At 40.5% G+C, this 288,358-nt stretch overlaps 6 protein-coding genes, 1 long non-coding RNA gene and 1 other non-coding gene across 28 annotated transcripts; 4 read left to right on the top strand and 4 right to left on the bottom strand.

Moving 5' to 3' along the window:
• Positions 1–46,822: 46,822 nt before the first annotated feature.
• Positions 46,823–46,895, top strand: TRNAT-UGU. Its single transcript has one exon. It is a non-coding gene; the product is annotated as a tRNA-Thr (tRNA).
• An 892-nt stretch (positions 46,896–47,787) lies between these two features.
• Positions 47,788–68,569, bottom strand: HHIPL2 (HHIP like 2). 4 transcript variants are annotated; one of them, XM_041128447.1, is made up of 11 exons: positions 68,066–68,569; positions 67,717–67,985; positions 64,276–65,858; positions 58,004–58,656; positions 56,893–57,036; positions 56,207–56,538; positions 54,615–54,741; positions 54,089–54,234; positions 52,475–52,556; positions 49,269–49,351; positions 47,788–48,462 (listed from the first exon to the last, which is right to left on the bottom strand). In XM_041128447.1, the coding sequence occupies exons 3-11, from the start codon at positions 64,696–64,698 to the stop codon at positions 48,086–48,088; spliced, it is 2,367 nt and encodes a 788-aa protein (XP_040984381.1). In that variant the 5' UTR covers positions 64,699–65,858; positions 67,717–67,985; positions 68,066–68,569; the 3' UTR covers positions 47,788–48,085. The 4 variants fall into 4 exon arrangements, with proteins under 4 accessions (XP_040984381.1, XP_040984382.1, XP_029891953.1 ...); XM_041128448.1 differs by having other exon boundaries at positions 65,728–65,858; positions 67,717–68,569; XM_030036093.2 differs by lacking the exons at positions 67,717–67,985; positions 68,066–68,569 and having other exon boundaries at positions 64,276–65,912.
• Positions 68,570–69,801: 1,232 nt separating this feature from the next.
• On the bottom strand, positions 69,802–82,216 carry TAF1A (TATA-box binding protein associated factor, RNA polymerase I subunit A). Of its 4 annotated transcripts, none has more exons than XM_030035794.2 (10): positions 81,796–82,216; positions 80,254–80,423; positions 78,835–78,948; positions 77,375–77,573; positions 76,489–76,619; positions 75,457–75,615; positions 74,240–74,306; positions 72,880–73,000; positions 71,305–71,465; positions 69,802–70,125 (listed from the first exon to the last, which is right to left on the bottom strand). In XM_030035794.2, exons 1-10 carry the CDS (start codon positions 81,923–81,925, stop codon positions 69,983–69,985), a joined length of 1,395 nt encoding a protein of 464 aa, XP_029891654.1. In that variant the 5' UTR covers positions 81,926–82,216; the 3' UTR covers positions 69,802–69,982. The 4 variants fall into 4 exon arrangements, with proteins under 4 accessions (XP_029891654.1, XP_029891657.1, XP_029891656.1 ...); XM_030035797.2 differs by lacking the exon at positions 81,796–82,216 and adding an exon at positions 81,431–81,651; XM_030035796.2 differs by lacking the exon at positions 81,796–82,216 and adding an exon at positions 80,951–81,382.
• A 4,263-nt stretch (positions 82,217–86,479) lies between these two features.
• On the top strand, positions 86,480–114,803 carry MIA3 (MIA SH3 domain ER export factor 3). Of its 2 annotated transcripts, XM_030035499.2 has the most exons (29): positions 86,480–86,668; positions 87,404–87,537; positions 92,910–92,996; positions 94,005–96,954; positions 97,894–98,175; positions 99,765–99,874; positions 101,136–101,267; positions 102,516–102,537; positions 104,654–104,742; positions 104,897–104,974; positions 105,076–105,186; positions 106,054–106,125; positions 106,337–106,441; positions 107,242–107,364; positions 107,478–107,601; positions 108,519–108,574; positions 108,656–108,746; positions 108,878–109,016; positions 110,727–110,828; positions 110,927–110,987; positions 111,110–111,145; positions 111,237–111,304; positions 111,595–111,692; positions 111,817–111,948; positions 112,225–112,293; positions 112,420–112,496; positions 112,637–112,708; positions 113,344–113,500; positions 113,893–114,803. In XM_030035499.2, the coding sequence occupies exons 1-29, from the start codon at positions 86,521–86,523 to the stop codon at positions 114,216–114,218; spliced, it is 6,051 nt and encodes a 2,016-aa protein (XP_029891359.1). In that variant the 5' UTR covers positions 86,480–86,520; the 3' UTR covers positions 114,219–114,803. The 2 variants fall into 2 exon arrangements, with proteins under 2 accessions (XP_029891359.1, XP_029891360.1); XM_030035500.2 differs by lacking the exon at positions 112,637–112,708.
• LOC115350170 lies at positions 111,559–112,487 on the bottom strand. The gene is made up of 2 exons (XR_003926340.1): positions 112,379–112,487; positions 111,559–111,741 (listed from the first exon to the last, which is right to left on the bottom strand). It is a non-coding gene; the product is annotated as an uncharacterized LOC115350170 (long non-coding RNA).
• A 755-nt stretch (positions 114,804–115,558) lies between the features above and the next one.
• Positions 115,559–146,334, bottom strand: AIDA (axin interactor, dorsalization associated). 2 transcript variants are annotated; one of them, XM_030035507.2, is made up of 11 exons: positions 146,159–146,334; positions 142,323–142,392; positions 135,566–135,619; positions 133,320–133,374; positions 127,889–127,952; positions 127,346–127,452; positions 125,588–125,599; positions 122,798–122,920; positions 119,924–120,046; positions 119,319–119,436; positions 115,559–118,319 (listed from the first exon to the last, which is right to left on the bottom strand). In XM_030035507.2, exons 1-11 carry the CDS (start codon positions 146,266–146,268, stop codon positions 118,223–118,225), a joined length of 933 nt encoding a protein of 310 aa, XP_029891367.1. In that variant the 5' UTR covers positions 146,269–146,334; the 3' UTR covers positions 115,559–118,222. The 2 variants fall into 2 exon arrangements, with proteins under 2 accessions (XP_029891367.1, XP_029891368.1); XM_030035508.2 differs by lacking the exon at positions 125,588–125,599.
• Positions 146,335–146,344: 10 nt separating this feature from the next.
• Positions 146,345–164,414, top strand: BROX (BRO1 domain and CAAX motif containing). Of its 9 annotated transcripts, none has more exons than XM_030035504.2 (13): positions 146,345–146,424; positions 148,542–148,672; positions 149,467–149,573; positions 151,112–151,208; positions 152,531–152,626; positions 153,256–153,328; positions 153,690–153,795; positions 154,347–154,436; positions 155,222–155,307; positions 156,617–156,698; positions 157,752–157,902; positions 159,342–159,501; positions 159,997–164,414. In XM_030035504.2, exons 2-13 carry the CDS (start codon positions 148,572–148,574, stop codon positions 160,081–160,083), a joined length of 1,236 nt encoding a protein of 411 aa, XP_029891364.1. In that variant the 5' UTR covers positions 146,345–146,424; positions 148,542–148,571; the 3' UTR covers positions 160,084–164,414. The 9 variants fall into 9 exon arrangements, 8 of the variants coding, with proteins under 8 accessions (XP_029891364.1, XP_029891362.1, XP_040984458.1 ...); XM_030035502.2 differs by lacking the exon at positions 146,345–146,424 and adding an exon at positions 146,560–146,703; XR_005933867.1 differs by lacking the exons at positions 146,345–146,424; positions 159,997–164,414 and adding exons at positions 147,038–147,461; positions 158,753–158,841.
• Positions 164,415–180,206: 15,792 nt separating this feature from the next.
• DISP1 (dispatched RND transporter family member 1) lies at positions 180,207–273,621 on the top strand. Of its 5 annotated transcripts, none has more exons than XM_030035406.2 (8): positions 180,207–180,384; positions 237,775–238,314; positions 256,703–256,732; positions 260,776–260,899; positions 262,195–262,322; positions 262,759–262,856; positions 264,949–265,046; positions 269,966–273,621. In XM_030035406.2, the coding sequence occupies exons 2-8, from the start codon at positions 237,806–237,808 to the stop codon at positions 273,608–273,610; spliced, it is 4,632 nt and encodes a 1,543-aa protein (XP_029891266.1). In that variant the 5' UTR covers positions 180,207–180,384; positions 237,775–237,805; the 3' UTR covers positions 273,611–273,621. The 5 variants fall into 5 exon arrangements, with proteins under 5 accessions (XP_029891266.1, XP_029891267.1, XP_029891264.1 ...); XM_030035407.1 differs by having other exon boundaries at positions 180,219–180,326; XM_030035404.2 differs by lacking the exon at positions 180,207–180,384 and adding an exon at positions 229,683–229,705.
• Positions 273,622–288,358: the final 14,737 nt, after the last annotated feature.

Raw genomic sequence — 288,358 nt, 5'->3', positions numbered from 1 at the left:
GAGGAATCAATTTACCTTAGAATTTGACAGAGAATATAAGGAAACTTCCTCTTGTCAAAAATTGGAATTGTACTCAAGTTTATAATTGTTCCATGAATGCAACTGAATTACAAAGATTGGGACCTTTGGCTAGAGCTTTAAGACTAGGATGTCTGTGCCAAAACTATTTATCTTCCACAAAAGATACTTGGACAGGAACTATGATTAAGGGTAAAATTATACATTGTGACTGGGAAATACTTTTTCTAATAGGACATACAGTATGGGTAGCCAGTGATCGATCCTGGTCAACACAGTCACCTTTAAGAGGCCCTAAGAAACAGATTACTTTAGGAAAGTTAACTTTATGCCCCTTGTGGTGAAAAAGACCACTGACCCCTGAATTATGGGGAAGAATTAAAAAAATCTAATACTGATTCTTGGCAACACCCTTCCACAGGAACAACAGTGGATTGGGTACTGGAGTCTATATTTAGCCCTCAGATGACCTCATTCAGCAATTGTGTTTGGCTGCACAATCTAACAGGACAAATTGAAGCCTTAGCAAATACAACTAGAGTGGGCCTCCACGACTTAAATGTCCAATTGCAAACAACCTCAAGAATGACACTTCAAAATCGTTTGGCTCTAGACTTACTACTATTACACGAACATGGTATGTGTAGATACTTGAAATTAAATAAAGATCAATGTTGTTTCCACATTCCCAGTGTAACAGAAGATTTGGAGAAACAATTAGATACCATTATACAAGTGGCACGGTCCAGTAGAAATATTAGAGAAGCAATGGAAACAGGGTGTTTGAATAAAATCCTGCATGGGTTTGGATTCTCCCTGACTGGATGGTTACAAAGCTTACTACAGAATCTAATCATTTTGGTTATTACAGTGATTTTTGTTTGTATTTCATTTGGATGTCTTAATAGTATTGTCATGAGACAAGCATCTCATTCATACGTATTAGTGATAAGAGATAGAAAATGAGACTTGTTGAAGTATGTTAAAACTTCATAAGTCTCAAAGAGGAGAAATTGTTATCAATTAATACGTATAATATGATTGAAATAACCAGGGAGCTGCTAAAGTCCTGTGTAGAGGCCCCCCCCATCAGTTAATATTTAAAATAGGGAAACAAAACTAGACATGATTTAGCATTTAGGAATAAACTACTAAACAATGGGGCTTTGTAAATACATAGCATGCTTATGTCAGAAAAGGTAACGGACTGTGGTCTGATCAACAAACCTTGAAGAACCGCTTGGAACTGCCAATCCAAGAGTAAGAAGTAGGTAAAAGGTAATTCCTACAGGGGGAGATTGCAACCACTGACTCATTGACCACCTACTCAAATGATACCACCTACTCAAAAGACGACAATAGAGGAAGAAGACAGAGTCTGCGCACTAATTTACATGAGAGGTGAAGAAGAAAGAACCAATCATTAAGGGAAATAATAATGAATATGTACTAGTTAAATACATAAACGTGGGAATTTTTGAGACAAAGGTGTGCTGTCTTGGGACAAGCACCCGTTCGTGCACATCAAAGAAATTAAATTCAAAATACCTTGACTCTGCGTGTTATTGGCTTGCACACCAGGTAAACGGACCCCGTTTGCGGGACACTTGGAGTCTCTGTTGAAGTGACAAGGCTACTTACGAGGTCCACTGGTTTTGCAAAGTGCTAGTGTTGATCATTCTGCCTAAATGGACAGCCTCTACAGAAATCAAACCCCGAACACAACAGAATATGCCAAGAGCAACCCTTCAATTCCTATACACCCCCAAAGAGCTTATGCCCACTCCCTAGCCCCTCCAGGCTTCCTCTGTGACCACGTTAGTCTTAGGACACAAAACAATCTGTAACCATCAATGAATGCTTCACAAGCAGGCAGAACTATGACCGTTTTAAAAAGGTTATGTTTAATGAGCTCATATCATTGACTGATTTTCAGACTCAATCCATGCTCTCACTCATAGTCAATCACATCAACAGGTGCCAGGTTTTGCAGAAAAAAGGAAAAATGCTAGCAAGTCAAATAGGAAGATGATACTATACTTAGATCTTTATTAAACGTGGCTACAGTGCGTGCAGATATAATTAAAGCTTAGGCTTTGATTTGGCAAGCAGCTTCTATAAATAGTCTTTCTGTTACACTGTTCTTTCTCCTCAGTGCTTCATCAAAAGTAAGAGATGTCCTTCAGCTCCTCCCCCACCCCTAGGATGATCAAATGGTTTATAGCTCTGCAAACCTTAAAAACAGCCAAACACTACAGCAATAATATTTAGGTAACTCATTGTGGGAAGAAAAGGAATTATCTTCAAGGTGCTTTTCTCTTATCAACGTCTTCCATTTTCTTGCCTGGGGTGGGGAGACTTACCAGATAGCCAGAACAAAAGAGCAGGGCGCCATTCCAGAGTACAGAATAAGAACACAGATTTGATATCATGGCTCCTTCCAAGTGGTGATCTATCTTCTAAGTGATATATGGGAATAGGAGACAATATTGAAAAACTTTAACGCTGGAGCTAGCTACTTCTTGCCAGCTGATATATTTCATCTCATCATTTCTCATGAGAGAGATTATTTTGCTAATTATGTCTAATGATTTCTTATGGTAGAAGATTTTCCAAAAGATTTTACATTAATTCTTACAGCACTGAAGAGAACCTGTCATGATATAAGCCCATATTTAAGCTTTGTAGCAAATAGAGAGGTCACAAATAGGTTTTAAAAAAATCCATAAATCAACAGAAATTTGTTTTATTTTCAGTTCTGCAAAAAACAAATCTTTGTTTTCTTTCAAAAACTTCCTTCCACTACACCATAAAGTAAAGCAGACCAGAAATATGAGTTGAGCTGACCCCTTTTAACATTCAATAAACTCAGTAAACCACAAAAATCAGGAAAAGGAATACCAGCTGCATAAACAACAAAAAGTAAAGTTGACATCTAATGCTATTTATTTTAATACTTGAAATAGCATCCAAGATCAGCATTTTTAAACACTCACTCTCTAAATTAGAATACAGGAGTGTCTCCTTATAGTATTCTAACAATAGAGAAGATAAAAAAATGCATAAATATTCTTCATGAATAGATCAGTTGGCAAATCAGTTCTGGAAAAAGGGTATTTGAACAGAGCAGCAACCCCAGCTGGATCTGATCTTTGGAAAAGCCTTCTTCCCAAACAGCCTTACAGTCTCAAAATCCCCCAGAAACACCTAGACAAGAGCAAAAGCAACAGCAATGACACAACTGAGACAAACATAATGAGATCTTCTCCCTAGAGTGATTTAGAGACTTAGGGTAAAAGAGATTTACAAGTGCTCTTGTCCATTTTCAAGTCATTAACACCTGCACAGAGTGGGAGTAAACTGCTACCACATCCAAAGGCTATGGTTTATATTGACTTTTCTTATGCATCAGTAGCTCCAACTAAACTTCCAAAATGGCTCAAGTTTGCCTGTCCCTAGTATGCCCTGCAACAACACATAGCCAGCCATACCCTCCCTTATTCTAGGGGAAATAAAAATTAATCCCAATACAGTCAGCAGTTTCACCCAAGTAAAATGAAAGGAGAACTAAGCTTCTCCTTTCAAAATTGATGACGTGATTTGCAAGCTGTAATGGAGAATTCCTGCTTCCCCTTCCTTGGGGCTAGGTAATGCATCTGCACGCAGAGTATCTGGGAATCTAGAAGTACTCACTTCTCAAAGACCACTACTTAAAATGACTAATCTGAATCAATAATAGGGACACAATTGATTCTTTATTTGCTTCCAGTGGCTGCCCTTGTCAACTTACAGTGTACTACATTTCTAAAAATCATAGGGTTCTTTGTTTGCTTCCAGAAAAAACACTTATTTCAGATAATCTTGCCTCCACAAAGTTATTTTTCAATTTTCTTCAGTCACCGCTATGCCTGCAGGAATGTCTGATTATCCATAAAATGCCTTCTGACAGCTCAGATTCATTACTAAATTACCACATTTAAATCTTTCATGTGCACAGGGCAATTACTTTTATGAATGACTGCCAGCAACATTTCACTAAATCTGAATGAATTTTTAAAGGATTCTAATTGCCACTTAGATGCCCCTATAACTCTTGTTTTAAAGGTTTTCATTTCTTTTAGTCATAGTTACCTGTGTTCAACGCAAATGTGTTCCCTCTCACATTTTATATCCCTGAAAATTATTTATTTCAGAAACAAAGAAATATGAAACTGGTGGTGCTACATAAGCAGTTAGACTGCACAGTAGAAATGATTCATAGGCAAAGTCTTGAGCATGAATAATTACCTGTAACACTCATTTGGAGCTTTTGCGTCAAATTACGTTATTCATTTGGATTTTGGCAGGGGAAATTAATGAATACCAACTTGACAGACACCTTAAAAAAATGCTAATTTTTTCAAGTAGTTGGGCCAAACTAAACCTTTAATATGTCCAATGAAAGAAAAAGGGGAGGTGTGCAAGGAATGTGGTTTTTTACCACTGAAATTAAAAAAAGCACAGAATCAAATAAGTGTTCAGAGAGGACAGGTGAGCTTTTAATTACACCACTCAGATGAGCTGGAGTTCTGACTTGTCTCCCAGTGGAGTGTCATCAGGAAATTTCATTAACACAGTCTATTTTTTATGCCAAGGTTGTGAATGAAAGTGATAAACAAGATCAGAAATAAACTAATCATTGATGAACTCCCCCAATAAACTCCAGCTAGACTGATGTTTCTCTTTGAAGTGCTACATTTTGTGTCACATTCTTCATCCAAGTGCTTGCCCACTTCAGATATTCTTCTGTTTCTCTTTCCATTATCCCTGTTCCCTATCAGTTTGTAGAGAGGCATCAAATCAAATGTTCCCTTGAAATCCAGCTGGATTAATGCTCCATTATTTCTTTTGTCTAGAAAGTCAAGGATCAGGTTAACAGGAAATAAACAGAAACGTATGTCTACAACATCTTCTGAAAGCTGTCATGAGTTTGTTCTTGAAAGCAAACCCACCTGCTGCATGAACAGCAAATGTGAACACAGAGCTCCAAGCAGAGCCAGTTAGAGCTGGCAGGTTAGGACAACTGAGAACGCTTGTTCGGGTCATCTACACCGTACGTGGCAGCCATTTGGGCAGAAAATAGGGGGTATCCCAGGCAAGACATGGTGCATAGAGATAGCTGTATCGATGACAAATTACAGCACTGAGATTCAAGCACAGACATAACTGAAACTGAGATGGTTGCAGATCCTAAAATGACTCAGAGATAAGCGATAATTAAAGACGACAAGAGGTCTAAGAGACATGTTTGAAGAAGGTCCCATCAAAAGGGAGATGTTGAAAAATAACCTACAAAAAGGCCTTCAGTTTCTTAAATTATGTGTGAAGCAAATGACCCACCACAAACCAAGACTCTTGGATTACCTTGCTGGTTTTGCCACTGGCTGACTGCAGAAACGTGGGCAATTCAGTGAACTTCTCCATCTCTGCTTCCATTTTTAGCGGGAAGGGAATGGGGGAAAACATGTGGTATATCCACTTCTGCAAAGATTTTGAAATCTGCAGATGAATGTGCTGCAAGTCATTGTTAAGCAATATTAATCTTCTGCAACAGCAACCTATTTCACTGCGACCTTCAACAAAGGCCAAAAACTGAGGGATGGTTGCCAGCAGTAAGTTACACTTCAGTATTCAACCTTGCACAGGATCCAAGAGGGGTTTTCATCTGCATCTAAACTCTAATTAGCAGCTCTCATAAAGCTGCATTTGATAGCTTTATTCCAACATTAAATATCAGCCCTTAATACTTTCCCTTGTGTGTTAATGTCCAAAATACATGGCTACAGCTGAATTGCTTGAAAAAGGTGATTCTAGCAAAACCTGCCACCTGTAAGAAACACTCCATTGTAACACAGAGGCAATGACAGGTCAAACCTGGCAGAAGCTAAGCCGAGGGAGCAGTAAACTGCCAATGCTATTCCCTGCTTCCCAGTGGTCCCACTGATCTTGTGTACAGTAACTTATGAATCCTGGTCCTCTGGTCAGTTCCAATACAGCTCAGCGGGGCCCTGGTTTCAGCCTTACTGGCACACTTAGATACAGATAAATGGTATGCAAGAGTATTTCTACTCAGCAGGCAGAGGAGGTTTTGTTTTGCACTTGTTACGGACTGATTTAAAAGAATTCCAGGTTGCTATGAAAACTGCATATGTACAGGAAGAGTTGGGCTTTTTTTCCATACATTAGGGTACAACCTCGCATTTCCAAAGATCCTCAACATTTTGCAAATCAGAGTCCTACCCTAAAAACTGAAAGAGTTTGAAGAGGCTACCTCAATAGATTCTCTTGCTCTCTCTCTTCTCCAGCTTCCCACTTTACATTCCTCCCAGATGAGCAATACTGAATTGCTCTCCGAAAGCTTTGACGGTCCTGTGTCTTGTCTCATTCTGAGAAGAAAGCTCTACATTACAAGGAACACTTTGTGCCAGGGAACACCTTGTTAACAGTCCTAACAGAAAGTAAACTCAACAAAGTTTGCTAGGCTTTCACTGAGACATAATTACAATGGTAACTATTTGAAAAAACAGAGGTTGTTCCCCTTCAGACTGTCAATCATGTTGCCCAGACATTAAAATAAACTGCATTCATTTATTTCTTAAAAACATCACAATGACAAGAAAAGATGCCAAGCCTAAATGGTGCCTGTCCTTACTTCTCATTCCATGAGAGAGGACCAATTCTTTCCCACTACGGCTGTAGTGTAGCAGAATGTCCCAGGCAAAACAGAGTAAACAACAAGAAATAGTGGAACTGGATGCTGGGGTTTATTTAACAGCCAGAGAGATTAGAGCTTTTACCCTGCCTGATTCTCTCACATGCATTCACTTGCTCTCCTCCAAGCTTTATACATTCACTAAGTCTTGACTGCCCCTACCCAGAGGAAGATCATTGCTAGCCTGGGAAAGTTAGGCAGAGAGTTCTTTTAGTTCTTGCTGTGCAGCTGTTTGCAGTCACCAGCCTCAGGCATGACTGGCCAAGGTCCCTGCACATCCCCAAGCATTTTTCTCCATGCAGCTCTCTGACTTCCAGGATCTACCCCCACTTCCAGGTTCTGTATTCCAGCCAGGATCTTCACCACTACTTTCCAGGACCCCTTCTTTTCAAGACCACTTCTTTTTGGGAAGCCACCTTTTTGGCTTCCTCTTCTTTCCAGCACCCCAAGGCTCAGATTTTCCCAAACTAAACAGTCTAATCCAGAAGCACAACATATGATAAGCCTCCTCATTGTTGGTTCTTTCTCAGGCCTCTTTATTAATTGGAGGGTTTGGGGCATTAATTGGAGGATTTGTGATGTGCCACTACTTTTTAGTCCACGAGTTATCAAACAACCAGCCCATACCCATCGCAGAGAGCAAGTAGCAGGCTTCTGCTTGAGAGTTCAAAAGTTCAGTTTCAGACATTCACACACTCACCCAATTATCTGCCAGCTGTGTGTGCTCAGTTTAAGCTATTTTTTCACCTAAGACATAGATATGTTAGCCATGTTGAGACAAACTGAAATCTGCAGATCATTTCCACATAAGAGCCATCTCTCCCAAGAGACCAACATGGTAACTGGATTAGGTAATGTGTCATCCCCTAGTCTCCGTTAACTCCCCACACATGCTCTGGAATCAGTTCAGAAGAAAGTAAAGTGCCTTCAACCAAATGCACTGAAGTCTGTGGATGGATTTCTCTATTGAGAACTGGATCAGGCCCCAGTCTCGGGCTGTCATACTGCTTGTGCTTTTGTCTAGCCTGCTCAATGTGCAGCCACAGCAAAGTACTGGCAAAGCAGCACAAAACTGGGAGCCCTGATTCATTTTGATTTTTCATATCTCAGTAGGAAAGAAGCAATTAAAAATATCATAAGAATATTCCCGAGTGGATTTTTTAAAGTTTTGGGGCTGGTTAGACTTTTTTTTTCAACCTGACAATGGTTATTCTTAATAGCTCAGGGTAGGAAGATTTAATGGCTTATGTAAGACCAAATGACATAGTCAGAAAAAACCAGAAAAGCTTTAGGCCTTCTGCAGGATCTATTTTGTTCTAGCTAGATCAGTGGACCTAATAAAACTTTATCTGCCTCACATCCTTAGGCTATCAAAGCTACAAGAACACTATTTTCTTAGTAACTTAGCATCCAACCAAGTAACAACCAACATTGAGAATCTGACTTCATGAACATGTTTCCTTTTAGAAAGGAGACAAACAGAGGGAACCACACTCTGGAAGACTTAACGTGCCATTTATACTTCAGGAAAGGTATTTTCTTTCCATGGGAACTCAGAGCTATTCAACAGTACTAAGGTTATGAGTTAAGTGTATTGCTACAGTTTTCAAATATAACAATAGATAATATAGCTCGTTTAACTGCTTTTTCCCCAATAGATTAAGAGTCAATCTGTTGAGTTTATCAGTGGCAGAAACTTTTGTTAACACAGAAGTAACTGCATATTATACATACGCTCAGAGAAGAGGCCACTTTACCCTGCAGCTTCCATCTGTTGAGCTACAGTCCCAGTACTGCAATATCCAAGCAGCTCAGAAATCCCTCTGAATATAACTCACCTCCTTGAGACTGGAGATATACCATCATTCCTAGTTTACAGGTAAGGCATTTAGGCAGGGAGAGCTGACTGATCAACCTAAAGATACCTGAGGTCTACAGAACTGCTGTAATTTGAACTTCATTCACTTGTGCCCCAAGCTGATGGTCCTCAGTACTGAACAGTCCCTCCTGGGGGGATGGTCATTACCCTCCATGGTTCATTTTGGCATGCCCTGTTCCTACATTGCTGACAGAACTATTATCCATCACATCATTAGTCCTCTGTTCATTAAGAACTGAAGAAGCAGTCTTCACAGTTAAAAATCCCCCAAACATAGCTATATACATCATTGACAGTCACAGCTAATGGTCTTGACACTAGGACAAACAAGAGACAATATTAACAACATTGGAAAAAAAATTATCCTCAGTCTCTTTTTTTAAATAGCCCATCCCTGTCTCTTTAATTACAGAAGGCAGGATGCGAACAGATGCTTACTGCACCCAGCAGCCCAATGATTCAGGCAAACTTTCAGTTGGCTGTTAGCAAATCCTTTACATAGCTGACTCAGGCAAACAAGATGTGCAGATTCCCCCCAACTGATTAACCACTGGTTTTGCAAAAGCTTGGCTCATTGACCACAGCTGTTGGAGATACAGATGTCCTCAGCTGACAGCCCTGTTCTCAGTTTTATCATCATTTTGGGTTGAAAACAATGTCAGCATTCACTGACATCTTGTCTGGAGTTGGGACAAAATATCCCAAATCAGTAGGTGAGGAATTCCTGCATGAAATGAATCACAGGTTGCAGTTATTCAAATCATGAAAAAGAAAAGCAGAGAACAAGATATAGGCTATAGAGATACCCAGCCTGCAGTTCTCTAGATAAATCCTATCGATTTATGTACTGCTTACAGACATCTCAGTTATGAGGCCTGGCTCTGTAACTACCTCCCAAGGAAACAAAATCCACACAGATTTTCAATGATATCCAAACAGCATGTGAATTCAATTTCTTTAATAATCAATCTTAAGTCCCCAGCAGCTCTTGCTGTCCTGTCCATTTCTAGCCTCTGCAGGCACCTTATCAGTCCTTACTTCCAGAGCCGATGTCACACAACACATCCACTGGTTACTGCTGCGAAAACATCTCCAGCTTCACACCTTTTAGAAAGATCCTGTGCTACAACATGCAGGTGCCTCTTGACAGCCCCTCCAGCACTACATAGGCACAGTTCTAGAAAAACAGAACTGATCTTGCAATCCTTCATCTCTCATCACATCTGTGTCTTGTTCCTGCCCCATCTTTTACCCTGCCTTCTCCCTCTGCAGCCTTTCTCTTAACCATAGAAACAACCCTCTCTTTGGTAAATATGAGGCTTTCATAATCCACTTGCTGATGAAGAAGACAGAAATGGAAGTAAGCACACATGCCTTCTTCTTTATTTACTTTTCAGGATGCCACAGAATTTTTCTTCAGCTCTGACTGGATTGATCTGAACACTGGAAAGATACAGACAAGCTTTGGAGTGCCTGCTGTAACCAGACAAGCACTGATGTTTAGTGTGGAGATGCTGGAAGAATGATGTCGCACTAACAGTGAAAGCTCAAATTCCCCAGAGTTTTACAGGTTTTTTTAAGTACCACAGCTAATTATATCAAAGACCCAGACTTTCACAAGACAACCATAAAAATGTATAATGGATGTCACAGTTTAACTGTATTGGTTTTTAAAGATTCATTCGCTTTCAACTTCATGGGTTCAAATTGTAAGTGTAGATTCCCCACAAACACAAAGCTACCAGCTGTTCATTAGGAGTCCTAGCCTGCAAGGTGCTGAGCATCTGCAAACTTCAATCATCTGGGAACAGTCAGTAAAAGAAATGGGGAACACAACTTGCAGCATCAGGCCCTGAGAATAGTCAGACAATGTAGAGTGCCAGACTGAAAGATTATCCAAGACAGGAAGTCTGGTCCTATAGGCATAATAAATAGGCTTTAGATCAGATTGAGGACCCAAGGAGGGCAGAAACCCCTTCCCTCAAAATATGTACGTGCCATCCAACGTCTTGCTCATTTTGCTGTTTCCATCTAGCATTTTGCTCAAAATGTCATCCAACGTTTTGTTTCTGTCGAGCAAAAAGTCACAGGGCCTTAAAGGCATTTGAGTCACTTAAGCTAAAGAGTCCATGTAGTCCAGTTGCTAGGAGGACAAACATTTGCTCTTGTTGGTGAAAAGGAAGGAAAGGGCAGGAGGGGAAGTGGGAAGAAACCGTCTTTCCTATGGGACAATCATTCTCAATTAGCGATGGGATTAAAAGAGAAAACTGAATTGCTAGTCATCCTCTCCCTGGAAAAAAGAAAAATCTATATTCTCATCTTGCATATGCAAACGCAGAGCCTGGCAGTGACTTTTCGGATTAGCAGATTGTAGCATCACTATACCCACTTACCAGTTAGCCTCCAAATGATTTCCCAGGTCCCAAGGAACCAGAGCACAGAGTTATCATCAGTACCCAGCACTAATACAGCATTTCAGCACTCTGAATATTTAACAGAAGAAATTACATAAATAATTACAATAAGAACTCTACAGATTCTTAGCCTTGCTAAAATAAACAGTACTATATGCTATCCTATTATAATACAAAGACTCTGAATTTCGTATTTTATTCTGGTGCCATTTTCCCTCCTTCTGAATGATCACCAGGTTAGGTTGGAAGATGAGAAAAGAATCTCATAAAATGCTAAATCTACAGGAGCTGAGGGTGCTTAGCACTCCACAGAGTGCAGACAAATGACAATAAAACAGACTCAAGGAAGAAACTGAAGTTATTATTCAGTCCTTACCCAGACAGTCTTACTGGTACATATTGCATTTTCACCATAGAAAGGCTGAGCAAAGGCCTAAAAGGATTTGCTCCTGAAGAGTCCCAGAATTTGCAGTCTAACAACCAAAACTATTCTCTAACACTGCTACTACCACTGTGCCTATGAACCTCAGTCACAGACAAACCCCACTATGCTAAGCCCTATACAAGTACCAAAGAAATAGTTTGCATCCCAAAAAAGAATTAAACTGGACACACCAAATGAATATGAACTAAAGAGAGGAAAGTAAGGAGACCATACTGTCTATATTGACAGGCTGTCACAAGACACCAGTGGCCTGGCTTGACCACTGTAGACACCAGTGAACAAAGAAAGCTTTAAGGAAGGTAACAAATGTTTACAGAGGAGAGCTCCTCCCAAATATCAGAGTTGGCATGAGTCCAAACACCAAGATGGACATGGGGAGCTACGTCCAGCCTAAGTGGAGAACAATCCTAACATCTCAACAATAAATGAGAGAGGAAGCGTGAGTGGTAGTAGGCTAGGATGGGCCTTCAAAATGAAGGGTGAGCAATTTAATGTTTAACTAAATGGACAGCACACGGAGAAACACAAAGAGAGAAGGGACATAGCCAAAAGGACAGACTAGGAAAGTTTGACAGCAAAACTTAAATGGAAAAAAAAAAAAAAGAGCCAAAGAACGTTGATAATCGAGAAATAAGGAGCTGTGTGGTTGAGTAGGACTGCACTGGAGATCATACACAGACAGAACCAAGGCTTAGACACAGACTTGTCCTGTTTGGTCACACCCAGGCTGAGCAGAAATCGTTCTGCTTACAAATCTAGCTGAAAAATAGAAGGGCAGCGCCCTGCACAGGGTTCAAACCCAAAGCAGGACACGGGCTGAAGAGCTTGCAGGGAAGATGAAAAGCTCCACATAAATAAGGTTCAGCTTGAGCTAGTGATGACTTGTATCCCTGACAGGGTGACCAAAACTGCAGTTTAGATAGAAGATGATGAGTGCAGAGGTAGGTCTGCGAAAGTAGAAAACTCACTATTTATGGAATATATTACTTTTTGCCACATACAGAAATAAAAGAGAAAGAGGGAGAAAGAGCAGACAACTACAGGACTTCCCCAGAGACGCAGACTGTGTGGCAGAAGAATAATAAACCACTCATACTGTCCTGTAACTGAAGAATAACAGAAACCTTTAGTGAAGATGGAGATGAGTTCAAGAAACAGCGATTCTGCACAACCAAAAAGCACTAACCCAGAGGCAAACAGGGTTTGAAACGTTTTTGTTTCCTCTATGATTCACCAGTTCACTCCAGACCATGTACTGACATTACGTGTGACAGTCTGAAGATTACTCTTAAAACTTACCAGCTTTGACCACAGCATCATTCCTGAGAAAAAGATCAGTAGATTAAGAATCTGAACGTAGCCACCTTTTCCCTGGCTACGTTCCCCGCCAGCAGCAGAGAGAAGACAGTCACACAGATGCTATCACAAAAGCTCTGTGCCACTCTCTGCAGAAGGCAATTCTCCTTAGCAGGAAATCCCTGCAGCGGTGGGATGCTTTGTCTGCTGTGCATCACCAGCATCCTGAGAGTCCAGACTAACCTTTGCATGGCAGTTTCATTCTGAACACCTCCAAAGCCCCAGGGCATCCAAACCCAGACGTTAGCACATCGGTAGTGAAAGTGAAAAGCACTAAATGAAATGAAGAAATGAAAAATGAAGTTTGAATCAATCCTATAACTGTTGTGAATGCTATTAGAGGGAGTTATGGGTTGGTCTTTGGTATTTATGTGGACTGTTCTATTTGATCATTGTTTTATAAATGGTTTCTATCAGTATGTATGACTGACTGATTACAGGGTATGCTATTCCACTGTATCAGGCTATTCCCCATAACACGTATAGCTATAAATATTTTCTTGTGAGATTTATGAGTTTTTCCCCATTCCCCTTCTTTTACAAAAATAAAGTTTTAAAGTGTATCATCAACTTGTGACACTCCTAAAGACATACCTACAAAGACATTCTTAAGCTAACTAAGAGTTAAAAAAAATTTAAAAATTAGACAGTTATGAGAAAAAGCAGCATTCACAGTTATCCAAAAGGACATACACTAATCATCAGCTGGACTCAACAAAGAGCTTTGTCGCACATGTATTTTCAACACATGGCAACACCAAGTACCTAGAAAACTTCCTCCAAGGCTCTACAATTTCTCAGCTTCCACTGGAGTAAGCGATAGCTATAACCTTTCACTCAGACATGGTCCTTAGCCACATACACTCATAATATTTTAATAATTAAGTATAATTAAATATTTTCAATTAATTACCTACTCAATTTCTTACTCAGTATTCCTGAATTTGGAATTTCTTACTGAGTTTGGAATCCTGAATCACCAAATGCTCCCAATAATTTCAAAGAATAAACATTTAATCCACATATGTATATTATGGATTATAAAACATACCAGAGACAACCTTGTGCTCAGCAGAAAAGAACTGCTTGTCTAATGATACCAAGTAAGAAACCTACGTTACCCAGGCAAACTGCGTATGACAATAAATTTATTCTAAATGGGTAGATTAACTGCTTTCAGGGTTATATACAAGACCTAGCTCAAGGTGGACAAACAGTATGTTACCCAAAATAATTTTCTCAGCTAACTCTACTCACCATTCAAGCAGTAAATAGTATCTTTTCTACAGATCTGTCTTTATCTTCTTATCTAATATCCTGCAGGGGAAATGAGCTTTTTATTTTCTTCAGTATATGGCCATAGTGAAGAGATTTCAAGATACATCTCATGAAAGGATCTCATGGAGGCATGAGAGCCTTGAAGCTATCTACATTTATGCATCAACATTTTATTTCAGTAAATGTCAAAACTTTTCTGTTTTTCTCCATGGCAGATGGCCCAAAACACCTGTATGCAGGTTCAGATATGGAATCACTGCTTGAATTTAGTCTTCTTATTTAGTTTCTTTTACTGTTCCAAAAAATTAGCTATTCCCCAAGGATGTCTTGACTATTTTTGGTGATAACAGTATGCAATTCTGTCATTTTCAGGTTCTTATACTGTACTCACACATCTAATATCCAAGTACCATAAAGTAGTGCACTGAGTGCTGGCATGATGGTTATTATCATGTACTGGTTTTTCCTTCCTTCACTTCCCAGGGGAAAGGACCATGCAAAGTAGAGTGCACTCCTCAGGAGAGCAGTCATCTTCAAAGTGGAGGAAGGAGACAGTGGTGTTTGCAAATTGGCTGATGCAGGCTAACATGCATTTATTTTATAGCAGGTCCCTACACTAGTAACAGAGTCACAAAAAAATGCAGCTGGGAACAACCTCAAGAGATCATATAATCCACATTCTGTCCCAAGGAAGAATCAGCTGTACATTTGCCCTTTCTAACAAATGTTTGTCTAATAAGGTTTTATTGTCTTCCAATGGCCCCCATTGCCCTTTCATGCAATATCTCTGTTTGCTCCATTTTTTTGGTTATCTAGTACCTGTCCTAAATCTTTCTTATTGCAGATTAAGCCCACTGATTTAGAGAAGAGATTATTCCCTTCTTTTAAGAGTGCCATTATTTCCTCATTACATGGATGGCTCATAATCTCCCTTCATCCCTTTCTCAACAGATGTCTGGATAGCTCAGATTCCCTCAAATTCCCTTACCACCAACCCTGTGCTTCAGAGGATTCTCCTCATTGTTTAAAAAAACCCCACAAATCTTCATCTCTCTGATCTTCCTAGTGTGCTAAATGGGAGTAGGTCCTCATCACAAAGTTGTCTATGTTCCTCCCTCTTTCCATACCCATGAGTCTAACTCCTTTCATATTTTGGATTTCAAAGCAAGTATACATACTGTTGATAAAAATGGAAAACCCTCCTCTTTTGTCACATCTCACTTCTCTAAGAAAGTGATGTTCCCTTTTATCCCAATTCACATATAGTTGTCCCAAGAGGTCTCATAGGCAGGTAAGTCACACTGTTTATCACATATCAAAAGTTCCAGTTCCTTTTATTTATTCCCTCACTTCAGTATAGTCTTCATCTAAGAGACCATTTGTTCTAGGCATTATTCCTAGCATGTGTCATACTGATAGAAATTTTCCCTTGGGATCTTCAAAATTCCATCTTTTAAAGAGCTTTAATTTTACGTGACTTGGTTCAGAGAAAGACAAAGGTTTAAATGTTCTGCCTTGGTAAGACATGCTCACCTCCAGTCCATCCTACATAAGCAGTAAGTTATAAAAAGCCTAATTTACACACAGTATTTTTGTCTGCCTGTTCAAAGTCATTATAACGTTAACACTGCTTTTGAAAGGCAGGTGTTGCCAGCAACGGACTAAGTGGAAACATTAATGTGACAGTTTATTAATCAATTCTATCTCACAAACCCTAATGTAACAAAAAGAAGCATAAATAAATGCCTGATCTGTTAAAGTAATATATGGCCTTCACACTGAGACATAGGCTTACTTTAAATTTCTTAACAGTTTTAGTTCAGGCTGCTAACACTTTGGAGGATAATATACTAGCTAAATGCATTAATGGCTTAAGTTTGGTTTGTGTTTGCATTTAATTTTCAGTGAAGTTCAGTTCTGTTGAAAAGTGCTGGATCAATAGTGCTGGTTTTGAGCATATTATATTTATCTTAAACTTCTCCCCACGGTCTTATCAGTTCTCAGATGTGAAACAGGATTCAGCTTAGCTAGTACTTAGTTAATTAGCACTTGCTGGTTTCTCAACTTCTGAGGACCAATCCTAATTAAAAAATAACGTGGAAGATACTGGGCATGAGGTAGTCTGTTGACTATAGAGAAAGCTCAAAAATAATCTTTGAGCTTTAAGCTGACAATATTTACAGCTCTGTACCCCCTTGCCCCAGCTGTCCATCCTCACTCCTGTGCTGCCCCTTGCCTTATGCTGACAGAAGAGGCTGTGCCTGCATGTGTGGAACCAGAGGAGAGAACTGGTTAAACAAACCCATTCATCACACTTGCACTGCCACAAAGCAGGGGGCTGTATGGGAAGGAATGACGGGGAGGGGTCCAGCTGTTTCTTTCAGTAGCTATGATGGCCTCCTCCCTGGTTAAAGCAGTCCTGAAACCCTAATGTCCATTCACTGCCTAAAATCAGACAGGATGAATCCAGCTCGCTCTCTTTTTTTCCTCTCTTGTACATACACAGACTGAAAAGGAACCGTACGGTTCAGCTTGGACAACACTTTCACATGGGTGAAAGAGAACTGAGCGAGATAAAGCCTGTCACATTCCTTGTCATAATCGCGTACAGATGTTCCATATTAAAAACTAATATTTACTGAAATACTTTCAAAGTTGCATCAGAGCTCCTCAGAGTGTGTTAAAAATAAGCACATGCAAAATATTACATTTAGCTGGGAGCCAGATTCCTTCACCAAAACTACAGACAGCTATACAACTGTTTCTCTGCTAATATGATGAGCCAAATCAATCCCCTTCATCTGAACACCTCTGAACTCTGCGACTGGTTTTATCTGAAACTATATTTGGCCAAATGATTGTTACCCTCCAGTGAGTACATGACCACATACAAAAAGTTCACTGCATGACCAGTTTATTACATGAAGAAATGTAATAAACTGTGATTTAAATTTAATAGCCTCAGACAAATTTGCCTGTTTGTTCAATGGAGTGAACTCTCAACCTCCGCTCATTTACAGAGATCCAAGATTCCTCCACTACACACAGCAATCCAAATTGCCTCAGCAATTTATTAAGAAATATGTTTCCTCTAATAATGATAACCAACAACAACAATAATAATAAAGCACATGTGGTTCTGATAAGAATGAGCTAAATAGGATGGCCTCAAATTCCTATCTGATTAAGAGACCATCATATGACAAATCCAGCAGAATCAAGTATCTGCCTGAAAAACAGCAAAAGTGCTTGATTTACAGCACTAAGTGGATGTCTGCCATGATTTTCGCACACTTTGCTATCTTGGCTGACCTCTCCCAGACTTATTTTCTGCACACCAACAGATTTCACATGTTTTAAAATATGGTGACAACCGGGAATTCATAAATTATATATCTCCACTGAATATAACTGCCATGTCTGAGCAGTTCCGGCTCCAGGCTTGATCTGCAGCAAAAGCCAGACAGCTTAAGTTTATAGCAGCTCTCCCCATTCTGCAGCTACGCTATTAAAATGACTCCACTTGTACTCAGCTGCCCACATGTAGATGGCTCAAGCTAATGGTACCTAAATACAAGTATGAAATATTGCCTCTTGTCAGGAAAAGTTACAGTCATGCATGACAAATTTTGGTAGGTAAAACTTCAGAAAAAAGCGCGTCAGACAAGTGTGTACATGAACACCTTGTTTCAAAAAACAAATATGAACTTGTTGAATTTGTGTTTGTTTTGTCAACAGATGTTTTCAGTGTCATTCATGCCCATCACATAGGAATGCCAAACAGCATTCATGGACTGGAATATTACTTCACTCCTGCAACCCAGGCCATGTCCCCTGCACCCCTTACACAGTACTTTAGGGAAAGCAAAGCACAGAGCTATCACTTTCAAAGGGACTACTAATTTTCTGTTTGGGTGCTAAATATAAAAGTCTGGCTTGCTGGCAATCCTTCTATTCTTTCTTGCCTCTCAAATTGTCTGAACTGCTATCCTGAATCAGAGATCCTAGGAAAAAAACAGGATTTGCTCTAGACACCAAATTTGTGATTCTAACCTTCAGTATGAAAAAGGAGAAGAAATAATGAACATACAGGGGAATTTGCACAGAGGCAAGTACATATTAATAGATATTTTGGTCTTCTCACTATCTCCCCTAATCTATTGTAATTTTTCTGCTAAAGTTTTTTTTATGTTTCCTGAGCATCTACACTGAAGACATCCTGATCTGAAATCAGCAGTCACAGACTGACTAATGCTAAAAACCTCTTCCTCTGCCCCTCCCCTCTGCCCCCAAAAATCACCAGAAGCCACCATGTTCTGTCTGATTACAACCATAAAGCACCATCTGAGACAGTAACTGAGACCAGACTCCCCTGTTACTCATCCCAGATTCAACAGATTTGCAACTACAAAAAAGTTCCATCTCTCTCCCCTGTAAAAACACATGACATAGCTCATGCAAGGAAAGCTGCTCAAAATGCTAAATCACCCCCCTTCAAACAGCCATGTGAGGTAAGACTTCTCAGTATGCATTAAAATATTATCATCTTTAGTATTTCGGGTGCTCAGAGCAACTTCTAATCTTACTTAAGTATTCCATGTAGTCACCCACATGGGTGATTTATAACTGTCCTAAAAGTTTTAAAAATACTTAGAAAAATGTTAAAAGCAGCCACCAAGGTACCTTCACACACAAGAGCCAGGTATTCTGTGGGTGTGAGAATGACAGAAGACAGCCAAGACCTTTTGGCACAGAGAAAGGGAGTCCTGTTACTCTCTTCACTCAAACATACAGTCCTTGAAACGAGAGATGAGAAAGTCAAAGTCTGTCTCCCAGTCGAACAAGAAGGATCATTCCCCTGAGCTTATCCACCCATCAGTTTCCAATTACCCAAGCGATGGATTCTTCTACCTCATGTCCTGGGAAAGTATCTGTTGGTGTAATGAATCTCACAGCTATGCAAATTTCTTACTTGCTCAGACGAAGTTTTCCTTTCCTTTGTCTCATTCCATTACTCCTAAACACCACTCTCAAAATGTCTTCTCCTTCTATGAGGAGCTGTTGACTCCCCTTCTATGCCTTCTAAACATTACATTTGCATTTCTAATTAATCACATGGTTCTTTTCTACTGTTAATGTTGTACTTTGGCCATTTTAATCTTTTATTGCTATTACCAATGATGTGATCTCCAAATCCAGCTAGGGTAGAACTAGAGTGGAGAAAACTTTGTAAGAAAAAGTAGAAAGATAGTCCCCAGGTTACTGGTCCCCAGACAGTATGAATTATTCTGCCTTCTGAGAACTTCATAATGAAAGGAGAGCACATTCTTCTAAGTCCCAGAAAAATCCTAGATACCAGACACTGAGGGACACAATCAGTGACCAACTCTCAAATGCCTCCCCTCAAGGGTCTTCCCTCCCACCTGCTCCACGCTTATGCTCCAGATACAGAAAAAGCTGCTCTCAGCACCAGCTCTCAACCTCTTGAGTCCTTCCCAAAGCACCAGAGGACTGACCTAAGAGTTCCCAAGAAGACTGTACCTGAGCAATTCAAGATACCTTTTCCACAGGTTCACCGAGACATTTGGTCTATGGCATGCTGGCTTCACAACAGCCTTTACACTGGCTGAACTACACCAGCACGTCCACAGTAGAATTTGGGTACAGAAGGACAAGGGCACAGGACTGCTATTACACTACTGTCATTGCTGTAGCATCTTGATGCATGTAGCATCTTACATGCTGTAGCATGTAAGCCCTTTCTCACTAGGGACAACTTCTCCCTCCTGTGGTTTGTCCTTCCATCCTGTTCCAGAAAGAACCACAATACAGGAGGCAACTTTGTTTTGGTAGAGCTAATGGTCTTGTTTCTTTTAATGTGCCCCTTGCCATGGATATGTATGACTCAAGGAAACACATGTTGGAGTAGGGAGCAAGCTGGTTTGTAAGAGTTATGCAGAAGGTCAGGGACATCATCAGATGAACAGTTAGGGTAGACCTGTGAAATCCAGGGAAAGGCTAGACACAGGGAATGAGTTACAAAACATGCGCTCTTCTACACCCACAGGCTAGCAGAGTTCACTCTGAGCACTGCCTTTCCTGTGGAGAACTGGGACAACTCATAATGATATATGAATGCCAAAGCACTAGTGCAGACACATCCACCTACTCCACTGAGCTAAGGACAGCTCAGATGGTACAGCCGTGTGACTGGCTGAGTGCAGTTAAGTGCTTGCTAATACCCCATGCACGCACTGGGAACTGTAATGGCTCTTTACGAGATGTTTTCCAGATACTGCCTGACTCTTCCACAGAGTAGGCAGCTCTTATTAACATTTTAATAAATTGGGTCAATAACTGCAGCAAAAGCCCCAATGCTCTGATATAGTGCTAAGCTGAAAAAGGACAGGGAACAGCACTTGTCTGGAGTGCATCCCAATCTTACACAGGGCCACCTGTCTGCCCTTAGCTGGGTTAGTACTTGTAAATCTGGCCAAACTCGGTCTAAAGGTCATATTAATCCTTTTGAGAAATCCCATGACAGTGGGAGCTGCAGTTTGTTGGGGACAGGCACGCTTCATGGTTTGCTCCTAGCAAATCATCAGTGACTGAACTGCTCTAGAGAAAGGGCTGCAGTCAGGCAAAGGCAGGCAGAAGTCCCAGGAGCCCAGCAGGCATGTACAGCCCATCAGCATGGCTACACAACAGGGAGCTCTCAAGAAGGTCCAATAAGCAAACATGCAGGTAGGCATGGGCAAGGTCATGCTCTTCTCTGATCCACTGGAAGCCTTTTTCATTGCCTGTGACAGGCCCCAAGTCAGAAAGACAGACCCTGAATCCCACATTTATCTTGAGACAAACCTCTCAAGGTAATTTGATAAACTCTTTCCAACATTGTAAAACTTTTCTTCTGTAGGAGGTAGACAAAACATACGTTTTGAAACGAAAAAATTCTTGCTGCTCTTTGAAATCAAACCTTTCCTCCTCCTTTACACAGTGTCTTTCAAAGGAGTCCCAGTGCAGGTAGAAAGGCCAGATACTTCTACAACAAATAATAGTATCAAAATTAGCTGTGAAGCTGCTGGTAACTATTGGCCCTATGCTATGCTTCTTCCAACAGCTGTATTTTGCCTTGTTGGCCTAGTAAGTTACCATGTACAGTCTCCTCTATTCCTGTGTGGCTTCTTCCCTTAACTGCTGCTAAAAAGGGATCCTGAGAAATGAAGAAGCTTTGAACATCCAGCCCATATGAATGATAGTCTGTACTCAGACTATCAAACATCTCCTCTCTGAATAGTTCAGGTTACAGAAATGGGCAGAGTCAGCCTCTGCTGTAAATTTGCAAGATTTCCATTGGTATCTCACTGTAAATGGGAGCAGAGTTCAAACTCTTTGAAGCAAACCACATTCGTGAAGTAAAAAAACCTCACAAAGAATATCCTTCTGACAAAAAATGTCACTTTAAGTGTACATAGTAAAAAATACTTCAGAAAGAGTAGCAGCAAACGTGACATCTAATAAGGTAAGTCCTCCTGTCAGGTAAACAGTTTTAAAAAATTCATGCTGTTCAACATGTTGAATATCTTACTTGCCAGAGGAAAACTTCTCTGCTTTAAAGCATCTGACAATGCCTGCTCTCCTTTCCTTGCCTGACACCTGCTCTGATACTCCAGTACCTTGCACTTTGTAAGTGTGTGACAAAATTAGTTTTTGACAAAAGCAAAGGCATCCTTTAAAGAAATTCACCCTGTCCATCAGGAATAAAACCAAAATCCACAGGTGTGGCTATAGTGGATTTTCACCATCACAGACTAAGAAAAGTACTGGAATTCTGACTTGGAGATTGAGTTTAAAAGCAGGCTTGTCTCTGTAACAAAAAATGGACATCCACAAATACATGCAATTTACAGAATGAATGTACAGCAATGCTTGTTGCATCTCACTTTCACATAAGCTACTTATTGTGCTAGGACAAAAAGGGGAGTACAGGTTGAAGCCCCCTGAAAACATCAATGACAAGGATAAACAACAGCTCAGCTGATGGTGATGAAAAGGTCATGTAAGAAATCAGAACAAACTAAACCAAATGTTTTCACTGGCGCAATGTCATCATTTTCTTTTTTCTTGACAGCTTACCAGAAATGTGTCCAAATAGCAACTCAAACTCAGTTTTTATTTGAGTGCTTTTTAATGATAAGGAGCAACTGATAAAACAATGTAATATAAAAGACATTCATATTCATTCACATTGGGACACAGCCAAACTTGGCTCCAGATCTGGACTCCAAACATGCCAAAGTTTAGACATAGTCAGTGGGGGTTTTTTCCTATTCATTCTAATTTTAATAAAATTATTTCTAACTTCTATTCTACTTCTGGCTTCTGCTGGGAACTGGAAGAAGAAATCCCAAAATAGACATATGCTGTACCATCCATTTATACACTTAAACAGGAAGGGAAAATACTAAACTCTGCAATGTGCAACAGAACTGTGAGTCAGAACTGCAACTGGAACCTGAATTTTGTACTTCCGGACCTTTAGCTATTTTAAACATGCTGTCTTAACACTGAGTTGGCATGAGATTTTTGCATTTCTAACACAAAACAAGTACTCAGTACTCAAATACAACTCTATTTTCAGGAGCTGTGTAAGGAAGCAAAAGCTTTCCTGTAGCCTTGCTACTACTACCTGCCCATATTTGTTTTGTGGGCAGCTAAGTATGAGATGTCTGACCAGGGGAGTATCCATGCACTGCAAAATGGAAAAAACAGGTGAGAGAGTGGGGAAATCAGGCTTCAGACTTTTCTTCAAATTTAATAAATACTTCCATGAAAGTCTGTCTGTCTCTCCTTTCCTTTTCCCACTCCCCCACCTCCCACCCCCTTTTCTTTGCTTTTGGACAGAGAACCAAAAGGCTCTCTGTATTAGCCTCATCATGAAGTAAAAACCATCTTTCACATAGGAGCCCCTTTTAAGCTAGGGCTTTCACCCTTGGCCCTGCCAGAGCTATGCTGCAGCAGCACCACAGCCATGCTCATGCCTGGCCACGTACCCCACTGATCTGGATTCTGACACTACCCTGCAGACTTTATTTCCCAGGTTGACCTTAGACATGCCTTACCATTATAGACTTGCCTGGCAATCACTGCACTGTGTCTGACCCCAGTTACTGTCCTGACCTGATCCTGGCCCTGACTTGCTGGCCGACTCCTCAGCCTGACCCGCAGACTTGCCTCATCACTGTACTCATCCATCAGACTGGGCTCTTGCCTGACCTCGGCTGCCATCACTGGGCCTCTCAGCTTGCATCACCCCGGCGTTGCAGGGCTGCGCCCTTGCTGGTAAGGATCCTTGCATCTACCAGCCTTGTGCCACCCCTGCCCCTGCTGCTCCCTGGCACTGCTCATGGGCTTGCACAGCAGCCCCACTGCTTTCTACCAGAGCTCTGACCCCAGCTAATCCCATACAATGTGCAAGGTCTAACAGGACCTCACCATAACAGCAATGTGGCTCAGGAGCCATCTTTTCACCCATTATTATTTTCCAAGGGATTCACTTTCTCTCCATGTAAAGAGAAAGGAGGAAGAATGCAGCTGTCAGCAAACAAGGCTGTCAAATTCTGTATTCACCTAAGTTACCACTGCACTGAGATCTAGAACTGAAAATCTCTCCATTGGTGTCTAGAATAGTGCATCTTAACATCTCCTTTCTTCTGCTATCGCTTAATAAGTTCCCTTAATGAGCAAGTACCTCAGAAAGCAAACTAACTATAAGCACAGATGATAAAAACACATTCAGCAAGAACATCTCATACCACTTCCCTCTCCCTGTTGGCCTTAAGACAACCATATGCACTGTGTTTTAAGAACTAAAAAAAAAAAACTACCAAAAACCAAAAGAAAAACTAAAAACCCCCAACTACATTACTTTCATGTCTTATTTGCATAACAAATGAATAGTTTTTAAACAAGATCACATCAGTAGCCCATTACCATCCATTTTAAGACAACAGGAGGACACACTCTACAAAACAAAAGAGGAAAACCTCTCACTTTTCAAAGATATGTCTCTTGCTAGACCCCTACCTATACTAGACTAGGGTAAAAGAGGCAAGAACAAAGAGTCAAGAGGCCAAAGCAACAAAGTATCTCATGACACGCAGCAGACACTCATCTCTGTTCGCTGAGATCCTTTACACCCACCAGCGTGGTGTCTAGCTGACAAGGACTGGCAAGAGGCAAGAATGATTTGACAGCAAGGATTGGTGCAGAACACAAGACTTTGCATCTAGGACCTGCCTTCTGAGATACCTGTTGGCATACTGAAACATGGCTTATTTGTAAGGAGCTGGCAGTGTTCATGGTGCTACACAAGCTATAGGAAAATAAAAACAAACTGATACGAGTCAGCATAAAAGCTCTGCTGACTCATTGGCTGAAAATTAGCCCCAAAATTTCATTACCTAGACAACCAGAAGGAAGCTAATTCTTCTAGCACCATAGGAATTGGCAAGATTGAGCTGTTTTCAAAGTCTGTTCTTGATCAACACTACCAATTTTTGGTTTATTAGTTATTTGGGCCCCTCCATAATGAGCTGAATTATGTCTATCTTAATCCTTATTTCTTTTCTGATAAATTCTCCAGGCTTGCTAAGCAAAGTAAGACATTTGGTGCTCTAAGCAGGTATGAACAACCCCATGGTCAGAGCGCTATCAGCATTGGTCTGTATCAGGCTTCTCAGTATTTTTTTCAGACAGACGTAGCTGACAAGATGCCTGTTTAAACCCAGTTTGCAGTTGAAACATGTAGAGATGTGGCCCTAGAGCTCTGAAGTGCTCTGACAGCACAGTGACAACCCAGGCTGCCCCTGGGACAGGGCTTTTGCTCGTTGGTTCTGCTGCAATGGAGAAAGTGGGAGCTCGTTTCCTCTAACTGGCTATACTTACAGCTACTGATACCAATACTGCTCCTGAAGTAAATCTCTCAGGGATGCCTACCCCACAGAATAGGCTGTCAGGACTAAAAGATGTGTCTGCAACTATTCTTCTTCCCTTCTCTTACACTGACCAATACAGGAATTGATTCTGAGCGTACAACAGCACTAAAATTCAGCCAGGTAAACAGTATACTCTTCACTGTCTGCACTGCATCAGAGAGGAGCGAAAGGCAGAGGGAGACAGGACAGGCCAAATCTTGGCTTTACAAAATATGCATGGGATTCAAAGTCCATAGGACACCTTGTCTTGAAAGACTTACCACTCATTCTTCCACAAAGTAAATCATACGACTGACTTTCAGGGAGTTATGCTCCAGAAACTAGACTGGCTTTCCCTGAACTTCCATGACTTGACAGAAAACATATCTGCAGACAGCAATATAAAAGGCTGGGCTGGTTCATCCCTAATCATTACCCAACCCTGGCTTCAGCAGGACCTGAACAGAACAGCAAAGAATCCAGCAACGGGTCCAAAACTCACATCATCTTTTGGATGGGCACAGGCCAGCTGAGAGTCCTGTGAGATCTGCATGAGAGTTTTGGAAGGAAATTTCCCATTTCAGCTAGAAGGGACATACTCCGGCTATCCTAGACAAAGAATGGGGAAAAAAGTATTTCTAAATGAATCCCTTCTCAGTCCTTTGCATGCTCATTTCTGTGGGAGAAAGCGATTAGACCTTGATATTTAGGTCAGCAAGCCATTTCCTCCCCCTTTCAGTTGAGACAACGCATTCTAAGTATTACAGCAATCTCCTCATGAGGTTAAGGAAAAAACTACAAAATTCAGTACTCAGAACAAAAATAGAGCAAAATATTAGGAATAAAATTGTTTATGGCTCTAAGGGGAAAATGAGAAGTTTTTATCCTTCCAGTCCAGCAATGTATGTATCTGCTTATTGTATTTATACAAACAAAATTATAAAAATAAATGGACAGGCTATCAGAGTAGCGCAGTAGTTGCTGGATAACTGTTTCAAGCAGTGCATAACCTTTACTATAGCATTTACACCTTGGAAAAGCAGCTTCACTGTGAAGAAGAGCATGAACAATACGCTTGCAGGCCACAGAAGAGACCTCAGTCCTTAGCCTGCTGGGGAAGGTCTGCGCTAACTGTGTGGGACAAAGGGAGGCACAGCTATCTTGACCTTCCCTGGGAAGGGGGAAATCACTGTTTGGGTATGTCCAATACATGCCTCACTGAAACAATGAGGCTATTAAAACAAAAGTTGTCTGGAGCATCAGCTCATCTTGCAGGCTGCTCTTGTAATCCACCAGGAAACCTAGAGCAACCTTGAGGTGCCTTTACATGATACCCCTCAGCTGTGGGATTGCAAGAGATTAGTTTTCACTCCCTTATGTCTGTGACACACAGCAGACAACTAGACCTATATAATGAGAAGGGTTCAATGTACCGCCTAACCAGGTTAGTGCTGATACTTCATGTTCAGACAGGATGTTTTAGTCAGAGACCCACACCATACTGCATGAATATTAAGTGCAAAACCCTGTTATATGTGCCTCTGTAATGGAAAATTCCTTTTATTGCACAAAACTATATGGGCTTCAGTGAAGGAAAGCCCAGTTATAAATAATTCACCCAAATAATGAAGCAATCTTAAGACCTGGGTAGAATGCTTCATGTGCAGTTCTTTCATGAAAAATGGCCTCTTTTTTCATTTCTTTGCAACTCAAAGCCTTTTTTTTTTTTTTAAAGCAATGCCTTATTTTCTGTCAAAATACACCCAGAAAATTATTGACAGCCAAGTTCTTTTCTTAACCAACCAAAATGGTTATTATTCAAATTTTTTGAAGGGATTGGTCCTTATATACACAATCGTTGGCTGACTTTCCTGAAAATCTTTGAAGAACCTGTTTGCTCTCCAGCTCATCCACTTGAGGAATGGGAGGGCAGCCCAGTAATACATACATTGCTTCCTCTCTCCAGCTTACCACCACTGGTATTGCTGCACTGGGACATACAGTGAGGCCTTAGTTATATGCTGAGCTGGACAAACTCACAGGGAATGCAAATGTAGCTGGAATGCCTCCACCCTGCTTTTTGCAACCACTGGACAGACAGCAAACCTTGCCGCCAATACACAAAATTTGCATTCGGTAACACCAAAGTTCATAGGCTCCAACGCATTGTGGCCTTCACACATTGTTCCAGCAATATAGCAGCAGCTACAGAACAGCACATGGCCTGCATATATTTGTACAGTGTGACCATCTCTGTCCTTGGCACAGGGGCAATGTCAGGAACGGGGGTGTGATTGAAGCATTCTGTGCTCCAGAAACAGAAGCAGCTGGGTAAAGCGTCTGCAAGAGCACCCACGGGGGCTGCTCTAATTTAAACTAGCCCCTGAGCAGCTGAGAAGCTGAGGAATAAAAGCAGAGATGGCCTCAAGCCACTGTTGTACTCTCCTCCTGAAAATGCACCTTCTGAAGCACAGCAGAAAATAACAGCAGATTGTAAGAGAGCCAGGAATGAAGCTGGGCAGAACAAAGTCTCTTCACCCAACAAAGTCTCTTTTACCCAGACACCAAAACCACCCCAAAATTGCAGCCCTGCTGGAACCTAACATTGCTTGCTGCATCACCTAAATAAGGATGAGGAAGAGAGAAATGGCTCAGCTTCTGATCATGTTTATCCCAGCTCTAGTACTGAATAATGTAATTTCACTTCCACAGCATTGCTTTTGAATTACCCCTAGGAAACCAGGAGCAGTCAGCCCCTCTTAGCATACAGAACTGATCAAAATTTTAGTTTTGATGTTGGGATCATCCCAGACAGTCAGAGCAATCACTTCAAGACTTTTCCTAATCAGAGGAAGAGGTTTAAAGGGTTAACAAGCAAAGAACTCCACTGTGTCTTACAAGTAATGAATTTTACTCAAGCATAGTGCAGTAATAGCAGGACTGCCCACGTCCGACAGATTAGATAGGCTGCATAAATGAAACTGCTCTTCCTTAATAATATATGCTCTTAATGGGAAGAGTTGGGAAAGGGGCAAAAGAGGGAGAGACAGGGGAGCAAAGGCGGGGGGGAAGGCAATTCAACATTTGTCCCATGATACGGTGAACATAGGGAAGCTGAAGCAGGAAGCTGCAAAGTCTCCCATGTCCCACACAATCTGTAAGACAGTCTCCTGTATGCTCAGCCCTGCTAGTGAAAGACTTTGGCAAACCCGGAGGGGAGAAAAGCATTCCCTTCTGCCACTGCTAATGGCTGTTTATCTGACGGCAGAGCACAAGTTCTAGCTTAACAGAATTTCTCATTTGGACTCACTTACTTAGTATCTTAGAATTGGGAGGAATGGGATGGCCTCCAGATACAATTCAGGTTCGAGGACATGGACAGTTCAGGATTTTATTTCAAACCAAATCAAAGTTTGTCTTCTGCTGTAAATTTAAAAGTGATTCTCTGGAGATTCAGGCCTGTAGAGCCTTCTGTGACCCATCGCATTTCTGGGAAATACCATGTATTCTTGGGTCTAATTATTGACAGATTCAAGCACACAAATAGATCTCTAGTCTCCAATTAATTTTAAATAGAAATGCTTGGTTTATTGGCCAAAATAATCTCAAAAACTGAGTCTGCAGTGGCTGCAGTATGCAATTGAAAGCATTTCTCTAACTGCCTCTCTTCCCATTCAGTATCAGTCACGTTGCCTCCCCTTGCCAGCACTGAATACAGATCATTACAAAAGAGAATGAAAACCTAGTGCTGAGCTTTCTTATATGGAACACCAGCATCCTCAAACCCTGTGCTGGTCAGCACAGGGCACACCGACCACATGATGAGAGGGCATTAATAAGCTCCCCATTGACAGAGGAGCTTTCCTGAGCCTGCTACACACCATGTGCACACAAGTGGCCTAGAAACAAGAGGGGCATCATGGCACACAATCTCCCTGCCCCGGGGAATCTCTCAGCAAGTTATTTACAGTTTCTCTGCCTTGAGGCAAGAGAGTGAGCACACAGGAACCAGCAGGCATGAAAACAGCCCTAAAGTGGGTTTCATGTAGCTGGTGTAGTCCTCAGTGAAAGTCACCTTCTCCTACATGACCTTATTTCTCTGTGCATTCTCCTGTTGCTACTATGAGGGTAACCATATTCCCTACCTCACATGGGTGTTGCAAGAAGTGCATCAAAGCTTCCAAGTGCTGTGGTAATCAAGTAAGCAAGTCTTAACTATCTTAAAAGACAACAAGAATTTGTTTCGAAAGCAGAGTGGACTTTTTAGATTTATAATAACAAATACAAAGCCACTAAAATAACAATGCCAATTTTTATGATTTGGACCGGGCCAGGGCAGTGCAGGGGGGGGTTAAGGGGTAACTAGTCTTTTTGCAAAGACAAGAAAGGCAAGAAAGCTGTACTTTTAGCCTAATTAATCAAAACTAATGAGCCCCTAAAACCTTATGTTTCTCTCAATCAGCATACTATCAGCAGTGACACTACACTAGCCTTTCTCCATCAAAGAGCAGCCCAGGGGCCATCTAACGACACTCCAGTGTGAGTGACTCAGAATTTCTCCATAAAGTAAAGCTTGCCTAAATTTCCAGACCAGATGGTTGAACTGTGAGACAATCCATCAGATGGCTCTTAAGTGTTTAATACAATTAAGGATATGCAATCTGGAAATGCCCTGGGCTCTAACAATTTGTCCACAGACTTCTGTAAAGCTTTCAGAAACAAATCTGCACAGTCTCCTTCTGAACAAGCTTAATGATTTCTTAGCCAACAGCAAGGGAATCAGCCATTAAGGGAAGCAAACAGAACCTCTTGCTAATGCCTTCTCGCCCCTGTAATGGGCAAGATAGCAAAGGAACAGAACATCAACTGTTGACAAACATCACAAAATAGGATCAGTTCCTCAACAGCAAACACTTTGGGTGCATAGTGCTTTTCATCCAAGCAATGGAAACTTTAATTCTCTCTACACTCCTTAAAGACTTGCAAGTATACCTACTGTGCAGATAGGAAAATGGAGGCACATTGCTACTTAGCTTGTTACCATCCAGGAGATGGTGGGTGAACAGCACATACTGGGCCTGCCCGCCTTTTCCTCTTTGCTCACCCTCTATCTCCCTTTCTTTGGTTTCCATCTGCACCACCATCAGCCTAAGGAAGCAGCCCCCAAAGCCCTAACAGTTTCCCAAGCTCAGGAAGACAGCTTGCCTTTGACACCAGGAGAGACAGAGGATTCCCACTGGAGGGGACAAGCTCACACCTTTCAGTTCAAAACAGCAGAGCTGAGTGGAGAGTGACTGTGAACAGAACCACACCAATACATGATCCTAACTACCCTTTGTCAATCACCACACCACTAAGTGTATCTCGGTACCAGAAACAGGAGTACCTGGTAAGCAGCCATCCCACATGTGACACCTCTCACATATATATTTTTTCTACTGTGGATGGAAGGGAAAGACTTACTGCCTATAACATATGCCCACGCAGACAGAAGGAGGAAATGGATGGAGGAGAGTCAAACTGAGAGGCTGAGCTGCTGCAGTACAAAGCTAAAAACTAGTACCCATAGGTGGGCTCAAGATCTGCTTCCAGGTGTACTCTGTGATCTGTTAAAGGGCAGCAGGGAGATGATCGCAATACCATAGTGGGGTATGTCAAATCCACTCCAGGCAGGGACTGATCCTCTTTGATCCCCAAACAGAAATACATGAAGAGCTTTAGAGTGCTTACCAATAACTTGAGGTACACTGTACATAAAGCATATTACATGTGTTTCCAAAACAAGCAGTGAAAATCCAGGATATTCAATTTAAGGAAATCTAACTGTGCTAGATCTGGAAAAAAAACAAAAACAAAACAAACAAAAAACCCCAGATAATTGCATGGCTACAACTAAAACCTGTGAGTGCCTGGAGTCATGTGCTGTGGTTCCATGACTACTTTAAGCCAACATCAGCACCAGCTGCTGCCAAAAACCAACTCTCTCACTTCCCACTCCTGTCACTCCTTCCCATTCACACCAGCAACTGGGAGCTGCATCGAACTGTATTGGTTTATGAATGCTTCTGCCAGCACTGGTAGCAGGATCAGAGAAACAGAGGTGGGAGTGAAAGGCTGGATGTTATTGTGTCATTGTCATCCCAAATGAAATTCATCTGCCTTTAAAAAGATACATGTGACTTCTTTTCCTACCCTTCATACTGACCTTGTGGCCCATAGGTCTGACTCTTCCTGCCAAGATGGTGCATGCCACGCTTCTGCCAAGCCCCAAGGCCTCCTCTCCAGGCTGAGCTTCACAGCACATAACATTTCCTTTTGACCCTGCAGCTCATGAAAGAGGCTGTTGTGTGGCCACACAAGTACCATACTTACCACTGCTCAACAACCAGAGGGGGAAAAAAAAAACCAAACATGTGACTGCACAGTTGAGAATTGTATTGAGAACTGTATTTTTTGCACATGCTCAGATGGACAAATGAAGGCCTTACAGATCAGCTTCAGCTCCTGCACCACCAAACTCCTGGGTGTTTGTCTGCATACATTTCTCCTCTGCTTCAGTTTTTCCTTTGTGATACAACTATGCATACACAGAATATCCTCTTCCATTGTGCAAGATTACTGATGTAGCTATTCCTGGTTACATGGCTGTGCACTACACTTGACAGTATGCCTAAAAGCAAGTGAAAACCTCTTACCAGATACTTCATTATGAATAATAAATGGAAATTGTGCCTGTAAGAATGGAGGGAGGAATCTGATGCTGGAGTACAACTGAAAAGCAAACAGGCCGTAGAAGGTATTTCAGGGTGGAAGACCCCATCTACCTAATGTCCCAGAAGGTCAGGACTCGGTTCAGTAAATGTATCTTTAACAGAACAGGATCACCAAGCCTGAAAATGCTAGTCAAGCGTACCTTACAGCCTTTAAAACCAGGGGTTTGTGGCAGATCAGAACTAAAAAGATCACATGCATTACTGCCTTAGATATCATGTTTTATACCTCTCTCAGAATGCTGGAAGGATATGACGCACCTTTCAGTGTTTGGGGTATTAGGATCACTGCTGAATGCAAGGCAAGTGCACAGGGATGTAACAGGAGCACTTATGGGGAGACTGCATGCCTCTCTGCGTTACGCTGCACATAAGCCCACATGAATTGGTCGCTAGTTGGAAACCTCACAAGCTGTCTCATTCAAAAACTGCATATAGAATGAGCTCCCTTCCAGTTGCTACACCACAAATTCACCATAACACTTTGCTCAAGCTGGCAGATGCAGCAACAGACACAAGAACTGTAGGAGCCATACTGATTGAAGTGTCACTGCTCCCACCAGAAGACACTCCCCTGCTTCTCCTTGAATCATTGTTGTACTAGGCTGGCAGGTTTAAGAAGGTGAGAAGTGACCTACTATGACCTTATATGTGAGCAAGTGACTCCATCCTCTAGAGCTGTCAAGCAGTGTTAAATTTATAGAGTTTTCATGCAGATTATTTGCAAATGAGTTCAATAGATACTGGAACTTCCTTTAGCACTACATAGGCAGTCGCACAAAGCTTGGCCAAGCTTGAAATAAGTTCTCCAATTTCTCCAATACATGCTTGTGATCTCCTCACATGACCTGCCTCACACATTGCTCACAAGCTCCCTGTGCTCCACATTCTCACCTCCCAAGATCTCACCCTGTATGTAACATCTGCCAAAAACCCCTACACAGCTCCAGGTCCACTCTCAACCTGCTATACTCCCTCTCTCCCCAAGCTCATGAAAAATGCCTTCCCTAGGCAGCTGCTTCAAGGAAATTCTTGTCTACAGATGCTTTGACAAACAGCCTGTATTACCAGAAAGATGTATCTATCAGGTAGCATAACTGGCAATTCTGAGATAGGGTCCCCTGGTATACCTCCATAATGTTTTCTTACTGCTATTATTCAGCAGAACTACTGACGGAAGTCAGTGGGGTGATGAAGATAAATAGTAAAAGGCAAATAAAGTCTTCATGCATTGTGCCATGGTCTTTCTTTCAGAGACAGATAGCAACCTGCAAAATGCTGAGCTTCATACTGTATCTGACCCAGTGGATTAGTGACACTACACATTATCAGCTGCTCAGCCCTGGCTGGACCGTCAGAGAAGGCAGGTGGGATTATACAGGGAAAAGACTTATTTGGGCCCTGTGAGTAGTATGGATGTCGGCAAATCACTTCATCCTGCTCTAAATTTGCAAGGTGTGACATTTTGGCTGACAAAGACATCTCTCATTTTCTTTTTGATAGCAACTTTGGACAAATTATCCTATGTGCAGTTTTATATATTCCAACTCCGACAGTTTCAGATTATGTCCTTTCCTGCACAACAAGGACATTTTCAACCTCAGCATGTAATTCAAATCTCATAATTTCATTGGACAATTGCAGATTAGAGCTCTGAAAAGGTCTCGCTTTCTTCCCCCCTTTTCTGAGGCGAAAATGAAAACCAGAGGGGAACACTTGATGAAGATTTTGCTGATGGGATCACCTACAGTTTTCTCTATTGGTACTGATCACAGCTTATATATTCAGACATAAAGAATTATTTTTACTAAATAGCATCCCACAAGCCAAATGATTTTTCCATCCAGCAGAAGCTATGAGAGACAGAAAGGATGTTAAAAATAAGCAGTCTAGCTTGAAATGTAAGCACCTCAAAAGAATGTCCAGATCCTGAATTACACGGCTCAACCTGTCATTTAAAATCATCGGCTTAGATTGTCATAGGCTTAGATTGTCTTCTAGCATAGATTACAACAGCATAGTATAAGGCAGGATCTGGGATTCACAGTGTAAACACGGTACACAACTTGCTCCGATATGCTCCTAGAAGAAAGAAATTGTATGTCCTTCACTTCTACTCTGACCTGCTATGCAGTTTATGTAAATTGCTTATCCCCCACAAAGTACATCAATTGGATGTACCATAGCTCTGTCACTACTACAGGGACTAGCTGAACTCACGATCAGCTGGAAGAGCTTTGTGAAGCTCAACCTGTCATGTTAGCTGCCTAAGAGGTTCCGCATTTACAATGTAGCATATTCATGCTGCCCCAGTACAGAGTGCCTTCACCCCTGCCTGTCACAGGAGCACCCAGAATCTAGGGTACACCCACAGGGACCTGCAAGGCAGCCACTGTCAGATAAGGTGATCATCTGAAGTCTGACAGCTACATCCAAGCATAAGGAGCATTTAAGGAAGAAGCTTCCTCAATGACAAAGCTCTGTGGCCTTGCGCTGGTGAGGACTGATAACCACAAATCTGGGATTCCTTGCACCAGGCAGTGCCCACCAGCATGAGTAAAACTGATAAGACTTTCAAAACAGATGAGAGGACATACACTCCTGCAAATACTGTTCCAGCCTCTGAGGCTGTATTTGGGTACTATGTACCAGAACAACATCTACACGTCAATCCAGCCTGGGCCACAACACACTGATCCACAGGAGGAATATCAGTCTCACTGATGCTCCTCGTCCAAGCAACACTTAAAAAGAACATGAGCTTTGAGGTTCCTTCTGTTGCACAGCAAGAGAGATGCTAAAATGGGAACTGGGAGAATGAGCCTGAAGAAGGCATTTAAGGGAATAACCCTGGGTCAGAAGGATGAGATAAAGGTTTTCAGGCTCTGCCAATTCATCTAAACAATGCTGTGGTCAGGGCCCAAGGGAGTTTGGATTTTCATCTACGTAATCTTCAAATTTATTAGACTGGCAAGTTTTCAGGGTTTTTTTCTCTTGGCAAAGGTGTATTTGTAAAAGGTGAAATATTCCAACTGACATGGAAAAAGCAGTCCCTCCCTTCTTCCCCCAAACACACATAGAGAACAAATGCACACTGCAGCACCCAATAGCTGGTATTATTGATATTTTCTAACCTGTCCCCCAGCAGGTCAGGTGGAAAGGGTCACTCTAAGGTTTCTTTAGCTGAAGTTTGATTGATCAGCTCTTGATGAATGAAATTGTTTCTGTAAGTGCTTCTGTAAAAAACTAATTAACAAACCCCTACCAGACTGTATTTAGTTTACGCATTTAGCAGCGGCATTTGCACTAGCTAAATCAGACTGGAGCAAGCACACCTACCTCTGGCACGGTATCTAGTGGAGAAAGCATATTAGACTTCTTTTTGTTCACAGGTTTTTCTCTTTTCCCTCAAACCCAGTGACCCTCTGTGACAAAGATTTATAGAACTGGCAGTCTAAAGGGGGTCATTGCAGAGCAAGCAAGCATAAAATGAAAATGGAAGAGGTAACTAGAGATTAGCTTAAACCTAGATTCATGTCATACAATTATCACTATAAATTCAGGAGTTCATAGGAGACAACAGTGTGCTATTACTTCTCACTAAGCACGTCAGAGTGATTTAGAACAAGCGACCATTGGTTCAGCTAGAAACAACAACTTAGTCTTGAAATTACTTTGACTTGCTACTTGCTGCTTTAAACATGAGCTGCAATGATCCACCTTCCGGTCTGCAATTCCCAGTTCTCATGAGGAAAGACAGCAGATCTGAGATTTTCAGCAAGATATTTGTAAAAACATCCCTTTGCTGGAACTGCTGAGGAACATTCGCTGGGGAAAGAAAAAGGAGAAATGAACACCAAAAGAAGAGAAAGTCTCTTTGCATTGATTTATTCTCCAGTTCACATTCTTAGGCACTGAATTATCCATCTTCCATATAAAATGATGTATTTATTACTATCTATTTTCCAGACATCCCACAATATATACCAAGAATTCTCCTTACAGAGAACTCTCAGCCCAAGGATTTGTCTAAGGGGAAGGGGATGGGTACAAGCAAACCCATGCTTCTTTGCCTTTCTTTCTCAGTTTAGTACACTAAAAAAAAACTTGGGTCTCTCCATTCTTGCTTCATAGACATGTTCAAGGACTCTAAATGTTAAATACGTGTGTGAGGCATAAGCATGGTTTAGGACTGACCATGTGCACTCCACACTAACGCAAAAGTATCTGGTGGGCTGGAGATTAAACTAGTGCTTCTGCATCACTGCTGATTCTTTTTCTGTTCTCCAGAGGACTTTAAAAGTGTATATATTTGTTCTGGTAAGAATCCAAGCAAGTTTCATTCACTTGTCCTATAAAAACACAATAGCTGAGTCAGTCTTTGAAAGCATTTCTCTTTTTAGTGTTGTTTCCTTCATATAGTACTTATTTATGTACCATAAATAGGAATGGATCAAGTTTTATTTACTTGATGATGTGACCATTTTTTTTTCCCAGAACTGTTTGAAAGAGAAATTTCCCAACCATAACCTCTTGTACCTTATTAATGGGCACTAGTGCCTTCAACCTTGAAGCAATTCTGCTTCAACTGTAGAACTAAATGAAAAAGTTAATTAATTTTTTTTTTTTACAGAAAAACAACAGTCCACCACTGGCCAGATTTATCCCGCTGCCAGAATTGCTTCCACCAGAAGAGCAGACAATTAAGCAAAAGGTAAGTGTAATTTTCAGTAAGTTTTTGCCTAGAGTTACACTGGTGGAAAGGTCACCAGAGCTAGGTCCTCTGTAGGTAAGACACATCTCATCCTTTCTTTTCACAATTTTTCTGGAACAGATACAGAGCTTTTCCACCGTGCAGAGGAAATGCTAGCAGGAAAATAAGAATGCCTCATAACACACCCATGACGCAATCCCACAATCCAGTAATGTCTTAACTGGAAGACTAAGAACATTTCATAAACAAACTGCTAAATTATTCCCTACTTTGTAAGGTAAGACACATTTGATAGCCCAGAAGGTATAAGGCCACTGTAAGACCTAACAAATACGAGGCAAAAGATATTCCATATAACCTATATTTGAATTGCCTGCTTATAAGGAACATGGTCTTAACACACTGGATTTTATGCTGTGGGTCACAGCAGATGACCCAACTCTGATTTACAGCGTGTATTTCAGTGAACAGAATGACTCCATGTTCCTCTGCTCATTCTCAATGGGAATGACTGTGGAGATTTAAAAAAGAAAAACAACCAGTACAACAACAAACGAGGCTTCCTGAAGAGCAGCAAGACATTACACTTCTCAGATGAAGACATACTACAAGGCACAGAAAAGGACTATGGACTGGTACAAGCCAGACATTTCAGCACACTTCTGAATACCATTGAAAGTGACACCACTTAAATATTTTGCTGATCTGAGATCTAAACAGGCTCAGATTCATATATACAAACTCATCACCTCCTTTCAATCCCACTGGACATGTAAGTCCTGCATTTACCAATATAACTTGTAGACTGATTTGAATACCATTTATTCAGCAGAAGTGCCTCTGCATCCTGACCCTGATCACTTCCTACTTCTGACCACACAGAAATATTGACCCAGTCTTTCCACAGGAGTTGAATCAGTTCCACTCCATATTGCAGAAATCGTGGGCTTGATAAATCCACTGCCCTTCAACCAGTCCTGGCTGGATGTTACAAAGGAGTCACTTTACTCGTATAATAGCAGAGTAAATTGGGACAAGCATTTCCCAACACACTGAAAGTATTAATACATCAGTTACCTAAGTGAATTAAGATGCTTAAGAAATCTACCCTGTGGCAGGTTGAGGCATCCTTCGAATAAGTTTTGGCCAGGAGAAGAATTAATAGGCATGTATAAGCATTGAAAGAGATCTGTCATGTATGAAGAGCAGCTGCTGATATTTATGCCCTACAGAGAGGCTCACTTGGAGTTTGATTACAATAGTCTAATGTTCTGATTTGTGAATTACACTCAAGAACAATTTATCCCCTCATGCAGATGCAATCTAACCTCATCGGTCCTGTTTGACATTCTCATTGGTGCTTTTAAAGCTTTTGGGCACATTTGATCATGGTGTCAGCTTGACAATTCCGCTTGAGGGGATTTGTCAAAGCCATTAGAGTGCAGATTGGATGTCAGTGTCTGAAGGACATGGTATCACCTGTGTTAGCCTTCATTAGCTAGCCAGGACCTCAGTGGTAGATATATCTGCTCTATTATAGAGTGAGCTCATTTAAGAGACAAGCCTTACCAAAAGCTTTACACAAAGCTTAATCCAAATACTCAAAATTCAAAACATTTTCATTCATTCTCTTCCCATTCATTTTCAGCTCTACATGATGTGTTACATTTGGGAAAGACAAAGAAAGCAGATAGTACTTGAGGAAGGCTGTATTCTCAGTATTTCCACCCCAATTGAAAGCAGGAAAAATGGCAAAAGAGACAAACCCAATCACAAAGCTGAACTGTGGGTCCAAGCTCACTCAAAAGAAGGGAGGTTCAAGGGTCTGCAGATAGTTTGGTCCTTCAGAAGCAAAGAAGGGACTTGGAAACAGCCAATTACTTACCACTTTGAAAACCTGGCAATACTTTGTCAGCAAAAGCATACTCTGAAACAGTAGCACCTGTCTAAAAGCTGGAGGCGAGATTTTCCATGCTCAGTGGGCAGGCTTATGGACACAGTGTCAGAAGAAGAGCTGATCACTCAAAAGCTAGCCTTCAAACCTTTCCAAAATGTGGTTCAGGAAAGCTTTACAGCAGCAACTTTGGGAGGAGGCGTTTCTACCAGTCACTAGCATAAGGCTAGGAGCAGAATTGCAGCTTCCCAGCATTCAGGACCAGTCACTTCTCAGTTTCTTTTCTGGCTCATTTCTAATGGAAACCAGATCTGAGGAAAGGATACTCAGCTGGTTTACTATCCTAAAACAAAGCTGTTACTAGACTTTATGCAGTGAGGCTGCAGCATACCTACATACTAGTTGCTATTTTCGTTCACCTCAAACTGTAGATATCTGTAACTTGGTCAGAGTACATAAGACCCTCAGCAGTTGGGCAGCTGAGGACAACAAAACCAGGGCACACAGAACTGCAGCCACCTGTGCAATCCATGTGCAAAACCTCGACCACCAATAGGAACCAAGGGACTGAATTGCAGAGAAGGGCTTCAGTATGACACAAATTCACAAGTGGGGAAGTATACAAAAACCTTCCATCCCACATTTTTTCACTTCAGTTTGTTCTGTGACATATGTTGGTCCAGTCTAGTAACTGGGAAGATGAATGTATCCCCCTGGGAGAGAAAAGCAGAGCTGCTGAGCCACACACCTCGTCCACAGAACAACTGGTAAGCCTGTATGTAAGCAGGACTATGCAAGTATGTCCATCCAGCCCAGCCTAGAAACAGAGAAGGGAATTGGTAAACTCCTATTCTCATTTGGTGTCCAGAGGCCATAGACTCTACCTGGGGGCTGAAACACCTGGTCCCAGTCACTCCTCCAGAGCGCATTTCTGCTTCAGAAGAATTGTCCTGGACTGCCCATGCCGGGGTGGTGAGGACCTCCAAACGCCTGGAGCTCGGAGCACGACTCTCCCTAGGCACACGAGGAAATGGGGGCAGGATATGCTGAATGAACTGCACAGAAGAATAAACACATGGCCACTTTTGTGATTCTAACTGACAAACCGTTGTCTCTAGGAGCAAACATATGGCAAAATCAGAAACAGAGCTGGGAACAAAACCATATTTTCAGTTCATTTACTTTTCCCAGGAGGAAAAAAAAAAAATTTAAAAAAATCACCTAGCTCCAGTTATCATGTCCAGCACTTAAGCAACAGTTGGCTTTTCACAGTTTATGTATTATTTATTATACATGAATCTTTCCTCCATCTACCTTAAGAGAGCTCCAGAACAAAGAACATTTTATTCCTTGATTAGCACAGAGACTGTCTGCCTTTGGGACTCAGATGTGTTTCACAGGAAAGGGAATGTGAGCACTTGAGGAAGGTGCCTGATAGTTGTGGCAGGTCTTTTCTTTTGCCTTTCCCAGTAATTGAAACCCAGAGAAGACCCACACATTTGTGTCTTGCTTGGGTAGCTGCATCCTCAGTTGAGCCAAATATTCAAACCCTTGCATGCAGGCCATGGCTGAAACAACAGCCTCCCATCTACAGCAGTGCTGATCACACTGGGACACATTCCCATTTCCCTACCTCCCACCGAGTTGCAAAAGGAACTTAGTACCTATAGCTTTACAGCTGCTTGGAAAAAACCATCACAAAAAGTTTATTTAAAACAAGGATTCTGATGCCTGTTAAGCAGCTTTGTTCCCTGCATCTAAAAACGGCAACAGAAAAATGAACCTGTTCTTTTTTTTTTTCCAGAGGCAGGGAGTTTTCAGCCATCCTGTTGCTACATTTGTATTCCATTACAGCCCACTTGAAATCTTATGAGTCTATTTTTACACTGATAATAATAAGACTTTGCATTTATAGAGCATGCTACAAACAAACACATCTGCCTTCCCTTTGGGAGGCTGGGAGGGAAGTGCTGGACAGCTATGGAAACAGGGCACAGGGTTCAGTAGCAGAGTCCATATCAGAGTAAGGATGGGGACTCTGGATCTCCTGGTTCCTCTGCCTCATACTCATTCCTGAATTGTCTGTTTTCCGAATAATTTTAAAAGCTTGCTTGGAAAATATGATCAGTACATTTTTAGCTTGGTTTTCCTTGGAAAAGGGTTCATGTAACCACGCTCATTGGCAATCCCACTCCCAAGTAACTTTCAAATCTGCTAACTGGTTTCAGCCAAATTTGAGAGGACTAACAGCCTCAAAGATGGTCCTACATTCTTGCGCTTTTTGGAAACCAACCACTGAGCAGAGGCCCTCAGATGAGTGTCTCCAGAGAGGGAGAATGCAGCTGCTCTACACTCTGCTTGGCAGCACAAACACGCGTCCATGTGTATATACATACACAAACATACATGTTTAGTGACAGACCAACCAGCACATGCACAGCTACGGGCCAGCTATTTCCTGCCTTGTGGACTTCTACAGGGGACATGCGAGGACAAGAAGCTGGGCGATGGCAGCACACAGTTTTCAACGTGCTGACTCTTTTGGGCACCTGGCATAGCTGACATGCGGACCAGGGCTGAGGGGCACCGTGCAGCCATGCCTCGTCTGCAGGGAGCTCTGGGTAGATTCAACACGGTTCAGGGCGTGAAAAGCACACCCAGCCAGAGGACAGTGCATGCGGCTTCACTGGTCAGAGCACGGTGAGACACGTGTTACAGCACTTTCTTCACCCACCTGCTGGCAGACGCCAATCCCTCTGGTGCCTGCAGGAGAGGAAGCCCTCATGCTCTCCCAGAGAGGTGAAGCACTGGGTGATTGCTCTCTGTCCCTCGCCAGCTGGATTCCAGGAGTGTCTCTGTCTTCAAGGCAAAGGCCAGGCATGGTCAAGTTCTTTACTGCACTTTGAAGAACACTATGTCCTTCGGCTAAGACGCAGGCCTCCTAAATGTTTTCGACAAGGAGGAGATCTTTTTGAAAGTAACATAAATAGACATAACTTCTTTTTAATCCAGGGCAGGAAAAAAGAAATATTCTAGCTGTTTCTCAAACTACGTAACTGTCATAAAAACATATTTCACTTTTAGCCAGGTTAGCTTGGAGCAGGTAACATCTTGATTTTTCAAAGATGCTAAAGATCACCAGCTACCTTATTATCACAATCGAAAACACTTTATTTTAACAAATAGCTTCAAATCTGGTCTGGATTGGAGAAGTAACTCTGAAGCAAACAAAATTAGATTACTCCTTTCTTGTTTCAGGGAGAAAATCATAAAGCATTTGAAGACATCTCTTCTGCTTGGATCTCCCACATTAACAGAAGTGCATAAGATGCATGTTAGTTTCAAGGAAAAAAAAAAAAAAAAAAAAAGTAACTGTATCACGTTCCAGAAAAGGAGAGCACAATGAGGCAGAGACAGAACTGTTACTCTGGAGTATGACTTGACAATAGTGATGGCTTTTCCATGGAAAAGTACTGATGTTCAAATGTGAGTGATGAGCACCACAATACCCATTACATAAGCTAGCCTGCGAGCAAATAGAGATGCAGGGAATATGATTGTCTTCACATTTTCCTTGTGCACTATGTCACCTTTCTGAAAAAAAAAAGTGAAATGAATTTTCAGACACACTAGTCCTCGACTCCTCTTCAGAGCTGCACAAAACACTGTTAAAAAGGCATTAATTTTTTTTTGCACGTGATACTGGATGTTTGTCCAAAAGAAGAGTATTGAGACTACCAAAGTAATTTTGAAAGGTCACCATATCTGTTGCATGTTTGAACTTCTTTCCTATGGAAAGCAGAATATCAGAGAAGGGGAGGGGTCCCCATCAGTTTCTCACGCTACGACGGAGTAGGGATGCAAGCAGCGCACAAGCTCATATCTGGAAACAGCCTTCACAGCACCTTATCCAACCTCTGTTACACAAGGTAACTGATAGTGGAAAAATCATAGGAGGTTAATTTTCATGATTTTTATCTAGTTCTAGCTCATGTTTTGTATCTAATGGTTCAAGGACAAGTGGATCATTCCTGCACAATTTGAAGAACACTGGTTTTTAAAAGGATTGATTGGGTCAAAACTGTAGAACAACAGGACATTTCCTCAGGCATCTCTCAATCAAATAGGACTTAAAGCTTCACATGCAGAGGACAAGGCAGGCCTCAACCACATGTTGAGATCCTTCAATGCCTAAAATACCCCAAGGACCAGCTCCAAAAGCCAAACTCAGCAGGAACTGTTCCCCTGATTTTAATAACATTTCACTCAAAATAATCCTTGCATTTATACAAGACAAAGTAATCCATCAGCACTTGTGAATTAAAATGAATACATTAAACTCAAGACACAGTTTGGTTACTACAGAGTTTCTTTAAGAAAGAAAACCAACAGTACTGAACCCCCAGAATGTCCCATTTCATAAAAAGACTGAAGCTGTGCTGCAAGTCCCTTCTCACAGAGGTTGACAAGGAAAGGCAAGCATGCCAGTTTTGCTGACCTGTACTGCTGCTGAGATAATCCCAGGTGCCCTAGGCTGCCCCCAGGACACAGAAAATCAGATGTGAAGAGGACAAAGGTAGGCAAGGCACAACAACCTGTTAGGAGACACACTACGTCTGCAGAGAAAACTGTCACTGCTATTTATTTCATACTGCTGCAGCCCAAAGCTGGTAGCTGGTTTGTGCAACAAAGAACTGAATCCTGCAAAACACCAGTAAAACTGAATTCAGCAGGGAACTGGATGGCAAGCCAGGCAAAGAAATTTAGAAGAAGAGAATACTATAGTATAAGAGAATTTCTAGGGATAATTCATGAACCAGCTGTCTGAAGAGTCATTCCTTTGGTTCACTTCTCCTGTTAGCATTTGAATGCAAGACCTGGTAGTAAGATCATAAGGATGAGATTAGCTCACTGCTCTTAACGAGAAGACGGATGTAAATTTACAGCAACATGGTTGACATCTGCAGACTGACACCAGCTTTACATACAGTTAAACATACATTTGTTCAGTGGGGCTGTTAAGGACAGTCAGGAAGCTAATCAGAACAAGTAAGTAATTTTTTAATAACAGCCTTGGTCCAGACTGAGGGCAAAACTACATCTATTCTTACGCTAGCCACTCTACTTTCTAGCTTGATGCCTGTCCTTGGTGTAGAGAAGGTCTAGGATGTATATTTCAAATCCTGCTCCTTCTTAACATCTTTCCTCAGGAAGGGGAAACTTTTCTGCATACTGCTCCCCATAACTTTCAGCATTTCTCCCCACCTCAGGAGTGTCTGTCTTACAAAACTCTTCTACATGAAAAAAAAAAAAAAAAGCCAAATGTGTGACACCAGCAAGCCAGTTTGCAAAGAGCCTGCCAGCTTGCTTTCATAGGGCCTTTACTAAACAGCTGCTATTAGCCCTCCACTTTTATCAGCATTAATTCACTGACCCAGGTGAAAAGAATGCATGCTTCGGAAAGCCCTGATTTTTAGCAAGGGGGACACACAACACAAGTTTAATCTTATTGCAAATCAGCAGAAATTTTACAGAGCATATTTAAACGTGGATCTTTACATGTTTGGCACATCTTTAAAGGTAAATTGTCCTACAGTTGTTTTTTTTTTAAATCTGTGTGGTAAAAATTCACTCTTTTCAGCATTTGAAGTCTGTTAAAGCATTTTCCTCATCCTCTCACGCAGTACTTAGGTTCCACCTAGTGGCTTTCAACAGCAATAAACAGAAGATTAGACACGCATTTTATTGCCTAAATGCTTGATTTTCAAAATCTGTGTGTCTAGTTGCAGAAATATTCATAGAGTCTTCTTTAGACATGTAATTTATTTTGCCACCTCCATAAAAATTCTCTTGGTCCTCTGATGGGAATTTTCCAGCTACAGTTATTCTAGTTTAAACATCTAAAGCAAAAGGGTATTAAATTAAACTAAAGCTTATTCCTGTGCAAACGAGATTGAGAGGATGGGCTGGCTAAGAGCATTAGCAGCTTGCAGACAGGAGCTATGTAGTGCTGCTGTGCCTGTTAAATAAAGCAGCTGCTGTGTCCCTCTCCAGCCAGGTCTCAGCAGGCTATCTGCTTGCTAGCAGAACTTGGTTGGCACAAACCCGTCACGCCCAGTGAGATGCGTCTCGCTTAACTGCTGACATTTTCAGCATCGACTCCCTTCACAGTCAACTGAGAAACAAGCACTTCTAGACCATGATTCGGATGATTTATTTTAGAGGTTTACCTTTGGGTGAGATGAATTGCATCCTAGAAGTGTCTCATTTCCATTACAAAGAGAAGCTAAAGGGCTTACTGATAGCATGGTACCTCCATTACACATCTTGAATCCCACCCAGAGTGTTTGGCTAAGACTTTGTCTGCTACACAGCATTTGAAGTGTGGCCCACCTTGCAGTGAGCTCTAAATAGGCAGCAGAAGGGATCTGGAAGCAGGGCAACCACGGCAATTACAGACTTTGCAGCTAAGTTAAAAACCAATAGTGACAGGCAGCCATACTAGCACAGAAAACTTAATTTCAACACCTCTGTTCTCAGACTACATCTCACCCTGCTGCTCAGCTCTGTTAGACTGATGAAGGTAGGTTTTGTCTTATAGCAGAAGTGTAAGACAGTTCTGCTCCTACCTACTTTAAGGTTATAAAACAAGCTATGCTTCTATTTCAGTTCCCTGAGGCATTAGTAGAGCTTTACCAACTCTAAAGAGTCACTATCTTCAAAGGGAAGGAAAAAAGCAACCATCAAAGAAATGTGAAACTCCACGAATTTATCAGCTGCCACATTAGAGGTCAAAAGCAGATATTTTAAAGTAATTTTAGTGTCTTACATAAACAACAAGACAGAGTTCACCAGAAGTGGTCTAGTTTGTCCACAGAGATCATATCCATTTAAAGAGAAGGTGAAATTAAAAAAAAAAAAAAAAAAGAAAAAGGGGGGTGGGGAGTTGACCTAGTTCATGATTTGTGGAGTGTGGGATGGATGAAAAGTCTTTAACTCCTTAATGCAGCTCTTTCTGTCTATTCTAATTTCAAGGAGCTTTACTCTTGGTCACACAGTTTGAGGCTTGCACCAGCAAATCATGTCTGCTTTTCTAGAATGTGATTCCAGTGTGCAGCAGAACTGCTCAGATTTATTACTCTATAGCGGCGTCTCTCAATTTCTTCCCCACAGCTTACCTTTTCACCTTCACCTAAACTTTCATAGAGGAGGGCTACATGTGACAGACTGGCTCTTTTATGCAAAGGAGAAAATCTTTAATAGTTTCAAACTTCCTTGCTCTGTAAAAATAAAGAGAGAAATAAGGCTACACAGTGCCTATCTTGCCATTGGGTTCATATCCTGGTCAACCTAGACTTGTGGTTTATTTGCGTGATAATTAAACCCGTTTGCCTGTAACAGTTTTCACAAAATCTGAGAAGTTTTACACCACCAAGTTGATTATAATCTCTCCATTTAAACTTTTTTTCCCCCACTTCGCACAAAACCATATGTAACCGTATGTTGTACAGCCTTACCTCCCAAAATCTTGAATCAGGTCCCACCACAGGGATCAACTGTTCCCTCCTTCACAGCACAGAGTACACTGCTAGATGGCCCAGAGGCCGAAGAACATGGTAGCAAGCCTTTAAGCGATCCTCTCATGAGCCTCAATTTGCCACTGAAATACGTGCACCACAATGGTGGTTTTACTCTAAATTTGCAGCAGGTGCACCCACCCACTGATAAAGGGGGAAGCCCCCCCTCAGTTACCCTCAGGTGACATCATACAGGTGAGTGTGTGGGAGGGCTGGGATGTGGATTCACGCACACACACCTCCGCCACGGGTAGCTTTTCCCAGTGGAGGAAACAGGCACAGGGGAGAATTCAGGGGCCTGGCTCTGAGCCGGGGGTGTTGCAGGTGAAGCACCTCCGGACAGCCCCAAGGCGGGGCCTGCCGCCCCTGGCCTACACGGCCCCCCGCTGCAGGGGGGTGAGGAAACCCGGGTGGGCCTTACACAGCTTCGCCTCTGCTTGCACGAACGCGGGTCAAACGCCCAGGCGGGGGGGGGGGCGGGTATTTTCCATTGCCGAGGCCTGAGGTGCAGCCCGAGGCCTAGCGGGCGGCAGGCAAACCCGCGGCTGCCGCAGCGCCCGCCCGGGCCTGCCGGGGGCCACCCGCCGCGGCACGGTCATACGGCGAGAGGGGTGCGGCGGGCGGCCGGGGCCGGGGTGCGGCGGGCGGCCGGGGCCGGTGCGCTCCTCAGCCCCGCAGGAACCGGTCGGCACCGCGGGAGCTGCGCGGGGACAGGGACAAGAGCCGTCGGCAGGGCTGGAAGTGATAGGTGGCTCCATAGCTCAGTGGTTAGAGCACTGGTCTTGTAAACCAGGGGTCGCGAGTTCGATCCTCGCTGGGGCCTCCTAAGCTTTTCCCGTCGTGGTTTTTTTTTTTTTTTTTTTTTGTCCTCTTTTCCCTTCGCTCCTCAGCCGCGGAGCCGAGGGGACGGCGGTCTGCCGGCTGAAAGCCGCGGCAGCAGGGTGCTACTTTTTGCACCCCTAAACGGTGCGTCCAGAGGGTGGCGGTAGGAGACAAACGTAACATGGAAACTGCAAAGTGTCATAATTTGCTTGGCTCCATCTCAGGCCGAGTCTAAGCCAGGCCGTGGCTCCGCCACGCAAATACACACACTTCTCTGGAAAAGAACATTTGAGGTTTGTTACCCCCCCGCTTCCACCGTGGATAATGCAACCCCACGGTCCGCGCTGTCCCAATTCTCCTTGCAGCACCCCGCTGCAAATTAATTTCGCAGCATGCTCCATGTATGAAGGAGCACCACTACTGCCGGGGCGTCCCGCACGCCTCCAGCTCAGCCCTAAATCCACGCTGCTCCCGGGGAAAAGAAAAGGCTCAGCCAGGGAGAGCTGCAGCCAGTAACCCTGCAACCAGCCCTTAACCTGCTAAGCAAGAGGTGCTCTCCAGGAGGACAGAATCCAACCTATGTTGAGTTAGGAGCCAAAGATGGTTCAAGCCAATTGCTCAGCTGTAACTAAGATGTTTGAGGGTTGCTTGGTTTCTGTTGCTTTGATTTTAAGGTTTGCTGAACATTTCCAGCCCTTACTGAATCCTTTGGAACCTGCAGGTGATCGTGATCCATACCATGAAAAAATATTGCTTAAAAAAAAATAAATCTAATTTCATTGTCTGAAAGACAACTACTCTTACAATATACTTTTCACTGCATTTCAGTTAAGGGGGGGTGGGAGGGACAGGTCTATTTCATATTGTTAGATGTGGGTCCTGAAAGTTGGATGCACTTGGATTTATTAGACAGTCATACACAGCCAAATCTTACCAGTGAATGTCCATCAGAGACTCCCATAACTACTTGTGTCAGAAAAGGACATCACAGCAGGATTTGCAAAGAAAACGAGACTGGTGCTGTTAAGGTTTAATAGAACATACATAGAAACTGCTAACACTGACAGTAATGGAGGCATACCTAGGAGCACTGGCATAACAAGTGAGCTGATTCTCTTATTTGGTCATTATTCACAACATCTGTTTCACCATCTTATAAGTGACTTGCTTTTTCTAGGACATCACTGAGCTTCAAGAGCTGCTGCTTAATCTACTCTCATTCCTCTTCTTCTCCAGTTTTTCCTTAGCTAGTGCTGCTTTCTTTGGAAGAAGCTTCTTGGTTCTGGTTAGGTGGAAGCTCTTCTTTTTTGGCAAAGATGGTGCTGGTGTAGTTCTGGAAATGTGTGCAACCTTCTCTTCCTGCTTTGGCTTGTGAGGTTTAGCCTCAGCTTTGATTTTCTGTCTCTTTTTACCAGATGGAGCTGGTTTCACTGTTGATGCTTTTATTTTGGTGGATGGGGTCTTCTTAGCTTTCCTAGAAGAAACTGTTGGGATGGCTGCAGTGGAAGTAGAAGATTTTTTCAGAGGCTTGGTTGTTGAAGGTTCGTTAAGCAGCTCAAGGACAGTCTCTGAGGAAAAGTAATTAACACGGTTCAGCATCCCTGCTTTAAGGCAAAAGGCTAATTCAGAGATACGATTGATATAAACCCTTATTAGAGTTACAGTTAAGAAAAATAGCTGACATTCTGAAAGAAGTAGTACACACTTTGTAAACCTCTTTCCTTCCATCAAAAGAGCCTTGGGTTTCTTGGAAATAAAATTTGTTTAGTTTTAGAAATGATGAATGTATGTTTAAGGAAAATAAGTTGAGACAGAATATGATGAAAGCTTGCACACTTCTTTGGCAGACTTAACAATATGAATTTTTCATGTTATACTAATATGTGGAAATCCCAGACAAGATAACCTCAACTTGCTAAACACTGTTTCTGCTCAATAATAAGATGTAACCCCTGCCCTAGTTGCATGGGACATAGGACAGAAAAAGGCCGGGAGAAAGGAAGATTGACTCCCCTAGATTTACAGAGAGGGGATTATTTGACTCAAGGAGCTTGTCACAGAGCCAAGGACAGGTGCTCAGGACTTCCCAGACCAAATCCAATACCTGAATCAAAACCATCAGTTCCCTTGTGATGCCCATTTACACTATTACTTGGCAACTCTTAGGGAAAAAAAAAAAAAAATCAGAGACTGGGATTAAGAAAAGGCATGGCACCTATTAGATGACAGAAGCACACATTAAATATGATAAACTAACTTCAGGATTGCTCCTGCTCAATGCTTTAGTTTTTAAGACTACTGAAGATTTCAATCACGTGCCTGTAAGATGGTTATATGTTTTGCTTCTCAGTAAAATTAAAGCCTAACGACTTACTTGCACGTGGAACAAATGGTATCCATTTACTCTTTGTTTTCACTGGAACAGGCTTGTATTTACACTTCCCTGGTGGAGCTCTCCTTGAAAAACAGAAAGTGATATGCAGATATCTCAGAGATTGTTAAGGAGGTTTATTTATTTGAGAGGCACACATCAATACCCTGTTGTCATTTGCCTCTGCTGGAAGAGGCATGAAAGCACTTTAGGCATCTAGAGTGCAATGTAGGTGGAATTTAAGAGCCTAACTCAGGGCTACAAGCCATAAAATCCCTGTCTGAATAGCAATAGCAGCTGGAAGGCTGCAGCTTCTCTTCTACCGCCCTTCTTTCTGGTCAACTTTCTGCCATCAGGCTGTTTGGACTGTCTTTATCCAATATCAATAGCTGGTTTGTTTGTGTGTGGGATGCTGGCCTGCCTGCGTGAACTTGTAGCCCACCACTAAATTCAAGGATGCTGATTAGGCATGTTCAGCTACATGTCCTGCTGCTAAAGGCACAGCACAGTGCTGGTTTTAGAAGCCTGGTGGATGCATTTGTTGAACTTTAGACTATCAGTCACTTTGGGTTGTCCTCACAATATTGGCTCATGCATCCCACCTTGAAGTGGAGGAGTCTCATTCATGCGCATAAGGTTTGTCAGCGACAGCACTTTCCACTCACTCATGGTGCAGTATAAGGTTCTCTGTACATGCAGCAGAATACTCCCACACAGCCCCACAAAAGTTAGTGTGACATTCAAAGAGTGCTGCTTCAGACACGTAGTGCTGCAGCAAGAGGGGTGAGAAAGGAAAGGAACAGGCAAGGAGGGAGGAAGCAACAACAACAAAGAAAATGTATCTGCAATCCTCTCCTGCCGCTCCCTGACAACTTCCCACAGTACCAAAGCATCCAAAAAAAACCCCAAAAAGCACATTTTCCCAGAGGTAAAGCTGTCACATGTTAAATGACAGGAAGGTGGGTACAAAGAAGAGCAACAGACCTGCGTTTTCTGTTACCCACCAAGGGAACTGCTGTAGGACAAATAAGAACAGGCTCTTCCAATTTGGCATGCTTGACAGCACGGAGCAGAGCAAAGCATAACCTAAGGCATCACATTTTCTTGTTATTAGCATTCTCCTTCAGACAGGGGCAACAGCCAAGTGCTTATTCCATGCCATTCCAATTAAAAAAAAAAAAAGTTACTAAAGCAGGGTTGTTGGCATTGCTTGTGTTTTGGTTGGGTTTTTTTTTTTGGGGGGGGGGGGGTCCGTCCCCCTTCCCCCCCAATCTTTTAAAGCACCTTTTAACACCTCGTCCCTCCACTCCTGACTGAGGGGATTTGGTGCCAATCCAGGCAGAGGCACACCAGCCACTCTGCTGTCTCCAAGAGCACTGCTGGAGAGGCAAGCTGAAGTGGGTACATGGGGCACTGCTGCCCTCGGTTTTCCTGGGAGGTTTGCCGTCAGGTAGATGGCAGTGGCCCTGCCAACAGCTTGAAGCAGGCGTTTTTGCAGCTTGCTGCCCTTGCCAGCGAGCTTGCTGAAGTGCAGGAAGCAGGGAGCGTCTGGGCTGCACAGACTGGGACTGCACCCATCAGAGAGCTAGTTATCCCAGCCACCACTCACAGTGAGACAGAAACCAAAGAATCCTATAGACAGCATTAAAATGCAGAGGAGAAAGGACAAATCTCCACTCATGATACAATCAGGAAGAGGCCAGAGTACAACCTGGGATCTAGAGGTGTTAAGAGTCTCTGCTGCAGGGCCAAGCAAGCTCAGCCTCCGGAGGAGCAGTCAGTGCTTTGCAAACTTGTCCGGGGTATGCAAAGTGCTTAAGCAAACAGACAAGAGCAAAGCTGAGCAGAGCAGCCTCCAGGCTAAGGTAAATAAGGGGAACCAGAAAATACAAGAATAAATTCCGAAGAGCCAAGGGACTAAGTGCCTGGTCCTGCTCTAGAAGTGATGGATATGAAGCTCCAAAAACACAGGGAAGAGCTGGCTTCTTTCCAGAAAGCTCTTCTGAGCAGTGAAACCATTGCACTCCTGGCAGGGACTTGCTGCCCCCCATGGAGTCATCATAATATGGTGCATTACTGCACACCAGTCCTCAGAGCAGGCAACCTCCTGGAAAGGCTCCCGCAGGCTGCTTGTGAAACAGAAAGCTGCATTTCTCCCTTTACAGTGGGAAAGAGGAGAGGATTTATCATCCTGATAGTCTTCGTGATGCATTAAGGAGTGGCATTGGGACTGCAGGGCTTTTTCGTGAAATAGAGCATGCTCAAGCTCTCAATGTTTATGCTAGCTCACAAATTTTTTTTAAATTATTTTTATTTTTTTTAAGTGTTACATTTTGGTCAGCCACAGTTAATGCAGTTCAAAAGCTTCCTGGCAGATAAGCTGTTAAAGGCAGGAGTCCCCTCAAGTAGTTATAGCAAGTAAAAGACTCAAGTTCTTATTCCCATCACCTTGGTACAGAGCTTGAGTTAGCGATCTAGCTTTGGATTTAACTCCCCAAGAAAACATAACTTGTTTTCTTCATTTTGTTAGTGTCCAAGATCTCAGCAACAGCACAGATGCCTTAGAACTGTATCTACTTTACAGGGTGATTTGTAACTCATTTAATGCTTTTTAGCAAGATCCAAAAGCTTGGGAGGGGGAAAAGTTACATAAGCATGCTTATTATTGTAAAACTAGACTTTAACAGGGATAACTGCTTAATGGGGAAAAAACATTTTGCTTGGACAAACTCAGGTTCAGGCTCTAATTATTATTTGAATACTGCACAAACCACCAGGATTCACTGTTCTTTGTGAAGAAAACTAAACTGTGGACTGCAATTTATTTATTTATATGAAAGTGTATCGCAGATATTTGATGTCATGACCCTGAACGATATGGACTGTTATTTTTTAAACACCACAGTGCTATACTTCAAATATGCAGCCAAGGAGACATTATTTTGATCCTTACTGTCCCAGACCTTTAAGGTATCTGAACTCTGTCTATTTCTGGGTGCACAGATATGATGAGTGAAGAATAAATTTGCTAAAACTGATTAAAGGTGCACCAGATGTATGGTGGGTGAACAAAAAGCAAGTACTGGGTGTGGAGAGAGATCAGTGAGATTAGTATCAGTAGTACTTAGCATTCTGTCTGCTGTGATAGCTGGAGAATATGTGGTGATTACAGAAGAATTTAGCATGGAAAAACATCTTTAATTACTAACCTTGCAGGATCAATAAACTTGTATAGTGATCCATGTGGTGCATAGGCACTGGGATAAGAAGTAGACATAAAATACAGCTCACCTAGATGAAAGTGAAAAAAGAAAACCAGTGTTAGATTCAAGTGCCTAAGCTGAATCCCAGTTCTACATTTCCCTGTCTTTCCTGGCTCTTCACTAATTCACATGCTCAGAAAAGAAAACCCCTTCAGTTACTCCCTCAGTGGTGTCTTACTTCCAAGAAGCGGGCTTTGGTCTCACCCTGGCCTGTGCAGGTGGACTTCCAGGGACACCAAATGATCTCTTGGTTGCAGCAGGGTTCCACACAGAACCAGCAGCTCTCAGTCGAGCGCAGTGCCTGAGCAGGACTGTCATTACCTCGTGTCAGTGTCCCTCCAAAAGTTTACTTCCATCTGTATAAATGTGTATTTTTTAAACTTGTTTGTACCAAAGCAGAAGCCAGAAGCTACAAATAGAAGGGAAGACCACACAACAAATATTTAGCCATCTCATAGTCGTACCAAAAACATCCAGCCAGAGCTAAATTGGCTAATCCATAGAAGACAGAAGCTTCTTATTCTTGTGTGGTTGCTGAGGAGAGCAACTACTCCTCATGCCTTCTCTTCAGCACCCACTAGAACAATACTCAGGCAAATTATAGTAGCTTGCAAGAGGCAAAACTGTTGTCTTTCAAATTACATAACACCATATTGGTTTCTAAAAGAACAACCAATAGAAGAGACATTTAACATCCACTCATTCCACATGTTAGAACAGTTAAAAATTGTAGACATTTCACAACAAAGCCTGCATATCCCTGCATCTTTGACAGAATATGGTAGCCAGGTGGTCTAGGATCTTTTCATTACAAGCAAATCTCTTTTCTGCTGAATCATGAAGCATCAGAGCTCACTAAAACACATCTGTGTTCTCAAAAAACTTGCAACCACTTTTTGTATTACATAGCTCTCTGTCAGGAGACTGTACAAAAGTGAATAAAGTATGCATTAGTACTTTCACCTTGGTGAGAGATCTGGTCTTTGTGACCATAGCAATAATCCTATGCACTGAGACATTTCCACTAAATTTTAAAATGAGTGGCTCTCCTTATCCCCAATAAAGCCTTGGTCTATAATTCACAGTGTGAAGTGCTGTTGTGAATAAGACTGAGGAATTTATACTAATGAAGTGGGGGAAATTCAGATAATCGGTAAGAACTCAAGCAAGAATGAGCTGTTACAATGAAAGAACAAACCGCATTGATATAATCTTTTCATTAATGAAACAGTATAAACAAATGACAACAAAAGGACAGGGGAATGCTGAAACAAACAGGAGTTCAAACTCCTTAGAGAACCTGGAGCGTTCAGACTGCAAATTCACCTGAGACTCTGTCTCCTGAGCTCTCCATCAAGCCCATCTGCAATAGCCTCACAGGGCAGGAGACCTCTCTGAACCACATACCAACCCTACCTGCCATGCTGAGATAGCCACAAACCTGTTTCGCAGTGCCCGCTCTCTAGTATCGTGAGAAGCAACATGATTTTACACATTTGCCCTACAATACAGAACCGACAGTACAGTTTCCAATAAAGGTATGGCTAACATGATACCCACCTGCTTCATCCTCAGCAAATGAGATGATGAATTTGCTGTAAGAACTGATCATTCCAGGGAAAGCACAAGCTCTTGTGCTGCCAATGCAGATATCTTGCTTCTTCCATTTATTTGTCTTCTTATCTTCCTGTAAAGCCATAAGTCGACTAGATGAAAAATAAAACCCTGTGTTTTATGTTTCCATTATCAAGATTAGTTCCTGTCAAAATCATGCATTACTAAAAAAAAAGAAAAAAAAAGTCAGTGAGGACCCCGACTGTTGACTGGCTTTAATGGTTGTCTTTTGGAAAAATAGACCTGAACAAAAACAAACATATCCTAAGGACTCTAAATTGGAGGAAGTGTACGTTCCAACCAAAATGTTGTTACAGCAGTCAAACAGAGCACTTAATCTAATATACAGACATCTGAGATTCTCATTTACTCTAGCTCAAAAGGTTTGGGAATGCTCCGATATGCTTATTTCCCCACATAAGGCAAATATGGGTACAGAAAGGGAGCTGCAGAGAAAAAAAATTAGTCTCACCCGTTCATGAAATCACCAAAAATATAAAGGCCGTTCAAGTTGGGCGATTCACATCCTCTGTATACATAACCTCCAGTGACTGACTTCCCCACGTTGCGGCCGTATGCAAATATTGGAAGAATGTCATCTGTAAACACAGAAGAATTAAAAAGTGAGAAAGTTTACATCCAGAGAGCATCAAAAAGTGATCGCTCAATGACACTGGCAAGCACAAAAGTGACTAGAAGGACCAGTACAGTTGAACAAACAGCATAGTTAAATTTCAGTGGGAATTCAGTAATTTACTCCAGAACAGACCCAGGGGCTTTAAAGAGGGCTCTGTGTAGTTGCTTATCAAGGCTTAGTCATTACGATCTTCCATAACACATAGGACCAAGATTCTCTGCATCAAGCGAGCAATGCAGAAAGGTATCAGCCTGCAGGAAGTATTATCTTACAGGTTTGTGATTGCATCAATCATTTTAGCGGGGATTGTCTTTACAAATTCCAGTATTTTTAGAGAAGGGAATAAGATCAAACAATTGCAAGTTAACTCAACATCTCCATAGGTTTGCTGACATTCTCAGCACAGAACATGCGTAAGTGTGCTACCTCCATTTAATGTCATGAGACTTATAAAGGCTTTGCCTCTGGCAATGTTAAAATTGAACTCAGCCCTTTCTCGGGTTGAATATCAGATCCCACAGAATTTTAGTCTTGTCCTCACTTTTTTCCCCTGCATCAAGTAGCTTGTCTTTAGTCTTTAGCAATAAGGATAAAGATCACAAATGCAGTTCATTAAAAACCATAGATTAACAGCAAAATCTAACTCAGTTTTGTTGTCAATTGACCATCAGGCCATTAAAAAACAAACAAACAAATAAAATACTTGAGCCATGCGGGTACCAGCATAGCAGAGGAGAAATGTTGATAACACATACTCCACACTTGCCTGCTCATACAAATGTTTCAGAAACATCTACGTGAGCTTGAGACCAGGTGCTTTCTTCCAACAGCTTAAGGAACATTATAATAATACCCAGTTCTTCTCCCATACTTTCCAAAGAACTTTACAAAGACCACCAATATCTACTCTTTTTTAAAGGCAGCAAGTGAGTTTGTCCATCACACCCACAGTCAGACCCAGAGCACAGCTTTTGGGTGTTCTGTTGCAGCATCCTGCTTGCTCAGGACACGCTGCCTCTTCCACAAGATTTGTTCAGGGTCTCAGCATCAGCCTGGTCTATTCTCCTTAGCCATAGCCATGGCTCAGAGCTTCTGAAGAAAACACAATATTGCTTTTCTACTTAAACCCAATCCATTACCTTCCTGACTTCACTGGGAAAACTCTGTCTGTCTGCAAAAGGCATAGGCTTTGACCCTAAACACCTTGCCCAGTGCAGTGCATGGCAGGGAATTCCCTGAATAAGCAGGGCATCATTTCATACCAACACTGCAGGTCTGTGGAGAAGGGATTTCTGTTCTTAAGAAGTAAACAATCTCCATTTAACACACAACACTGGATTATTTAGCTTCACTGGAAAACTGGTGCTATAGTCAACTGGATACACATGTATAATAAAGTAATCTTCTATAAGAAACTTATTCCTTACCCAAAGAGGAATTGTGGCAAAGCTTTGTGTCATAGCATTCAAATCCCTCCTTTGCTCTCCAGCCGTAGTTCCTTCCTTTAACAATGATGTCGATTTCTTCAAACCTGTTCTGCCCAACATCCCCACAGAATATCCTCCCTCTTCCCTTTTTCGTGACAGGGTCCCCTCTGTCAACTGCACAGCGCCACATATTCCTGACCCCATAAGCATAAACCTCAGGGCGGGCCTTGGGATCAGACACAAATGGATTATCAGGAGGGATGCGATAAGGCTTTCCATCAGGGCTTTTTCCATCCACATCAATCCTCAAGACTTTCCCCAACAAAGTACTCCTATAGAGGATGACAGAAAAAGAAACCCCAGCATGAGACCCAACTGAAAACACAGACAATTCTCTTTCTCTTTCCCCTTTCCAAAGGAAAAGTTATCTGCCCAAAAGAAATAAGCCAGTGGCTGGTATGCCTTGCAACCTGTTCAAGTCACAGAAGACTCTCCCCTCTCTAATCTACTTGGGTTCCCTCAGTTTTCAAAATGTAAAATTTTAATTTTTGAAATACCGCAGACAGACTTACAGATGCACAAACACTTTCAGGAAGCACTCTTACTTTATTCTCCCACATTGTCTCATTTCCAAACCTTGTATCTTGGTGAACAAGCTCAAAGCTTTCACCTGCCCTCCTACTTACTTGTTCTGAGCATTCCCAAATTTTCCAAAAGGGTCTCCAGCTTTCCCTCCATCCCCTGTGAATAGATACATATAGCCATCCACACTGAAGAGCAGCTGCCCACCGTTATGATTTGCAGCTGGTTCCTCAAGCTCCAGAAGATTCCTTTAAAAAAAAAAAAAAGGAAGTCCAGATGTAGCTACTGGGAAGGACTGGACATTCAGGTAGGATGCAGAAATATTGCATCACTTCTACAGAAAAAAGCAAGATTTCCCAGCTGTACAGACCTGTCAGCTTTGTCAAATACGGTGCTGAGTTGCATCCTGTTTTCTGTGACCTGCAGCATAAGGCTGTCCACCTACCTTACAGCAGAGCTCCTTTCAGCATTGCATCCCCTGAGGAAACATGTTCCCCATGAGCCATGCAGCACTATGGCTGCCCCATGCACTACAGCTTTGGCCTGCACTGCATTAACACCTCTTGTGCTACACAGCTCACCCACCACGAGCACAGGGGTATCACAACTCGTCTGAAAACAGAACTGCAAATACATTATGTGCTCTTCTGCAGGGAACACTTGTTGCCCTTTAAACTTTGATTGTGGCAGGTGGGTTCTGCTTTCTTATATGAAAAACAGTTGGTGAATTTGAGGGCTTCAGAAGCATCTTATGGTGATTGTGAAACTCTAGAGAAAATAAGTCCACTATTAACAAATTCTTCTCCATAACTGAGAATTAGCTTTTTTTCTTAGCAGGGGGATGGGGCAGGTGCACACATGTCAGATCAAATGAATGTATAGTATTGTAGTGAAGCACCCCTGTTCAAAACACTTTTAGGGCAGATGTTAATTCCACAGTAGGCTTAAGGTTATTACTGCTCTTTAGAAGACAAGAATACAAGATGGGAGAGAGAAGACGACCTGAAAGCCTAGATGCTGGGTCCTCTTTTCAGTTGTGTTTCTAGTATGCTGTGTGACCTTGAGCCAACCTGTCTCTGGTAGCTTCGTAGCAGGCCAGTCACACACCTGAACCAGGGTGACTGGGAATGTGCAGGTTCTACAAGGAGGACAGACAGGGACAGAGAAAAATCATTTCTCATCGTGGCATACGGTAGCATTCAACATGAACTTTACCTTTCCGAGCGTGGATCAGCTTTGTTGGCATCAGATGCCAAAACCTTCAATTCACTGATCCTGATCTTTTCCACTCTGTTCTTATCCATGTATGAGTAATAGATATAAAACTTCCTATTGTATTTGTACTTGGGGTGGAAAGCCATCCCCAGAAAGCCCCTCTCATCCCCTATCCACGGCGTAGCCAGCACTATGCTTCTAATATCCAGAAAAGGCTCCTCCAGTCGGCTGCCATCAGGCAGGTAGACCCAGATCACGCCCACCTGCTCAGCTACAAACATGCGGTGGGTACGGTCATTCGCATGCACCATGAGCACCGGGTTCCTCAGGCCATTGGCAACCTCAGTCAGACAGAGCTGAAGGCAGCCTTTGTGGTCCTCCACCACCGAGCCCAGGTTGCGGTTGAGGGCTGTGTTCTTCAGCACATTGGGGAAGCAGTAGTCCTCATCGTGTAGGTGAAGGAGGTTGCAAAAGCGCGTCTTGTTTGTCTTGCAGCATTCTTGGATGTGCTTATCACTTGTCAGCAGACTGATGGTGGAGTAGCAGTTGAAATGAAACTCAGAACAGTAGTCAAAACAAAGTCCTGGGAGGTTTCTTAGAGGTGTCCGAGGGTTTTCTGCATCATAGAGATGTGCAGCATATGGAGAACATTCCTAGAAAGTAAAAGAAACTAAATATCTGGCTGGCTGTGTACATGCATCCAGAAGTCAAGACACCTTCATGGAAACAAACAGGTTAATAAGATGAAAAAATTAGTAAGGCAGAGAACATAATGACTCATCTTTGAAGTGGAATAGTAGAAATTCACTCAGAATATGGCCAAAGGGGATTCAGAGGTCAGTAGCAGTTTCCTTTACCAAAGCACAATCAGCTGCACCTAAATTATTCCAAACAAAAGTACATCTATGGAGGCTGTGGATTCTCCACTACTAGAGGGTTTTAAGGAAGTGACAGGCTACATTTTAAACTAGGTACTTTGTAACCTGTTCTTAACAGGTTGAGAGAAGAATATGTTAACTCCCTCACTGCAGCAGCCCTTTGCACTATGGAGAACACTACTTCAGACTTCTCCAGACCAGCAGTCCCAAATCTGGACACATCTTTCACATCAGCCAGCATCACTGCCTTTTCCAGATACATTTAAGATTTTACTTTAAGCCACTTAAGCCGATACCTAGGTCTAATCAAGTGTTACGAAAGAAAGAAAACAAAACAGGTACAGGTTCACTCACACCTTCAACACTGTGCACAGCTCTGGTCCCCCTTCCCAAAAGCAACATGGGGAACAAATCCACAAGGACAGTCAAAGGACAGTGAAGAGCCACAAGGACAGTCAAATATACAGAACAGCTAGGTAAGGTGGGACTGAGCAGTCTTGCAGAGAGGTGATTGGAATAGGGTAACAGCCTGACAGAGGTCTGTGAATATTACCAGTGACATCAAGATGATGGATGGGGCTCCCTTTCTCCCAGAAGAAAAATGAGGGAACATCAGATAAAGCTAGTAGGAGCCAGGTTAAAAAAGGAGGTCAAACTCCACCAGAAGAAACTGTAGGTGCTAAAGATGTATATTGGTTAAATAAACAGGCTAAATTAATCTTTGGTCTGATGCTGTACAACCTCAGTTATGTTCTTGCATGCATTATATCACTGAAGCAGACTATAGCTGAGATTTAAAACTGATCCAAATAAGTAAATATCACTTTATGCAATTCATGTAGCTACCATTGAGACTATATGCGATCTCCAGGAAAAAAATACTTCAGGCAACATTTTCAAGTGTTACTATGTAAAATTATGTTGCTTCAAATATCATTAAGTTTTTAGGTGTGCAAAATATAGCTTAAATACTGAAAATCAGACATTGTGTTTGAATTTGTACCTAAATTTAAACTCATCTTGCAAAAATTCTGGGCCAGAACATCTATAAAATATTTCCATTAAAATCCCACCTCTATTTTAATCAGCACAAAGTTGCAGAAGTTAAAACAGAAGCAGCTAAATTCTACAGAAAGATTATTTTACTGGTTTTCATGCCAGCAACTTGAAACAGTCTACCCAGAGTTTTTACTGGGCACATATGTAGGAAGGTAAGTATGTAGTCAAAGAATGAAGAACTACTACATTAGTATTTTTTCTGCCTCATTAAACAAGTTTGCTTCATTAAACAATTCATTAAACAAATCTGGGGCAGTTATACAAGCATTGACTTTTTTTTTTTTTAATGCAAGTAGCAGCCTTTCCAGGATATTTAATGTGAAAGCTACAGACCCTCATTCCAAACTTAGCATAGCAAACTGTTTCCTTTGCTCACAGAAGAGCCTGAGGGCTTTTGGCCATCTTGTGAACAGGTATGACTTGAAAGTAGTAAAGCCCTTTCAACTCTTGGATGGTGTAGAAAGTTTCTCACTTTTCATTGCTGCCATTTGTTTATCAAGCTGCACAGAATGAGCTGGTTTCTGTTGCTTTTGCATTGCAGCTGTAAGGAACCCCTCTCCTCTTCCCAAATCAGACGTCCCCAGCCTGCAAAGGGGAGCCAAGTCCCCTATGCCTGTCCACGCAGCCTGACCCCAGCCCTAGATGGCAGAACCACACTATTTTTTCCACGTTTAAGGTCTTCCCAGAATGAGGAAGGGCACCATTAGACCCTGAGTGCCATCCCCAAAAACCAAAGCTTCAGGTAAGTGTCTTTCTGTTCTCACCTTCTTGAAGGCGAGCAGCTTTGGTGCAGGGATTCAACACTTGGCTGGCATGTTCCTCCCTTGATGCTTAGAGTCCATTAATCATTGCTCATCCTCTCCGCTTTCACCAGTGTACACTCACACACCCCTGAATATATTGAGTTTCTAGTTATATCAGTTTTTGCAAAATATGGTGCTGATCTCAAGTGACTAGGAGACAAGAAGAGGTGACAGACAGCCTGATAAGGTGTCACCAAGGAAAGGTGGGGGAGATTAGACAGAGCCTAACCTGTGTGGCATTTTGAGTCCTGCGAAGCTCCCTCATTCCCACTAACATGCAGCTGCAGCTGGCTCACCCCTCAATTGTGCACAAGTCATTTGCAGTATAAAGCTCCTCTCAACTCTGTTCTGAAGTGATTACTTCATAAACACCTTTGAAAACATTTCTAATTTCTCTCAATAAGTGGGAACAGAGTCCAGCTCCCAGACCAGCAATCTGAAAAGAAAAAGAAAAAAACAGCTTCCTCTGAAACAAGGCATATTCTGCCTGCCACCGAGCTCCATCAATTCTGTTCTGCCAACAGTCTGCGGTTGGCAAGGGTCTCCTACATTTCATCCTCCTAATAAGCGTAGCCCTGAGCAGTTGCCATGCTTTCCCAGCTGTTGGGCTTCCCATACAGTGTGTGCCTGGCAAACACCACCTGCAGCACACAGAGCCAGCAAGACACACAAGGTGGAGGCCTTTCCTCAGGATCTACGTAAACTCCCAGGATTAGGTGGCCTTGCAGTCACTGTTGGTTGTCTGCTTTCATTTCACTCAAGCGTGCATGAAAACACAATTAATCCCACTACTTTATAGAGCAGAAGAAGCAGAAGCTGCTAAGATCAAGTTGATGCTGCTTGCTGTTTTGTAATAGTTTTTCTGCAAAAAGAGTGTGCATTCAGCAATCAAGTCAGGCCTCAGATTAAAACTGGGTTGAAAAGCACATTGCTTTCCCTGCACTAGTTCCTATCCCATACTAATATCATGGTTTTCAAATCAACTTGAACAAGGCTTAATTGGCTCTTTTTGTTTAAGCCTTTCCTGTAGTAGTTTTCTGAATAGAGAAACATCCTCTCAGCCATCAGCCAAACAGCTGTTACTAGCACACATAGCAAGGTTTGCTTCCAGGGAATTTTTATAGCCATGCAACTTGCAGAACACCTCCTTACAAACATTACAGGCAGCTTTCAGTTTCATATTCAGTTTTTAAGCTAAATCCTAGAACAGCTCAGCTGAGGGTCAGACTCTAAACCTACAAATGCTTAGAACAAGTGTAGCAAGCAAAAATAGACCCAGATCTTGCCAGATGCAAACTGAAGCAGCTCTACCAGCAGAGCCAGGTTGCTTTAGATGCCTCTTCTAGCCTATTAGTTTGCAAGAGAAACATATCTGGTTTAGAGTGACAGCAGGAAATCCATGAACCAGAACACATCCCCTTCTAATCTTCTATCTGTTAAACACACAGCTCTACTGCCAAGGTAAGGTGCACTCCATGGCATCCTTCTTGGGCTCTGCGGGACCAGCGAGACTGCTGCAGTCGCCAAAAGCAGCTTCCTCTGTGTAATGCTCAGCACTGCTCACTACCACACCAGGAAGGGGGGGCGGGGGGAAGTTGTCTATTTTTTTTTTACTGTCTGCTGGTCTTGGCACTGAAGGAATACCTGAGTGAATGCGCTGCTTTGTTACAACACATCACTACTACTCTGATCTCCCCCAAAGATGTGAGATAACGCTGTTCTCACTAAATTAGAGCGGCTACTAATTCAGGTTTATCAATAAGCACCTACACCTCTTCACTGAATTTGTTTTAGTCAAAAGACAAAAGCTAATAATATTATTTTGTCTACCATTGCTTCTGAGAATAATCTTTATGTCCCAAGTTCCATACAAATAATATCAATAAAAGCACTTGTTACCAGCAGTAGTTTATCTGAAGTCCCACCATACACAGCAGAAATAGAATTTGCACAATTACATCCTGATCACATATATGCATCTGTCTCTTTGTATTTGATGTGGCACTAAGTACATGTCAACATTTCACTGTTAGTGACTACAAACTGTCAGGATACTGCAGAGGTGGTAGGCTGGAAACATCATCGTTTTCTACCCCTTCCACACAAGATCATCATTAACAATTTGATCCAGCAAAGCAACATCACTAAAGCAAAAACATTTGGTAGATCTTTGCTCCTCCACTAATTCAACAGCCAAATAATATTTGCCGGAGAACCCAACCTCATTTCCATGGTTGTCATCAATTTGAACAGGAAGAGCAACACAACACAATCACAAGCTCCTCCCCAAAGATTTAACAGCAATCTTACTCTAAAAGATATGAGAAGAGTAATAGCTTATTACTTTGAATATCTATAAGACAATATAAGGGTGGTGGTGGGGTTTGCTACAAAATACACTTATAACAAATGCAAAATTAAATTATGCCCTGCAGAATGAGCAATCAAAGAAGCAAAAGTAATTTTTATAGTGTTTTTTTCTACCTGCAACACATAGAAAAAATCTTCGTAACACCAACACTGGTAGTTCTGCTAGGACCTGTAAACAGATCTTTTTCTGGTTTACCAACTGTAAAAGAACAAACAACCCTGATGCTACCTTTTTCAGCCCTGGTGCTGAAGGGGTATTCCACCGGCCCCAAGGAGATGCCAGAGTCTTGCCAGCATCCAAAAAAGAGTGGAAACATTTTGGTACACAGATAATATTTTAGGGCTAAGAAAGTATTAACTAGAAGAGTATTATATGTTCTTAGTAAGATTAAGTGTGTCTTTTGGGTGCTTTGTGTTTTGGCATGCAGTAAGTCCAGCTTTGCATGACTAACAGTTGTTAAAAAGGTAGGTCAGTTCTGCCCTCTAATTACAGGGAGGCAGGGGAGCTCAGGAAGAACGGTGCCTTTGGTCTTTTCTTACTGCACAATGCCTGTTTCCATGAGCCAGGTGACAGCAGGGAGATAGCACTGATGGAAATGCATGACTGAAGCCTCAGGACATTGCAGCAGCTGTGTGAAACCACTGCCTATTAAATTTTGTTCTACTTTAACAACCACACCATTTGGAGCATCCTCAGCAGGAATACAATCAAAACACATCCTTCATGCAGTCCAGCAGTCCAGGGATCTAAACACTTTGCCTGGTAATTCCTGTATAATTTGATCCTGTAGAATTTGTAATCCAGCACCTAGTAGGTTCAAGCAGAAAAATATTATCTGTAACTCTTCCCTTCATTATGAGAAAATTAGCAGACCAGCAGGATTCCAATCATCATCCATGTTGGGCAATGCTTTCATAAATCATTACTCCTAGCAAACGTCACTATATATTGCCAGATACCACAAAGTGATGTACCTTACACAAAGCACTTTGCAAAATGCATGCTGAGGATTAGGTACCATTACCCTTGTCAGCCCACTTTTCCCCTGCTCCCATGCCTCTTTTCACAGCAACACAGCTAGCTGTAAGAGGCTATCAGAACCACAGTTGACCCCCAAGTCAGCCCAAAGCACAGGATACAGGTACTATTTTTCTGCCCTACCTGACACAGGATATCTTTTATATACGTTCCACACAGCTTATGCCCCCGGGGATCAATATAATCCATGATGTCCCAGTATTTTGCTGCAATGCTGTTGTCTCTCTCCTGATCGCAGCAGCCAAAATTTTCATAGGCAGAGCAGAACTCCAAGTGAAAAGGGGGCTGGAAAGGTGGCCTGTAATCCAGACACTGAGGATGCCCCAGCAGACCGCCTATCAGACACAACAAGGAGAGGCAAAGACAGACATGTGGGCAAGAAAAGTAAACTCCAGAGCTGCTGCTGCTCCTTCCACTGCATGGCCAAATATTGACTTCCTTCAGTGTAGGTTTCTTGAGGTCAGATATATAGAAATCCTGGACTTCTTTATAGTATGGTTCATTCATCCTCTCCATTTTATTAATTACAGCCACAGAGCTTAGCATTCACTCAGGTTTGCTTACATTCTCTCCCCCTTTTTCTCTCTGAAGTTTACTACTTGGCAGGAGAGAAACCCTCTGGGCTGTCTCTTTGGTATTTCATGCGTCACATAGCTGAACCCTACCCTCTGGACATTTCTCATGCCCCTAGAAACACTCACAAATCTAATACCTACATCTTAGTTTAAATTGGCTGAGAAATCCTTCACCAAGTAATATGAATAGCAAAAATATGAAATATAATATCTATATATGGAACCTGGTAATCTCTCCCCATTTACAAAACAAGTGAATAATTTTTGATTGCTAAATACCATTTTACTCAGCTTTTAAAATACACCAAACTTGGGTCTGGTTTCATAAAGACTGAACAGAGGTCATAAAATAGAACCAAATTAAGGCAGCAGTTAACCATAGGTACAAATAATTTCAGGACAAAGAGTTTTACAGTGATATTGCTGTAACCACAAATCCAGGTACACATTCAGGGTTAAAATGAGAAGAAATTCAGAAAGAGTAAAGGAGAAAACACACATTTAAGGCATCAGCACAACCTGAAGTCAACTGTGATATGCTGTGGTAACCCTGTACTTAAGCTAATTATTTTAGTGGTTTTCATCCCAGTTGACATTAAACTGATTTAAAGATACATGAGATTTTTGCCCACTTTCCCTTCTGGTGAAGAATGCATGAGCAAGCCCTCTAGTTAGTGAAGTACAGCATCAGCTGTGTGTGCAGGTGTATCATGTTTATACACATTGTACTGAGCCTGTGTGTCTGAGAATTACACTTCCGTAACTCCCCTCTTCCACAAGCAGACTGAAAGCACTTTAGTCACAAGCAAACTCCTTTATCACTTCACCAAAACCAAATGTTTTCCTTTCATGTACACATCACTACTCATAACACAACAAACCCACACACACCAGACCACGCATTACCACTGTGCTGCATGCATCACAAGGCATGGGTTCAAGATCAGCAGCACACCGAGAGCCCAACTGATCCAGTGAAGAAGAGTAAGTCGTGCTTTACCTTGCAGCTGCAGGAGTGATCAGCCAGTCTGATGCTGTTAGGAAGAGGCTTTAGCATACACCCACTCAATAAACATTTCCATACAACAGAGCTTATTAGACAGCAAGGCTTTGTGATCTGTTCTATTGCTTCTGAAACATCAGTGAGAAACAAAGCAATTATTAAAAAGCAATTAGATATCTCTCCTCCCCACAAATCCTAGGAGGAACTATTACGGCTAATGCACAGATACCCTTTGTGCTGTTTCTAGCAGCTTCCTACTTACTGCTTTACCTCCGTGGGATGCAGGCAGAGAGTATGGAAAGGGAAGCTGCAGGGATAATCTCACATATAGGGACACCTCCACTCATCCCAAACTCTTCCCTCTCTCCCCACACATCACAATTTACTCTCAGGATCCATCTGTATGTAGCTCATGGAGAAGTTAAAGCTCCCAGCCCTAGCTTCTCAATACAACCACCAGTGTAACATGACAGCTGAGAATACTCTTGAGATTATGGACCTCCTCAGAGTCTTTATTGGGAAATAGTTGTTTTAAAAAACGTCTGAGTTTTTAACCTTCATCTGTTTTGCTGTGGCTCTAACTTGTGGCACCTTGACTGTCCAGCAGCCTGTCAATAATCCTCTCTGCTTAGGCTTCAATGGACTGGAAACATGCCAAGCACAAGATTCAGCACTGTCATGAGATAAAGCATTTTAAATCCAAGTCTTTAAATCTGCTGAAGTATCAGCTTATCTCAGTTATTGCTCTCATACATTGCAGACAATCACTGAAATTAAGGCATTACTTTGGTGTCCCCTGGCAATTGTCTTATTTTGAAACCACAACAAACAGCAAGGATAAGTGAGGATATTTGCATACTCATTAGTAGACTATAGACTATGAGTTCCCTATGCTTTTAATTCCTTTAGCATTACTGAGCTCTTTGGGGTAACTAACATTATCCACCATTAAGAGAACTTCAGCGCCTCTCTCCCTTTCCTACGGACATGCCACTTGCAGACAAAAATTCAGAATATTTACCTATGTGCAGAACTGCACTTCCCAATTACTGGGTATTTCAGGCCAGGAGGAAAGAACAATCCTCGCTGGCCCCTGACAAGGGCAGAAAAGCTAGAATAGCATTACTCACATTCGGGCAAGGAGAGAACATGTAACCTCCCACAGAGCTTGCTGCTCACATTACCCAATGACTCCTTGCAGTGGGCAGTCTGGGTTTTTTGGCCAATATACCACCTCCAGCCATTCTTTAAATGCAACAACACAAGACTGAGCAGAACTTTCCATTTACCATCACAGATAAGAACACCAATTACAGAAAACACCGAAGAACTGTAAATTCAGAACCAGTACACAACACATCAATCCTCTGATTCTGAAGGGACTTCTCTAAGGGTAAGGTACATACTTGTTTAGTGCTGACAATATCCTTACGCTACTCTGAAAGCTAAGGCAAGACCTCCCGAAGTTTCCAGAATGAGGCAGCTGCTCAAAATACAGAGAACTTGGTGGAGAAAAGAAAGGGGGTAAGAACGCACAGGGTCGACATGCTTTAAAAAGCAGCTGACATTTCATTAGCTTGCTTTTCTTGAACTTTAGTAAGGACATTCTTAAAACAGGAAAGCACAAGCAGGAGCATCAAAAACATGAATGGAACAACAGGGAAAGCAGAGGGTAGAGCTGAAGTGTTTTGTAATTTTGTGTTATCATTATGTTAGGTTTTAGTATTAAAAATACCAGAATAAGAGAAGGAACAGGAAGACAACAGACACTGGATCTGTGCAGAAAATGTGGATTCCCTGAACAAGTTCCTTGCCGCAGCATAAAGGAGAACAGCAAAGAAAAGCTGTGCTATTTGTTTCATGCAAGTTTTGCACACAGGATGAGGAGGACAATTCGTAAGAAAACCAAACCTAGAATACAGAATTCAGAGCCAAAGCAGAATATTCCAATCTACTAGGAGTTAACATATTCAAAGTACAACTCACAGGCTTGAAAACACAGTATGCACTGAATAATTTGCACATGAAATTTCACTCAGGACTTGTCATCTGCTGGTTTGTCTCAGGTGTAAGTACCATGGTGTCAGGAAACATCAAGTTTCTTGCAGGACATGAGAGAGCAATGCTTGTGATAGTTACGTGAAAGCTGGGACTGTGCTGTTCCTCTATTTGCTGACTGCAGCATGGTAGTTCTAGCATCAGTAGAGAACATGATCCCTGGCAGCAATCCTGCTTCCAGAAGTCACAGGAGAAAGCTGTGAGCACAATGAATTATTTTTTCTAAGACATCAAGCTCCTCTTTGTCCTCTCATTTTCCTTCCCACATTCTTCTCACCTCCACCACAATCTCCGCTGCTTTGTTTCACATTTCTTCTTCAATAAAGAGATGGTTCCTCAGCTGCTGCAAGGCATACACATCTCCCACAGGCAGCTAAGGGGACAGAAGGGAAGTTACACAGAAGCTCTCAACAAGCAGCAGGGGCTTTAGCATTCAATTTTTATACTATTTGTGTTAGGCTATACGATAAAAGCTCTCTCTGTGCTCCTTTGTGGGCATGCAGAGGACAATGGAAGGGGGAAGCACAAATAATACCCTGTTGGGATACTCCCAGGCCCATCACAGGAGAGTCACCAGCCCAGCAAAGGTCCATCTTCACAAGTCCAGAGGAGCAGAGGGGCACAATGGCAGGCAGGAAGCCAAATTAAGGACTCCAGAGAAGGGACACCCTGCCTGGTTGCCTCCCAGGGCTGTTCCAGGACAGCTTTAGTACCACTGCCCAGGCATGAAACCCATCAAGGGGAGTCATTGGGAACAACAATCTGGATCACCTTTCGGACTAAGAGGGGTTACTTCCCAGGGGTGTGGGACACTCACGGGATGCTGGGGAACAGTATTTTGAAACTTCACAATCTAAATTAAAATAGTCAAAACTCAGCTGAAGATCTCCAACAAAAAAGTTTGGCTATTACAGAACAAAGCAATAGCATTCTCAGGGAGTCAGAACTAAACAAGCACACAGGTCAGGAATGACAAATAATCATGCTTTTTTTTTTTTTTATAAAACATGCAGTCATGGCAAGTAGCTCACTTTATGTTTAAGACATGTCTCATGGCACATTTCAGAAGACCCATATTAACCCAGACCAAAATCCCAGATAAACACTCAGCTTTTAAAAGCACAGCTGTACTTATCCATATACCACTATGCTATTAAAGACATATTTATTTCAATCCCAGAGGTAGTTCAAGAAGTTCATCCAGCAGAGTTCTACAGACCTGTTATTAAAACAGAAGTAGTATTTGGAAACCATTTTGTTGTTGTTTTCAAGCAAACTGGAATGCTAGTTTGTGACAACACATTAACATTTGCTTTCCAAACACAGCAACACTGCATATTTCAACTCATAGGCAAGACTGAAAACAGATTCTAGGTCTCTTCTACCATGTAGAGAAGTTTTCAGTAGTTCTGTACCTTCGCTCTTTCAGAGCACTGCAACACTAGCTTCCCTCTCTAGCCATGCAGCTACAGCAACCTTTCACTCTCTCCTACCAGAGATGTGAAAAGAATCCCTGAACTGGACACACAACCTGTAAGTATGACATGTGGAAAAACTGTTTTTGGATACATTGAAGTGCATCATCTATTTGAACAAGCTGCAGTAGATCTTCACAACCTATAATTCCTCTCAACATATAATGCAACAGGTGTGACACATGCCTCTCCATTTTCCATATATTTCAGGAAATGATCAGTTATAAGCAGCAAGCTCCATAACCTTTACAGGTTGAGAATGTGTTTTCAGAGTGCATCATGTACTGTTCCTAGGCTAAGACACTACACCTATTATGAATGCCACTGCTAGTCCTGAATGAATTTTGAACCATTCCAGCAGTCATTTAAATCACCATCTACACATCTAAACATAAGGAGGATCAACCCTACAATATTATTGATACAGAAATTCCCCACCATAATACTAAATATTTTTCAAGATGTATTTGCAAACAGCATTGATTTAATTTCACACAAATATGGGACTAGTATTAAAGAAATTCTTCAACCTTATCAGTTGATTTATATTCATTTTATTATAAAATAAATACAAACCAAGGTGTTTTTACAGAATCATATAAAAAAGTCTAGTACTGAGTCAATAGGGTCTGCCTCAAAGTTTTAGAATAGCACCAATACAGAAGTCAGTTCCACAGAGAAGAAAAAAGTACAGCAAGAACCTTAAGGACACCTTCTAATCAAGGTTGTACAGAGGAATCTGAAAGACCAGATATTCTCAGGTAGGCAGGATTGTGCTTATTCACAAATTTCTTCAGTATCCGAAACCTTTTCACCTGAGCTTTGCAGCCTTGGTGTGATACATATTTAAAGTACTTGCAATCTGAGGAAAAAAAAAAAAACATTTTAAGTTATACCATGATACAAGCAAATACAAAATGCTTTCATTGTTTAAGTAACACACAAACATCTAAAATTCTCAGTAATGAAAGGTAATAAAATAATCCAAGACATGCACATTAGACACATAACTGCACCATTAAATAATCTATCCTCATTTGACCCAGAAAACATTTACATATATATAACTGTATGCTGTCTCTTGCAAAGTATTTTTTACTCTTTTGTTTTTACTCTTCAACTAGATCAGAAAGTAAAATTTCAAGAGAGTGTAAAGCAGCACTGATTTAATACATTAACTTATTGTGTTGGATAAGGAAGATAGAGGCTCATATTGACACCAACAAGCACAGAAACTTCATTAAAGAAAATCAGAGCTGGAACAATTTTGTTTGCCATCTGGAAATAAAAGCTGGGAGACATTTGATAACATATTACTGAAAGCAAAAAAAGACTTTCAATATGATAAATTGTTTTATGAAGTCCAGAGGATAAAGTTATAGAAAGCTGACAACAAACAAGTTGCCTATCAACCAAAAGTCCAAACCAGTGTACGAGCCATGGCCTCCATGCCATATTCTCATTCTCAATTTAGCAGCTGCTTCTTGGCCTGATACTCCACTTGGTTTCGGCAACATTTCAAAAGAATGCTACTAAAGAGGTCATGGTCTTCACCTTCTTACCAAACTGCTGATGATTTTGACTCAAGAGCCCCCCTGCCTCCTCCTTCCTGCATTACAACACCCCCACGGTCCTTAATGACCAGCTTCTTCCCAGTATTTGCTAAGACACTGCCTAGGCTAACATCCAGCAAGCAAACTCTGCAGTCCTCAGAACATTCACTCAGGAGCATGTTGTGCATTTTTTAAATTGTGGTTTGAAGGTTAAACAACAAGATAAATAGTATTGTGACTGCTCAACAAGGCCAGATAAAACAGAATTCTAAACCAGAATAAAGCAAGTTATGCAAAATATGCCTCGCTGTCAAGTATCAAACCAATTTAAACATTTTTCTCATGTTCAGCTTCAAAGACAACAATCTTTCCTAGAAGAAACTGCATTTCTTCCAAGGAGTAGATCAGCTGCATCCTGTCTCATTAGGGGTAGAACTAGACTTTATTTCTCTTCTATATAGTGAAAAGGAAAGAACATTTAGTATTACCCTTTCCCAGTAAGATTCCAGCCACCAGAGCTTTTTCATATGAAAGGCTTTCATTTTCCTGCCAATTCCTTTTTGCCAAGTAACGGCTAAAATGGAAGGCTGGCCACCAGTCCTTTCTGGAGTTCCACTCTTGTTTGATCCAGTCAAGATGCTTCTCAGAGCTAGAAAAAGGTAAAACAAGTTAGAAAAGCTTAAATTGAGATGAAAAGACAATTAGGAGGCACTGAATTTTATAATCAACTTGCTACAAGCCTCATAAATTGCTGGCATAGACACGCTGACCTTACACTGCAGACTGAAAGAGTAATCTAAACTGAAGTAACCTTTTTTTTTTTTAAAATCCCTGGCAACACTAGGGACATGAACTCTAGTGCTTATGTCACCCAGGAGGTGAACTCTAGCAGTCTTGTTTAGACTTGGCAATAACAGATTATGGTGTGAAATGAAACAAGCCTTTGACTTGTGTGCCAGTTTGTCAATAATAACAAAGCTTCTTCAAGTTTGTCAACATAGTATGAAGGGGTTGGTTTGTTTTAGAATAGGTTTGTGTTACACTATGCATACTCAAAGACTAACTTATCCCAAATACTTATCCCAATAACTGTTATGCAATAAAGACCTTATACCAACCATTTCAGAAAACTACCTACAACAGGGAAGTGATATTCCCATAAAACAACCAAGACACCCAGTATATTTCAAGATGCTCTAAGGTTGTGTCTTGAAATACAAAAATGCAGGCAAAGTTAGAGTATCACACCATTTTTACTAACTCCATGCAACAACACTCCTAACTTTAATTCACTAGCTTCTGGACCTTAAGAGCAGATGTTGTGTAGGTGGAGGTGGCAATAAAACAGTAAAACAGGTTAAATTAAGTACTGAATTAATTTACTGTAAATATACAGGGCTTAAAAAACACACCACCCTGTTTGTCAGTTAAAATAAAGTCTAGACATTGAAGGCTGCCTGAGCACAGATTGCCTGAGATGGCTTCTTCTGAAATCAGAGGCCATGTCTGCCAGTATTGGCGAGGACGCATCAATCCCCAGGGCACATTGGCCCAGCTTTTAAGAATACACTGGCTGCATTCTATAACAGGTACCATCATCACACAACACACTAGTCTGTATAGTACCAGCCATGCCCCTATTGCAGCCCAGCAGTTCTCAAACCAGCTTCAAATAATGCACACATAGTAACAGAGCAGACAACCCAACAACTTGTTCCCCCCACACACCCAAAAGAGGGAGGTCAGTGACGGGCAGCAAATGCTACCTGAACATCTGAATAATCTTATGCTTCCTGCATAAGCGTGTGACCTGGTAAAAAAAAAACCAACAAATTTTTCAGACAATGACAATACTGAAATTTGGAATTCTCCTCAATAATAATTTCTTCTTTCCTCCCAATGAAAGCACACTGCAGTCAAGCACTGCCACAGAACTCAGGGTAGGCCAGACAACTTTTCTGTTCACCAGCAGGGAAGACAAAGGCTACAAAGGGTCACTTTGTCAATTGCCCAAAGGTGGAGACTTGACTTTTTTTTTTTAGCACATTGAATCAGAGACTTACATCACGATTTGTTTCACCTGTCTTGCCAAACAGCTCCATGCTTTTACATTTTCCTTCCAGCCAGCATAATCCAAGGCTGCAAAAATAACTTCTAGCCCCAGCTGACGTTTTTTTCTTTTCTCTGGAAAAAGATTACGCTGATTAACGAATTACTTGGATCAGACTGAACTCATTAGTAAGCAACAAGTGAAATACAGTTCTCCATCCTGCCTCCCCACATACTGCTACTTTCCCTATCACTGAGGGTTCCTCCCATTGCCTTCTACCTCTTCCAAGAGATAAAGTAAAGGAACACTTCCTGGCTCTAGAGCACAACTCATACCAGAGACCCTCTGTCCCTACTCCCACCCTGCTCAAAAACTGCTGGGTCAAGCAACACACACTGCCTTGCTTACAATAGCTGCTGTTTCCAAAGCTCACTAATCAGTGCTTCCAACTGGCACTGCTGTTCAACATGTTCTTCCCATGGGAAGGGAACACAGTGCCTCTGGAACACTTCAAATCCTGAGACGCCACCAAAAAAACCCCAAAATAAAGTCTGCGACTGTATGAATAAAACAGACATTGCACATCAGCAGTTCCATACCAGCAGAATTCTTAAAACGCTTGAGCTATCACAGCAGGTAAATATGGGAAAAGTTATGTTTATTGGTATTAATTTCTTCAAAAATCAGACTGTCCTCATTAGCTATGAAAAATTAGCAAATGTCATGCATGAACAGAAAAAAGGAGGTTTCAGCCAGGAGGTTGGTTTTTTTCCCCCCTCCCAAAGAAGAAAAGCAGAAGAGAACAATTTTTATTCAAAGACATTTCACCAATTTGCTGACCTGCTGGAACATACCAGGTCACAAGACAGACAGACAGCTTGGAATACAACTGATCAGCATGGAAACAACAGTCTCCAAACTGGAAGGCTTTTCTACCAGCTTGAAGATAAAACTCCCTTGAAGAGGACAATTTTGTTCTTTAATCAGTAACAATGAACTAAAGCATAGATCTATCTCAATTCCTCAGGAAGAGAAAGAATAAACCAGAGACCCCAAAAAGGGAATAGAGACCATGGCATTCAGAGTAGATTACTTAAAAAAAAAAAAATCAAGTTGAGATCCTGGCTGTGCCTTACAACAGTTTGCTTTGATCAGCCTTTAAAATGAGAAAGTAATTTGTTTACAGAAGTTTGTAAATACCTGCTCACACATCCAACTTAAAGGTCCCTGTGATTGGAAAGTAGGTTTGGGGGCTGTTTGTTTGTTTAACAAACAAAACTACTTGGAAAAGCAGAAAGGCAACTGCAGAATAATTTCAGAGTATTATTCTAGATTAACATAAAGGAAAAGAGCAAAGATATTTAAAGACTTACTTGATTTTTGAAGCATGGTATTAAAATCTATCATTAGTTCATGAGAAGGAACAATATCATGCAAGATCTGAAAAATAAAAAATAAAGCCACAAGACCCAGATACATTATTTTAATGTGAAAACTTTTGAAGACTTCTACCTGATCAAGAGAAGCACAGGCTTCAGAGTTTCAGGTGTTTTAGGAAAATTAAGCAATCTGGTACCTTAGTGCCTTGATACAAAGAATGAATAACTAGGTCCATTTTGCACATCTGTGACACTACTCTGTGACACAACAGATGAAATACCTTGATGGGTGCTGAAAAACACTGCATGTGACAAATAAAACTTCCTCAAGTAACAGCCCAAATCCATATTCAGTGTCACCTTTTTAGAAGGCAACCTAATTTCCCTCCTAGGCCAGTTCTGGCTCCCCTGTCTACTGCTCTGTGCATTAGATCTCTGTTTCTGGATCTATTAGATCAGTTCTTTGATTTGTCGCTATCGTGTAAGAGACTAGTGTCTAAAGCCGCCACTAAAAAGCACTGAGAAGATGGAATTGCATACACATATGCTACAGTTTAAAAGTCTAAACTTTATGAAAGTGTTTTAAAACATCTGCCCTAACAAAAGCACATTAGTGCCATCAAGTGGCAAAAGATTGCAAAACATTGTTTGCAAGAAGCTACCAAGATCAATGCGCAAGGGCAAGGAAAGCAGGAATTTAAAAGCAACTATACGAAAGCTTAATACAGCAAGGCCTTGTCTGCCAACAGCTAGCAGACATTAACTTCTGTTTTAGCATAAACGCACAGCTCGTTGAAAACAAGTAGAGAAACTAATTGCTAGACAGGATCAATATGTGAAAGAGCAAGCACCTAATCATTTCTTCAATACTTTAAAGATCAAACTACAACAGAAATCAATGCATGTTATGTTCAAGACTGCTGATACAGACTTCTGGAACCATGTAAAGACATTCTCTGAGCTTGTTTACTGACTTTAAGAAGTTATACAATGTATCAGTTAAAGGCAAAGCCAAGACTTGAATTCAAAGTCAGTAAAAGATACTGTTTGCTCCACCATTAGCAACCATCCAGCTAACTTTCCTCTAACCCTCTGCTTCCCACAAAGCATACAATAGGGTAAATAATGTTACAGAAGTTCAACTGAACCAAACTGGCAGACCACCACACAACATGAATGACCACAGACTGTATCTACTATACAATATATACCTTCAGTGCCGATATGAGTGATTTCTTTGATTCACCATGTCTCTTCAGGAACTGATAGAGGTAAACGTGAGCATTGGGATTAGCAGGAAACTTTGAGTTGTAGGCATATTCATTTAATACTTGGCAGGCTTCGTTATGGTCTCCATAGAACTCCAACAACTAAGAGAAGTTAAGTCTGTCATTAGTTTGCCACATCTTAGCAATAAAACACTTACAACTAATTTTGGGCTGCCACAGAACTATCCAATAGCACAGTCTGTATCTAAGAGTGTAGCATATTAGGTAAGACTAAGGCTAGCATATTTTCATTTTACTGGCTACTCTCATCACAGATAGACAAAAATTCACACATAGAAGCCACTACAGGAAAAAATTCCTTTAACACTTAATTGTCAAAGAATTACCAGCACTTGCTCACTGGAAAGACACTGAAGCAGACTGCCCACGTCTTTCAAGAGAACTCAATGAGAGAACTTGGCAGCTGTCAGCACCAAGCAAAATTCCATAAAATGTGCTTAGAGAAGTCAGAGCTTATCAGCATTTACAAAAAGTAAATAATTTCAAAGAGATTCTAAGATTAACTTTATTTCTTAATTAGAAATTCTAAGCAGATATTTAAAAAAAAAAAAAAAAAACAGAAGGATTGCATGTTTGGTGTCTTTAACATATGCTGTATCCAGAAAAACACTGCCCTGCCAAAAAGAGGGAACTTTTTTCAGGTATTTAAACAAAGCAGCTGTACTCCAATTTCTGAACTAGCACCATGAAAACAAAATATACAAGCTGTTTCTCTATTTCTTTTTCACGGCAACGCACAGATAAAGTCCTTTTTGTACTCCATGCAAGCTCTGCAGTTCTACCAGGAGTAAACTGTGCTCTAAATCAAAGCCAGTGAGACACACATACAGATGTGTTATTTTTTAAATACTTTGTTGTCACCCACACACATATAAAAAAAGCTCCAGACAGACATCTTAATGAAAATTAGACAGGGAAACACAAAAGGAAGATATCTATAAAACACGCGCTTACATCCACATAGCATTTCACAAACAGATCCCAGACTCCAGGTATTTTAATAATCTCTTTTAAGTTCACTGCTGCCTTCCGAAAGCAACTGTGCATTTCCTGTTCAACAGACAAGTCTTCAAATCCATTCTGACCTACCAAAACATGAAAGAATGCCACAAAGTTAGCTCTGCTAATCAAAAGGGATCTTGAAGAAGTGGTGCAGCTAAGAGATGATCACGTTTTGCTAAGCAAGGACTCCAGTCAGAGAGCTTTTAAGAAAAGAGGCCTCAGTTTCCTCTGTATTGAAACAAGAAACCTTTACTGCTCTTCATTCAAACTTATTATCACCCAATTTCAACTTATGGGGCATGACGGGTAGTATTCCAAGACAAGATGCTACCAGCACAAGGTCCATAAACCAAATTCAATGCTTAGTTTTCTCAGAAACAAATAGAGATCCAATGTAACTGATAACACACAGCCAGCAGGTATATGCAGAATTCGATGCCACATACAAGTAGCAACTTGCATATCTTTAAAGAAACTGAAATTCAAACACAAGTTTTGGGGGCTTTTGCTAGCACTCAAAATTCTAGCAGCAAACACACACCTATTAAGCCACTGCTATAAGCGAACACACTCCTTTGATCATTATTTTAGGTGATGCTGGCTGGATATAAGAGATGTGATTCAGGGGGAAAAAAAGTTCAGAATAGCATTTCAGGACACTTCAGGAAGTACAGGTCAGTGTGCCATGCTGGAACCACTATCACTGCCACTATAACATTATGTACCATCCATACTATCACATTTTGAAGTCTAGTAAAGGAAAAGGTGTCATTGCAAAGCATGGTGTCTGCAAGAGCAAGCAAGTTAAAAGTTTACAGCTCAATACAAAAACACTTACCATGCTCTAACAGGATGTTCTTCTGCTTAGACCAGCTATAGTAGTCCAACAGTCCCCTGTAAGCCTGAATCAGTTTCATTTCTTTATCCTGAATGGTTGTTTGTTCTCCAAACCTCCAGCTTTCTGCCAGGGACAGGTTTTGGTAAGCTTCATCTATTAGTCCATTACAAAGGAGGTGAAAGGCATGCTCTAAGCAAACCTGCAATTCAAATAGTCCATACCACAGTGTTTCACATCACAAATGGAGATATTCTCAGCACTACAGCAAAGTTCTACACAGATGTGCAGGGAAAGGAGAGACTTATTACTGACATGCATATAAAATATTGCAAACACGGTTAGTAAAGTATTTTAATTAGAAGAGCATTTTACACATTCTTTTATCCAAACAGTATCTTTACATGGAATTTTGGAGAAAAATGCAGGAATGGGAGAATACAAGTGTCACTGGGGGCAGGGAGATGAGCCAAGAACCTAAAGTATTTTTTCCTAAGATGCTGGAGAAACATTAGTAATCAAAAGCATATCTGATATACAAAGATGTATCCCTGGGAAGGCAACAGGCTGAAGCTCTTGAAATCTGTGAAGCAGAAAGTCACCCATCAGGTGGTAGACACTCAGTGGTACTTATCAAGGCAACAGAAAGCAGTTGTCTCAAAAACCTGCTTGTCATTAACAAGTGCTGTACCTATTTAACAAGATCCAGAAATGACCCGAGGAAATCCAGTTGGGTTACATTTGTTGATTTTTCATTGGCTACCCAATTGCAGAGTACCTGAAAGAGGGATATCCTACCACCCTATCATGTTGATTAGGCACTGAATAAAAGTCTAAACTTTCGGTTAGCTCTAGTAAATTCTTGCATAGAACTTCTGTTGAAGGCCTTGAAGAAATACAACAATGAAAGACAGAAGCATCATCCCAAGTGAGAAACAGTCAAGGAAACCAAAACAATATAGATTTGAAGGAGACACCACAGGAAAAAAAACTACAGCTGGGCTACAGAGAGGTCCACTGTTTTATATACAGAATAGCTACTCGAAAAGTGAGTGGATAACAATGGCAAAATTTAAGTACAACTGTTTAGTCAGGAGCACAGTGGCCAAATTCAGGACTGGAAACAAAGCTTGGCAGGTGTTAACATGTAATTAGATGTTACTGGGGCATGCATGAAAAAATTTAATTGTCTCAAATTCAAATTAAAAATTAAAGCATCTAGGCACTTCTAAGGACTGACAATATGCATCTGTTATCAAACATATAGACCAAATGAGATATGGTTAGGTATAGAATGAGATACAGGTAGGTATAGAATATCACGCAATTGGTAACTCGGAGGTATTATCTTTTTTTGACACTATTGTCAGTAATACATTTCAAAAAGAGTTTCAGATACTAATACTCAAGTAAGTGTTTAGGTAAACGTGGAAAATCATCAAAACTGCATTAAATACACTCACCTTCAAATACCTTTTTACTCCTAAAGTTTTCATCTGTTCTATGAAAGAGTTGAACTGTTTCATGCTGCTATGAGAATGGTGGCACAAAATTTCAGTTCCTATTCTCCAAATCATCTATTAATGGGGAGAAAGAGATTCAAAAAATAACCTTAGTACAAAAATGGCAACAGTCACCATATACACAGTCTTATCAAACTTAACAGTTCCTGCAACATATGAAAAAAGGTACATCTGAATTGCAAATAAAACATTAATACTAAGTATTATCTACTGCTATAGTAACCTACATATTCATGTAGTAGGACTTTTACAGTCATTCAGCGTGTGCTTCATAATTGCTCATTATAAATGCAACATTCCAGCAAAGCTTATGAAAACTGCATTTGACAGAAGGTTCCCCCTCCTGTTATTGAAAAATTGTTTTCCTTTGATATGATCTCACTGAGACACAAGGTATACGTAATTCTTTGAACTCAGTAATAAAGACGATTTATAATTAGATATAGCTTCCCATCTACATGCACTTGTTTTCAAGGTCTGCCTACACAATGTAACCAAATATTCCAGCAGGCTAGCCCTATTCAAGTATGCCATTTATTTAACAGCTCTGATCCCTTTCTTCCTGCTGCTATCTCAGTACCTGCTAGGAGTTTTGCAAGCACTGGAGGTGCTTGTAAAGACCTAAATAAGCCACTAACTTTCAAATGGATTTTGACTGATGGCATGCCAGTGGCAAACATTTACTGCTTTTCCATTTTAGAAGACTACTTTAAAATGACTTTTCATAGATACACTCCTGATGGAATTAACTTACACCAAGCCAACCTTTCATCTGTTGTGTCAAGAGCCTATGTAAAAAAAAACAAAACAAAAAGAACCCAACAAAACCCCACAAAAACAGCCTGCAAGCCCAGAGAACTTTTCAGGAGCACTGAGCACTCTGTCAGGAAAAACAGACAGCACTACAGATTCTCAGCACCCCAAAAGTGAGATCTTGGCAGAATTCAAGCTCCAGCAAGACTGGTTAAACCCACAGCAGAGGCATGACTGTGCAGAGGCAGTCTTTTGGTGAGTAACTGGACTCAGGCATGCTGCCCTGAGCACTACCAATGATGATGTCTGCTGTACTTTCTGCAGCCTGCCATCCAAGAGTTTCTGCATCAGCACCTGAATAGTTGCTTATTTGTTTTTGGAAGCTTCAATGTCTTTTTTTTTTTTCTTTTTTAAAGAAACTAGTTTCATTTCTGAGAGTTGCCTAACTTTTCAGGTCTTACTTCTAATACTTTTTTGTTTAATTGAAAAAAATTAACTAATCACAGGCTCAATTTTAAGACAAATGTTGGTCCTGAAGTATTATAAATGCTTCTTGCAAGTATTTTTTCAACTGCAAAAGAACTCTGATAAGGCGCATTGGCTTACCTCTGACGGACCCATGTATGCTGTAGAAAAGTCTTTCTCTAGTGACTCAATATAGAAGGTCAGAAACTCTGCAGCCCTTTTCCACTGCTTTTGTAGCATGGCATCCTGAATGTAATTTAAACACACTTCCTTGCTCTTCTTGAAGTTTAATTTGTGTTCATGGGAAGACGCTAAACAAACAAAACAAACACAAAAATCAACCAAGTCCACAACTGTCACAGCCCTTATTCAGATAACAATGTGCCTACCATTTCAGTAACTCTATGATCTCTCAGAGACAAGAGAACATGATCTTAAACTATGTGGTTTTGCAGTTAAACACACCTACTAGTCTGCAGGGAAGCAAGACTATTGCAAAAGCTGGAAACAGAATATGAAATGGCATTTTCCACAAGCAGCACACATCTGTGGACACTTGAAACAGTGAAGGGCCAATTATTACATACTACTACCCTACTGGAATTAGAAGACCATGGTGCTTTGATAACTTCACAGTACATTTTGTTATATTTTGGCAACCACTCTCTTCCGTTACTAATCATCATCTAAGTTTGTGACCCCACTGTGCTGAAGATTTGCATACACACATACAAACAGGTCATTCCAGTACCAAAGGCTAAGCAATTCCTACTATAAACAAAGATAAATGTAGATAATTATTCTCTTTTGAGTACAAGACTGGAAAGAGGCCACTTACCCTTTTTACATGGATACTGGTTCAATTCCTGTTACAGCACAAACCCAAAGCCTCATTTCCACATCTGTTTAAAGCTTACACCTGTATGCCATGGTCTAACAGGCCCCTACAACAATGCTCAAGCTATAAGAGCCTTCTGCAAAGGACATGCAGAGCTCACCAATCCACCTCCTACCTGAATGCTGCCGGCAAAGGAGTAACTCAAACACTGGGTTGAAGCAGTTTTATTACAGCTCATTCTACAAAATTACCTCTAACTGCCCTACCTGTAGATCTAGTCTTCACACCTATTTCTAACCTCAAATGTTCCAATAAGAAAACAAAACCCACAGTGAACACCACAAGATTAAATACAAGGACCATGGCTACTGTAGGTAAGTCCTACTAAGCAAGATCCTGATAAGTCACCTGGCACGGACAGAGCTGATGTTTCACTACAAAGCTATTTTGAAACAACTTCTCCAGAGGTTTTGCAGTCACCTGCATCGACAATGCTTTTGTGATCTGTCACCTCATCGGCCCGTGTTTTACGAGTAGCGCACACGCCGCCTTCAAGCGCCTCGCACGCTGCCGGGCAGGCGGGCCGCCCACACGCCTCAGCGAGCGGGGACCGGGAGCAGCACCGAGGGCACCGGGAGCACCAACCACCTCCTCGGCGGGAGGCCGACGGCAAACCGCGCAGGGAGGGGGCAGGCCGGCCACACCGGGGGCAGAGGGCAGCGTTCCTCCCTCAGGGCCGGAGGCGGGGGAAGAGGGACGGCGGAGCGCGGGGAGCCGCGGCGGCAGGGCGGGGAGGAGCGGGAGCCGTGGGGACCGCGCCCGCCGCCGGGTTCCTCCGCCCTTACCCGGTCGGTAGAGGTGCGGCGGCAGAAAGGGCAGGTGCAGGGCCGGCAGCAGGGCGCTCCCCGCCTGCGCGGCAGGGCTCTTCAACACCACCGCCGCCGCCTCCTCCTCCTCCTCCAGTAAACTGTCCATGGCGCCGCGGGCAGGCCGCCACGCCAGCGCTAACGGCACCGCAGCGCGAGCCGCCCGCGCCTCACCGCCTCCCCGCCGGGCTGCGGCGGGCAGCGGCCATCTTTGACCCTGGGCGGGGGGAGACTTCAAGAGCCTTCAGCCGCTCTAAGCTAGGCTAAGCCCAGCCAAGCCAAACTCCAGCATGCGGTCACTCCGTAAAAAAAAAAAAAAAAAAAGGCAGCCCGGCGGGCCCAGCCGGAGCTCGGCTTAAGAGCGACCGCCCCCTCACGCTGGCAAACGGCCGGGCCCACAGCGCGCAAGCGCGGCTCTGCGGGGACGCGCATGCGCCCTGAGAAACATGGCGCGACTCTGCCACCATGATAGAAAGGGGAGGGGGGAAAAATCGCCCTTGCGCATGCGCCCTGAGAAAGCCGGGCAACGCCGTCGCCATGATGGAAGGAGGCCTTTTTCACCGCGCGCCTGCGCGGTGAAGGGGCGCGGGTCATGTCAGCGGGAAAGCCCGCGAACGGCGGGCCCGGCGGCTGTGGTGGACTGGGCCGGGTCGGGCCAGGCCAGGCAGTGTCCCCGCCTCTTCGCGCTTGGCTTCGGCCTTAAAAAAGGTGTCGTTCGCCCCCGGTGCTCGGTACCCCGTGGCTGCGGGCAGAAAGCGATACAGGCCTCGGGGGGAGCCCCCGGCAGGCTCGCGCCGAGGCCGACCGTCTGGTCAGGCGCTGTCAGGTTAGGGGGTGAACCGAGCGGCTGGCAAAGCTGGGCTCGCTTCCATCCGAAAAAAATCCGAAATGAATGGAGAATACAGATCTATCTGCAGCTATCGGCTGGAGCAGGGCTGAGGGCAGCAGGATGTAAGGATGATGTGAGCCCTGGAGGTACAGTCACCACAGCGCTGCGGGCAGCAGAGGGGCTGGAAGATTTCTGAGCCCCTGCCAAGGGAGTGCAGCGAGGGAGCCGGCCGCTAAGCCCGCGCAGCTGTTGTAGGCCAGGCGTGCTGTCTTTCCTCTCTGTATGTAGAAGTGGGGAAATGAGAAATGCTAGCGAATGGTGAAGCAGGAGGGATCAGGAGGAGCGTGGGCAGCTAGCTGGGTGTGTTGAGTAGTGTGGCAGAGAGATGTTTAATCCTACACGTAGCATAATCAGAGCATTACTAGAAACATGACTAATGCAGTGGTTACTGTAAAAGTGATAGTTAACTGGATCCCGTTGTCACTTTTTCCATTAGCTGTATCGGTACTTTTCTGTTAGTTTGTAATTTAGAACATCATGTTCTACGGAAGAAAAGGATTCCGAATCAAAATCTTGTGCATAGTAGAGCAATAATATTGCCTGTGCTCCCACAGGGTACCTGGATTCTAGAAATCTGTCTGCCTCAACCACAGAATCTGGTTTGTACAAATTTGTGGTGGAACTTGTTTCTTTAAATCACTTTTGGCAACTGACTTTGCCATGGAGTGTTTTGTTATGTGTAAAGTCCATTTGTCCAAGGAAGAATTTACAAGTTTTTTTCAGAACAGCTCTGCCACGTGAGGGTGAGTAAATAATAAACTGGCTCAGATTAAAGGTTCATGTAATCCAGTATCCTGGTTCAACTGTGATCAATAATGAGTGTCAAGGGAATAGTACAAAGCAGAACAGTTGCTTGTAGTATCTAAACATTCAACCTCAGTATCATACCTTAACAGGACATTTCTTTGTGGGGGTAACAGAAGTCTTTTTTTTTTTTTTTTTTTTTTTTTTAATTCTGTGTTCTTCCAATATATGACCAGCTTTTCAGTTTGTAACTATTCTATATTATTAATTGATAGTTAACTTTCTTGACTAACTTGACAATAAACTGTTATATAGCACCACTTCTTTAACAGTGTCATCTTCTTTGACTGTCCTTTATTATTTGTACCTCGTATGAGTGTCTCATTGATCCTTGGTGTTCCCCAAGAGTGGTGTCACTTCCTACAACATTTCTGATCTTTTCTTAGGTCAGTACCCTAATTTCACTATCCAGCTTACCCCACTTTATTTCTTAAAGTTCTCACATTTGCTTAGAAGCACATTTACATTTGGCTTGTTATTTTTATCTTCCTGTGTCATACATGAGTGAGAGTCTTTGCTTATTCTTATGTAAACTTAGCCAAATTATCTTGTTATCTTGTTAATGTTACTTTAGTAGATACTTTAGTGCAGGAGAGATGGGAGAACTGCTTTGTACCTGTAGACACATAGAAAATGTTAGATTCCTCATGTACAGTGCGACTACTCTCGTAGCTGAATACATCTGTTTCCAAGATTGGGGTTGAAGACTGAAGGAAATTTTGTCTGCAATATCTAAATTGAACTAAGTGAAGTATTTCTCTTTTGTCACACATTGGGGAAAGCTGGGTATGTTAATAGGTGCGTGCATTATTACTATGAAATACTTGAAATTGTAGGGGATGCTGGATGGTTGCAGTGGTAAACTTGTGTATACATATCGACTGCGAGCTACTTGTTATTGCACAATAAAAACAATGACTTAGGCAAGAATTATGTGATCTTGTTTCTTTTCACATCTCCCTTTCTTGCCCTTGTCTTTATGACCACAGACAGTGTTACCTTTTATCTTGGTCTTTTAATAAAGATAAGCTTGATAACCTCGTACTGACAGGAATTACCAAACAGTTCTGTCTTCAGAAGCAGTTGGACCTAAAGATCACACTGGGCTTTAAGCCACAAGAAATGTTAACGTCAAGGGAAAAATGACTTGTCTTTCATTCATACAGTCATCATAAAACGTGAGTTGAATATATTTACTTCCGTATTGTAAATTGTGATAAAATTCACCTCTAAATTTTATGAGTTAGGCTTTCTCAGAGCTTTTTATCAGCCAATATCAGCAATGGCAAATAGGTATCACCTCATTTTATAGGATGTGAAATACAAAAATGTCAACAAAATTGCAGGGGGCCCGTCAGCAATGGTATGTGCTACAGTCACGATACTGCGCTGGGCCTGGAGAGTATGTGTGGGCACTGGGTGAATGAATTGTTGCATTCCTGTAGCGTGTGGATGTTTGCTTAATGTTGGGATGGACCGGGCTGTAAGAAGTGGCTGGATGTCCAAGGTACATTTGGCAAAGAGGTACCGAAGTTGTTCATTGCAGCACTAAGGAAGATACCTGTTTCTGCCTTGATGCTTTTTCATAATGTGATTAAAATATTAAACTGCTCTAGATGGGGGCTGAAAAGGAAATGCTTACATGTTTTTCAGAGATTATGTGGCAGTAACTAAGCTTGGATCTCAGGCCCTGTACGATGGAGCTGTGGAAATGAGAGTATGCAGAGCAAAAATCAATAATCATGAGGATATAAGAACACAAGCAGTGCCTCTAATGCAATTAGCAGTGGTGATTGCTAACTCTTGTGATACATCATTTAAAAGGGCCCTTAAAAAAAACCCTCAGCTGTCCAGAGTTGTCCTCTGATGTGCACAAAAAAGCAGAATCCTTCACCTTGACCATCAGTTCTGCCAAGTACCCATTTTGGGAGCAGCTTCAGAATTTGCCCTTTGGAAAGGGAGGGGGAAATTTGCCCATTTGATAAACCAGCAAGAAGACTCTCTTGTGTTACCTATCCCTTCTTGGCTGCATCTTTCATTCTCTTTGTCCAGTCAGGGGCTGTGCTGAGCAAATAACATGGGCCTGAAAAAGAGCAGGGAGAAGAAGTTTTGTTCGTTTTTCTCCTGTACATGACCATTGTGACTTCTGCTGTTATTCTGCCATTTTAGATCTCTAAAGCAACGTATGTCTAATGGATGTGAAAAAGAGGTAATCCTTAAGCGCAGGCACGCTTTTAAGTAGCACACCTTGTGGTTTGCAAACATTCATAGTTAAAATGTAGCAGCAAATGCAAGCTGAAGCTACCCAAGGGCAAGAATGGGCCGGTTGGGGAGCCTGCGTTTTCAGCAGTTAGGTGTGCAACACTATTTGCCTACGCTTTCCTCGTGGGACTACGGGTGAGTGAGCGAGACCCCAGCGCTACCTCTGCAAGTTGTGGCAGGTTCAACCGCAGGTTTAACCTCAAACTTTCGGGACGTCACCGGGGAAGATGACATGCTTGCTCCTCTCGAGCGGAGATGTGAACTTCTTGGTGGGGCAGGAGGGAGAGCAGCGAGGTGCACGTTTGGATCTGCTGCATCCTTACCCTTGGGTGGGGGGTGCAGGGGGGCAATTACACCTTTTCTGCACCGTGGTCAGACCGCTGTGGGCTATTCTCGTTGCTTCAGCGATCCTCTGCCAGAGAAAACCGCCATCAATAAGCACAAATAAGGGGCAGGACCTTCCCTCTCACCCCTCCAGGGCGGGGAGAGCCCCCTGCTAGGAGGGAGCCTGAAAAAAAGAGCCGGACTCTTGCCCGGCGCAGGCGGCCGCGGGGGCGCGTTCCGTCTCCGCGGAGGCGGGACCGGGATCGGGATGCCGCCGGGAGGGAGGATCCGGGCGCTGCCCTCCTCCTCCCGCCGTGGCGGCGGGGCCGGGCCGGGCCGGGCCGGTCCCTCCTCCGCCGCCACATCGCCCTCCCGCCGGCGCTGCTGACGTGTCTGCTCCCTCCCCGCCGCCGGCGCCCGCCAACATGGCCGCAGCCCCGCCGCCGGACCCCCGGCTGCTCTTCGCCCTCCTGCTGCTCCTGCCCCCGCCGCCCTCCCTCCTCTGCGCCGCCGGGACCGACCTGGGCCGCCGCTTCGCCGAGCGCAAGCGCTGCGCCGACCCCGAGTGCAGCAGTGAGTGGGGGTGGCGGGGACGCGGGATGATGGGGGTGGCGGGGGACCCCCGCCCGGCAGCGCCCGGAGGGGTGCGGGAGGTCCCTGCCCGGTCCCCGGAGCTCGGCGCGGCCGGGAGGCAGCTCCCCGCCGCCGGGAAGTTGCTACGGGGAAAGATGCAAACGTCGCCTGCCTCACGGGGGCAATTCCCAAAGCCCCCGCCCCGGCTTTGGCAGGGAAATTGGGGAGGATCGGGAAAATGGAAACGCGGCGCCGACGCGCGTCGTTCCTCTCCTGCCGGCCAAGTTTTCAGATCCCCGCAGCTCCTTGGGTTGGTTGTTGGGTTTGTTTGTTTGTTTGTTTGTTTTCCCTGCAAAACCCTCTTGTAATAAACCCGCTCTCTGGGTGTTGTTTATGCGTGGAATAATTTCAGGGCTGATTCACTAGGACACAGATGTCATCCTTCAGCCCGTCTAATGTAATAATTGGCTTCATAGCGTACTTCTGAAATGTAATTCTCGAGTACTTTGTCAAACACTTGTCTTGATCGGTGAGCTTGCGTTTTTTAAAAAATTATCTCTTATTTTAGCTATACTTCCAGTTAAGTTCTTATCTCTTGGCCCAATCTGGAAAATAGGAAACTGGTATGTGCAGGGAGGTCTTGTTTTCTGCCAGTTAGCAAAGACCCCTTTCATGAAACTGTTTTATTATTATTGTTTTTAAAGTAATACTCTTCTTTTTGTTTTCTTTGGACAGTGTTAATGTGCCGAGGGAAGGCAATGCAGGATTTTAAAGGTCCAGATTGTCGCTTTGTAAATTTTAAGAAGGGAGAAGCGGTGTATGTATATTACAAACTAATAGGAAAATCAACCGAGCTTTGGGCTGGAAGTGTAAGTACTGTAAAACATTTGTTCTGTTTGCTCTTCTTGGTGCTTTCTGTTGGTAATCTCTTTTCCTTCCTTTTGCTTTGTAGGAGAACACTTAAGGTTTTGAGCATAGTTAAATAACGTAATGAATGCCATTTTGTCTTGAGACCAGTGTGAAATGGGATGCGGTTTGATCAGACCTAGGGCATTAAGTGCTGTGAAAAATGGGCAATGATAATGTGTGCTAAAAACTGTTAGAAAACTGCCTTTGTGTTGAAAACCTCTCATTGCGGCACTGTATGTGGTGGCCCAGGAGTCTGCCTGGAAGCTGAGCCTCCCTTCCCATCTAGGGAGGCTAAAGCCTGTGCTTGTGTTTACCCCTGACGTGGTCTCATCCTGTGCTCTTTGTAATCCTGCTAAAAATCATTCCATGTCCATGTTTTAATCATGTTTCTCTTCCTAATATTCAGCTGCCGTCTTCAGCTTTTTTATCTAAGCTGCGTGCAGAATTGGAGGGAAAAAAGTAGTAAAACTAAAGAGAATTAAGGTAACTTCGATTTTTAAAAGGTCTGTCTCTCTTTCAGCTTCAGTAACACATTGTAGCAGCTTGCAGAGTAGTGGCCTTGTCTGAGTTGTTGTCGTCTTTAGGCAATCCAGACAGGGTTAATGGAAAAGGAGTGTCCCCGTACTTGCAGTTATTTCATAGAGAACTCCTCTCAGCTTTCATGATAAACACCTTATTTGCCTGACAGAAGCAGAACACAGATACCCTGGAGGAAAAGCAATTTTTGTGGACTTGCCTTGAAAATGCTAGCAGTCTGGAGGTTGCTTAGACCTCGTCCCTGTTGACCGCTTCCCCTATGGACCATTTTGTGTCCAAATCATTTACTTCAACCTCCTTTCTTACTCTGGTCTTCTACAAGGGATAGACAGTTGCCTGCGACAGTGGTCTAGGCTGCTCAAAGCTGCACCTGGGTGTTGACTGTGGGACTAGTGGTTTACTGAAAATCAGGATGTATCACTTTCTCTAACCTGTTCAGGCGGGGTGTGGACAGCCAAGCTCTCAGCAGGAGCTGAATCCAATTAGAATGATACAGAAGAGAGCAGAAAACTGCAGCACGTGGTTAAAGAAGAGTTTATAATTGTATCATGCTGGTAATTCCCTTCTGACGCGTACTGTACTATAAATAATCTGGTTAATTAGCTGGTACAGGTTTCCAGGGCTGCCAGTTCTTGAGATGCAGAGTAGCAGCATGGGGCCAATTTTCCATCTTCTGACAAGGTGTAATGCAGGCTTCAAGATCAGACAGCAGGTTTAAGGTAATTGCTGAGTTAATATTCAGTTTAACTATTCACTGATAGGAAGCTCGTGCAACAGTTAGGTGTGTCTCCAAGTTAAAAGGATGTTTGCTTTAAGTTTAACAAGTAAAAGCTGAAGTTTGCAGATCTAAAAGAATTGCAGAGTTCCATTTTATTTGTTGTCACTTTTTAATTGTGTTGCGCTATTTTCTGTGTTCCTTTTAGGGCAGTGATGACAGACTAATTCCTTTTAGTTGGTGGCTATAATCCTTATTTCATTTTTCCCTGGTTTGATTGACTGCTTCTGCATTAACTGTAATCCTGCAACAACCAGCGTGCAAACGCTGCAGTGGGGTCAGAGGTGCCTACCCTTGCATGTTGAGTAGGGCACTGGCACGTCTGACCCTGTCCCTGACTTACAGGTAGCGCTGGGGTCTCTCTCATGCAATGTGACTGATTTCCCATGCCAGATTTGGCAGGGCAACTTGATTTATGCAGACCAGCCGTGCCTGCTGTGTGCAGTCTTGGAGCTAGGGTAAGGCTGTTGCTTGCTAATTAAAAACAGGCTACCTAGTGATGTCTGTGATCAAACAAACTCCAATGGAAGGCATGTTACCTTCTGCCGCGGTCTTTTTGGGATCTCGTCATGTGACTTTATGTGTGCTCGTGTGTATCATTTGATCCCATGCATCTACCCTACTGCCTTTTTCCATTGCCCAAAGTTTTGGGGGAAAGTATTGGGCATAATGGAAACTATGAAATCAAGGGATAACTGGTATTCTGATCTTCAGATGGGGGCAGAGGTTAGGGGAGTGTGTGTATGAGAAGCTTCAACTGCTGCAACCTGGGGCTTATTTGAAACAAGTTGTAAATACAGGCTCTAATCCTGAAATCAATTTTGAGGAGCCATGAGAAATACAATAGTATTTCTGACCTGAAGGGAGATGATCTGATAAGAGAGGAGCCTTTCACCAAGGCTGAAAAATCTATAGCAGTTGGGTCTGGGCTTTATTTGCCTTTGCTTTTCTAATTCACTCTGCCCTTTTCAAGCCATTGTTGGGGTTTTATTTTGTTGTTTTTTTTTCCCTGTGCCAGCAAGCATGCTGTATTTTAACAAAATAGATCCTTTATTTTATGATCCCAGTCTTGTATACTTTATTGCTTGCAGAACTCCCATTGAGCTCAGTGAGTATTTTGCATGTGAAAAAATTCTGGGACCCAGCTATTATATATATTCTATATGTTATATGGAATGCAGTTTTTAGCAGAGCTATCTAAACCTCATTAATAAAGCAAAGACAAATGCTTGGACCATTATTTAATAGTGATTTTATGTTATGAATTTCATTAATACATCAGTTCCAGGAAAATACTTGATTATTTTTTTTCCCAAAGCCAAAGGGTGGAACACACCTGTTACACTCATTGTCCAGTGCACTGTGTCCTGCTTTAAAACTAGTCTCCTCTTCAGCATCCACCTGACATCGTTTACACCGTCAGGTTGTGTTTTTGTAGACTTTTCTCCTATGCATTTCTGCTGTACTCTGCCCTCATCTTTAGCAGGGTCCAGAACTCCAAAACTACTTCAGATAATTCCAGGTAAAAACTGCTGCTTTTTAACAAAACATTTCAACAAAGACACTTAAAATTCTTGCTGCAGAAGGTTGTTATTTTATGTTATGGCAAAGGGCTGAACTTTATTCCTTTGATTCAAGGATGAGAGAACTATTTCTGGCCTCACATTACAAGAAATGGACTTGGCTGCAGATCGTGGCTTTTTTTGGGTGGTGGTTTGTTTGGTTTTTTGTTTTCAAATCTTATAGGGTAATAAAAAGGAAGACAGGAGGGGTAAACTTAAGGTAAGACAGGAAGACAGAGTATGTCTGGAGGACCCAGAGGATCATGGAATTTTTTCCTATTGTTTCTGTGTTTTCTTAACAGTGCCAGCATTCAGTAAGGGCAGACAAAACCAACTCTTCTTTGACCAATGTTCTGCAGTTTTAGGTACCTGTGATGCCTGTGCTTTAGGGATGTGGGCTTTAAGATTAAAAACATTTGAACGTCTTCTTTCCCAGCTGTCTGGTTTTTGTCACTGAGGTAGGTGGTGTGAGGGTCTGGCTTCTTGGTCAGTAGTGGTTGGTGAATCTGCCACAGCTGGCTGTCACACGTGGGCACTGGTGGGGACAGGTGCTGTACACACAGCTATGTGTTTCATCCACCCACGGTATTTTAGCGGGGAAGGGAGTGGAAATGAAGGATGCGCTTTTTTCTCCCTTATTTACTTGGCATTCATAATGCCTTTCCTCTCTCATGTCTGTAGAGAATGAAGAATGTTTCCTTTATTTGCACAATGAGGCATTTTTTCCCTTACAAGAGAGTACTTGTAGAGAGAGGAGCAGATGAAATTTTGGGCATGCAGATCCCATATGGCTCATAAACCACATAAGTGGCAAACTGGGTCACTGCAGAGGACTTGTATGGTCAGCAGCTTGGATTACACTAAATGAATTTCAAATTGTGATGCCTAATTATAATGGTAGTCACGGAGATTAGTCTGTAAGGAGGCTACTTTGAAGCTTTGGCTTTTGTTTTCAGAAAGATAATTTAAAACTGGAATAGAAGTTTGTAGAGAGAAAGAGGCCAATTTAGAATAAAACTGTAGTATACCACACAAGGGCAAGCTTTTGATTTGATTTGTCTAGTTTAATTTCCCATTCCAAGTAATTCCCAGTAATAAACCTGCATACATTATTTCTTTTCTATAAGGGAGTATCTCTATGTGTTTAAAAAAGGTGGGGAGGTAATAGATTTTTTTTGTTGCTGCTGTTAATGTATGCGTAACTAACTTCAGAGATATTGACTATGGAAGGTAAGATTTGAATGAGAAATAGTTAAAAAAAGGAAGCCCTATAATGTATCAGTGTGTACTTTGCTTGCATAACAACAACAACAAAAAAAAACAACCCCAAAAAGTATTAGTACATATTATTTATTGGATACAATTTTCTTCTTTTTTTTTATGCCATTGTAAATCCAGAAAACTTGAGCCCAGCTTAACCTATTTCAGTGATATCAGTGTAACAATACATATATCTATATATCCCTAATTGTTTTGACATACCTGGTTGCCTTTTTAATTTGATCTTTAACTGAGCGCTCTTCCTAAACAAACTTCTTAAGAAAATGGGCAGTTCTCATCTTCCTCCTACAACAAAACATTGAGGAAATGACCAAGACTTTTTTTTTTTCCCCAGATATTTTGGTCATCTAGGAACTCTCTACCTTTCTAGGAGGTGTGTCCACCAGGCTCTAATTGCCTGGATTATCTAATCTGCGTAGTGATAGCACACTATTAATATTGGCTTCTTGACAGCTGTTGTCAGAACTCTCAAGTGAGAGCGTTACTGTGTAGATCTTATCCGGTGACTGATAAGAGATTCTTGTCTTCCAGTGTTTGCCTTGGCTTAGCACATTGACTTGCTTGGAAATAGCCATCTGCAACTGATTTTTGCTTGTATTAGTCACTGAAGAGCAACAATGCATTTGCAGAGGGGTATACTTTCCACATGGGTTTTAAAATAGATTATTACCTCAGGTACAATTTTGCACTTTCCTAAAATATGCTTTAAGAATTTATTTTTTCATTCCTTAAGGTACAAAGTGAGCATATTTCAGGCTACAATACTGTGCATGGATGTACATCTTATTAGTCAAAGATCCTCTTCTGCTTACTACTTGAGAAAATACTTGAGATGTATGTGGTGCTAGTGAAAGCACACAATAGCAGTTAAAGCATGTGAGCCAGAATGCTTGGGCTTCACTTCCAGCTCTCCTAACAATTTGTTGTAAGTCAGGATTTAAAACATGAACAGTAAAACTTACCAACTTCACAAGGGTGTTGTGAAATGTAAGTATAAAACATCAAGGAAAACTCTTGCATAAACAAGGTATTGCCAATCTTTTTCTTTTTTTCACTGTGTTAAACTTCATTTAGAAATACTTGAGAGTGAGTTTGATGTGTCTGTAATGAGAATTTTAAGTCACGCAATTTTGAAAGCTGCTTTACTGCTTTTTGTTTGCTTGTGTTTTTCTGGCAGGTTGGAAGTGATTTTGGATATTTTCCAAAGGATTTACTTGAAATAAATCATAATTATTCCAATGAGGAGCTAGAATTACCAACAGATGTAAGTCTTATTTGTTATTTTTTAATTGGGCTTCTTATTGATTCTTACCTTGGCATTCAATAAAATCCCTGAGAAGGAGAATGGGAATATCAGTGATCCTTAGTTACCTTTTGTTAGTAAGCAGCTACATATGTGCAGAGATGCACATGTGTGTTGCAGGGTGGAACGTTTGTGCAGCTATGTATGTTGATGGGTGTGTAAGCATCAGCCCAAAATGTGGGCATTGATCTTTCTTTTCTTGAATACTCTGGTTTTCTTCTAACAAAATCTGTTTGGACTGAGCTCTAGAAATGCTGCTAGCTGGCTCGCAAGTAGGCTGTTTGGTATGTATTCAGAATTGTTTCTTTTCCCAAACTTTCAAAGTTTAAAGTACTATAAGAAACAAACAAAACCTGATACACTTAGCTCTTTGATTCTAGTGTTGGTCCTTCAACCCTTACACACATAAATGTCTTTCATGCACTAATAGCCAGTTGTGTGAGTAAGGCCTGTTTGTGGATGCAGCTTGAGACCCTGATGAAGTCGTGTTCGGTGGCTTGCACTGCTGTTTAATTTATTTTTCAGAAATTGTGTGACAGGCAGCTCCTGCTTGGAGGACTTGGTCATCTGAGGAGAGACCCGCTAAAAGGGATTGTGACAAACAAGCTTAGTGACACTTGTTTTCTTCTCCTCACTGGCATTCAGCAATAGACTTGTTCTTAATGCAGGATATGTGATGAGTAAAGTATAATACTGTCAACTCCATTGCTGACTTCCAGTTTGTTCCTCACCAGGAGGTCTTTGACAGAGCTAAGACATAAGCTTTTTACTTAGGTTTTTAAGAGTCCTTGGGCAAAATTTCCACTGATTTCAAAGAGAGTTTTGCTTAAGGACTCAATGGGTTAATTCTGCATGATTAATGTAATTTACTTTGCTGCTGTGTCTCTCTCTAACCAACCAAATGGATTTGGTCTCATCACTGTAATAAAGAAAATAATATTTGTGACTACATACTGTTTTTCATTTCAGGAAACAGACTTTGTTTGCTTTGATGGTGGAAGGGATGATTTTGATAATTATAATGTGGATGAGCTTTTGAAGTCATTGCAAGAGACGATAGCAAATGAAGAGGAAACTGAATCAAGTGATCCAGGGACAAAACCAGCTGAAGGAATTGGAAGAGATGAGGGGATTGAACAGGTTGATACAGTAAAGTCTCTTGATGCTTTGGAGACAGACAATCTTGAGCTAAGCACAGAAGAAGACAAGGAAGCCTTTGCCATGACAGAGGAAGTAGACAGTTCTTTTACAGAAGGAGCTGAAAATACTGGGGGAGACTCCAGTGTCAATAGTGACGAAGAAAACTCTCAGGGAGATCAAATTGCACATGAGCACTTGAAAGGAATGCTACATGGGAAACTAAAAGGGCTAGAAAGTGAAAATACCAAAAACACTAGTATTCCTCAGGGTGAAACCAGTCAACTTGACAAAGAGAATGAAGAAGACAATGCTTATACACTTCTAAACAGAGAGCTCTCTGTGAACTTGAAAACAAAACTTGGCTCAACTGCTGATGCTGTTGTATCAGATGATGAAGTGACTCGCCTTGTTACATCACTGGAAGATGATTTTAATGAAGATTTGAGCATTAATGCTTATGATGCAGAGGAGGAGCCAGACTTTGCAGATCAGTCTGAGGAAATCCCTTTGCTGTCTTTTATGGCAGAGGAAGAAATTACGTCCCCAATGGATTTAGAAGATGATGAACATGATGGCATTGAGTCACAAAATCATAAACCTGATGAAGATGCAAAGGGTGCTACAGAGCTAAATAACCAAAGAGACAATGAGGAAGAACCTGATTCAGACGCATTAATTCTTAAAGATGCCTTCAGTAAGAGCAAGAAGTTGGGTGACAGTATAAGTGTGGACAGGTACAAATCTAAACAAACAAAAGAGAAACAAGATGAAGTGATGCTAATTAGTAAAAGAGAAGCACCAGCAACAACTCAACCTGAGGATCTCTCCAAAGAACTCCTTAGAAAGGAACCTGTAGGTATAGGTGATCTGGGTTCAAAAGAAAAAACAAGCAAAACTGAACAGTTTGAAGAGCAGCTGATGGTTGATAGAACTAGGTCACATACCGAAGAGCTGAAGAGTACAGCTGTGCCTGATCCTCATGTTTTACCTAGTCCAGGAGATGATCTGGAGTCCAAATCATTTGTTAAAAGCAAGCAAGATGTTTTAAAACCATCTGTTGGTGATATCCACAAAAGTCCAGAAAGAGTGCCACTTGCTCAAATAGAGAAAGATGAGAAAAAGTTTGAGGATGACACCTTGGAAGAGGTCTTGGAAAGTGATTTAAAGCACAAAAAGTTATGGGAGAAAACAAAGGAGAAAGGAAGAGCTGAGAACAAGCCTTCTGTTGATGTTCCAGCCAAACTAGTGGAAGAGGTAAAAAAAGCATCTCAAAGTGACTTAGAAGATACTGACCTCTTGAAAGAGAAACTGGAGCATGGAATGCCTGCTGTGGAGAATGAACTTCTAAGTCATGAAGAAGACTTGAAACAAACAGGGGAGACCGATCATGAAAATCAAAAAAACACCTCTCTTAACAAAGAACCTGAAATAAAAAGGAGATACATGAAAGAAACCCCTGCAGGGGAAGGAGACCCAAGCCACAGAAGAGCTGTCGAGCAACCTATGCCATGGGAAAATGACACTGAGTATTCAGAGGCAGATATGAAAGAAGAGCTTTCAAGAAATCTTGGCAAGATGACAGTATTTGAAGAAAGCATTGAGAAAAGTTCCCCTGAAGAAAAATCAAAAAGCACTACACAGAATACTAATACAGAGAATCTTACTCAGCAAGGAACTGCTCGTACTGAGGATGCAGATTCAGACAGAAATCTTGGCACAAATTTAGCTGAAGAGAGAACACTAAGACCGGAATTGCAATCTGAAGAGCCAGATGCTGAAGACAACCCTGACCTGAAACAAGTAGAGGAAGAGCTACTGGAAGATGAGAATGCTGCCAGTGCAAAGCTGTCAAAAGCAAGGGCTGTAAATGTACAGGGTGGTACACTAAATGCCAAAACTACAAACCCTGAATTAGAAGTACTAAGTGAAGCTGTTTCAGGAACCGCAAATCCTACTTACAAAACAGGAGAGGAAACAAACTCATTTTCTAAGGAGGCTAAAAAAGCAATTGGCATGCAAGATGCAAGCGAGACTGGGAACAAAGATGTTGACATACCAGTGAGCGAAGATGTTAAATTGGATGAGATGGAACGTATCGTGGAAGATGATGAGGAGTCTTCTGAAGCTGAGGAACCATCAGCTGTGGAAGAACATAGTTTCCAATCTCCTGACACAGAAGACAGCAATGACTTTTACCAAAGGAAAGATCATCTCCTAGAGGGCATTTCACAGAGAGACTCAAAAGAGGTGCAAAACTTAGAGCATACAATAAATGACCACCAGCAATCTGTGCATTTCCCCAGCCCTGCTGACAGCTCAGCAGCCACAAATGATACTGTAACAGACTTCAGTGAGTCTGTGAAGCGGCTCACAATAATGAGAGATTTTCTTGATGAAAAGCGTGTAATACGTCTACAAAAGTACCTTGGGCTTCAACACGTGGTTAGGATAGAAGCCATGTTTCATGACATGAAGGTAGAGATGGAGCTTGCTCGCAAGGCAAGCCTTAACAATGAAGATATAGAAAAAGCTTTGGACCAGATACTTGAATTTTCAGAATCAAGCATTATGGATGTTGTAGGAAAAGTTCTGGATTCCAGAGTGGCAGAAAATAAAGAGGAGGTGGTGAAAGAGATGGATTTGTATGATGAGGAGAGTGCACTGATGGATGATATTCAAGAATTAATATATTCTTTAAGGAGTAAATATTCATCTGCTGGTGAGAGTGTCCCACTTGCATCTATTCCAGAGCATGAAGATGATCAGCCACATGTTCAAGGTAGGTTGTTAAACTAGTTAATAAATAGATGAAATGGAAGTAAAACCCTATCCCAGACAACACTGTGTAACCCAGAGAAGCTTTAAGAAGAGGGTGAGGGAGCAGAATTGAAAGAGGCCCTGTGGAATCTGCTGGGATTTTGCTTATTTTTAATGCATATTTTTGGCATTGTGATGGGTGGCCCAGGGACAAAGCCTGATAGAAAATGTTGAGCTCAGCATGTCTGTTCTTATGGGCCAGGTTCTGTGTAAGATAAGTAGGATCCATGCACAGATGTGGTTAGAAGGAGCCACTCAGGTCATGTCTATACCTCCTCCTCAAGAAATAGGGATTCACATATAAAAATGTGCTGAATTTCCTGGAGGGTTTAGAGCACTCTGGTTTTTTTTCTGAACTAGCAAGCACCTAATTATAAGAGATCCCGTGATTAATGCAAAGTTCAGGCACTAAATCCATGCACCTAAAATCTCAGGTGCCTCTATTATCATATTTTTGCCCACATTCATAAAAGAGTGCGTAAGTAGAAATACTGAACAAACAAATCTTTTGACGGGGGAAGAACCAGTGGTAGAGTCTGCTGCAAACTTGCTGTTTTTTCTAATCAATGTGTGAGGTGGTAAGATATGCTCTTAGCAAGGCTCCTTTTACAGTAGTACGTTAAGCATGTGACGTCTGATAAAGTCACGAACGATGAAAATATTTCACCTTGCAATATTTCATTGTAAGGTCAGTGGTTGATATCTTGCATAAATTCCATATAAACATTTAATTAGATGTTACTGAAAGTTGATTGAGAATATATTGGAAGAAATACACAAGCTGAAGTGTTTAAAAAGTGTCAAGAAAGCTTTGTCAAATGCAGTATTTCACTGGAGACAGCTGTGGGTAAGAAATACACATTAGCTCAGTGCTTAATTCATGTCTCCCTGTCTGTCACAGATGGTGAAAAAGAGTCTGAATATGACAGAGTTTCCATCAGAAACCCAAATGCCATTGATGAAAGAAATCAGGAATTTCAGCCACTTGAAGATAAGAGGCCAGAACAGCCTACTGAGGAGGAGGAGAGGGTTGTTGATGTTCCACCTGAGCATGAGGAGGCCAACTTCTTGGATAATAGAGAAGCCGAAGAAGGGTATGATAGTGAAAGAGGATCGCTGCTGGAAGATACTTCCTTTGGGTCAATTGATTCAGGACAGAGTGCAAGGGAAGATATTGCTGCAGGTAACCTTTTGGAATTGGGTTATTTTGTTCCTTTGCTATTAAAGAGGAGCATGGTTGAATGGCTTTTAGGCAAATACCAAGGTTTTTCGCTAATATTTTCATTGTGTGTTGCTGTAATCCTGATGGCTTTCACTAATCCGTGACAGTCCCTCTAGTGGCAGTATTGTATTGCTACCACTCGTCTCATCAGAGAGGTTTTTCTAGTAGCATTTTGCACTATAGAAATAAGAGAAGTTCTTCGGCAAGTGTCGTAGTCAGAGCTCTGTGCTCAGGCTGGTGGACTGTATCTCGGGATGGTAGTGGATAAAGAGCAGAAATCACTGGAAGCATACCGTCAGCCCAGGTTTCCCCCTCCTTGCAGTGGTACTGCCAGTCTAACCGTTAGGCTATAGAATCATGCACTGTCTCTTCTTGCTCTTTTTAACCTGTGACTCTGGGCTATATTACTTTCCAGGAAAGATGGAGTGTAGCTTCCCTCAAGCAGTTCAATAATTTCTGGCTAAGGTGTTTGTTGGAGTAGGAGAAATGTTTGACTCTGTTCCGCTGAGGCCTTCTCCCTCTGCAGCAAGTGTGCTGACTCATCATTATGCTAAGGAGGGATCCTATTGCCATCATCTTCCCCAGCTCTGGTTTGGCACAAAACTACCTTTGACTCCATTCTTGGTGCTAAGCTCGGCTTTGCTGTTCTGCGTTCACCTCTGATTATGCTTAATAAATCTGTCTTCACTGACTGTTTAGAAAAAATTCAGGCACTTCTTGCTTAGCTGTTGTGCACTACTGAAGTACTGTGCCATTCCCATCACCAAGCACTTTTGAGCAGCTTCTAAGTTCTGAGGGAAACTCTGGGTTGAATGCAAAGACACCTAATGAATTTTAAGTGGGAGGTGGACTACTTATGTGGTTAAGCAGTTGGATGTTCAGTTGTACTTTAGACCATCTTCCATTCCTTCCTTAATGGTGGTTAAATGCTGTTTGCTAGGAATTCCTGTGAGGACTGCTGGAAGTGCTGAGAAGAAACAGGGCAGGTGCTTGTAGAACCCCTGTCACAGAAACTGTTGCACAATGTAACAACAGGCTGGGCAAGCGGGTATTTGAATCTGCTAACCTGAATTCGTGGCAACAGTAGCAGTGAGAGGAGACAGGCTTTTCAGATCGGGGTAGAAGTGAAGGTGGTTTAAAGTTTATGCCGTACTAACAGTGCCGTACACTTATTAGAAGACGTAGGTTTATTGATTAAGAATTGGAGAGTGTGTGCTGCTTTGTTGTTGTTGACGTGCTGCTGAAGTTGTATGTGCTGAGGCAGGCTCGGCAAAGTGACTTTGTCTACCTGTGTCCCTCTCTGCTGTACCTTTTCTGAAGCAGCCTGCGGAATATCAGTACCCTTTCTAAGGACTTTTGCCTCTTCAATGCCCTGGAGATCCGGGGACCGTAATTTGAAATCTCGCCTAAGATGCCGCAGAACCGAGGGGGGGAGAGGGGCAGAAGCGCGTTCCCCGTTGCAGCCCTCCCCTGGCGGCGGGCCCTGCTGGCGACGGCTGAGGCGGGCGCGGCCGCTCCGTGAGCTAACACCCCTCTCCCTCTCCCTCCAGACCCCGACGAGGACGCCGGGCGGCCCGCAGGACGCGGGGCAGAGGCGGGCGCCGCCTCACGGGGAGCCCTCGGCGAAGCTGCGGCCGCTGCCCGGCAGCTCCTGCGGCAGGTGAGCGGCGGCGATGGCGGCCGCGCATGCGGGCGGCGGCGCGCGCCGATGACGCGCGCGGGCCGGGAGGGGGGCGGGGGATTGTCACTCGGGGCTGACGTGTGCCTGGAAGTTGGCTCGCGCCGCCATGGAGCCCGCGGGCGGCGGCGCGCGCCACTCGGAGCCCCCGGCGCGGCGGCTGCTGCAGGTGCGCGGGGGGGGGGGGGGGGAGGGGAGGAGGGGGCTGTCGCGCGCACCGAGCGTCGGCGGCCGTTGAGGAGCCGTTAACGGCCGGCGGGCGGGCGGGCGGCCGTGACAAGCGGCGGAAGGGCTCCGCCGGTCCGAACCGGGGGGACTCGGCGCCCCGAGCGAGACGGGCCGAGGCGGATGTTGCTCCGCGTCCCTGAGGGGGGTCACCCCTGCCGTACGCCGGCCCCGCTGCCTTCGTGAAGGGGCAGTTTCTCCTCGCCCCCGCCCCGCGATGTGGGGCAATCCCGCGGGAGCGAGGGCGTCCGCTGGCGTCGGCGCGGGCAGGGATCGCTGCCTGGCCTCTCGCCGCACCCCGGCCCTTGGGGGGAGAGGGTGCCTGCGAAAACACCAGCTCGCCCCTAGGCTGGGCTTTGCGGGGGGAAGCGTCTGCCCGCATTTTAATCTCACGCCGCTGTCGGTTGCGACCAGGGAGAAGGCAGCGATTTCTGCGTGGCTTGTACAGTTTATTTTCCGAGCGCTGTGTCTTTATCAGCCCTGTCAACTGTACCAGGTATTCACACCTTTTTCAGGCAGTTGGTGCTCTCTGGCCTTCAGAGAGACGTATGACGAGACACATGACATATGACCCTGTGACCAGGGTGACAGGAGGGAAAACATCTGAGCTGCTTTTACTGGATTGTTACGAATATCTAGATGTAAAGCTGGGTTGGTTTGGGGTTTTTTTTCTATATTTTTCCATCCTTATAGCTTTATTTGGAAACAGATCAAATAACTGCTAGTGCTGTGTAATGCAAAATGTGGGCTTCGGCTTATTTTGGTGTAGCCATTCTTTGCCAACAGGTTGTTACTGTCAGGTGTCTTCCAGATACTCAGACTTTTGAATTGAAATGCAAGCATTGAGCTGCTTTGTGGTTTTCTTCATTTTCGGTTTTCAGTTTACAGAAAAACTGCAAGAAAGCTCTAGATGGTTCTCTGGTTTTATGAGAGGAATAGAAGCATGTGGCAGACTACTTATTTTGCCTGAGTAGTTAATGAAAACATATTCATAGTTGTCAATGCTGTTGGTTTTCAGCTGGTTGCTACCCTGCCTGAGGAAATTCGTCCTGGGCCTGATTTCCATGGACTTCCATGGGAGCCTATTATTATCACTGCGTTAGTGGGAATTGCCACGCTTGCTATAATTTTCTGGAGAACCTGCCTTTCAGTGAGTATACTTCATGCTTGCAAGCCTGCTGATATTTCACTTACTGCGCAGTCTTTTGTATGGTTAAACTGTTTCAGCGTTACCGGGGTCAAAGCGATATGTAGTCTTTTGCGTTTTTACTTTAGAGCATTAATGTGAACTACGTGCTGGGCTTAATAGCTAAAGTAAGTTGTAATTTTCTTCAAGCTAAGAAGCATTTCCTTTAAGCTATTAACTGAAGATTTTTTAGTAAGGGGCAGTTTCGAAAGCAGAATAGGGGGGTATGATGTAAATCAAGAAGGCCGAGGGAAGGGTCAGCATACCTTTGAAATGAGAAGCCTTCCAAGTGCTTGAGCCTGTTGCTGACTTTCTCCAAAACAAGCAGTTAATCCTCCCCCCTTCATATTGCCCAGCTGCTTATAGGTGCCGCATTTAGAAACCTTAAACACTTGATTTTAATTCTCACTGGAGAGCCCCTTTTTCACTCTTCTTCTCACTCTCCATTTGTCCTATTCTTTCCTACATGGATAATTTTCTGTGCAAGAAAAATACCATCACCAGCTCTCAAGTATAGCAGTGCATCTCCTTGGGAACTAAGGTGAAAATCAAATAGGACAGTTTATTTTACAGCTGTCCGGTTCAGCGATGATATGCCCTGGAAGTCTGTGGAATACTTTATCTTTGCTTGACAGAAATAAATAAAACCAAATATTATCTGTAACAATATTGGTAGTTTTTTCCCTGCTTAGTTTTGATATTAACTACGCTAGGTCAGTTTCAAATGCAAAATAGTGCTAATATAACAGCATAAAAAGAAAGCTTCTGAAATTCTTCTTCAGTGGTGTTCATTTCGAAATGAGCAACTGTCATGTAAACATAGATTGCTTTAAAAGGATCAGAACTGGGATGCAAGTGTTTTTTGTGTTTGCAAGTTCATGACTGTTGCTTGATGCAAAATGGCTTCATTTTCTTTGTTGCAGATTGGATGTGGGCAGTTACTGCTATCGTTTTAGTGACTGAGTAAACAGACGTTTACTAAGGCTGTAGGACAGGGCATTAACCTAGAAGCTTTTATTAGAAAACAGCTTAAGCTTGTTTGTAGTGTTATTCAACACTCTTGTTGGCAGTGATAGATGTGTTTTCCATATACTTTTGAATCTGTGTATAAGTGGTGACTTTTTTCTATAGGGAAAATAATAAAATTTTTCATTTATCACTTTTTATGGCTAATTCTCTTCCCCCCCCCCCCCCCCCCCTTCTCTTCTGTAGGTAAAGAGTAGAATTTATCAAGGTAAGTTTGTCTCTGCTTTTCAGTGTACTTGATGTTTAGGCATGTAAAAGTCTTGAAGATTGTTTCAGAGGACCAAGTATTCATCTTCACTCCCTTTCAAGGAGAATGCTAAGTCTAAGGTTACAGTGTAAGCTAGGCCAGTAGATGATACTTACTTGAATCTGAGGATTTCAATTTTGCTTTTGATAATGCTTTGATTAGGAGAAACAATGCAGCTTGCACCTGCAAATTAAAGGGCAAGGAAAAACTCCACTTTGTTCAACATAAATGGGATCCATTGGTTTACTGGTACGATGGTAGTGGGGCAAAGTTTGTTTTGGTTTTCCAACTAGCAGTAGATCTGCTTTTGCTTGTTGCTTCTCACAAAAAGCAGTAGCTAGTTCCTCTTGCCTTTTTGGATTGAGGGGAGCCTGAAACTGACTGCTGTGCAGCTGCAAAGAGACCTTCTAAATGTAGACCTAAATATGCAGGTATTCCTGTGGCTAGCACATTGCTTTTTACAAGAGTGTTTCTCCAGCTTCAAGTATATAAAATTAAACTGTACTGAATGGAAAAGAAATAGAATGCAAAGTAGGGTGATTGCTGAAATTTGTAATTGAATACAAAATGAAAATATGAAAGAATTGTCTTCACATGAACTCTGCCTCTTTCTTCCTCACAAACCATACTACTTGTCAGTCATTCCTCTCTAGTTTCATTGTAGTTATACTGCAGTTGCCTTCTATACAATTAATGCAGAGTTGATGAGCTGAAAAAATCCTTTTTAGATCTGTAAGGTGATTTCTACACTACAGAACAATTATTGGAGGGGGAAAAACATTGGTATTGGTGGTGTAGAAATTACTTAGTAGCCTGCCCTAAAAAAATGAGGAACATAGGTCTAATCCCCCCCAACCCCCAAATATTCTTCTGTATGATACTGTATAGAAACTACTAAAGTAAGAACAAATAGATACTCTTCAAGCATGGTAAAGGTCATGTTGTTATTAACATCTTTATCCAAAATAGAAGAATATTAACAGTGACAAAAATGCTTTAAAAGATAGACTATATTTGGAGCCCCAAAGATAAAATCTATTGTCTGCTCTTCATGACAGTAATAAAATTGGGAGACCAAGCTAATGCAGGGTTTCCTGCCCCCTGTAAACTGCTGAGATCTATCTTGTACCTCAGCGGTTGGTTGTTGGCTCTCCTCTCCCGGGAGCAGGAAGAGCTGGGGACCCTCTGGCCCAGAAGCCCGCATGTGGGAGGGGAAGGAGGAGCAGCAGTTGCCATTGCACCCTCTGGGATGCAGTTGGAACAACCAGTGCTTCCTGTTTGTGCTGCAGGATTTGCTGTGAGGCAAACGAGGCTTGGGGTGTTCAAATACAGGAGTGGTTTAGGACTTGAAAAAGAATGACAATTGGCTGTTTTTTAAATTAATTTGCAATAAAATAATTTAAGTATGTTAAAGATTTTTTTGTTGAATCCTAAGGGCTGGTTGGCAACTTGTTTAGGTTGATAAACAAATGCATGCCTGAAGAACTCTTGCTTAGTCCCAGCCCTTTTGAGGTCTGTTAGAAAGTGATACAGTTCCTTGAAGCTTACTGATGCTGTCTGCTAGCTGACAGTCTCTTTTCTGTTCCCAGTAGGTCCTTCAGAGCTTTCATCCTGTTATCTTTGGTGACCAAATATTCAGTTTCAATATAGCAGAAAGAGGTGGTTGTTAGGGAAGGTGTTACATCTCCCTGAGTGTCACAGCAGCAGTCTGAGACTGCTCTGACATCCTCGCTGCCAATTCTTCCCTTGAACATACTCACCTATGTGTAGCCAGCACCTTACCCTGCTCTGCTGTGCGTTCTGTGACCAGCTTCTGTGAAGTGGATGCAAGAGCTATATGCTTTGTGTCAGTGTTCAACGCTTTACTGTCTTGTTTTCAATCCTAACTTTAAATGAAAGCTGGAGATGCTTAGACTCCTGTAGAAAGGGCTGACTGCTGGGGAATTGACACTATCCTGATTTATGCTTTAGTCCTTACTTGAAAATGTTCCCTAAAGTGGTAGTAATGATAGCTCTGATTTTTTTTTTTCCCCAGGATATGAAGTACAGTTACTGTAAGCTTTCTTTTTCTTCCTAGTGACTGAAAAGCAACTTGCTGAAAAGATTAAAAACCTTCTGCAAGAAAAAACAGAAATCTTAGAAAAGATGTCAGAATATGATCAAAAGGTATTGTTCTAGGTTCTCGTCCGTTACTTCCTAATTTTCTGTTATTGGTTTAATGAGACAGTCAATGCAACAGCTAATATATTTTTATTTTCTATTCTTACTGAATATTATGTTGACAATTTCCTCAGTTCTGTTTGGTTGTTTCTGTTCTTAGATAAAAGAAGCAAAAGAATCTGTGAAAGTGGCCCAAGAACAGAAAGACATTCTCTCCGATGAAACTGTAGGGCTTAAGGTAAGAAACAGTTAACTGTCTCTGTACAGAAAGCAAAAACTTCAATAAAATATAGCTTGCTTTAGTTCGTCTTTTACTTTTTTTTTTTTTTTTTTTTTTAGGACACTGTCAAAGGACTGGAAGAAGCAAATCGTCAGCTAGATGATAAAGTAAAAAATCTGCACACAATGCTTGAAACAGAGAGAAAAAAGAATGAGAAGAAACAGAACAAGGTAAGAGCAATCACACTCATGGCTGAAATTGTCCTTAACTTGATGTGCCCTAAACGCTGGTCACAACCTCATGGGTAATCAGATAGAGGTAGAGCAAACAAGATGAACCACCTCAAAAAGAGAACTGAAATGAAGTTTCAGGTTCATCCCAAGCTCAAGGGGGACAATCTGTTGATTGTATTACTATTTTTACCTTTTCCTTTTCTTTTTTTTTCTTTTTTTCTTTTGTAAGATCTTGATGGACTTGTGGTTATATGCTTTCACACGCAAACCAATGTATTCAAGTCATGGGCTAGTCTAATACTTCCTAGCCAGAGCCAGGAAGTTCCTTAACAATACGAGCTGAAGGTTTCAGGTTGGTAAGGGATGTTTTCTTGTAGAGGAAGCATCTAGTTCTATAGTAAGTGTGAAGGTCTCTAAGCTGCCCCTCATTCTTGTTGTCCAGAGGTATTTGTTTTCTTTTTTCTTTCTTTTTTTTCTTCTTTTTTTCTTCTTCTTAAAGCCTGATTTTCTGTAGTAATGGTAAGCTCCAACAAGTTCTTTGGTCTTGCTTTGATCAAAGGTTGTTGCTAATGACAGCAGCACGTGTTACTTTCGTTCTAGACTGTGCAGGTGTACAGGGAACTTTCCCAGCCACAAACAGGCAGTCACAGGGGGAAGTTTATTTTAATGTGCTGTATGTTACCATTTCTTACCTTGCTGATAAGGCAGCGCTATGTTGCTGCTAGTTTAATGGATGCTTTAAATGGAAATTTGTTGGTAGTTTTGACTTTCCTTTTATGCTTCCAAATTACACAGGTAAAATAATTACTCGGGCTAAGGCATGTACCAGGCTAATGCAAAATCACTGCTTTTCTTCCTATATAGATCTCTGAAACCCAGAAGTCCTTGGAGAAACTTCAAGAGGCTATCAGTGTGCATTCTGTAGAGCTTTCAGAGGTAAAGCATTATCTACACCCTCTCAACAGTCACAAGTTCTTGTACCAGGAAAATTCATATCTAGAATGTAATAGAAAATGCTAGCTTGGCAGGTTCCATGTTGTTTGTGCATATATACCTTTTTCTTTTACATTTTACCAGGTAATACATAGCTCTTACTCTGTTACAGTTTGACTTTATGTCTTTTTGTTCCTTTTTGTTTCATATTTAGGTGCAAATAGCCCTTAATGAAGCTAAACTAAGTGAAGAAAAGGTGAAATCTGAGCTTAATCATGTGCAGGAAGAGAATGCTAGGCTGAAAAAGAGCAAGGAGCAAGTAAGTTATGTGCAGGCCAGGCAACTTTGTTTCTCTTTTGATCAAAATATCGGGGCTTTATTCCTGGTTTTCTTGAGTATAACTTCAGCATGTCTTTGTTTTCTTAATGTGTCAGAATTCCACATTTCATATTTTCAAGATAAAATTTAAACCCCTTGTGCCTGCCTGCACAGGCTTTTTGTGCAGGTGAGCCACATGTCTTCAGTACAAAGGCTTTGCTAGTTCCAGTGATTCAGTTTTTGTCAGCAACCTCACAGAAAGTCTGTGCTAATATAGTAGTCACTGCATGATCGGGAGATTGCTACCTGGGATCAGGACTGAAGGAAGTAATGGTAAAGAATTGCCAAAAAGCAATTCTGAAGCTAAGCTAAATGGGGCGGACCTTTAGCCCTGAAATGTTATGATAGTTCTTTTACAAATAACTGTAAATATCTGTCTGTTTTCATTCTCTACATATGAAGTAGATGGCCTTTTAAAGGAATGTGATTTGATTACATCTGGACTGCAATTAATTCCTCCTATTTTGAAGTGTGTGAGCAGTTTGGTTCTGATGTTGGGATATTAGCTGAGAAAATGTCAAATTTGTAAAATCACCTAATAATATAAACTGCAGAAAAGATTCCCAGCATCCAGTTCTACCAATGGATTAGTGATGAGTGTGATAACTGTGAAGTTTACTCTTTATCTGTGACCTGTGGTGATCAGTTATCACCAGAGCTGGCAGTAAAATAGACTTTAATTACATATACCCTTTACTAAAAATAAAACAAGTAATCATCTTGCCTTGGTGCTTCATACAGCTGCTAAAAGAAGCTGAAGGTTGGAGTGAGAGGCATACTGAGCTCAGTGAGCAGATCAAACTGTATCAGAAATCTCAGAAGGACATAGAAGAAGCACTTGCCTACAAGGAAAATGAAATTGAAGTAGGTTCTTTATAACAAGTTTGCTTTAAATATTACGCATCATAAAATACTTTGAAATACTTTACAAAATGCAGAGTGATTCTTCTGCAGTGAACCTTTTATTTCATTACTAGGTTTTAACTAACTGCATTATGCAGCTGAAGCAGCTCGATATGGATTCAGCATCTGAGGCCAAGAAGGACGGCGAAGTGTCTGAATGGAGCACAGGAGACGATCTGGCCAATGGAGAGCTGCCAGGTACAGTAATCCTACCAGCTGGCTGATATGTCCAGTGGCGAAAGCATATGCAGTGGTATGTTCATGTCATGTCATATGGGGAATGAGGGGAATCCATGCATGTAGCTGCCTGTAGGTTAAGAGACTGCCAGCTTTAATCCTCAAATGCAAATTTTCTCCTGACTGAACGGAGAAACCATTAAAAAGGCCAGTAATTGCTTTTAGATTGCCTTTTAGGTATATTGGAAGTGTAATGACACAATTGTAAAGATTGTGTATAAACGTTAGTAATTAAGAACATTCTGAAAGCTGAGAATCTCAGCTTTGTTGTTATGCTACATTTATTTTTAATATGAAATTTTAATGAGTATTGTGCTTACCTCAGGATCGATAACTAATTTAGGTAATCACATCTTTTAAATCTGAAAGACTGAGATAGACGTTTTCAAAACTACTCAGGCAGTTTGTCATTCCTGATGTTGCACATGTATTTGCTACATCTCTGGTTTTGAAGTTCTCTGTTTTTTGGCTTGTTTGGGTTTTTTTTTTTTTGTTTTTTTTTTTTTTTTCCTTTTTTCTAACCATATGGTTAATGTGGGCTGGAAATTCCCACTTTTTGATTTTCAGATACTACGTCCAGTAACACATACTGCATTCACATTAATATTAGTGTGGTGGCTAGAAGAAGTGACAAGAAGTAATCTTCTGAACGCCTTTTTGAATATATCTAATAGTTCTGTTGTGCTGGTTATGGAATTGCTATTGTGCTTTCCTTCCACCTCTGCCTTTTTTTTTTTTTTTTTTTTTCCCCTCTTTTCTGACCATGTAAGGAGATCTATCCCAGATTAAGGTGTAGAGAGTGTTATTTTTAACAGCTGTAGAGTCTAGAGAATTGGGGGTTAAGAAACAGGGAAAACAAATATATTTTTCTCTTCTAGATAATGAAAGTGAGAAGATGAAGACTCAGATTAAGCAGATGATGGATGTCTCCAGGGTATGCTGCACAAGATATCTAATAAATGCAGCCACATTACTGGTACACCTAAGATCATAAACTTTTTGCTCCTCTTTTCAGGTAAAAACTATGTTATCCATAGTTGAAGAAGACAGAAATCTTTTGCAATCCAAACTGAGTGATGAAGTATCAGCAAGACATGAGCTGGAAGGTAGGCTTAGCAAAAGAATTGCTTAGGATGAAATGCTGTTTGTGGTTTAAAAAGAAATAGTGTTTAAGTGGCATAACGGTTCTTGTTGCAACTTCCTTCAACTTCCTCACCTACCTTTGCTTCTCCAACAGAGCAAATAAAAAAATTAGAACATGACTCCTGTTCGCTCCAGTCAGCCAAAGCTCGACTGGAAAATGAATGCAAAACACTACAGCAGAAAGTGGAGATTCTTGGTGAACTTTACCAGCAGAAGGAGATGGCGCTCCAGAAGTAAGCCTTGCATTACTCTTCCACAACATAGCATATTATATCATAGGCACTATCCAAATGCAGTTTGCTCAGAAGGATCAAATAACTTGAAGTTGTATTTGGAATGAAAGGTGATGACTACCGTTTCAGTATGGTTGAAGCTAGTACCCCTTTTTTACTTTTTCCACCATTCAAGAGATTCCAAAAAGACTGTCACTTTGCACACATGATATTGCCTTCTACAATTAAAAAAAACAAACAACTAAATTTTGGAGAGGGGAGATGGGTGGCTTGGTCTGCAAATTCTCTGGTTGTTCTGTTACATTGTCCAGAAATTGTCAAGGAGAATATAGTGGCCATTAAGATTTGTGTCAGTTACTCTGATCTCAGTTCAATGAGTCTAATTCTCATAATGTAGAAACTTAGTATTTAGCCTTGTGAGCTTTTTGCATTCTCAAGGGGCTAAATTAAGGCTGAGTTCATGGTGGCAGCTGAGATGAATGAATTGCTAGCAGTGAAGAACTAGTTGCCTATCTGTGTTCATTCCTCGTTTGTTTACTTACTGAAATGTCTGTAATACCATCTCAGTTTTGTGGGGAAAATTTAAGATAGGATTCAGGGACATTTTCAGCTAAATTCTGTAGGAAAGCTGAAATTGTGGTGGAGAAGCAGTTGAAAGTTCTAAGGTTCAGCTGTGTTTTTTTGGGCGAAGCACAGGATTGGAACAAGCTAAGGAATTGAGGCTGTACAGCACTTCAGTAGTGAAACTGCCTGACCTCATAACTTCAGGATCCAGGTGTAGTAAACACGTAATGGAGAGGTGAAGGATAGCCCACCTTTCAAGGAAAACTCCCCCTTGACCTCTCTGAAGGATTTCTATTCCTTCTAAAACTTTTATGAACTTACACTGCCTGTTAGTACTTCTTGATTAGAGTGAAGGACTTCCTGCATTTTTTTTTTCTGGAAAACTGTTTTCACATATAGTCATGGAAGTGGATTATGTTGAACTGGCTATTAGCAGTTAACTTACTACCAGTTCAATGGTTCCAGTTTTGTGGGATAGCTCTTGTAAGTTAGGAACACATTATGGACCTTTTAAATACTTCCAGAAAAATGTCAAAAATGAAAAAATTAGTGAACCATGAGGTTATAAAGGGACTGTGGAAATTGATTATGTAAGAAATTGGTATGGAGAATACTTAAAAAAAACCCAAAAGCTTCTTTCCACATGGTTGATGACTATTGAATGTGTTTGTCAACTGGGCCCTAAGTTCCCCGTTTTTTCACTACATATTCATTTCTTCATTTCCCTTGGTTAGATGTCAGTTCTGCATATTTCCTTGTTTGTACCTTTGTAAATCTGGATTACCATCTGTAGAATTAGTAAATAGACTACAGGATCTGAAGAGATGAACTGTCTGCAACTGTTACATTCTGACAAATCTTTAGATGCTGACAGAACTTTCCAGTCAACTCTGCGTCCTTAATTTTTAGGTTTTACACTCAAAGGGCTTGTCTGTTGCTTTCAAAAGACAGTATTTCTGTCTCTTTTTTAACTATAATCTCTCTTTATTCTCTCTCTGTATTCTCACGCATTATTATAGATTCTGTTATCACTGTTTTTAGCAGGGGAATACCCTGATTTTGAGTTGTAGTAGATATAGGATGGTAGAATATATGGTGGTTTTGGTTTTTGTTTTGTTTTGTTTTTTTTTTTCTTCTCCTATACAGAAAACTAACCCAGGAAGAGTATGAGCGTCAGGAGAAGGAGCAGAAATTGTCTGCTGCAGATGAAAAAGCTGTGCTGGCCATTGAGGAAGTGAAAGTTTACAAGTAACTTCAGTTTCTGAAGGCTGTTGTTTTCCTTTATTTCGGCTATTCAAGAAAATTCATTTAAACCTCTCTCCTTCCCCTCTTTTCCTTTTGTACAGGCAAAGGATCCAAGATATGGAGGAAGAATTGCAAAAAACAGAGAGATCTTACAAAAACCAGGTAAACTTCTTGCTTGCTGGTTATTGTGTCACCTTTTACTGCATCATTCCAATGCTCTGTAGAGAGTTATTGGAAATACTAGTAGTTGAACAAAATAAACAAGATGTTTCTGTTCTTCTCAGATTGCTGCTCATGAGAAAAAGGCACATGATAATTGGGTAAGAATGTTCTTCCTTTTTTGATGCAAACAGTTTGTATTTGACTTCAGGTTGGTGCAGTTAATGCAGTTGGCAAAATTTTTCCTAATAGCTTATTGCCCGCTCTGCTGAGAGAGCTCTGGCTGAAGAAAAAAGAGAAGCAGCCAACCTGAGACAGAAGTAAGTACAGTACAGACCATTTTTATTGCTCTTTGAACATGCTGTGTGTTGCTTGGGAGAGAAGGTGCTTAAACAGTGCAAGGTGCTTAGTTAGCCTGCTTGCTCAGAATGTGCAGTGTGCATTTGAGTTACTAATTTTAAACTACTATTAAACCGTTTTGATGGTTAAAATAAGATTTCTCGGTGAAAGCTGTAACATTTTACAATGGAGTTTGCCTTGTTACATTATAACAAATATAACTCACATGTATTAATTGAATAATAAAAAAAACTTTATTTTTTAAAATTAGATTAATAGAAGTAAACCAAAAAATCGTCATGCTTCAAAGACCATTAATTGTAAAGCCAACTCCAGGCAGACCTGATCGCCAAGTCCCACCGCGACGAGGTAAAAGCTGCTGTTTCTCCCAAAACTTTGGTCTTTGAGTCAGTATATCCTAAAAAAAAAAAAAAAAAAGCTATGATAAATTGTAGAAAAGTAAATTGAGTGGTTTTTTTCTTCTTTGGCATAGGGCCCTTAAGCAGAGATGGCTCTTTTGGCCCATCACCTGTGAGTGGAGGAAATCCATCACCCACACAGATGATAGAAGTTCCTGCTCGGCCCCTTTCTGCTCCTCGAAGGGAAGGCTCCAGAGGTGAATTTGGTAAGCAGTGAAGCTTTCCTTCTGCAGTAACTACCTCTTATGCTACAAAACGAAGAGCGCTAAGGTCTGATCTTGGTTTTAGGGATAGTGTTAAGTATTGATATCTGCTTTATTAATACGCAGATGAGTGGTTGGTGTGTGTTTGTGGGTTGGTTTTTTTGGGGGGGCTGGGGGGGTGGGGTTTTTTGGTTGGTGGTTTTGTTTGTTTGTTTTTTTAAGTAGAAATAGCTCAGTGATGTGTTGATTAGGATCTCTGGGGTTCTTGTTTCCCTTAAGGTACAGTGGTAGATGGTCCCCCTGTTCCACGAAGGCCACCAGAGTTACCTGGAAGGATGTCTGTTCCTGGTAAGTTATGTGGCCTGCAACCAACTGCAACTTATTCACTTATTCTTTCACTTCAGAAATGTAATTTAAAAAACATGTTCCTTACCCCAAGCACGGTAAGACATGCATTTGTGGCTCTCTTTACAGATCTCGGGCCTGCTGTAGCGTCCCTGATCAGTAGTGGGCCAAGAACCTCCTCCCCTTCCACAGCAATGGATGGAGTGGTAAGCTGAAAAAACCCAAACCTTCAGGCAGTGTTTCTAATACATGATTCACTGTACTTCCTGCAGCTGCTTTAACTGTATCATGTTCTGTCTTGTCTATATCCTGTCAATATCCTTATTTGCTGTCCAAAAAAAAAAAGCAACCCTCTCCCAAAGAGTCTGAAGCCCCCTGTGTAACTACTGATTCACCTTCATCTATTGAACCAGCTACAGTGAGTATTCAGAGGCTGAATATGGTGTTACTCTGCTTTGATGGAGAGGAATAACAGGCTTGGTGTTCTGAACTGCGAAATAACAAAATGCTCTGCAAAACTAACTGAGAGCTTATACCTCTGTCTCAAAAGGTTTCTCTAACGATGAACAGTTGCTGTCTGGTTCTTACAGAATTGAGAAAATGAGATCTTTCTTGTTAAGGACTGTAGGCAAACACTTTGGAGTGACTACAACAATAATCCTAACAAGCTGACTTACCTGTAGTATTTAAGCACAATTCCGTGTGTAATTCAGGGTGCCAGGCCCTTTACCAAAGGGATGTCCACTGAGGACACTTCAGAAGGGATTGAACTTTTCTTTAGTACAGCTTTAGCTAAAGAAAACTTGTTATCTCAGAAGGTACACGAAGCCCTCACTCCTAGGTAGTGCAAGCAGTGTTCTGGGTGAAGGGACAATGATGGTGCAGTAACTCTCCCTATTTTCTACTTGGTTAATGTGTTTTGGGGTGTGGCTTTTTTTTTCCTTCTTTCCCACCCCCCTTCCACCTCTTGGTGAGTGGTTGTGGTGTTCAGCAGTGTCAATACTTCTCTGATGCAGCGCGTAACACACTGAAGTGTAACCTAATCTTGCACAGGCTAATGCTAGTCCCAAAGGCCCACCTTCTTTCCCTGGGACACCCATCATGACCTCCCCAGTGATGGGACCTCCGCCTCCACCACCTGTTCGCTACGGACCGCCGCCAGCTCCTCTCCGTGGGCACTTTGGGCCTCGACCTCTTCCTGTGCCCCTAGGTACAGTTGCATTGCCGCGTGCTGAAACCTAACTTTTCCTACTGTGCTTTTTGGAAGCCTACTGCAGAACCGCCATCTGCCATCCATTAGCACACAGCTTCCCCGTGCTTCTTGGGGTCTAGCTGGCTTGCTCAGTAAGCTTGGACAGGCGGGTTTTTTCAAGCCTCCTTAATGTCAAGGTATTAAGGAGGTGTTTTTCCTTGTTTAGTCTAAAATGGAAACCAGCAGCCAAAAGTCACTAGAATATAATTCATGGCCTGGGAAGTCTGCATGTGACAGTGATCCACCCTAGAGCTGCTCCAAACAGTGAAGAAATGAGGAATGAGTCAGGAGCTTCACCATTTAGGTTAAAGCAAGATTTCATTTAACTCCATGTTTTCCTTTCCTTCTAGTTCGTGGTGCTCCCTTGCCACCTCCCGCTGCAAGAGATTTCTTACCTGGCCCACCCTTAGGAATGAGAGACCTGCCTCCTGGCCCACTACCGCCTCCTCCAGATCCAAGAGGCTATGGACGTGGGCACCCTCCTTTTCGACCCCTAGGTCCTCCTGGGCCACGAGATTATCCTCCAGGCCCACGGCTACCCCCACCTGGTTCAAGAGACTATACGCCTTCTCCTAACAAAGACTTGCCTCCGTCGGGACCTAGAGACTACCCTGCCGGCCCGCCACCACCGGCAGGCTCAAAGGACTACACACAGCCCCCTGCGCAGAAACCCTAACTGCAGGGTCTGGTCAGCAGCTCAGCGGAATGGACTCTAGCGCACTTCCTGTGGTCAGGATTTTAGGAAATGGCTCTCTGTTTGAAGCCATTTGTCTCATTTCAGTATATTTCAGCTTTTGCGGGATTAATTTTTATCCAATTGCTACAGACATCTTACGTGCATTTATGATCACCTTAAACTCATCCATCCTCTTGGGCTGCAAGAACCTTTTTGTGATGGACTTGAACCTACTCTAAACGTGCAATAGAAAGGAAGTACCTGTGTGGCTAGTTTTAATTCAATGTAGCCTCTGTAACCAGTTGGTGAATGAACTAATTTCGTGAAAAATGTAAATCAAATCATTTCCTGTGGAAATAATTTTTAAGTAAAATGCTATCCTACCTGCCTTCTCCATCACATCATTAAGCTGCAGTTATTGTAGGCCAGGGGTTTACATGAGGACTGTAAGGTGTGTTTGTTTTGTTTTTGGTTTTTTGTTTTTTTTTTTAAAAAGCTGTCTGGTCAGAGATCAGACACACAAATGACACTGTATTCAAAGGAAAGTTATAATAAAAAGCAAAATTTCTTTTGCTAAACCCTGAAGGCTTTGTTTCAGTGCCATTTTTTTGTTCGGAAAGGACATTGGTTCAGTAATTTAACCAGAGAATGCTACAGCTGTGACCAGGTTGAAGAACTGAATCAAGGCTGAATAACTGCTGCTGCAAGATTAAAGACTCTGTTACCCTCATGCTGAACTAGTCTGGCATGTTATGGACTTGCTTCATGTGCTGAGGACAATGGGGGATACAGCTGTCCTTGGCTGAAGGGCAGTACAGAGATGGAAACCTTTATGAAGTCGTGCAGTTAGTTTGGAAATACAGGTGATCACTCCAGGAGTCTAGAAACTAAGAAATTTCATAATCGCTTTCTGATTTCAAGACTGGCTTGCAGCATTAAGCAAGGTTTGAGAGCTGTTTTCATCTTACTTGGTATTTAAGACTGACTTGGCTTCTGTAGTAGTAAGGCTGTATTTTTATAGCCTTTTTCACTCACTCACATTAAAAAAAAAAAAAGTTTTCCATAAAGCAGAGGGGGTGTACATAAACCTTATTAACAAGTACTGCTTTAAATCAGTTTGCATATGCAGAACGTGGGATAGCTTTAAAAACACACCCTACACTTGTAGATGTTCAAGGAAGTTCCTGAATGTGTTCCTACAAGGGTGAGTATGTAGTATTTGGCATAACAGGCCCACTTGCTTACCTAGACGCTAAGGTTTTTCAGAAGTGCTCTGTACAAAAGTAAGCCTTGGGGAAGAAAAAAAAGGGAAAACAACTAGGAATAATAAAAAACCCTACTGAAAGGCCATTACAGCTTTACTGCCAGAGTACAAGCAGCCATTAAACTTGCCATCTAGGTGTTACATTCTTACAGTACAAGTATTAAGCTTTAGATTTAAAATGAAAGACAAGATAGAACATCACTAAAGCATAAAACAATACAAGAGCCTGTGTTGTGGGGACAAGTAGTCCTTTCAGTGAAAGACAGCTCACAGAAAAAACGCAAAGGCTAGAAGCAACTTTAAAAATGGTATTTCACACTCTACAGACATTAATTCACAATTAGTTAAATACAAAGCTCTACTGTGTATTTAACAAAAATACTTCAAAGTTGACATTTCATATAACTGGAGTTAATACAGACATCTACAAGCTGGAGAAGAGTCAAGGTAAGCAGCTGAAACAATGGGTTTGTAATTCAAGTGAAAGTGTTCAAATTGCGTAGTGGCTAATGATGCGCACATTGAACATCGTGTTTTAAAGTCGGGTTCTCCACATTCAGGATCTTTCCTTCCCCAACACCAAGCTCTGCGATGTTCAGTGTCTCCTCCCTTGCCCACCCCAGCTACCGTTAACATCATAAAGCAGGATGGAATCGCCCTCTGGGAGCAGCAGCAGGAGGAAGGGGTGGGTGCTGTCAGTCATGGGACGAGCGGGACACACACACACACACACAACTGACCGCAGTACTTTCACCAGGCCGTGAGCGACGCCAGCAGACACGGGGGGTGGCAGAGCCCCAGCATTGTCCCTTGCTGAGCGAGAGGGGCTGTACGTGTTGCAGGGACGCTCGGTGCTACAGATTCTTAGAAGGTCAGAAAGAGACCTGGGCCAGCTATCGTAGGTAACGCAGCTATCGACCAGCTATCGACCACGCTGGGATTTACCTGCAGCCATAGACTAATGGTTGCTCCATCCGGTTGCAGCGTTCAAAGGATGATTTTTATTTAAGAATGTACGCATCCTCCTTTTGTCTGGTATCCAGAATGGTGCATTCAGAGATATTTCTGTAACTCATAGGGTATCTCTTCAGCGCTTGATATTCGATGTATCAGACGTAATTACAATGCCCCAATGGTAAGACCCATAAACAGGAAAATTCAATTGCACTTCCCCCCCCCCCACCCCTCAGTAGTGGAATTTGAGGAAGTGTTGCTGACTTTTTTCGTAATACCTAAATAACGTCATCCCTAGTTATACCAGAACAGAGGGAAGGCAAGAAGATTAGGACATTCAAAAATAGCTTTTTATCCTAATCAATATGGTAAAGCCAAAAATGCTGAACACGGGCCTGTAGATAGACAAATATCATGAGGAAAAGTAACATCCCTTCCATTAAAGCATAACGTAACATCTTGGGGTTACATGACAGAAAAGAGGAACTGGCGATACATCTGCATCCAGACTGTTTAAAATAAACCTAGTATTTGACATTATTTTGGGAGCTGAGTCTTTTGTTAGCATAGCAGAGTATTTAGGCACTAGTTAGTTATGCAAGAAGTATATCAAACCTTAAAGTATTGTATTAAATATCCACGCAAATATATGAAAGATTTGACTGGGTTCTACTTCTGTCCCTTTATTAGGTCAAAAGGTGAATGTAAGTGTGTCATAATAAGCCAATGTCCTGCAGCTTATTACACACCAAATCAAAAATATAGAAAATAAATGATAATCCTATCTACTTACATAAAAAGGTAATTTTTAGAGGAAGTTTCCAGACTTGCACAAAATATGCAGAAAACTGCATACAATCAGTTTCCATAAGAACAGCAGTTTCATGTAAAAGGTGGGTCAACCTGCAGCCAGATCTACTTTACCAAAAGCTCTGGAAAATTGATGCTTGAACACTGAGGAGCCTGTCCTGCTGTCACTGACATGGCAAAACACCCAACACCACGAGGATGAATCCCTGGAGAAAGCCTCTCTCCATCCCCCACCCACCTTTGCAAATCACTCTGTGGCAAGATTCAGAAAAATTAGATCTATTAGGGAGTAATGGTGATTTAAAGGATTGTAGCATGTATCCAGAACTCAGTAGGAGTGGATCAGGCAAGGCTGTTTTAAAATCATAGTTCAGTGTTCTCATCTGCAGTTGTCCTCCTCCTGGCCTGACCAAAGCACAACAGCTGACTGAGGAGCTCTTCTGTGACCACCCCACTCGACCCAGCATCCTCCTCTCCCTCACTTTAAGTCACTTGCAGTACCTCAAGCTCCTTCCCGCCCCACCTTGTCTTTCTCCCGGTCTTCTGCCACCCAGCCCGCTACAGAGGACTCCAAAATGCAGATGAGAGGAACTACAATAGCACAGCAAGTGTAAACAGTTAGTAGGCCTGCCACGTCTTTATTGCTACAGGTTTGGCAAAGGGGCAGTCTCCATCCTTGGGTGGAGTTTGAGGCAAAAGGATAATAACGGTTAAGATAAAAAGGGATGAACAGCAAAATTAGGAAAAGCAGTCAACGTATTTCAGGGCTCTCAGAAAAACCTGTATCTGGAAGGTACTGAAAAAATCTTGCACTTGAATGGTAGGCTTGCCTCTGACCCTGAAGTAGTGCTGTGCAGTGTGTGATGGTCCCGTCTGACCTACTGGCATGAATACAGTCGTTTTCCTGCCCCTCGAAGGCTACTACACAGAGCTACCATGACTTGCGGTTCAGTTCACAGAAGTCTCACAACTAGGGTCATTCCTTGTGCAATGTTTGATGGAGGTGAAGGTAAAGTGGTTTCTTGGTCAACAGTTGCAATTTCTTCCTTTTAAAGTCAGTGGGTTTTTTGTACCTGTAACCACAAGAAAGTAAGTTAATCCAAGTGCTAATGGCTGCGTGGGAAGATGAAAGCATACTAGAAAGCTTGTCCTGTACAGATCTTATTACCATAATCTTTTAAATACATCTGACAAGACTTCCTGGAAGCAACAACAAGTAGATTTACAGGAAGAAACTCAAACCAGGATTTTCTCTGGATTATTATTTTAACAAAACAAAGATTTCAATTTTTAAATGAATGTAAGGTTTTTGTAGGGAGAATTCCCAATATAATACACTGGATTGTAGGAGATGCAGTATCAGTTACTCAGTACTTCAGAAGTACTCCAGCTAGCACTGACTAAGCACTCTTCCTAGAGATGCCCAGAATTGCAAGGTTCACCCTCTTCCTGAAAAAAGCCCTCAAAAAACCTCACTCAGACCTTCAGCCACACAGTAAGGGTAGGATGCACATCATAACCACAGCAGCATAACTGGCTAATCTATTTCTTTGTATACTTAGGGCAGGAAAAAAAACACAACCACCCAACAATGCTTTGAAATGTTCACAAAATTCAATTGTAAATCAGTATCTCATGTCTCAGATCAGATTTCCTTTACAGAAGTTCTGTACCAAAAGATTGTGTGAGTTGGTTTTTTGTTTTGGTTTTTTTTGTTTGTTTGTTTTGTTTTGTTTTGTTGTTTGTTTGTTTTTTTTAAATACAGCTGTTCTGACACTCAAGCTAAGGTCAAAATTAAAATCTCCCATACAGAATTTGTTAACTTCATGCAAAATTTAGTTACAAGCACCAGCATTCTATTTGGAAATAGTCTAGTTTTTGAGAAGGGTCTCTAGCCATTTTATTTGTCTACAAGCATTTTATCTTCCCTTCTTTATTAAAAACAGGATATTCCTTATCAAAGTCCATCTAATGAGTCCAAGAAACCTTCCTTGATGCAACAAGCCACACATTGTAACTGAAGCCTAGTTAATTTCCTCTGTCATTGGCATCTATAATTGCAAATCACTTACAGTTCTATAACAATTGCCCCAGGTTTAATTTCATCCATCTCCATGAAAGCAAAGCACTTGGTGCTAGTAAACCTTTTCTTAGGCTTGTAGTGTTTGAATTCAAAGAAAATAGCTGCACCTAGGGTAGAAAATGGTTTAATAGAAAAGTTAGCAATTATGGTCAATAGTTATCTGAAAACTTATCTACCATTAAGATGGTCTACATATGTTGGAGGGAATTATCTCTGACACTTCTGTTATTTACTCAAAAGCTATACTATGTTCTTACAATGCTCATCACACAGGAGTTTGTACTCTTCAGTCAATTACTCATATCCAGGTAACAGTTTGTCCAGTGACTAAGAAGGTGATAAGGCAGCTCAATACCTGTGTAGTAGAGCAGACTGCTGCATTTTTATCTCTTTTCATTCCTCCCTTGTCTGCAAGTCATCACAATGACCGATTTGAAAGAGACAGGATGCAAAGGTCTATTTTTATCCTCGTCTGGATCTTGAGCCCTGCAGCAGCAGCAGCTCAGGCACGGCCTGTTTATTAGATCAGGAGCAGCCTAGTGTCTACACTTCCAAAGCTCCTGGGCCCTGTTTCAGGTCTTTGATACTACCTACCTTTTGTTAGTTTTTCAATGTGTTTCTGAATCTCTATGTCCACATTAAAATGGACATACGTGTCCTCCTTCCTCAAAGCCACAGGAGTATCTTGCACAGGAGTCAGATCTATCCCATTCAAATCTGCAGGAAAGAAACAGCATGAAAATGGCAGAAGCTTCTCAGACTTTAAGGTCCTGCTTTAAGAGGTTTACGAATCACTCCTAATACTACCACAAGAAGTTAATGCACACCTGGATTTTCCCCCTAAACTTAAAAAAAGGGGGCAATCATGCCCCTTCACAGTCAGTGAATTTTCTTGTTGGTTGCAACATGAAAGCAGGTGAAGTTCTGACAATTCTTAAGATGAAAATTTTGAATTACCCCCCTCTATTTTTAAGAGCACATTTCTTTCTGCTGCCAGCGAAGGATTCCATTCCCTCTGCAAGCGGGACTCCAGCAGGGCTTCAGCACTTCAGCTGAACCGGAAGAACGGGATATGCACCAAAGGCTGCCCTCCACACCGGGTCTGCGGGGCACGGCTTATACAAGCGGTATATGCCCTGCTTTGCTGCCTAGACTCAACGTGCACTATTCCCCTTGGGTTTTCCACAGGCAGAGGCATGGTGGGGCCATGGGTTGGACTCCAGCTCTCAGCACCAGCCACCAGTTGTGCTGCTCAGGCACAGCCACCACAGACAATATTGTTTCTCACTAAGCCTCCACTGTTCACACGAGTACATTTGTCCTCTTAGTCCTTCTCCTCTCATTACTGATCCCTTTCCCTCAGGTGGAGCAAAGTTGCCAACGACGTGGCCAAGATTACAAGTACAGAGCACGTGCACTGTGCCTGGGGTACAGGCACAAGGCTGGGGCCCTGGAGCACCACTGATGCACTTCATCCAGGGAGCGGGCTGGGACCGCCGATGTTACATCAGGAGCAAACCTCTCTCCAAACCTGCAGAAGAGCAGCCTGGTATAGAACCAAGGAAAACAGCTACTAAGCATCTTCAGACTCCTAATAGGGGCAAAATGACTTCTCAGAGTTACTTTTCCTCACCAAAAATCTTGAGAAAAAAAGTATAAAAAGTCACCATTAGCAGACTAGGCGATAGCCTGCCCACACACACACACTTTTTAATCCTATTTTCTACATCGTTACTTGGCAGCCACCATTTATAGGAGCTTGCAAATAGAGCGCCACATGTTAACAGAAAGACTTGTTGGGAAAGTAAGCCTAGTGATATAGAGTAACCCTTAGCTCCAGAAAGGAAATGAGAGCTAGCTCTGAAGGCAAGCAACAGTTTTAACAATACGTAATAAGTTAAGAAAGACAAACACTTCAGTGGCAAGGAACAACGAATGTTTGCTTTACAAGTTCTGATAAGTTCCAGGATCCCGTCAGGGCTGGTATTTTCCTGTTGGCCAAGAGAAACTCAGCATTAAAGAATTAAATTTGATTAAACCCACATCCATCCAGCTAGCCCCACTACTGAAGTCACCCATCCCTCAGCTTTCTGCCACACTAGAGACAAAAAGATCCACAAGCGACTGAAAGAAATAGAGCCCAAAGAATAGTTACACAATCTAAAAATAATGCTGCAAACCTAAGGCAACACCATAAACAAAGAAGTACTGCATGTTTCCAAGACTGAAACCACAAAAAGGCAGTTGTATCAGCTAGGGAAGGCAAGAGTCATGCTTCAGCTTCCACCCAAACCAAGTGAACTCCTCAAAGGTCTAGAGAGAAGTGGAAGGTTTCACCGTTGAAAAAATCATCACAGGAAGCAGGATTAGATAAAGCTTTCTAGCTATATATTTTGGCAGGTAACACTTCAGAACATCACTGGGATTCAAGTGACATTCAATACTGTGACCCTTACTTCTGCCAAAGAACTTGTCTGGTGGAGGAAGCACCTGATCACACATCTAACAAGTATTTTATCCCTACGTTTGGTATTCAATAGCACTTCTAAAGAGGACACTTACAAGGTCACTATCACAACTGAAAATAACTAGAGGCTGTTGGCTCAGCTACACATTTTTATATGATAAACAAAAAAATCATATACCTCAAAAGACTGTAAAGATAAGCAGAAGTCAAGCAGGGCAGGTTAAGGGGTAAGCAATTCTGACTACAGGGGCTTCCTGCTAAGAAATGGGGAAGAGGCAGATGCTCCCACTAGAAAGAGTCTGAATGCCAAATATCTCAGAATCAAGCAAAAGACATCAACCATGTTGTCATCTGAAACAGTGAGAAATCCTAATGTTGCCTGTCCTGGACTAACAGAGACAGAGGTTCTTCCAGGTTCATGGAGGCTCTCCAAGGGGAGGCTGTCGGCCCACCAGGCTTTGGCCAAAATATTTCACTGCCAAGGCTAAAACATATTTTATTCCACTTGCAAGCTTTTCTTCCCAGCTTCATAGCCATTCCTCTAAACCTTAAGCCTTGGTAAGATGATCTTTGTTTTACTAAAAAATTAGGTTAATGACAGGGCAAGAATAGAGTCAGCGGGCTGTGGTTCACCATCTCCAAAAAGCCCAGAGACCAATACGTGTTGGGGAGTACAAGCAGTCCAGACAGATCTGTACTTAAGTCAGCTGAAGAAGATGGAGTAGAGAAGTACAGTCTGCCAAGTCACTGATACTCAGCTCCCAGCATGGGGAAGGCACCCTGGGAGCACACAGATAAGCACGTCTCCTGCAGCGATTCACCTCCCAGTATTCTCAAATAGAGAATTTTTCACCCTTGATTAAAGCAGAAGCCTTAAGTCCACAACAGAAAATGCAAGTACCAACAAATATTTTTCCCAGCAGGTTGAAAAATCAATACAGCTTTCAGAAAACGCACTCTCTCCGAACTAGAAATGAGGAGCCAGGAACAGAAATCATTACCCTTTACACTGACTGTGATGTAAGGATCAATGCACTGCCCAGCATCTTTCAGACCAATTTTCTCTATGTTGATTGTGAGTAATGTCATCCCGGGTTCAGATGGCAATCTGGGTAATAAAGTACCTGGAAAGAATAAAGCATATTATTAACTTTTTGTGTCACCTTACAGCAAACACACATCATTTGACGGATTTCAAAGCCCACACAAAAAAAAAACCAACCTAGAACTGCCTCAAGTCAAATGAATTCATGGTATTAGTTTTTTATAAGAACAGAGAGGAACTTTGTTTAAAGTGTTCTTTCTTGCTCTCATGCAGAATAACTCATTGGTGGAACTCACTTTATATAATTTTTAAGGATTAAATTTGGGAAGCTGGATTCAATCTGCAGTTACAGGAAGTTCAGACACTTAATCAGGAGTTCCACCCCATTGAACATGGCTTGGCTTCATGTTGAAGATTTAGACTGGGAGAATAAGGAGGAAAATGGCATTGTTGCAAATCCCACTGGACATAAGGGAACCAGAAGAGAGATTCTTCCTTATCTAAGTTCTACTGGCCTCTACTTAAAGGGGAAAAAACCAAAACAAAACAAAAAAAGGTGTTTCCACCCCCACCCCATTCCCTTCTGCCTTAAGGAAGCAGTTCCCAGCTCTGCATCAAGAACATTTAGCATCAAAACTTCATGGTCAGCCCAAATGAATCCTCACAGTGCTGAGGAAGACAATGCAGCTGGCAAGAAATCTAAACTGTTCAAACTCACTAAAAGCCATGAGATTCTGTCATCAACAATGGAATAGGTTTCTCCATGCTGATTTTAGCAAAAACTAGCAGGCTGCAAGCCTCTCTCCAGTGTTAGATGAATAAGCACCAAGACAGAAAATCCTTAGACTCATGAGCAAGCTTGATTTAAAGTTTTGGTTTCCTAATTAAAAAAAAAAAAAAAGTTATCCCAAGTCTTGAGATCTAACAAAGTAATAGTTTCCTTTGGCAAGTCCAACATGGGTTTTCCTTGATACTTTTTTTCCTTTTGATCTGCTTGAGGAGCTGGAGAACCAAGGAGTTTTTGTCCTATTAGAGAGACTGGCTTTGCAGCAGGGGACCATGTATTCTGCTCTTAGAACTAGAGCCACAGCTTCAGCAAGATTTCATGAGCATTCCCACACTCAGTCCCTCTTTCAGAATCATCAGTAAGACTTGAATTCACATCCATGATGCAGTACGTTTCTGTATTTCCTGTCTTGGCTGCTAGCAGACTCATGACCTCCAGGGTACTGCATCTGCGGACACTTCACAATATATCACGGCAGAATTCTACCCACCATTCTGAAGTAATGGGACCAACTTCTGACTATAGTATCAGAAACATTAAAAAGCAAATTATGAGAGAACACCCATTTCTGCAAAGCAGCATACATGCTCTAGTTAATCTTGCTGTCTCTTTTGAACAGAAGTTGAAAGGCAGCGTTCTTATTTCAATCTAAATGAAGGTAGAAGCAAGCCCGTCTTCTCTTTGGCACAAAACTTTGCTCTGCCATCTTTCAGTTGTCTCCTAAAAGCAGCATGCCCCCCAAGAGCCAAGAAAAACTGTAACCTTCAGTTTTCCTATCCATCACTCAAAGGGACTAAGCAATGGGACACTTGACAGAAAAATCACCTGAAAGATGCATCAGACTGGCATTTATCATGAAAACAGTGGCTTAACAAAAATTATTCTGTTCTTGAAAAATGCTTTCCAGAATGTGTGAAATTGCAGAGGTGCAATGAACAGAAAAGTCAAGCTCACTTCCAGCAGGTAAGAGAACAGTATGACAGATGGTCTCCAAGAAACACAGTTTCCTTTCTGCCTCAGCAGGGTGAGCAGCCAAGCCAGCAATAGACTAAAGCAGCTGACTGTAACCTGTCTCATGCAAGCCGCAGCCACCCAAGCAGGTCTTTCACTGAAGCCTCTGTAGTCATTTCATATAGGAGCCATTAGCTGACAGTAACCTCTCTATGGTATAACTTCACTAGGGCTGGGCACCGCACTGCCAGTCTGCCACCATGGCTTGGGCCCGTTAGCCTTCAGCAGGCTCACACTGAGGCTTTTCATGAGAAAACTGCCAGTCATTTCGGACACAACCACGGGGCATCATTGCCAGAGGGGGAAGGGAGCATCTACAGATGAAATAAATGTCCTCCTACAAGTGCATTTCAGATACACAAAGGTGAGCCAACCCAACAGCTCACTCCCACCAAGACACAGGCGTTCAGTCTCTCTGTTCCCAAACCCCGATTCAGAGAAAAGTGAAAAAGCGACAAGTCTCCTGCTGAGTTCACAAATGGAAATGGTTCACAGAAGAATCCATTGCCAGCACAGCACTGGAATAAAGAAGTATATAACCAGGAGAAAGACAGGAAACCTTTGCTGTTAGAGGCAGCAAGCCATTGGTCAGTTCAGCTCCACACAGCACAGAAGTCTAACTACATAAGTACTCTTTGTGTAAGATTTCCCATAAAATGTGTATTCCACTAAAGAAAAATCTAGCTACACCTACCTTTGGCTACACTGCAAGTCAAAATGTCTTTATTAGCACAGTAGGACTTCTAGAGAGCTGTGTAAGGTGCGTCACCAAATACAACTTTCCCTTTTTCTGGTACTGAAGGGAAATTAAGATCAACACATAGATGCTTAGTACTATGTTACCAAGGATTGTATTTCGAGGCTTGAAACTAAGAGCTGAATGAAGAACATCACAGCTACATGAATACAATCAAAGAAATAACTGTATATACTAAAAGGTTATCATACCTTCATTGGCTCCTGGGTTAGATGAATGGTGCAATGTGATAACGATGAAGCCATGCATGTAGAAGACAAGACCATGATCAGTTAGACAATACAGTTATGCACTATGGATTAAAGGCATATAGAAGGAAGGAGCGCAACACAGTTCTATCAATTCAATATGCAAAGTCCACTTTACTTACAAGGCTCACCCCAGAAGGCTGCAAACTGCTTTTGTTTAAGCCTCATCACCCAGAGAAAGATCAACAGACCAACCTCCAATCAGGCAAGAAACACCACACTGATTTACATTCAATGGGGAAACAAGATCTGTGTTCAAGTAGTACAAAACCACCTTAGGGGTTTAGATTGTTGTAGCTATCGGGAAGTTTACCTTAATGCAAAAGAAATTCAGAAAAGTGAGATATGCAGTTTATTGCTTAGATGACAATGGAAAATATCAGTAAGTTCAGGAGTTGCTCTCACCTCCTCTTAAAAGCATGGTCTTACTGAGGAATAATTCTGTAAGAAGGTATATGCCCCAAACCTCTCCTCTTTCCAGTTTGGCTACCCTATTTCTTTGAAAATAATTTAACTGTCCATTCACTCTGTCTATCATCAACTTAAATTCTTTCTTAAGAATATACACAGCTTCTATGTCCGCTATATGCATACAGCTCTAACGGGTTGCACATAGGTAACCGTTGGGACTATGATAATGGTCACGGCTTTATTGATTCACCACCATATCAAGAGCTACTCAAGGTCTCTCTGCTGTACTTTGGACAGACAGAATGGATCTTCATAAATGGATTTATCATGGTGAATGAAAAGGATCAAGATAGTAAATGTCAGTAATAAAATATCACAATATATTACAGCCTATTTGTGAGCTTAGCATAAACAACTGTAGACTGTGCATACCTACATCAGTATAGCCTGCAGGGATCATGTTCAGTAGCATGCATTGGCTCAGATCTAAGGACAGAGATGTGTTTTCTCCAGGCATAAGTAATGCAGTACCCCAGCTCTTTCAACCATAATTTCAGTACTAGTTTCCCTACTTGTTATCTCCTTCCTGAAATACAAAGTTTGCCAACCTGCTCTGAAACTAGAAACTTGTTTCTTGTGCAAAGAAACCACACAAGGAATCAAAAGAATCTCTGTTGGAACATCCTACTCCTTTACCTGTTAAATTGTCAGAAGCTGAAGTTACAGGAAGACCTTCTCTAGAATGCATAGGTATATCCAGTTCTACAAGTGCTTTCACATGGACAAGGACTTAAGCTATCAAAACCAAAGCTAGCCCCTTCTTTATCCTCTCAGAGCTTGGCTTTAGTCTAAGCCATTGTCTCACCAGACTATGCAACACAAAAATAATCAGCAACGACTTATCACATCTCTAGCAGGATGTGATGCTCCTTGCAGGAGAAACATTGCCACAATTTACATTTGAATGCATTTGAAACTTCACATACTACAGTTAAGAAAGTGCATGGAATGAGAATACTGAGTTTGAACAAGGAATAAAGGCTAATTATTTGAAGTAGATGGTACCACCCTCACAGGTTATCCACACAACTGTTTTGCAATAAGATATTGTTTGCTGAGAAAAAAAAAATCCACTGGCCACCTTTGTGGTTCTCCAATACAGCATTAGAGTTTACATGAGCCTGTTGCTTCTCACCCGAACTTTTCAAATCACAGGTGGAAAAAGGGGCTTCTCAGAGACAGAACTTACACATGCTACATAGACTGGCATGGCAAGGCTAGTGCCCCTACCTGGAACTCTAGCAGGAAAAGAGTCTGGAGACCCTGCTCCAGCTCCTCCTTCCTCATCATCCTCCTCAAACTCCAAGTGTTCCTCTTCTCCAGGTGCTAAAATCTTCCTGTAAAACGTGAAAAAGAAGAATGAGACCAAAGATCCATCATCCAGATTTCAACTCACAAGTCAGCATCTGAATATAGAGCAGGAGCAACATGCTTTAATGTCTTTTCATACTTCTTAACTACTACCTGTACCTGTAGACTCTGACAGAGATTGCAGGAGCTCAGCCCAATAGAAAACACAGAGTCTAAAAACAAGAGACAATACTGAGGCATGTAGGGATGTACCGAGTCCTGATTTTACCAAAAGCATGGGCTTGATGTTTAGTGGTACCTAGACAAACAGAGTTTGTAAGTTCTTTTATTAACCAGTTTACCCAAAGCAGTACAGCAAGTAGGTGGCTCTTGAAATTCTAGTATTTCAGACATACACCAGGTCCAGGCTATGCTCCCTTTCAGATAAGTATCTGTACCTGAAGTGACCCAGTTCTCTCTTACCTGAGTGGGACAGGCTGAACATCAAAGGGGAACTCCTTATTATAAGTGAGGATATTCTTTAAGACTGCAGAGACGGGAAAAAAATAAGAATCCATATCCATAAACAAGCATTAATTCTACTACTTTGCACAGCTATGTCCATTCTCACAGCATCTTCACACACACAGATAATAATAATATTTAAAAAACCAATCAGATCATACAAAAAAACCACCCAACAAGCCCTCTCTCAGATTTTAAACACCAGTACAGTCCTGATCAGAGCTGTATCACTGTAACATTCAGATAGGCTAACTGCAACTCCAGCACATAATCACCACCACACTTACACAGACAGGGAAGATTAACATGGCAATAACCAAAAGCATCGTGAGAAAAAGCTACAGGCCCCAGGGTAATGGTAGCAATCTTTGGTGGCTATTGAAAGGAGGGTTATGCTGTTACTGGCATCAGCTCCAAACAGATTGAAGTCTCCAGAACTGACACAATTCAGCACACATGTAGGCTGCACATTCAGACAGCCACCGCAGGAGTCCAAGCATGCTGGTAACACATAGCTTAGTTGAGAGTTCCTATTTCTTCGTGCATGCGTTTTGGGTTTTTTGTTGTTGTTGTTGGGTTTGTTCATTTGTTTTTTCTTTTTTTCTGCCCTCAGATGTCTGGGCAGATTGACAAAATTCAGAAGAGATACAGTGCAACATCTGAGCATCAGGCCCCAGAGACACTGACTATACTCTCCAGCATTTGGTGGAGAATGGCTTTGCCATTTGTATTGGAAATTTATTCAAGTTTTAGTAATCACAACTTTAGCTGTTATTTCCAAAAGCATTTACGAGTAAAAAGCAAAACTTCCAAAAGCATGTGAAAGAAATAAGCATTTCATGATGGCTAAAGGGTCTAAAAATTTACAAGAGAACGCCTGCAGGGAGAGGCACTCTCCTACCAGACAATGAGTATCCCAGACTGGGCAGGGGGAGAGGAGGTATTAAAACTGAGTCCTCTCACTGAGCCTCACTTTGCAATAAGCCCTCTCAGAGCACAGGAGATATCCCCTTAGGACTACTGAATGAGAAGAAAAACCATTTTAAAACAATGCTAAGATTACACAAATACCCAGAGGTACTTAAATACTAGTTATGTTTAAGTAACGACTGCCAGGCCCCTCTGCCTCTGCACACTACAATTCAGCCAGCGTAGGAGAGCTTCCCTGTCTGTCTTCACATTCACATCACTCAGCATGGGCTCCATCATTAACTTACCAGACACAATCTGAATGGTACAATGAATAAAGAATCCCTCAGAGAAACTATAAAGAACGCAAAAGGTCTTCGCAGTCTTTGCTCAGTCTGATTTTTTTTCTGATTTCTGTACTACCACCTGAGAGGTTAGGTACTACCTGATTCCAGCTGGTCACAATACATAAATACATAGAAAGCTCTAAGCTGCCTTCAGTCAGAGATGACAGACAAAACTGATGCCAAGTCTCTCTCTCTCTCCAAAGAACTATGCTCTGAGAGATCAGTAATGCAGATCTCAACACAGTGGTGAAGAATCACAGCCACTTCCCAACAGAAAAGCAGCTGATTAATAGCAGACAGTCACCTTCCAGCGCAGCTGAGGTTCAGGAAATGAAGGGGATTTTTATCACTCTCAGAATTCCCCAGCTCTTGGAGAGCTACATCATACTGGAGACAGAAAGTGAAACCACCCCAGGCAGAAAAACCTCGGTAAAGCGAAATCTCTTACAGATCACAGGCACGTTGTACAGATGCAATAGAAATGACAGTAGTTCTCCTCCCATCTCCCAAAGGTTGGTAAGCACTAGATTCCTCTCTCTTCCCAGCAACCAGTTTCTCTCACTACGTGAATGAACGTCCCCTGAAAAAACCTTCTAGTAATACATTTCCATCATCACTAGAGGGCACAAAATACTCCACTGATACGGGTACAGGAAAAAGGCAAACAGTTTTACAGCGCCTAAAGTCTTGATGCTGCCCGGAGGCAGAGCCGAGCATACACCCCCCTGCCACAGAGCCGCGGCCACGCACACGGGCCCTGGTACCAGACCTGCCCACGGGAGTACGCGGCTTTCGGACATCCTGGCAGTGATGCTGAGCGTTTAGCTCAGAAACACTTCTGGAAACACCATCCAGAATCTCCTGCCTTTTGCCACAGAAAGCTGTGGATCAAGTTTTTAAAAGGCCTTCAAGTCTGTCTCATCACCAATAGCAAAAAGTTTTGCAGAGTTGTAATATGGCAATCTAGTAAACCACTCCTTTAAACATCATCAGGATAAGAAGTGGATCTACAGCACTCAGCCTGGTGAAATACTTATTCAAAGCCACTACAAAAAAGCAAAGCAATAAAACAGCAATGCAACAATCATCCTTTGAGGAAAAGGAAGATCCTCTTTACATCTATCACAAGTGTGAGTTTCAGATGATTTAAATAAAAACAACCAGATCACAGGAAAACAAACAAACAAACATTTGGTTACAAGAAACAGAAATCTCCATTGCAATACTGCATAAGGCACCCAAGCTTTAAAAGGCTGGTTTGGGCTTTTTTGGTTTTTTGTTTTTAAAAACACACATCACCTCTGGGAGAAAGAGCACTTCCACTCTGTAATGCTGTAAATCATAAAGCATGATTCACAGAAAGTTCTCCATGTGTGTAATTAATGGGCAGATCCCAGCATCGTGGTCTCCATTTATGTTACTTTTCCAACAGAAATCTTAAAAATACTGTTCTGCAGGCTCTCATGCAGAAGCTGCCTTTTCTTTTGTGACGTTAGACAATATCACATTGATTTTATCAGCAGTTGGCTCTCTCTTGAAAGATTTCAAAAGAGATTATCAACATGAGCCGTAAGACTGGTACACACTAACTTGGTAAAGACCACTGTCCATTTAGACTTTTAGTGATAGCCTATGATACCTGTACTGATTTACTTTTTTTAAATAGACAAGACAAAATAATTCAGATACCAGGCTCCCAGTACAACCCAGTATCTACTTCTCTTATGGTACATATACACCAAGTTTGAAACTAGTCGCTTAGCAGCTAGAATTATCTATCACACACAAACACAGGCACACGCGATGTCCCAGCCTATCCATTTGTAATGTGTATTATAACACTGGTATAAGCTTTCACAAGAAAAGGATTTGTGAGAGCCAGTGTGTTAGCAATGATTTCACACAGTGTAGTCTCAAAAGAACTATTTGTATGTATGGACCCTCCTGTAGCATTACTCTAGCACAAAAGATTCAGTGACAAATCCTATAAACAAACAAAACTAGCCAACTGCTTCACTTTCCAAGCAGCGTGAAATGCAAGCTTAAGTAGGAAGTTAGAACTTGACAACACAAAACTAAAAATAAAAGCGGAGGGGGGGGGGGGGGGGCACCGGGGCTGGTTGTTATAACAACACCAAAACCAAATTTCTCAGCCATTTTGACAGCTTCAGGCATAAAAGTAATTAAAACAAGCCAAATTGTGTGAATAGCTGTTTTCGTTCCACCCTAACAGAATGGCTTGACCTAACAAAGGAATCGCTTATTTGCGTTGCCAGCCCAGATTTTTTTTTTTTAGCTTTTTCTGGTGGAACGCAAGAGAAAATTGACAACACACAAATTAAAACACTTCACAGTGTATTTTATGAAATGGCTGGTGTTGGCCTGATTAAGATTTACTCTATTCAAGATATACTTAAAAACCACAAAACAAAGGCACAATTCAGAAAGAGGCCAGAACAATCCAAGTCAGACAGCAGCATTAAGAACATCAATGTTCAATTGTTGTTGTAGAAGCACTCCTTCTCCTCCAAGGAAAATAACTCGGTGTCTTTGAAAACTGATGGCCACACACTCTTCCTCAGTTTTAATATAGTTGCTTGTTGTATGAGGCACGGGCTGAATGCACTTTGCACTGTTAAAAAGGTTTTTTGACAGCTAAAAATCAATTCTCTGATGGAGGGTAAGATAAGCAACAGGACTGTTGCACTGTAATTGAAATTTTGGCTTTTAAGAAAAGGAAGCATTTCAAGGGAAGCTTTATGTCTGTTGGCAGAATGTAAATTCTGACTAAACCCTTCAATAGTCACTTTTTTTGATTTGTAGAACAGTTTGATCAATTAAAACCTGATTCCTCTCCCTCTTCCACCATTCAGTCACTCACAGGGCATTTGCACAACGAAGTCTAAAATCCACAGTCATTAAATGATTACATTTTAAATACTTTGTAAATGGAGAGCAGAGGTATCTATACAAAATAAGCCCAAATCAGAGGATGCAGAGGCCAGACATGCAATATGTATACTGAGAAAGACCTAATACTTCCAACATATAGTTAAACCCTTTCCTGAGTTAAGAGTCTTCACAGACCTAGCAGTCTTGTAACCTACCTTCACTTTCCATTTTCAGGGAACAGTTTAAAAGCATTTGGACTCTATGTTTTGGTAGAGACATTAGGAAGCTCAGTTCAATGCCCTGCTTCTTGACAAGTTTCCCTGTAGGATCCTGTGCCGGTTACTTCGAGAATGGGAGTGCAGAGAAATTCAGCTTATTCATGAAGTGTAAACACTTGCCTGCCCATCATGTTTATCCCAACATCCCCCTTAATGATACAACTGTGACAGGAACAAAATAAAACCAGCTTTTCCTAGCATGAAAGAAGCTATTCCACATCTCCTGTTCCCCAAGAATTGTAGAAACGTTAGCATTCAGGATAATATTGCTTAGATGTGGAAGCTCTGATTATAAGGATGCTTTGAGAACAAAGCAGCCAGTGTTACGGGAAGGAAAATGTAGCAGATAAATAGATACTTCCTACATGAAAAAGTTATTTCTGGATTGACATACCAAGAACTGACCCAGGAGCAGTTGGGAAAAAACAACATCACACACAACCCTTCAAAGACTGACTCACATCCTCACTTTGACTCTTAACTTTGTTAGTCTGGTAGCATTACAGTGGTAGGTGACAGGTGATTGGCTACCATGAGCACAAGTTAAATATTTTCAAAAGAAAAAATAAATTTCATGCTGCAAGGAGGAAGACCGCAAAGTGTTGAAATTCAGTTCAAATAAGAAACATGCGGGTAAATTTTCCAGCTGATTATATACTGTACTACTGATAGCTTAAATTACTATTTTGTGCAAAAATTAGCAGCACCCAGAGAATTACTTATTTGAGAATAAAGATGAATACATTATCTGAAACATTAGGACTACTATACTTTGAAATTACCCACATTACATTCCTTAATACACATCAGGTTTTGTCTACGTGGTAACAGATATTTGGAAGAACCACCTAAAACCAGCATTACTTACTGTCAAACCACGTTGTGGTCAGTCAGTATTCACGATACTGTCTTATTTTCCACTGTAATGATAAATGTCACTCAAAATACAAAGATACTACTTACTTGGTTCCAACTTCTTCAAATCCTCAAGCTTAAATTCATCCTGTGATTGGGTGGACTAGGACATTACAAAGAAAGAGTTAGATCTTAGTATGCACCTTCCCCTCAGACAGAGCTACCGTATCTTAGAATAAGCATGCAATGTGCTTCCTTTGTTCAAGCATACCAGGTTACTTCAAAGCTAAGTCCTAAACATCCCAAACAAAATCTCTCCAACAGAGGCTAGGTTCACAGGTGAGGCAGAAAGTACATTACTTCTCATTTATTGAGAACAAACTTACCCCATGTTCCAAGCTCTAATGCAAAATAAATTCTTTTAAAGCAACTAGTTGCTCTTTCATACTTACTACACACAGGAACATTAAGAGAGAGGGACTTGTTTTAATTCTTCCCCGATCAAGTTGTTCTGAAGCAAGATCAGCTGTAAGACTGCACTGCAAAGTGATACTCCAACAGGAGCATTCACAGTTCAAGACACACATCCAACATTGTAACACTGGCAGAAATTACAGTATACAGGATGAGCTTGACAAAACACTCAGCTAAGAGCTCACTGCACATGGAAGAGGGATTCCCACCTCTCTTTTCTCCAACTCTGACGATGCAGTTGCCTCATCTGTCTGTAGCATGTCTGCTTCTCAGTAAGCCTATTTGATTTACTAACTCAACAGTAAAGTTTTTTATTTTTTATTCTGGGGTAGTTCACCAACAGTTTGGTAAGCTGAACTAGCCTATTCCGAGACGACAAGTGCCAGAGCTGGCATAAGGGAAGTGGTGTAAATAAGAGGACTGACACTGAACATCCTCTTTTAGGCAGAAGATCAGGTCTTGCCTACTGTGACATTGCACCCTTGGCATCTCTTAAGATTACTCATTGTTTTCAACATTTCTTTAAGTCCTGGCAGGTTTTGTTTTTTTTCTTGATTTTGCCAAAGTGTCAACAGGGACCTCCTGCAAGACTACAGAAGGACAGTAAAGCAGCTATACCCATACTGTTAGAAGAATGGGAAAAGATGACCACACTTACTAACTGCTTTACTGTCTTCTAAGAAACCATAACAAAACTGCAGCAAGTAAAATGCTCCCCAAAGTGAAGTGGATGAGAAGTTCTACTACCCTCACACGAGATTATAAAATCCTTGAGTTACTGCTGAGGAACTAACAGCAAGGAAGGCTGTTCTTGCAAGACATCATCTCTTCAGTTTGGCAGGTTATGACATTGCTGCCTCTTCTGCTATTGCTCTGAGACATGACCTGACCCATGAAGCTGTCCCACAATGCAGCACACCTGCCCTTGTCATAACGTCACAGTGACTCGGAGCAAGTGCAACGCTGTTCCAACAGCCCAGATTAGATCAAAATAGACAGACAGGTAGAGCTAACCAAGTAATTCTTCAAACACTGCACAGACTCAAGACTGGTCAGCCCCCACCTCATTAGTCCAGCTCCAGCATGCTGCCTAAATTGCCACTGTATCCCAGCCTCTCAGACAATTGAAGGCAGCACAATGGAGATGCTGCACCTTGTACAGCAATATGAAGCACTCAGGAGCGCAGCTGTAAGTAACATGATGCAAAATTTGCCTGTCACCACTCTTTGTTGGTAAACAGGTAATCCAGTAACCGAAACTTTGCTTCAGTTGATTCATCCCTCCCCCACCCACACTCTTTTGGACATTTCTCTCACTTCATTTTTTGTTTGGGGATAAGATTGTGCTGAGAGTAAAAGAAATTCACTTCTATGACATCAACTTCCAGTCCAGAAAAAAGCCCAAAGAGTAGCTTCTAAATCGTTATTTTCACACATTTGCTTACAGCACTGCCAGTTTTCACGAGTGCTACAAAATAATTTTTATTCTACACACACATTCTTCCTCGTGCTCTATTATGATTTGTGGAGCGGCTGAATTAGTGCAAGGGTCACTCCGGGGATCTTTTTATCCTTGCACACAGGTTATGAAGACAAACTCATCAGTTCTGAAGGACGAAAATGAGGCAAAGAACCAAAGACACAAAATGTGCAAGTAAATTCCTGTACAAACCCTAATACATGCTCATATAATCATTTAAAGGTTTTTAAGGCAGCCACCTGGGGCATCATGTTGACAACCTGGAAAGTCCAAGTGTTCAAGGTTTGTTCACTCTGTTTTCAGAAATTTTGGCTATGGCTGAAGACACTAAACTAGCTTTAAAAAGCTCTACAGTTACCTGTCACTAAAGTATGAAGTCACATGGGAAAAAGAGCTATACCTGTAAAGCTGCACTTCTTAGTTCCAAGCATGTTGCAATTTTAGCTATGGTTTTCTGAAAGGAAAAAAAAAAATTTACTTAATTTAGTACTTAAACTGTATTCTTCCATATTCACATTTTTTAAAAAATATAAATACAAACAATTGCTTTTTCTTGCAAAGACTTCAGATCTATTATTCAGTACCAGATCATTCAGCATCAAAAGCTTTTTTATACACAAGCAAGATTTTCTGAAAGCACAATAGATGAAACAGACATCTGCCACTTAACTCCCCTCCCACAGCTCATCAACACAGATTGGGGTCATTCACTCAGCAGAAAGTGTAATAATGCCTGCCACATCATAAATTGTTTATAAACTCAACTGCTCTGAAGTGATAGGGGAGAGGAAAAAAAAAAAAAAAAAAAAAAAAAAACCAAAACACCAAACCAACCAGTGCATTGCCTTCTGAGAACTTATGTGGTTTGTTCTAATTTGCCCTTTTAGGAGTCATGCCTACAGTTCCTCTGTTGGGTTTACAATCTCAGCAGACCAAGTCAACCTTCCTCAGAAGTTACAGAAGCCCAGTATCTCAGCACTGAAAAAACACAGTCTGCTTTTGTGGGTTTTGGTGGGAGAGGAAGTATAAAGGCGGATTATTTTTCTAACTTTCTATTTTTGTAATTTTAAGACATTTAAACTGTGAGTGAAGCATGAAATATATTCCTTGATTCAAACTTGTCAGCTATCTAAAATATCCCTGAGCAGAACTGTGAAGTAATTTCTCATTTTCATTTAAAAAAGTAGAAAAGAGGGAAGGGCTTCAAAATAGCCCATTGCTAGCAGTCTTAATTTGAAGACAGGGCTACTTAAGCTTTTATGTCTCACAAAGTAAGAAGCTCCAGCAACAGTCACATTTGTTTCTATTACTACCAGCTGAAAGGAGTTAAGACTTCCATAACTGATGTCAAGTGGACACAACTGCACAGTATATTTTACCTTGCCTAACCATCACAAGTTTGTTCATTAACTAAAAGGTTTTAGTGAAGAAAAACTAAGACTACTGCAGAGATAAGCGCCAAACAGAATTCAAAATGCTCTGTGGAACATTTATAGGGCAAGAAAAACAGCAACAGTGAAGCTACAAAGAAAATCAGTTTACTTTCAACGTAAGTTTTCCCCCCAGAAGGAAGATAAAAGTTGAAATACGCACCTGTAACCCATTCTCTCCTTTTAAATCAGGCAGTATAAAACCAGCTCCCCCCCAAGCTGGATGCAATGGGAGGAAAGTATTTCCTAGAGCACAACTCCAGCATCAAAGAACTTCAAGAGCATGGGCATCTGGCAAGTTACACAGCATCAGTCAAAAGCCAAAACTACCCTTTAAAGGAGGTTACGTTTTAGGCTCCAAGAGGTTTGTAGCAGCAGATAAAAACTAGGCATGCTTTCACAGCTATCTCCCCCTAGTCATCTGCCTTGACTCTCCTGCTAAGGGATGTTACTACTCCTTCTCAATCAGTTCCTGGGCCACATCTAGTTTCAATAGGCTGGGCTAAAAGCTAAGTGGCTTCAGTTTCAGTTCACCTTACACCAGGCTGAAAGTTGAAAGAGTTCAGGAGCTGAATCATAAGCAGATCAGACATCAATACCTCAAGGGCAGAGCCAACAGCTGGAGTGTGTAAAAGCCTCAGATACCTGATTTTCATCTGCTACCACGGGCTTATCAAAGCTTTCAAAGCCATTTCTCCCCAACTGGTGTCTCCTCTCGTCTTAAACGCTCTTTTACAACATGGCATTAGCCCAGACTTTACATCCTTATAGTTTATATTACTGTCCATTGCATGGAGGTCTTAGAAAAAATTCTTTTCAGCACCTTCCAGGACAGTAGCAAGTGATGCATATTAGCACAGGACACACATTTTCTCCTCTGTCCAGGATGCAGCATATGTAGTGGTGTGCTGTTTGGGAATTTTAATATAGAGCAACATCACCGCATGCTTGCATGCAACATGGCAGAGTAAAAATATTACAGCTCTATTTCTGTGAAGGTTTGTTTTGTAGTCTAGGTTCAGTCAACAAACTTCTACCTCCCTGAAATAAATTTTGCTATGCTAACAGAGATCCACAGCTGGATGTCCAGCATAGCTTGGAAAAACACAGGTTTTTTAAAAAGAAAGGAGTACGTACAGTCCTGGATTAAGTTTGACACTTTCAGACCTGCACTCCACACATGGGTGTTGTGGATTTACATATACCTTCAGGCTGGATGGGAGGATACCAGGTAGTACTACAGAAACAGATTCTCAGTCCCTCGGGTGGGAATTCACTACATCCATCCCATCGGCTGCAGTGCAACAAAAGGAATTCCTTTTTATATTTGAGAACATCTGGAAAGATACATTTGCAAAGGTAGAATCTTAAAGAGGAAGGTGTGAAGTAATGGGTAAAAGAAAGGAATCCAGAGGTTCCCTAGGGAAGGGAGGGGAAATCTCTGAGGTTTGACTACAGCTCTAACATTTGCAAAAACCCAGCTGTTCAACAGTTTGGGTGTTGACTGCTGAGCAAAGAGCATGCCTATGCTGTGTTACATCAAAACCCCTCCAACTGCACCACAGAAAGAGGGCTAGGAGTTCACAGGGTGCCAGCACACAGTCTCCATGCCCCACCACAGAATCAGAACACGTAAACAGATTTTCACATGGCTCTTATCCTCCCGGTCTCGCATGCAGAGCATTAAGTCCACACTGTAAATGATGTCTCAAGAAGCACTGCTCAATGCCCATCCCCTTTGTCAATTCACCAATAAGCTCAGCAACACCCCTGTTCCCTATCCTGCAGATTCGTAACTGTATATTCTTAAAACTGCCTGAACTAGGTACCTCCTAACAGGACAAACAACAATACAAAATGTGTGTCCTCTGGCTCCTGGAGGCTGAAGGGCAATAATGGCTCTAGAAACATATTAATTGAAGAGAGTTTGGGAGTCTTAAAATAGTAAAGAATAGGTTTTATATGGAATCTATTGAAATATGGCAAGCTCCCAGCAGGCATTATTCATAACTATTTTTTTAAGGGACCACACCCAACCCAAAAGTTAAAAATGCAGCTAAACACCGCTATCATTTTCAGCTGCAACTATCCCATGCAAAGGCTCCTTTTTGCAGCAGAGAAAACATTCTGCACCTCATTAGAAAGACTGAAGCCATAATTAACTTTGCTAGTTTGAAATAGTTAAGATTCAGTTTTATGTAAACTCGTGATTAGAAAGGGAAAAAGTCAGTTGATCTTGTAGTCAAGGTTTCTTCAGTGCAGTTGTGTGAGTAATGACTGTGCTAACTGTAATGCAGTTAAAGATGTTTGCATAAATACAGAGCCAGAGCAGAGTTTGGCTTTAAAGAGAGGTCTAGGCTGTTAGGAGACCAGTAGTTTAATGAATCATGCTAAGACTGTTCAACAGTGCTCTTATTTCAGCAAGTTCCAATTGCATAAAAAAGCATGATTTTCTAATACTGAAGAAAACTCAGCCTAGCACAAAAACAGTTACATGAGAAGCAACAACTGCGGTTACAAGAGGGCTTTAAAGGTCAAATTTATTGCACAGAGAACTGGGTGAGAGTAACTATAGCTGGAGGCAAGCTGACAACCACGACCAAACCTAACTGGAACAATTCATGTAGCAAAACACAGTGGTTGTTCATGAATGAAGATGGGATTTTTTTAGAGAATGAACGTAAAATAAAGAACAGCAGGATGCAGATGTTAAGACCAAGGTAAATCCACCAGTAACTGCATCTGTTAATAATCCATACACGCAGCTTCTAGGTGATAAAATTGTTGCACAGCCTCCTTAAAGCTGTTGCAGGGTGACTAGATTTAAACACAATGATTTGTTGTTTACAGTATTTATCTGCAGAGAAATTCTTCAACAAAATTCACAATTACTAATGAAGATTCCAGCACTGTCAATTATCCAAGTCAAGACAGGGCCTTCCCTAAGGACTAAAACTCCAGAATTATGTCCAGCAGTAGATATGAGGTGACAACCACCCAGAAGTCAAAAATGCAGGAATGAACAGCAAATTCTGGAGACTAGTCTGCTCTATCAAAGGAAGTAGCATACAGTGTTTCAAAACAGACTCTTCAGATCAAGAGCAAAAAGGCAAGATAAGAATATTTAAAAGTCTGAATTCTTACCATAAACAATACATTTATTATAAGATAAAATGATAATTGGCTCACAGTATGCCTAGGGAAGAAATTGGTGGTATCTGTCAAGTGTTGTTAGATTAACAGATTGTATGATTACATTAGCAAGTAACACACCATCAATTATGGTGTGGCCATATCTGCACTGTAACACCACCTGTGATGCATGAAATAAACCCAAACATGGTAAAAGTTTATACAGACAGATGGGACTGAGGATTTGAACCTAGCCTTGTCCTTTCCCTGTAGCTGTAAAACTAGTAGTTTTCCCTTGGTACAGAGGAATCACTGCTGAAATCCATCTTCCCCACAAAGTATGTCAAGTAAGAAACAACGACAGCTTCACAGTAATTCCCAGCAGTACGTATGGTCCTTTGGAAAACAGCTAACTGTAAATCTACACAAAGACTAGAATGAGGGTAGATCAAGCAACTGGAAATCATAATTTGCTTCACAGCCTTGTCTTCTCCAATCTATGCAATTCTGTGCGCAGCCTTGGCCAGTAATATCAGATAAGCAAACCCTGAAGTTTACACACTCTTCTACATTCACAAAAATAAAGAGGTTGCTCTTATATGACATACAGAACCTCAGAAAGACAAGATATTAGGGAAAGAGACTTTCCAGAACCAGGAAGAAATAGCATGCTGGTGGATGCATTGGCAGGAACTTACTTGAGCAAAAGTAGCTGTTTTGGTATATAGATTTTTTGAAGGGTGGCAAGAGAGAAGATACACTTCTATTTAACCAAACTGCTTGAAAACCCAGAAGCACACTAAACTCTACTCCTACACACCAAACTCTACTCCTACACACCAAGTGAATGATACTAGCGATGATAGTAATTGGTCAGGATCACTAGATTGTACTGGTTGAGCTCCTGCAGAAATAGGGAAGACCAGAACAGCAAGGAGCTTAACATCAGACTAAAAGATTTTGCTGTATGGATTTTTAAGTGCTTCTTTCAAAGCAATAGCAAGACTCTTATTCGTCATGGTAGAGGAAGGAAAAAGAATGTTCTCTCAACAAAACGTTGGGGAATTTGCTGTGTATGTGGCTAATGAAATAGGCACCACCATTTGATAACCAGGCTTAAAGTTTCAGTACATCAGCCCCTTACTGATCTGAAAAAAAAAAAAAAAAAAAAAAAAAAAAGCAAGTGATATAAATGTCAACCTCTTTTGTAAGTTATATCAGCTTTAGAAACAGGTATCACTCTGCAAGGATTCAAAAACAGCCACTCCTTATTTTTTTCTTTTCAGAAGACTATCTCCTTAAGACATGATCGCAGTTGCGCATCTAACATCTGAGGTCAGTTATCTCTGCTTCCTGAGCCCCCCAGGCCTTCCCTCATGGCTGACCTCACTCACTTCCACAATCTGGTCCAAGGTCCTTTCCACAAGATTCAGGGAACATCTGGAAGAAAAGCCCTCTGTGGTTCTGGTTCCCATACTCACAGGAGATAATGCCTCCAGAAGCGAGATTAACAGCTTCACCTTCATGAAGTAACCATATTTTCAAGAGTATCCACAGAGGGGAAACACACAGTAAAGATGACTATAGCTGAGAATGATGGAGAATGCTACCAGCAAGGGACAGAGAGCAGAAGCAATCAAAGAGTAAACAGCTGTCCAACATTAACAAGGCTCCCAAGCCTTCAGTTCAGGAAAGGTGGACCAAATCCTTCTCCAAGAATATGACTCAGTTTAAGATGATCATGAGCCTTATCTTCTTCTTTGCAGAAAGTAAACAGTACATGGAAGACCAGTTCTTTGCTTTTCTTATTGGTACATGTCGAGGAAACAGTTACAAACCTAGTAAACGTCAATTTTCAGGCAACACCATTGCTCAAAGAAGTGATCTTATGACTTGGAAATCTGGAAATACAGGGGTTCTCTAACTTGGTATTCCTGAGAAAAACATGCCTTTATACAAGACATGAAAATTTAGCAGGGTCTCATATCTCAAAAGATTGTATTTTGCTGAAAATGCTTGAGCATACGAGACCTCAGATAGCATTTTCCTCTTAAACCCTGTCACAGAACTGCATTAATACGATGCTGAGACAAAAACCAGCCCTTTCAGCTGAGGGGAGGAAAGAAGGAATAAAGTAATTTCAGTATTTTGAAAGACTATAAACAAATAACATTCTAAGAGACTACTAGGGAGTAGTCTGCCAGGACCCTTCCCAGTCAGGTGTTACATGTTAAGCTAACATCTCCCCCACAGATCCTCAATATCTGCAGTTCAAGACATTTTGTATTCAGACTTCAAAACATAAATTGTGCTAACGTTGTATAAGCAAGTTATCAAAAGGTCACCCAAAAAAAGAAACACCCAGGTTATGAAGGACTCTGGCCAGCATGTATGACATTCAATATTACACAGCAGAGCACCTGTCACATCTAATGACAGCAACTGTTTTAGCCATGCTGGGCTCTGTTTCTGTTTGCGTATATTGAGGGAGGAAAAAAGGTCTCATAAGGCTCTGGTCTGTGAGATAAAAAAAACCATAATACACATCAACATCTAGGAGTCAAGCTCCTTGCCTGAGCAAACAGTAATACTCACCTTTTGATCTTCTGTGAATTCCGAGTTGTTGTGCTGAGACTGTGCCTCTTTTTGTAGATGCCTTGCTAATCTGGATGGGGTGAAAGAAAACTGTAGAGTGGGAACAAAACACAGAAACACACACACCCCCACATCCACACCCCAGTCTCCAGAAAATGTGTCAGCCAAAACGTCCACAGACTGCTGCTCCAAATAGTTTTGAGGGTTTTAGGGGATTTTTGGTTGGGGGCTTTTTTGACAAAGATTTCTAGAACCATGGTGGGCCATACTTTAAAAAACCCAGAAGATGGACAAAGTATGCAACTACATGAGGCAGGAAAGACTACATATGTAATGTATCATGAAGGGAGAACAGGTAAGAAGGTCCTTCTAGCCAACAGCCCCTTTTACAAGCACTGACCTTTTTCCTCTCTCCATCCCCTTATTTTATAACAAACCATACCCCCTGTGAAGACCCACTGTGGTACAAGCTGACATGCATTTCACAGGGAGAATTTGAGGCAAGTCGGATTGCCAGGAGGCACGGGTGCGGGCACCCTAGGCGATGGCCGCAAGCTCTCCCAGCGCTGGAAGCCAGGCGCAGGGCGGCTTGGCCCAGGCTGCCGGGGTGTATTAGCTCACATTTGTGCCTGTCAGCATCACATGCGGAGCAGATACCCCACCCCTTGTCACCACGGAGACAGGAGTACCAAGGGGTTTGGAAAGTAACAGTAAGCAAACAGCTCAAGAAAGCGAAAGGAAGCTAGAGAGGGAAGCTATGGGAAGAGTTACAGTTTCCGTCCTGGGAGGAAGGAGAACATTAAACAAGCAAAACTTCTGGGCAATTGTTGCCATTCGCTGTAAATAATTCTTCTTAAAAAAGCAGAGAGGGAGGAGGGACAGGGGGCTGAGGGGAAACCCAGGGACAGCAGCAGTACTCAGGGCATTGCAATACACTTCCGTCTGGAACCTCACAAGTTTGCATTGTTAAAGAGATTCAGCTTCTCACCGCCACCATTGCGGTGGGGATTAGCCTGCTTTTGGGGTGGGCTTAAAATACATACACCAAGATGCATACACTAAACCAGATTACCATCAAAGTCTGTGTCAGAAACAAAAGTCAGAACTCGATTACTTTTTTGCTTTTCCTACAAATAAGCTCTCTTACAAAGGGTTGAGGCCACTGTAGTTTTTAACTAGCACCAGCAAAAACACAACCAAGCAGGACAAGGTAACTGCACAACTCAGTGGCGCTGCCCCCCTTCATAAAGGGGGAAAGGTGGTGGCTAAGACAAAAAGCACAAACATGCTTGAACTCAAATGTACACCCCTTCCCTACTGCCCCACTGATATGATACACAGGACATATAGAAAGGGCATTTAAAAGTAACGATTGAAGAAAGCGTATCACCATCACAGCAATATGCCACCTGCAAGAGGCACCACAACAGTATTAACATTTCTGCAAGCATCAGTAGCACAACCCTCTTTTCATTTGTCACTCATACAAAAAACCACCCTAATTCAAATAAATGTATCTGGCATCCCACTTGAAGCTTGTTTAAAGTTGGATCAGATCAAGTTCCACAGACAGGGACATTTAGCAGGGAAGGCACTGCTGATAGTTCAGAGGGCTCCTGCGTGAGTAGGCACCTGAATGAACAAGGGCCAATCTTTGCACCAAGCTTCCTGCACTTCCAGGAATACCATCAAGACCCGAGCAGACGTAGGTCCCCCTGGACACGGGAGGCAAATAATTGTGTTTTACATCAGCCATTAAATCCATGGACTGCACTAGCTTAGATTCGGAAAAATCTTTCTCAGTGTCAGCAAGCTCACTGTAACCAGCTTCTCCCCAGCCTCCCTGTGTTGATGAGTACAGACCTTGCCAGTGTTAGCAGCACCTGGCCAACTGCAGCAACACACTTGTTCATCCCATCTCAGGCTGGCACTTGTGAAGGCAACAGCATAAAGCCATGCTGTTATGTCTCTGCCGAGCTACAGGTAGGTATCTTGCCCTGTGCTTCTTACTTGCAACTTCTACCCTATAGATTGAAATTGTTATTCATTTACCTGCTATATCTATAAGAAGCAGATATGCACACTGAAAAGGTTCTGCTCCTCCCGAGGAAATATCTCCCTGTAATCCTTTGATCTTCTCTCCCCTTTCTTCTCCCTCCTGGAACCTCAGAGTTTCTCTACTGACAACTACTCTATTCAGTAGAAACTCATTGATAAGGCTTGTAAGAGCAGCTTACAATACTACTACCCAAGAGGAGCTTTCTTACAAAGATATCACACTGCTCCAAAGTCAGGATAAAGCAAGGGTGCAGCTCTCACCAGACACAAGCGATGCTGGGAGGAAAGGAACAAAAATTATACTTCGACTCTCAAACTGGACCGTCTGCGAGCGTTTAGCGAATGAGAAGCCTGAAGACTTTTCATTCTGAAGAAAAGTCATTACATGAAACAGACTGCTGAGACTGCCAAGGCAGTTTAAAGCATTGGGATCCTGCTGGACTCCTCATAAATATCCATCCACATAAGGGCAGTTATTAAAAATACCTTCTTTTACTTTACGATGATTGTTGTTTTCTTCTGAGATACAGATCTGGAACAGAACTTCTTTTCATCCCTGTGCCAAGGTTTGTAGTAATAGCTTGCCCTGCTCTAAAGACCATCAGGAAACTGCAAGTAACTGAACTTGCATCATCCTGTCTGGTGAGTGAATGAAATTATGAGATTATAGCGTCCCATGACTATGCTGTATGTAGCCAGCAGTCTAGTTACTCTGAATGGCAACTGAACTGGTAGCCACCGCGGTGACAGCCTGTAACTTGAATAGTCCTGAAGAACGCTGGAAGATCTCTCGGAGAGCATCCCTTCAGCTGACTTTCTCTTGGGGAACAAGTGCAAACCCTCTGGACTTCTTCCGGAAAATTCACCATAAGAAACTTAGCCTGCAATACTCGGATCACAAGGAAATAACTTCCATCTTCATGGTGAACAGAGTAGTAGAGGAGAGCATTTGACTAAAGAAGCTAGCAGGTGTGTTTCTGAGGATACCATCAACAGTGCCCTACCGTGCCAGTACCCCCCTGACACCAAGGGATTCATGGATGGTGTGGTCCCACCCAGCACAAGCCAGTCTAACTGGGGCTGATGGTTCCCCACTCTCCCACCCCGGTTTCACCAGGGGTGAAACACGCAAACGTGCGACGGACCAGTTTTCACCCCGATGGGTCGTTTGGGGTTTGTTTGGGTAAGGACGATGCTTCGGCAGCCCACATGCCTCAGCCGGGTCCCCCCTTCCCCACAAGCACGGCACCCGGGGGACAGGGCGATGGGACGGGGGTAACCCCGAGCCACCGGTGCCTGTCGCCGTGGGGCTCCCACCAACCCACCGCCTCCACGGCCCACGCCGGGGGAGAGAGGGGCGGGGAGGCCCGCAGCTCCGCGCCAGCGGGCTGCCAGCCTCGCAAAAGGCCGGGCCGGCTCCCGCCTCGCCTCCCCCCCGCCCCGCTCCCGGCGAGCGGGGCAGCGCCCGGCCGAGCACCCGCCACCGACCGGCGGTCTCGGCGGGGCGGCTCCCGGCGGGTTCGGCCGACCTCCCCCCCCCCCCCCCGGCCCCGCCTCGCCTGAGGGGACGCCCCGACCCACGGCCCCGCGCCTTATATAACGGCAGGGGACCCGCCGGCGGGGCCTGAGGGGTGAGGGGGGCCGCGGCCTAGGCCCGGCGGGCGCCCCCCTGCCCCGGGGCCGCTCCCTTCCCCAACCCCCGGCCCCTCGCACGGGGCTCTGGGGCCGTGCCGGGGACCGGCGGGGCAGCGGCGGGAGCCGCCCGCCCCCGCACTCACATCTGGTACTCGTCGATCGCCTCCACCAGCTGCCCCCAGGAGTCGAAGTCGGTGCCCTTCCTGAAGCTGGCGCCCCAGCGCTGCAGGAGGCTCCGGGCCGCCTCCGACATAGCCCCAGCACTAGGGCACCATGCTCACCCCGGGCCGGGGCACCCCGCCGGGCAGCCGCTCCCGCCAGCCCCGCGCCCGCCGCCGGCCCGGCCCAGCCCAGCCCGGCCCTGCCCAGCCGCCGCGACAACCAAACGCGGCGAGCGCCGCCCAGCGAGGTAGGCTGCGCCGGCCGCGCCCGCCCGCGCCATCGCTACCGAGGCGGCGGCGCCCGCCCGCGGCTCGGGGCGGGGGGGGGGGGGGAATGGGTGGAGAAACGGCGACTTCCGCCTCGGTATGTGTCATGGCGGCGGTCACGTGGCTCCTCTGGGAGCCCGCCCTCCCAGCTGGGTCCCGGCGGCGGCGGTGTCCGGGCGCGGACCGCTTCCCCCCTCCCCTGTTTTCCGCTCCGCTCCCGGCCGTGCCGCCGCGGGAGGACCCCCCCCACCCGCCGCTAGGTAAGCAGTGGTGCCCCTGTGCAGCGCCGCAGGCGGGTCACCCGTCCGGGAGGGCCGGTGTCGCCGCTGGGCCGCGGGCCGCCGTCCCCTCCCGCTCCCGCCTCTGTTTGTGGCGTCGAGGGGTCCCTACCGGGGGAGGGCTGCGGGGCCTGGCCGTGCCTCCGTCGGCTGTCCCGGGGGGAGACCCCAGCTGCGGGGCTGGCGCCGGCGGCCTGGCGGCGCCCGGCGAGGAGGAGGCGTGGGGGGGGGGATAACCGGTGGGAGCGATGCGGTCGGCCCGCCTTACCGCGCGGGACGATGTCATCGGCTCTCCGCCGGCGCTGCCTGCGGCGGCGGGTGTGTGACGTAGCGCCGGGAGCCGCAGCAGGGCCGGGCGGAAGTGGCGGCGGGCCGTTCCCGGGAGGGTCCCGGCGCCTGTGAGGGCCGCCAGTGCCTGAGTCGCTGGTGTCGGCGGGGCTCGGGGAGCCGGGCGGCACCGCAGCTACCGCTGTGAAAGGGGCCGCACGCCGGGGCGGGCGTCCGTCCGTCCGTCCGTCGGTGCGTGCCGCTGAGCCCGCGGCGGGCTTTGGCCAGGCGGCGGCGCGGGCCTGAGGCGGTCGGCAGCGGGCAGGCTCCCGCCGAGCAAACCGCCCTGTGTTCTGTCGGGTGCGGGGGGTAAGGGCGGTTTGGACGCGGAAGATCCCTTGTGAAGTGCCGGCCAAACCCTCCCCTGGCTTGGGAGCGGCTGAGCCGTGCGACAGCACCTGACCGCCGCGCAGGTGGGTGAAGATGTCGTGATAGGTGCTGACGGTGAGCAAGTCACCTCCTCCGTCGGGAAGACCCGGACGGTGGCAGGGGGTCGCTGCTTGTCAGATCTTCCTTGGTTTTTTTCAGCGAAGCTTCAAAGTGTTTTATAACGATGAACTTGGAGATCGAAAAAGGATGATGGAGGTCTTGGGGGGGGGGGGGGGGGGGGGCGTATCTTCAGTCCGACGTCCTGCTTGGAGCAGGGTCAGCTCTGAGGTCAGACCAGGGGGCTCAGGGCTTTATCCCGTGAGGTCTTGAAAGCCTTTAAGGATGGAGACCACACAAGCTCTTCGGGCAACTGGTTCCTTGGTTCCACCGTCCTCACGGTGAAGAAGTTTTTCCTTTTTCTCCAGTACAGACCTCCCTTGTTTCAGCATGTGCCCATTATGTTTCATTCTCCTGCCGTGCACACTGTTGAAAGCTCATTGGAATGCTCGTGTTATATACGTTTGCTGAAGTTGAGGTGAAAGAAAAAAGATGGTCTGTTTTAGCTGTACTGTACCAAACTTCGATGTCTGTTGCATGTATGTAAATATATCAGTGTTTTCAGCAAGGGTTACTAGGTAATTGCAGTTGCATCTATATCAATGGTGCCACAATAGAAGCTACTAATAGGTTGACTAGGCACAATATAATGACCTCAGTGAATTGAGATATACCTGTAAATTACACAGGAAATATTCAGCCTTATGCAGGAGGTAGCCACTGTGGGGTTTTTTTGAGTAAGACCATATGCAGTAGTATAGAGCAAAGTAGGTTATAGCTTTTTGCCCAACTTAAAATAGTTGCCTCAGAAAGCATATGTATTTCAAGAGAGTAAAATTGTCAAACTAAGCACATGGATGAGGAAGACAAGGCGTATGGAAGCTTAGTGTTTCAAATGGAAAAGAAGAACTCTAATTTCTTCTGTGTAATTATATACAACTTTGTAAATTAATTTCTTTCCTAATTGTTCACATTTGGAATATATTTTTGTGAGCTGGGGAGCATGACATATATAGCATCTCAATTGTACCTGTTCCTGCAGCTATTCATTTCTTTGCACACCTTAGATTTGGCGTAAACAACACTACAGAAAGAAAATGACCCACTGGTTTCATCGCAACCCTTTGAAGGCTACAGCTCCCGTTTCATTTAATTTTTATGGGGTAGCTACCACTCCAGCTGCAACAAAGGTTTGCAAGTAAGTGTACTGGTGATTAACTTCACTCTGTCTCTCATAGTTGGGAGGACATCCTTAAAAGTAATGATTACTCTTCAATTTTTGTGCTGAACATGACTAGAAAAGTGTAGGCTGGGAGACAATAAGAGAGTGATAACACTGAACATTTAGTTACAAAGAATGAATTATCCAGTTTTCAAGTCTCTGAGTGTATAGCAAGGCATTTTATAATAATGCAGAGGCAAAAGACTAAACATTTCATTGTCTTTGTGATTACTGTGCATTCTTCTGCAAAAGATTAGTGAAAGTAATTTCCATAAGTGAATAAGGCGTGGATGTTCTATTGTAGATAGGAATATAATGAAAAGAGATCTCAGCTCGTTTTGCAGATCTATTCTTCTCTCTTCATACGCTCATGCCATTCAAATGTTGAAGAATGTTCCTGCTTATTACTTCCCTTCCCTCCCCCTGCACCCAGCCTCTTGGTAGAGAAAGGCATAGTTATTTTAGTTTGTGTTAGAACAAGAGATTGATAATGAGTACTGATTATCTATTGTTGTCTGTCCAAAATGGATTGTACTTTAAACTAAAGAGTCAGTCATATGTATCCAGAGGAGAGAGGAAGAATTTTCTGTATTTATTGCCATCTTCCTCATAAAGTACTTTTCCTTGCCTTCAGATAGCTAAATTAAACGCTTAGCTCCACTTTCTTAGCCAAAAGGGTGGTGGTATATACGTGTGGGTATTTTCTTAATAGTATAGTTTTGGGGAGAACTTCTTAGGTTTATTTTTTCTTTTTTTTCCCCTCCATACAGTGATTTGAGGTTGTCTCGAACACGACTGTTGGAGCTGTTTACAGACTCAAGTTGTAATCCAGAAATGTTGAAGAATGCAACTGACTTGTACTTCTCACTCTTGCAAGGTAGGAATGTATATTAACAATACTGCTAATACATCAAGAGGCATGTAATTTGAGTTTTAATGACACTTCTCAGAATGTGTATTGTGCTAATCTTCTGTAAAGAAGTTTTGCACTTTTCAGGAAAGAGTATCTTTGTGGGTTCTATGCTTGATACCAGTCATGGGTACTCGCCAGGCCCTTTCTGCAAGTTTCAGTGTCCTTTGTGACTCTGCTAGTACTAAGTGTTGGCAGACCTGTCCTCTTGCTTTTAACCTCATTCTGCTTCCTGCTGGAGGAGAGAATGTTTCTTTGTCTCTTAGATTGTGGTGAATTGCTCCTTAAGTATAAATTGAGTCTATTAATTAGTTGATAGGAGTTGCTCTTCGGTGTAAACTTCTGGTTTGTCTGATGCTAGATAATAGACTTGTTGCAAGCTTACACTTCTTCTGCTGCTTGTCTTAGGTATATATATAGGTGCTCATTAGCATAGTATCTGCATTTTCAGTAGCTGGTCACCTATGATGACGCATTCCCTTGCAGCCTTCTTCCTGCCAATATTTTGATAACTCTCTCTTACCAGTCAAGTGCTCAGACAAGTTTCTTAGGACTGAATTTTCAGGAATCAGCTGATTGATGGAAACTGATCTTTCAGTCTGTGGGAAGTGAAGCAGCTCAAGTTGGTTTAGTTCCCTCAGTCCCTGGGAGGGTGTACGCTAATGTGCCATTCTAGATAAAGGTAAGATAACAGTCCATGTTGCTGCAGACAAGATTTGTAGAGTTTCTTCAGGAAAGCATCATGCTTGGTCACTAAAAGATTCTGCGTGTGAAAGGAACAAGTATTTTCTGTCTTTGTAAACACATGACAGCACCTAGAGCTGTAGCTCCAATAGTTGCTGTTGCAAGTCTTGAGTTCTTGAAGTCTGTAAGACCTGATCAGACCAAGGCCCGTCTTACTACTCCCTGAAAAATTCCTTGGGCCTGCATATACTAGGATGTGAACATCTCATAGCATGAGCTTCATCCCACGGACTGCTGCTTTCTGGGCTGCTGGACATAAAGAACCCATTTCCTGTAGCCCTGGAGACAAAAGAGATCATGACTAGGTGAGTCCACGCTTATAAGCCCTTTTCCCTCTCCCTGTTGACCAGGCAGCTTTTCCTGGTATTTCTTGATCACCACTATGGTGGCAGGGCAGTCACTCAATCACCTCGAGCAGCCTCAGCCATCCTGTACCTGGGTCAGTCCAACTCCCAACTAGTCACCATATGGGACATGCAGACATCTGCAAGGTTTTCCTTGAGCAATCAAGACTCACAGGGTTGACTTGGTAACCTGCTGGGCAAGGAGTTTCTTGTAGTAGCCACTATGTTTTTTTGCGCATCTTGTTCTCAAGATATTGAGAAATAAAAGCCTCAGGAAGTAACACAGGTTTTTTGAGTGTTACAGCAAGAAACATTCCTTTATTCTATATCTGTATTCTCATTGATCCCCATTCCTTCATTACTTGTTTCTGTTTCTTACTTTGAGATTGCCTTTCGGTACATTTTTTTATTCTATAGGTTTTATCCTTTCACTGGATGACTCTTCCCAAGAATGCAAGTTGAGATATATTCAGAATTTCAAGTGGACAGACACATTACAAGGACAAGTTCCAAGGTACGTATGCCTTTATGATTACAGGGTATGCAGCTGTTTTCTTCTGGTCTGTTACATATATGTACGTGTGCCAGCACAGGTGTGAAGCAAAACTGAGTAGTGTAGCAAAATGTTGAAGACAAAGTAGTTTCCAAAAACTTGTTGCTTTGCGTTTTTGATAATTGCAGTACTGTATTAAGTGTTCTGAAGCATGTGTTGCCTTTATGTGAAGGCAAGTGATAATGGTAGAAGGATCCATTGTGTCTTAGTTATCTACAGACTGTATCTACAGTTGGCTAGAGCAGTACAAAGAAGAACTTTGAGAGTATTGGTGAATTGAATATGATAACATAGATTACTACAGTTTAAAACTTTTTAATTTGGCCCTCTTGCCTGACCAGTATCTTCTGCATTTTTTTGAAATACAAATGTTGCTGAAGATCTGATTTTGTTCTTGTCCTCTGAAGCTCCTAGTACATGTACTCCTGGTACAAACAAACAGAGCTTCCATTTTAAGTAGGAATATAGATCTGTAACCTTCTGGATTATTCAGTTGTCTCTTGCTATTGTAGGTAATTGTGTTGTATAACCATGCTTACAAATTTGTCAAGCTTTATCTAGAAGTGGCTTGATTTCCTCGAAGCTTTTATTCCCCTTGGAAGACAATCTGTTGATTAGGACTCTCTTCCAATTTTTTCATGGTCATACACACTTGTACTTGTGCCAACATTATTCTTCCCACTCCCACACCTTTCTTTTTAAAGTTCCTAAGCTATACTGAGCTTGTGATTGCAAATTCACTCTTTTCAAAGACCGTGTTTTTAGCTTCTGAAATTTCCTGCTATTTGCACATGCCATTTGACGGCAGTTACATAAATACTTGCAATAACATTCATTTGAGGGAGATGTAATAGACTCTGACTTATTAACTTAGCAGCTACAACTTTAAAGTAGGCATTCCAGAGCAAGGCTTTCCACAAAATGTGCAATTTAAAAAAAAAAAAAATGGAAAAATGTCAGCCACACCCAAAGCTAAACAAATCTCAAGTTACTGTTTTAAAATAAAAGTTCCCAAATGGAAAGGGTAGGCATCTGAATGTGGGAAATTATTCCCTTTAAGAGCTCATAATTATAAGTAAAAATTGAAGTCCCTTTTAGGCAGTTCAGCAAGTAAGAGGTTCTGAATTGGAAACCGTTGACTTCTTAAATGAAAAATATTTTATGGAGAGAAATGTTGACTTATGCTATGTGAACTATCAGCAGACAGAGCTTGTCAGAACAAAATGGAAAGCATTAAATTGTTTGGGGGTTTGTTTGGGGGGGTTTTGTCTGTCTGTCTTTAGTGCCCAGCAGGATGCAGTGTTTGAGCTGGTTTCCATGGGATTTAATGTAGCTCTGTGGTACACAAAATATGCATCAAGACTCGCTGGAAAAGAAGAGTAAGTGTTTTTCTTTTCTTAGGAATCCATTGCAGCAATATTCCACCAAAAAAATAAGCAGGTTCTGAGTTTTGACTGCTGTAGTGTATGTCCAGCTAAGACTAGGAGTTCAAGGAGGCAGTTGGCCTTCATTCGTGTGCTGTAATGTCCAAGTGCACTTCAGTCCCTTCCTGCACCCATGAACAAAGTGTACTAGTACCATGTGACTGTGGTATAGAGAAAGTGTCAGTTGTGAATAAACCTTTCATCAGTCCTGCTCTAAATGAGCAGGTACAAAACTGAGATTCTCAAAATCACAGCTCTGCTGACATTTAGCCCTAGAGATTTCTGAAGCTTTGACTTTTAACTCTGATGTTAACCTTTCTTTTTTTCAAGTGAATTCTATTTGATCATTTAATGATTGGACACTGTAAGAAATTTCTTTACCATGAGGGTAGCACAGCAGTGGGACAAGTTACTTAGAGAATTAGTGGACTCCCCATTCTTGAAGGTTTCAAGATTCATCTAGACAAAGCCATAACTGACCCGATCTACTGTTGTCAATAGTCCTGCTCCAGAGCAGAAGGTGGGGCTAAATGACACCTAGTCCTTTCTAACTAAAGTTTCATTGATTCGTCCTATATTCTTAGTATAACAGAAGATGAAGCAAAAGATGTTCACAGAAGTCTGAAGATAGCAGCTGGGATTTTTAAACACTTAAAGGTAGAAAAACTGTCTTTGCTGTCTGTTCTTTAAGTCGTCTCCAAGTACTTGACTTTTTGTCTTAGAAAAGCCTTTGCTTTTCCGACGAGGTTATGGAATAAACAAATACTTCAGACTATCTGAATGATACAGGAAGAAGAAGAGTATTAGTACATTGTGCTACTACTCAATTGCTGCTGCTCTTTCCCAATGGCAGTGGAAGAGTAATCTGTCTGTCTGCCCAGTAGCACATGCAAGAGTGCAGCAAGCCATCTTGGGACCTTCACTCATTGTCCCATCCATTTAGGAATAAGGGACTTGCTTTGCATTGGCAGCAGTGATATTAAGCCTAAACTAACTTTGAGACTTGCTTTGTACTTAGGAGAGTCACATTCCAAAATTGATTACACCTGTAGAAAAGGGAAGAGATTTAGAAGCTCGACTTATAGACTCTTACATCATACAGTGCCAAGCGGAAGCTCAAGAAGGTATCTTCAAATATATGTTTGTTGGGGATGGGAAATGACAGTCTTTGTGGGTTACTTTGATGTCTTGTGAAGTCTGCTTAGCAGCAATGCCATTTTTTTTCTTCTCCTGAAGTACTGTGGGTTAGTGGGGCGGGTTGATTTTAAAGAAGCTTAAGTTACAATTACAGGAGGAAAATGCCAAAAACCAGTCTGATATTGCAAATGTAACCACTTTGGAAGAACTTGCGTGCGGCATTCCTCCTCTCTTCTTTTTTCCTTTCATGCAGTCACTTCACCACTATGCTTGCCTAACATAAATTCCCAGTTCCTTTACTTTAAGATATTTACAGCTTCTGTTTACAGCTAGTCTTCAGAATAACCTTCCTTCAGCTTTCCTCTTAATTTGGAATCATTCTATCCAAGAAACAATCTGTCTTTATTCTGCAGTTTGCTGGACTGCACAATACTTGTTTTCTGCTCATGCAGGGGTTTTAAAATGCTAAATGCCTCTGCTGATTTGATGTGACATTTTCAATTAAACTTTAATACTGTGGTGTGGAATTTTTTTTCAGTGACGATTGCTCGGGCTATTGAGCTGAAACACAATCCAGGACTAATAGCTGCCCTTGCTTATGAAACAGCTAACTTTTACCAAAAAGCTGGTAAGTGTCTTGTTTTGTATCCTTAGTGACCTGGTTTATGCATTCTTGCCAGCAGACGTACTTCACCTGCCCGTCAATTGCGATATTAACGCTGTTTCCCAGTGGATATGCTTTGTATATTTAGCTTCTATTTAGCGCATTAAGGCTTCAGTTATCAGCGTAACAGATATATTTTGATAAGGCCTTTTGTTGGAAGCTTTTTCTGTAGCTAATGATAGGAAATATTAGTGAGGGGAGACAGAAGATGGAGTAATGTCTTGAGAATATCTAATAGCAGCAAACAAACGGCTTGATGTAGATGGAGTGTTTCAACTGCCTTTGGGCAGCAGATTATGATGCAGACTGTAAAACATGTGGCGGATGAGTAAGCTGATCAGTGGTCTTACTGAGGCAAGTGGGAAAAGTGCCAAAATATGGGAGTCAATGTAAGAGATGGAATATTGTAACATACGTAGGCTTTTATACATCACTACTTGAAATTAAACTAGGAACAAGCTTTGAAATGCTGCCTAAAGAAACTTTGGAGAAAAATCCTTCCAAACTTAGTGGACAGCAGTTTCAGGGATTCTAGGGATAACTGCATGATAACTCAATAAACTGCATATTTTTTGTATTTTTTCTCATAGTTTCTCTGTGCCTTTGCAGGAGTAATTTATGTCACTTGTTTCTGGCTACTTTATAGTTAAAATCTATTGCTAAGTTTAAGAATTCTGGTCTTTTGAGTGTGTGTGGCATTTTTCTCTTTGGATAGGTTGTAAAGAATAACTTTACATATGTGTTCATAGATCAAACATTATCCAGTTTGGATCCAACCTATGCAGGTAAATGGAGGAAGTACTTAAACTTGAAGACCTGTTTCTATATGGCCTATGTAAGTACTTCAGTTGACAGCAGTCACAGTTTTTAATGTTGTCTAAGGGCTGGATAGGCAATGGGGGCTAAGTATTGCCTTGACTTTCTTTCCATGCTGTGAAGAGGGACTGTGCAGTGTCAGTGGCATTTCAAGTGTTTTTGTTGAGCCATGTGAAATTACTGCAGTGTGGAATTTATTGTGATCACGTATCGTTAAGTGAAGCAATTCAGGTTGAGCATAATACTTGTCTTCCGTTATCTGCATCACAATCTAATTCTAGGCATAATTCAGAGCTGATCATCTTTTTGAAGGCCCTGAATGAAGCTGCATCAAGTAATGTTAGGTACCATTCCGAGTGCTGTCCCTTTTTGCGTGACTCTCTTAGCAAGTGCAGTGGTGCTCTTGGGATCATCAGCTGCTCAGTTTGCTGTTTATTTCTTGTAGCCTGCCACAGCCTGTAATCTGGCTCTTTCATACTGTAAAAAAGGCCCAAACTAAGCAGTTAACACAATTGTCTTTCTCTTATGTTAAACTTGTAGCTAAAAGCTGCATACCTTATTAGCAAGTTTGAGAGGTGAGGTAGGGTCAAAGCTGTGGTACTTTTTTTTAATTTGTGTAATATGGGCAATGGTAGATTTAGGTAACACTTGCTATACCGTGAGAACAGACATTAAAGGAAGGTATGCAAGGTAGGCATTAGTTCATGGGATTGTTCCTTTACCTATGGTATTTGGTATTTAAACTCAACAACCTCTGATAATACAAAAGAGGCAATTCAGTTTCACTGGAATACAGTATTTTCAGGCATAAGTGTGAAGGAATGGGACCTTTTGGGGTGGAAAAGTTATTTGTACTATGGCAAAATATCTCAAGCAGCAGAACACCTCATCTCCTCTGGATTCAGTGGCATTTGTTGCAGATTTGGTTTTTGAATGTTCAAGTAGTTTTAGTTTTTAGAGTATTTGCTTTGTAAACTTGACTGGGGTTCATCCTCTTTCTGTGGTGGGGCTTAATGGTGCACATTGATACAGAGAGAGAGAGGTTTGAACTAGACTATATACTAGTGCTTCTGGTAAAACAGTCTTCATGAACCTCAAAGTTACTCTTGGCTAGACTTGAGACAGCTTGCTTTGTACGTACCTCATGGTGTTTATGTTGAACTGCATTGTTCAGTGAATGCTGCTTTGACTTGCATTCCCAAATTGTCAGCTATCTGCAAGGAATGGCAGCTTCAAAGAGATGCAATTCTGATGTAAGGAAGAGAAGTAGTGAATTGGTGCAGGAAGTGCCCAATGATGTTGGTAATGATTTTGTCCTCTCCCATTAGGCATACTGTTACCATGGTCAAACTTTACTGGCAAGTGATAAATGTGGGGAAGCAATCAGGTCTCTGCAGGAATCAGAAAAATGTAAGTGTGATTGAGACTGGATTACAGGGTCTGATGATGACATGCCTGTTTTATTTTGCTGTATTGTGTTTACTTGGTCTCCCATAAACTTAAGATTTTATCTGTCACCTGATGAAAACCCAGCATACTTTTGAGTAGAGACAGTAGATTCTTTTTTTGTATTGCCAAAGACTGTCTTTCATAACAGTGCTGCAGAAAATTTCATCTTCACTTCTCAGCCTGTTAAAGACTGGCTGTGAACTGCCTGCAATACAGTGTAAAAATCAATTGTCTGGTCATCACGTTTTCTCGTCTGTATGTTAAGTAACCACAGCCTTTTCTGCTTTGGAGGTTGTTCTGTCTTACATTAAATAGTAAATTTAGACTATGTTTGTTTGTTTTTAAACAGGTTTCAGTAACTTTCTTTCTTTCTGTTCATTTGAAAGGTAGATTAAGGGAAGTTTGCAGTGGTTCAGGGTCTTCTGGCTATCCTTCTTTCTTCAAAGCTATTGCTACCCCAGTGGCCTGCACCGCATAACTTTACCACAATGTATAAAAAAATGCTCAAATCATCAAATTGGAAGCTTTTAATATTAATTTTAAAAATAAATTAATTTATTAAGAACAAACTAAGTTGGATTACTTGCAGTAGAACAAATACTGTGGTTTTTACTGTGCCTGCTGTTCAGAGAAGAGTGCTTCTTTTCCTATTCTGTATTAATTGTTGTTTATTTTGGGGCATCAACTGAGCATGGACACCTTCATACTCTCTCTTTTTCCCTACTATGTGGCACAGTTCTTGGGCTTATTGTTGCGTTTTGCCTCACACACAACAATGCTTTCCTGTGTCTTCCTACCCAAAAAGCTATCTTTTTTTTTTTTCCTCTTCCTAGTTTCTTTTAGGATGCAGTAAATCTTGGCTGGAAGTGCTGCCTTTGAGCTAGTTTATTTTCGTTTCTAAGAAGCAAGAAGCTTGAATGGATTCTGGTATCTCTTAATACTGAAGCACTGTAGATCAGAACCGTGACGTAATAGTCATGTAAATGATTTTTATTGCATTTCTTTCTTGCAAAGTTTTTGCCAAGGCCGAAGCATTGTGCAAAGAATATGGAGAAACCAAAGGGCCCGGGACTACTGCCAAACCTTCTGGACATCTCTTCTTTAGGAAATTAGGAAGTTTGATTAAGAACACGCTAGAAAAATGCCAGAGAGAGAATGGATTCATGTAAGTAATTCGTGGTTGGTACAGTATTCTGTATGAACTGTTATTACCTCATTTGCCTTTATTTCAAGATGGGATGGTAAATTTTACTCTCCAGTTCTTACATTCCTTTAGGGCATGGCACGTAACTTAAATTTGCAATTCTGTAATTTTCTCTTAGCACAGACCCATAGCGAATCTGCTATCACCCTGTCTGTGTTCTGTGCCAGTTCAGCAGGGTAGGTTGGACTGACATGCTGGAGGGGTTAAGCAGTTTTCTTCCTTCGTTCCTCAGCCACTTTGTTTCTTTTCCTTCTGTGCAAGAGAAAGTCCTGCAGAGGTTGCTGTGTTATTCTAATGCTCTCTTCCTGGCTGCTTGGATCTAGTAGGCAAAAGAGGACAGAGGGGAAATGGAGAAGACTGGTAGCTGATTCTGCGTTGCTAGCAGGGAAGTCAAGACACAGTCATACCTTCAGTGAAGAATATGCTTAGGGTGCTAGGAGCTTTACCAGTCTAAGTATAATTAATATTGTGAATAGGGCTTTCTGTTAGTTAATGCCCCTTCCAGAAAGAGTTTGGGAGCAATTTAAAATAGCAAGATTAGTTTGGCTTTAGAATTCTTTTGCTCATTTCTTTCTCACCTCCCCTCCTCTTACAATTTACTATTCCATAATAGGTTTGTTATTTCCCTTTTTTATGATATTTGAAGACCTGCATAATAGGGGAATTGACAAAACAAAAAGGCTTGTCAAGTACATCAAGTTGAACTGCAAATAGGAGAAGAAATTCTCTACTCTGCTTTGGTTCCAAAAACCATTGTCATAGCTTACAACAACAGCATACAGGAGATTTCAACAAATCCATGTCCCTCTAGAAGCAAAATATGAAAGAGAAACCAGATAACCAGTGACTGTTTTGGGAGATGTGCCTCCTGCAGAGCTCTGCTGCGGCACAGGAAATAAGGTAGCGTGTGTCAGTATTTGTCAGTTTTCAGCTCTTGTTGGTTTGCCAAGGGTAGTTTTATACCCTCCTTCAGGCTTTGTGTTGTAGCAAGTCTTTGTGGGTGTTGCAGTGTTGTTGGTATTATGCACTGTGGCACATTAAGACTGATTTAGGAAAAGAACTGTCCTCTTCACCTTTCTTGGGAAGTATTTTAAATCCTCATTTGGATTTTGAAGGTCTTTTTGGACAAAAGGTGCTCTTATTGAAGCGCTGGGAATAACAGTTATCAAGTAGGAAAAAACCCACATAGCTGTTAGGGAATGAACAATACCAAGAAGGAATTGCTTTTGTTCTTGTGAATCTTGCTGACAGAATGCATGTCGGACAGTGCCTTAATGAAATGTAAGAGAGCAGCACTGATTGCCACTGTAAAAACCCAGACTGTTTTTCTTTAGAATTGCAAACAAGACTTGCAGAGATAGTGCCGTGTGTTTTAAATATATTGCTATATTCTGTTACAGCTATTTTCAGAAGGTGCCAGCAGAGGCTCCCCAGCTGGAACTGAAAGCAAACTATGGCTTAGTAGAGCCTGTTCCTTTTGAATTTCCTGCCTTGAATGCACACTGGACTCCTGAAACACTTGCAGCATTTGATCTCACCAAGAGGCCAAAGGACGACACTGTAAGCTGATCTTACATACTGTTCTTTCCCATTATCTTTATTCTATGTATAATACAGTTACTATTTTGCTCTTCTGGAATGTTCCTCAGCTCAATGCAAGATGTAGACATGAGGCTACCACCCGAGCTCACATTTCCGCTCTGCCAAGAGGCAAGTCAGTTAACCTCTCTGCCACACTGTCAGCATCTGGAAATTAGGAGTAATTATTTTCTAAGTCCTGAATAGAAGGAAATTCTTTAATGTGTATAAGATGCTGAAATGTTACAGGATTGAGTGCGATAGAAAGGTTGTTTTTAAGAAAAGGATTCGTTTAAGGATGCTGAAATAGAGAATATTTGTTTTTTCCCCCTTGCTTGAGGCTTGCTCAAAGCCTTCAGCCTTGAAAAGAGAGGGGACTATTAGATTAGAGTATGTAAAGCTAGCTGTGCATAAACACTGTGCAGACACAGTGGTTTGTACTTGTGGTATTTAGGGTTTTTTTCTTCTTGTTTGCAGGCTAAACCAAAACCAGATGAAGAAGTAAAACCTCTGAAGGAACCAGATATAAAGCCTCAAAAAGACAGTGGATGCCAGATTTCTTAAGTGCCATAAGTGCTTTGAATTCACTTTGAAACTGTATTAATTGGACTCCGGGGCTTTAGTTCTGATCTCCCTTTTTCTGATTCTTCTTTTTTAATTTAGAAGACTAATGTAATTTACTTTTGTTAGTATACATTTATCTTGAGAATGTGATGGATTTCTAAGAGTTTATTTATATCTGACTTATTTTTGGTTTTAGTGGGATATTACAGAATGAGTGGGCTTAAGTGTTCCTATTGTGCCTCTAGAGAGTTTCTTTTTGTGGGTTTAGTTTCTACCCACAAACAGCAAAGGAAGTATCATGATTGTAACACTTGAGGATTTTTCCATTAAATTATATGCTATATAATGTCAAATTCTGCAAACAAAAGTTTGCATGAACATTATATTTATTCAGGTTATATCATTCAGGCCTAACACCCTGTTGTGCTTGATTCACTTAATCGTAGTGAGCGAAGAAGATCTGGGTTTGGTGTGTAACACTCCTACAGTATTTCACAGAACTTGGAAAACCTTAAGTTCAGCATAACTAGAGCACAATTTATATTCTTCTGAAATGATTAGCTTCTGTTCTTTCCTCTACAGATTAGGGCTCTTGTATGAAAATTTGTAGTAAGGTACTTTAGCTTGCCTGTCCTTAAATTAAAATCCTTTAATATCAAAGTGTATGTGAAAGTGATGCAGCAAGTAATATGAAAGTGCTTAAAAGTAATGCATCACAGTGTCATTCATTCAAAGTTTTTGAACCTTGAAAGATTTGGTGAGTTTGAAAGCTGCAGACAGTTAAAATGTCCTGGCAGTAGAATTCATGAAGTTGTCAGGCATAAGGTAATGGAATTGTAACTAGGATGCTGTGTTTCCATCTGGGTAGCGTCTATAAGAAACTGTTAGGAGAACAGGGAGGAAAGATGAGCTGAAGAGCTGATGGCAGTACTGGGAAACCAAGCTCTAGGTTTCCTTTATGCCATATGTAAACAGTGCTATTTCTCAGCTTTTGCAGTATTGTACTGAAATCAGCTCCTTATGAAGAGAACTTGCCAAAAGCCAAGCCCAGTCAAGACTGAGGAAGTACTTTGTAGAACGTACTTCTTCCATTTCTGTCTACTGTGGAAAATGTGATAACATTGCTGAGCATTGCTGAGCACTGCAAAACACCCACGTCAACAAAACCATAGCTTTCTGATTTGCTGCAAATGCAAAAGAATTATGCATGTGTTGAAGTGAGGGCCTTGCAATCTCTGGGTACCAGTTGCTGCACTTCACTTTACCTGAGAAAAAAACAAACAGCCTGAAAACATTCCCATTTCAACAAAACATGATGGCATATGCACTTATCATGATGTATACTGTAAACACATTCCTCACTTTGTACTGTTTGAATTGGTTCATCTTCTACTGTGGTGTAATTCAGTGCTTCTGTCTGAAATCTTTCATGGGACTTAGAGTAACTTTGCTTAGAGGGCAGGTGTATAGCTCCTTGAAGGCCTGTGGAACAAAAGCTGTTGAGGAGGTTAATAGGAAACTCAAGACTCTTCCTGAGATACTGGACCAAACTACAGAATTCACTGCTGCAAAAGGCAAAGAGGGTCTTAATTCTAGCTGTCATGGGTGAATCAAATGCGGAACTCATTGCTTCCAGTGATGGATTTTTCTTTCAGTGAGTTCTGCACACAAAAATGAGTGTAAAGGCAGCTGAATTGCTTTGGAAGATGTTTCTGTTCTGCAAGGGCTTAGGTGGGTAGAGGATAATGAGTATCAAGAAGAATTTATATCTAAAATTGGTCTATTTCTTTTGATGCTGCACAGGGGCCTGGGGTATGTTTTATGAAGAATTACTCAGATCTGTTCATAACTTGATCAACTGACTTTTTAGACTTCTTGCATTAAGACCAGCATAGGTTTTGCCAGAATGGAGTGTGGAGCTACTTTGTTTATACAGATTTTAATTCTAAAATTTTACTACAGCTGTAGTCACCTACATTTGCGTAGCCTGCCCTCTTTAAGGATCAAGATGCAGTAAACTCAGTTTCATAATCATGATTTTTTAGTTACTCATGGTTTTTCAGATGCCTGTGTGTGTTAATACATACATGTCTCAACCTAATTAATTTTTCTTCCTATGCAGACTAGATTCCATTTTCCCTTGTCCCCTCATTTTCCCTTCCATCTGCTACACGCTGTGGCACAAACATACCCTTGTTTGCTAATGCACGTGTAGGTCCTGGGACTCATTTCCAATGAGGCTTTTGCCCATGGGTGTATTTCAGTATACAAATGTCTTAAAATAAAATGAACAGATCATGACTAAATCATTCCCAAACAACCTCTTAGGAAAGAATATTTTATGGACTTGCAATTCTTTGGACGCTTTCTCAAACCAAGTGGTTTGTTTGAATCAAGTTCACTGTAAATAGTTTGGGGCATAACCAAGTGGATTGTGTCAGATTACGACATTACTTAAGTCTAGCTGTGTAACCTTTTATGCCATAGCTGTTTCAGTAAATATGATGTAGTAGTTTAAAAATAGACTAATGGAAAAAACTAATCCACTTAACATGTGTTGCTTTTCAAGACAAACTTTGTTTACTTGTAGCTAAAAGCCTATGGCAAACATTGGATAGTTTTGCCCAAAAATAAGAAACTGGAGACTGTTTAGTTTGCAAGGTATGGAGAGCTGTGAGTCAGAGCAGTTTTCTCTTTTGGTTTTGTTGGGTAGTAGCAAGAATTATTGTAAATAATACATAGATTAACTGTCCAATATGCTTAAGAATATGGGTGAATTAATGGAGTTTCAATTAATCTGGAAACGTAGCAGCCACATTCCTTCTATTATGATTTCCTTTAGTAATTTTTAAGACTGAGGTATTTTGAGTGGTGACTTTTTAATACTCTAATGCAGCAAGAGCCTGTTTTTGTGGCCTCTCTCTGGTTTTAGAGGCTCTCATGGCTAAACCTGCAAATCTTGTTGGTGTAAATAGTCTTTATAAATTTGTGCCCAGTCTGAACTAGGACAAAACTGCAGCTAAGTAAAACATGGAGTGCTGGGCCCTCTATTTTGTGCTTTTAAAAATGCAGTGATTGTCTTTAATCTGCTATAAAACAAACCATTAAGCTCTTTGTAAGATTCCTATTTAAATACCTTCCTCCATGTATTTAAATACACTTCTCCATGTTTCATGTTCCTGGGTTTACAGTAGTTAATTTTCATCCAGCATGTGACACTCCTACAACCGAGGGACTAAATTTGGTCCTTGGATGCTGATGTGTGCCTCCCACTGGATTCGGTAGAGGAGTTTTGCCTGTCGGCCTAAGGATGACTTTTGGTCACTTAAATGTCCAGCATGGATATGTGGTGCATCTGTTAATGATGGTAGTGGTTCGTACTATAAGCAAGAAAACAGATCCTGTATCTGTGTAGAATATAGCCAACCTTGCACTTTAGAAATTTCCTATCTTGCAATTTCGGTACAAGATGGTTGTAAATATTCCTTCCTGTCATTTTCATTTTGTTGCACTGATTTCAGTACTGTGCTATTGGTAAGATTTTTATGGGAAACATTACTAAAATGTATTTTTAATTGTCTGTGTATAAAACAAACTCATGAAGCATATCTCTACCTTTAGTATTGGGGGAACATGAGAGGGGGCAGCAGTTCATTTGCCTTCCATGTCAATTCAGAGAAATGAAAAGTTTCTGCCTTTTGGCTGAGGAATGATACATTTCATACCATCCCTGTGTCTAGTATCTAAACTGAAGTTCCAGCATTAACATAAAGCCTGTTCATGCCTATTAATTATACCTGAAAAAAAAATAATCTGTCTCTAAAGATCATGCCAAATTATCATAGCAGCATAAGCTGCTTTTTTTTTTTTTCTTTTTCCTTTTGTTCCCTAACTGGCCCAGTTGAGTGAGGAATAAAGTACAGTGAGGATGGCTGGCATGGAAAAGCCCCTGCAGTGGGTACCTGTCTCCAGATTTTGAGTGCAGTATAAAGGCCTTTCCACAATGATCATTGGTTTTGCTCAGATCTTTCCCCGCTGGTGATGCTCTCAAATTCAGCAAATGTCACATGGTAACTGAGGGGGCCCTTAATTAACTTTTTATGTAGGAAGGCCTACTTCCTTTGGTGTTGGTGCCTTCACGGATTACAGCCTTCTTGAAGCCACCCTGTACTCTGAATAATCAAACTTCAATGGAATCAGCTCTGATAAGATCGACCGAGCAGCCTTATTTTGTGAAGTCAGTCACCATGCAATCTTAAGCTTCATAGTTTGAAAATTTGTATATAACCGTGAGTTTCAGAATACCATTTAAAATAAAAAATCTTAATGTACCAGTTTTTGTTTCATCATTTAAAATTTTAACTATAGTAGCAAGATAAAAGGGTCCATCCTGAATGTTACTTTCTCCAATTTAATGCAAATGTAATAATTATAGAGAATACTTTATTCTTGCAGTATGCCCAAAGGAGGACTTAAATGAGCAAGATACCTAGGTGAATTGGGTGCATATAGAAGTAGTAGCTACACTGAAGCACTTAAAGTCATGGGGTAGGAAGAGAGGAGATGGAATTCCCAAACCTCTGTTTAAAAAAAAAAAAAAGTAATTCAGTATGATTTTGTATGCCCATACAAAATCCTAGTGCTTGCAAAGGTCTGTGACATTGTAAGATATTCTATATACTATGTGAAGGGCTTATTTGGGAGGTGCAGATTGCTGGCCGCTTCTCTACGTTGCTAACGGATGGCAAGTAGATTTGTAGGAAACATGTTTTTTCATTTTCAGAGGCATGGCTGGCTCTTTCAGTTTTTAGTGTAAATACACACTAATGCCTTTTAGCCTCTCAGGCTTTAGCACAGTTTCCAGAAGAAAAAAAAATAGTCCCTATCAGACTCTGATGTCTATTTCCTTCTGAAATAAATCTTTTTCCCTCAACAAGGTACACTGAAAAAACCTACAGAAAAGGTGTTTTCGTTCATGCATGTTGTGACTTCAGTAGAAGTATCTATAACTGATTCTATAATATTTTTCCTCCTTCCTAGTGATTTAAAGGATTTCAATTTCTATGTAGTCCCTAGAGAATAAGAATTGTTTGGCTGTCCAAAACTATCTTCTACTTAATTTTGATAATATGTTATTAGTGTAATATCATGTTATTAGTATTAATTTAGTATTACAGGAATGTGAAGACTGAACCTTTTTGAGTGTAGCATTGGGAATTTAACAATGTCCTGGATATCAACTTTAAGACAAACCTTCCTCCCCAATTTAGAAACTAAAATTTTTCTATTTGTCAGACAAAAAACCAACCCTGTAATCAGATTCATCCATTCAACCAGGGAGCCAACCAAACAGGTTGTTACATTTGGAGAATGTTTTTAATTTTAGCATGTAGCTGCTGGACTGGATTTTTGTTTTCCTTTTCTCCATAAAGTAATCTTTTCAGTAGCAGTCTCTGCTAAAATAGATTAACTCTGTAATGGCTTTCCAAGTCACAGAAAGTTGCTGGTTTGTGTTGGGAACTCCTGAAGACCCACAATTTCCCTCATGTTGGTTTGAAAACAGCTGATGAGTTACTTGGAACACTTTTCTTCAGACTTCAGAAAGCTGAGCAGTTCCTTGAATGTGAAAGGCCTACCTGTCTAACTGTGTCTTTTTCTAGTGCCTTTCAGGCTGCTTTTCATGGCTTCACTTCTAAGTGACAGGGAGAAAGACCAGATTTCCATGCTTTATTGCTTTCCTTATTTTCTTGCACACTTGAGTAAGAAGTGAAATAACCACCAATGATGCTTATAGCTAACATCACTGGAATAAAGTGGATGAGTGGACAGTTCAAACCATAAAACTGCCTTTTCAGATTATATATAGATATCTACACATTGCTGGCTTGTTTGTATTTGGAAATTTTCTGTTGAAACCATAACAAACAGAGATCTGGCTTTATGAAAGTGAAAACTGAGATTCTCGTGGACACCTGAATAGCAAGTCCTGTACTCATTTGTTTTCAACAGCTTTGAAAAATGCAAGGCTCAATGTTGTTATCCTGGGCTGGATGTTGTAGGAAAACGCCGCAGGATTTTTTTCTCTGAACTGTGACTTCAGATCAGATCGAAGCTGATGGGAAGCCTAAATAAATCATTTGTCTCTTGCTTTTGCGACTAGCACGTTCACGTCATCTGGGCTGATGATTTTGCTCAGATTTCTAACTCGATCACAAATATTACACCACAGTACTTTTTCCTGAGATTGATGCAAGTTGGCATTCTTGCACTTCTGTGTTTGTGTGTGGTGTGGGAACTCCTCTGACAGCACAGACTTTCTTTCTTAAATTATTTGCCTTTTTAAAAACACCAAAACTTACAGTTTTCCCCTAGTTTTCACAGGCAGCTGGTGTATAATTTCAACACAAAAAAGATTCTCTCTTGTGCAGTTCTACTTTCCACTACGTCAGACATGTCTAGTAGTTAGCATTTTAGAAAAGTCAGATTTAAGATTTCTGTCAGTGAAGAAACAGCTTGAAGAAGCACAGGGATATCAAATGTGGTCTCCTGTTGGTTGCTTAATAAGCAGGTAATGTAGAGGCACAGTTGTGAAGTGCGCAGTAGCTCTGATGTTCAGATGAAGACAAGTGGTGGAATGGCTTTTTATTGCTGCTGCAGCACGCAGGATCTTCAGGCAACTGAATTCCAGTTAGGGCAGAGCTACTGGTGTACCGGCAGAGGCCAAAGCAGTTCAGTGGGATTGACTGGCAGAGACTCACTGCTGCTGCTGGGGTGACCTGAGGAGTGTCGGGAGCTTGAGAGATGTGCCTGTGCTTTTGAGAGCTATGGAAACGGTGTCCTTGTAGCGGAGTCAGCCTGGAAGGGTTGGCTCTGCTTGTCTTCTGCTGCGGTAGGGAACATGCGCGTACTGTCAGTTGGCTTATATCGAAAACCTGAACCACTTGGGTAAGAAGCTATCATTCTGGTCTGTGTTTCTGTAGCATTTATCATGATCTGACTGCAGTCCAGTCTGTCTGGGAGATCTCATGCAGAGAAGCTCATTTTGGGTAGGTAGCGAGTTACTTATACCATTTTTGTGTCGATATATAAGCGGGCACAGGACATCAGTTCCCAGAATAGTTGTTGCTGACTCCTGTTTTCCTGGAAGGTCAGTTCATGATCACAGTTTCTGTGTCCTGCACCCATCAGGGTTTCTTCTGTGCAGCCAACTACTCCCCATCACAGAGGTTTCCGCTGAGCTTATCAGGGATGTCTCAGAACTCCAGTTAAGGAGATACCCTTCTTTCTCAGTATGTTTACCGGGTCACCTTTGCGGGGGCTCCTGTTAATCTTTAAGTTCCTCTCACAAAATAGGGTTTCAGTTCCCCTGATCACCCTGAGTCCTTATTTGCATATTCAAATTCCTGTTTCCTGATCCTTGAAAGCCAGACTTAGGTCTAATACTCTAGATGAAGCCTCACTAGCACAGCGTGTGAAGTCTTCCCTATCTGAACCAGACATGCATCTCCTGGTGTCTCCAAGAATCACATTTATCTGTCAGAGCCACGTGGTGGTCTCTAATAATTTTGCTTCGTGCTTCCAATCTTTCTGTCTTTCCCAAAGAATAACTCACCTTCAGCTTACGGTGTCAATTTTGATAGCCCCTAGATGTAAGATTGCATTTGCTTTGTTGAATTGCTGTAAAATCTTAAGGTCAGGTACCTTCTCCTCAGTGATACCTGGATTCTCCTCTCTGCTGACAGTACTTCCCAATTTTTGCCCTCAGCAAGTTAGTCAATACCTTCCCCCCCAAAATATAACACAGTGCATAACAGCACCAGAACAAGAGCACTCTTGAATTTATAAAAAAATTCCTGCAGTACTGTAGTGGAGTTATGGCCACTAAGGGTCAGCAGAGCTTGTTATTTTCCTGCAGTTTTGTGATTTCTGGTCAACAGCATGAAGTCGGTACAGGCAGCAGGCCCTCTAGACAGGCTGCACAACACAAGCGGTATGCACCCAGGAGTGGTATTGCAGCTTTAAAATGGGAAGAGGCATCACAAGTTACACCTTTTACATCAGGTTGCACCAAAAAGGACATCTTTGTAATTACTCATGTGGTGGCATCCAGGAGCCCACGCGTGCTCTGTGACCAGGTGAGCGGCTACCCTTCCGTAAAGGTGACTGCCAAGGCCATGGAGCAGGGGCAGTGTCAAACTCTGACAGTCTCTTGCCCTGTGTCCCAGCAGCTGCTCTGTCCCAGGGCCTGGCAGCCTCTTCCAGGCATCTGCCCTTTAGGAAGAACGTGGTGCGATGCTGCGTACGCCTGTGTAGGGTTTCCATGAGGTCATGTACTGCGTTTACGTGGCGTGGATTTAGTAGTGGGGGAAACTGCAGGGGTGGCTTCTGTGAGAAGACGCCAGATGCTGCCCCCGTGTTGGACAGAGCCCGTTCCAGCCAGCCCCAAGACGGACGGGCCGCTGGCCGAAGCTAAGCCCATCAGCTGGCCTCATGTCATGGCTGCAGGGTCAGGCGGTAAAAGGCTGTGAGGTGGGAAAATGAGACATTCTGCAGCTGGAAAAGTAAACCAAGGCCTTTTCTGCTTCTCACACTGCCCTGCGAGTGGGCTGGGGGTGCACAAGAGGTTGGGAGGGGACACAGCTGGGACAGCTGATCCCCACTGACCAAAGGGATATTCCAGACCGTACGACGCCGTGCTCAGCGGTAAAACTGGGGAGCAGGGAGGTTGACGGAGGCTGCCCTTGCTCAGGGACTGGCTGGGCATTGGTCGGTTGTTTTTCTTGGTTTGGGTTTTTTTTTTCCTCCATGAAAACCATGAAGGTTTTCTTTTTATCTTTTTTTTTTTTTTTTCATTAAACTGTTTTCATCTCAACCCACAAGTTTTTGCACTTTTACCCTTCCACTTCTCTCCCCCGTCCCACAGGGTTGGGAAGTGAGCAAGTGGCTGTGTGGTGCTTAGCTGCCAACCAGGGTTAAACCATGACAGTCCTCTGTAAATCATAACAGTGATGCCCCATGCACACAACATCTGAATGATGGGACACAACCAGCATCCACTGAGTGTCTGCAAATTAGGAGGGCAGCAGCATACAGGAGGATTAGCCATGGATGCTTAGAAGAAATCGCGAGTATGACAAGAAATCTCCATGCAGCAAAACGTCAGTATCAAAACCAGAGAAACTTTTTCTGACTTTTCAGTCAGAAAATTAAAAGGTGGGGTATTTACAAAGACAGCCAAGTAAGTCTTCCCATAGCCATGTTAAATATGACACAACTGAGGTTAACGTGAACCCTCCCTCTGGAGACCTCAGGCAATGAGTTATGAATTCTTGGGAGAAAACATGCAAGTTTGCCTGTTTTGTGTTTTTGGTTTGACAAACGGGCAAATGGGATACAGGTGATATATCTCCTAGACTTGTATCTTTCCAAATTCAGATCTCTGTATAGCTGTAGCATATGTTAACTATCCTAGCAAAATCTGCTGGTCATGTGGGATTGTTTAAAGCAAATAATATATTAGCTGAATCTGGCCAGTGTGAGGAGATCAATTAAAACAGGCTACAGGCTTTCTTTGCAAACTGGCAGATCAGTTCATATTGCAAACTGAATGGTACAGGACTGTGTTTAGTGCAGCTTCATGGATAAGCCTGACTGTGTGTTGAAAATTAAAGCTTTCTTCTTGTTTCTGCTCTGTAGTCCACACTTGCCTTGGGGACTGTATCTCTGGCTTGGGGCAGTTTGAATTGCAGCCACTTAATTTCTTAGTAAGTAAGGTTTCTTCCTTATTTTTTAAATATGATTTATTATCTTATTTTAAGGATGGATTAACTGGAATGCAACCACTATTCAAGCAACAAAGCTGGTAGTGTGCTGGTTTTTCTCCTTCTTTTAACACTTACTGGCATTGTGTCAAGGGATTATCACCAGGATTTAAAAAACTTGATGATTTTTCAAATTAGGTATTTTCTTTTGGTCAGATGGTATAAACACTATCAACAATGAAATAATTCAGACTAGGTTGCTTGGTATCAGCCTATTGATCTTTTCCAAAGGATACATTTTACAATACCCAGAAAGGAGCTCTCTTTGGTTTTGGATATCTAGAGGCAGCCTTAATGTGAGCAGAAGAGGAATTTCTAAATATCAGAAAACCCTGATTATCATGCAGGTAGGTAACAACCAGGGTGCAGTATGTTAGGTATGTTATGAATTTTGTGCAACCTTCACAGTTAGAGCAGCATGGCAGAAAGCACTTGCAGAAGAATCAGAACAGGATGATTCTAATAATGGATGGACCATTTTGTCTGGCTTCTTGCCCCAAGAGAGATGAGTAATTCTTGACAGGCTTGTCAAATTTTTTCTTAAAGACTTCCAGTAATGGTTACTGCATCAGCTGCCCAGGTAGCTGGTTGTAGTGTTTTTGAATCCTTTCACTAACAGAGTTTTCTTTATTTCACATAGATCATACCATCTGCATTTCAAGTTCCTCTCTTGTCCTATCAACAAATTGTCCTCTTGTCTTTCATCATCTTTTCCTGTACTGGACTGTTACCGTGCCTCCCCTTAGCTTTCCCATCTGTAGACTAAACACCACCATCCCTTTGCATCTTTCAGCCTTAGTCTTAGTTCCCAAGTTATTTATTTATTCTTATTGCTGTCCTCTGAACTTTCTCTAATTTGTCCACGTGTTTTTCAAATGTTGTCATGTCCAAAACAGAACAGAAGCCTCCAGCTGGGGCTCACCAAGACGGAGTAGTGCATATCTGCTACCTAACCAGCTGTTTCCCATCGTGTCTAAGTGCAGAACCCTGAAATTATTTGCTTACATCCTGGGTTTTTTTCAGAATATTTCTTTTATAGACATTCTTTTGAATTGTATTCCTATTTTCCATGTTACTCCCAGTTGTTTGCAAAAGTGTATTTATAGATATATCTATTGCATCAACCCATTCACTAAGGAAAATACTAAGTATAAATGTCCAAGGCAGAGCCCTGCTCTATCTTACTCCTCTGTGCTGACAGTGAAATACTGGTAGATTTTCTAAGAAAAATAAGACCCATGGCTGACCTTTTTTATTTGAAGCAACACAAACCTACTTGCTGTCATTCCATCCTCTCACATTAAATGTGCTTTTTGCTGCCAGTGATTTTTTAAATAAACATCACACCTCCATATATAGCATTATGGCAGAGCTTAGATTAATTTTTGTTTATTACCATGTGATGTATTAATTATAAATAAAAAATATTACATTGCGATTAAACATCAAAAAGCAACTTAAGATAGCAAAATTAGTTTAGCAAAAAAGTATGAACAGCTATATGAATACTCAGTTCAGTCCTCTGTCCTTATGCAGCATGATAGGCTTTAATTACAAGGTCAGGCACCACTTTTTACAGAGGACATTATGCATGGAATACTCATTCAAGAGAGCATGCTCTATTTTCAATGTATTTTATATATCCATGCAGTCTGTCCTCTTTTATTTGCTGTGCAACATTGAAATGTAGTACAGTATGAGGACTTATTAATCTTCTGATGTGTTCTTGAGGAGTGGTGTCAGGTAAGTGAATGCTCTGCGAATATAATTTTTTACAATACAAAGACAAGAGTCAAGATTGTCAGCAGCCAACTAACTTAGACTATCTGGCTAGAAATGTCACAGGACATTTAGCATGTTACACTGTGGATAGTGTTCCTGTTGTGTGCATCTGTAGTGACTATGAATGGTCAACAGTTCTGCCAAGAGATGGCAAGTGTTTTGAGCTGGAGCCCAGCAAGCACACATCACGCAGCTATGAACTGCCAAAATTCACACAGGGATCGTATGGGAGCTGTAGGGCAGAGGCTGCCATGGTGTCTAACTCTCTGTGTCACCTTTCAGCTGCCTTTGTTATAAAACCATCTCTTCTTCCTTCTTACTCTTTTGTTTCATTCACATATTCCAAGCTCCCCATGACTGAGGATGGGCTCCTACAGACCACAGCTTTTCTCGCCCTGCAATCCTGACTGGCTGCAAAGGCAGTGCTCCAAAGTCCCCTCTCTCCAACTGATAAGGAGGCATGAGTCATAGGGGGAAAATGATATATAATAACAGTATATACCATCCCTTTTCCGTTATTCAACATAAGTAGGGGATTTAATGAAAAAATATAATGAAGAAACCCCCAAAGCATGTGTCCTAACTTTGAACTACTGGCTCTGCTGCTCAGCTTTCTTTTAACTAAGTTCACTTTAAAGTAATTTTTTTGAAAAGTCTAAGCATGCTGGGGAAAAAAGTTAATTCTGTGGATTGCCCTATGTCCCTTCCACACACAAATCTTCTCTCCAGCTTGTGTATTTGGATCCTGGGCAAATGTGCAAAGGGATGGCAAAAGCTGAACCAGTGACCATCTCTGTCAAATCTCAAGACTCAGAAATGCTCTAGTTCCTCTGTGATTTACAGCAGTGAAGCAAACAAAGAATTGTTTTAACATGGACTAGAGAAAAAACATTATTTGGAAGTCCTTTTCTTCCCCACATGGGACAAAATACTTCTGTGCTAACAACAGGTTATCATCAACTGAAAATAAAGTTTCTGGTAAGTGTCGGTGTCCTTTATTGCTGTATTGCAATCAGCATGTCCTACAATATGGTATATTAATTTGTAGGCAGCAAGTAAGTTGGTTTTGAGTTAAATCTATTGCAGTTTTACAAAAAGCAGTTGAGCATCTGTGATTGGACCAGCATAACTAAAGGGACAGCATGGTGCAAATGTAGAGAGGGTGTAAGGACCAGTGAAGCAGGAGAAACTGGCCCGGGGCAGGAACTGAGGCCGTAAAGAAAGAGGGTGATAGCAATAAATACTGCAAGAACGTTGTCTCAGAAGGCTGACAGTAGGATTGCGTTGGCCGAGGTTTACTCTAGGTGATGTCTGTCGGTTTGCCGTAGGCGGGGCAGTGCTGCATCTGAAAAGGTGGGTCCTGAGAGCAGTTGTGATGGGTTCATTTTCTTCAGCAACTGCCTGAAATATAAAAGATGTTGGTTCCATTTCTTAACCCCTACACAGAGCAAGCCAGATGTACATAAGGGGTGGAAGCGGTAATTGTTCTGAGGTAGTAATGAGGTCATGTAAACCTCCCAAAAAACAAATTCTAAAATGTTTTTCTGTCACCAGCTCACTGAAAGTCTCTGGAGTGCATCGCTCTCTTGCAACACTCCTGTTTTTATTAGTGTTGTTGGCTGTTGGGTAATCTAGCTGAATAATGTAATGTAACTCCAATTATCCTTTAGTAATTCGTGGAAGAAAATAACCTGCCCTGCTTTGTTATGCTGAGAGACTGGTTATTGATGGTTGAGACAATGGTTAATGTAGTGGACATTTAGCTGATCAAAGGCATGTCCTAGTGCTTCTTGAAGAAACACTGCACAGATGATCAACCAGATGAAATTTTGTAACTAAAGATGGATGAAAATTTGTTGTGAAGTCAAGATTTTCCAGTAATAAATTTCTACAGAAAAGATGGGATTTTCTTAAATGTGGGGATAGTTTATGAACTTTGTCATTTTAAGTTCACTTTGCATTGCTGAGGACTGCCTATAAATGAAGGGGTGCCAAAAGTTGTAGAAACTGTCTGAATCTGTATTTCAAGTTCTAGTTTGATAGTTTTACACAGAATTTTAACTTTAGAGATGAATCAGGCATAAGCGCTTGCAATTTAGGCACGACACGACTTCCCTGAAGGCCTGAAGCACCAGCTTGTGCCAGTTTGTTCTTTAAAGTGAATGTCTATTTTGAAAAAGGGATATATAAAAATGGTAGCATAGTTTTCCAAGTTTTAGGCGTGATGTAACTGAATTTTAAAAGGGGACCTCAGCCCTGGCAGCATATTCTGAGATCTTCCACTTGAGTTTGATTCTCATTCATCAAATGTTATTCTTATTTCTCTTTAACAGTCTTAAATTTGAACCTTCAATACATAAACCTATTTAATCACATTTTGTCAGGCTTGCATAGGGGAGGGAGTAACTTGAGAGGAAAAGGGTAGCAGAGGAGGCTTTGCAGTTGAGACCCTGCTTGAAACATGAGCCAGAGGTTAATGCAGCTCACCCATCCTGCTCTAACATCGACTTCTTGCAGCTTTTTGCTGCTAAAGCAAAACTGGTCCATTTCTAAAACATAACAGCAGATTTGCAGATGGTGCTTCCACGTTGCTGCTTTTCAAGATTTATTTTAACTATGTTTTGTGGCTTGTGGTATTGCAAATGTCTTGTTATTACTTTACCACATAAGCTACAGCCATAAATCAGCTGTATGTGATGGAGCTTCTACGCTCAAGGTAACTAGAAGCACTGGGAAAACTACAATTTTTTAAGTGCTCCTAACAGAAGATACCTAAATTAGTTGCCTTTTATCTAATGAATGTTTTACCGTTTTGTCTTCAGGAACATGGAGATGGTGGAGAGAGCTCTGAGAGAAACAATGTGGACTGAAAATATTCAGCAAAGCAAGTGGCTGAACACTAATAGTCATGATTTTATTAATTCTTGCTCTCCAGATTCTGTATTTTTTTTGAAAACTAAAACGTTGGTCAGTATTCATAAGAAGGTAAATTGGCTTTCTAGACCAACCAAGCAAGTAAAAGAAGAATACACTTATCCGAGTCGATATGCTGCTTCAGTAATCCCTTATGAGATACTGAGTATTGTCCTAAGCTACTCTTCATTGCACTTTTTTGATTACTTGTATGCATGAAGAAAGTGAGAAGAACATCTGGAAGAGTGGATTATGGAAAGTACTATGTGACTTTTCTGGGCAATACTTTTGAAGAGATGTCTAAATTATGCTTTTCCCTAACAATTTCATGTTAGTTGAGAAAAAGCATGTCCAAAATTTGGTTTTGCATGGGCCTGTGTTGTTTCTGGCTAGCTAAATGGAATAAACAAAATTCTCCAGTTGCTGGGTTGTCAGTTGAAAATGCAAATCAGTGCTACTCTGTTGTGTGTGCTAACCTTTTTTTTCCTTTAAAAAAAAAAGGTTAGACTGATTGCAATGGTTTAGAGCATAAGGATTTTTTACAAGAGTAATATTCTCACCAGAAAGCTGTTTTCTTTCTCAACTAGTGAAAACCAAGTTTCAGAAATACAATCACTGAAAGCAGACGTTTCATTCATCTACATGCAAATCGCCACTATAAACCATGCTTGAGTCCCACAGAGATGATTGGAAGTGACACAACCTCCAGGCAAAACCGGGAGCTCAGCCTATTTCTGCATAACGAGTGCTGTAAGTGATTGAAAGCTGTGAATTTTCCATCACTTTCTCACAGGGTGCCAAGTGTCTTGTTTCCTTGGCATTTCTGTTTCTTCCTAATTTCAGAATTGGAGAGTTCAATTCTTCACCTTTCAACTCCTGCTGTATAAACCAGTGGTCAGCATCAATAAATGTTCCAGCTAAGATGGCACACCCCACAGGCCTGTCTGCACTGCTGGATGAAGTATTGAAACCTAAATTATTTCCATTACGCAGAACTGTTGTCTTACAATAATTCTGTTGCATATTAAACCCCGGGATCTGATAAAGTAATGCTGTGGTCAAAGCGGTGGAATTTATTCCCATTAGTCATTCTCTTATCTGTTTTCTTTGTTGTTTTTTTCTTTAAATTCAACTTCTCTTCAGAATTGTATGCCCACCAGAAAGGCAACATATAGCTATGCTGTTCCTTGTTCACATTCTGAATTACGTCTTTAAGTAAGGGCTCTGATTTTTTTTTCTTTCAGCTAGTGCCAATGCCGATAACACTGTCTAGGGGAGACTACTGTTCTGCTTGTAGCACGATAAACCTTTGGGAAGGAACAACCATTTCCATTACCAGTTTTGATGTTTCACTGCAAGGCAGAAAATGCCCACACTGTCCCTTTGCTTTCATGCTGCTTTTACTGGCTTTCTCCTGATTTCGTAAGTAGGCGAAGCATAGCAGAGGAGGCTCGTGATCAGCCGTTTCTGTCTGGGTAATATGTACAGGAGGCTCCACTTCCACCTTACTCAGCTTTTGGCAGGTTGCCTCTCTTTGCTGCTTCTAGTTTGTACCTGATGATATCTATGTTGGTAAGCTGGGGGTAAAGGTGAGATGTGGAGGGAATCCTTCAGTGAAGGGCGCCTGCTATGAACCTGCTCTGTCAGCTCAGTTGGGTTCCACTTGTTGAAAAATCAAATGGAGTTGTCTGCTTTACCTCTTTTCGGAATGCAATTGAAAGGAGCTTTTTCTCTTCCTGTGGCATTGTTTTCTTGTATTTTGTCATCCATGAACAATCCTGACTATGCAAACTACCACTGATAACTGAAGAATAAGCCCATGGAGCCCCAGCCTAACTGCTTCTCTCTGTCACCGCAGGGCTTGAGGTTGCAATGTAGGCAGCAGATTCCTATTGCCAACATCTCTAGTGTGTGGTCTGATGCGGCAGCAGTTCTATATGTGCCTCCGAAAGAGACAGCTGCACTGTGATTCGTCCACCTCATTCTTGTGCTCCAGCAGCTCTAATTGGGGATCAAGCCCTGTTTTGCCAGATGCTGCACAAATATGAAATAAAAGATCGTCTTTACCAGCAAGAACTTGCTTTGAGTTCACAACAGATGATAGCAGGTTGTACACTGCAACTGAACTGGCAGTGCTCACACCTCAGCATGAGCTGGCCAGGACGAAGCAGCTCTGTGAAACAGAGCACTGAGTGTTCAGTACCACATGGTTTCCCCAAAACCCAAAGTTCAAAACCCCCATCACCTATACGGCCTTGGTCTTGGGCAGTCTTCTGCAGCTTAAGGGATTACCAGTTGTTTCTGGCACTTCTTCCCACCCCCCCCCCCCCCCCCCCCGCTGAAAGACAGATATTTTTTAGTTGTTGACAAAAAAGAAAAAGAAATTCTGGATCCTGGTCTATGTCCTTGTTAACGATTTAAAATGTCTGTTCTGGAGAAGAGCTAGCTGCTCTTTCATCAAACCTGCAAAGAGGGGTTCTACTGTGACATCATAAGAAGTCTGTGCTAAATGCTTTAACAAAAACCATGCATGCTCCAAAATGAAATCTTACGTACTGTGGTGTTATTAAAGTGCTCAATAAACAGACAAACTCAGAAAGGCTGGTAGGATATGGGTGGGTGAATAAATGAGCTTTGATGCTAATGTCAGTCAATGCCAATTCCTATCCTTTGAAGACAGTGTGATAAACACAGCTGCCAGAGGTGTGATCTGAAATTGCTCTAATTAAATTAAATTTTCACTGGAATGAAAGCAGCTGAGCACCTTGATTTGTTTCCTTTTTAGCTGGACTAATTCAGAGAATAATGATTTTCCAATTCTTTCATGACCAGGTAGGGAGGGTAAGGTTTGTTAAAAAAAAAAAAAAAAATATATATATATATATATATAAAGATCTGAGTATACACAAAACTATTTTATAAAATTCTGTATTCATATTCCTTTTATTGTATTTGCTACTCAGGATTTGTGTCTTAATTTAGAATTTGAAATCTTCAAGGGGAATTATCTGTACTCACCACTAAATGCTTTCTTCATAGTAATACGGGGAGATCTTATAAGTCCCTCATGTTTTTCTTTTAAGTTTATGCGTTAATAGTAAAAGACAGATAAGGGTCTTTCAATGGTTATGAACTATTTAACTGCTGATCATGGACTGGGGGTGAGAATAAGAACTAGAAGTTGCTGTAAAGACAGACATCAAGGGAGAAAAGATAAGAAAATGCAGACAGATGATCTCTGGATAATCCCTCATTTTTTGTTTCTTCCTTGTTTCAAAAACCACCTAGCTCCTTTTTGTAGATGGATTGAAAGATCCATCACTCCAAGCCTTGCAATTTTACTTTGCAAGTGAAATTTTGGTTGGGCTCTGATCTGGATGACTACTCCTTTCCAGGAGAGCTGAAAATGAAGCAAGTTGATAAATTATTTCAGTACTTTTTTTTTTTAAAATTATTTTTTTGGTGACCACTATTTTCTGAAGCAATCTAATTAGTTACAGAGTACAGCATAGCCAGAAGTAAATAACTGATATATATATACACACATTTGCTTTGTGAGTGCTACTGATCTTAATTTATGTAAAGGAGATCTGTGTCAGAATTTAATGCCATAAAATAAAAATATTAATTGATATATCTCTAGATTTTATATATAGAAATATTTTATTAATTTACAAAGATACCTTCTATCAGTGCCATCTATCAATTTCCGAAATGTGTTAATTATGGCAAATCGATCTGATAAGGAGAAATTCCGTTAGTTACAGCATCTCTTCCAGGCGTGAACACTAGATGGCACTGAAAGACAGGAGCTGTGGCGTGGAAACACGGGTATTTTAAATTTCTTGAGGTTAGTGTATTTCAGTGGAGGATCGCTGAAGCATAAATGATATCCTGTAGATATATTTTGTGAAAAAAAAAAACCAGAAGGTTTCACAGGAATTACAGAAGCTATATTACATGACTCAGTAGTTGCTTGAGCCTATAGAAGAAATTGGGACAATTAGAGATGAAGTGGCAGAACGTGGTATTAAGCGACCAGGCCTGGCAGCAAAGTTCCTCTGCAGCTGGAGGGGCTAGAGCTTTTTCCTCTTCCACTTGCTCATGCTGCTTTGCAGAAAAGAAACCTCCTTTAAAATTCATGTGCTTTCTCCCATTCACAGTTGTGCTGCTTGAGCGCAGCTCCAATGCCAGACTTGACAGTGTTAAAAACATCAACTTCCACAGCATTTCATGCTCTGATCCTATCCTTGTCTGACCAAACACGAACTCTTGGGCTGATACAGGAGACACGCTGCTGGCGTTTAGGATGAGGTCTGAGTCAGAACTCAGGATTATAACTAGCCTTTAATAAAAACCATGTCAAGTGAACCCCAGAGGAAGAATGAGGAGGAAGGGAGGGGCTTGGTGTCTCTGACTCAGGCTGCAAACTGACTCTCAAACCATCAATAGCCTGACCCGAGGTGTTTTGCATGCTTCAGAGCAACTTTTAGAAAGCCAATTATCCTTGCAATGGGATGAAAGTGTAATGGCTTGTCATGTGGAAGGGATCACTGCAGACTACCCAGTGTTTTATTCTGGTTTTAAAAATTACGAAGACGTACTTCTATTCCAACCGCAAAAGCAAGCACTCAAAGGTTAGGAAACCCTGCATCTCCGAGTAACAATGCAACCATATTTCAGCCCATTCCGTGCACTAAATGAAGCAGAGGTCCTTTGGGACAAAATGGTACGCAATCATGTAGTTAAAAAATAAAGCATGTGCACAACACGGCACAATTATGGCTGTAGCGAGCTTTTCCTAGCATGTCAGCACCGGGTTTACGCATCTAGATAATATTGTTTTCTATGTGTAATTTTATATACAATATTAACACTTCTTCAAAAGATCAAGGACAGCGCATTGCGTTTCCCAGGGATGCTGCAGGTCCCGTTGCAGTGGCCAGAGAAAGGATCTGTGTTACAGCCTGGGCTGAAACCATCCACGGGCCGCTGTGGCCCACGCTGCGCCCCGCGTGGGCCTGGCTGAGGAGCCGGCCGGGGCCCCTCGTCGCCCTCCTCTCCCCGCTGCTGTTTCTGGCCTTTCTGCCATCTTCCCTGTCTTGCTGTGGTGCCTCGAAACCACCACAAGTTACAGGGCAGCTCCTGAGAGGGCCAGGTTTAGTTTCTTTGCTTAATTCCTCGGGGAAAAAAAAAAACCAAACCAACAGATTTTCCACTGGTAGCATTACGCTTGTTTTCCTTACTGTAATCTTCTTACACTGAGGAGAATCATTTCAACCCCAGATACGACTTTCCCCTCTACTTAGACCTCTTTTTACAACTGTGTGTATTGGGCTGTCATTCTTTAGAGAGTTTTAGAAAACCTACGCTCGTAGCGCCTCCCCGACATAACCCCTGCCCGCTCGCGGGGCTTGGGCCCAGGGACCCACCCCAGGGGGAGGCCGGGGATGGGGACAGGCCCTCGGGCGAGCTCCGCGGCCGCGTCACGCTCAAGATGGCGGATGGCAGACGCCGGGCCGGGCGCCGCGCTCAAGATGGCGCCTCTCCCCGCCCTCCCCTTCCCCGCCCTCCCGGCGGTGACTTCCGGAGGGAGAGGGCGTCCGTCCCATGGTAACTGCGCCACGGTGGAGACGCCGCCGCCGCGGGGGCTGCTCGCTTCCTGCCGCCACCCGGGCCACAACAACGGGCAGCCGCCTCCGGGGCCCCGCCGCCGGCAGCCGCGAGGTACGCACCGCCGGGCGGGCCAGCGGCTTTCTCCGCCCGCCCGCCCCCCGGTCGTGAGGTGAGAGGAGCACCCGCCGGGGCGGGCGGGCCCCGCGGGGCGGTCTCTCCGCGCCGCCGCCGCTGAGGTGTGCGGCCCCCGCGGCGGGAGGGCGGTACCGGCCGCGTCAGCCGCAGCCGGCTCTGGCGGGCACCCGGCAGCCCGGCGCGGGCGCGGGCGGCGGCGGGGCCCCTCGGCGCGGCGCGGGCGGCAGGCAGCCCTCCTGCCTCTCCTCCGCCGGGCTCGTCGCCGGGACGGCTTCCCCTCGGGGCTGGCGGGCGCGCCGCGGGCACCCCGCGCCCTCTCCGTGCGGGAGGCGGCTCCCCCCCCCGCACCGGTCCGCCTGCGGCTCGGAGTAGGTCGGGCCGGCGGCTCGGGGGAGGCAGCGGGGGCCCCGCGCTCCGCCGGCGGCTGTAGCGGGGGGAGTAACCCCCTCGCCTGGGGGTAGCGCTCTCAGGAGGGGACCCGTGACCGGCGGGATACCGGCGTCTCCTCGGCGAGGGAGGGAGAGGTCTCCTTGGGGCGGAGGTGTGCAGGCGGTCACGGTTGCCCTCTCAGCCGCTGGGCAGCCGGCGATGCCCTTGTGTCTTCTGAGCCTTATTTTAAAACATTGTGTAAAAATGAAATTTTTTTTTTATGTTCGCTTCTGAATTTTTGTGTTTATTTTAGTGGGAGCTGGGCTCCCCCCCCCGCCCCCCATAAGTGTTCAGGCACCTAACTTTTTGCGTTCATTATGGACTGAAGTATGATCAGCCTTTCCTGTGCTTTCAGTCTTTGTTCAGACGTACGCTGCCTGTAGTTGCCTAGTTTATATTTGTTAGGAGCAAAGGCTCTGTGATAACATAAGATCTACAGGCAGTGGTTTCTGAAGGGTACTCATAAGGCACTCTTTTTATCTTCAGAAATTAAGATACAGTAACTGCTTCTCTCTGCACAACCAGTGTTCTGATAAGCTGCTTAAGCATTGCTTCCAATGGTGGTGGCAAACACTGGAGATGTATTGAAGAGACCATTAAGGCAGAGGTCTGTCTGGAGATGCGTAGATGATGAGTAGTGCACAAGCCTCCTCCGTTTTTGGATTCAGTGCAAGTAACCAGGTATTGTGTTATCAGTGATGGCATGTGCAGCTATTGTAACTAGCTGTCACTATACCCTGTTTACAGAATGGTTAGCTCCCATGTGAAGGACAGCTTACCTGGTGGCTTCTTCCCATCCTTGTCCTACTAGAGGAGGAGAAGATATTAGAAGTTTAATTGAAAACACTCCTGTGAGGAAGGCAATGGGACACTCAGTTTGTTTTCTCAGCCTCTGGATAAGATTGAAAAATATGATTTTGCAGAATGGTTGATGATTCACTTTGTATGTTAGCAAATGAGCCAGCTCTTTTCAGGAGAGGGATGAAGAGCTGTAGTTACTCGAAGTGTGTCTGTAGTCTGTGTGTGTTTTAAATGAACAAAAACTGTCTGATCAGAATTGCAAGTAGCTTGTTACAGAATATCTGGCTTGGACAAACCTGTAAAATAGTAATGAACACTTAGGATAAAGCATCCAGGTTGTCAATGGGCTTATAAATGTGCTCAGGTTTAAAAGTATTGACTGGTGGAATTACTAAGGGCATAAAGGTGCAAGAAAGCAGTTGGGACAGATAGGGACTGGGAGGAGGATGGGATTTCTTAAGTGGGCATAGGGATAAGAGCCTGAAGCAAACAGCCTGCAGTGATGGAGGTGGAAGAGATCTAGTGTGAAACAGCCAAGGGGGAGTAACAATCTTCAGAGTGGGGAAATGTGTATTAGGAAAATATAAATACTTAAAACACTGGCATTTATAGACTCATGGCAAATATTTGTTTGTAATCACAAAATTGTTGACTCAAATAATAATGCTTATAAACATTCACAGTATATTATAATGTTTATAACATTCACAAGTTACATTTATTTTACATACATTTACATTTTGCTCTGAATGTAAAATAAATATGACTTGTGCTTCTTTAGTTTTTCAGTAGCTCCCAGAAACTGCAAATAGTATTGGGATGCTGCTGTGCAGACTGCTGAATGTACAAGTGAACTGAGATACAAATTAAAGATGCAAACAAACATCCAGGGTTTTTTTTGCTTAAGTAAGTATCTTTAAACATTAAGCTTAAAGTAACAAAACACAACAGCCTTTGACACTAGCATTCTATTTAGGAATAGAATGGTTAAACTATACTGTAATTGTAGTTTAAGATATTTTGGAAGTCATTAAATAGAAAGGAGAATCCAATTCTGCAGAAAGATTTATTTCCTCCTTTACAGCGAAGTGAGTAATATCCTGTAGTAATATAATAGCCTAGTTTGAGGACATAGTTATTTTGAGACTAGAAGCTTAAATGTGTACATCAGTTAAAAGCAGATGGATGTTGAAATTGGGACCTGATACTATACTAGTGCAAAATATGGAGGACTGCATTAGGATTTGAGACTTTGTAGCATAACTCAGGAGGGTTGTTTTTTCCTCTTTTGAGGAGCATTGCCTATATGTAGGGAATAAAATACAAGGATTGGGTTTTCCAGTTTTTTTAACCTGCTTTTGGACTCATCGTAGTGGAGTTAAGGTTTTTTGCAGGTTGTATAATGCAATAAATGAGGCTGCAGTGGTGACTGCCTTCATGGAACCTGGGAGAGAGCAGTGTCTGTGGCTGGGCTTTCCTGTGTATAGAGCAGTACCTTTGCCTCAATTTGATTGCCTTCTCTTGCTCAGTAATGCATGAGGCGTGACTTCAGGATGAAGCTTGTTCTTTATTTTTTGGCAGACAGGCTTACAACATTGCTGAGAAAGTAGGGGGTTTTCCCTTCAAAAGATTTTTTTTTTTCTCACTCCTCCTTTCCAAATCTGCTACCATTGCAGATTCCCGACTGTTGGAGAATGCCATGTGAAGCTATTTTTGACTGGTCATAGAATTACTGTGGCAGAAACAAAAGACATTGATGGGGGAGAGTGGTCCCAAGGGGCCTTGAGAAGAAAGAGATGGAATTCAGATTAGTAGCCTCCAAAAAAATCTTGCCGTAGAAGAGGTGAAAAATAAGACTATAAAAGAACAAAGGTAAAAAGAACATGTGAAAACACTTAGTTCTCATAATGTTACCCTTTCCCATGAGGAGGCTTCTTGAATGGCTTTCATAGTAATGTTTCTCATATGTTGACCATATATTTGAGCAGTAAGCTTTAGTTTTCCTCTAAGCCTTTAACAGAGATGATTGATTTATTAGCTTTGATAGAAGTATAGAATTACTTTCAAACTTTGAAATACATACTAAGCACCTCAGATAATTAGCAAGCCTACAACTATCTCTCTTTAAAGTGATCAATGGCATTAATTTGGCTTGGTAACCATGGGTATTTTCTTGTTCAGTGACCATATGGTATTTCTGAGTTTAGTGTGACTTCCTGTGAGCGGTTTTTACAAAGTCAGCTGGGCTTTGGTGTGAAGTGCAGCAAAAATTAAACACTATGGGAAGGTGTGAAAGTGTTCTTATATTAAAAGAAAAAAAAGGTTGCTTTTCTGTCCTAAGAAAACAGGTTGCTTTCACTTTAGTGTAAGTGGATTGTAGCCTCTAAATCATACATTCAACGAGACTGTAATGCTAACATAGTCAAAACTTGTAACCACTGCTTGTTTGACACTGAAGTTTTTAATGCAGATAACTATTAACAGATCAGTGTTTTGTTGTAAACAAAATACTACTTAGCTTTACTGTAAAAATGAGACCCTTGTTACAGTAACTTACCCTTTAAAGGGGATCTCCGCTTAAGGTGCGATACACTAATGCTGTTGTTGCATATGTCTTGACAATAATAGAACAGTCACATGAAATTTCCATCTGAATTCTGATTTTTGAGGCTTGTGGTAGTGAAAAAAAATGTGAATTTTATCTGTCTCATAATTTTTGGAACATCCAATCCAACAAGTCAAGAGCTTTTGACAAGTGTTCTGGGCATCAAGGAGCACAGTCCAGCTGAGTTGGTGAAAGCTAGAATAACAGAGAAGATTCCTTGGTTGGGAAGCCCTGGGCTGTGTGTGAAGCAATTTTATAAAGGTGAAAGGTGGGGTTTTTTTGTTTTGTTTTGTTGTTGTTGTTTTTTTTTTTTTTTTTTTTAAGCTGACCTTTACTCTCTGCTTATAAATAGCAGTTTAAATTGCTTCGTGGGAGATTCTCCAGCATGCAATATTAAGAGAAATAAATCTGGCCAGGAAAGTTGTGGGGAAGGAGAACTGGTGTCAGATAGTGAACTGGGAAGGAAAAGATCTAAAAGTGGAAGCAATCACACCAGGTGAGTGGGGCAAAGAAAAGCAAGGAAAGAGGTGTTGGGAAATGGAGTGGGGCAAAGCCACGGCTTATGGGAGACTGAAGGTTGCTAGTGGCAATGTAGGGTAGCATAGACCTTGCAAGAATAAAGTTTTCTGGGGAGGGAAGGTGGCATTGAGGAGAGACAGAGGGAGGTACTGGTTGGTATATAGGCAGGAAAGTGCCCCTTGAAATTCAGTAGAAATACATCTGAAAGGAGTGACAGGCACCAGAAGAACTAGTGACTGTAAGGTGCATGGTCTTGGAGTGTGTGGATGGAGATGAGAATAGGGGCATGCGGAGCCTGTCGCTGTGAGGGGAAACCTGAGTGCTGAGGTGGGGAACTGAGGGACTTTTGGTATGGAGACAGCTTAAGGCATGCAGCCCAAAATGAGAGGAGCTATACCAGTACCCTCAAGAGGGACGTGGTGGGGTTCCACTCTGGATGTCCTCAGTGGTGCAGAGCCCAGAGTGGTGGTCACAGTGTGCTCAGCTTACAGGAGCTGTGAATGAAACACTCTTTGTGTCCTCCCTGTTCTTAACCTTCCCCCCATCTTTATCCTCTATGGCAGAGGTGAAAAACTTGCTTTCTGGTGGGTTGGTATAGTCAACCTATGACTGGAAATAATGTTAGCTTTCTGTATTCAAGTCTGAAGAAAGGTCTTGCTGTGTATTTTAAATCTATAGCATTGTTGTTTTTGTAGAAATAGACAAACACAGCATGACAAAACCATTCTTGTGCTGTCTATAGTACAACATAACTCTTGTGCTATGTAGCACAACTTAATAAAAATTACTAAATTAAGCCATAACTATTAGCAGATGGATACTGTGTTTTAGTCTTGTATAGTCTCTCCTTGTTAATGAACTTGACATGCAGATAAAATGGGAAGGAGATAGCTCTGGCTTTAATAGGAGGAAATGTTTCCATTGTCATCTGAAAACACTTATGTTCGTGGGTGAAGCGTGCATGCTCAGCAATAGTGCTTTCTTGTGCAGAGCCATAGCATTTATAAAATAAACTATTGTTATTCCTGGATTGTCAAGAATATCTGCCCCCTCTAGAGTGTTAATTCTTTATCTTCTGTCTTTATGTAACCAAGGTTGGTCAAGGGTTGTAAATAGCCTTGTTTTAGAGTTCCTGGTATTTCTCTATGCCATTGCCATCCTTGCATACGGTAAGACATGTCTGTTGGAGCTGTACCAAGGAGTAAATCTCAAAGGCAGTGTTATTGCTACAGCTAATACTGTGCTTATGGCTTGCTTTTGAAAAGTATTTCATTTGCTGTTTTCCTGAGTGTATGAAGAGAGTATTGATGAGCATTGTTTCAGGTTTTAATGTTTAAGTACAGCATCAGTAATCTTCTGGTGACTTGTACGTGTCTGATCAATGAGTATGCTTTAAAAATATTTTAGACATAAAATGAGTAACTTTAAAGTGGTTTTCTCAATAGGTGTCTCTTTAAGGCTTCTTTACCAATGTCATATTTAATTGTATGTGTAACATACAAATTTTTCTATGTCTTAGCTTAGGGAAGATGCATTTGCCATTGATACATGTTCAAGCTGTCTTTGTGAAGTGCTTGTCTGTGGTTAAATATTTATACACAGGATGGAGCATCAGTAGTGAGATTTGAGAAGACATATTTTGTAAACACAAAATTTATTCTACCTGGAATGTGAGTGGAATGATACAGCTCAGATTACACTTGTGCTTTGGGGTAGTGCTGGAATTAAAGCTGGGGTTTTGGGGGTTTGGGTTTTTTGGTAAGGCCTCATTTGTGGTCTTTGGAGTTCTGCACTTTCCTATTAGTTGTAAGACAGAGTGGATGCTTGATACCTATAGACTTGGACTGAAGATACTTCTAGACTTGATGTGAACTTAAAAGACTTTCTTATGAATTTGGTCCCCTTTCTTTTTGTTGAAAGTAGTTGCTATGCTCAGCAATACAGCTGATAGGTTCCATTTCTAAAGGGAAAAATATTTAGTATTGAAACACCCTTGCTGGGCAGCAGTTCTTGAAGTTGCATAAAAATCAGGTGATATGGAGATAACTTTGGGTGGGACGAAGGAAGAGGGGGATTTTGAGAATGAAGTAATTAATTAAAGATTGCTGCAGTTATGTTTTGGGCTTAGAAAATTACAGAGTACTATGCCACATAGTTTGAATATGTAAGTAAGTTAAAATATTTTCTTTAATATGTATGCAGTTCAAAATAATTATATAAAGCTGAAGGGAATTTTTGCCTCTTGGAATAAGCTTTGGCCTAGTCTTAAACATATGTTCTCACTTATTGTTGATAGCTTCTTTAATACCATAAAAAACTACAGCAGGTATTGCAAGAATTCAGTAACTTAATCTTAACTCTTTGAAGTTAAATCATGTGAAATGTATGTCATGCTGATATATTTATAAAAACATAATGGAATTAAACCCCAAATCATTATTAAAACTAAAATTAAGGTCATTAATATAGTTTAGAACTCAGTTCTGTGACAGTAAATCTAAGATTCTGAATAGTCGTAGAAATTTTTGGGGCCTGAGTTAGTTGTCATGTATTTTCTTTGATGGTGAAACTTTACAAAATGAAAAAGCAAGATTCGTATCAAGGGTTTTGGAGTATAGTGTTTGTAAATGTATTATTGTTTAATAATGTTTATACATTAAGACAGCTGAAGAAAGTAGTGTTATGGTTGATTGTGAACTGGCTTTTTTTGTGTGTAACTGCTTAACTGTTGCATCAGTAAACTTTTTCTCTGCTTAATCTGCTGTCAAGCAAAGCCAGTTTACGATTCGTTGCAAACTCAGTACTTTGGCAACTTGTTCTCTGTTAAAAAATGGTAGAGATGGCATTAGTGGGAAAACAATTACTTGCTTTGTAAGTAGTGCTGTTGAGTTATGACTAAGTATATTGATTTGCCTGGCCAACACAAACTCCAGACAGAATTTTTTTTTTTCATGGCCTTTCTTTGAGAGGGTCACATGGCTGTTTGTTACTGCCTTGGATATGGTTGAGTTCTACAAGCCAAACTGCTTTCTGGGGAAATTGAGAGGTTTTTAAATGATTTTTTTGCAAATAGATTTTGATCACTGATGTGTGACGGTGGGTGGATTGGAGGGGGCTTGTCCCTCTCTTCTTAGCTTTCCAAAATGTTTTACTTTGCAAAGCTCTTTAACTTCTCTTTGTCATGGCTTTACCAATAACATATACAACAAGGAAGTTATTGACTTTCATAAATATATGAATTTCTAAATTTTTTTTTTACTATCTAGGCAGGAGAAACTAGCAGCTGTTTGCTTGTGCCAAACATGTTTTTGTTTTTTCTTAAATTGGCATCTTTTCCTCTAACCCCCAAAAGCGATTTGAATACATTGTTCAGAGTTCCTCACTGCATTTAGAACTTAGGCTGCTAAATCTGTAAAACCCACAAACTAAAGCTGTAATAATGGGATTATGAGACACTGAGGCTTCTTCCTACTTTTGAGGTCCAGCAGTAATTAACAGAGCTCCCTCTTGCCTACCCTACCTTTCAGTATTGCCATCTCTGTTTCAGGGGAGGGTCCGGTGGTCACTGCCTTAGTGTCAGAGGTTCCAAGTTAAAATTTAGTAAACCAGTAATAGTGGGTCTGAATGATATCGCAAAATGATTATACTGCTTTGCTCTTCGAGTCTTATATGCCAGCTCTTTTGTCAACCCTGTTAAGAGGATGTTCTGTGGTATCTTGTTTGTCTTTACTGGAAACTTGTATTCATATTTGTTATGAATTTTCTCCATTGTATTACAGCTCTAAGCAGAATGACTGGGGCAGAGTAGAAAACAGAAATAGAGTAAGTGGAAAGATTGAACAAAGTAAATATTTTGGTAGTTCTTAAAAAGATGTAGTTAGCTTTTATGTGTGAGCTGCTTCTGCGTAGTCTTCCATTATTTACTATTTAGTGTAATAAAGCGTGGCCCAAAACAAGTACTCGTGGTTATTGCACGGAGAAGGGCAGGTGGGGGTGGTGGTAACTGATGCAGCAATTTTGTTCCACTGCTCAGATTTTTCTTTCTCACAGTTACCTTCTTTCAGTGAATTTAGACTTGTATAGACTAGTTTCCTGAGAGTCTATCTATAATTAACAATATCAAGTAGTTTTAGTTATAGATGTGGCTGCCAGGTGCAGCAGTTGTGCTCTTACTGTGGGTAATGTTCTAGATTAGGGTGACAGCACTTGTTAGGAAATACGAATTACAACTTCCTACTACAGCGTGCAAGCCCACTAATGTGGTCTTGCTTTCTGCTTATGTGTTCATGGCATAAGACTATACAATTTGCTAAGCCAGCAGAAAACCACTTGCTCAGATTAGCTTTCTGGTTGTCAAGTTGAATGAGCTCAATACATGGTCAGATGTACACCAGCATGATTGGTACAGCTCAACCAGAACAGGAGGCAAGAGACCTCGTTTAGCACTAATGAGGTATTTGGTGATCAGTTAGATTGTTTCCATCTGCAACATAAGGCTTTGTTTTCCCACTTTACCAATCTGGACTATTGATAACTTGAATGTGAGATGTTGCTGGGTGTTTACTAAATTAGGGTGCAGACAACTAATAAGAAAGCTGAGTGGTGAAAATATTCTAAGAAATCAATTGGCTGCAACCTTTTTGGAAAAGGTTTGGATGAACCTTTTTTCAGAAAAATATTTAAAATTTCTGGTTTCATACTTTCATTAAAGTATGGATTTCTTTCTACAAATTTGGTTAAGAGTACATATTGGCTGAGAGTTCTGACGCAAAGTTATGTTAAACAATTTCAGAATAAAGATTAAAAGGTAAATATGGATAAATAATAGAAATGCATGATACAAAGGTGTTACACTGTACAACAAGCTGTTTACATTAGTGTGTTCCTGTCTCGAGAGAGGTTTTTCTACAGGACTAGCTCTTCCCCTGTATCTGTTCAGGCACGTTTGATACTGAGGGCATCCTTTTATGCTTATTACAATTAAGGTAGTATACTTCCAGAATAGTCTGTATATGGTGATGATAAGAATAAGGGTTGACCTTCTACTGAATAAAGAAATGTAACCTGATGCTGAGAAAACTGTATGTTTAATGCACTTATTGCTTCAGATTTATCTTTATTGCAGGATAAGCTGCAATTATACCTGACCCCAGAAACAGAAGTATAGGAACTTTCCTTAGGTAAGGAAAATAATGAAGAACACTTACAAAAGTGCTAATTTGAAAAGCAGGTGAAATTCAAACAAGGTTATTTTGCTTCACCTAGTTCCTGGTCTCAGAACTGTTAACCAGTTTCCATGTAGACAGATAAAGTTCTTTAAAGAGGGGGGGAGAAGCCAAGCCAGTACCTGTATCTAAGAGGGGCAAGTGGAAAAGAACCACTAGAGAACTGGAGACCGCTTGCAAAAACATTGCAACAAATATGAACTATTTGGTAGGCTCTTCAAGTAGTAAGTACAAAGGTGTTAAATAAACGTGAGTGTGGATTTTCTCAAAACAAAATTTGCAAGCACTCAAATCTTCTTTTGTGACATGGTATCCAGTCTCGTTTGGGATGAACAAATATGTTCATAGTTTAATGAGCTATTCTATTGATTTTGTCTGTATGGAAAGCAAGGAGATGTTTCTCTAAATACTGTAAAGTTGGTGAAAAACTTTAAATAGTTTCATGGATCACTGTCAGACCAGAGGATGTCTAGACTGAATGGTCTCTGCAGGATTCTGTCGCTAATTTAGACTTAAGTGAAATGTTAAGGCTGTGCAATATTAGCAGCAGATGGTACCAAGCTAGGAATTGCTGCAAGCATGTTGAAAAATGTGGTTAGGCTTCAGAATGATTTGAAGAAAGTGGAGAAGCAGTCTGGGGAAGAATATGCCTTTTGGATAAGGATAAGACTCAAGATACTGTATTTCTTGATCACCTCTGTATAAGTAGACAACAGGGGAGTAGAATGAGTTTTGTGCAGAGGATCTGGGGATGTTGCATTTAACAAACCAGATGTGATTCTGTTAACATAAATGTTGTGAACGAGTCAGGTGTACTGTGATACATAAGTAGGATAATTTTCCGTAAATCACGTGACAGTCTTTGATTCGAGGCTTAGGCATTTCACCTCAGGAAAAACTAGAGTACTTTAAGAGAGTATAGAGGACAGCAAAGAGAACAAAGTCTTGAAAATGTAATTGTTTTATTCACAGAAAGATTTAGAACTCTTTCCCTGAAAGAACAGAAGGCTACAGGGAGAGGGGAGAGTTGTCTTCAGGTGAGATATAAACGAGAAGAGAGGAGAACATTTTTCACTCTACCCTCTCTGAAGACAGAACCACTGGTAATGTGCTTAAACTGCAACAAAGATGGTGTAAATGGACACTAGAAAAAAATTTTGAACCACTGGAACAGATTGCTTGGGAAGACTGTGGTATTTCCATTTTCAGAGTGCCTTATAAGGCACAGATTAATTATGTCTAGGTTGTGCTTTTCTCCCCCAGTCCTGAGAGGCAGTATTAGCTGATTTATTGAGCTCCTTTCCAACTATTATTTTATAGTATTAGAAAATCCTAGAAGAGTTTCTAGAAAGCAGGGGCATACAAATTAAAAAGGTATCAAAGTGGTTAATAGCACTGGGCCCATGTTAATCACCTTCTCATTTTGTGCTAATGGGTCTTGCTATCAAAATTGCACATCTGTACTCTCTTATTTCCACTCCCTGCTCTTCAAAGTAAAGTAATATTGCATTGGGGGGAGAGGGGGGAAATACTTTTGTAAATCTTCTGGCTTTCTTCCATTTCATCACTGTAAATACCTTCCAACTGAACACTAAGTGTATACTGGTGGCCACAAACTTCCAGAATCATCTTTCTTCCCCAGCTTCATATAAAATTGCTTTGGGGACAAGGGAGAAATTAGACTTTTCAAACCCCATTGTAAATTTGATATCAAACTCTGAGATTTCAGACTGCTTTGCTCATTACTCTGAGTTAGAATTAAGATATAAAATAAAACACTCCCTCATTAGCAGATACCAGCCTTTATCTTGCATGCCCTTTTTTCTAAACCTGGCAATTAAGACGCATGAATAAGAGGCAGTGTAGTCTGGTAGCAGGAACTTGGGCCTGGGAGACAGAACTGTCAGCATGTTAATCTTGGATATGATGTTGAATTATGATTTGCTGAAGGGCATGTTTAATTCCTGGCCCTGTTTTCCACACACAGAATGTAATGCTGTAAGGATTAATATTTGTCTGTAGCTACAGAGATGAAAACTCTCAGACATGTATCTCTTTCTGCATTAGGAGTATGCAAGCCCAGCCTTTTCCTTCATGGATTCTTAAGTTGTGTTTGACTTCTGCTACAGTATCTTTAGGTTAAAGAACAACTATTTAAAATTTAGGTAGGTTAAAAATACCTATCACAATGAAATTTACTGTGGTATTTTCCCTAGTCTTTGTACATGGAAAATGCAGCCTCTTGTTTTCTTCCTTTGCTTTTTTCTTCCCTACTGCTGTTGAAGATAGCTCCTTTCTCAAAGACTTTAGATGTATGGTATAGTTGTTTGGCTCTGTTAATGATTTATAAGGGTACAGAAAGCTTGCAGAACGTAAATTTTATTGCAATCCCAGTTCTGTTTACTACCTAGCTTTTCTAAGTGAGGAGGCTGCATCAGTATAAACTGATTTGACTTTTAGCATTGTTATAGCAATACAGCTATCCTATGGATTTCTTTTTTAATTTAAGTTCCTTAAGAGGCTGGGGGCCATGATGTCATTCTGGTTTGACAAACCAGCAGTGTTGAAGAGCGAGAGGGTTGTGGGGTCTTCAGGGCAATGAAATACCTTTTTTAAAATTGGTAGCATCAGACTGAAATCCCTGCAGGCTTCTTTCTGCAGGTGCAGGTTTTAAGCTAGGCCTCCAACTGATGTTTACATTTAAATTTATTATTACAGTGTCACCCTACGGGGTTTATAGTTCTTTCAGTGAATTCTTTGTGAAAGAACTGGCATCATTTTTTAAAAGGTTGTGTTGAATTCTCGTTTCCACAGCACAAGTTGCCATGGATATGTCAGGTTCTTAATGTTTGTTTGCAGAGGAATGAGGTATAGAAGGCTCATGCTAGCTATTTTCAAATGAAGGTTCTGTATCCAAATGATGCTGTTCTCATTGGGAGTTAACTGGCCAGTGAATGTAAATTCTACTGTCTGCTTTGAAAATGGATTGAGTTCACTTTGGAATGAGTTAATGCAGAGATGTTTATGTATATATCTTTACTTCACACTAGCTTGTCAGTTGTTCAGGTTGCTTTTTTTTCCTCTGCAGTAAAATGAACCTGCTGATTTTGTGTGCCCTGCAGTACTTTGGAGTCCTGTCAATCAGCATTTAAATAGGTAGACAATGTAGGTGCATTTATTGCAGTGCCCAGGAACTGAGGAATGCAGCATTGCCATTGCAAAACCTGCTGTATTTAGTGCACCTTCATGAAGCAAGGAAGGGTCCTAGACTTCCCAAGATCCGGGAAAGGGGGATGGTGAATTTTGTCTAGCTAAGGGCTGGCATAACAAGGAAATTAAACCATAAAACTCCTGCATATATAGATCAAATGCTGATGAGAGACTACTTATGTAATACAACACTTGAAGTATGTTTCTGGTCAGTACTCTGCCTTCTAAACCGTCTGCTTTGCTCCTTCCTAACTACTCATTTACTTTTCTCCTCTTCCAAAATAAGGATTGCAAAGATGAATGTGTTTGTAACCTCTCAAATATTGATTCAGAAATATGGACTGCTGACTTTCAAGCCCATGCAAACTACCTGCACAGCACACCAGACCCTGCTGTTAAATAACCACTAGAAAAAGTGTACATTTAAAACAGAAGTCAAACATTAACTTGCTCCTTTCCCAGGTCATGCTGGAAGAGGCATGGGTGGGTGTGTTTGAAAGCTGAAGAAAATGAACCCTATGTTTGTCATAGTGAAGATACAAGTAGACTAAGTACTGCTCGTGTCATTCTAAATTGTGCAGTCCTTAAGGACAAGGCAAACAACTGCTGCAGGACGCATGGTTAGTTTTTTGGTCAAATAAACCAAAAGAGGAGCCAAAAGTCAAGAGGCAACGTAGTGGAAAACGGTGAAAAAGTGAATGTCCTCGTGGAAAGTGAAAGATGAGTAAGGAAGAAAAACACCTATTAAAGAGGTGTAAAAGATAGAAGACCACTTTTACTGGCAGCAGCAGTTTTCTTGGTAAAATCGAGCCTTGTGTACATGCTGAGATAACCTTAATTCTGAAACTCCACAGCCACAATGGCTCTGTCCCCTTCCACTTAATGCTCAAAGGCAGGCTTCCTGAGCAGGGGAGAAGCCTGGGCATGATTTTCTATCTGTGTAGCACAGTGCTGTGTACCAGTTGCTTCCTATACTAGCTCTGGTGCCAACCTTGTTTTAAAGTTCTCTCACATGTAAAGTTTATTAAAGGTATTTTGACAAAAGTGTGCTAGTCTTATACCTTGTGTGTTCCACAAACCTGAAATGTCTCTTCAAAGGAGTGTCTTGCATATTTTAAAATATGTAAATAAAATACCCTCAGTGTGCTAATTTTAGTGCAGTACATCTGAGCTGAGTTTCTGAACGGAGGTAACAAAATGTTCTATGGGTTTGGTATCCATAGCAATAGCCAGAGAGGTGTCTTTGTGAAGTGATAGGTACAGAGATAGATGTGTTATAAACTATGCCTGTTTCATAGAAAAGCACTTTCATTGCTTTTATAGATGTACTGCAAAATATCTTTAGTGATTCATGCAAGATAAATACCACTTAGCAGCCACCACCATTAAGCATCTCCGTTTTCCGTTCAGCATCTGAAATGCATATTCTGAACTTTCTGCACCTGTTTGGAGATACAGTGTAGTCGGGTCCTTCTTTGTAGCCAAACATCCAGTCGTGAGTGTGTGCCAGGGAGGGAACTTTTATGTTGCAGAACAGTGAGGCAAGCTGTAGTCTAATTTTCTGTGATGGAAGTTCAACTTCCTTGGGAAGAAAGTGGGCATGGATTTGAAGAGGCTAGTATCACATGTCTAGGATTAAATGAAGTTGTGAGAATTGTCACAGGAATTGCTGAGAAACAGATTTCTAGGTTTGGGTTTTGAGGCCTGATATGGTATGGCTCCCCTTGCTGGCTCTAATATAGTCCATATACCACAAATGTGCAAATTGAGCAGGGTGTTATAAAATGATAGTGCTTGGGAATGAATGCCTTTTGCAGTTTATGCTTATTTTATTGTATTAGGTGTTGTCTTAACAATACCAACCTGTCTCTCTGCTGGTAATCACCAGTGACCAAATGCTCTTGGGTTAGTCTGCTTTTATGGCAGTTCAAGCCTACTTTCCAAGTAGATTTCTAGGTAAAAGCCACCTTGTATTTTTTTTCTAATCAGCCCATATGTCTATTTTCCATACTTGGAAATTGTGCTGTAGGCAGAAAAGCCACTTGGGCTAGTGACAGGGGAAGAAAACCCAAAGCGCTATATACATCTGCTGGATTACCTCATTTTCCATCAATGCTCTTGGCCTGACCCAACAGCTAGCTTCCAAAGCTGACGCTACCAGCCGTCAAGATCCTAAATATTCACAGAGCAATCCCTGTTAAATGTTTTCAGATTAACCCTTAATGCACAGTGAGAAAATGCCTCAGATGCAGAGTGTTAGGGGAAAAAAAGAATGAGGTATTAACTCAGAATGTTGTTCTCTTATTCCAAAAGGGATGACTGTTCCTGTGAGTGTGTCAATATGAAGGAAGCTGAGCAGCCACCTTGTTCTTAAGCTATACTTGCCTCCATATTACTGTTCTGGAACACCTCATGTGCTATGAGGTACATTTTGAACTAAATAACCAAGTAGATGTGTTAAAGTGAGAATGTTCAATCTATGGAAAGTATTAGGTTCTGCTACACTGGGGAAGACTTATGCTTATCCATTTTTTCCTTGCAGTGTGTTCACATGAAAGAATTCCCTATCATGTAAGAAATTGAAGCTTGTTCTATAAGCCATAAAAATCAGTCTTAATAGTCTGAATTTATGAGACTTAATTCTTCAGTATTGCTGTTTCTCCATAATGTGCTTTTGATGTGATTATTCTCCTTTGAGAGGAATGAATGTGTATTACTGTTTAGTAGATTCACCTTTGAGAAGTTTGTCCCAAACCATAGGTTATGTTTAAAACTTAAAGTTCCCCATGTTGGCAGATGGGATGTGGGAGTCTCCTGAGAGCTCGTGATTTGCACTTCTATGCTGCTTTGTGCAAACCGTACTTGATAGTGGGAACTTCTCTCCAACCATGTTGTTGCAGAGATTTGTTGTTCTTGATCTCTGGGGGGTATTGCTTGTTTGATCCACGTGCTCTTTATTAATCTTCTGTGCTGAATGCCTGAGATAAATTAAGACAGGTAGGTATGCTCAGTTTAATAAATGAAAGCATTCTTGTATCCATTTGAAATTTCAAAAGAGGACCTCTTTGCTGGCTAGAGCTATGTATGTGACTGTTCTGTAAGGCTGCCAGGTTTTGAGAAAATTCATACTGAGAAATGGTATTTTTATAGTTGGTTTCTTGAAGGGTGTGGCTGAATTCATACTGCTCAGTCTTTTCTCTCTTAAAGTTATTTCTTTTATGTGGATAAACATTGTGTCTTGATTCTCTCTTAAAGTGGTAAAGAGCAGGTGTGTGGATTTACAAAAGAAAGGAATAAGAAATTATTCTTATCATACTTTTTCATTCACATTTAAATGGCTGAACTACTTAATAATGTTGGCTGTTGCTTTTAGAGATAGTTTAGCTGAAACTTTAAGAAAGAATTCTTTACTTCTGGTGTTCTTGATGTGATATCCATCATCTATAAACTTCAAAGTTGTGACCAAGGCAGAGACCTAAGGCATTGGATGCCTTTTATGTTGAGTTGGGTTTTTTTGTGAAACATAAGTGTAGTAGTCTAAAGTATCCATTTTTCTTTGTATTATTCTTTTCTCCTCCTTTTGGGATTAACAGAAAAACATTTATCAGCTATTTACTACTAGAATTCTATCTTCTGATTTCTGTACAAGGAACCTCTTATATAGTGAAATTAATTGAATTACTGTAAGCATGTGATGTTTTTGTGAAACTCTGAAATAAGCATATAAAAAGTTACTCTTTTCAATGTCTTGATACGCCAGAGAGAAGGCTTTCTACACAGGGAGAGTTCTGCATACTTTTGGAAGCATGGCAAGAATGTCAGTGTTCATAACTAAACTTTGCACTTTCAAATAAAGTGGCAGTTTGTTTAGAATTGATGTTATAAAGCCTACTTCCTGGGTGATCGGTGATCTACAACCTTTAATTTCTATCAGTTTTTACATATTTTAGGGAATAAACAATTGCTTTTTAAATGACTGAATCTCAACTTTTCTTTTTGGGTTGGTATTTGTGGACTTAGTATCACTTCTTGAGCAGGTTATTTGCTCTGTTTTATATGTTCCTGGCTAAATAGCATGGATGTACATGTTAGGGATGAGTACTGGGAAGTCTCTGCTAGGGATTTCTTAAGTATGTACAACTCTGGAAGTGCACAGATGGCTTTGCTCACTCTCCTATCCTAGGAACAGTTGTTACACACAGATGCTGGCATTCTTGCAGACAGAAACTGTTAACTTTTCAGTTATAATGGTCTTGAAGAGAATGCTGTGCAGTGCAAATATACATTACTAGAGTATTGTATGTATTATAATGACTCATATTTAGCAAAAGACTCTGGCTGGCCTCAATTCTGTTGTTAAACTTTTATTTCTTTCCCCTGATATTTTAGACTTTTTAGCAGCTGTCATTAATTGTGTGGTTGAACAGTTTCAATGCTAGTTGGAAACAGGTGGTGCATGCTCTAAATATCTTGAGATACAGATGTTGGTCAACAATGTTATCATTGAAAATGTATATATTTGTGTCAGCCTATGTTCATCTTGTTTCAGTAGAACTTTGATATTCTTTGCTGTGGAGAAGCATGTACAAATCGTCCTAAAATGAATTTAGGGGTAAAATGTTGCTGAAACATCAATTCATTATAGATTGCTAAGCCTGTACAAAACCAGCATAGAATTTGCTGGCTTAATTGTAGAGGGTATGGATTAAACCAGCAGCAGAATGTCATGACTCTTAGCTGAAAGACAGCTTTGTATGAAGCATTTCATTTAGTATTCTACGATTCCCACCCAGAACGTTCCTATGTTCGCTGAATGTGGCATGTGTATTAACTGAGAGATACACTTGTATAACACAGTGAAATCTTTTACAAGCAGACACTTTTGGAAGGCTTAAACTTCAGGCAGGATCTGTTATTGTGTACCTTATTTGGATAGTAAAAACATCCAGTTTGCAATAGCTTATCCTGAATCTTACCCTTCTTAGCAAAGAATTGGTTTTTTTCAAATAGCACAGCATTAGTTTTGGGTCTTAAATCTGTTTGGAAATTGAACCTTGTAAACTTACAGCTAAAAGTGAATAGTTTTGGGTGTACTGTAACTGAAGACTTTGGAGGAGAATAAAATTGAGGCAATTAATTGGGCCTCCTTAATTAAATCTGTGGCTGAAACACTCTTATAATTAAATCTTTTTAAAGTATTATCCATATCTCTGTACAATGTTGTACTGCTAACCTATTCAGTTGGGTAAATGAAGGTTGATTCAGACCTTTTTCTTAAGCGAAGTCCCTAGACCATTAAGCTAGCTAAAATAATTTTTGACATTTGGTTTTCATTAGTGTTGTAACTGAAACAAAAACATTTTAATGACTGATCCCAGATTATTTTGAAGTTTGTGCAACTTTGCTGGAAAGGTATTTAAACTGTAGTATCAGTTGCAAGTTGGCCATAGGCCAGTTTTTCGAAGCTGTTTCAAAGCAAGATGTTGGGTTTCCAGAGTGTTACAAAACAGGAAAACTTTGAGAGGTGAGAAGGTGGAAGGTAGTTACAGTAAAATTTGCACTGGAAAGAGAAATTATCTGCTAAAAGGAGACAGTGATAATATTTATGCTGTACTACAGTTTGCTGCTTTGTAAAAGAGCCGTTTTGGTTATTTGAGAAGAGATACAATTTTGAGCTTTAACACTTTATTAATAAAGAATCGACTACCCAAGGAATCAATGTGCTTTTTAGATGGGTTTTTAGTATCTTAAACTTGCACAAAATGGATCATACTTCTAAGGAAAGGAACTTACATGTTGCTTATAAGATCTGATTTTAAAAATACTTTTGGCAAAAATAGTTGATTTGGTCTTGGGGAGAGGATGGCAGTGAAATCTGATAAAAAATTAGCATGTGGACTTGGTCTTTGACAAATAAAATATTAATCCGTAGCTTTACATTCATGGGAGAAGCTGGAGACTGTTAAAGTGTGTAAGATGAGGATTGCTTATTCTGTATCATGCTGTAGTCACACTAATGTCTAATGGAAAACCTCCTGAAGTTGCTGAAATGTTCTGTGTGATCAGGAGTCGGCTGGGGAGCCAGGGACTTGGATATCCAGGGCTTCATTGGGTCCAGACTGGATTCTTGTGACTGCTGCTTGGCCTGGCTACACAGGGTGCCAACAATGGTGTTTACCGGAGTAATCTTAGGTTTTGGTGTTTGTATTTTATTTTTTTTTCCTTATAGGTGATTTGGGGTTAAGTGGCAATTAGAAAAAGATCAAATAACTTCATTTAGGCTATTAGAAATTGGTAGTGATTTGAGCTAGAGCAAATGAGCACTTCAGCAAAAAAAAATACTGCTCGGATGGAATTACTGAATTGTCTGTCTGAACAGGTGTGGATTTTGATGGGTTCATCTGCACAGTATAACCTTAGTGAAGTGTTTTAGTGTAATTGACAAAAACAAAGTGTTCCTACAGAAATCTATCTGTCATAAGCAAGCAGCAGTGATCTGAGTGGCTGAAAGTCTGGGTAGCTTCTGAGAGGTTCATCCTGATTTTGCAATTGATGTGTTTATCCTTGATTTTATATATTCATCTTTTAGGAACAATATTCTTATGTAGAATGTGTATAGCCAAGCTGAACTTCAGTAAGTTATTGTTTTATCTTTTGCAACTATTATGTTCTTGCATTTCTGTTCTATTATTTCAATTTACAGTATCTCACTTACAATATATACTTTTTTCACTGGCTTTCTAAGGATTCTATAACTTCCTGTAGTAAGTTTCAAACAGAAATACAACATTTTACAACATAAATTTTACCCAAAGTAGTAAAGTGGTCCCTCTCTTTTTAGGAGACTGTGTTCAGTGCATGTCACAGAAGCTTTATTTGAATGCCTGAATTAAGTTGTTGCTCTCCTGGGAAAAGTCTGAAAGGCAGTATGCCTTTTCTCCCATATTCTGTCTCTGGGATGTTTCTTTTGTGGTTTCACTGTTCAGATGTTCTAGCTGAATTGTCCTGTCCACTAAAGCTTATAGGGAATAGCTGTGATTCTGAGCCTGAATTAAAGGAATGCCCCATTTCTTACATGTGTGCAGGTGCTGAAAACATTGTGTACTTATACCTTAATTTTCTGGGAATGGAAATAATGGAATATATGCAGATGCATGTTTACTTTGGGACCTTTAGATACAGGTTAGAAATCCAGTTCTATATTCAAATTTATTTAAATTCTTTTTGCTAGGCCATGTAATAGTTATCTGACCACAAGATCATAATAGAGATAAAGATTTTTACTATCTCCTGTGGTTAAACTGAAGATACCCTGCCTGAGCTGAAGATTTTTGGTAGTACTAGTTGTGTGTTGTTCAACACATGAGAAGAATTTGAATACTGAAGGACTGCATAGTTTGTTACAATTCAGTGTAATCATGATTTTTTAGATCGTGAAATTCTAGAAACTCATATATAATTGATACTGTACTTTGAAACTGCTTCAGCCAGATTTCATTTTTTTATATTTTCCCCAATTATAATAGTCATTAGAAGTTTTTTAAAAATTATTATTTTTAAAAGATTATTTTTAGAAATTAATTTATGGAGAATTTCTTGAGAATATATCTGACCTATTACTGTTTGGTAGCACCATAATCATGATACTGAAAGTAAATATTAACTTGGTGCTGGTATTAACATGAAAAGAAACATCAGAGCTAGCCTAGGGCATGAAAAAAGCTTATTAATAAAAGGGAAGAGCTGTCCAGTACCCCTTTGCTGTACCAATTTATTCACTACTTTGTTTTAATATTCCAGTAGTTTGAGTAGAGATGAGATAGATATTTCAGAGCATTAATAGTTCTGAGCAGGCTGAAAGAAGTTAAGTCCTTATTTGAGCAAGGCCTGTCAGAATGCTGCGTATGAATAGGAGGAATGATATTCTTGCAAGCACAGAGGAAGCAGGAAGAAAGAGTGCACCATTAAAAAGCTGGCGAAAAAGCAAATGAAGAATGAAGAAAGTATATGGGATATCTGGGGAGAAGTAGCAACAGAAAAATAAGATCTCTCCTTGATAGAGGCAGGCATTTAAAGAATACTGAAATGGCTATGTTGAATTTGACTTGTAATCTGGCTGCTTACTGTGTCATCTTTGGTGTCAGCTACTGCCAGAAGCTTCAGGCTCTGCAGAAAGTGCTGTGGTAGGTAGTTGAGAGAATCTCTTTGCTGGGGCAGCCTTGGCTTAGTAGTTTAGGAGAGAGCTCATCAGGGATAAGTTTAGCTGTTTAAATGGTTAAGGACCTAGTTAGTGCTAGTCCCCCAGGCTCCCTTTAGAATAAATGAAGAAAGACTCACATCTTTAAAATGTTGTTTTCAAAGACAGTATTAAGACAAATGTTTCATCAAGCAGTTTAATGCTTCGTGTTCTGAGGGTGAAGTCGCACACTGCAGCAAAGCTGGTGCGATAGCCTTGTCTCTGCACCAGCTCTGGCATGCGTCAGGTCCACCTTTGAGTCAGCTTGGCTTGCCAACCAGGGAGAAATATAATGTAGTGTGACAGGGTCTGGGGGAGAATGGCTTTCTGTGATCTTTGCCAATAGAAGCAGCTTGGTTCAGGGGCTGAAGAGCACCAGGACTGGTGGAGCAGGGATGGGGCTGGAATTTTATCATAAGGAATCTTACCACCTTAGAGAAGGTGAAGTTATTTGTTATGGTTTGAGCCAGAGATGTGAAAAGTTTAACACCTTAAACACCAGATTTTTATCTCTCTTTCAATAGTCTTTCCATTGGCATTAATACTATGAGCAGCTAAATGTTCTTATCAACCATAAAAATTTGCAATGCACTAAATCTTGCCACGTTCCTTGTTTAATGTCATGTGGCAGTGAATTCTAAAGGCTGATTGATTTCAAAGATATCAAGGTGCCAAATTAGATTTTTATTGAATGTTCTTTTGTCATGAGCAGACAACTTGCTTTACTTCTGTTGTATTTCTCTCCACTGTTAGGCTGCAACTGGGAACAATATTCTTTCTAATGAGACTCCTGAGCATGGAGCTCCAGTAAGAGCAACAACATCTGGCTGTAATAAGGCTTTGCTCTCTTTCTCCTGCTTTGTGATTTCCACATGCCAAATGCTTGGTGGCTTCATCCAGCTGCATCTTACGTGTAGGACATGAGGTGTGGGGAAGAAAATGAAGGTGCTGTATGCAAACGCATGAGATGCAGGCAGCTGAGAAGGAAACAATATAAGGTAGGAATATGACATGCAAGTCTCATGAACGTGTGAGACTTCTCAACTCTTCGAGACAATGAGGACAGAAATTCCCATTTCTGGTGAAGTTCTCTGTGCAGTTATTCTCCATACAGTTTTTGGTATGGTGCACTCCTTTTCTTTGCAAGGTAAATAATTTCTGTAACTTCAGTGTCTTTTGATATAGATGGGGGTTTTTTCCTGTTACTGTCTGGGAAAGTATTATAGTCAGAATGTTACTAGGGAGAGTTAGGATGAAAGTTAGATGGAAATTCTGTGATTGGGAATTGGTTTTTTGATGCTGGCAGAGAAGAATAAAAGCAGGGGCTTAGAGAAAGAAGCTGCAACACTGACAAGAACTTTCCTTTGAGAGAATGACCTGAGGAATCAATCAGCAACAACAATGAAGAGGTTTCAGGTGGCAGTTGCATTAAAGATGTGTTTTACCAGTATAGTAATTCACTCTTTAAATAAGAGCTGATCAAATAAGTCATTAGGATATGTAAAGGTCTGGAAGCAGAAAAGTTGAATGAATTAGATTTAAAAGGCAATTAAGTAAATGAGGACTCTCTTTACTGAATCTATTCATTATTTTCATTATTTTTCTTTTAATGATTGTCATATCAGGTAATGACTGTTGTAAAGCAGGTAGGACAATTACATGATTTAAAATATAGTGCAAACATGAGTGCACCCTACTGCAGAGGTAGAAAACTTAATGTCCTTGGGTAGGTTGGAAGTTGGGTAGAAGTAGTGGAGGGTGATGTCCTGTCGTAGGGGAGGGTGTGCGTTTGTATCAGCGCCTAACTTAAACATTGATTATGTCCTTGGAAGCAAAATAATTTCCGTGTGATTCATGGAATTGTTGATTTTTTTTTTTAATTTTTTTTTTTCCTTCTTCTGTTTCCTTCGTTGTTTGGATAAGTAATGGAATGAAGTCTGGAGGTGACTGTAGGAACACTTAGTTGAAATTTAGAATTAAACCTTTTTTCATTTGATGAAAGGAAAAATACAGCTGTCTGGGTGAAGATACTGGTATGGTTTCTCTATAGAAACAAAAAACTTACGGGTTTTTTTAGGAGACAGAACGTGGAGTAAAACTTGCATGTATGTGCTTTCTGGTTTCCCGTGTTCACATTGCCCAGTTAACATCTTTAAAGGGACAGTGACTGGATAGCAGCCTAGAAATACTTACCTTCTACGTTTCCAAGCAAAACAATACAATAGTACCTAAAGATTAGAGAAATCCTTTCTCTCACTGGTCTGACAGCTTACTGTGCTTGGCAGCTATTTTGAGTTTTCATTTGTGGCTCTCTTGCTGTTTGCATCCGAGTCCAGTGTAAGGACAAGAGGCAATGGGCACCAATTAAAATACACGAAATTCCATTTAAACATAAGAAAAAAACTTTTACTGTGAGGATGATCGAATACTGGAACAGGTTGCCCAGAGAGACTGACTGTACGCATCTTCTGAGATATTGTGTTCTTCCTGTATGCCATGGCAGTTTTAATCATTTAATTGCAAAGCAGTACTATGATAGGGAAAACAGTGTCCAACACTAACCACTTCTGCAAATTTACTTGCTTTATGGTAATGCAAAAATTGCAATTCTTGGAAGTATGAGATGGATTATAAGAGGCATAGTTTGTTTTGAAATCAGAAAATTTGGCTATATGGTTGCAGAATTGATGTTGCAGAGATAGGTCTTCTGCCATATCTGAAACTTACCTTAAAAATATATCACGGACTCCAAATGTGAAACTTTACTCAAACAGTAAAAAAAACTTCCATAGTTATGAACTTGTGGCTCAGATAACTTCTAGGGAAAATGTTCCTCATGGAGTTGTCCATCTTGTGGCAGTCAATTCTGTGAAGAATCAGATATTTTGTCGTTTTTGAAGATTGAGAAATCCATTATCTTGTGGATTGCTTCAGCACAATCATACCTATATTTCAATCACAGAAATGTAAATACCTACAGTTGTATATACAGCAGCGTATAATATTGTAGCTAGTTACTACAAGAGAAATGACTTCATGAGCTACAGAAAGCAGTAATGCCTTTTCTAATCCATAAATAAGTATGCTTCAGTACTATTGCTAATGGTTTCTCATAACTTGATAAATGTTGGAGAGAAGTGTGTAATTTCTGTACTGATTTACATGTAATTTCTCTTACTCTAAGTGCACACCTGTCTAAAAACATGCAAACCAAACTAACCTGTCTCTAAAATCCTCAAGAAAAAGGACTTCTGGTTCATATTCTGGAGCAAGGAGATTCTTGGTTTTCTTTTTCTTATTGAACATTCATTTTCAATGCTCCACTACTGTCATTGATGACACTAAAGATTCCAGAAGCAAAGTTTTAACATGATTAATCTGAGACATTAAGCAGAGATTAAGTTAAAATTTCTTAAGCATTCTTAGTTCATGGAAAGTAGAGCAATCAGCAGACTGTGAAATAGCAATCAGTCTGCCTTGAAGTTTTGAGCTGGGAGTGGGAGTGCTGGAATGTCAGATTTCTGCCTCCACCCTGACTTTTCTGTTACTTTTCGAGACTTTGTACTGCACTTTCTCAAAGAAAGGTCATGAGTAGGAACATAGTCCTGTGCTGTTCCTGAGTGCTCAAAGTCCTCTACAAGGGGAGAGTGGAGTGATATACTGCTTTCCCTCTTTCCATTATGTCATCCTTCTACCTCCTTGGTTTTTCAGTGTAAGCCAGTGTTGCAGACGCTACTTTTTTTGCCTGCTCTTACAGTGACCTGATGGGCAAATTGCGTGTTTTAATGATTTAGTGCAAGAAGCCTAGTTTTTGCTTGTGCTGTGCTGTAAAATGAAAGTGTGCACTTACAATGTTGCTGCTTAGCTTAACAATTACAGGAGAAAGTGATATTTGTATTAGTCTTTTAATTTCTTAAAGCTCTATGAGTATCTTTTCATAACTTGTTACAGTGAGGGTGGGAATGATGAACCATGTCACTACTTGCATTTACTTTCTACCCCATCCAGCTTTGCTGCAGTCCATAAGAGCATGTCCTGCCTGGGGAATGGAGCAGAGTTTTTCAAATGCATTTCAGCTCTGCAAGATGCTCTAGTGGCAACAGCTGCTTCCATCTGTGTACATGTGCAGGAAGAGATGTTCAGCTGAACAGGCAGCATGCTTTTTTTATTGTGGTATGCATAATGCTAGCATATGTTCTAAGTTTGCAAATCTGCAGAATATGGCATATTTTTTCTGAAGCTCGTTGAACAAAATATGACTGGAAAAGAGTGTATATATTTGTATTTTTAAAACAAGCAAACAAAACAAAAAACCCACCCTGAATCTTGTTGCAGTAATTTGAAGATATGACCTATTTGGTCATCTCTCAAAATTACTTTCTGTTGTAAAAGACAGGTATACTATTTTTCTTTATGTGTATTCCATCCTATAAGTGAAATATTGCCTTCTGTCAAGGTCTCCAGAGAAGGAGCCAGGGCTTTTGGCATGTACTGCCAGTTCTGACAGTGCATCTAGAATCTGTTTGCAGCTAGTTGACATAATCTCAGGTGAAGTTTCAATTCACTGAGTCCATGCACCTCAGTCCACAAAATGTATTTTCAGTGCAAATATATCTGTTTGGTCATTGGATTATAGTCATTATAAACTCAAAATTGCAGATTTGTTTATAAAAAACCCCTGAAAACAACAAACTGAAAAGTAGGAATTCTATTTTAGGATAACGACAAGTGAATTTCCCCTTTTCCTTCTAAAAAATCTGCATCTTATGTAATAGCTGCAACCCCTTTTTGCCAAAATAGTGGTCAGTTGCCCTACTGCTTGTGTTAGCCACGGTTTTGCAACATCAGCTAACTTGAAGCCTGGTAGCCAGTTCTTTTTTCTGATACTTTGATTAAACACTCATTTCACTTGTGATTGCAGACTGAAGGGAAGGAATGGTGTTAAGTCCCACTTCTACACCAGACAAACTAGATAAAATTAATATATTGACAGCTTAGCTTTTGTGGAGAGGAGTTTTGACTTGGAAGTCTTTTGAGGGAGTCAGTGAGCATGAATGGAAGAGTTTATTAGGAATAACCAATGTTCAGGGCAATCCAGGCAATGTAATATATGTATGGCACAGAGCAGTGTTTTTTCTTGATTGTCTGCAAATGCTTTGAGTTTGAAAGTAAAAAATTAGCAGACAGAAGAAAGAAGATGAGATGTTGGCACGTGTCATAATCAACAAAAGTAGTATCATATATGACGTGAGCTGGAGTAGAGACATTAGAGACACACTTCTGAATTCAAACAGGACAAGTTCAGGTGCAGTACTACCTAAGGTCAGCTAGAGAGAAGACAGACTGGATTTGCAGTACCTTGCAGTCTGCACAGAAAGATTAGGAACCATGGCATAACTAATGTTTAAAACCATTCTAATTATGTTAAGGTATTTGGAGCCAACAGGCTAAGTTCTGCTGCTTGCAAAGAAATATTTGTATACGGACATAAATAATGTTAACTGAAAAAAAAAAATGGAAAAAAAAAAAAAGGACCTGCTCAAATATTCTGTCAGTCTGTTATGTTTCTTGCAGAGTACAGGTTTTTTTTTTTTTTTAAAAAAATGTATTTTATTCAAATGCTGTTTGAAGTACTAACTTTCCTCTTCTGCAATACTGTATGTTCCAGTGATCAGTAGAGACACGTTTCACTTTGAAGTGGTCTATACTTAATTACCTTGTTGAAATTCCAAGCAGAGCTCCACTTAGAAATTTATGCTGAGATTCCTTCCTGCCCTTGTGAGGCTGATCAGTTCAGGCTCTGTTTGTTTTCAATCCAGGTGCAACTACTGGTTTTTAACTCTTTCAAACTTTGAGAAAAATTAGATTTCTTAGGGGAAAAAAAAAAATTTAGAAAGTGTTAAGTGGCATGATATTCCGATACTGATAATGAGAAACTTTATGATCTCTCTCCCTTGAGCAGAGATATGATTTTGGCAAATGAGCACAAATAGTTTGTACTAGTTACTTTTCCACCTCAAGTAAAGAACACAGAAAGATGAGATCATTTTCCTGACATAAATCAGGTTTTAAGAGTGCTAGAAATCTGCCATCAGCTTGCACACAAATATTTACTTTTTGATTATTTAAATTACATAGATTTGATTACATTTTGGGTACCGAGTAGGGTGGTACTTATTCATGTAGTAGGCAAGATCAGCATGATGCTTACAGTTCTGCACCCAGCACAAAATGCATAGTAGAGGCCTTGATTAGAATATGCTTGAGAGTCTTCTGACCTAGTGGTAATCTTCAAGGTATGCTAAAATAACTTCAGGCCATTCTTGAAGGCAAGTCTGCTCCTTTCCCATCACTCCTGAGGCTTCTACTGAATAAAAGCTTTTTACTGTGCAGAAATGAGATTTCTATTAAAAAAAAAAAAAAAAAAATCTTGATGGTTTGCTGGAATGGAAACAGGCTCCTGTGTGCCTAGAAATTCTTGACTCGTTGAGACTGTCAGTTCTGAAATTAAGCCATCCATTCAATTTACATGAGCAGTGAACAAGTTGTCCGATAACTTTTTTTTTTAATGGATACTGCCTGAAGCTGTCTATCAACTAGCATGTTAGAGAACTTTATTTCTTACTCCTAATCTGTAAGCTGTATAGTTATTTTCTGAACCATTCCACATGCAGTAAATTTAGTGTTTTGGTATCTTGGTTCTTGATCCTTGTTTTCAGGTTAAAAAGCCATTTAAAATTCTCCTTATTTTTAATACTCAATTACAAACATTTAAATAGCTACCTGTTGATAATTGCTCTGTTTTGTTGGTAATGTCTAAACTTAAATACAGAGGGTAGATGCTGTCCTCTTTCAGTTTGTTTTTGTGAGACTTGAAAATTTTTGCTTGAAGTTACTGTAGGTGAAATAATCTATACCAGTTACATTTTGGAGAGAATGGGAATGTCATGATACTTCCTACTAATCTTGTTATGTAAAAATTGCATCTTGGTGTAAAAGTCCCAGGTTAAACATAGTTATGACAAGAAGTCATCATCCAGGAAATGTAGAAGTTAGATTTTAATTATATTAGACGAACTAAAAGAGAGGATTACTGGTGAAGCAGTGCCAAAGGAAAAAATCAGTGTTAACCTGTTTGATAGATGGGCTAGTAGTAGCTGGACTCCCTGGGTAACAGTAGGGTGAAGTTACGCTTGTAGCTCTATGGTTGGCTCAAAAATAGTAAGAGCATGGGACTTTTCTGTTGAAACTCCATTGATATGGCTGGTTTGGGTGAATAAGCAACAAAGTATGTGAAGAGAATGACTACAACACTAACCTCTCCTCCTTTCAGAGAAAAGTTATGCCATTTCTAGGCACCCAGTAGTCACTGCTCAAAAACCAATTCAAATCTACCAAAAAAACCCCCTGTAAGAAAGCTAATGGATGCTTCCAGATGCTACCAGCTGTGAGGCTTTCGGGAAAGGAAAACATTTGTTTCTGCCTTGTGCTTCTGTGATGCCTGTCCCAGTAGCTCCAGGACAGACACCTACTTTTCATAGTCTTAAGAACTTTTTGTCTGTTTTTCAAGATTGACAGACGAGGAAGTTGATGTGATTCTCACTTCCAGGTAATGGAAATTATCCTTGCATCTTACCGCTTTAATTGACTTCTCCGAAACAGTGGTTTTCTTTTGTAACCTACCTGGCTTACAACCAACTACTTGTCTGCTTCATCCCTGCTGCTATTGATATCACCAGCCAGTGTACATCTGTCCCATTAGTTAGGTGTTCCAGCTGACACTTTGCTGCTCAAACTTATAAAGCAATAGTTGAGCGTAGCTGAAGGCAGCAATGTTGTGCAGGCAGGCCAACAGCTGTTGCCAGCCTGTTCAGATGGCAAGTTCAGTTCATGTTGCTGATGATAGAGAGAATGCGTTACAGATAGAAGAATGGGGCCAACAGTTGCTGTTAAGAGTGGACTGAAATCAATGAGTCAATTCCAAGGCAGGGTGTGCAGCTCTCCTAGCTGGGTGGTGTAGCAGTACAGAGGAAGCAATAGATACCCTTTGTTCTTACATTTTTGGGGACAAAATGTGTAGATAACTGGTAATTTGATTTATCAAAATTATGTGTGCCCATGTTTCTCTGTTCTGAGAGTTTATTAAAAGCTTTGTTTCTCTTCTCTCCGCCCCTGCCCCAAACAATGGACTGTATGAGGGGAAGGGGAGGGAGAATCTGCCCTGACAAAGGAATTTCTAAAACTCATATTGGGAATTTCTAAAACTTATCTAAAGCTTTTTCTGTACAAAAAACATAATCAGCCAAGAGTGGGCAAAAGTTCATGCCAACACAAACAAGATGCTGAACTTGGATGCAGAATGTTGCATGTGACAGCAGTCTTTGCAACACATGCAAACAGTGAATCAGCAGTGAGTAGATAGCAGACAGCAGCAGTGTCATGGGATTTCTTAAAACTGCATGTCACACAATAAGATTTATGACTTGGAATGTCTCGGTGCTTTAAGGCTATTTCTAATGTGCAAAAAATATGCACAGATTTGCATTTGAAATGGACAATCAGTTTGCCATGTTAACCTTTTTCAGGACAGTGAGCTTCGATGTACAGCAGTTGAGACACACAACCTTGTTCCATATTCAGACTTAACTTTCCATTTCAGAACCTTAAGTGTATGTGTATTTACATGTATCTCTGTGCTATCTCTGTCTTGATGTGCTGGATTTGTTCTGCTTAACTTCTCAAGTAAAACAGTGCCTAAACATAGTGTAGTGAAGACATGCCTGTAGCTCAAACCCTATGATTCCTTTCTTGACAAGAATCTGCAGTATAGCCTCCATTCAGTTCCATGTGTAGAAACAGCAGTGCTCAATTCAACTACCGAACTCTCATTGTTTGTTTCTACTTGCCTGAGACTATTGCTTTAAAAAATATTTTAAAAGGAACACTTTCTATGGCACTTTAAGGCAATGTTCTGTTTGATTATATCATGAATAATTAAGATAATTTGCTTATATTATCAGTAATAATATTGGTATGTAAGTTTTGATATTTATTTCTTCAGTGGTGAATACACTTTTATAATTACATTTTAGAACAGTGTACTGAAAAAACACTGAAGACTTATCTACTTCGTTTTTTCCTAACTTTGCTATTGGGAACGTAATACATAGATACCCAAATTGCATTCCAGCACCACCTACTAGCAGGCAAGAGGATTTCCGCTTCAGTGCTGCAGTTCATTAAAGAGTTGTAAACAGAAATGCTGCAAAAGTGTACTGTGGGCATGTGACGAGAGATTTCTGATAACCTTAAGGCTGGCTCCCAAATGATCTTATTAATTCTGTGAGTAATCCGGGAAAAATCAGTAGGGTTTCTTTGACTTTTGCCCTCCGAGGGTGCAGTTTTTACAGCTTGGAGCAGCTATTAGTAACAACAGCTCTTGAAGTGTAATTTAAAAAACCCCAGGAAATGTGTTCCTGTTTTTCTTTCTGATGCAGTTACGACTGACAACTCCTCTTCCTTTAGCCCTAATTCAGTGTGCCGCTGTTCCTGGAAACCTGTTCGGAATGTTATAATGAAGTTTTTCACTTGCCTGAAGTACATCAAATGTAACACACAAGCCTGGTTTCCAGCAGAGACTTCATTCTGCGTGCAGTCAGCTGTTTCTCATGAGTCACACTGTTGGCTGGGTAAGGAAGGAAAGGGTTGCTTTGTGCAGGCTCTGGGAAGTTCATAATTTCAGTTTGTCTGCATTGGGAAGGCTGCTGTTACAGTTGTCAGCTCATTTGTGTTCAAGGTAACTAATCCAGGACCAGAAAGTGGCATCTTTTCTAGCAGTTAGTGACAATTACATCATGGATTAAAATTTAGATTGTAGGAGATCTGGACATAAAGTTTCATGTTTTGTGGTGATGGATGGAAGAAAAGTGCAATAAGTATTTGCATCTTTTCTTGTGAACATGTCTTTTTTTTATCTAGCTTGAAGTTTATTTTTTCTTCAGTTTCCCTTTGAGAATGATGTTCAGTATCATTAAAATCTTATCTTGAAAAGTAACACAAAAGAGGTATTTCAAATTGCCTTTCTCCTTATGCAGCACCTTTCAGAGTGGCATCATCCTGCCTAGCACTGGGCTACCTCTTTCCAGTTGCCTTTTCTCCTGCTGTTCCATTTTGCCTTTGCTCTCCAGAGTTGACACCATACATTCTGCATTGGAGAGGGCAAGATTCCTGAGAATATCAGGCATTAACTGTTTTGAAAGGCTTGTATCTGCAGCCTGTTGTCTGGATGTTACTTACAATATATACAGAACTGTTAACTATATATATGTTTATATATTTTTTTTTTTCCGTTTTAAGACTGTTCCTTACTGTGCAAATTAACCTTGATTGTTCTTTTAAAACTGCTTTTCCAGGTTAAAGTAGGCATGCTTACCTTGCTATTCAGTGTTAGCAACGAATTTCTTTGACACCTATCCACATAACTTTCACACTATTAGAGTTTTCCAGTTTAGCTAACTGCCTTATCTCTCTGCTTTTGAGTCAGATTTGGTTAAAGTGTACCCTTTTAAACCAGTTAAATGGGAAAGCACATAATTTGATACAACAAAGAGTTTTAAAAAGTTTGATCCAGTCTTCAGTAGTATTTAACCTTTCGTTACTGCAGCTAGGAGATACGAAAAGTTCAGATTTTTTTCCAGTTTTTAAAATTTTCTGATAATTACTAGTTTTGAAGCCAGCAGCTGTGTTACTTTGCATCAAACAAGTAGTTAATATTATTGTGATTAAACTTATCTTTGGAACTGTCTTCCATTGTTCGGTATCTGTTAAGCCTGATAATACCAAAGTCACATTATAAGCCTAAAAAGTCATTCATTATAACTGGTTAGTATTATTTTCATTATCAGCTTAGAAAAATCACAAAATCCAGTAATGCTATTAGGAAGCATGGAGTATTTTTCTCCAGGTAGTTTTGATAAGAAAAAGCTACCTTGTATAGCTTTCTCATGAACTGGACAAATTGGGAGTTCATGTTGGATTTTTTTCCCACATTAGTTTTCTTTCACTTATCTGTCATTTTTCTTCAGAGACTGAAAGATAACAATAATGTCTTCATTTCTGATTTCAGGTAAAGGCAAATACAAGTTAACCGATGTGTTGTACTTGCATCCCAGGACCAAGCCATAGGAAACATATCACTCTGTTATATATAGTATGCTCATTGATGGCATTTAGGCTTGTTCTCCTTTTTGCTTCTCATTTTTTCTGGTTAAAAGAATATAAAGTCAATCTTATAAAATAGTTTCTTAAATACTGTTAGAAACACATTAAAGTATGTGAGAATTATTTCCAAATTATAGTTAGTGACACACAACACACCTTAGTTTACCTGCTTTGTAAACCAGATTAATGATACTTGCCAGGTTTAGATAATCAGAGGAGATATAGCATTTTAAGTGTTTCATGATTATCAGTTGTTTTGATTTCTGGTACTCTTGACTGATCACAGATTGCATTGCAGATGGGCTTCGGTAGTGTGCCTTTATCTCTTCAGTAAGCATATAGGGCAAGCTTCTAAGTGCTCAGCTATGAGTTTTAAATGGTAGAGGTAAAGAATTGTTCTTTTTAAATTTTTTTTTTCTTCTTATGACTTCTGAAGTAGCTTTTGTAAGTATAAAAAAAGTTTAAGAAAAATAAGTGCCTACAATTTGTCAGTATCCGCTGTTATTTTTAAAGTTCTATTTTCAAGGTTTTAAAGTTCTAGCACTGGTTTTCAGTATTTTCTTTTATAAAGATAGGGGCTTTGGTGATAAATAGCTAGTGTTTGTTCAGTGGTCTTTTGACAGTTTAAAGTAGTTGACTAGCTTGATCTGAAACTGGTGAAATGTTACTGTATTGTAACTTACCAGTTGAGTAAGAATCATTTAGAAAGGGTTTTCTGAAATACTTTCTTGGTGAAGTCAGTCTGTAAAAACAAAATCATTTTAATGACAACTTTGAATATTACAGTTTCTCATGAATCTCATGAAAAATTTCTGGTTTTGTCTTCCAACTCTTTCCCTTAGGAGGATAAATAGCTTTGAAGTAATCTTAGCCTAAACTGGAAAACTTGAGGCATACCTCATCAATGAGCTTTACGGTGCCTGACACTTCAGTGTTGTGGAAGGTGCAAATGCAGTGCAGGTCACTGCAATGATTAAAAGGTGGTACTGGTTAATGGAGTCTGTAGAAGGTGTGTGCCCACAGAAACTTCTTGGTTATATGTTAAAAACTGCTCTGCACATCTAAACTTCTTGCAATGATAAATAGTGTTTATGCAGATCAGTATTCTACCCAGTAAGGTTGCCTACAGGACAGATGGAGAGATTTCTCCTTTACTGTCTAGACTGCTGCTTCTAGAAATCTTCCAAGTTTCTGGTTCTGCTGAATCAGAAGATTTTTTTTAATTAGGAAAATTTAGGAACAGAGAAGGTAAATATAAAAAATAGAAGCAGGAGATGAAGAAGCAAAGGTCTGTATAAAAGAAAGAGAAATGGTGCTGTGCCTGGACCATAAGGAGAGGCAGTTATCAATAAGATTGGCAGAGCTGTGTGAAATGGGTTTGGTAGTAACAACCATACCTCTGAAGTTTGGGTGTTTTTTCAGGTTTTATAGAAATTATGACTTGTTCGTAATTATTTTGCTGCCTTAGACTGAAAAGCAGATTTTGGCAGCCTCTGCTTTCATTCTTTTCTGATTTGCCTGTGTGGTGTTCTGAGTTGGATATTGAGGAACTGTAGCTCCCTGCTATGCAGCAAACTGGTTTTATTTTAAGTTTCATTATATTCCTCTGTCAATTACTACTTACACTTGTACAGATTCTTAAGGAATTCAGGAATATATGGGGATGATGATCTTGTCGAGATTCTTATCCCCTAAGTTTTCAGCAGCCATAAGGGGGCAAAATCCAACTTTATCGGATGGAATATACACACAAAGAAATGTTTGCTTTAATAACAAAAGAGGCTCAGTGCTCAAAGATTTTCTGAAAGGATTTCCTTCTAGTTAGAGTACATAATTTGAAAACTTAAAAATAGAGACTACTATAATATATTGATACTTTTTTTCACAGCTTCAGCTAAGATAGTATCATCCATGGCTTTAGCAGGTTTTAATTAGCCTTCTGTCTATTCTGTTGCAACAGGAGGAATAAATGCCTTAGCGACAGATTTCTGTTAAGTAGGAGAGTTTAACTCGGTGTGTGCTTACAAAAAGAAGAAAAGGAAAACTGCTTTTGTCTCAGATTACTCCATAGTATCTTCTATGTTTACATCTCCTTTAGATTTACTGTAGCTTAACTTGTTAGACTACGGGTTTGATTTAATAAATAAATAGGATATGAAGCTTTTCTTGTACATCACTGCTGAATGCATGTGGTGCCAGCAAAGATCAAGCTGGCTTCCCCTTGGTAGTAGTGGCTAAACTGTCCCTGCGGAGACCAAAACATTCACTAGCCATAAAACTGGCACTTATTTTCCTTTTTCATGTTGTTTAATGCTTGAATTTTGTTTGTCTTTCCTTAGTTTTGATTAAGCTCTTAATTTTACTGAATCCTTATCTGTAATGACAGCTTAATTTTTTTGGAAGATAAATTGAAGTGGTGTATACAGTAAAATAACTTTTCAACAGCTTAGTGCTAAATGTTTCCAGATATAGAGGTAACTTAATCACATCTACACTTTATGAAAAAAGTAAATCTGCAGTTCTCTAAGGAATGTTTATTAATACCTTTAATGTTTATCATTGTACATGAGGAAGGAATACATAATCTTTCTGTGTTAGAAAGACCCTTCAATTTAAATTTATTAAAGATTACTTTACTCTGTCATGAGCAAAGTGTCCCCTAAATCCAGTTCCCTCCCATGAAAGCGTGAGAATTTCTCCACTACTTGGGGTCTGTGCAAATCATCTGCACTACAAAAGAACCCCAGCTCCTTCCATTTTAGGAATCTGGGAAGGGTAAATATTTAGAAGTGCTGGCATAACAATAGCAGAAGTAGAAGGAAATTAAAGTTTGGGATCCAGTGCTGAGACACATTTGGCTTGAACTGTGGGTAGAAAAAAGAAAAGCTTTTTAGTAAATTGGTGAAAGGTTATGTTTTTCATTTTTGGATTAAGGAATGAGCAGGACTGTTCTATGTAGAACAAACTACCCAGTTTCACAGATAAGAAGTCTCAGTTTTCAAAAGGTAGCCTTTTTAGTTTGTTTAGGTTTTTTTCTTTTTCTGTCAGACCAGAGTGTGGTGGTGTTCAGTTGCTTTCTGGCAGGTCACAGGAACGAGTATTTCACTGAGCAAAGACTACCATTGTTAAGTGAACAAGTCTTTTTATGGAAGACTACGGCTAGTATGAGAACTTCTTGAATGTAAAGCTTAAAGGGTGTAGGTTGAATGAATATATGAAATAGACTGAAATTAAGACCATGGCATAGAAATTGATTTCATTATAGAAAATCTGGTGTTTAGGTTACAAAGTATTTTGCTCTATAAAAGATATTTTGTAGAATCTCTTAGAGAATTTCCAGCAATTGTTCTTTGCAACAGCTGTTAGATATTGAGAAGAAAGATTTGTCTGTCCTCAGAATAGCAAGAAAAAATGTATTCTTTATCTTGATAAATTCAGTTCAGGTTGAGTAACTCTTTGGATATTAAAACCAGTTTTCCTGGTGTATTTCACTTATCTTTGGGAGATTTTTGGCACTATGTTCAAATACCTAAATGTGTATGTTCTAAAGACTAAAGTCTGTTTCTGCCAAAATTTGCTGTGGGACTTATGACCCTATATAAAGACCATTATAGTAACTTAAGCTGATACTTGGCTTGTGTTTATGCAAGACAATTCCAAATAATCCTTTAACTTAAATTTGAACAGTGCTATGTTTTTTCAGAAAGAGACCATATAGAGTTGGCTGGAGAAAGGGCACTGTATGGTTTGCAAAGAATTTAAGTGTTTTGAAATTCGATTTTTTTGGATCCAATTTAAAAGTTAAAACAAAAAAAAATCTCCATTTCTTTATAGAAAGAGAGTTTATCTCCAGGGCTTTTAACTCCACAGGTAGGAGACCCTGCTGGGTAGCCTTACCTGATGCTTCAGGCCTCTTAGCTCTCACTCAGCTTGCTCTAAGTTGTATGGGTCATCAGAAAAGGCAGGTTTCCAGTTAGTTCTGTTGGAAAGTTGTCAAACTTTACCATCACCATCATGTTTTAATAGTATTTTTTTTGTTGTCCTTCATATAATTCTGATTTTTACAGTTTCCAGATTGTAGATAATTCAGTACAGCCCCTGATGGGAGTTCACTGAATTTCAGATCACCTAGTGTCTTGAAGGCTAGCAGAAGTTCCTCTTCAGATTTAGGTGCCAGTTGCTGCAAGGGGAGCTAGACCCACAGAATTTTGGAACTACAGTGAAATACAGTGAAATATATTAGTATTGGTGAAATACAGTGTAATAGTGTTTGGAGATAGAGTAATTTAGACCACTCCAGGACTGCAATGCATGAGTTTTCTTGTGGATTTCTCAGTATTTTGGTTACTTATATATATATGGATATTTTACCTTGAAGTTTCATTTTTGGGATGACAAACACTTCAATATTTAAGTGCCTGCCCCTTAGGCTTAATCTTACTGAGACTACTCTGCAAATTCTGCAGAGTGGCACAAATCAAAGAAATTCTTATTTCAGTAAGGTAATTTGTTCAACTTAGACATCTGAAGAGCTAAAGCCAGTGCAAAGAGGTAATTGAACAATGTGGTCTTGCTCTGTACCACAGTGATACAGAACCTGGCACAGCAGAGAAGAGGTTGTTTGCCTGCCTTGTTCAGAAGCAGATGTGCCCTGCACAAAAGGTGATATTGAATCTCACAGTTGATTAATCAAGCACTTTTTCCAGCCTTTTGCATCATTGTCTGTTACTGTGTATCTCTAGTTATTGCATGAGATGTGTTAGTTGTTAAAACCCCTTAAAATACTAAGCAGAAAAAAGAAATTACAAAGGAACTCAATTTATAGTAAACTGAATTTAGACCATGAAATCTGTACTCTATGGTAGTTTAGTCTCTTAAATGCAAATTAATATCAGTCTACTTCAGATTCAGGGTCTATATGACAACTGTTAAATTTTGGTCATAGTTCCAGGGAACTTGTGACCAGGGTCAGTGGGATTCAAGTATCTTTGCACAATAGCTTTCTACTGGTAAAATAAATCATAACAGAGCACATTTTAAATCTATGTAAGGTTTGTGGGACTATGAGAACTTTCGTAAGGTTCCTGTTCAGTACTAAGGAACATGGCTTGCTTGTGACAGGTGACACTCATTTTAGTGTAAGATGTACCATGACCATTTTGTGGTGTGTTCCGTATCTTCCCCAGTAATTCAGCTATAGCACCATTTTACCAGTCAGTTTCTTATTAACCACCAGAAAGATGTTTAAAAATGTTTATTTTACCCTGTTTAATAAGAGGAATTTCAAAATACTTTTAGCTAGGATAGAGCACCATTACTTCTAGAAGTTCTTGAAGTAACTTCTGACAAAGTGGATCAGAACTTAGGAGGGAAAACAGGGATGAAGGCCCTCATTGCGTGAGGAGGAGTGGAGAGCTCAGTCTAAGCAAATTTAACGCTCCAGTCCCATTGCAGTCCAAGCAGCGAGGCATACTGGTGTGTTGTAGAGCAGAGGCTGTGCCTGGTACTGTTTCTACCAATGCATCAGTGTCCAGTTCCACTGCAACATCAATAAAGAAGTGTCTCCAAACGCCTTGCAATGCTTTGATATAATTGCTTGGCAACTGTATGGTAACTCCAAGAAAAGGAAGACTTGGATTTTATGCCGAAATCCATCTGAAGGATTTCAAGCTCAGGTTTGTCACCAAGTAGTGGACTCAGCTGTTTACTAGGTTGGGTTCAAGGGCATCCTTTGTACAACTAGGAATGTAAAATTTACAGGACCAGAGTGAGGGCGAGCACAAGCAAGAGAAACAGGACTTTGTAATCCAATGATGAGGTCACTTACCTGGGAGGGGGGGAAACAGGCTGTACTTCAAGGGCTGTGTATGTATTTTACATGAAACAGTACACAGAGTTTATTAGCAGTCTTGGAAGCTTAAACAGAACTAAGCATAGCCTATAAAGTGGTGGATTGAACAATTTCTGTCTAAGGTCCTTTGTAAATAATTGAGTGAAGCTTTAAAATGGCAGTAATAAATATAGAATGAAAGTAAGATTTTTGTGCATGTGGTTTCTTGTTTTTTTCCAGATTCTTGGTATTTGCAAAACTGGTGCATTTCATAACAATTTTGCATGGTGAAAGCTTCTGATTGATCCTATTTTAAGCCTCTGTGTAATCTTATTTTAAATGTGCTGATCAAGCTACAGTTTGTGTACTTGCCAGAGAAATTATTCTTGATTTGTGTTAGTTTTAAGAGGTATGAGCATATTGAAAATCAATAGAAATTCTACATTCACATCTGTGGATATAAAATGTTGATGTAATAGTGGTGCATGCCAGCACTTGTGTATTTCTCAGTTTATAACTTCGAAATGAAGAAAATGCAAATGTATTGTACTGCAGTGCATGACTAAATTAGAGTATTAAAACAGGTTCTTTATTATGTTTACCTCTAATTTTGATGGTTTAAAAAAATCACTTGTTATTAGCTAAATTTACAATGGCAGGTTTAGGTTTCTAGGAAGCTCTAGTGACCTCTGTAAAGAGGTAATTCAGTGAACCTGTCACTAATAATTTCATTCTGCAGCTAATAGTAATGGGTTTAATCCAGAAATTATGACCTGGGCCCCCCTTCCCTGAGGGAAGTATTTCTTTCCATCTTTAAATGTAAGGGGGGTGAACGTAGTAAATTTAACAGGACCTGGCTGTTCTTTTTATTTTTGAAGTCATGAGGCTTTTGCTAAGTACTATGCAGAATTCAGTAATACACAGCACAATTTTTCTTGAATTACTCCATCTGAAGGCACACATGTGTTTCAGCCATGCCATTTTAATGGAAAACAGCTTTGTTTGCTGTCACTCGTATGTTTGTTTTCCTGTGGTCTTGCAAACTAGCTCATGATGGCTGGTATCTTTTAGATATGTTCTGTGCACAAGAAGCCTGACTCTTTCAATCATGCTCTGACTGATAATCTGAAGAGTACGGATGCTTCTGCTCAGTGTTTACAGTAGCTGCACAAGTAGGGTAGTAATGCAGCACTTGTGAATAAAGTCATAGAAGATAATGGTGGTGTTGAGCTGTTGACTTGTTTAACTCTGAAAGGAAAAGTGCAGTCATTCAACAAGAAAGCAAGAAACCTGGGAAAATCTCTTCAGTGGCTTTACCAATTGTACCCAACTATGTTTTAGTATTGAATTAGAATGCTAATCACAGAGTTCTTCTCCATCTTGTCCTAATGAAAGGAATTCCTGTATGTAGGGGAATGGAATTTCAGTTTGTAAGCATTTCAAACACAGGCCTTTGTTTCTGCTTTGTTATTTTGTGAGAATTCAAAACTAGTTCAGCAATAACTTGTTTTATAGAAAACTTATAACCAGAAATTAAGCATCTTGCTTACACATCTTGCTTATGCTTATCCCTTTGATTTGCAGTTCTACTTTTTAGCTATATTCTGTCCTACATGCTTTTTCTTAAGCAAAATTTTTCAAAAGTTTCTATTTAGTGCTAAGTATCACCCTAAAGCTATTTCTTTTATGGTGTATGCTACAATATACACATTATATGCATACATACTTCTAAGTGGACCTAAAACATTAGCATCACTGAAAGAAGCACATCTTCCCACTCCTGCTGGTTATTTTTGCCTGTTATGGTTGCCATCCCTACACCAGCAAATGTGCTTGTGCAGGTATGTGGTGAGCTGAATTTAGAAAATTTATTGGGATTAAAACTAATCTATAAGGAGGAAGTGTGTGGGCGAATGTCTTAGCACATGTTTGCATGATAAGCACTTGCCTCTTGAAATTATCGCCTAGCTGTGAAATTCCTTGTCTGCTGACCTTGGGCCAAGCATTCCGGGTTCCCTTCTTCCCTGCCCCCTTCCCCTTGAAATGCACAGCTTGCTTTCACCCCTGGCTTATAATATGCCAGTAACCAAGGAGCTCAGGGTCACCTGTTTCCACTCACCATGCACACATACTGCTGGTCCTGTCTGACATCTCGCACTCGGTTGTACTGGGAAGGTGGGAAGAACACTGGCGGATGTTACAGTCTTTTCTAATGCCTCGCAATAACTTTGTATGAATTCGACTTTGAGTACTATGACCAGATCCATGTGATACCTTTTTGTCCACTGTGAGGAAAAAAAAATGTAATGGATATGTCATGCAGGTATGAAGAATAAGTCATCCAAAATTGATTGGGATGCTTTCCTTAAGGTTTGGTGGTTATTTTTTTTTATCTTTGTCTCTAAAGCAAACTCTTCAGGAAAGATTTTTATTCCCCCCCCTCCTGCTGGTAAATTTATACATTTTGGAAAGGATATATGAAAAGATTAATATCTTCTGATAAATGGAGCAATCTTTATGTGGCTGCTCTTTTGCTTTCAATAGCTGATTGGGCTGTGAGTTCTTGCTGGGAAGGTCAGTATCTTATGCATGCGTTGCTCATATTAAAATAGTATCTGGTTGATGACTGTTAAATACTGTAGACTAAACAAGGCTGTTCTGTTAAATAAGATTTAAAATTGTAAAAAAGAATGTTCAGGTTTTAATATTTGAACACTGCTATAAAGGTGCAATGGCTTGGTAGTAAACCGATTTCTTAGCTTTATTAAAATTAGCAGTGCCCATGCCCTGGAACAGGTACATGGCCCAATTAAGTGAGCTGAAAGGGAGGGAGCTGCAAAGGGACCAAACTTTTCTTCTAGCTACGGAACGGCTGTGCAGCTGCTGCTGCCCCAGGGCTGCCAGAGGTCTTCGGCAGCTGCTGTATGGCTGTCTGCATGTCTGATACAGAGGTGGTTTACTGGTGCTGACTTTGTACAGCTGTGGTACTGCTGGCATACACCCAGTCACTCTTCTTTGCCAGGATATAAAAAAAAATATCCATGGCTGTACTCTGTAATGACCAAAAGTGACTAGTGTTCTCTCAATCCCCATACCCTGTTCTTCCGTGCAGAAGACTGGTATTGGTCCTGTTGCTTCAGAGTCCTGGAGTGCTTCATGAGCCTCAAATCCTGGGTATGGAAGGAAACTGTACTCAAAAATACATTTCAGCACCTAACCCTCTTCAGATTTCTTAATTCTTCTGTGAAGAGAGCTAATCTGGTACTACAATTTATGTAACCAAGTAGAGAACCAAATCCTATTCTGACAAATTTCCTAGAAACAGAGCAGGTATAGCACATACAAAGTGGGTACCCTGTAGTAATTGGAAAAAACAATATTGTCTAACTGACCTGGCTACATACATCACAGAGATTGTAGTAGAAGTTATCTAATTGAAGTCTGATCTTGAATTTGATCTTTAAATAGCTATCCAACTGTACCTACTGAATGTAAATCTCAAGAGGTATCATCAGGTTTGAAAAGCCTTCAAGTACATCATCTTAGACATTTGGTCAATAGTGGACATCTTCAGTATAAAAAATTTTGTGTGTTAAATGGACCTCATGCAGAGAAATAATATATCAGGGTTTGTAATACAACTGTAATGCAATTTCTGTATACCCTGTGCTTTTCCAAAGGATTTTTTGATTTGAGAATTGATCAGGAAGGTATACGGTTGCAGTTTTGTACTGACAAGAATATAGTACAGAACTGCATGGCTCCAGGGAGCCTGTCTGCACTGCAGAAGATGCCAAATCAGGTTTTTGAGAAGACACACCTCAGTATCCCTAGGCATAATATGAAAGGAATAGAGATAACATTAACAAAAAAAAAAAAGTAGGTGAATGTTATACAGATGTTTCATAGTTTAGACTTGTCTCAAGGTTTTTGACTTAGAGTAACTGGTAAAACAGACACATATTAAACTTTAGTGAACAGCTTTGGAAATGATGTGACTTGTGTATGATAGGCAGTAACTGTAGTTTAGTCTAAACAGTGTGAAATCAGAGGGTCCCAGAGAAATCTGACATCTACTTCTAAAGCTGTGGAGGTCGGTGCTCTGAAAGGTCTGGTTCTTGATTTATCTGAATGTATGAGAAATTCCCAGGCTCACATCTGTTTGCTAAGAGACAACTAGAAAAGATTGACTTCCCATTGCAGGAACTCTGTTTGGGTAACCCTCTGGCAGGCAAGCAGCCTAGTGAGCAAACATTGAGTTTGTGCTCAAATAGCATTTTCTCTTGCCTTGTCTGTCAGGCCTTGGTTAGTGTGTCAACATCAAATAAAAGCTCCTCTATGGGCTCTAGCAGTGCTTGTTTATGCCAAACACTTACATCTTTTTTTCTGAAGGAAAAAAAAAAAAGATTAGCTCTGGTGCTTATTTCACTTCCCTAATGAGGAAAGGTGAAGGTGTGATGTGGGTTGTGCACAAAAGAGGGGGAGCTCTTTCCTGCACTGTTTGAAGGTTTAGGCAGTTAATTTTGAAAATCCTTTAGGAAAAAGAATACATAAGAAGCTGGTAGAGGTTTTCTCTCCTGTTACTTTTACGAATCCAAGGGAACAGCACAGTAGGTTGAAGGTTGAACTTGCAATAGGTAGAAGAAAAGTTTCAGAACTACACTTGTCACCCAATTTGCTCTTAAATGAATAGCAAGAACTTTCTACTTTCTTAGCTGTGAAAGTGAATGAAATGAGCCACAAAATGAATAATCTTCTGATATCTGCAACATAAATGTTTATTTTGCACATAACTGTTTATATTGCATGCATATTATATGGCAATACTTACGCAGTTGCAATGAATATTAATGTTATGTTCTTAGTTTCCCTGAATTTAAGTGCAGAACAATGGTCCCCATCTGAAAAGTAATTGATACCTTAGTGTTTTAAAGGAGTCCCTTACATTTCAAGACTTTGCTGTTTTCTGAACTAAGAATATGAATCCGAAAAAGTGACTTTTCCTTTGCTTCTACAGCTGAAATAGAAATAGTGGTAGTTGTGTTTTCTGAACTGTTGCTATACGAATTCCTCCAAATGATGGGAGGAATGTAGTTCTTTATTTCTTTGATTATAGACAAGTTAATCTTAATGTGGTAGTTACTGTAACAATATTGGCGAAGTGCATTTCTCCTGTCATTTGGAAAAAAAATTATACTGCAATAGCCATTTTCATTATAACATCAGGATGGTGATTGTAATTTAAATACTGGTGGTGTACAAGTGATGGAATTACAGCTTTTTATGTCACTTGTTTATTTTACGTTCAGATAAAGCATTGTTAGTTTTTCCCTCTGGTCAGTCTGGACTATTTTACAAGTGACATTATACATGTGTGCACTTACATAAGATACACTTAAGTGTAGTTAGTTCATAGTGGAAAAGGTATACCTGTGAGAAAGGAATGTGAATGAGAAAATCTAAGTGTGTGTAAACATGTTTATGCAGCTGCATTTTAATGTAACTTATTATTGGAGCGCTCTGTTTAGAGAATAAAACTGTTATAACTGAAGACAAGCTATTAAAAATTCCTTCAAAACATTGTGAGCTGTAGGTAAATCAAAAGTACAGATCTCCAATTCTGCTTCCAGATTTATTTGTACTTTTAACAAGTTTTCTTCATATTAGTATCTGAAAACTATTTGAGATGCTAATAAAACTGTCTTCCAAACTTTCCGTATTAAAGCATTGTTTCAGAGTATTAAATTTGACTTTTTTTTTTTCTGTTTTTCATGATTAATATACAACTTTTTTTAATTTTAGTAATGTAAATAATTGATTCCAATGTGGGCAATTTTTAAAACTTAATAGCTTTTCAGGCCTTTTGTGTGATGTGGGACTTGAGTTACTGTGGAGCCTCAGATGCATTTCAATTCAGAGTACATGTGATTTGGAAACATGCAAAATGAAAGATTTATTTCTATTAGATCTTCATTGAAAAATCAAGTTGATGTTAGTATTTTTGTTCTGTAAGTAGAAAAAACAAGACAGTCTTATATTTCTTAAAACTCAACCTTCACATGACCTGGTTTAAAACCTCAGGATCTCAATGAAAAAAGTTAGAGAAATACTGCTAGAATGTCTTGTTTCAGTTGGGGCGGGGGGGGGGGGGGGGGGGGGGAGAAGACTGGAAAATGTCACTATCATACTTTGAGAGCTTTTTAAAAAAATCAATAAAGGAAATAGTTTAGAATCCTACTGTATTTGTTTGCAATATCATACTGAACTGACTCTTTAATTACACTAGGGACTGAGAGCACATTGTTCTAGGCGCTTCACAGACAATGAAAGACCTTCTTTGTCCCCAGAAATGTATTTCTATGCTTTGACTTTCCATGTTATTTAAGATGATGTGACCTTAAATGTCCAGTTTCCAGAATATTAAAAGAATGTGTTGGTATCTGTTTTATTGAATGTAATGTGCAGAGTTTAAATTCCCTGATTGCAAGCCAGAAGTCCTTTGTTTATCTAAAAAAACAAAATAGAGCATGATCAGCAATCATGTCTTAACATTTCCCGTCACTAGTGCTGGAGAAGGCTGCTTTGCAAGGCTTAAAGATCTTTCAGCCTCTGTACTCAATTCTCAGCCTTCCTTGAGGATATCAATTATGAAAGATTTTGTAATAAAGTCTGGATGAGTGGAAACTGGAGAAGGACAGCCAATTTACTTCACGTCATCTATTGATCAGGCAGTATTTCATCCTCGTGGAGCTAGCAGTTTGGAACTGGATGGCTTAATACTGAAGGCTTCAGCCATAGGTATATGAAGATACTGAATCAGTTTTGCTTATATTATGATCTATATTTATATGAAGGTTTGTCTCCTCCACCCCCTGGGGGGAAAAAAGGTGTATAGAAGAATGCCAATGTAAGAGGATGTGAGTTTTTTTACAATTTAATACCTTGTGTTTCATACACTTGCTTTTCTTCATCCTGTATCTCAAAGAAATAAACCCACAGATCAGGTTTTTCATTGCTGGGTGTTCTTGGTTTTATCTTTTACAATATTCTCTTTCATCTCTGGATGGGTAACACAGGTTGTGAATTAACTCCACTGTGTGTTCAGAGGCTCCCAAATGCCAATTTTGAGTTTCCATCTCAGGGGTGATGCCTTATGAACACAGTCATTCTGTTTTCAGGCTCAGTTTAAGTTTAGGTGCAGACGACTCATGTTTGTGTGGCTGCAGTCACAGATAAGTCAGTTTGTGTCTTTGCTTTGTATTTCTGGATTCAAGAGCACTTGGGAGCACCATGTAGAGACTTGAATATCTCTGCAAAATTGTCAGGTGTGACACAATCAGTGGCAGTCTAGACCTAGTAATCTCTGATGGATCGAGCTGACTCAGTCCAATTAACTTTCTCAATACTGTGCTCCTGGCATGTCCCATATACTGCTAGAATCTGGAAGATCCCAATATGGGCCCTATGTGCCACTGAATAATTAAAGTAGCTGCTGCTATCTCAGTATTATCTCAAGTGTTGCAAAAAAATTAATATGAGTAGCAGTAAATAAATGGTTGGTCCCTACCATATCTCTCCCACTGCATTGTTTGTTTTAAATGGCATTTGGTAAATTGCCTACTGCAAGTACTGTGCATCTAAGATGCAACAGAGTATTGTGTCCAAGAAAAAAACACCAGTCAGGAAATTCTGTAGGTGGATAGGAGTTGTAATAAAAATTCAATGTAGCTATAATAAAATACTTGTAGAGTACATGTGCCACATACAGAACTAGTTCTGTCATTTTAACCTCTAATTAGCTTTTTACTTCTATTCCATATTCCCTTATTCTCCCCAGCTCATTAGCAATTCAGTAGAATTTCTACAGCATCTCTGGTGCCCTCTGTCTGGCCTTCAAGGATTTCAAAAGCCTCTGTGCTTTTTCCCTGAGCACTTGCATAGTCCTTCAGCATCAATTTGTCCCCAGAGCACCCAAAACCACCACCAGCTTTCCTATTAACATCCCAAACTGTCAAAGTCCTTCAGCTTCTTCTGAATCTCTCTCTCTTTAAGACACCACTGTGACAAGAAGAATCTGTGATTAATGTCATATTAAGCTCAGAGGCATGTGAAGGCATTCAGCCAAGAAAAGGTACAGAGAATAGCTGTACCTACAGCATTGTAGGGGTGGTAGCTTTGTAGCAGCTCTTAATGACGGGCAGCCAAAGCTAGCAGAAGTGGCTGGCACTTGATGGCATTGCTTGGTGTCTTCAGTTTAGGAAAGGCTATGAAAGGATCGTGGCCAAGAGTTGCAGCTCTTTATATCTTGTTTGAAGACAGAGAATGGTCAAACTTCATATATTACGACACAGTATGTCAGCTGTACTTCGTAAATACAAATATAAGCTTCAATTTTTTAGGCTTATCTTCTTAATATATTATACAAACTATAATTTGTTTGAATCTCTAATATGGTTATCATAACAGTATTTATTTTTTTCTTAAGTATTGTATATAGAATTCTGGGAACTGTATTTGTTTTTTTACTACTACTTAATTTTATTCACGAAGCATACTATGAAAAATGGTATTTTAAAGTCTCAGTAAAAAAGCCGCTTATTGTGATAAGTTATGATAGGAGATGGTTTGCCCATTTTTCTAAGTTTAAAGGATTTTATTTTGTTCAGAACATGCCAAGTTTTCTTTGCGCAGAGCAGCATGTCTGCCTTCAAGGGCTTGAAGTTCAAATCACAAATTTTTAAGTGATCTGTGAAATCTAAAAATAATAATTAATCTTCACGATGGCATAATAGTAAAATTTTATTCTGCTCATTTTCTCTTTAATGCATAGTGAAGCTTTGAGAGTTCATTTTATTTGTGATAGAAATTCTGTCACTTCTGAAATGTATTGATAGATCCACAGGTCGGTGGAACTTCCTGGTGGATTGAGGATCGTATTGACTTAAACCAAGGCTGAATTAGTAGTGCAGATGTCCTGCAGATTCTCTGCATATATGCATTTCCAGGTGGGGGATAGGGCAGAGTGTTAGTCATTTATCTTTTCGGGGTCTCCACATACCAAATTCGACATCCCTTATCTGCCCTGAATCGGTCTAAATTCTTCCATCCTTTTCTACTTTGCCCCAGTTTTTCCTGTACCTGCCCTCCATATGCTGCAGAGCTCAGTTGTATTTCCTAATCACTTACAAATGAAGAAGTTGGCATTTGTTTGATATTGCTGAAGATGAACAGTGGGATAAGTAGCAGCATTAAAAGTTGAACGTAGTGTAGAAGGAGATGTTAAAGAGCATATGATGGAGATGTCAAAACCAGGAGTGTGCCAGGGGACATTGGACAACTAAGGTTCTGCAGGGATAGAGCATAGCATGTGGGAAAGGTTCCTCAGCACTTACAGTGCTGTTTGTTTTTCAGATACTGTAAAGGCAATAATTGACTACGAGTCTGTACTTCAAATATATGATACAGTTTTTAAATCCGGTTTGCACAGGAATCATTTTATTAAGCATAACCTATGAACATACTTTGTTCCCAAGGATGACAGTACAATGAATGTATATGTATCTGCAATAAGTTGATGTGCTAAGATACAGTAACACTATTTTGTGCAGTATATATAATCTAAGAGCTTTAACAGATTATAATCCTTTAGATTTTTATAGTACTTTTGCTCCTAGATATCAAAGCAGTGAGCAAATACTATGTGCCTTTTGTCACTTCTTTGAGGTGGTTAGCAAAAGTGATACAGTATCTGCAGTGAACTGATGTACAGTAATATTTATGTATTTAAGAAGTACTTTTATTAGTAGACAGGTTTTTCAAAAATACCTTGAGTTTTGTGACTTTGGAAAAGTAGCTTTGAGATTATTCTTGTGATGCTTCTGGGCATTTATGTTTCAGATATTCAGAAAGTGAATTCTGCATTGTAGTCCTACTTCCATTTTGAATTAGAGTTATTTGCTGTGTAGTATTGCTATTTTGATCAATAAATATATCTGAGTTTCTTGTATAAGAACTGTCCTGGGTCATTAGCACTGAATGGCTCTACATTGGATGGAAAGCAAGTCTTCTGTTAGAGAATCCATTAATGTTAGTAAAAATAATGTTCTAGATAGGATGCTGATGGTGTGTGGCAGTTGGAGACAGGGTGAAATTTTCCACTTGAAGCTAAGTGAGAAAGGCAAGGAACATTGTTTAAAAAAAAAAAAGTTTCCCCTTAGAACTGGGGAAGCAGCACAGTCTTTCACCACCTGTTAAAGACCAGATCCAATGAGTACGAAGAGCTGCCTTGCGTAAAAACTTGGACCAGAGTTAGGACGTGTAATTCTAAGGTCACACTGAGGGAAATTGAGTCCCAGTGTTTTCCTTTGGTAAGATTTTTTTGCTTTACAAAGAATAAAGATGCTTGTAGATGAGAAATTCCTTTTGCTACAACCAGTTCAACTTGACCCTGAAATCAGAGCTCTTGTATTTCAGCAGAGGGAAAAGAGAACTTTTCTAAAAAGCTGGTCCCAAGTAGACTGTGATCTACTTTGGAGTGACAGGGAACTGGTTTATTAGATCTGCCCCAGGAAGATGCCAGTTCTGAGGTTTGCATCTGAGATACCCAGAGCTGAGGAAAAACCAGGAGTGACCTCCCAAAACACAAGGTTTGTAAGCACGTGAGGTTTAGTAGGTAGCTTGCACATACCCTGGTAGAGCAGGCGTGGACCAGCTTGTAGCGTTTCCCATAGTGGTATTTTTAAAAGTTCCTTGTAATACAGCTCTGCAAATTGAGTACGGTGTTCCCCACCTTAATACTCACCTCTTTATAAACACGACCTGCTGCTTGATGCTTGAGGCCCTAGAATTGAGGGTTTAAATATCCCCGGAATTTGGCAATCTCAATCTCTATTTTTTCATTTTGACTTGTGTGTGACCAGGCTATCTTCTCTGCTCATAAAGTTCTCAGCTTTTTGCACTAATAGTCTGTAATAATTCAGTTTGTATTTTAAAGTATTTTAAAAAAAATGTATCTGAGGAGTGTGTGGAGATGTTTACTTCTGGAGTACCAGGTCCGTAAGCACTCAGGTGTGAAGGAAGTAGGCATTTTAGGTACAAATATCTTAATCTGGTGGGGGAAAAGCCCTGTTTTTCCAAGTCTTTTTGTTGTTGTTGTTGTTGAAGTGTCAGAGATTTGTAGCCACACAGAGGTATTTTGTAAGAAATGCCTGACAAGGAAACAATGAAGTAAGAGCTTGGGGCGGGGGGACAAGACGTTGCCAGGAACTCATGAGGACTGAAGTGAGTTTGAAAAAGACTCCAGGTGACACTCGGCGCGGTTTTCAGCGTCCCACCTTCCTCAGCTCTTTCCGTTTCAAAAACGCTGGTGGCAAGGTGATGCCACTTGCACTTTCCGCGTAAGCATGTGTGCTGAAGCTCGGAAAGGAGCAAGGCGCCCCGCGGCTGCGGGTCCCACCGCTCCAGCGGGCGCAGGCAGCTGAAGCTGCAGAGCGCGGCTCTAATCTCCAGATCAGCCTTAACCAAACCAGATCAAAGGGGGCTGGAACCAAGGGCGGGGAGCGGCCCCGGGGCTCCCGCGGCAGCAGGGAGGAGCCGGCGGGTCGCTGCCAGCTCCCTGACCTGCCGCGGGGAGGGGCGGCCCCGGCCCCGGTCCCGGCCCCGTCTCCCCGCGGCGGAGCAGCAGCGGCGGCTCGGCTCGGCGCTCCGCGCTCGGGGCCGTTGTCGGGGCGAGCGGCGAACCGGGCCCGGCTGCCGGGTGGCTGCGGGGAGAGCGGGCGCGTAGGCGGGGGATACCTGCGTCGAGAGGGGGCTGCTTTCGCCTTACTGCTAATCTTCTCCGGCTCGGGTCTGGTAAGCGTTAAGAAGTGCGTTACGTTGGACTGCTTCAAATCTGGCCGTGCGTTCCCGTAGCGCATCCTGGGTTCCAGCTGGAACAACTCGGGCTTTCAGAAAGCGTTAGGATGTAGGTTTAACTGAGACTGTTGTGTACCTCCGGTTTATTTACGCTAAAATGCTACTTCATTTGACAAGTAGACTCCTGGGCTTGTAAAAGGCTACGGCTGGGCAGAAGTGCCAGGGAGCTTAGAACAGGACCCTGCTAGTGCTGAAGAGCCTGGTGAGAAGGAAAAACACCCCGCACCCCGCCTTGAGATCCAGCTATTTCAACAGATGCGCTATTATAAAAGTGATATATGAGGTTCATCCTTTGGCTTTCAGAGCATGGCTCAGGGAATGGGAGAGTTAAAACCAATGTACACTTGAGAAATGAAGTGGGAAAAAAATCAGTTCTCAAATGTTTAGCCTTCGAAGAAAATTATTGTTGGACTGCTAGTGTGAAACCTCTTTGCTGTATCTTCTGTAGCTAAATGTGAAGAATGCTCTGTGTTTATAAAATAGGTGTGACTGCTGATGTATACCTGCCTGATGTGCCCTGGCATTCTCATCGAGTGTTTTGCTTGTTTAATATACAGTAGTTGTAAAATTATGATAGTGCTTCTATTAAAATATGAAGAAAAATGCTACTATTAGTAGCAGGTTCTTTAAAGATGTTCAAACATAGCTTTTAAATTTGGACAGAAAACAAAAAATCTGATTCTAAACAGATGGTCGAGGGGTTTCTTAACCTCTTACGTAATGCTGATATAGTCACGATGATGGTAGGCATAACTGGAGCTGTATGCTGAAGAGTATTGCTTTTGTGTCCTGTTACAGCTGTAATAATTTAAATGCAAATCCCACAGCTTGATTAAGTAAAAACCTGTGGAACTTTCAATGCAAATAACTCCTTTTACATCCAGAAAGAGACATATTTTGGTTTTCCTCACTCTGTGTAAGCGGGGTTAGAGCTATTTTGGAACAGAATATTTGCAGTTACAAAAACTTAAATGTCTTTCATATGGTAATGGAAAGTTAGTAAGTTGCGTAAATAGTGTCGCAGTTGCAAGCAACCTTTGGGGTTTTTTTTAACAGCTTTCCATGCTCTTAAACTGTGCTGAGGCATACCTGCTTTCCAGAGCTATGTGCATTTTTTCTTGAAGTAGTATGTTTTGTTCCAATTATTTCTGCTTCTAGTTGTATCTCTTTCTAAAACTTGGAGTATTTGAAGCTTTTTCAGATTTTCTTAATACATTTTTTTCCATTTCCCCTGTGTATATATGCCTAAGTTTTTTTTTTTTAATAAAATTTTAGGATCATACAAAACTTCTGGAAGAGAATTTTCAGGGCTCCTTGTTGCTTCTATCTATAGCTTATCTATATTTACTGTGTATTCCGACTTTTAAAAAACTTTGTAGTTAAAGCACTGCAATTGATTTCTTTAGTTGAAGCCCTGCAAATGATTTCTGTAAATGGTCTGCTGTTGTTTTACTGTTTGTGCCAGGAGAAGTAACTTTAGCTTAAAAGCAAAGCAAAATCTATTTCTGAAGTTCTGAAGCATACTATTTTTCCCACCCTTTGCAGGCTTTCCCAGCTCCCTCACCCCACAGCTGCTACTGGTGGGTCAGTTCGTGTGCCAGCTTGGCAACACTGGTTTGCTAGTGCCCATCTGTAGCATGAGCTGTGGTCTTGGCACGGTGACATCTGGAAACTCCCTGTCACAGGAATGCAATTCTGGAGCCAGCCTGCGACAGGAAACGAACTCGTGATGTCTCAGGTTCAGGACGGGACAGCTTCTCAACCTCTCAGGCTGTGGAGAGGGATGGAAGGCCTAGCTAGCTGGCTCTTGAAACACTTGGTACAAAATGGAGGAGGGGAGATTTCCCTTCTGCAAACCTCTTCTGATTCATAATTGTTTTCTAACTACTACTGCATGGTACAAGTACTTAGACTGCTGAAAATCTGCCTGTTAATAGAGCGGCATTAGTTGAGAAAATGGGTATTTGTAGACTGTGCAGAAAATAAACTGACCATAATGGCATTTCTCAAAAATAGGAGCTACATTGTATCAATCCGCAAAGTGAAATGGTTACATCAATAAATATCAGGTAAACTTGTGTGCTGATGAAATAAGAATTGGCGAACCTTCTTGAAGGTAAAATACATACATTGAAAATATACTTTAAATACCTGAAAAAGAAGTGGAAAGGAGAGGGAAGGCTTGTTCTAGTAAGCGTCTATGTTCTGTATAGTGAAAGCTTTTCAGGGAAGACCTAGTGGTTAACAGCTGAAATGGAAAAGCAAGAATCAGGGTATTGAGAGAAACCAAGCACCACATATGAACACATAGGAGTAAGAGCTAGAGAATTTGAAAAATGTCTAGTTGGGAGCCAAAATGGAGATCAACAACCATAAAACATTAAAAAGCTGTTTGACTTGCTAAAGACCATTGCAATGATAGATAACTAGACGTCTCCCATAAAAGCCAGTATCAAACACCAGGCACCACCTGTTACTGCTGCGAGCACTGAGAAAAAACAAAGATGCAAAGAATTTTGGTGATGTGAAGGAGGAGAAAACCCTCCTTAAGAGTGGCTGTGCACTGGCTGGCACAGCAAACGAAGTCTGGAGAGGATTTAACTCAGTTTACAGATTGAGACTGTGTAGGAGGAGGAAGCCCTCCTTAAGAGTGGCTGTGCACTGGCTGGCACAGCAAACGAAGTCTGGAGAGGATTTAACTCAGTTTACAGATTGAGACCGTGTAACTCATTTGCCACACTGAAAAACTTTAGCGTCTTAAGGGACTACAAGCCATTATAATATTTCATCTGGAAGGAGACTTAATAGGTAGCACTGGGATTATTAAATGGTGCTTATTTCAAGAATGCACTACTTTTAGAATCCAACTGTTTTAGATGAACTTTTGACATGAAATAACGTTTTTGTTACTTCAGACATCGTTCATCTCAGAACCATGATGCTTTGTAGCTGACAAGTCTGCAAGGTTCAGAAAACCCGGACTGGTTCAGCTGGCTGAATGGTGCGATGCTGACTACAGTTGAAAGGCTTTGGATAACTTTTAAATGAAATTTGAGTTTTGTCTTACCTTAAATGAAAAATGTAAAGTCTTATAACCAGCTTAACTTTGTTTTAGTGCAAGGTACAGATTTGGGGGCTTTTTTTTTTTTTTTTACATGGTTAAAACAACCCTCAACACTTAGCTGTTCCCTGTCGCCTTCTAAAGATCTGTAAATTATCTGTACTAATATACCAGGTTCCACTAAATTTCCACTACATCATTCCCTCTTGAATTTGCACTTCTATCATTTTCAATTGCAGGCATTATGAGTCCAGATGGGATTTGTTGAACCAATGTTTTTTTTAAGTCTGTTTTTTTTTTTTTTTTTTTTTAAAGAAACTTTAAAGCAAAGAAAAATTCTTTCAGTTGCAGCCAAAGGAACAGGTGAACTTAATCCAAGTCTAAAAAGAACACGCTAGTTAGGGAACACCAAATCCTACATAGTTTCAGTGTGGTACAGCATTACTTTATTTCCTGAAGGGCTTGCAATGCAGATGGCAGATGTCTGCTGGGTAAGCTGTGTTCATTGTTAGCGCCACAAATAATAGAGGGATTACTCCATAAAACTGTCACTAAGTAACATTGCCTTTACAGACCATGGTACTTTCCAGATATGACACTCTTCCAAGCTGTTGTTTTGAACTGCATGGTTAAAGTGCTTTCTTAGCAGTTACTGTTATCAAGCATGCAGTATTTAAAGATAATGCTGGTTTTCCTTCCTTAGCAGTCCAGCTGGCATAATTTCTAAATAGATGTTAATGTTGAAAATGCCTTGTGTCCAGCTAGAGAGATGGATACCCAACTGTGATGTATTAACCATGTAGGTTAACACTTTTTCTAATTGTATTTAATCTTGTGTTAAGTAGGGCTGCCTATATTAAAACCTGTATTATCTGCAATCTCAGTATTCAGAATACCTGTTCACTGCTTCAAAGCCTTCAGATGTAAATTAGTACAAGTCTGAAAACCCCACTCTATTGGAGAATACCAAATCCTAAAGCAGTCTGAGGAATGTAGCAAAAATAAACTTCAGCATTGAAAAAATTCAGAATTCTGAAAGAGTGTGTTTTCAAATATTTTTAGGTTTTTTTTCATGATGAACAGGTTCTTTGATTTCCCATGTCCGTGAATTATTAAAGTCTTACTGTGCTTTTACTTGTTGCATTTTAACTGGCTTATTTGTTCATCCTCTAAAGGAGAGATTCTCAGTTAACTGTTTCCTTGGGCCATTATTACATCTCTCAGTAAGTTCCCAGTTGCAGCAGAGGAGACAAAATACAGCAGAGAGATAAGAATATAATCTAAGAATATATTTTGGTGTGACAGCTGCAGGTGAAGTTTTGCTGTGATTGGAGTTGCAGTCACTTGTATAGAGCATGACACAAATGAAGTACCTTAGTACATAATTTTTAATACCCTCAAACATGACTGACACAAAACTCAGACAACATTAGACTTGTCAAGTGACATCAACCATCTTACATTTGTTTAAAAAAAGAACAACTACCAAACAAAATGAAAATGTACAGCCCAACTCATATTCTAAAGAATTCGTTTGAGTCCCAGTTCTTCTTAGCTGTGACTGAATAAAATACTTAATCAGATGGCTACCTTAAGCACGCACAGTAGTCTTTCTTACTTTAATATGGCATTGAAAGAGCTTCAAGGTAAGCATGTGCTTCCATTGCCTTGCTCAAACACTCCATGAAAATGGACAGAACTCAATAGTTTCTCAAGGCTTAGGAAGAAAGAAAGAATCAGCTTGATCTGTTAAAATTTTTATAGCTTGAAGTAGTTCATGAATAGCCTGTTCAACAGGAGAACAAAGGCAGAATTATATGTTGCGGTACTGATCATGATCTTTGGCTTTTCTTTGAATTTACTAGTTTCTGAAGAGTCTTTCTGAAGTTTGTGTTTAAACTGAAAGACATACAGGTAGATATTACTTCTGTTGAAAATAAAGCATTTTATCTTTGATCATGTTAAATGGAGGCTGCTGGGCTGTCTGGAGCAAAAGTTATAATTCTTGCATCAGTGTTCACAAGGGGCACAGATACACTGAAGGTGCCAAGCCTGTGTGTCTGTGCTGGGATTGCCCAGCTTCCACGGGCTCGAGTTAGCTTGCATCTCTGTTTAGTACACGTGTGCCTTGCGCGTAAATGTGTGGTTTCCTTTATAAAGTGATTTGAAACAGCTACTAAAAATTATGTTGTGTTATCTCAATTGCTGCATGCTGCAGATGTCCTGGGTTTAAAGCAAAAGGATGGTGCGTCTGTTGTCTTGAAGGGCTAGATATTTGCAGTATCTCCATACCTTATTTTCACTTATAATAGTAGTCGGCGGGACAGTAACTTTGATCAGTGTACAGCAGTTTCAAGTGATGATATGGATATGTCAAACTAACTTAGAAATAGAAACGTAACAACATCACCATGCAGCCTATCTCTTATGTGAGTGAATGTTAAAATAAGCAGCCAGAAATTCCTAAAATGCTGCCAGACGCCTCAAGAGGAGCTTTCTCTGCCTTGATGTCCAGCTCTTGCTCTGTCCACTTCAGCAGGCTTTGAAGCTGCCTACAGTGCGAGAGAAAACCAGACTGTTCAAACACAGCGGTATTTCACATAACTAATATGTTTCTTCAGACTGAAACGAAGTTTAGCCAGCCACTTGAATTTACTCTCTGTGCTCAGCAGAAAGTCCTCCATGGGCTTTACTTGCCTGGGCCAGGGGAGGGGGTACCCGGCAGGAATGTGTGGAATTGGAGGGTGGAAAAAATATGCTGGTCAAGCAACATATTCTCCTGTTCTGCTCAGTTATCTAAATGAAAGTGATTTCCCAGGGCATCTGGCTCTGCACATGATCTAGAACAAATAGCAGAGGATTAATTTTCATTTCAGAAGTGAAGGATTTAGCTATGTGTAGGGGAGATGCTGCGCGGGGGGGGGCTGCCGGGGGTAGCATTCCACTCTGCAAAGCACTTTCTGCTCAGAATTAGCATTCAGGCAATTAAATAGCTCAGCTGGCTGGGCAGGCTTAGCTCTCTGAGCACTCGGCAAAGGTATAGGGGAGGAAAACGAGTTAGAAACTTCCTTGCTTATCTGCCTTAATCTGTATGTTGAGTCTTTCTGCAAAGTTCAGCATCTGTAATGCAAGCCTTGCAATTTGGACTTGGAATGTTGTCGATTAAATTCAGTATTAAAAAAGTAACATTAAGTTAGCCAAAGCAGTTGTAATTAAATGATTCTGGTTTTTAAGCAAATGTTGATTTATTCTTTTAAGTAGTACATAATTAGTGTTCTTTTTTCCTCTTTCTCCTCCTCCCTCCCCCCGGCCATGTAACTTGGGAAACAAATGCTTATTTAAGTGTGATGTTTGACCTTTCATGTTATTTATCAAAATAATCATCTCCAATTTATTTTCAAATCTTATTAAAACATTATTATAGTTAATACAGGGGAAATTGGCTGCTGCGAATACCTCAGACACGTTTTGATTTTCAGCCAAGCTCCTCAGTCACCTTTCCAGTAATGGTTTTCACTTATTTACATTTTGCTTGAAAAAGACAAGACTTTAGAAGAAAATCTTTAATATCCTTTATTTACAGCACAGTGCATTTCTTAACTGCCTTTGGAATATGTGTCACTCAGAAGCATGAACTTCTCAATTAGCAGTAATTGAATCCTGGGATTATTTTTTTTTTTTTAAGCTTGAGAAAAACAGGTGGTTGTATTCTATTCTATCTTTTTAGTATTTGTAACAGTTCATTTTGAGCTTCTGCTAAAGACCTAGTCTACCATCCAGAAATTTTGACAGATGTCTGCGGAAGTGGCTTGATTTAAATAAGGCATTTTAAAAGAATTTCTTCAAAAATACAAATATGTCTCTTTTTCAATAGAAAGTGGAAATAGGAAAGGAGGTTACTAAAACCAGCACATTAATGATTATTAAACAATCTCTACTGTGTGGTCCTGTCTCCTGCTGGCTTTCAAAGTACACAGGCGAATTGTAGTGCAAGGTGTGGATGGTTACACAGTTTATACTAAAATCTGTTTTCATAAATAGTGGCTATTACTTAGTCTTGTGCAAAATTATCTTGTTCCTGTGCATCTCAACCATTACTTGTCAGCTGTGACCCAGAGACTGTCAAATGTCTATTCATTTGTCTTATATTTTGGTTTAATCACTGAGCATTTATGTAACTTCACTCTTAACTTTTTGTTGAACAAATGAAAGTCCTTCAAAACATTCCTGGTGGTATGTGTGTAACTCCTTTCTATTTCCCTGTGTTGTGAAAGATGAAGATGAAAGAGGAGATTTACTCATTTTAATCTAAAGCTATTTCTGAGCATCTGAAAACACCACAGCTCTGTAAACTTTGCTTTATTTGTTTCTTCAGGAGTATTGCGTATCCATCGAGAACTTGGAGCATGGCTATGAGCAATGTCAGTGACTCTGTGGTTCTGAGCAATGGCAGCATCTTGTCAAATGCTACTGGCCCAGGTATCGTTGCAGCTAATGACGGAGATGTTGCGGTCCAACAACTCCCATCCAAGGAAACGCCAAGAGCAAAAGCAAGTCCAAATGGCTGCCTGCAACTTAATGGTACAATCAAGCCATCCTTTCTGCCTTTAGACAACCAAAGAACTCAGCAGATGTTGTCACAATGCTGCCACCCTTGTCCATACCATCATTCTTTAAGTAGCCATAATAACAAGCAAGAATGTCATTCAATGGTTGGCAGCTCAGCACCATCTCCTCCTATGACTTCGTGCTGCATGCAGCCACATACTGAGTATTCAGCATCTATTTGCCAAAAACACACCCCCATATATCAGCCTGCGTGCTGTCTTCAGCCCTCCCCATCCTTCTGCCTTCACCATCAGTGGCCTGACCATTTTCAGCATCAGCCTGTGCAGCAACATATAGCCAGGATAAGGTAAGCAGATTGCATTATTTGTTAGTTCTTGGTATGGGTAACTTTCTCCATAACTATTTCATTTTCTTACAAAAGCAGAAGATCTAAAAGGAAGATGAACCAAATTTCTTCCCCAGTGTTTTTACAAGTTAATCTTTGATGCATTACCAACGCTTTTTTTTTTTTTTTCAGAAGACACCAAATCAGGAAACTAGTTTTACTGGGCTACATGAATATTCCTGAAGTGAATTAGTTCTTTCTGGGGAAAAAAAGTCTGTTTCTTCTTCTTGGGGATTGTTTGGAAGTTAAATAACTTTTCTACAAGACACAGTGTACAGCTATATTGTGTGTAACAAACCAATACAGAGATAGCTAAGAAAACACTGAAAGAACTGGTATGTCTGCATAGTCTAATCACAACCCATATTTCTTCAGAAAGATGTGTTGAAAAATACTTTCAACAATTCTATTTGTAAGTGTACTGGGTAGTTTTTCTTTGTCAGGTCAGCTGGTTCAGTGAGTTGCCCCCATGTCTTTTCAGTGTATGTATCTGCTAAATTTCAAAGTTGTGCTTGGATTGAGAAATTTTGGATTATTCCAGGTTTTAATCCTTTTTATCCTCCACTTCATATGAACTTGCCTCTTTGTTTGTTAATTTTGGAGTTCCAGTGACAGTAGTCCCAGCTACAAGGAGCAACAATCACAAGGAAAATCTTCTACAGCCTGCTGGTCCTGGGCAAAATCAGTCAGTCCAAGAGGCAGTTTCTAAAAATTGAATTCCCTGTTGCAGTAAGATACTTCTAAGCTTTTATGGAAGGTTATTTTTTTTCCTGAGTTGCAGTTGGGCCAAACTGGATGAATTTTTCACTGGGGTAATAAAAGCTACCCTTCTCCCTGTTGTCCAACATCTGCATCCTTGCTCGAAAACTTGGAGCTACAAGTATTTCTCGGTCAGTTATAATGATTTTGTCTTGATGAAATGTATGAACTAATTTTAAACTTATGAGAATATCAGACTGGGACAAATATGTAATGTGGAAAAAGTCAAAGTGAAAAAAGCTTTTTTCCTTAAGGTGAAAGCAGATGAAAATAAGAATAGTAATACAAAGTGCAAATCGGCTTTCCCCTGCTAGTTATTCCTCTTACAAATGGAAAAAACCTTAGTTGTTGGAACTGCTTACAATCAGACATATTTTTTTCTACCCCAGATTTGTTTAAATGTTAAGTAAAGATGAAAACTTTTATGTAATTTTTGTATGCAAAGGTATGCAGGAGGTTGAGCCGTTACAGAATCAGTCAGTCATACTTTTCAAACTGTCAGAATGGGTACACTAATGAACTGTTTTTCTCCCTGTGCAGCAAGACTGTTAAACTTCATCTGTATTCCATAGTCTTGAGGAAGGGAACAAATGTGATCCATAATCTGGGCTTCTGTTCTTAGTCTAGAAAAAAGAACAGTGAAAAGTTCTTCCAGATATGGTAAAATAATATTTTCCATAGCACTTCACAAATATAAAGACTTTGTTTGAACTGCTGTGGTCGGGATCTTGAGCCAAGATGCTTTTTTCATCTTGCACTTCCTCACCATGATGTGCATTTGTACATAAATGTACGTAAATAATGATTTATGATAAATGTTTGTCTTGCTGTTAGCAGTCAAAATAAGGATACAATCTGATGTTTAGAGCACCTGTACTTACCTACTCAACTATATGTGTTGGCATACTCTACATACCCCTATCAAGTCATTACTGTTTCATTGCTGGACTTGCTTCTAGCTCAGACAACTGAATTTTCTCAGCGAAAAGATACTTGCAATATGCCTTATAGGTCAGCAAATCAAATGAGTCCATCTTCTAAAAGCTACCTAGCTTCTGGTTGCTGTTACCTTTTCTTTTAGCTCTAAACATGTGGTAAATAACACTCTGGTCCCATGCTATACTGGGGAAGCTGGACTTCTTGTATGCATTTTAACTCCTTAAACTGACCGTGGCTGCATTAATGGACAATGTATACGTCTGACTGTATCACTTGTGTTATTAGCATGGAACCAAAGACTTCTTTTCCTTCTGAACAGTCTACAAGGTGTGTCTAAATGTAATTGTCCCCTGTTGTGTTGTGAATCTAGTTTATCACACTGACAGGCCATTGTCAATGAAGACATGTTGGTAGGTGGTAAAAAACAGGGAGCAATTGGATGCAGCCTTGCAGGTGGAGGGATACATGCTCAGGAAGAAGCAAACTGTCTCATTGGTAGTTTCTTTGCAGTGCTAAAGAGAACAGGTGATAAATGTGTATTCATTGTTTACATGCTCATATTACTTTCTGTACACAGAAGAGTAACACTTAGGTGTGTGATATTTTTACATGATCTTTGTTCCACACTCTAGTTTTATTACGTTTTGAGCCTATCATCTGCACAGCAGTGTCTTCTCCAGATATTTTTCTTACAAGGCTAATTGGAAATCATCTAGCTTTATAACACGTGCATGTTTTAACATGGTTATTTAAAACGCAGGTTCTCATGCTATATATCAATTAAATTCAGTGTGTAGTCAAACTAGCTTTCATTTTGGTTCTTTGTATTTTTTAAGAATGCATTCAAATATTGTTAAAATTTTAAGTTTAAGAATGGGGAAAAGATGTGATTAGATAGGGGGGACGAACACTTTTTGCAAACTGTATCGCTAATGCTTTTACAGCTCTAGGCAGGTAACCAATTGTTTCAGCTCGACAGGTTTTGTCAGGTTTTGAAGCCCAAGGCTTAACGTCTGTCGGTGACCTAATATTAAAGGAATGTGGCTCTGGTATATCATTGCAGATTGGAGTGTATAAAGAAGGAGGATTGAAATAATGCCATGCTTGTCCTATCCTCTTAAAACTGGCTGGATCTGGAATTTTGTAATGTGTTCAGCTTTGAAGTTTAAACTAAATTACATGGAAATGTCATCTATATACCATAACTTGAATGTCTGGGCAACTGGTAATTCTTTTAGGCAACTGGTAATTCTTTTAGATTGGTGAAAATGGCTTGTAGCATAAGGGAAAATATTTTTAGTGGTTGCTGATTTACAATGTGATTGTGGCAAAAAATTATAATGTAAAAGTAGGTAAAATAGGTCCGCTGTTGGTCATAATGATTCTGATGATTTTTAGATATTTTTCTAAGGTTGGAAGATCTTGAGCAAAGTTGGGTTTTTTTGTGTGATTTTGTGCACATATTTAAGATGTACTTCATTCAGACATGTTCATATGTCTTTTTTTAGTGGGCATAATATCTTGACCACACAAACACTCCCTGGGAAATTCCAGCTGTCTCTCCATATCAGAGTGCAATTGTCCAGGGACTTGATTTGCTTTTTGACAAACGGTTTCTGAACTTACCTGTTTGGAGCATGGTATGATTAGTTCTTCTTTTCAGGTACTATTGGAAGATTTTTTTTCCACCCTGGGCCTTTGGAGGACTCATGTTGTAGTAACTGTTGTTGTCTGAATGTACTTGCGTATCTCAAGAAGCCTGTGGGGCTTAGAGCCACTGGAATGTTACTGCCCCTCCTTTGCTGCCATCTGCTTCTGTAATCATCAGCAACCTTCACTGAATAGACAGTGGAAATGAGGAAGAACCACCAAGTAAGGCTGCTAATCTGAAGTAGTGGAAGAAGCATGAAGACTGATGCTTGACAACTGGAAGCACTGAGTTAGGAGTCACTGGGGAAGAGTAAAACTATGCAGCCCAGCAGCATGTTTAGTGGGATGAAAAGAGGATAAAATAAGTAATGAAGTGTTGCATATTCTAGCAGAACTAAACACTACAGTAAAGAAATGTAAAGCCAGAAAACTCTTAAAATCATTCCTGGTATTTTTCAATATCTATTATTTATATAGGAATGTATGCATGTAAATAGGAGCAAAAGAGGAAGAGGGTGGTAAGGCACTGGAACAGGTAGCCCAGGGAGGTTGTGGATGCCCCATCCTTGGAAGTGTTCAAGGCCAGGTCGGATGGGGCTTTGAGCAGCTTGGTCTAGTGGAAGGTGTTCCTGCCCATGGCAGGGGTGTTGGAACTAGATGATCTTTAAGGTCCCTTCCAACCCAAACCATTCTATGATTCTGTGAGTATTCAGTAAGTCGTCTCTGGGTTGTGGAAAGCATGGGGTAACAGTTCTCTGCATGCCTGTTGTCTCTGCGACCAAATTGAATTGCTTCTCTCAGACTTGTATGTGAACTTGTATGTGAACTTTTTCATGGGAAAACACCAGTTAAAAGCTACCTGTATCCTTGCTAATCCTTGCTAATCTTGATGCCAACTCTTTTGGAATCTCTCTTTGGGGATACAATTTAGAAAATGTAGATGTATGGACTTGGACTGATGGTACTGCTGATAAGGAAACTGCTCCAAACTGCTGGTGCATGTAGTGCTTGAACTTCTGCAACATTGAATAAATAAATCCATACAAATACTCTTTGCTTGGAGTAGACCTGCTCTATATCACCTACCATTATTTACATTTCAAGACTACACTGCTAATGCTTTTGGCTGAAGCAGATAAGTAAAGAGAACTCTGAAAAGCATATGAATTATCTCTGGTAAAAAGACAATAAAAGGACACGTGGGATGATCTCTCTATGGTCACGCAGTCATCTAAAGCTAGAATATGAAAATAAAACCAGTTTAAAGCCTCACAGAATTATTACTCTGGCTAAAATTAAAGTCTTTGGGATATATGTAAATCACTCCTCATCCCTCACCAGCCTGGTTTGGAGGTTTTAGCTCCCAAAGCTTGCTTAGTTTGAATGGCTGGATTGAAATTTTTTGCTTGCAAGACCAACTTACATTCTAAGCAAGGCGAAAAACATAGTACTGGTAAAGCATTAATATCTTCAGGCTTACTGTACATCTTCCTTTCAGTTAGATTTAAGCCTGCTTTTGAACTGTTTCAGCATTGCAGGTTTATGTGATGGTTCTGGGATTCTGAGTTCTGCTGTATTTCAGAGAGTTCTGTACCACACACACTGTTGAAACAGTATTGCAGATATATGCCAATACTTACACTTTAATACTTTAAAAAGGAGATCTAAAAAAATGAAAAATCTGTGAAGTGAGGATAGAACGTTATAGCTGCCTCTTACCCATTTTATGTTTTCCTTCTAGTTACTTGGCATAAAAATTAGATCCAGAAAGAAATAAAAAGCTCTTGTTTTTTCAAAAAGCAAGGGAATGTTTGCCAAATACCAATCTTAATAACAAGACTTTGTTATGAAACAGCTCCCTGCTTGATTCCAGGAAAAGGATAATTGTTATCTAGTACATTCTGCATGGCTTGTAGAGCTGATTATACATATACATGTGTATAGAGTATTTTCAAATATTGTCATTTCAGCAACAGTAACTGTTCAGAAGAACTCTTACCTGGAGTTTTTTAAACAAAGTATTTTCCATCCATCTAAATATTTTCCGGTTTGAAAATTGTTAGCTTCTGCTGTATTTAATGCATTCAAAGATTCTTTTGTTTTCACTTTTTATATAAAATGTGCACTAATGTCTTTTGTACAATACATATGATTATACTGTGTTAATAGATTAATAAAAGAGACTTACTCCCTTCCCCTAGGAAGATTAAAAATAGATATCTTTTTAAAAAAAATAAATCCTGTAGGTCATATTTTCAAAGGTTGTTTCTGAACCTTTTTATCAACCTTCAGCAACTAAAAGCAGAAGTTGTTAACATCATTTCATGCACTGTTCAGGATGTTGCAAATATCTTGAGTTGTGCTGTAGATGAGTTCCTGCATGTTGGTAATTTGTATGGAAATAATAAGAATTCTGGTGCTATTGTCATTTAAGCCACTTACTCCATGCTAAAATAGGAATTCTTTATCCAATGGTTTTCCAGAATGAAGAGGCTGGAGGCACATGGGAACCACAAAATAGATGCTGCCTTTTGTGTTGCAGCATTAACAGCCCAGTGGCATACTTGGGGATTTTAATGTAGTTGAGGAAGGGAAAGGAAATGTGTAGCAGTCTCATGCATCCTTCTCAATCTGAGTCCAAATGTGGGATTCTCTGTTGTGCATGTGTGGAGGAAGAGCTCTCCCGGTGACCAAACAAATGAACTGGTTCTTTCTCAGAAAAAAATTTTCATGGCAGTCAATATTTGAGCTGTGCTCTCTCATTTTTGCTCATTTTACTCATTTTTATTTTTAGTCTTACATTATCCCCTAAGTGTGGTACCTTAAGAGGTTTCTATCTGGTTTTATTAATTCATTACTGTTCCTGTGATAATTATTGTGCATTGTTGGCTATGCAAACAACATGCTGCACTTTCCGTTAGTCTTGCACAGAGCTGAAAGCAAAGGGCTGACATGCAGAGACCAGAATACAAATAAAAAATGCCATTTATAATTCAGTGGCTGACCAAATTAAAAATAACATACCTAGAAAAATATTAAGTGCACTTAAAAAACCAAACCTCATTCATTAGGCAGTCCAAGGGATTTTTGCAGACTTTTAATTGTATTAATTAGGCATTGCTATTTGTCAAGACTTAGATTGCTTTGAAGCAAGCATTTTTGCAATAGGAAAAAGGGACTTGGAAGGTTCCTGTTCTGGTCTGAGTGCAGCTGAGTACCAGCCTGGCCGTATTTTGACCTTTAGTCTCTGCAACTTATAAACTCCAGGTTCTGTGTGTGCTTGAAGATGGATTTCCTGTGCCCTGTATTCCTCACCTCTCCTTGAACAGCAGAAGAGCTAGTACTTAACTAGCAATCTGGTGGGCCTTTGAACTGCAGTCTTCAGAAGACACAAAGCTGATAACGTGAGGGAAATGGTAAAAAACATGGGTCCTTTCTTTTGTGCTAAATTGACTGGAAAACCAGCATCAGCTGTGTTCGTTCTCGGAAAGGACTAATCGGTGTGTTTTTTGAGATGACTTTTAAACCTGAGCATTTATATGCACGTATTTAGAAAAAAAGGTGGCGGAACAGCCAAAACTATGGCAGTTTGTTGGAATCTTTTGACCATGTATAGTTGTTCTCATGCACTTTTAATTTAATAGTAGGTTGTGATAAGGTTCAAATGTCAAGACAACACTAGACAACAAAGAGCAAAAGTCTAAACTAAAAGTGGCAATTGCCTGATTTTCAGCCCTCTTAAAGAGATGGGATTTGAAAGATTTGGGTATTCCTACTTAAAAGTTTTCAGTCTTACTTATGATGGAGGGAAAGTGCAGAATGAGGAACATCGACTTTGGAAAGCTCTTTGTAAGTTGCCGTAGTTGTCTCTGTCTTTAGCTTCTTCCAAAATCACTTGTCCTTACTCTCTGATGATATTTCGATGTTGTCTTCATCTCCTAGTAAGTGATAATTGATGTGCATGCTTTTAAGTAGTCAGTGGTGCTTGAAAAGTAAAAAAAACAAAAAAAAAAACCCAAACACAATGCAAGAGGGAGATACAGAGGGTGCCTGAGCAAATTGGCATTAATTTTGCTACACTAAGATTGCTATGAGATTTCTACCAAGGCTATCTGCTGAATAAAGAAAACTCTTAAAGCCTTGACTATCAATGCAAAATAGAAATGAGATGGTACCACTAACAGATCAGTAAAAGTAAGGGAAGTTACAGGTAGAAATCCTGATTGTATTTCAGAAAGCCTGGCCCCTCTATTTGAAAATTAGGTTTTTTTTAATAAAATCACAAATAGATGAGTGTACTGGACTAGAAAGGCTTGCATGCATCACTTCTCCCACTTTTCCAGTATTATCTGTGATGTTAATGGGATACTGTCTGCAAAATTCTTCTGTTACATTTCCAGTTTGTAGGATGTTTAGTTTGTTCAATCAAATGGGTGAACTGTTGCTAACTTTTTGCTGAACAGTTCTGATTGTATTAAATCTGTTTTATAGTCTGTTTAATCTTGCAGTGCTTTTGGGGGGTCTTAGCTACAATACTGAAAACCTTTAAATGCTCAGTAAATATTGCCTTTTTTGCAACTGAGCAAACAAAACCAAATTTAATCTCAGGAGGTACAAAAGGTGATGTCGCATTACATACGTACAGTATTTCATCTGTGTCAGCATAAGCTAAAGAGCCTTCTTTGCGTAATTGCTTACTAAATCCTTTTAAATCTTTTAATTGTGTGGAATATATGCTTGTTTCATATCATTGAAAAATTACGACATTCTAAGTGACTAGATTCACAGACATTGGAACAGCAGCTCAACACTGAAATGTATGTTTGAAGTGAAATACTTCACTAAATTTAGAACAAAATTGCTTAAGTAACAGTATTTTCATTCACTGCAAGAAATTAAATATGTAGAAAGAAAAAACTTAGTGTTTGTCCCCATAGTCAGTCTAATAATTTGGAGAAATTGTAAGGGCTTGTAGTCTATCTTCAAAAAAGGCTCTCTGGTCAAAGGAGTTTTTCTGAGAGCAAAAACGAACCCCCTGGTGACTTACATTCACAAATGTACATCTGCACAGGAAGGAAGACTGAAGCATGTACCAGTTGAAGCATGATATATGACAGCCTGAAGTCTCCCTACTCCAGAGTCAAACTTAACATATGCTTAAGAACATGGATTTCAGTCTTTGTGGAGAAATACCTTGATAAAAATAGGTGCTCTTGTACATCTCTCTCATTCTCTTTGGTACCATGGGATGGAGTTTTTCTTGTGTGTATGTTGTGATTTCTTGGATCATGTTAATTTCCTGTCTGTCAGAGAAATACAAGATGTGACCATGACCTTGCATTGCTCCATTCAACTGGGAAGTGTAATAAAAACAGCTTTGAAATAAAATATTTCTAAGGAAGGAACTTTTTGCCAGTAAAAATGCTGAAACCTACTCTAGTCATCATTTAAATCCCAGAACATATCTATTAATTTCACTGTAATTACCAAGAAAAGAAAAAAGACTAATGGTTTTAGACTTGCAAAGGATCTTGAAATAATATTAGTCTGCTCCAAATTAACTGTTGGCTTGTTTTCAAATAGTGATTCATGGTGGTATTTTACTAAGCCTTTTTTATTGTCTTCAATAGTTCAGAACTTTTGTTTAACTTGCCAAGCAGTGCTATATGTGGTCCTGCCCTTAGTGCTTCAGAAGTTAAAGGAATATATATAGCTTCAATTAAACCTTTTGAAGAAGAATATACTTTAAATTATGTATAAACTTTGCCATTTAAAGCTGGGACAATCCAGTTTAAATGTCTTTGATGGCAGTTTTCTTATTGACAGTTTGAGAACTGTGTGTAGAAGTGGCAACACTCATTGGAGAAAAGTTTAGGGAAAGAAGAATATTAGAAAAATATTTGAAGGGTGTATATTACTTGGCTCCTTCATGCACTGTCAGATTTTCTTACAGAGAAAGATGATTTACTTCCTGTTCAAGACAAGTGAACCAAGTAGATGCTATTAAGGAAAAGAGCCAGCTTTCCTAGTAGTTGGTAATATTTAGTCAGTTATTGAAGTTGAAAGAGGGAAGACATTAGAAGTCAGTATTGCAAAAATGAGTTTCGAAGGAACCTTAAACTGAAGACTTTGTAAGTAAATCCTGGGTACCTGCATGTATATCATCCATATGGAGCAGCAAGTAAAAGAGGTGGGGAAAAAACTACAAACCCCAAACCTTGGAGATGTTTATAGGAGCATTTCAATTTCAAGTCATCTGTATGTTATAAATTTATAGCAGTTTTAATTTTAATGTATAATGAATCATACAGGGGTAGAACAGAGTAGACTATTTCAGTTGGAAGGGACCTACAATGATCATCTAGTCCAACTGTCTGACCACTTCAGGGCTGACCAAGTTAAAGCATGTTAAGGACATTGTCCAAAAGCCTCTTAAACACTGACAGGCTTGGGACATCAACCACCTCTCTAGGAAGCCTGTTCCAGTATTTGACCACCCTCTTGGTAAAGAAATGCTTCCTAATGTCCAGTCTGAACCTTCCCTGGCACAGCTTTGAACCATTCCTATCACTGGGTACCAGGGAGAAGAGATCAGCACCTCCCTCTCCCTTTCCCCTCCTCAGGAAGCTGTAGAGAGCAATGACGTCGCCCCTCAGCATCCTTTTCTCCGGACTAGACAAGCCCAAAGTCCTCAGCTGCTCTTCATAGGACATTCCTTCCAGCCCTGATGCTAAACTTATCAAAATAACTTTCAAATGAAAATAGTTACGTATAGGATGTCAGTATGATTTCGTTGACCTTTTCCTGTTTCTCTTGACTTGATGGAAACATGTTTTCCTGTTGTGTGTCGGCATGAGCCAGAAGTTTGTGACTGGGAGATGTCAAAACTACTTGTTACTTTTTCAAGGTAGCTTAATAAAGTTTAGTATTGATTTTGTAGCAGAAAGAAAGCAAGCAAAACCTTGGCTTAGTTAAGTACATAGGGTTTGCCACTGATGTTCAAGGAGTCTGGTTTTATCCAGTGTACGTGCTGTAGGTCAGTAAAGCATACACTTTTATGCTAAATTTAAATCAGATAGAGCAAGAATCACTCGGACAGTTGATTTTATTATTAATAACACCTTCCTTACAATTGCTTTCCTTGCAGAAGGGCAATGTTATTTGCTCATACTTGCTGTGACCATAGAGCAGATCCTCAGGTGGAAATGAGGAGGTAGGTAAGAATACAAGAAGAGCAGACAAGAACCTTTATAAAGCTTGATATCTCAACTATAAAAATGTGAATTGACATCTATAATACAGTTGCCAAATAGCATATTGATTTTTGGTCTCTCTACTACAAAGACTTTCATTTTACTTAATTTTATGCAAAAGAATAGTCTTAGCAGAAATAATTAGTAAGTATAAGGTTAAGCAAAGCTGCAACACTGAGATTTCACGCTTTTTAATAGGATGAAATAGCAGTTAGTTTCAGATCATCTCACCCTGATAATCTAGAGGTAAAAAAAATCTTTTTGGATTGTTCCTTGACATTTTATGTGGGAGAGAACAAGAAAATTCTTTGCATTTTTCTTGCTTTCAGTCAAGCCTTAAAAAAGCAACTTATCAGAAAACTGAATTGTCATCTTTACAACAGCCTTCTGCTGCTTCCTTTATAGATATAAATAAGTAAAGCTAAGTGCAGACAAATAAAATAAACACTACAGGTTTAAAAAACATCTAGAGAGTGTTTGTGATTAGAATCAAGGAAAAATCTACACATCACAGCAAAAAATTAACTTGGGAGGCTTGCAAAAAGCTTTTTGGCAACTTAATCTGTTGCATTTGTTGTCTGAGTGATTGTAGTGATTGTTAAAATGATAAAGCACATAGGTGTTATACCCAATATAGCAGCAAAAGCTAGCTTTATATTTAAGAGCAATTTAAATTGTTCTCATGGGTCAGTGACATTCTGAAAACACAAGGGTTTTCTTCCTCTGCAGGGATTTAGTTTGTATTGTATGTTCTAATGGAAGATGTACAATATGATGCATATCTCATTCTATCCTGCGGGGATTTAGCTTATCCTTGAGTGTAATAATGACAAAAAGCTATGTTTTATCGATTCTTGTAACCAGATCTACCAACAAAGGGAATACTTTCCCTCTGGCAAAGTAAAGCATTGGGGTTAAACATCTCATAATCTTTGGACAGGGGAGTCTTTATATTGATTATTTTTGTTTGTTTTTCAGTACGTACAACTATTTATTGTAACTTAACATTTTTGACTCAAGTGAATCATTAAGTGAAAAGCAAGAATGCAAAATTAGTTTTTCTGCTATTGGCCTTTTAGTGATTTTTTTTTCTATCAGTATGTTTAGACAACTGTGGTATACAAGGTGCTTCAAAAAGAAGATATAGTTCGAGTCCTAAAGAGTACAGTATTTCACAAATATGCTATGTGTTTTTATGGATGTGATGTTATTTGTCTCAAGAGAAATAATACATCCCTCTTACGAATACCTTCATGAGGAAAGTAGAATTAAGATTATGCAAGACTGTCAGTGTTTGTCCATACTGCCAGAAACTGAAGATGTTGCAGATTTACTGCAATGTCTACAATTTTCATTTACTCTGGACCCTATTTCGTTAGAGTAGTTGTCATGATTGCTTCTGCTGCTGTGTCATCTGCAGTACTGTTAGTGATTGCTTTACATCCTTGTGACAGCTACTTTATGATAAATAGCTGTAAGCTATGCATTTATTTTCAAAATTTTGTGCAGCTCAGCACCAAAATGAAGGAGACCAGCCACCTGACCAGTTAGTTTTCTTTGAATGATTGTTTGGAAAGTTGAGCTTTTCCTAATCTGTCAAGTTTCTGTCAGTGACCATTTCTGTGCTACACTTGTGCCCGGCTTTGAGCCCTGAAATTATGGTTGGCTGTCACTGTCATATTCAAACGTCGCTGAGCGTGGACTTCAGCTGGATTTGCTAAGGGATGGCATTTATCAGCAGTCAGTACTTTTTCATCTGAGACCAGTTCATGCAATGAAGTAGGAAAAGCAGTTGAAAAGACTGGTGTGTATCTTTTTGAGATGCTTCTAGTCCAGTCAGCTGGGGGTTCATAATAAACTGTTTGATGGCAGGCAATGGTATGAAGAAGAGTGGTGCTTCCTTAATTAGTGCTGGTTCCAGCTGGGAGGTGGTACCTTTCAACCAATGGTGGAAGCTGGCTCAGCTGCAGCAAAGCACCAGAATTGACTGGATATTGCTGCTAGGAGTGCAGCTTTCTGCTTCTCTTAGCTGCTGTCTACCAGGAATGAAACAGAGGAGAAGCACCTGTACTGACAGTTATGGATTTATCCGTGATGCTGTTAGTTGTTTCCTTACACCTTAGACTAGGGTGCAACAATCCCAGGCAGTGCCTCTGTGCTGCCCCATGTCAGGGTGGTAGCCCCACGGGCATTAATTTTAGCTCAAAGTCTAATTGGTTTGTTGTTCCTCCAAGGAAAAAAGGAGAAAAGCCCTTGTACATCTGAGCTTCAGTCTCTACATCTGCACAGTGTGAAATAGAAATTATTTGCATTTGAGTGGCGTGAAATAAATCGGAAAGCAAATGTTTAGCCAGGGCAATATCCAGAATTATAATATGAATTTAAAATGTTTTAGGAAGGTATTGTTTGGATAAGTTAGTACAAATGTATATTTTGGAATGTGTTGATGCTTTTTAACTGATTTTTTTTTTTTTTTTAAGTTATTACCAACATAGGCAGGAATGTTCCTGTTCAAAATCATATTAGTATCTCTTTCAACCTTTTAGGTTATTGATAGCTGCTAACACTTTTTTAAAATGCTGGTTGCTCTGCAACAGGTAGAAAACTTGCTTCAAAATATGCTTCAAAACACAGCCTGTTTTGCTAATTTTCTATTTCATGGCTACCTTCTGCAGGATTTCTTGCATCCACTCAGGAAGCAGCTAGCATTGATTCCTTGTGGTGTGAGGCAAAGGGGGTTACTTAAATTGATACCTTTCTCACCTTTGTGAAGAAAGACTGCAAAAGAATGTCTTGGAATATCTAGATACTTTTATTGTCCTCTGTCATGTTCAGGTTTGTATTGCCCTGAAATGCATGAGGTTAATGAAACAAATACACTGCAAAAGCAGTAAACCATCCATAATTTTATTATTAAGTGTTAAATTCATTTGGAACAGTCCCGTGCTGAGGAACATGTTTGTGAAACATTGCTTTGTGCCATGTAATGTCCAGGGGACATGAAGGTTATAGAACTAGATTTAATAATACTTAACAATTTCCAAAAGTTTGCTTTCCATTGTGAGTCTTGAAATTAGGACCAAAGCCCCCTCTCTGCTTATACCCATGCCAGTCTATTAACTTTCATGAGAAAACTCATTCAGTGCTGTAACTGAAAGGGAACTTTGGCTTCATTGAGAACCTGAATGCAGGATGTGGCCAAGTGGCATGGCATGTTCCCCTTCAGGAAGCTGGAGCACTAGTTGTCATCTTTCTCAGATAGAAAAATATGTAAAGCAATAATAATTTTTTTATATGTGTGAACTGCCCCTATTCAAGTTGGTATGTACACAAAGGCACAAATGTTTTCTATTAGTTCACTGTTCGAAATATAGGTAGAAATGCTGAGGTTAAGTGCTTATTTAGGCTGGAGAGGTGAATATTAGAGCTGTAATAGTCCAGTTCAAACCGGTGCCCTGATCCATCCTCCGGATACTCTTGTTATTTCTTACAGTAAACTTTCAGATATTATAGCAACACTTTTTAAAAACATCACTCCTTCTTTCACCATGTTGCACAAAAGGATGCTGGTTAACCAAATACATTTCTTGTTGAGAAATGTCTGGGGTTTTTAACCAATCTATTTATCTTTTCTTTATGTAGTTCCTAATTGTATGATGCTCAGTCTAAACTCGCCATTAGGAAAGGACAGGGTGAAGCAAAGCATCTGTTGCATAGGGACCGAGACTTGCAGTAAATGGTCATAGAATAGGGCTTGTCCTTTTCTTCCCCCTTCCCTTCTCCCCCCCCCTTGGTGCATAGTATGTATTAGATTTTAATCAGTGGCTGTAATCTGTGTAATAACTGGGTCATGCTAGTCCTGTCACAAACAACTGTGATTGTCACTTTCTGCTATCAGACTTGTGAGAACTGAGTACAGAGATTATTTAATACACAGATCAACTTGGCTTTTGCCCCAGCAAAATAATGGAATTCACCATTTCTTTCTCATGAAAACTGATGAGGATTTTTTTTTGTCTAGACTTTTTTTTGGAGGTTAGTAGTGTTATTTAAACTGGCTAACTAAAAGTATAATACTTCAAAAATTAGATACAGCAGCATTAGTTAAGTGGGAAAGATCTGGTTTTGCCATGCATTTCTGTATTTTAGTGCATAACTAAAGAATTTTTTGGGCATAGTTTTCAGGGATAACTTTTCCTATTGACTGATATAATAGAGTCATCACAACAGCTGCAAGGGATTGGTTACACTGCTGGAATTCACCCGGGTGCACACAGGTTTTTTTAATGCATGCTTTTTGAAACAAAACAGTTTGATAGCAGGTGTGACCTTTAACCCTCCCTAACTTTGAAGAACTTAATCATCATCATTTGTTCAGCACTGAATATATTTTGCAGGTGGAGGAAACAGAGGGAAATGTCGTTTGGTTTTGATGGGAAAGGGGGAGGATGAGGAATGGTTGTGTTGGTATTTTTACCCCTTTTGTTTAAAACAAATTGGGCAAAGTTAATTTTTGAAAGTTCTATCTAAAACAGATTTTATGTTCTGTTGAGAAAATCTGTTTTGCCATATAGTTACAGAGATGTAATTGAAAGATAGAGTAAAGCTTGAAGAGAGAAATTTAAAATGTGCCCATCTACTAATATTTTGTATGCAGAAGGGGCTGGGAGAGCTGTGGAAAGAGTGAATATACAAGATGATACATTGAGAAGGTGCCTGCCTCGTCCCCAGAGGGTTATCAATTACACATTGGTCCTTCCCAACAAATGTTTGTCTTGCTGGCTTTTTGAGGACCTCATATGAGGTTCTGTACCTCACTGAGCAAACCCTTGTATTTGGGGGGAGTGCATAGCGTTGTGGACATGGCTCTCTGGATGAACCAGCTAACCCTTTATAGGGTCATGGAGATCATGGTAATGGTCATACAGCGTGGTGTATGATGATGTGGATAGCAGTGCTGCAGCCCGTGCAGAGGAAAATATTGCCTTTATGGGACTGAATTCTTAACTAAAGCACTTGCTTGTTTTTTCAACCTTGTAGATTAACTTTGGTGTAAAAGTGGGTACTAAAATTGACAGAGTCCGAGGATACGGAAGGCAATTTTATCTGCCAATATAAACTGGAATTGTCATATAAACATTTATACAAGTCAGCATGATTACAAAGCTTGTACTAGTTATTGTCCTTGGATGGCTGTTGATTGTGCCAAATAGTTGTATGGTATTGTTGCTCGTGGTACAGTCCATTATGACATGGATGAAAATGGGACTCACTTTCACAAGTGACTGAGCACACATGGAAATTCAGATCTTTACAAATAAAAGCTAGAAATTCATGTTTTAATTGCCATATTAACAGTAAATATGTCTGTATATATTTCTCCCTAATCTGTAAACCCAAGAGCGTATGCTGCAATTACAAATTACAATTACAGCGCTCTGTGTTGGTGCTGAATTAGTCCATGAAAGGGCTTGTCTGTTCGAGTGTTTCTCTTCATACAGAGTCCTGTAACTACTAACTTCAGATTCAAGTTTCGTGAGTTCTGACTTAAGTACATAGCCTAGGCTGGACAGTAAGAAACTTAGTTGAGAAAAGTTGGTTTTGTGGTTGAGGCTGTAGATAGGATGGCAAGCAGTCCCCTGAGCCTGCCACAGCTTCTTTTCAGCATGAGGCAACTTACTGTTGCAAAGTCATTTCAGAACTCAGTTTATTTGGGTTTCTGTACATTTTGGCTGCTGACAAGTCTGTTGTTCTTGTGGTGGCACCAGAAGTTTTTGGTATCAGTTGTGAAATTGAGTATGCTCGATACCTCTGAAAGTCAGATTTGTGCATCTTGGACTACAGTCTGAAGGTTGGTGACATTTCATGGATTTGATCTTAATTTTTGTGGCTGTATTTAACAGAAAATCCTTGTCTCTGCATTTCCTTAATCCTTGAGTTACTGCAACTGCAGATTGGTTATTTGCTCCTCCTTTTCCCCAGCTTCCTCATGGCTGCAGGGAGCAATTTTTACTACTGTGTACTACCTACGGGAATGTCCCAGTTACCAACTCTACTGCTTCGTTGGGTTGGAGCATTTCCAGACAGTGAATTACAGCTGCTAGAAATTTGCTTTTATACAAGTCTTATTTCTTACAACAGTTAAATTAAAATGGATCTATATTTCTTGAGGAAATAAATATAATAGCTTTATATTTCTTGATGGAATGTTCCATCATAGTTATATTGATGTGCTATATTGCCTGATACACACCATGAATGATGATGAAGAGTAAAAGAGGGCTTAGCATCAGTGTTTAGCTTTGCTAGCTTAATTTGTTCTTCCATCCTCTCTGCCGAGAAAAGGGACAATAGGAATGGTCACGTTTATATTACTCAACACTGTCAATTACATTTTCATCACCCTTTTGCTCTCATGTTAGTTAGCAGTGCTTAGAATATATATCTGAAGTGGCCCATTGCTATGTTAAGAGCTGGTTTGCATTGGATTGTACTTTTTGTTTGGTGTAACAAAGTGTTGTAAGTCAGAGGCTCAGCTTTATGTGGATTATTTCCCCTTTACCTTTACAGTCGCTCAAGAGTTAGAAATAGATGCAGTCTAAGCAGTACTCGCACCTAGTGTGGGCATGGTTGCAGCTACCTTGAGATGATTCTGCCAGAACGTTTTGGTTCCCCTGGACTAGAATTTCAGCCCAATGTGTTGAATCGTATGCTTCAAAGGACACCAGATCTCATTCCTGAGGACCAAAATAAGCTTCAAACTTTTGTGAAAATCTTCGAGGAATCTGAAGTTTGAACTGTTTATCTGGTGGTGTGAAAGCATACAAATCTACTCTTTTGGAGACCTCAATGTAGAAATACTAAGTGATCTGTTTTATGCAAGGAGTTGTTTCTTAATTCATTGTTTTCTGTACCTTTTTAAAGAAGTAATATTAAATGTGCCCTTGGTGGTAAAACAAGTCCGTAACTTAACTGAAGCCATAGTATGGTTACATCTTTGGAGTGATTGTATGTCGCATTCACAGACAGGAAATTCTTGAAAGAACTTGCAGATTCTTCATGGGAAATTTTTTTAAAGTGAAATTCATGTGAAACTTACTGATCCAGTAGCAAACAAAATGACGTGCTTGCTGAACAGTGGTAGATAAGAATAATCTGCATTTGGGTTTGCTATCTCCTCATCAAAGTAATATTGTTTATATTAGATTTTTAATAAATAACAAAAACTTACATAGAAAAGTTAATTTGTATAGGTACGTTTTGTCATTCTGTTTCCTGTATTATAGCAAGACAGAATTTATGGCCAAAGTAATTTTTTGTAACGGAATTACGAAGGACAATTAAGAAGGCTTGTGAATTGCAATGTCAGAACATGGTGTTTTGGTTGTCTGTTCCCATCATATGCAAACTTTATCATAATTTTCAGTGGTACTGAATTTTTATCATGTTAGTTTATTTGGTGTCTTGTTGAAAACTGGAAAAGCCTCTGGAATAGTAATCCCAAAAATCAGCTGCATAAAATTCCTTTTGAAAACCCAGCTGTCTTTGTAGCTGTAATTATTCTCTGAATTACTTGTTTGCAAAGACTCAATTGAATATGATTGTATGCCTTTTAAAATAATTCATATTCTAAAATATATGATTTTTATGATTTATTTGCTTTTCCATGTATGGGAAGAATTAAACAAATTGGCATGTGCTTGTATATTTCATATATTTTCAATTACTCTCTTTTTCCTTCCTTCCAGGCCAGCCAGACCATTCAAGTTACCAAAAAGGTAAGGTCTAATACTGTCACGTGAGGTTTGCAGAATCATAAAGGCAGTAGATGAGGTGATAGCAAAGCTGTTATTCCCCACACAGTGCAAGAGTAAGGAATGTTCAAGGAAAATAGTAGGCAAATTCAAGCAGATTTTAAAAGAAAAACGTATTTCTTTATGCAGTGGGTGGTGAATTTCTGGAACTGCTATAGGAGATTGTGGAGGCAGATAGCATCAGCAAGTTCAAACAACGTTCAGAAGACTTGTTCTGCAATGGGTCCCTAAATAAACACTCAAAGGAGGAGTCAGGGACAAGCTCTTTAACATCCCTAATCACACATCTGTGAATCCTGGGGGAGCAAGAAGGGGATAGACCGCAGAAAGTGGCCAAACTCACGTGCTCTATTTATGGAGAGACAAGTAGTCTCTCCATAAATACTGGGCCAGAATTTTAAAATCTATGCAGATTTCCATGTTCCTTGTTTTCAGGTATTTGATGGCATTTTTTGTTACAATCTGTGCCATTCTCTTTTTTTTTTTTATGTACGCTATCTGCACAAGCATAAAAACTCTGTGACTCGGTACCTTTTTGATTAAGGGTTATTCTGAGAAGCGGCTTGGTAGTATCATCAATACTGATGAAATAACCTGACAGAAAAGTTCAGAAAATTTCACTGTAATGATCTTTTCTTCTTCGTAAAACCAGAAACCCCATGCAATCGGGAACGCTAGGTTTGGACTGTATATGCTCTGAAGAATGGCAGGGTCATAGAAAACAACAGAGCAACTTATCTAAAACTGTTAGTGCATCAGTAATAGCAACAAAAAAACATCTCAAGTGAAAATACATTAAAAATATAATCCACCTTTAGGTTTTGCTTTCAGTAAAGAACAGGCCTGTTTGCTAAGTATCTGTTTTGAGTTGCATAAATCTGTTTGTTAATTATGAATTCAGTCACACAAATGTCTGTTGCTCATAGTGACCTCTTTATGATACAGAAACTATATATCGTATGTTTCTATCTCTTTATATGAGACTAGGTAGTGGTTTAACCTGAGTATGTCTGCATATAAGGGCTGAATTGAAAAGTTTAACACTATCCACGTGTTATGCTGTAGCTTAAAACGGGAAGGAAAAGTAAACACTATCTTTTTTACCTTCTTTTGAAGAAAGCATCTGAGGCCTTAGATTACCTTGGGGCAAATTGCTTGAAACCAGTCTTTTAGTGGTGCTAAACGGGTGAGATAAATAATGATTGAATTACTTTACTGTATCTCCTAAGCATTTTTAATTATTTAAAACATGAAAAAAAACCCCAACCCCAAACCTTTTTCAGGTGTGTGAAAAACATCAGGAGAAAAGAAATTAATAAAAACTATAAGGCAGCTTAAAGTAGTGTTACCATTCTAACTATTAGATTGAAATCAGGGTGTGAAATGGCAGAAAAAAGAGATTTCAGTCAGTGTCATAGTTATTGAGAATTCATTATTCAGTGCTTGAATAGTTTGGAGAAAAAAAAAAAGATGATAATGTGTCAGTGTAGCTATATGTCCAGCTCATTGCACAACTGTTGTTTTAATTAGGCACCAAAAAGCAGGAGGTGTTATCCTGATTTAGAAAAGTAATAAAGGATGTGCTTAGCACTAAGGCTCTCCTTTCTGAATGTGATTCCTTGAGTGAGGAATTGATTTAAGCATTTTTCTCTTGGACTCAGACTTTTTCAGGCAAGTGGTCATTTATGCAGAATCTAAGTCAGGGCAGTGGCTTACTTTTCACAGAGAAAATAAAAAGTAACTAAACTTTTTAATGGGTGAAAAATAAAGTAACTGTCATCTGTTTAGCCACTTACAGTGGGTTGGGATTGAGGCTGGCTGTAGGCAACTTGGTTGGAGCCAGAGCCCTCAGCAGCATCAAATGATGCTCAGACAAGTAGAATCAAAATATAGTGTGGTTAGTCCTTTTTGATGTTTTAGCCCAGGTCAGCTTTGCTTATCTGAATTTCAGTATGTGATACAAGAAACAGGACAAATTTGCAGGTGTAAACAAGCACTTACTGTTTTTTCTGTATGTGGCTTATTAACACATTAAACACTTCACGTAGGACATAGGGTTTTTTACAGCTAGTGACTGAAGCATTTAACCAATTTAAGAGCTGCTCAGCTGAGAATGGAAGCGTAGAGACAACATGTCAAAGCAGTAAATCCGGCAGTAGTGATGAATAGGAAAATAAATCTTTTGGGTATAATTTTTATGGCTTCAGAGCAAATGTCTATAATAGTTAGTCAATCTAGCTTGGTGTTTATGAAAACATTTAGTCCTATAAATAGGAAAATTCTATTAGGTCGTTTACTTCCCTTCACTTCTACTTTGTACAATTGCTCATCTGGCAAGCTGCCCCTTTGTGATTCACTTTAATAAAAACTTAAACTTCAGATTGCTTTTCAAGCTTTTGCTAATTAACCTCTTGTGTGAGAATGTAAGAATTATTCCACGTTTACCTAATGGGAAATTGAGATACACCTAGGGCTTTGGACTTCCTTGCTCCTTAAAGCTGTACTTAGACCATACCTCTTTCCACATGCTATGGAACGTCAGCAATAAGCTTGCTCACTGCCATTGAGTTTACAGTTAGAAAACTGGGAAACTGTTGCTGGAGTGAGGAGCTGGGCATTACCTCCCTTCTTAGCAATGGGACAGAAAATTTCTGTAGAGCCGATAATTGAACTGTGATTAGATAATGAGTTGCTCTGAAACTGAAAAAGAACCATAATCTTTTAAGACAGTAGAAATAAGTAAAGGAGTGCTCTGCTATAAACCTTAATGTTATGTTGCATGTAAGTTGAGGAGGAAATAAGAGTATAGATCTTCTTAATCGATATTTAGTGTGTACCGAGACTATCGGTATGGAATAATTCATAGCCTATAATTATTTTTCTAATGCCTTTTAAAGTTTATGGGACTTTCTGTACTCTCTTTGCTCCCAAGATTAGACAATGTTGCCCTTGAAACAAATTCTATGAATTCAAGTCTTCACTGTAAGAAAAATTATTAATAAATAAAAATTTCTGGGTTTCATTTTATTTTCTGATACTTTTCAGTCAATTTAACAAAGATAAAAATATTTTGTGAAAATGATGAAAATTAGATTTACATATAAAAATTCTTACACTCTTAATTTAGAATGAACTAGGAGTTAAAATCCGAGGGTATGTGTTATACTAGAAGACTAAACAATTAATGCTGATTAGTTTATGTATCATGTCGCAACTCCCATGCACCTTTGAATTTACAACAGATTTTATGGATCATTGGTATATAAGGCTTGAGTATTTTTTTAAGTGACTGTTTTAAATATAGAGGAAGTGTTTTCTTTTGGGTCCTACTTTAAAATTGATTTTTCCTCTCTTTGATATTTTTCTTAAAAAAGCTTAAGCTTGCAAAGAAGAAACTGCAATGTTTTCTATCATTAATTTTTAATAAAGCATCTATTTTTAGTGGTCCCCAACCATGGATAATATCCATGCCAAAAGTTAACTATAAAGTTAAGAAATAGTCTTAAACAACAGCTTTTACTTCACATATGCTTTTTTTTTTGGAATTTTTTAATGTAAAAGCATTTTATGTAAATTATTGCTATGGCAGTTTTAAATACTGAACATGTACTAAACAACAGAAATATCTATTTCAGTAGCCTGTAGTTAATCACCTCTGTAGCAGCACAAAGAAAATCTGAGATAAAGTCTGCATTTCTGTTAGAATCCTGTGGGAAAAAATAAGTCTGATGTGAAAAGCTTTTCTATGTAAGAATAGAAAGTTTCAGTATGGGGATTTGATAGAAAGTGTTTGGGTTTGGTTTTTTTTTTTCCTTCTTAAATCTACACTTTTTTTTAAACTGTTCCCAAACGGTTTCCACCCATTTATGATAGCTAGCTTAATTTCCTGTAAGTATAACAAAGAAAACAGGTCAGTGTTTAAACATGGTTCTTTATAGAAGTATGGAGTACTTTTGTGTGTAACTTTCATTTCTGTAACATCCTTTTCTCTGCCTCTCTCCATGTAGCTATGCTGCGCTGATAGCAGACTGGCCTGTGGTGGTCCTGGGCATGTGTACTGTGTTAATAGTGGTGTGTGCGCTGGTTGGAATATTAGTTCCAGATCTTCCAGATTTCTCTGATCCATTGCTGGTAGGTAAATATTAATCAATTGCATTGTCAAATAAGTATTTTTGGTTTGCCGTTTTTTCAGTGATACCAGTAAGTACACAGTACTTGAAAGTACACAGTAAGAGGCAAGTAGAGCAATTGATACATACCCCTTAACCTGACATCTGCCCACAGGAAAAAACGGACTCTTAATATGCCTGAAAAGGTTCCTGGTACTATGAAGCCGTTTGGCAATCAATTTCCAGGGAGATTCAATTGGTACTAAGCTTGCAGAAGCAAGTTCTGTCTAATGAATCCACAAAAGAAATGAGTTGTTACAAGGCTCTTTAATTCCTCTAATTAAAAAAAAAAAAAAAAAAAAAAAAAGTATTAAGTCTTGACATTGGAGCAGCTAATGGTGATACAAAGATGCAGTTGCCATCAGAGAGCATTATCCACTAGTTTAAATTCCTTCTGCATTTTGCTATTGAAAGGTCATATGTCCTTCAGCAGAACTGCTGTAGATTGAACAATGTAAATTCATCCCAGTTTTGGATGTACAGCACAGTACAACACAACACAGACCATACGTTCTAAATCAGATTTCAAAGAGTGAGGACCAGGATCTATTAAGGGAAAGGGGATTCTAAGTGCCTTCTGGGGATGAAATTATATCCATATTGAAAGACTGAAAGTAATTTTTATCAGATTCTGTTAAATACTGTGCTAATTTCTTACTTTTCATGAGCTGTCTTACCCATGAGTAGCTTTCAGGACTTTTATTGAAAATACTGTATTTAATTATTATCCTCAAATAAAAATATACTGTTCCTATAAGTTATTGTTATTTATATCATTGTAGCCTATATCTGTACATATCCATATGTAATGGCTATTTCTTGAAAACAGCCAAGTTATTAAAATTGTTTCAAAGTAACTTTCAGAATTATTTAAAGATTCACCTTATTCTTGGAGAAAGAGAGAAGATATACTTGAGTGTTTGTAAGCATATTTCATCAGTAAAGAGTGATAATTGAGACACAGAAGAGGACTTTGTAGAATGCCCTTGTTCTGAAAACTTGTTTGATAGACTAAATTATCATCACTTCTCAGGGAGAGAGGTAGTACGTGCAAGAATTCTTAATCCCTTGTCACTCTATACAGTTGGCCATTATTTTGTCTGACCTGTCATAAAGCATTTTACCTTTAAAAGTAGATGCCTGGACTAAATATGCTTCATAATGAAAACTATCCATCACTTCGATCATGTTTCCACTTTCCCATTTGAGCTGAAGAATGAAAAGTATTAATGGAATTTTATGATGATCTTCATTTAGGGTTTTGAACCAAGAGGGACAGCCATAGGACAGAGATTGGTCACATGGAACAATATGGTGAAAAACACAGGGTACAAAGCAACACTGGCAAACTATCCTTTCAAATATGCAGATGAGCAAGCTAAAAGGTAAGAATTTGTATTAAAAACGTGTTTTATTTGGGCTTTTTTGTATGTACATAGTGATTGCTCCAGTGCCCTCTGAAGTTAATTTATATATTGCCACTGATTTCAATAAATACTGAATCTGATCATCTACAATTCTCAAGGCCTTTCACATGGAACTAGATATTTCCCATCGCAAACTCTTTTAAAAAGTGTATAATTTTAGTTTTCTCTTTTAATTATGGATATTTTCAGTACTGGGCTCAATGTCATTTCCTTTGAAGTCCGTAATTTAAACAAAATATTCAGTGAATGTTTCAATTTTTGTATACCAAAGTCACATTGGTGAAAATATGTTTTCTCATATGTAAGAGCTATTAAAATGTGTGACTTGTTTGGATATTCCTTCTACTAACAATCTCTTTGTTAAGGTAAGGTAAAACTATTCATTCTGTTTTAGTCATCAAGATGACAGATGGTCAGATGATCACTATGAAAGAGAGAAGAGGCAAGCAGACTGGAACTTCCACAAGGATACCTTTTTCTGTGATATTCCAAGTGAGTAGAGAAATGATGTAAGGAAGGCTAAAAACTTCTGCCAGTTGAATGATTTCTGAGGTCTCCTGTATATTGTATGCCTTATTAGGAAAATATTTTTTGCTTGGTATATTCACGATAAGCACCTTCTATCTGCGTGCAGAAGTCTTCGAAGAAATTGGGCTGAAATGTTGTGTTCTATTGGTTCTTCCTAGGAAGCAACTGTTTTTACTTAAAGTGCTTCCTTTAAGTGGTTCCGTTTCCTTTAAGAATTTTTATTAGTTATTGGTAATGCTGATCATTGTAAAAGCAGTGTTTTGTGTATGACTATAGAGGTAGCACTTAATTCACACTAGGGAAGAAGTTGTGTTTTATCTGTGCCATTAACTTAACTCTAAAAAATCAATCTAAATCAAAATACTTTTCCTGTATATATCCTAAAAGACAGGTCATATCTTGTACAGAATTTAGGAGTTTGTTTAGGAAAAAAAAAAAAAAACCCCACATAAAAAACTACACACACACAAAAAAACCCAAACAAAACACCCCCCTCAAAGAAACAAAAATAAAAAAAACCCTCACCTTAAATTACTGAAGGCTTATGAAGCTGTCTAAGTTAAACTAGAGGACAAAAAAGACAAAGAAGTCTTTACTGACTTTTTACAAGGCATACTGCAAAACTTTGATAAGTCCTGTTCTGGCAGAGAGCGTGCATTAGCAGATGTAGATCTTGCCTTTATTCATATAATGACCTGGGCTCTTTTGCAGCTACTTCAATATGTGAGGATTGATAACAGAGCACAAAAACATAATTGTGAAATTATTTGTTTATATTACTTGATCTGAGAGAGCAATGACCAGTAAAGATGGGTGAAAAACAGATTTATGATTTTTAGTTTCGATTATGGTATGGTCTTACATTTAAGTGAGAAGATGAGAGCAAGGTCGTCATTTCTGCTCCTGTGAGCAGAACCAAATTAGACTAAGCATATCTTGTGTAAGGAAGAGGAAATGTGCTTGAAACTCTACAGAGCATAAACTGCAACTTGAAGCAGAATTAACTCCTCTTATCCTGCCTGCTGTTTCTGCATAGTCTCACTCCCATTCTTTCCACTACTGTTTCTGCGTAGTGTCAGTTGTGGCAGTCATGAAGGAATTGCACTTCTATGGGAAAGTTTGCCAGCCCATTATGTAAAGAAAACAGTTGATTTCCTCTTGACCCATTTTAGTCATTCCTGGTATCTTTCTTTGTCTGCTCCAGGATCTGCAGATTTCAGTTTCCTTGATCCTAAAGCATGGTCAGAGATCATAAAGCACTACCCCTGAGTCTTTTTGTTACAGTCTTGCGAAAGGCAAAAATTCTGCACGTTCACAGCAGTGGGAAAAATTCAGCCTTTTTGGTTTTGGAATATTGTAATTAATATGATAATGTTTCTTAACCCGAAGTACCATACTGTGTTACACAGTACTGTATATTTGTGTTTGTATATATGTTTCCTTTGTTAGCTATGCATAAGGATTTCACTGTCACTAAGTAATTGTTTCTTTTCCTAAAAGCTGTCTTCTAATAAATGTGATTTAATTTGTAATTTAAGCTCTATGTGTCTAAACTGTAGAATTCTTAAAAATGGCCTCAAGGACATCAGAACAATTTCCACTGCAGACATTTGCTTCTAAAGCAAAAACATTGTTGTAGAAACAGCTTTATAATTATTATTTATATTCCCAAATGACTTACTAAATCAGCCTTTGATTACTATTATCTGCGTACTGCCATTATGCTGTGCCAAGAATTTCATAGTTTGCTGATTAGATCTTTTGATTTTTATTTGTTTGTCATATTCCAGAAGATAGTTCGCTTGAATAGAAGTGTGTAGAGCTTCTAAGTGGTACATAGTATTGAAGATGCCATATTTACTATAAGCACTTTAAGGAAACTGAAACTTTCATGTGGACTGAGTCTTACAGATAAATAGCTTATCTTGAAAAGGAGGTGGATTCCCATGACTTGACAAAGATTTCATCTGTGTCCTTTGAATGGTGGGATTTTGCCTCAGTCTTTGATACCAGACAAACCCAAACAATCTATAAAACCCCCCTCCTGTAATTCCAGGTGATCGCTATTCACGAGTGGTGTTTACATCAACAGAAGGAGAGAATTTATGGAATTTGAATGCAATTAAGTCAATGTGCAATGTAGACAACTTGAGGGTAAGTAAAGATGGCATTTAATTTGTTTAACTTGCAGATATGAAGCATGTTGGTTTTTCTACTAATACCATCTAGAATGGGGTGGAAGAGGCGTGCTTCACAAGTTTTTTGCAGAAAGGATTATCTTAACTTTTGTTGTGTGTTTCCTCTTAGAATATTATTCCACGGATTTTTGTTCTTGTTTCCCAGCAAATAATACATTTTTCTTACCTTTTCACCTTCAGGTGAACTAGCTGCATTCTCATAGCATATGCAGTTTTCTCTGACACCCAGTCGGTCACTCAGATTTTTTTTTTTTTTATTATTATTATTATTTTGTTTGTTTGTTTTAATTTTTTTAGGTCAGAAGGGAATAGGTTGGCAGAGGGACATCAAAGGAACATAAATACAGTAGCTAGAAATGTAGCCTAATTAATTAGGCGTGCATAGTGATACTTTCAGAGTAATATTAATTTTCTCTTTAAAACTGAGAAAATGAAAGAAGACATTTTAGCTTTGTCTATCTGGCACCATTGTAATTTTTCCTGGCTTTCCTTGTACTCAGTACCTTGCATAGTCAAAATACCTATTGTAATAGCCACCTTCAGAGGCTACCATAGCTTCTTTTACATGTGTTAGAAGACAATTTAGCACTCTGATTCAATTCGATGTCTGGTTTCAACTGGTGGAAGTTAACTGACAAAGGCTAAAATAAAATAAGCATTCAGATGGTACATTTGTAAAATATAAGCTTGTCACTTGCTGCAGTGAACTCCTTTGAACTGCTGAGTAACCATAAATTTTTGCGTACTGGTGACTTTGTATGGAAATAAAGCAATATGTTTTTCTTCTATTAATAATGATCCGTTTATTTACAATTTTTTCTCCTCCAAAACAAAAATAATCATAAACGATTAACTTCGTATTATACCACATTTATTTCATGAGGAATATTTTCATTATTAGATTTGTTTATCGTTGCCTTTAGACAACTGTATTAATTTAGCGAATTCCCGAACTGTTTTCTCTAACAGCTGGCATTTGCTTGCTTAAAATGTTGAGCTGTAGCGAAACACTGTATAATGAATCTCCCTTGGCAGTCTGCTGACAGGCATTTTGTCCTGGTTGGCCTCTGTTGGTGTAAGTGGTTTTTGTTTTCACATGTTCATGAAATGTTCCTTATTTCCCCATCAGAGATTATTGCACCGACAGGATGGCTCATGTGATTACCCTTTATCTCTTTCAATCAGAATGAGCCAGGTGAGCAAAGTATAGTATTTAAACTAGCCCAGCTCAGTTTTGAATGAACTGAGCTAGGGAGTGATCATATCGCCAGTTCAATCAGGAGATACAGCGGGGAATAACCTTTTACAAGGGTAAAGACTGAGAGTTAAGGAGGAGATGCTAATCTGTGCATTTAGCTGTAGAAGTTTAGTCACATAGCTGATGCAGGTAAATCCCAGATAGTATAAATCATTGCAAAGCTATACCGTCTGAATAAAAAAAAAAAAAAAAAAAAAAAAAAAGAAAGAAAATCTGTATAACAGACAGTTAATTACCTCTGAAGAATAATCTTTGTAATGGTTACATTACTCCTGAGGATTTTTTCTTTTTAGCCTCCCTATATGCACACTTTGCTAATAATGTATTATTTCAAGTACTGCTTTATGTTCTGAGGGAAGGATCAAACTACTTCAGAAAACAAGCACTGTACATCTTGTATCCATAAAAATAGCTCTTTCTTTGAAATAAGAACACTTCAGAAAATTAAATGTTGGCTACTTCAGCTACGCCCACAGTTGCATAGACGTTTATGGAGAATATTGTTGCAGATAATGTTTCTATGGATCTTTTTTGTCATTTAGGTATTTACTTAAGAATATAGTAATCGAACATCTCAACTGAGCAGAAAGACAGTGCATCATGATAGCAGCATTGATTTTTAGCTAGTTAGTAGACAGAACAAGTTGATATGGTTAGGTTTTGCAATTATTGCTGGTTGGTGTATGTAAATTTATAATAAAAATTAGATACTCAGGGCTCAGAAAGGGCTAAACTTTTTTTCATTAAATTTTTTTTAAAAATCCTTGTTACTTACAAATAACATGTTCAAACAATTTTAACACTTTCTAACAATTTCTAAGAACTTCCTACACTTTTTAGAACTCATGAAGTGCTGTGATATGCCCCACTTCCGAATGCTAAGTTCGGCTAGCAGCCAGTCCCTAGAGAGGATGCTGACTTGCACTGCAGCTATCAGAAGAAATTGATGATTTCAGTGACCTTCTGGTCTTACAGACTGTCTTCTGGCTGTAGTTGGTTTTGTTGTTGAATTCATGCTTGTTCAGGGCCGCAGTTCTGTTGAAATATGTGGCAAAGCTTTCTGTATTCAAAGACAGGAAAATCAGACACTACTTTCTGGAAATGCATACCTTGGAATTTATGTATTTTTCTGATGATAAGCAGGATTTCAGCACCAACTAGTATTTGCTTTAGTATGAACTAACAATATATCCCTTATGTGTTAATGGTATTCCCGTCTGCTTGTAACTACTTTAACTATATGTTTTACTGACACTTGGGGACTCCATCGTGCAGCTGCTCAGCATATGGTAGTCCTATAATCTTCATGGAAACTTTACATACAAAGTAGCTGTAGGAGGTGTTCTAATTTTTTACTACTTGGATAAGAAGAGCCCTTTTTTTCACCTGTTAATTGCAGAATATTTTCCCTATAAACTGTAAACAGTTATTTTATACACTTCAAACACTGTAAATGATCTCCTCAGAGTGCTTCCCCAAAACTGTGTATTTGTGATTCTCTGTCACTGTGTAGATCCATTTGGGCAGGGGCAAATCTGCCCACAAACACACCATGTGTGCAGGTTGCACCGCTTAGTTTCCTTACTTGTTCCAAAATAAATGAAAATGTTGCCAGTGGCAGACCAAGTCTGGCAACAGCCAGTTGGCCTTTTCAATTCCTTTGGATCATCAACAAAGCCCAATGCTACAATATATTAACATTTTACGTAGTATTTTAATGAGCTATCCAGAGCTTAATTTTGTATTTTAATTTCTAATTTCCAGCTGCCAGCTCATTTTACTTTATCTTTGGCAACAGTTACTTTACCAGTGAATGTTTATGGCCTGCAGCAAGTGTTGAAGAACAGCATATAAACCTCATTGTCCCATCTTGAACTTGAATACATAGAGAAGACAATACAATCCTTTCCTTCCAATTTACCTATTATATCCTCATAGGATTAACCTGGAGATGTGCCATGAAAAATACAGATATGCTATTCCAGTGCTTCCTTTTATTTAGTAGGTTGTTCAGTTTTTCCTGAGTTTGCATGTGTGAGTGTTTTTATCTGGAAACAATCAAATGTGAATTATCCTGGTTTTTTGGAATGCCAGTTTGTTATTGTTCAGAAACTGGTTGACAAAAGTAAGTCCATATTAAAGCTTTAACTGCCATGAGAATCTCCAAGTGCAGGGTTTTTTGTCTGCATTATAAAGGATTGCTAATAATAAACCTGTGCAATTTTGCTAAAAAAATAAAAAGAAAAAAGGCAAAAAAAAAAAAAAAAAAAGCTAAGTGGTATACTTAAGCACACAGCTTTATTAATGTGACTGTATTAATGTGTGTTCATTCTATGTAACTTGATTAAGAATGAAATTTTACATATATCTATTTGAAGGATTAATTCTAATTTGTCATGTATAACAAGCCAGAAGTTCTGGCTTTTAAGACTTATATTCCCTGTGCCCTGTCAAGATTGAATTTTCCCAACTTGAGAAAATTTCCCTGATCTAACCTTGTTACTTAAGAGCTTCAGTTCTATTTTATAGATACTTTCACTTTTGTCTAGCAGCACCTTATGGTGATTTAGCTAAGTCATGCTCTGACTGGCTTCAGCTAAATCTGGGATACTGTTGAAGTGAAAGAAGAGTATCCACATAAGGGATTAACACTCATATAGCTAAGGAGAGTCCTTAACCAAAATGTTAAAATTGCTGTCATTTTTGTAAAGCTCTGGTAGGAGTTCCTAGGCTTTGGGCAGTCACTTGAGCTGACAACAGCAGTCCTCCCCCATGACCCAGCTCTGTGCCCTGTCTGCACTTGCCACTGGTGCCTCCTTGTCCTGGTGACTTCTCTGGCTTTGCTGCTGCTGCATCCTTCTCCACTCCACTCCTGAGTCAACTCTTGAGACTTTGTCCCACGGTGGGTGCAGCATTCAGAGGCGTGACCGTTGTCTCTGCGCAGCAGGGCTTACTTTGGGGTGCTTCATGCCACAGTGGAATTATCTTGTGCTCGTGCCTTGGAAATCCTGCATGACTTAAGGACACACAGTGCCTGGGTGGCAGGCTGACGTTGTTGGGGGAAATGTCTGTTAGCTGTACAAGAGCTAAAAAAGACTCATAAAGTGAGGGTTGTAGAAGAGAGGTCAGATGATGGAAGTCGTCGTAAAGCTGTCACATCCTTTCTTTCTGGATGGTAAGTCCCTGCCTTTCCTAGGAACTTCAGTATGTGGTTCCAAGCAGAATGAAACCTCATTCATGTATGGCTGATTGTTTCTTTTCAGGAGCATAGCATGAGATAATAGAAGAGAGTTAACAGTCCTCAGTCTGGGGGAAAAAAAAAAAAAAATCACCTCAGTGCATCTTCAAAGAATAGAATTACAGTATTCTTAATGCTTCTGCCAGTTTTATGCCACTGTGAAAAGTCAGTATACTGAGTTATTGCTGGTTTAGCCTGCTGCATGTAAGAGGATACTGATCAAAAACAATGTGTGTGGAAATAAGAATTTAAAATGTTAACACAAAAGGACTGTAAGCTGAATTTTCATCACTTTGGTATTTATTTTGTGGGTGAATGTTTCTAATAATTCAGACTATTACTTTAAACTGGATTTTTTGCCCTGCCTGTCTTTATACAGATCAGATCCCATTCCCAGTTTGGTGATCTCTGCCAGAGAGCCACTGCTGCTTCGTGCTGTCCCAGCTGGACACTGGGCAACTATATTGCTATTCTAAACAACAGGTCATCGTGTCAAAAAATTGTAGAACGGGATGTCTCTCACACCCTAAAGCTGCTTCGCACATGTGCCAAATACTACTACAACGGAACCCTGGGGCCAGACTGCTGGGATATGAATGCCAAAAGGAAGGACCAACTCAAGTGTACAAATGTGCCTCGCAAATGTACCAAGTACAATGCTGTTTACCAGATCCTTCACTATCTAGTGGACAAGGATTTTCTAAGCCCAAAGACAGCTGACTATGTCTTACCAGCTTTAAAATACAGCATGCTCTTCTCTCCAACTGAGAAAGGGGAAAGCATGATGAGTATTTACCTAGATAACTTTGAGAACTGGAACGCTTCTGATGGTGTAACAACCATCACAGGGATTGAGTTTGGAATAAAACATAGATTGTTTCAAGATTACCTGTTGATGGATACTGTGTATCCTGCCATAGCCATTGTAATTGTTTTATTAGTTATGTGTGTATACACGAAGTCCATGTTTATCACACTGATGACTATGTTTGCAATAATTAGTTCCTTGATTATTTCTTATTTTCTCTATCGGGTAGTATTTAATTTTGAGTTCTTTCCATTCATGAATCTCACAGCATTGATTATTCTTGTTGGGATTGGAGCAGATGATGCTTTTGTCTTATGTGACGTTTGGAACTACACAAAATTCGATAAACCTCATGCCGGAACCTCTGAGACAGTGAGCATCACGTTGCAGCATGCTGCTCTTTCCATGTTTGTCACAAGTTTTACTACCGCTGCTGCCTTCTATGCTAATTATGTCAGCAATATCACAGCAATCAGGTGTTTTGGTGTTTATGCCGGCACTGCCATTTTGGTGAATTATGTTTTGATGGTTACATGGCTGCCTGCTGTAGTTGTATTACATGAACGATATCTTCTCAATATTTTCAGTTGCTTTAAGAAACCTCAGCAGAGGGTATACAACAACAAAAACTGCTGGACAGTATTGTGCCAAATGTTCCACAAGATTATTTTTGCAGTGTCAGAAGCATCCAGGATATTTTTTGAAAAAGTTTTGCCATGCATTGTTATCAAATTTCGATATATTTGGCTTTTCTGGTTCCTTGCCTTAACAATTGGTGGAGCATATATTGTGTGTGTAAATCCAAAGATGAAATTGCCATCATTGGAGCTCTCTGAATTTCAGGTATTTAGGTCTTCGCACCCATTTGAACGATATGATGCAGAATACAAAAAGCTTTTTATGTTTGAACGTGTCCACCATGGAGAAGAGCTCCACATGCCAATTACAGTAATCTGGGGTGTCACACCTGAGGATAACGGTGACCCTTTAAACCCTAAAAGTAAAGGAAGGCTGCAGCTAGATAGCAGTTTTAATATTGCTAGCCCAGCTTCACAGGTTTGGATTTTACGTTTCTGTCAGAAGTTAAGAAATCAAACATTTTATTATCAGACTGAAGAACAAGACTTCACAAGCTGCTTCATTGAAACGTTTAAGCAGTGGATGGAAAATCAAGACTGCGATGAGCCATCTCTTTACCCCTGCTGCAGCCACTGGAGCTTTCCATACAAACAAGAAGTTTTTGAATTATGTATCAAGAGAGCTATAATGGAGCTAGAAAGAAGCACAGGGTACCATTTAGATAGTAAAACCCCAGGGCCTCGCTTTGACCTAAATGACACCATCAGGGCAGTGGTGTTGGAGTTCCAAAGCACCTACCTCTTCACATTGGCTTATGAGAAAATGCATCAATTCTACAAAGAGGTGGACTCATGGATTTCAAGTGAGCTTAGTTCTGCTCCTGAAGGTCTTAGCAATGGTTGGTTTGTGAGTAACCTCGAATTTTATGATCTTCAGGACAGTCTTTCTGATGGTACTCTGATTGCCATGGGTCTTTCAGTTGCTGTTGCATTTAGTGTAATGCTTCTTACAACTTGGAATATAATTATAAGCCTTTATGCAATAGTTTCAATAGCTGGAACTATTTTTGTCACTGTAGGTTCTTTGGTTCTTCTTGGATGGGAGCTAAATGTGTTAGAATCTGTCACTATTTCAGTGGCTGTTGGCTTATCTGTAGATTTTGCTGTTCATTATGGAGTGGCTTATCGCTTAGCCCCTGACCCTGACCGAGAGGGAAAGGTCATTTTTTCTTTAAGCCGTATGGGTTCTGCTATCGCAATGGCTGCACTGACTACATTTGTAGCTGGAGCAATGATGATGCCCTCTACAGTGTTGGCATACACGCAGCTTGGCACTTTTATGATGCTTATAATGTGCATTAGTTGGGCTTTTGCAACGTTCTTCTTCCAGTGCATGTGCCGATGCCTGGGACCCCAGGGCACTTGTGGCCAGATCCCACTACCAAAAAAATTGCGGTGTAATGCCTTCTCTCAGACCTTCTCAGGAGCCCAAGGAGGCAGAGGTCAAAATAAATCACATCCTGTTAGCAAATACCAGCTGGACTCCAGAAGTCAAAAACCAGAAATGGAGCATGAGCACTATGAGCTCGAGCCTCTGGCATCACAAACCAGTATCTGTAACCCTGCAGAAAAAGTGACTTATGAAGAAACTCATATCTGCTCAGAGCTCTTCAGCAGCAGGCCTCAGAACACATGTATGCCTATGCATTCAGCCTATAATAGTGAAGTGAGTAAAAGCATAAAAAATGTTGCTAGTTCAGCTACGCTACAGACATCTATTGACCAACACACCATATGCCCAATTTTCTCTCAAAACAGGCAGTGTAGCTGTCCTGATGCATATAAACAAGTGGCTGTGAAGTGGAGTCCACACTCATGTCAACAGTTAAGTGACACCTTCTGTTACCAGTGTTCTCCTTCACCGGGAACCGTACAGATCCAAAGCTCTGTAGCTCCTCTAAATGCTTTACAGCAAGCTGCCGAAGGTTACGTGCATCCAGTCCAGCACGTCCTCCACTGCAGTTGCCTTCAAGGAAGGCTCAAAAGAACAATGACGCAGACCTCTCTCCCTAAAAATTTTTTCCTCCAGTCCGTGCAACAGTTCCAGGCACATCAAAGATTAAATAGGACAGAGTCACATGCTCATCAAAACCCAGAGGAAAACATAAGAACTGTTCCAAAGGTGATGAGCTCCTCACAGTTTCTCTGCCGAAACGCAGGACCTCTAATAGTGCATTGCTCTGAATGTGAGAACAGTGTATCAAATAACCAAATGGGATTCTGTCAGCAGACAGACAAGTGTGATGAAAAGGGTGGTACAGAAGTGAATGGGCTTGAAAGCAAGAAAGCCTCTCTGTCAAAGCAGAAAAAGAAAGCTGAGGGCAAGATAGATCAGCGTTCTTTGCAGAATGACCGGGTTTTGAAGGCTGACCAAAATGATAAAAAACATCTGCTGAATAGATCAGTGAGAGAGGCTCGCTACGAGGGTTGCCGTGAAAATTCACACTGTTGTAGCAAGGCTATCACAGTGAAGTGCAATTCTGTTGACTGTCAAATGCCAAACATCGAAGCCAATGTGCCTCCTATGTTAATGCGCCCAGAACTTTCCAATGAAAGTTTGTTAATAAAAACACTATAATAAATCTTTAATTTGGCAATCCTGTGTCTTTCTTTTAGAAGTAAGTTTAAAACATTGAAAAGGAAAGTCCCTGAATAAATATGAATTATAATTTGCATTTTGGAATGAAAAATGTATTTTATAGAACAGTAACACTTATACATTTCATAAAGCCATGACATGTAGTAAAACCTGATGTTGTCCAGAATGTTTTTTTGCTGTAACTCATAAGCTGGATTATGCTTAATTTAGTTTTTGTCCCAGGGCATTAGCATTTGAATTCTCCTTATAAACCATCTCAAGAAATAAAGCGTTACAAAGAAACTCCCTTTTCTGAAGCCAGGGCTTGTGAGATTGATAATGTTTGGGGCAGACTGAAATTGCTAGATTTTCCGAGTACATAATTTACCTTTATTCTACTGCTGCTGTGGCAGGCTTGTGCGCACCTTGAAACAGCGGCAGGACTATAACTGTGTTCATTCAGGATTGTTCGAAAGACTAGCTCTGCAGGGTAGCCTGTTTTGGGGAATATTTTTAACTATTTATCCTAACAAAATCTAAAGAAAAGCTCTTGGAGGTTAAGAGCACTTGTACCACCATTGTTGCGTATCTGTGTATATAGTGCAGTAAAACATTTTAAACTGCCCTTCCTGGCAGTTACTGTATAGCCTTTACCATTAAATACTAGAGAATACAGGTGGAAACAATAGTCAGTGAACATTATTTACATCTCAGTGATGACAAGAAAAGTATAACTCGTGTATGACGTATGTATATAAAACCAGGAGTTATAAAATTGGGCATGAAGTGCCTTGCGATGCCGAACGTTTTCCCACCAAGTATGGAAATTAGAAGTAAATCTGCTGTGGAGAAAGGTTTAGTTAATGCACATGTTCTAGACTTGCTGTCAATAGCATCAGATTAAGTCAAGTCAAAAGGCTCAAATACATAAATTGAAATATTGTGCTCTGAGTTTTCTTACCTGGAGACATTCCAGGATGTAGTTACAAATATTGAATTAAACCATGTAACCAAGACATTGGATTTCAGACATTGTATTTGTGTAACTACAGGGTTTAGTCAAATGACAGCTATGGTTTGGTCGTGGGAATACTTGCTGGTCTCATCGTTCAGGGAGAGTGGATGTGAGAGCTGGAACTATGTAGTATGTCATAATTGCTATGCACCGTAGTGACAAATCTCTATTCATATAATCATTTGGATATGCTGGTTGTGTTGATTTACTATACACAGATAACAGAAGATAGATTTCATGGACTGATGTGATATCACATACTTGGTGTGTTATGAATCACTGGAGGAAAAGTCTGGCTTTTTCTGTTCTAATGTTCATGTTGAAGGGATGTAGAAGATTAGTATCATGCAACAAACCACTTTGGTTTGTCTGGGATCAGTGATACTAGTGCTTATATATCCCAGTGACTGGAACAGAATAAGAGGTTGAAATCTACAGAAAAAGCTATAATAGTTTTACATGGTTTAAGAAGAGTAGCATTTTTTCTTAGATATAAAATAAAACTTACTTTTTGTTCTTTTAAAACTCATAAGTCAATTTAGAGCCAGATTCTTTCTAAATGTTTGTAATGAGAGCAGTTCAAGATTTTCTGTGCACTATAGAGGCCACTAATTATAAAGAGCTAAGACGTGCAGTGCTAGCAATCTAAAGAAATAAAAAGAGGTAAGAAATAAACCAGGCTGTTGCTATTGTCCAGCGTTCTTCCTGACCACTGCTCCTGCTTGAGTGCAGTTTCTATGAGGGGCGTTTGTGACATGCTAAGCAATAAATAGTCCTGAAATAGAAACAACGTTATGATAGTTTAATTGACCTGCAGTCAGACCTTGCCAAAGCAGTGTGTAATGCTTATGTAGTGCCTGTCACATCAGCTGTCATTCACAGCTGTGCCTTTGAGACATGGGCCTTAGGGGGGGTCCCCAGCTAACGCATCTACAGAACATCGGACATTTTGAGCTGATGAGCTCAAAAGTGAGCTTTTTTCTAAGCCAGTTTTCCACAACTGCATTCTGTACAGGGAAACCCCTTTCAACTGCTTATATTAATAACTGCTTTTATAATGGTGAGGTAAGCGAGAGAGATTAATGTTGTATTTTCATTATGATTTATATGTTCTTAAAGGCTGATACAGTGAAAAAAAAGGGGCAGATAAGGAATTGTGATGTAATATACTCTTGGAAAAGATTAAAATGAGCTAATGTAGTTGGCTAGTGAACAGTACCACTGTTGTATTTGCCTTTTGCTATTGCATCCCTGCTAACTGCTTTATTCTTTCCAAATCACTTGGCTGGACAAGGAGCAATCATTGAAATAGATGTTTAATATTTATGTATGTAGTACTGTGTGGGTGTGTGTGCCACATCTGTGTCAGTTCATGCATAGACTGCAAAATCCAAGCCAGTACAACTCTTGGAGAGTGGAAGAGAATAGGTTCCAGTGACAGTTGTAGGATGATGAGGCTATGCATTAACCTATGCCCAGAAAACTTATGAGAGAAAAAATTAAATATGAAGTTTTTACAGGCTACTAGGAGCAAGCAAGGAGAGGTGGGATCGTGTTCCACTCCAGGAATTCTTAACAAGGACCATTACGTCCTACTGAGACTTCTCGCTAAGAGTTGCCAGTGATTGCCAAGTCCCAAGGGAAGCTGATGAGCCTAGAATACTCTAATTTCCATTAACTGATTTGCCGTCACTGAGGTCCTCCCTTGCATTGGGATCGCATAGTGAATCTGGACGTGTGCACACCACGCTGGCAACGTGTGGTGCTTCGTTTGTAGGCTGCCCACTTGAGGCAAGGGCCCTACCACTGGTGCTGGCTAGTGCTTCCTCCGTGAAGTGGTAGGGTCCTGGCTTTAGAAGATGCAGAGCTCTAGTTCTATGGATAATCTGTGCTGGGGTATTTACCAAATTGAGCAGAGTATTTGGTAATTGTTTCAGCAGTGATGACACATGCAGCTTGGGATGTGACAGACAAGCTTTCTGCCTTTTCATAAAGTCTAGGAAAGACTTTACTGTAACTTGTACATGCAGTTAGTCTTTAAAGTGACATCTCTTTGATTATCCAAGGGAAGAAAGAGACTTTATGTGGGAAGACAGTGATCTGTTCATGGCTCTGAAGTTGCTAGTATGCTTTCTTCACGAATAAAGAAAACAAACCAGAATCTTCTTGGGAGTGGGATTTACATCTCAGACCAACTCTCAAATTCACTTCACTTGGGGAAAAAAAATTAAGTTTAACATATTAGATACCTTAGTTGTCTGTGTTGTCCTTAGGGTCTGTGTTTTTCAGTTTACAATCAATTTATAGTGTGGGTAATACAGTGATTAGTTGAACAAAAAATGATATGATAATTTACAATAAGTCCTTTAAAATATTCCACCGTGCTCAATATATAATCACTCTGCAGCTACCTCATACAAAGTATTGGTAGATTGGTCGGTAGCTGATATAGTAACATATAAAGGGTTTTTTTTAAGTTACTATTTCATTGGTTGTGTTTTTTATGAAAATTAAAATCCATCTTTTTACAATCACCTGCAATCACTTAAATTTGATCTTTTTTAATTAATGTGGGAGAATTGCTTTGAAATGCTTTGGATTAGGAAAACCTCTAATTTTGCCAGATGGAGTCCTGGCAGTCAGTCCACGAGAGCTCTAAAAATACAAGTTGACAAATGACACAAAATTTAGCACTGTAAGAAATGTCAAACATGATCAAAATTGAATATATTTTATTTATATAGAGAATGTTATACTATTTAATATAGGTAGCATATGGGTGATTCAGGCCAAAATCACACTGACTTCATTGAATTGGACCTCAAATTTTTTCCACATGCTGGCAAGCTATATTAAATTTTACTTCTGCCAATAACATCTGAAGTGCCTATACATCTAGTATTTGATTTACAATGGTGAGTTAGGACACGGTACTACTAAGTATTGCATATTCCCACAGCGTGAAACAACACTCGCCTTTGCAAAAAAAAGCTCAGTCTATATAAGTAAGAGAGATTGCAAGAAAGGCAGTAGGTTCTCTGAGTTCATAACAGATCCTCGCAGACTCCTGAATTTGGATCCAGTGTCACTATTGCAGAACTACCCTCACTTTAATGTTGTTAACCCTTTAACTGTTTATTCTGTACATAGTATTGGTCTGGCATCAGTCATTCCACCTCTGTGTACCTCACCAGTTCACTCACTTTATCAGAATAAGGTCTCTGAGGTCTGGAGAGCCTGTAGAATAGCTTGTGCACAGCTTAGAGAGGCTGCAGTTTTTAGGTACTGCCATGCTATAACTTCTGAATACTAAGTAGTCTTACACACCAACGACTGTGACGTTGCTGGTTCCCTTTACTTGGCAGCTTGTATTTGGAGTGTTTTTTCCAAGGTCTCCAATTCAGAAAGTTGCATAGGCTCAGGTGCCTCCTGGAGACATGTAATTTTCAGTTGATTCCTGAAATGTATTAAAGGTAGTATGTCCAACTTGGGTTTGGATTCCATTTTGTAGGTTTTGATGAATGTCATTTTACCTGCAAACAGATAGATGTATTCCAGAGAAGCAGCTCGTTGTTGCTTTTATTTAAACTCTATTAGTTAAAAGCGTATGTTGAGTCTAGTTCCCAAACTATTGAAGTTAATTAAAACTGGTGCTGATTTGTCTTCTTAAAAGCAGCAGGAATAACACGTGTTCTCTTGCTGCGAGTTGGCCACAAAGATGGTAGTGTTAGAAGTTGAACTCTTCCAGCAGTGAGTCTTCAGAGCAGATGGATGGATTTGCTTTGAGGCCTAAACAAACTTTCTTAAAGCCTTGTAAAGCCTCAACCAAAATTGACTGTAGATTTATCTTAATAGCAACTCTAGCACATTTCTCTGTGGCTTAGGAAAGGAGCAGTTTGTTCGTAGCTGGCTCTGTAGTAATGCTGACTATATTAAAGTGCCCTGATCCTTGGAAAACAGTATGACTAAAATATAAACTGAGTAACGTCAGACCCTTAAAAATTTGACCTAAGCCATGTCTTCTGCATATAATAGTATTCAGTAGTAGAAAACGTCATAGTTTAAATCTTAAGATGGATGATGATGTACTAAGCTTACTACTGAGTTTACATGTATTTGAAGTCATTTTCAGGACAAATGAATGACAAGTGAGGACAGCTTGGCTTGGGATGACTAATGAGGTGACACCTCTGGTTGTCTGCCCTCACCCAACCCTAGCAGCAGGTCGCCTGAAATCAGCTCACTGTAACAGCAGCGTTCGGAGCAATAACTGCATCACCCATCTCTTCTCCCCTTCTCTCACTGGTGAAGTTCTTAATTTTGTAATAAGAAAACCTGTGTGTTGCAAGCCGGGACAATAATTCAACTCTTGCTTTAATGGTATAAATCAAAAGCAAGTTAATTCCAGTTACTGGAGGTGTGTTGGTATAAGAAAGAGAGGTATCACAACCGCTGAGTTCTTGTGTCTCATAAAAATTCCTAGTACGCTTTAGTGTTTGGCCCTAAATCCATTTTCTAAGAGGGATGTTTATATGCAAAAGCAGAAACCCACTGATGTCCTTAGAGTTCCAGTAAAAATGAACAGAAATAGGCAATTGAAAGCACATGAACTCAGTACTGAAAAGATTCACAGCACAGAATGATGTGTTTAGCAGTGCTTTGAGTGGAAAGTTGTCAGTGCCATCCTGCAGTACTAGGTTAGATACTCCACTTTTTCTTTAAAAAAGTCTGTTTAAATACACAATTTTTTTAATCTATGTTTTTAAAATCTGTTTTCAATATCTATTTTTATAATGTATAATAGTATTGTCCCAAATATTTTCCAAGTGGTCTGATATGGCATGGCTGAACATCAACCCTTTTTCCTAATATATGCTCTTTTCAATCTGATGAAGCTTGAATTTGTGGCTGTCATAGCAGCAAAGCTGTCCAAGACCCTTATTCACCCTTTCTTCTATTCTGTGTTCTTAGTTAGGGTTCTGTCTCATCTGACTCTAAAATTTTGGGCTTTTCTTAGATGCCCTATTAGCTTGATTTCTTTTCTGACATAGTACTGAATCTGTTAAGTGCTAACTGTAGCTCATTTTGACGTTAATATACACTAAAGGTAACCAATTTTCCCTGTATTTCATGTATTCATAAAACTGCATGTAGCAGGCCTTCCTCTCCTTTTGTTGATTCCCATTTTCTTGAGTTTTTGAAATACAGCTTGTGTAGTTGCGTAGCATAATCTCTTTGATCCTTTCTTATTACAGAAGCTTTATTTACATTTGGGGAATATATGTCAGCTTTTTAACAGTTCACAGCAATATTACACTACTAAATAGGGCAGAAATAAAGAGTGCTGTGTTACAGTGACGCTAGTTTGAATACTTCTAGCGGTGGGTAGTTACGTGATTTGGAGGTGTTTTATTTGGCATAGCACTGAGAGTATAATCTTCACAAAGACGGGCATTATGAATTTTGTAACATAACTGACAGATAATGACTTACTCTCATCTTCTTTTGTGTAGCATTATCTTCACACAAAGAAACTTAAAAGAAGTAATTCAGATAGTATTAAGCAAAACAACATATAATCGAAAAATGGTAGGATTAGAGTGGCTAGCCAGGAGGTAAGCTCTGCTACTTTCTCAATTCTATAAGGACTTTTTAAACCACTCAACTTAATATGTCCCAGGTGAACAGCATGCTGTTATCAAACAAGAATTCAAGAAACTGTCCTCTGACATCTGTGGACAGTATCACTTTGCAGAGAAGTTTGAATATGTGAAATAATTTTAACAGCAGTGGGGAAAGATATCTTACCAAAATAAGATGTTGTAATGAAGACTGTCGTTCAAGTGTTACACTATGTGGCATTTTTATCATTTGCAGCTGAGAAGCAATATGGGACTTGAACCAATATATTTTAACTGTACAATACTCGAGCCTGTACTCAGGAATTTGAGACAGCTCAGTAGGTGCACTGGATAACTTAGTTACATAACCTTCAATTAGTCTAGTTAAGACAGAGTGGGATAAGGAGAGAGAGGTACCCCAAATCCCTATTTGCACTGAAATACTCTTGTACACGATACAGACGGAGTAAATGTCTTCAAAATGTGTGTAAACCACAATATTTGAGACTACAGTAACTTTTATGATCTCAGAGTAATAAGCATTAAACAGAATTGCAAACAATAGCATGTAAAAGGTGATTGATATTTAATTAGGGAATTGTAAACTTTTATGCATTTAAAATCTGTGGTATTTAAAAAGGATGCATTCCATGAACCTGCAATAAATGTTTGTACTTGATTCAAGATGACCAGTAACTCAGTGCATCCAAATAGTTTTTAGTACTGCAACTTTGATGTACTCCACTTTGCATCTATTACACAGGTTCACAGGCACATCAGTGCAGCGAATTTGGTCGTCACCAGTCAGGGCTTTGGATGGAGACTGAACTGCCTCCTGATGGCGCAGCTCAAAACTGAGACCATCTGTAAAAGCAGAATGTGAGTATGCCTGTCTGTCCTTTGCCAGATACTGGCTTGTTTTGGGCAGTGGAGGAGAGAGGTTGAGATCTGGACTTCTGTTTGTCCCCTGAATACAGAAGCTGATAACTTCAACCAGCATAGATGTTTCAAAATTGAAAAGGTGAATGAAGTCCCTGTGATGCTGTGTACATGTAGCTGAAACTGTGTGTATGTGCTTGGATTCTTTGGTGTTCCAAAGACATACTTGGAATTTTGTAGCTAAGAAGTTACTGACATTCAAACTGATTGTTTAATTTTTCACTTCACCCTGGTTAAGTATAAAAAGTGGCCTGATCTGTTTCTGTTTTGGCACTCTCAAAGAAATACTATGCACTTATGTTTAAATTCATATTTATTTTAAATATATAAAAGCTAGAGTAATATGCCCCAGTCTTAAACTTCTATTATTATAAACTGGTGTTTAATGTTATCATTACTTCAGTATTTTTATGAATGGGCCAGCACTGTAGGGACATATAAACTGTTTTCATTTACCATTTTTAGTACTTCATGATTGTATTTCATGATGCCTTTAAAATAATAGATTCAAAATGCTAGGCCTGGACGCATAGATTATTCAAAGTACCTCCCTTTAAAAGTGCTTGAAACAACTGGGGAAAAAAAAGACAAAATACTTGACCTATAATAGTGAAAGAAAAGCCCAATATATTTAATTGCTAGCGAGTCTGTATACACATGCCTCATGTCTAGCTTGCCCTTTTCACAACCCTCCTTTCAAGACAACCTCCACCTTTGTTCTGTTTTCAAGTTCTTTCTGGCTCAGCTCTGGTTTCCTTGCAGTGTCTGAACATGAATCCTGAAGGAAAAGAGCTGGTTATCATACTGCAAGGGGCCAACCAGTTCGGAGGGGCTGTAATTATGCCATTGTGTGCCTGCTTTTTAAGTGTATGTTCCCAGACACAGAGCTTGAATAAGACCCACTATTATATCTCGCCAAGTTCTCTGACCACGAGGGAGTGATTGATTTCAAGCAGCAGAGCAGGTGTGATGGCCTACGCAGCTGGGGGGCACTGGGCCATGCAATCCCCGAGGATTAGCCTCCAGTCATAAGAACTCTCAGCAATTTATCTTTCTGATATTAGGTCTAAATTTGCCTTTTGTCCATTGTTATTGTGCTACTCTGCGAGTTATTCCCCCTCTTTTGGGCAACTGAGAGCGGCTGCCTCCTGGTGCTTGCGTTCCTCAAATCCTTGCAGTCACTGCTGCATGCAAAGAGGCCCTGCGAAGGAAGGAGCCCCTGCTGCTTGTGCACAGCCTTGTTGGAGCCCCTTGTCAGTGGAGGAGAGCTGGCGCAGTTAATTTATTTAAGTGGCCTTGCCCCAAAGATAGCTATTGTTTGTATTGTAACCTCCTCTGCCACCTGGGGACTGGGAACAGGCAGGGGCGGCGTGAGCTTCTGAGGTGGACTGTAAATCTAAGGGCTGTGGATTTAAACCTGTTTTCTCTTCTGACTATGCAAGAGCTCAGAAATCATCCTGACATCTAACATTTGCTGTCTCACTCCTGGTTTTTGATACACTTTAGCCTGAAAAGCCTGATTGATGTGAAACCCTGCTGGAGTCTTCAGTTTTCACACTTGCTCTGGTTTCACATTGTTGTATTTTAAGGTTAGGAGAGCAAAGATTCTTGTCAGATGTTGCTGCTGCTAGTGTCTTCCCCCTTCCCTCCACCCAAGTGCATGCTATCTGGAAATGGGTCCACCCTTCCTTAGGAAATCCAGACAGCAAGGAAGCCACAGCCTCTTCGTGTTTTTACATTTAGGTGTGCCTGACTCAATGTAGATTTCCTCAGAGCTATTGCAGCTCTCAGATTGGTTTGGTGTTACTTCAGACAATCTGAAGTTGTATCTCAGTGTATCAAACTAGACGCAGCTTTTGTTTGAAACCTCTCCTACAGTGGGAGGGGAAATGGGGAAGACAAACTGGAACTGTGTCAAAAGACTCATTCTCAATCTCTTCCATCCCTTCGCTATAAGACAGTGGCTGGTATGTAATTGATGATCTGAACTGAGAATTTGGCACCCAGCTACCAAGCTTTGCCATAGACTGAACTAGTTCAGTAAAGTGAGATCTGAGAGCTCCAGTCTGTCTGGGTATTGATGCAGCAGACAGTAAGTATGCCAGCACCTAGAGCTGACTGCTGCCATTAAGAAAAAGCACATGCATCCTGGGCTGTGGTGTCCTGCCTGAAATCCCTCTGTTCTCACTGCAGAAAACCTCCAAATTAAATGCAGGGCAGGAAGCTATTGACTGTGTAATAGCAATCTGAGATGTACTCCCACTGTCTTTTTCAGACATCCAGTCCAGGTGCAACCTTGTGGAAGCACCTGTGTCTCTTCCTAGTGACTGTCCAGAGAGCCCAAGATCCTAATTCAGGAACAGTGTATTGTACCTACCTTGGAACATCACCCTCTGAAGGTTTCCAGAGGTTGCAATGCCTTTTTGGCTAACAATGTAGTATAGTCTCTTTCTTTCCTGTTAACTAACGTACAAGTGGATTGAAACCTGAAACTGGAGTAACATGCGAAAGTTGGATGAGCACAGGAATAGGTGAAATATTTCTTTACTCTTTGAGGTAGCTACTTCGCTTCCATGAATCTTTTTATTTGACCAGGCAAAGGAAAGGGTTGACAGCCTTACCTGAGATACTTGCCATGCTCCCCTTAGCCACCAAAGGAATCGAGCTGGGACAGCACATGCTCTGGCCTGTCTTATTTATCCTGCCTTCAGTGTTTGAGCTACCACATGTATCTTCTGTGCTGTGCTGTGGTCTGCAATAGGAAATTAAGCCATAAGCCAATGTTGACTTCTCTTGGAAGTCATCCTATACAATAGTCTTTAGTAGTTGCCTTTCAGGCACAGAGCACCTCCTTTTCTGGGTAACTGGTTTCCTATTTCATGATAGGATAGAATCAGTGGTTATGGTAGTCCCTGGGCCCAGTGCTCCGAGCCCAGCTCTTGTCTCGTCTTCTCCATGCTGATGCTTTAAATCCAGTTCATCTACTTGCCAACAGTCAGCCATCAGCTGTGTGCTGGCTTGGGAAAGCTTAATTCAATTGAGTAATGTATTGTTCGCATTTGTTTGTGTAGGTTTTAACAGAAAAAAGCATGGGTTTTAGTCTATGGCAGCAGACAGCACTCACCCAGGACACCTGGTAATACTTATTTGTGTGCAATATGCATATTAATAAAAAAGCTATAAATCTTGTGTGCTTTTTGTGAACTAAAATACAGATCAGCAGTTTTCTTGCACACCTCTGTACTTACACGTAGGAGCCATCATTTCATTTAGGTTTTGATCAAACCTTCTCTGACCTTGGAATTTACAGTCATCCTTTCTTGTAAGAAGAAATGAAGTGAGTAATTTCCAGTGGGAAACAGTTTTTCTGGTAAAGTTCTAGCATCATATACATATATGTAAGTATGTGTATAAAAATATAAAATAAATAAGCAAGCATAAAGCCAGATTTCTTTAAAGGTTAGATCTGATTATAAAGGTCGAGGCTGTTAAAAAAATAAAAAAATCTTGTTCTTACAGTGTTTCCTTATGGTGTTTAGGACACCTGAAGCTTTGAGACACATCAGCATACTTTACTTGAGGAAGCTCAGGTTTACATTAGTTTCTAGAAATGTAATCTTTCACTTCCAGCTTTCTAAGAAAGTTTGGCCTTTCTTCTCTTACACGGCATCTGGCCACATTATGCCAATTCATTCATCACCTCCAGATTGTGTTACTGTGATGTGTTGTATCTAAAGCTTGGTTTGAAGATGATGAACAAATTTCAGTGGGGACAGCAAGTGATTGCCTGCCTGCCTTCTCCATGCTTCAGGCCACAGTGGGCATCTAAAGCCTGCTCTCTGCTGCTTCCCATTTAGCTTCAATACCAACTTAAGGCACTGAGGCACTGATCCAGTTTTCAAATCAATAAATGGATAAAGCTTCAGCCACATTAGAAGCTGAATATTAATCTATGTATGACTGTGGCTGCTGCATTCTTGTAGGACCACACCAGACACACAGCCCAGAAATACCCATTCTCTTGACAATTGACAAGAAGAAACCTCTCAAAAGATATTAGATGAATCTAGAATCAGAACTCCCAGAGGATACATTTCAGAGCTTCCTTGGAAAGCCTTTCTATACTTGGGTACTTAAATTGTGAACTTCATTCTTATATCTCTAAATCTTCTCCCACCTGCCCCTTCTTTACTAAAATATTTTCCCCAATGAATGTTGACCTTCAAGAGGGAAGACTGCCAGGCACTACATGGTATCTGCTTCATTTTTGCAATGTTACAGATAGGGCAACAGTGAAAAGAATGCCAAAATGAGGCAGAGAGTTTGGTTGTCCAGCATTTTTAGTTCTGTATTGCTTCTGCAGCCTTTTGTGGATGTTACAGGATTTACATATAAATATGAGGTCAACTCTGGAAGGCAAGGATATTACCAGAGAGGAATAGATACAAGAATTAGCTAGATCCAGGTAATTAATATACATATTAGCTACTCCTGATTCAGAATTTACACAGCTCCAGGAAAAGGCGCCATCTCATAAATTGAATCTCCACTGTGATTGCATGATTATTCTTATTAAAAATGATGTATGAAATAAAAAGAAAAGCCTAATTCTCAGATGATGGGTTAAATCTACGGCACTGGCAGCCAGATAAATCTTTCTTCTGCCTGGTAAATAAAGCAGAGACAGAACTAGCTACTCAGAGGTATATTTAATATTGACTGAACAAGGAATAAAAGGGACATATGTAGAGACAGACTAGCAGAGTCTGAGTTGTGCATGTGCCTCTGAGAGTATGTACTACTGTCTTGTTGAGTAGGGGACTTTAATGTATTAGAGTTGAGTTAGGAAGAAGTGTCAGACTTAACACAGGCAGTTTGACCTTGCAGGACCAGTGATTAGGACAACTAGAATTAAACTGTGTGCAGAACTGTAATATGGGTCCTTAGTGGACATGCAGACAATATGCTGTGAAGTAACTGTAGTACCTTAACAGACACTCATTAATCTGTTGGCATAAATTGCAGCAAACAACCATATGTGGCTCATCTGCCAGCATTTCAAGAAGAAAGCCAAAATTCCTTTATTACCTTGGTCTGGACTGCTACCCTGTCTATTTTTTGTACTGCTATAGGAATTTTTGAGGCGAGTGAGTTGTCTGGTCAAGTGTTTTCTTTCCAGTGCTTCTAGTTGTGGCTGTTTCAAAAAAGGTTTAAATGCTCATTGTGTTCCCATTGTAATTACATTGAAGTGGTATGTGGGTGAGGGTGGGGAAGCTATTTTTTCTTGACCTCAGCTGGTGATCAGTTTATCCCCTTGAAGCATGACAGTTGATATCTTTGGACATTTTTCATTAGCTAGTGTAATATTAGATACTATTCTTATTCGTACAAATGTCTAATCCAGCTTTTGTTCTCTGAGCTGGCTCTGCTAGAGGATATCCGAGCTGAAGAGAGATGAAGAACAAGGAAGACAGTGTACTGATGCAGTGTGACTGATGTTACTGGGAATGCGTAACAGTAATTGCAGGTTTTTCCTGCTCTAGTTTCCTTTTCCTGTTGGTACTGAAGTTAATGAGGATTTGAAATAATTCGTCAATATTGTGTTTGTATAATAATTATTGATATTACGAACAATGAAGGCTTTAAAGATGCAACGTATTGACATGCTATCAGGAAATTTTAAGTGTTGTTGCTGGGGGTTGGCGGGGGGGGTGTCACACAAAATACAGTGCAAACAATATTTGTTCAAGTGAGGCAGGAAGTCAAAACCTTCCCCAAGCCTTTATAGTTCAAGAATTTGTTCTAAATTTTGCCAAGAGAACAACTTGTCTAAGAAAGCAGTTTCTGGAGTAAATCAAAGTCCTTGTTGCCCTTAGGGCCTCACTGAGATGTTCTTCTCAGGTATCAGCTGCATGAGAGATGAAAATAAGCGTGTCTTTCTGACTGACTGCTGTTCTACCTTGTTTCTCCAGCAGCCTGGAGAGAATTAACAGAATGACAGGCCTGGAATGAGTGTGGAGTTGTCAGAAATCTCAGTATTGGGAGGCTTGAGCTTTAAGTGAAAACCTCAGATCATGGCTGAACTAGAAACTCTTAAGGAAAACACAAATACAAGAAATTTAGCCATTTAAAGAAATAAACCCTATTTATCAGCACTGGAAATTACTGTCTTTAGCTGTGTCTGGCCACGGATTGGCAGTAGCAAGTGCTAGTTTTGTTCTGCTTGCCATTCAGCATAGGTCACTAGGCAGGAATAAGAAACAGTGAGACCTGTACTCCTGTAAGTGTCTTTAAAAAGAGAAGCTGGAGAGAGAATACGAAATAAACAATCATGTTATGCTCTTTGTTTTCAAACTGATGCTGAGTAATATCTGAATCCAGAGACTCAGACCTCCAGGATTATTGTTTATTTAAACTGTTACTACTACGATTTTATTCAAGTGCAGTTTGGAAAATCTTGAAATGTCAGAAATGCTTTTTAAGACTCGGAGTATTATTTTAGGGCTTGTGAAGTAATGATGGTAGAGAAATGATCTTTAAAAATGTTTTCATTTTGAAGGCCTTTGCATACAGCATAAACACCTTATTAATTCAAATATTTCATGAGCATTTGTACAGAAAATGTCCAGGTTTCTTTGTGGTTGCTTGACATTTTCTCTTTTCTCTCTCACTGAATCTTTCTATTTTGTCATTGAAAAAGTGAAAGAAGGGGAAAAGTGATAAAGGAAATCAAGCAAACAAAAAAGACAAGAAAACTGAAGCTTCTTTAATCCAGGGTTTCATTTTTTAGGAAGATGATTCTGAGAATAAGATTTTTGCTGGAAATCAACATTTCAAATGTTTCCTGAAATGAAAAAAAGCCTCAATCTGATAAGGATAGCTTGTTCTGTTTAAGAACTTTGATCTCTTCCCTGCCCCTGGCCTTTGTGCAGCTTTGTCTCCCCTTTCTATAAATCACAGGCTGGTCTTTTCACCCCAATTTGGGAAAAATGTCAGGTATGCCTGTGTCAAATTGCCCACATAACCTTCACTGCTTTAAGGCACACACTGACATTAAGTTGTCTCTGTGTAACAGTGTCCCAGGTATCTGGTTTATCTCTGTCACCTCAAGGTAAAGTCACCTGCAGTGACATTTTCAGGTAACTTGATTAAAATCAGTATCTGCCCAGACCT

The sequence above is a fragment of the Aquila chrysaetos genome, chromosome 13 (assembly GCF_900496995.4).
Source record: "Aquila chrysaetos chrysaetos chromosome 13, bAquChr1.4, whole genome shotgun sequence".
NCBI classification, from domain to species: Eukaryota; Metazoa; Chordata; class Aves; order Accipitriformes; family Accipitridae; genus Aquila; species Aquila chrysaetos.
This window is presented reverse-complemented; position numbering and strand designations above follow the sequence as displayed.

Excerpts from the sequence above, each read along its gene's own strand:
- HHIPL2 (XM_041128447.1), bottom strand. The coding sequence starts at position 64,698 with ATGCTAAGCTCTGTGGCTGTAATTAATAAAATGGAGAGGATGAATGAA. Across the intron at positions 56,539-56,892 it reads TTTGGGAATGCTCAGAACAA|GAGTACTTTGTTGGGGAAAG; the intron begins GTAAGTAGGAGG and ends CATCCTCTATAG. Across the intron at positions 52,557-54,088 it reads ATTTGCTGAGGATGAAGCAG|GTGAGCTGTATTTTATGTCT; the intron begins GTGGGTATCATG and ends ACTTTCATCTAG.
- TAF1A (XM_030035794.2), bottom strand. The coding sequence starts at position 81,925 with ATGGACAGTTTACTGGAGGAGGAGGAGGAGGCGGCGGCGGTGGTGTTG. Across the intron at positions 74,307-75,456 it reads CACTCATATCGGCACTGAAG|ATCTTGCATGATATTGTTCC; the intron begins GTATATATTGTA and ends TTTATTTTTCAG. Across the intron at positions 70,126-71,304 it reads TGGAATCTTACTGGGAAAGG|ATTGCAAGTACTTTAAATAT; the intron begins GTAATACTAAAT and ends TTTTTTCCTCAG.
- MIA3 (XM_030035499.2), top strand. The coding sequence starts at position 86,521 with ATGGCCGCAGCCCCGCCGCCGGACCCCCGGCTGCTCTTCGCCCTCCTG. Across the intron at positions 96,955-97,893 it reads TGATCAGCCACATGTTCAAG|ATGGTGAAAAAGAGTCTGAA; the intron begins GTAGGTTGTTAA and ends TGTCTGTCACAG. Across the intron at positions 111,305-111,594 it reads GCAGCCAACCTGAGACAGAA|ATTAATAGAAGTAAACCAAA; the intron begins GTAAGTACAGTA and ends TTTTAAAATTAG.
- AIDA (XM_030035507.2), bottom strand. The coding sequence starts at position 146,268 with ATGTCGGAGGCGGCCCGGAGCCTCCTGCAGCGCTGGGGCGCCAGCTTC. Across the intron at positions 119,437-119,923 it reads CATTGAAAAACTAACAAAAG|GTGCAGCTATTTTCTTTGAA; the intron begins GTAGGTAGTATC and ends TTTCTACCCTAG. Across the intron at positions 118,320-119,318 it reads GGGGCAATTGTTATAGAACT|GTACAAAAAACCCACTGACT; the intron begins GTAAGTGATTTG and ends TTGTGGTTACAG.
- BROX (XM_030035504.2), top strand. The coding sequence starts at position 148,572 with ATGACCCACTGGTTTCATCGCAACCCTTTGAAGGCTACAGCTCCCGTT. Across the intron at positions 154,437-155,221 it reads TAACTTTTACCAAAAAGCTG|ATCAAACATTATCCAGTTTG; the intron begins GTAAGTGTCTTG and ends ATGTGTTCATAG. Across the intron at positions 159,502-159,996 it reads AGAGGCCAAAGGACGACACT|GCTAAACCAAAACCAGATGA; the intron begins GTAAGCTGATCT and ends TCTTGTTTGCAG.
- DISP1 (XM_030035406.2), top strand. The coding sequence starts at position 237,806 with ATGGCTATGAGCAATGTCAGTGACTCTGTGGTTCTGAGCAATGGCAGC. Across the intron at positions 262,857-264,948 it reads CTTTTTCTGTGATATTCCAA|GTGATCGCTATTCACGAGTG; the intron begins GTGAGTAGAGAA and ends CTGTAATTCCAG. Across the intron at positions 265,047-269,965 it reads GCAATGTAGACAACTTGAGG|ATCAGATCCCATTCCCAGTT; the intron begins GTAAGTAAAGAT and ends GTCTTTATACAG.